The sequence below is a fragment of the Hypanus sabinus genome, chromosome 10 (assembly GCF_030144855.1).
Source record: "Hypanus sabinus isolate sHypSab1 chromosome 10, sHypSab1.hap1, whole genome shotgun sequence".
Lineage (NCBI taxonomy): Eukaryota > Metazoa > Chordata > Chondrichthyes > Myliobatiformes > Dasyatidae > Hypanus > Hypanus sabinus.
In genome coordinates, this window is record NC_082715.1 from 29,817,860 (window position 1) to 30,073,767 (window position 255,908).

Genomic DNA, 255,908 nt, shown 5'->3' on the forward strand with positions numbered 1-255,908 from the left:
TAGGCAGCAGTGAGAATTGAACCAGAGTCTCCTGTTTTGTAAAGCATTGTGCTATCCACTACATTACTGTTGTGACAAGAGTCCTTAATGAGGATGGCTTGGATCCAAATGCTGTAGTATCTGAAGCAAGGGTTGAGACATGATATCAAACTGGATCGAGAACTGAGCACAAAATAAATGCTGGATGATATCATTTGTAGGGCTTATGATTGAGCCCTGAGGCTCCGTTCAGGTGCTCTTTAAATACTTAATTCTTGGTGGCCAAGACATGGTTGCCAATTTAGTAGGAGGGTCTTGAATCTTTAAAGAGACAGCGCCAGCTATCCATATTCCAGAGAGTTAGGGTGTCTGACCCCAGAATCTGGCGTGGTGGGTGCATTTTGTAACACCATGCCACCCTTTACCACCACTTGTGACTTTTGCAAACTAACCTACACATCAGAGTCTGCATCTGCTCAAAGGAAATATCAAAAGCATCTTAATGAAGGAGACCATTTGCAACATCTATGGATGATGGCCACCATCCTTAATAAAGTGGCCAGAGTATTGCATGCTCTGAAACCAATCACAGGGTAAAATCAAACCAGATGTAAGCAGTGATAACAAGTTAACTGAGGAAGAAATTTCAGTTGCAGGCCCAGCAGAAATTGGATAGAAAATGGATGGAGGTAAAAATGTTAAGGTGGAAAACATTGAGGGATGCTGGACATTGATTCTGATAAATCAGTTGGTTTATGACAATACCATTCCTCAGTGTGTACACTGAGTTACAGTGAAGGAAAGGCAGAAGAGCTGACTTCCACAGTGTAAGTCTTCTCAAATTTTAGCCTGCATCGAGGCACTGCTTGGCTACGCAGGGATGGAAGATGCCAGATAGTTCATTGAAAGTGTATCTCCACTTGTGCAACAAATGTTGTTAAAAATTGCAAACCAATTGATTTATCAAATATGGCCGAGTATTTTAATGAACTATAAATATGTTTTGTACTTTGCTTTTGTTGCCTTTTAATCTAATTTGTGTTACTCTTATTTCTTGCATTCTTTCCATTATGCAAAATAGTTGGGAATGAACTGTAACTTAAAGCACCATTCTAGTCATCCTTTCAGAATTCCTAATCCTTAAGTCGCTGGCTAAAAGGAATGTGGATCCACTTTCCTCCATTAGTGAAGAAGGCGTTGGGAGCATTCTTCTCTAATTTTTCTGCCGGCAGAAATTTGTTCTCATCTTGCATCTGCTTCCTGATAGCATGCAAACCGCAATGTTAACCAAGGGACCCAAAACAGACCCAGTGCAGCCAGGTCTCAAGCAAGCCATCACCTCGATGATAATTTAAATCTATCTCATTGTATTGCTGCAACTCACCTGTAAGAAGCTGCTCACCGGGGCAGAGCTAATCCTTGGGACAAATGTGAGAACATCCTCCCTACATCTCTCCAATCTACAGCATAGGTGACACAAACTTCATTCACAGAGCTGTAGTCTCCAAGTCATCCTTGAGGAACAGGCAACGACTGGCCTTTAACTTAAGCCCATGCACAAAACAAAGATCAACCTGCTCTCAAAGTGTCCAAAAACAGCCCCTGGGAAGAAAAATAAATGGAAATATTTTGGACCACCTCAGATATCTCCAGAGCTACGTCTCAGAGAACACAATCTTGGCCTTAAAAAAAGTGCTTGAATATTAAGATTAGATACATAGCTCAGTCTACCAAGCAGCAGTGATTGCTGCAGAGTTTTTGAAGATTTTTTTTCGGGCAGAGGTGGGTAGATTCTTGCGAAGAAAAGAGGTAAAGATCACCATGGATAAAAGGGAATATTTCATTAAGATTACAATCATAATACATAATAAAGTACAACAGTACGGAAATGGGCCTTTCAGCCCTCTTCATCAATGCCGACCATGATGCTAAGCTATGCTAATTCCATTTGCCAACATTTGGCTTGTATCTCTTTATGTCTTATTTATACATGTACTAATTTAAATTCCTCATAAACATTGCATTGTATGAATTTATCAAAGATGGAGCAGGCTCTAGGTCTGATATTAAGCTCCTAATTAATTTGTTCGTACAGTGTAAACATTATGTAGTGCCAAGCTTTGGTCAGATCACCAAATCTAGCTCCACAAATGACCTCCAGAATTGTTGTCAGGTTCAGGTGAATGGCCTCTCAAAGATAATGAAGGATTCATTTGTTACTCAGGGCTCTGATGCAGTTTCCTCATTGTGTTTTTAATCACTTTGCACTTTCAGCGACCTAGTTGACAATAAAGTGCAATGCTAAATTTAATGTCTACTGCTGTTAGATGCTCAACTGCAGCCAAACCAGGACCAATGTGTTTTGGAGCAAACAAGAGGAAATCTGCAGATGCTGGAAATTCAAACAACAACACACACAAAATGCTGGTAGAACACAGCAGGCTAGGCAGCATCTACAGGGAGAAGCACTGTCGACGTTTCGGGCTGAGACACTTCGTCAGGACTAACTGAAAGGAAAGATAGTAAGAGATTTGAAAGTAGTGGGGGGAGGGGGAAATGCGAAATGATAGGAGAAGACCGGAGGGGGTGGGGTGAAGCTAAGAGCTGGAAAGGTGATTGGTGAAAGTGATACAGAGCTGGAGAAGGGAAAGGATCATGGGACGGGAGACCTCAGGAGAAAGAAAGAAGTGAGGGGAAAGGGGGAGCACCAGAGGGAGATGGAGAACAGGCAAACAACTAAATATGTCAGGGATGAGGTAAGAAGGGGAGGAGGGGCATTAACGGAAGTTAGAGAAGTCAATGTTCATGCCATCAGTTTGGAGGCTACCCAGCCGGTATATAAGGTGTTGTTCCTCCAACCTGAGTTTGGATTCCTTTTGACAATAGAGGAGGCCATGGATAGACATATCAGAACGGGAATGGGATGTGGAATTAAAATGTGTAGCCACTGGGAGATCCTGCTTTTTCTGGCGGACCGAGTGTAGGTGTTCCGCGAACCGGTCTCCCGGTCTGCGTCGGGTCTCACCAATATATAAAAGGCCACACCGGGAGCACCGGACACAGTATACCACACCAGCCGACTCACAGGTGAAGTGTTGCCTCACCTGGAAGGACTGTCTGGGGCCCTGAGGGAGGAAGTGGAAGGGCAGGTGTAGCACTTGTTCCATTTACAAGGATAAGTGCCAGGAGGGAGATCAGTGGGAAGGGATGGGGGGGATGAGTGGACAAGGGAGTCATGTGGGGAGCGATCCCTGCGAAAAGCAGAAGGGGGGGGGAGGGAAAATGTGTTTGGTAGTGGGATTCCGTTGGAGGTGGCAGAAGTTACGGAGAATTATATGTTGGACCTGGAGGCTGGTGGAGTGGTAGGTAAGGACAAGGGGAACCCTATCCCGAGTGGGGTGGGGGGTGAATGGGATGAGGGCAGATGTGCGGGAAATGGGAGAGATGCCTTTGAGAGCAGAGTTGATGGTGGGCGAAGGGAAGCCCCTTTGTTTAAAAAAGGAAGACATCTCCTTCGTCCTAGAAAGAAAACCTCATCCTGAGAGCAGATGCGGCAGAGATGGGGGAATTGTGAGAAGGGGATAGCCATTTTGCAAGAGACAGGGTGGGAAGAGGAATAGGCCAGGTAGCTGTGAGAGTCTGTAGGCTTATAGTAGATATCAGTAGATAGGCTGTCTCCAGAGATGAAGACAGAAAGATCAAGAAAGGGGAGGGCGGTGTTGGAAATGGACCAGGTAAATTTGAGGGCAGGGTGAAAGTTGGAGGCAAAGTTAATGAAGTCGACGAGCTCATCATGCGTGCAAGCGGCAGCGCCAATGCAGTCATCGATGTAGCAAAGGAAAAGAGGGGGATGGATACCCGTATAGCCTTGGAACAAAGCCAACAAAAAGGCAGGCATAACTGGGACCCACACGGATGCCCATGGCTACACCCTTGGTTTGGAGGAAGTGGGAGGAGCCAAAGGAGAAATTATTGAGAGCAAGAACTAATTCCGCTAGACGGAGGAGAGTGGTGGTAGAGGGGAATTGGTTAGGTCTGGAATCCAAAAAAAACCGAAGAGCTAATAAGGTTGGTGATCGAATTGGAGACAATGGCCTGGTGCTCCTTAGTGAGATCATGATCAAAGGGTAAATAAGAGGAGGTATCAGAGAGTTGTCGCTGTGCCTCAGCCAGGTAGAGGTCAGTACGCCAGACAACAACAGCTCCCCCCTTATCAGCAGGATCTCCCAGTGGCCACACATTTTAATTCCACATCCCATTCCCATTCTGATATGTCTGTCCATGGCCTCCTATATTGTCAAAATGAATCCAAACTCAGGTTGGAGGAACAACACCTTATATACCGGCTGGGTAGCCTCCAACCTGATGGCATGAACATTGACTTCTCTAAATTCCGTTAATGCACCTCCTCTCCTTCTTACCCCATCCCTGACATATTTAGTTGCTTGCCTGTTCTCCATCTCCCTCTGGTGCTCCCCCTTCTCCCCCCCCCCTTTCTTTCTCCTGAGGCTTCCCGTCCCATGATCATTTCCCTTCTCCAGCTCTGTATCACTTTCGCCAATCACCTTTCCAACTCTTAGCTTCATCCCACCCCCTCCGGTCTTCTCCTCTCATTTCGCATTTCTCCCTCCCCCCACTACTTTCAAATCTCTTACTATCTTTCCTTTTGGTTAGTCCTGACGAAGGGTCTCAGCCCGAAACGTCGACAGTGCTTCTCCCTATAGATGCTGCCTAGCCTGCTGTGTTCTACCAGCATTTTGTGTGTGCCAATGTGTTTTGGTATAACTTGCACAACTGGCTGAAAAATTTTAGTAGTTTTGAAAACCATGACCTACGTTGCTTTTTCATAATAAATCTCTTTTTATGTTGCAGGAATTTCTCTGTGGAAAAAGATCTTGATAAAAGAATGGAACAGATTTGATCCTACCAGAAAGCACATGGTGAAATTCCTTGATATTAATTATTTACTCTTTCTGGTGCCTTGACTCACCAGGTCAACCATTCAGAACAGGTTATTTTAACTTCGACTGCTGGTCTCTTTAAACATCAAGTGATTTGATGGCCATCATTTAAATAGGAAGGACTTTCCAGTTGTAGCCAGAACTGATTTACAGGAATCATTTTTGCCCATTCACCTCCTTCCGGTACTTCTTTAATTTTTTAAAAATTTCCTTCCCTCTTTCCTCTTCTTCTGTTCCTGACTCTAGCTTTTTACTTCTCCTCCTCAGCTGCCTATCAACTCCCCCTACTGCCCCTCCTTCTCTCCTTTCTCCCATGGTTCGGTCTCGTCTCCTATCAGATTCTTTCTTCTCCAGCCCTATACCTTTCTCACCCGCCTGGCTTCACCAATCACCTTCCAGCTTGTCCACCTTCCCCTGCCCACTTTTTTATTTTAGCATCTTCCCTCTTCATTTCCAGTTCTGATAAAAGGCCTCAGCTTAAAACATCAACTGTTTAGGCAGTTCCACGGGTGCTCAGTTCTTCAAACATTTTGTGTAACTTACAGAATCCTGGCGATGAGATAGCATTACATTTAAGATGCTGAAGGTTTGAAAATAATTTTCTATTGTTCAAACTTAATTTCTTGAGGAGAAATATTTATTAATATTTGTTTTGGAATTCGCCATCCTCAGCTCCAATCTGATAATTAAATTTGCTACATTGATTGGCCTTATCTCAAACAATAATGAAGCAGCCTACAGAGAAGAAGTAATCACCCTGACACAATGTGCCAAGAAAACAACCTCTTCCTCAATGTCAAAAAAAAGGAGGAACAGAGTTAGGCTAACCCCTATTAACATCAATGGATCTGGGATTGAGAGGGTGAGCAGCTTTAAATTCCTCAACTTACACATCACCGAGGATATCTCGTGGTCTGTATACACCGGCCGTATGGTGAAAACAGCACAACTGTGCCTCCTTCACCTCAGATGGTTGAAGAAGTTTGGCATGAGTCCCCAAATCTTAAGGACTTTCTACAGGGGTACAATTGAGAGCATCTTGACTGGCTGCATCTCTGCCTGGGATAGGAACTGTACTTCCCTCAACAGCAGGACTCTGCAGAGAGTGGTGTGGACAGTTCAGTGCATCTGTAGATGTGAACTTCCCACTATTCAGGATATTTACAAAGACAGGTGTGTAAAAAGGGCCTGAAGATTCATTGGAGACCCGAGCCACCACAAACTGTTCCAGCTGTTAACATCTGGGAAATGGTACTGCAGTATAAAGGCCAGGACCAACAGGCTCCAGAACAGCTTTTACCACTAGCCCATCAGACTGATTAATTCATGCTGATAAAATTGTTATTTCTATGCTATATTGACTGTCCTGTTATACAATTTAATACAAATTTCCATAAATTGCAGATTGCACATATAGACGGAGATGTAGTGTAAGGATTTTAACTCCTCATGTATGTGAAGGATGTAAGAAATAAAGTCAATTCAATTATAGAAACACAAATCTCAAATTTCATGGGAATATAAAAATTAATCCTCATAAGTAAGAATAATTTTATTTTGTTTCCTAAACCTGAAATAACTTTCATCGGATTCTGTCTGATTTTAATGTATTCATAGTGTCCAAAGGAGTAGAAGCTGGGAAAATAAAGATATGGCTATCTTTACACTACAACTGTAGATACTTCATGTTATCACTCGGAATGTCCATTTACTGCAGCACATTGAGAGAGAAAAAAACATACACAGTTCCTGCTGAGTTTCCCTGGCATTTTGTGTGTGTTTCTTTGGATTTCCAGCATCTGCAGTCTTTCTCATGTCTATGATTTTCTTATGGGTTGAGGTTCTGGTCAGATGTCCAGTGATTGTACGTAATTTTGGCTATTTAATTTAAAATCTTACACACAAGTAAAGGAATGAAGGAATAGAGTAATATTTCTATTCCGAACTCTCAGTCATTACCTGACTTTAATCACCCTTCTCAGTGGCCATCACTTCTTGTTCTTAGGAAGTCCCATAGGGCTGAGGATAACAAATCTCAAGTTTTGTGAGGTGACTGATGAGGGAAATATATGACCTGCAGACTGTCACAAGTGGTGAAGGAGATGCTTGATTAATGGGTGAAGAGGTATTGTGGGGCAGGATTCCTTAATCTGTTTTCACCGGGCTTCTTTGCACTTCTTTGAAGACATTCAAGGTTATCTGTCCTATTGAAGAAGCTCCTTCTCCTTCTCAGGCCAGGGATTGTTGCAAGTTCGGTGAGGATGTTACACATCTTCAGGCAGACTTTAACAGCATTCTTGGATCTAGACCATGATAGATATTGCAGAAGAGTGCCAGTTCCAGTAGTCCAGTGTTGCTTAGGCAAATGACATGACGCACACATCAGATGCAGCTGAGGGCAATTAGAGCAAAGTCTGGTGAAGTCATGTGGGGCTGGCTTGCTTCTCCTGACACTGGATTTGCAGGATTGTTTGAAGACAGTATTAGTGCACCATTTCCTATGATTTGAGATTCCTACAATTCATTGTGTATCAGAAGTACATTGGAAGGCAGAGGACCGTGCTAACTTTGAGTTCTGAGGTTTGTGCAGAACTTCATATCCTGATTTATAAAATATTTTGTTTCTTTGATAGATATATACTGGACTGGTGCATTGAAAGTGCTGCTGAAGTCCATCATTAATGTCTGCCTTCCTGAGAGATGGCTCCCCAGAAATGCAAAGAGTTCATATTTTCAAGATTCAAGATCGCTTAATGTTATTTTAATGCACAAGTGTAAATGAGAATGAAATAATTGTTACTCTGGATCCAATGCAGCATTAATAAATGATAAGGAACATAAATATTAATATAAGATATATATCTTATATTTATATTAATATATAAATATATTGAGAGTAGGAGAGATTCAAACGAGGACTTGAGTTGAGAGTTGGGGGCAAAAGTTTAAAGGTAACACGAGGGGGAACTTCTTTACTCAGAGAGTGGTAGCTGTATGGAACGACTTTCAGTAGAAGTGGTAGAGGCAGGTTCGATATTGTCATTTAAATAAATTGGTTAGGTATATGGACAGGAAAGGAATGGAGAGTTATGGGCTGAGTGCAGGTTGGTGGGACTAGGTGAGAGTAAGTGTTCTGCATGGACTAGAAGGGCCGAGATGGCCTGTTTCTGTGTTGTAATTGTTATATGGTTATAAGACCATAAAATATAGGAGCAGAATTAGGCTATTTGGCCCATCGAGTCTGCTCCAGTGTTTCATCATGGCTGATCCATTTCCATCTCAGGCCCAATCCTGTGCCTTTTCTTCATGACCCTACGTGCCCCGAGTAATCAAGAACCTATCAACCTCCACCTTAAATACACCCAATTACTTAGCCCCCACAGCTGCCTGTGGCAACAAGATCCACAGATTCACCACTCTCTGGCTAAACAAATTCTTCCTCATCTCCATTCTAAATGGAAGTCCCTCTATTCAGAGGCTGTGTCCTCTGGTCTTAGTATCTTCCACCATGGAACATCCTTTCCACATCCACTCTCTCCAGACCCTTCAACATTCAATAGGCTTCAATGAGTTCTCTGCACAATGAAGCGGTTGAAGCTACCTCGGTAAATATCTGTAAAACAAGGTTGGATAGACTTTTGCACAGTAGGGGAATTAAGGGTTATGGGAAAAAGGCAGGTAGGTGGAGATGAGTCCATGGTCAGATCAGCCATGATCTTATTGAATGGCGAAGCATGCTCAACAGACCAGATGGCCTACTTCTGCTCCTATTTCTTATGTTTTGCCTTCTTTCTTCTAAATTCCAGTGAGTACAGACCCAGAGCAATCAAATGCTACTCATATGATACAGAATCATTCTGGTGAACCTCCCCTGAATCTTCTCCTACATCAGCACATCCTTTCTTAGATAAGGGTTCCAAAGCTACTCATAATACTCCAAATAAGTGCACTATAAAGCTTCAACGTTACATCCCTGCTTTTATACTCTAGTCCTCTCAAAATGAATGCTAACATTGCATTTGGCTTCCCTAACACCTAGTCAACCTGCAAATTAACCTTTAGGGAATCCTGCACAAGGAGTCCCAAGTCTCTTTGCACCTCAGATTTTGATTTTTTCCTCCATTTAGTCAATAGTCTATGATTTTATTTCTTCTACTGAAGTGCATGACCATACATTTTCCAACACTGTATTCCAACTGTCACTTCTTTGCCCATTCTCCTAATCTGTCTAAATCCTTCTGTAGCCTCTGTTTTCTCAACACTACCTGCCCCTCCACCTATCTTAATATTGTCCGCAAACTTGGCTACAATTCCATCATCCAAGTCATTGACATATAACATAAAAATAATCAATCCCAACACAGACCCTGTGGAATAGCACTAGTCACTGGAAGCCAACCAGAAAATGGTCCCTTTATACCCATTCTTTGCCACCTGCCAATCAGCCAATACTTTACGCATGTTGAAATCTTTCCTGGAATACCATGGGGTCGTGGCTTGTTCAGCAGCCTCTTGAGTGGTGCCTTTTCAAAGGCCTTTCGAAAAGCCAAGTACTCATAATGAAATGGATCTGTGTGAAGTCACCTCTTCTTCCTGGGCTCCCATTCACTGATTGGACACATTTCAAATATAAATATATAGAGTAGCTGATATTTATTGAGAGATTGTATGTCCATAAAGTGACACCAGGCACAGAAGGTGACTCCGACAGGAAATGATAAAGCAGTGGTAATGGGGGAGAGGGTGGAGGTGTTGATCAGCCTTAACTGGAGGGGAAAGTAACTGAGTCTGATTTACCTTTATCAACTTATACCCTTTAAAAAGTCTGAAATTAAGTCAGTCAACAAATTTACAAGCTGTGCATTCTACTCATACCAGCTTAAAGGGTAAAAGACCTTCTCTTCACATCGATTTCCAATTATTTTAACTTTTTGTCTCAGAGTTTAATTTTAATTCGATACACTTTGAAACAGTTCAACATGGTACCATCTTGAAACTGGAGTCAGGTCAAACTCATGCATTAACTTGTTGAATTTTCGGTGGCTTTATTTTGAGTTATTTTTATAAGTTCATCGTACATATCATGAAGATATATAAACCCCTTAAGTTCTTCGCAAGTATGATTTTTATGAGAACCGAATTATATTACTTCTTAGCATCGTCTGTGCTTTAATGATTTGCAGTTTATTTTAATTACACCTTTCTGAACGATCTTTAAAATCCATGGGCGTTTTTGAATGCGCCACTGTGTTTACAGAAAATTGTTTCGCAAATCTCTATTCTGTATTTGCAAACAAAACCACATGATGGCATAATTGGGGTCTCAATTATAGCTTCGCGTCACTAAATTGCTCCCAGGCGCTGCAGCTCACTGCAATTATGCAAATTACTTGAGAGTAGTATGCAAATAGAAAAGTTTTGCAAGTTGTTTTCGGAGATATATTGCCCATTAAAAACTCGATTAAGAGCCGATTCCGAAATTGTTAACACTATGCGTGGCATCGTTACCCTACTATGGCTTAGATCAACGCTTATCATGGTATCACTGTAAACTTGCAAGTTTTTCTGTGCGATCAATAAAACGCAAACAAAGCAGACTTCACAAGCGACTAAAGGGAAACAACTGGAGACTAACGTCGGCTTGCTTCCTTCTCACACTACTTCCCCCCACTTCTCAACTCTCTCACAAAACAGCTCTTTCGGCCGGAATCCTTCAGCCAGCGGCTGGCGCCTGCTACTGTCAATCTCGCCATTGCCACTCAAGCGGGCGGGCAACAGAGGAAGAAAGAGGAGGAGCGAGAAAATCGCTCCCCACCCATTGCCACCTCCATTCCCTTTCGTCCCAGCTCGGACTGTAGTGGAGCGGGTGGTGGGGGCCGATGCTGGGACCGTTGTTAAATCCTCCGCGCTGATCGCTCCGAACCGTGCAAGCAGCGGTTTGCAGCTGGATACGTTTTGCCAATTCCCCCTCCCACCTCAACGAATGGACAGCGCCGCCTGCGGATAGCGAGACGGGAAGGAGAACGAGTGGAGCGGAGCACCGCCATCAGCCATGGGTGAGGGCACGGCACCCGAGGGTGCGAGGTCACGGGGAGTGTGTGTGTGTGGGGGGGAAGCACCCGGGGGCTCGCGGCGCGACCCTGTGGCCGGGACGGTGCCGGGCGCGGGCACGAGCCGTGCGCGCGCATGGTGATGCTTGACCTGCTTTCCCAGGTAATGGGAGCAGCAGTTCCACCCCGCGGTCTCGCCGCTGAATTATTCACAGCCTGCTGCACCTCGCCCGCTTTCCTCCTAACAGCTAACTCAACGCCACCAAACTCTGTCCTGCTGCTTCAATTCATGATACTTTCCAGCTTTTTTTTAAAAAAAACTCTGCCTGTTCCAGGACTCCCCACCCCCCCACACTTTCAGCAGCGCTGGAGGTGTCGCCAAACTCCTGAAGGAGGCGGCCGCAACGTTTGAACAAATAGTTCAAATGAAAACGGGGCGGTGGAGTCCAGTTGGGGGAAGGGGAAAGGCTGAGCTAACTAGGGAATGAAGTGAACGGGTTTCCGGTGGAATTTACTTACTTTGCCCATTAACCTGTTCGAATCTAACTTTTATATGACCTCCAATTCATGTATGCTGTCGTAATAATGGAGTTTCCCTGTTAATGATTTACTCTGATAAGTAGTTGTAGGCTGCGCCGCTGTTGAGTCATTGTAGAAAAGAATGGCTAAATAATTACTTGTCCTGGTTGAGCCATTTAATTTGTATGACATACATATATGCAGCTCTAAACTTGCAATAAATGAATGGTCCCACCAAATGAAATGTGGTTGAATACTCAATTTTTAAATTTACAACTTTTCAATATCACTAAGTTTGACAGCAGGAAAACCGGCCATTCAGCACATCGTGTCCATGCTAGCTAGCCATGAAATACCTGGCTATGCTGATCCCATTTTCCAGCACACAAGTTAGTTTCAAGTGTTTGTTTGGGCACCTGTAAACATTCTGAGAATATCAAGTTCCAGCAACTTCTCAGGAATATCAGTTAATGATAGATTATGCTAGCTTGTCCTTGATGTTGGGGTCTAATCTGCTCATTAGATGATATAAATTCCTTTATTTTCTCATGTTGAAAGGTGTTTAAAGGGCCTTCAGGGCTTTGGATAGAGATGAAAACTAAGTAGAAGGAAGGAAAGAGAAAAGCTATGCCTGTGTATATCAAAATTGAATTGAATGATCTTTATTGTCATTATACATAGGTACAATGAACTCTGGCTTCCTCTCAGGCAATCAAACAAAGCGGTAGATAAAAACAAGACAGTAATAGAAAAACAGTATTAAATAGATAAGTAGCAGAAAATAAGTTACAGCAGCACCAGAATATCACAGTAATGCACGAAGTGCCGTTAGTGCAAGTATTTGAATCCTTTGTGTGCATGTGTGTGCTCACAGTTTCAGTCATTGTTCTGTGGGAGTGGTGTGATGGAGGCCACAGCTCTGGGGTAGAAGCTGTTCCTCAGTCTATTTGTTCTGGCTTTTAGTGTCCTGAACCTTTTGCTGGACAGCAGCGGGTCAAACAGGGAGTGGCCGGGGTGTGTGGAGTCTCTGGTTATGCTGATTGCTTTCCTCCTGAGTCTGCTGGAATAGACGATGTCCAGTCCTGGGAGCTCCATCCTGACAGTTCGCTGGGCCGCCTTCACCACGCGATGCAGGTCTTGTCGCTCAGCGGCTGTGCAGCCGGCATGCCACACTGTGGTGCTGTTGGTCAGGATGGTTTCAGTTGTGCTTCTCTAGAAGTTAAGCAACAGCTTTTGTGGGCATTTGGCCTGTTTCAGCTTTCTGAGGAAGAAGAGTCTTTGTTGTGCTTTTTTTTTACAAGCAGCGAGGTGTTGGTGGTCTATGTCAGCTGTTTTAATTTCCCTCGGGATCAATAAAGTATGTCTGTCTGTAACAACATAACTCCAAGGATCTTTAGGTTTTCCATACTTTCCACTACCTCTCCATGTATATAGAGGGGGGGGGGGTGTGTACTCTCCTTTGATCTCCTGAAGTCAATGATCATCTCTTGGTCAAGAAAATACTGGTAGATGGGAAGTTTTTGTGTACCTGATGGAGAACAAGTGTAAAGATGGAAGAATAGAAGTTTCTCTGAATAGCAGTAGTTGTGAAGAATTAAAGCCACAAAATGATTGGAATCTGGAAGAAGATTGGCTTGAGGACATGGGTGATAACCACAAGAAAGATGCATTCATAACTAATAAAGACTAAGTTTTAGGTATATAACTTGAAATATTTAGTCACTAGAAAGCTAGAATAGAATAAGTTTAATCAAATGCATTCCACAACCCAAGTGAATGTGAATGTTGTGATGAAATTCTAGTTATGAAATCGCTGTTTTGATTTGATGGGTTTAAATGTTAAATTATGTTTGCTGTTACACTGTTGACCTCTGTTTATTATGGGATCAGTGTCAATTAGCATTCGATCCATTTGAGAGTACTATAGGACAAAAGATGATGTACTTCAAATCTGTCTAGTTTGTCATCTTGTGCATATTATAGGTAAATTGATGTGTGACTTCACTGTACCATAAAATGATGTCCCATTTCAGATTGCATTTTGGAAGGTAGTGTTTATGATGTGAGAACTTTTTCCAAGAAAGGTACTGATTCATTTTTCCCCTCCCTATGTTGCTGGGGCATTGTACTTTTGTTTGACCCTGATAAGTTTTATCAAGTTTAAATGCTCCAAAAAGATAAGTTGCTTTGAGACCAAACAAAAGGTGGGTGGCTCAATTTGATGTGCAAGTTATGCAATCAGTGTGGCAATTCCCTCAGTATTCACAACGTTTGTAGGAAGTACTCCAGCATATTAAGGGATATACGCTTGAAAGGTGTCTTGCATATTCAGTGTTTGACTAATTTAAAAACTAATTCTTTGAAGTATAAAGAAACCTTCCAGTTAAGGCTGGCCTGATTGTGTCCCTTGTTCCATCGTTTTTGAGCAAAGTAGTTCGAGATGGCACCATTTATAGAAACGCAGAAAACCTACAGTGAAGTACAGGCGCTTTGGCCCATAATGCTGTAGCGAACATGTACTTACTTTAGAAATTACCTCAGGTTACCAATAGCCCTCTATTTTACTAAGCTCCATGTACCTAACCAGAAGTCTCTTAAAAGACCCTGTTGTATCCGCCTCCACCACTGTCACCAGCAGCCTATTCCACGCAGTCACCACTCTGCATTTTAAAAAAAAACAACTTACCACTGACATCTCCTCTGTACCTACTTCCAAGCACCTTAAAAATGTGTCCTTTTGTGTTAGCCATTTCAGCCTGGGGAAAAGCCTCTGACTGTCCACATGATCAATGCCTCTCATCATCTTGTACACATCTTGTATCTTATATCTTTTTTAATGGAGGGGCCAATAAGCCAGCACATTGTAGAACAGAATAGCATTTTTAGTATTTAAATCTTACATCCTTCCCACAATGTGAAGGAGTAAAAAATCTTTTTATGTCTCCATTGCAATATACAGGGATGTGAATTGAGAAGTCTAAAGACTTGTAGAAGGAAGCTGTCCCATGGCCTGTTGGTCCTGGCTTTAATGCTGCAGTAGCGTTTGCCAGATAGAAGCAGCTGAAACAGTTTGTGGTTGGGATGACTGGTGTCCCCAGTGATCTACCAGGTCTTCCTTCTGCACCTGCTGCTGTAAATGTCCTCAAATGGAGGAAAATTCACATCCACAGATATACTGTTTTCCGTAGCACTCTCTGCAGTTCCCAGCGATCAAGGTTGTTGGTGTGGTACATGGACCAGGCGGTGATACAGCCTGTCAGTATGCTTTCAGTGGTGCCCCTGTAGAAAAGTCTTGAGGATCTGGCACCCCATGCCAAACTTCTTCATTCGCCTGAGGTGGAAGAGACGCTGTTGTGTGTTTTTTTTTGCCACAAAGCCGGTGTATTCAGTCCAGTTGAGATCATCAGTGATGTGTGTGCCGAGGAACCCGAAACTTACCAACTCAGCTGCGGACCCTTTGATGTTGATTGGGCCGAGTCTATCACTGTTCTTCCTGTAATCCAAAATCAGCTGTTTTGTTTTTTTTTGGACATTGAGGGAGAGGTTGTTATCCTGACACCATTGTGTCAGGGTGTCAACCTCTGCTCTGAAGGCTCTGTATTCTCTGTAGAGAACACAGTTATCTGTGGAAGCATAGAATTCTGAAGTTGTTCAGTACTAAAGATTAAGACCCCAAACGGCATGTCATTGGCTTTGATATAAATAGAGAAAATTTGTTCTTAGGATTACGAAGACTTGCGTTTTCGCTGAATCCTTCTAGTGTGGTTCTTTGATTTGTACTACCAGATATAACACTGCACATAAGCTTCTGATTCACTCTGCTTCAAGCATCACTCCACAAATTTATGTATAATAATAGTTGATGGATTCTTCATCATAGACCAGTGAGTGCTGCAGTGGAGTATGTGCACTTCAGATGAGACATTAATTCAAGGTCTTACAGCCTATTGGATATAAAAGCTCAATAGTTCTCAAGTGTCCAAGATGATTCATTTCTTGATTATATAAAAACTGAATTATTTGGCTATTTACCAATTCACTTGTGAGATTTAGATGACAGCTTTTGTAACTTTCACATCTATGAAATCAAATTTAAATGTTAGTTGAATGAGATTTTAGTTGCTTTTTCATTTGCAATTTAAAACATTTATAAACCTCATTCATTACTAATCTTTCCAATTATTGTGATCTAGTTCTGCTTCATACATAATTAATACTATTATTCTTGCTGATGCATGTTTGTTCATAGATATCTACTTTGCTCACTCATCCCTTTGCATTCAGTGACTAAAGTCTGTGGTGAATTTTGTTGAAATATATCTTGGAACTGATCTACTTTTCAATCAATGGACCAAAACATTTCACTGAGGTTTACATTTTCCTGATAGTTCAAATAGACTCCAGAGTGTTTAAACTTTTTTATTCAACAATAGAAATTAAATTGCTTCTGACCTTCTTTGCTTTGAGTTTTCTTCTTGATTGATTTATTCTGATGTGTAAATCTGTTTATTTCTTCCACTATCATGTAGCATATTGTACTCTAAGTGTTCAAACTTGTCTTTATGTTGTTTTTTCCTGCCTCTGCCTGCTCTGTTGTTCCCTTTTGACTTGCTGCATATTATATATTTTTCTCTTTATTCGGACTTCAAAGCTTTAGTTAGGCAAGTTTTGGTTGTCTCATGTCTTGCTCAATTGAGTGCTGCATTTGCTTTGTCTGCTGTTATATGGGTCCCTGGTGAGACTGCACCTGGAATATTGTGTACAAGTCTGGTTTCTCTTACCCAGCATGGCTATACTTAAAAAGATTTGATTCACCAGACTGATTCTTTGAAAGGGTGCTGTTTGGCATTTGTGTTTTTTAAAGAGGTTAACAGACTGGGCCTATGCTCAAGTTTAGAAGAATGAGGGGTAACCTCAACAAAGCGGACACAGTTGGCAGGGTAGATGCAGGGCTCATGTGTTCACTGGCAGGAGTATGCTCAAAGTCATCAGAAGGCTAGTTAAGGTGGGGAACTGAAATTATTTCATCGGGAAGATAGTGAAGCTATCATCCTCTGTCTGAGGGGGTTGCAGAGATTTAGTCCTGTGGTCGTTGTAAGGTTTGATATCATTGGCACGTATCATAAAATTTGCTCTGTGGCAGCAGTAATGTGCAAAACATAATACTAAAAACTGTAAATTATACGTGTATATGTAAAAAGTTAAATTAAATGGGTAGTGCACAAACACTGAGGTAGTGTTGATGAGTTCATTGTCCATACGGAAATCTGGTGGTAGAGAGGAAGAAGCTGTCCCTGAAAGATTGAGTGTGTGGCTTCAACCTCTCGTATGATGGTAGCAATGAGAAGAGGGCATGTGATGGGGTGGGGGGGGGGGGGAAGTGTCCTTAATGATGGATGCTGCCTTTTTGAGCCATCACCTTTTGAAGCTGTCCTGGATGCTGGGGAGGCGAGTGGCCGTGATGCAGCTGGTTGAGTTTAGAACTTTTAGCAGCTTTTTTAGTGCTCAACAAAAGTATATTCAAGTCAAAAGTAAGGACAGTAAGTGTGGGGAGAGCCAGCCTTGGATAACTATGCAAATAAAAGATAGTATCAAATTAAAGTCTCGTGTACAAAATCGCAAAGAATAGTGGGAGACTGGAAGATTGGGAAAACTTTAAAAAACACCAGAGAACAACTAAATGAAATCAGGAAAGGGAAGATAGAGTATGAAAGTAAATTAGCACAAAATATAAAAACAGATAGCAAAAGTTTCTATAAATATATAAAGTGGAAGAGGGTGGCTAAAGTCAATGTAGGTCCCTTGGAAGATGAAAAGGGGAAATTAATACTGGGTGATAAGGAAATGGCTAAGGCATTGAACAACTATTTTGTGCCGGTCTTCACAGTGGAGGACACGTCTAATATGCCAAAGGAAGATGTTATGGACAAAATGGGAGGTGAGGATTTTGATAAAATCACTGTCACTAAAGAGATAGTGATGAGCAAACTAGAGGGCCTGAAGGTAGATAAGTCCCCTGGTCCTGATGGGATGCATCCCAGGCTGCTGAGGGAATTGGCAGAGGTTATAGTAGGTGCGTTGGTAATCATTTACCAAAATTCTGTGGACTCTGGGCAGGTTCCGGCGGATTGGAAGACAGCAAATGTCCAGTCACTTTTTTAAAAAAAGGATGTAGGCAAAAGACGGGCAATTATAGGCCAGTTAGTTTAACATCTGTAGTTGGGGAAAATGCTTGAAGCTGTCATTAAGGAAGAAGTAGTGAAACATTTAGAAAGGAGTGGTTCCATTAGACAGATGCAGCATGGATTCAGAAAGGGCAGGTCTTGTTTGACAAACTTACTGGAGTTCTTTGAGGACATAATGAGTGCAGTGGATAGAGGGGAACAGGTGGATGTCATATACCTGGATTTCCAGAAGGCGTATGATATGGTGCTGCTCAAGATACTTATAAATAAGATCTGGATGCATGGAGTCGGAGGAAGTGTATTGACATGGATAGTGGATTGGTTAGCCAATGGAAGGCAGAGAGTTGGTATAAATGGGTGTTTCTCTGGTTGGCAGTCGGTGGTGAGTGGGGTGCCGCAGGGGTTGGTGCTGGGCCTGCGGCTCTTTACCATTTAGATTGATGATTTGGAAGAGAGGACTGAGTGTAGCATAGCAAAATTTGCATATGACACTAAACTGAGTGGAAAAGCAAATTGTACAGAGGATGTGGAGAGTCTGCAGAGGGATATAGATAGGTTAAGTGAGTGAGCCAAGGTCTGGCAGATGGAATACAGTGTTGGTAAATGCTAGATCATCCACTTTGGAAGGAATAATAGAAGAGCAGATTATTATTTAAATGGTGAAAGATTGTAGTATACTGTTGTGCAGAGGGACATGGGAGTGCTAGTTCATGAATCGCAAAAAGTTGGCTTTCAGGTACAACAGGTTATTAAGAAGGCAAACGGAAAAACGGAAAAACGGAATGTTGGCCTTCATTGCTAGAGGGATTGGATTCAAGAGCAGCGAGGTCATGCTGCAACTATACGGTAAACTTTGGTGAACCTCTCTGTATTAGGATCTTGCTCGTCTAACTTTACCATCCCTGCTTCAATGAGCATTGCACATGTTCTTGAGGTGTGTCAATGTTTATTGTCAGGGATCCCCGCAGGCTGTGATCTCTCTACGTGGAAATCAAGGATCCAGTTGTAGAGGCCCTGATCTTGGGGCTTGCTGATCAATACTGAAGGTATGATTTTTGAACAATGAGCTGCAGTCAATATATGGCAGCCTGAAGAGGGTGTTGCTATTGTCCAGGTGATCCAAGGCTGAGTGGAGAGCACTTAATCACAGTAAATGTGAGGGTCACAGGGTGATGGTTGTTGAGGCAGCTGTCACTGGCATGATTGTCCCTTTGAAGCAGTGGGAACCCCCGACGGCAGCAGTGAGAGATCAAAGATGTCCTTGATAGTTGGTTTGCACAGGTTTTCAGTGTCCTACCAGGTACACCATCAGGGTCTGATGCCTCCCAAAGGTCCCCCTCTTGAGGGATGTTCTGATGTTGGCCCCTGAGACAGAGATCATGGGGTCACTAGGTGCTGCGGGGATTTGCGCAGGTGTAGTTTTAATTTCACTTTCAAAGTGTGCAGAAAAGGCATTGAGCTCATCTGAAATTGAAGCCATTCATGTTAGATTTTACTTTGTTGGAAGTAATGGCATGCAAACCCTTCCAGAGCTGACGTGGATCCGATTCTGCCTCTAACCTCAATTGGAATTGTTTTTTAGCCCTGAAAATAGCCTTCCGTAGATTGTACTAGACGTCTTGTTTAGTTCTGGATCATCAGTCTTGAACGCCACAGATCAAGCCCTCAGCTGACTATGAACATGCTGGTTCATCCACAGCTTTTGGTTTTGGTGTATCTGGAATGTCTTCAAAGGCACACACTTATCCAGGCAGGTCTTGAAGACCAGTGACAACTGTGGAATCTTCATTCAGACTCGGAAGATGAATTGCTGAATATTGTCCAGTCCACTGAATCAAAGCAGTGCTGTTCTGCCTCCCATGACCGTACCTTCTTGACCTTCCAAGACTGCAGAGGTGCTGGGAGTGGAGGTACAGCCAGATGATCGGACTTACAAGTTATGTGTTGGTGGTAGTTGTTCAGAGACGACTTCAGGCTGGCTGATTGAAATCTCCAGCAATGACAGGAAGGCATCAGCATGCATAGTCCCGTGCCTCCTGATTTTGTTGCTCAGCTCCTCCAGTGCATTCCTGACATTGGCATGAGGTGGAAAGTACACTGCTATCAAGATAATGGTGGAAAACTTGCTCTGCAGATAAAATGGTTGACATTTAACCACTGGATGTTTTGGGTTGGGTGAGCAGAACTGAGACAACCACCACGTTTGTGCATCATGATGAGATAATCATGAAACGCACTTCACCTCCTCTGCCTTTGAGGAGAATGGTGAAGCCATCGAGCAGCAGTGCTGCGTTCAAAATGGTGGGGGATAGCCACGTTCCTATGAGGCAAAGTACGCAGCAAAACCTGATTTCCCTCTGGTACAGCAATCTTGCTCTGAGGTCTTCAGTTTTATTTACCAGAGACTCTACATTCGCCAGCAGGATGGTTGGGAGTGGAAGTTTAAGACCTCTGTTTCACTCATTTCTCCAAACTAGCACAGTGTCCCTGCTTCCATTTTCTTAAAGAGAACTTTCATTCATGACCTGTCTGCTGTCTGAGGTTCGTCGATTTTGAGTATCGATAGATTCTTTTTTAGACGTCTTAAAGGGATGCTGTTTACTGAAGTTTTAATGGTTGTGACTGGATTTTTATGTAGTGGTCCTAAATGGGAGTATTTGATGATTCCCATCAGAGCTGCATGCAAACTGTTGCCACTTAATGGTGCCATCTTCATAGAATAGAGATCCGTAGAACTTTTGGATGTCAAGGGGCAAGGGGTTAGGGCAACTTAGTGGAACTGAGGTAACATATGAACCATAATCTCAAAAGCAAAGCCAGTGTGTTCTACTCATGGTCTATTTCTGTTTCTTTCTCTTTCTATTGTAGCTTTATAGTCTGTTTACTCTGCAATGTCAAATCTATTTGGCTTATTTTCTTGTTGTATGTTACTTGCACTAGTCTTTGGTGATCCATGGAATGAATTAGAGTCCTCTTGGAAATTTTGATCAACCCTCTGCCTCCACAGATACTAATTCCTTTAGCAGGTTTTATTTTTATCTCTTGCGTGTCCATTCTGATATACCAAATGTCTTTCTTGCAGATCTCCTCTATTTTTCCTTGTGTTTACTAGCTGTCTAAATTTCAATCTTCAAAAATTCAAAGTGCATTTATTGTCAAAGTATGTATACAGTATACAACCCTGAGATTTGTCTTCCTGCAGACAGTCATGAATCAAAAATCCATTCAAAGAAAACTTCTAAACCCAATTGTGCAAAGGAGATACGCAATCAGTAAAAAAAACACAAGCGGATAACACAGAGTCTTAAACATCAAACTGTGGAGTTCTGGAAACAGAATGCTCAGTTCCAGTTAGCTCTGGGTTGTTCTTTGTAGGCTGCAAAGCTTGTCTGCATTTGAAGCGCCTCACTCGAAATTGTGCAGAATAGAAATTTAAAAAAAGAGTAAGCAGAAGCACATGTAACATGAACTACCCCATTTAGTTTAGAGGCTCTCCATCATACCAGCTGCTAAATCTCTGCATTGGAGTTACTTGTGCCCTGTTTTCTGCTGCCCTCGTTACTCTCCATGATTTTCTTTGGCTTTAAATTCTTCATAGAGCTGGGAGCACGCTTTTGAAGAGATGAAATTGAAGCTTTGGATCAGGAACTTGAACTTGCTTTTTTCTAAAGTTAAGTCGTATTCTTTTAATTTTTGCTGAATAAAACCTGAGCAGATTTGCACCTTTCAGAGCAATTTATAGCTTAGGGTGGAACTCCCCAGAGCTTTATAGCCAATTGATGTATACTCAGTGATATAATGTGGTTGGCATTTTGTATTTAAGATTCTCTTCTTTCCAACCCCTCCCCCTGAAAAATAAATATCTTTGCAGATGAGAGAATTGTGAAGACACCTGTCCCACCCTGAAAAGTGGCATGGAATGTATTGCATCCACTAAAGATGCACTGGGTCCTTTGTTCAATCTTGCCTGAAAGATTCCTAATACTTGCTAAAGTAGAGAGTTGAATTAGCTTTTTATTTTTTTAGCCCTTCATTTACTGTGTTTTCGACTCCAAGGCCCAGCTGCTGTGATTCATGTGTCTTTTGATTTTTGAACTGACCTTGAGCTTTATAAAGTCTTTATTTTATGCTGTTATTTTATTTATGAATAGTTGACAAAGTAAAATCTTGAAATGATAAACTATTATTTGGAATGTCAAGACATAAGATACTACATTTAATATAGGAAGTAAGCTGTTTTTGCGATTCTTTGCTTATGGCAGAGTATTTGACAACAATTTCATATCCAGAACAGTTGATCTCTGTTCCTTTTGGATTTAAGTGGATTTTCACATGGCTTTAACAGACTTGATCATAGTTAGCTTTAAAGTCTATTCCTGTTGATAAAATGTTAATTGCAATGTTGTATGTTTCACTATTCTAAAAAAGGTGGTTTCTTAACCTTTTTAGATAGATTTGGGACGGGTGGGATAATAACTACTCTCTCACTTCATCATTTCTTGCAGTCAATAATTTGCATATTGATCCCAAGTACAACAATTAAGACTTTCTACATTTAGAGCTAAGGTTCGAAATACTAATTTGTTGATAGTCACAGCAGAGAACACTTCAGAGACTGTGATTTAAACTTGGCTTTTGATACTGGTGTTTACCTGTATATTGTAAGTTTAAGCTGTTTACTTTGCAAGTAGATTGCATTTACAATTTTGAAAGCGGGTGTCAATGAATTATCTTTTTCAGTTGTGGCTGTTCTGTGTAAGCCCCAGCTCCACTGTGTGATTCAGTGCCTTTATTAATGAGGAACAGTCTTACTGTGTTACATACATCCAGGCCTCCTTTGCCCTTATGGTCAAACAAAGGCAGAGCTCTCAGGTTGTAAGAGTAACGCTTCATATTCTGTCTGTGAAGCCTCGAACCTGATGACGTGAACATTGATCCTTTTCTAACTTCTGGTCATTTTTTTCCCCTCCCCTTTCCCTCTTCCATTGACCACTCTGGCTCCACACCTACCTCTGGTAACCCCTCCTCCTTTCCTTCCTCCTATGCACTCATTTGTGTTTGCTGACACATCACTGTTGTGGGTTGAATGAAGGGTGGTGATGAATCAGCATGTAAGAGATTGAAAATCTGTGTAAATGATGCCACAACAACCAGCTCTGACACAATGTCAGCAAGACCCAGGAGCTGATTATTGATTTCAGGAGGAGGAAACCTGAGGTCCATGAGCTGGTCCTCATCAGGGGAGAGGGTCAGCAGCTTTAAATTCCTCGGTGTTATCATTTCAAAGGGTGTGCCCTGCGTCCAGTACGTAAATGCCATTACAAAGAAGATGCGGCAGCATCGCTACTTAGAAGTTTTTGCAGATTCAGCATGTCATCTAAAACTTCGACAAGCTTCTTTGGAGAGTATACATCACGGCCTGGTATGGGAATACCAATGGCATTGAATGGGGGAAAAAAAGTAGTGGAGACAGCCCAGTTCCACAAGGGTAAAGCCCTCCCCATTATTGAGCACATTTACAAGCAGCGCAGTCGCAGGAGAGCATCTATCCTTGAGGATTTTCACCATCCAGGCTACAAGGAACCAGGTGTAGGAACCCCACTGGACTGATTCCACAGCCTTTGGGCTCACTTTTATGGACTCTATAACTTGTGTTCTCAATACTTGTTAACTTATTTTTTTCCTCTTGTATTCACACGGTTTGTTGTCTTTTTGCCTGTTAGTTGTTGGCCTGTCTCTGTTTCACTGAGTCGGTTGGTTTCTTTGTATTTACTGTGAATGCACACAAGAAAATGAATCTCCAGGTAGTATATGGTGATATTCACTTTGAACTCCTCTCCTGTTAGATTCCTCCTTTGGCCCTTTACCTTTGCCACCTATCACCTCCCAGCTTCTCACTTAATTTCTCCCATCTAGTTTCACCTATCATCCAGTTTGTGCTCCTTCCCCTTGCTGTTCCTTTCCAGTCCTGATTAAGGGGCTGAGCCCCAGATGCTGACTGTTCATTCCTTTCCAGAGATGCTGCTTGATCCTGCTGAGTTCCTCCAGCATGTTGTATACAACAAAAAAAAATGCTAGGGTGATTTTCAGCTGCTTTGGTTTTGTTGCTTAGTGGAAATGTACGTTGCTTAGAGTTTTGAAAGTTTTATTTTCAGAAGCATGTTTTTTAAGAATAGACTTCTGTCATGAGAGAAGGCATCCTGCTTACTTCCCAGCATTTGATGTTGTGGTTGATCCACAGAATAAGACCAAGTTATTGTTAAATTTTTTGACTAAGTTATTCTCTGGCAGGGTGAGGTTTGATTTCGCTGGTGTCTTTGAACCAGTATATATGAAAGCACCAAAGGTTAGAGCCAATTGACTTCATAATTGACCAGCAATTTGAATGAAGATTTCAGTAACTTAAGTTGTGTAATGTTGTCTTGAGGAGGGATGAAGTGTTGGTCTTAAAGAGGTTGCCTGATTCAGGAAGTGATGGCTTTGAGTTCTACTTTGGGATTCTGAAGACATAGTTGAGGTTAACCATGACTGCATTTTTTCCCCCTTATTCAGTGGAAAAATAGTGAACACTTAGACAGAAAGAACCTAGATTTATAGTGATAGTTTCATGACTTCTGGGTATTAAGTGCTTCATGGCAATGACATGCTGCATCAGGTACGTGGAGCATCTTTGTGTAAAATCCAGTTACACGTAGAAAGTGGCAGGCAATTTTATCCTGAATTACTTTTTAACCTCTCAGTAAAATTGTGTTTGATTTATGATTAAACACATGTCACATTTCCCTTTACCCTGTGTCCTTGGATCTGGGCCTGTTGTAATTAGTCAGAATTTGTACAATTAATGATCACCAGAACAGGGAGAAAGTGCAATTCAAATTGCAGCAGGTCCACTCAGAAAATCCGTATAAGCTATGTAAATACATTTAAAATCAGACTGGCTGTGGAAATCTCTATGCATACTTCAAAATTAAGGAAGGGTGAACATCCCTGCTTTCTTTGATGGTGGCAAGGAATCCTTTACACTGAGGGTCTGAATGAAGTCTTGGTTCTGTACCTGGAAGAATTTTTCTACAGTGCAACACTGACTCTGGCAAATGAGAAGCTTTTAAAAGTGTGATTGGGAGAGTTCAGGCTCAGCACGTTCCTGTTAGAGTGAAGGTCAAGGCTGGTAGGACTGCTGAGGAGGTATAGCAAAGAAAAAGGACATGTCAGGTAAACTTATGAAGAAAATCAGGAGGGCAAAAAGAGGAGATATCCTTGACAGGTAAGATAAAGGAGCATTGCAAGAGATTCTATATTGGGAGATAAATGGTAACTTGGGGGAGAGAATTGATCGTCTTAAGGTCATCTATGTTGAGCTACTGGAGATGTGAATTCTTAAATGAATCTATCCATAAGGCATAGCAGAATTAGACCATTCATCCTATCGAGTCTGCTCCACCTTCCCATCCCAGATCCCACTCAACCCCCCACATACCTGTCTTTTTACCATATTCTTTGATGCCCTGACCAATCGGGAGGGTTATCAACTTCCACCTTAAGTGTATCCACAGACTTTGTCTCCACTGCAGTCTGCCGCAGAGCATTCCACAGAGTCACCACTCTCTGGCTAAAAAACTTCCTCCTTACCTCTGTTCCAAAAGGCCACCCCTTAATTTTGGGGCTGTGCCTTCTAGTCCTAGATACCCCCATCATAAGAAACATCCTCTCCTCATCCACCTTATCTGGTCCTTTCAAGATCTGGTAGTTTTCAATGAGACACACCCCTTCCCTCCATGAATATGGGACTGGAATTTTGAAGAATGCCAGGTATCTTGTAGGTATTTACTGTAGAGAAGGTCATGGAAGTTGTGGAATTCAGACAAAACAGTAATAGTATGAAAGCAGAGGTGTTCATGGTCTTTAAGTGCAAAAAGGTGTATAAATCATCAAGGCTTGACTGTATATTGTTGGGAAGAAATGGGATTCTGACAAAGATTTTTTTTGTATCATTTTTATACATGGGTGAGGTGCTGGAAGACTGGACTGTAGTTAATGTTGTGCCCCTTACATCAGTGGTGGGAAAGTTATTGGAGAGGGTTTTGAGAGACATTTAGAAAGGCAAGGTGACCTAATGAGAGGTTTATAAGACCGTAAGGAGTAGAGAAAAGATGTGGGAGCTTTGACCCAAAATTTTAACAAATTCTTTCCTTTCATGGATGTTGCTTGACCCATTTTCTTCCAGCAGAAACCATTGCATGGTTAAGATTGGATTGTTGCGGTCTCTGCTTTAGGGCAGAGGAGTCTAAAGTTAAAGGGCATAGGTTTGGATGAGAGGTGAAAACTAAAAAAAAAGAATCTGAGGGGAAAGGTTTCACATGTTTGGAACAATCTGCCAGAGACTTTTGACCAGGTTCATGGGCGGGAAAAGTTTAGAGGGATAGGGGTGAAATGCAGGCAAGCGTTCTCAGTAAGGCATCTTGATTGCCATGTTGAGTTAGGTTGCAGGTCCTTTTTCTGTGGTACATCTGTTAGAAACTCAGGACTTTGAGCTTGAAACCACAACTTTGAGTAAAGAGGGTCTGTTAATATAAATTAACACAAGACACTTGCGTGTTGTTATCTTTAAGTTGGAAATATTTGACATTTTGGGAAATGTAAGAAAAACAGTATGATCAGGTTTTTCTAATGTTATCTATTGTACAACAATGCAAGAGACCCATTGATTTTGAAGAGATATTGAAGTATTTCAAAGTCATGATGATGAGTTATTTGGGAAGGAAAACTAAAGGTGGTGATAGTTTTGTATGTTTGCTGCCACTGATTATTTGCAGTTGGAGTTTATGGATGTTGGAGATGCAGTCACTTGCAGCTTTGCAAGTAATCAGTGAAATTTTGTGGATTTTATGGGCTGAAACCCTTACAGGTGCTGAGATAAAAATGTATGATAATTTTATATTATTCAATTTTTATGCAAAAAGTTTTTCTGCCTTGGAACTTTATTTTTGTTTCAACTTTGTTATGAATAATGGTTAAGGATGAGTAAAAAGAATTAACACTCTCAGGGTGGAGGAGCAACACTTCGTATTCTATCTAGGTAGCCCCCAAGTTGATGGCATGAACATAAATTTCACCTTCCAGTAAAAAAAATCCTTCCCTTTTCTCTATTCTTTTATTCTACTTTCTAGCTTCATACCTCTTCTCTTCATCTGAATACCCTGGTACCCCTCCTCCTTCCCTTTCTCCCATAGTCCACTTTCCTTTCCTATCAGATTCCTTCTCTGGTCCTTTAGCTTTCCCATCTACCTGGCTTCACCCATCATCTTCTAGCTTGTCCTCCTTCCCCTCCCCCCACCATTTTATTCTGGCATCTTTCCCCCTTTCTTTCCAGGCCTGAAGAAGATAGTCGGTCAAAACATCGGCAGTTTATTAATTTCCATAGATGCTGCCTGATCTGCTGGTTTCCTCCAGCATTTTCTATGTGTGTTGTTAGACTGCAGACCTTATTATTTGGAAACAAGTGACAAATGTCCATCATAAGAGAAGATGGGTTGTTTCTTGATTTGTACTGGTACAATGAGCCAAAGATGGACTTTGTGAGTACTCAATGGAGATCTAGGCGGAGTACTATGTGTAACTAGCCACTAGGTTTGCAGAAAAAAAAGGTACTTTCAACAATCTTTACACCAAGGGAGTGCACAAAGGATCTAATATTGGATGGAATTATTGTTTCCTGTAGAATTGGACATTTTTCTAAAGTCAGAATTCTTCACATAAGTTTTGAATAGCCCTTCAATTTTCATGATTTAGAACACTCACGTTTGTAGCAATATCCAGAAGCAATTGAAACAAAATTGTTTTGTTAAAATTAATTATCATGGATCTGAATATAGACTCCAGATTGACTACAGCAGGAGAAAACCCGAGGATGTTGAGCCAGTCCTCATTAGGGGATCAAGTTGGAACGTCAGTAACTCTAAATTCCTTGGTGTTATTTTAGAGTGTCTTGGAGTAACATGTAAGTGTCATTACAAAGAAGGTACAGCAGTGGCTGTACTTAAAAGTTTTGTGTAAATTTGACATGTCATGTAAAACCGTGACAAACTTCTGCAGATATACAGTGGAGGATATCCTGACTGGTTGTATCATGGCCTGGTATGGAAACACCAATGCCCTAGAATGAAAAAGGCGACAAAGTACTGGGTAAAGCCCTCCACACCAGTGAGCACATCTATAAGAAGTGTTGCCACAATAAAGCAGCATTCATCAGAAGGGGTCTCCACTATCCAAGCCATGCTCCCTTGCTGCTGCCTTTGGGAAGGAGGTATAGGAGCTTCAGGTCGCACACCACTATATTCAGGAACAATTTGGTTTTTTTGTGTTTGCACTTTATCTTTTGCACATTGGTTATTTGTCAGTCTTTGAAGTTTTTCATTGATTCTATTGTATTTTTTTACTCTATTGTGAGTGCTCACATGAAAATGAATCTCTGGATAGTATATGATGACATACACATACTTTGATAATAAATTTACTTCGAACTTTGTGATTTAGTGAGCTGTCAATATACCATGTATGAGTCCAATGCCTGCATTGGAAAAAGTGTTTGATCTGAGATCAAACCAAAAACAGTTAAGCCAGAAGAAATGAGTAAAGTTTGTGTGAAGTGCCAATTTAGAGATGGAGTATGTTGTCTAATTTGTTTTTCCAGAGTTTTGTGAATCTAAATGTTGCTGCATCATTGATGAATAAATCAAAAATCCGAACGCTATAAGACATTACCTGCAACTTGAAGGGAAGATTAGTTGTAGAGTTAGAGAGTGGTACAGCGCAGTAACAGACTCTTCGGCACACAAAACCAGTTAAATTGCCTGCTCCCATTGACCTGCACCAGGGCCATAGTCTCCAATAACCCCACCATCCATGTGTCTATCCAAATTTCTCTTCAGAGTTGAAATGAAGCCTGCATGCATCACTTGTGCTGGCAACTCGTTCTATGCTCTCGTGGCTCTCAGAGTGAAGAAGTCCCTTCAACTTCGCACCTTTCATCGTTAACCCCATGACCTCTGGTTGTAGTCCCATCCAAGCTCAGTAGAAAATGCCTGCTTGTGATTACCCTATCTAGTACCCTCATAATTTTGTATACCTCTATCAAATCTCCTCTCAGTCTTCTACGTGCTAAAGAATACAGTCCTAATATGGTCGATTTTATAACTCAGGTCCTCCAGTCCTGGCAACGACCATGTAAACTTTTTGGACTCTTTCAACCTTGTTTCCATCTTTCCTGTAGGTAGGTGAGCGAAACTGCACACAAGACTCCAAATTAGGCCTCACCAACATCTTATACAAATTCAACATAACATCCTTCCTCCTGTACTCAATACATTGACTTACGAAGGCCAATGTATCAAAAGCTCTATCACAGATTCTATCTACCTGTGATGCCATGTTCAAGAATGATGGACCTGTACTCCCATCCCTTTGCTCTACCACATTCCTCAGTGACTTGTGTAATATAATTGTGACCTTCAGTGATTGATACCATACGCATTTGCGGATCAGCAAGATGTGACTGTTGGGTGGACTCTCTGTAGATACAACGTAGTTGGTACACAAGTGCAAGTTCTTCCAAACTTCTCTTTTACCATCTGGTAAACTGGTTTGTTATTTTCACATGTACTGTGGTACAGTGAAAACAGTGTGCACTGCCCCACTTCATTTCCTGAGGTCAATATCCAGCTTTTGTTTTGTTGACATTGAGGAAAGGTTGGCATGACACTCTGTCACAAGGCTCTATCTCTTTCCTACACTCCGATTCATCATTACTTGAGATGCAGCCCACTAGTGTCATCTAAAATTTTGTAGGTGGAATTGGAGCAGAGGGTGGCCAGGCAGTTGGGTGTATAGTGAGTAGAATGAGGGGTCCGAGGTCACGACCTTGTGAGGCACTTGTGTTGAACATTATCATTGAGGTGTTGCTGCCTTGAGTGATGTCAATTGGTCGCATAGTCAAGAATCCTGTTGTAAAGGGAAGTCTTGGAGTTTGGTGCTGAATTTGCTTGGAATTGTAGTATCGAAGGTAGAGCTGTAGTCCATAAAAGATAATCTAAAATAAATATGAGAAATTCTGCAGATGCTGGAAATCCAGAACAACACACACAAAATGCTGAAGGATAATGAGGAAGTATTTATTGTCCAGATGCACCAGAGGTGAGTGGGCTTGGGAGTTGGTATCCATTATCGACCTGTTTCTTGTTTTGAGCTTGGGAGAGTGGAACTGATCTGTGTGCCACGGCCAGTCTCTCAAAGCACATCATGACGGTGGATGCTGGAAGCACAGCGTGGCAGTCAGAGGCATGATACTTTTGTTTTTCTTATGTACTGGGGTGACAAGTGATCATAAATCAGAGAGGGACCTCGTATAGAGGCAGGGAGAGGTTTACAATGTCTGCAAGTACTCTTGCCAGCTGCTCTGCGTAGCACCTTAGTTCATAGCCAGGACCACCATCTGGGCCTGATGCTTTCTGTGGTTCATTCTCCAGAAAGTTGATCTTGCATCTACTGTGACTGTGGGTTCACTTCAGTCTGGAACCTGTTCTTTTTTGTCTGCTGTCTGGCTTTTTTAAAGTTCTTTGTATCTGCTTTATTCCTGCAGAGGTGCTGAGCCTTTGCTTATCGAGTTCTTCTGTTGATTATAGCATCGCTGTCTATAGCTGTATCCAGTAATACAACAATGGCCTTACTGGGGCACTGCAGCTTTAACAGCATTACTGAGAGAATAAAACTGTAACAGTCTTGTATTACAAAGTTGTGTGTCAGTTCACCTCTCCTTCCCACTCCCACACTGGCCTGTCTGGCATATTTGTTACTAAGGGAGGCCAAACTCAAATTGGAAGAACACCACCACATCCTGCTTGGGTAGCATACATCCCAACTGTATGAATGTTGAATTCTTCTCTTGTGCATTTCTCTCCAGCCAGGTGTCTTCTTTGGTTCCTCTTTCCCATCTCCTCAACCACCTGTTTCAGTTGTCTTTCCCAATATACCTGCAGCTCCCCCCTCTCCATTTAATCCTACTTGATGTCTTCTGTCATAAGCTTCCTTTGTACTGCTGCATACTGGCAATTTGTTCTTCCTCAGTCTTGGTTCAAGGTCTTCCCTGAAGCATTGATGTACATTTATCTTTTTCTCAATCGATGCTGCTGACTTCTTCCATCATTCTGTTTTTTTTGTTCTGATTCCAGCATTGGCAATTTTATTTCTCTTGTACCTATCCGATTTACTTTGCTTACTAATAAACTATGACCATAGTGATTGATATGAGTCACTATCCATTTTTTTTCTTGGCCTGTTTTAACTTTCTTTTCAAATGTGTTTGTACTCATTTCTTTGCATGGCCAGCCAGTGTTCGCTGCCCAATGGTTATAACTTCAGTATCAAGTGTAAAACTTGGAATATGCTAATTTGCTCTTTGTATTTCCATCATAATAATGGGTTCTGAAATTTTTTCTTCAGTTCATAGCAGTCCAAGGGAAAAAGTATAAATAAGTTGTTTTTGTCATTGTATGTTTCAGATTCACTTCTGATTAAAGTTGACCTTAAATTATAGGTATTCAAAATGAATTGTAGATTTTGGGAAGTAACTGAATTTTATGTCAACAACATAGGATTGCTGAAGGATTGTATCTTGTATGTAGATTTGTTTTACAAACATTTGTAGTTGATTATTATAATTGTGACAGGTCTTTAGTGTGGTTTGAATCTTCAATTACTGGAGTAAGGACTTCAAATTCGGCAACAGACAATTCAGGTTGATGTGGTTAGCCACAGGCCTTTTGGTTCATGATACTGGATGCAAATTAAGCTCACAATGAGAGAATCTGCTTGTACTAAGGGCCATGAGTGAATTCAGATCCAGGTTCAGGTGTAATGATCAGCTGTAGTAAAGGTGTAATGTAAGGTGTACGTTGAAACATACTGTGATATGTGCCATTTGCATCAACAGCCAACAAGGATGTGCTGGCGGCAGTGCACAAGGGTTGCCACACGTTCCAGCACCAACATACTGTAGCATGCCCTCCATGCTTGGAACAACACAGAACACAATAAAACGGAGAGCGACGAGTTACAAAACAGCACCAAAGCAAGCCCCATTCCTCCCTTCTGCCACCCTGCCATACAGTCTTCCTATCTAGGACAGGCCATCTTCATACTGCAGCCTTCAGTGGGTGTGAATTTGCAGCCATTGGGCCTTTTGACTTCCCCAGTGAACTCCTAGAAATGCGCAGACTTGGAGCTCCTGCCATCGGGCCTTGACTTCTGATTTTCGTTTTTTAATCTTTGATATTGAGCTCAGGACTTGCTGATGATGGATGAGTAAGGAGCATGATTCTAGGCCTTGATCTCTGGCCCTCTTGCCCACACAGAACCAGCATATGACTTGTTGATCTGGGGGGATGGGGCAGGGTGACATTAGCTCTTGTCCTTGCTGGTTTGCCAACACATCTAACCACACATGTCCTTTATCACAGATTTCATGTTGCGCGCTAATGTAGTGTAATGTCTGATACACAATGTGTCTTATCAGAAAACTTTGATTAAAATATCTTATCAAAGTCTTTTTAAGAAAACGTTTGCTTTTGCTCTAGGATAGCAAAATATATTTTCTTAATACCATATATAATTATTTGTATTTTTCTTTGTCCATTAGCTAACGTAATAATCTTGCCTAAAGAAACAGCTCTAATTTTTTATTAATATTTCCAAACAACTTAGATGGTGTTGCTTAGATCACAATCAGTAATTACACCCTGACATTGACACATTTCCTGTAGCTTGGGGCATAAATAGAGCACTGTTGAGCTATTGTGTCTTATGTAATGGATTTTATAAATTGCCATGACATAGCTACTTCTGTATCCTTTCCCTTGCACTAAGGCCCAATAATCCACTGGCCCAATTTGGACTGCACCGTTTTCAGTTTCTTTTGCTGATTTTGTTGGTTAATGTAACCTCGGGGCAGCTATGAAAGGAGAGGTATATGAACTGCAGAATGCTTTTGGAATCGGGGCTAGACATGGATTGGTATCTCTGAAATTGGTAAAGCAGAGAAAATTAATAAGTGGTCTTAGATCCTTTTTATCTTTGCTTCTGTGTATAGTTTGGAATTCCTCATGACTTGCCCATTATCTGTTTATAATTTTGCCTGTAACTCTTGATCAATACTTTGCAATGTCATTGTTCTGAATTTTGCTGAATTACACTATGCACATCTCTTTCCTTCATCTGATTTATTATGGTGATTCTCTGATGTTTGATGTGCAGATATTCCCTCCAACTAAACTTTTGAGAGACAAAATGTGTTTGTAGGTTCTTCCGCAAAGGATGTTCCATCACTGTAGTAATAAGTGTTCATTTTGACTGTCCTTCAGCAACATTTTAACACTGACTAGAGTATTTGCTATATCACTGAGATATAGTTTTAATGTAAAAGTTCCTAGCTTCCCCTCCTATTTTAGCTTTCAATCTGCAATTGTCTGCTTTGGCCTTTAGTAAGATAGCAATGGGGTCGGTCGCAGCCTCTTCTCTGAGTCCAAATAAAGGTGTTATTGTTTGTCTTCTATGTCTTTTTTACGATTGTAAGACACTTCTGGAAATTAAGAATATCAAGTAGTGCAGACCTACCCTATTGATGAATTGCTTGATAGTGACAGAGCTGAACTTGTTGTGGACTGTGTTGCAGTCTGCTATAGCCACCCAAGGGGAAAGGCAGCAAATGGTGCAAATGATTATTTTGGAAGTTTTTCTTGTGATCACAAGATCCCGTTGGGCAATGGTAATGTAGAATAATGCAAATCTGGTTCACTGTTTTGTTGGCAAGACCGGCGTGAGAGCTGGGTCATTGATGCAGCCCCCTAGTTTTCACTCGTGGAAGATGAGCTGGACTGTGTCCATCTGGGGCTGCAGTAGTGTGTGATGAGTAACTGCTGCCTGCTTTTTTTCTGCAGAAATGTGGCTCCAGGAAAATAATCTTCAGGACACTCAGGGACTTGGGCCATAGTTTTTATTTTGTGTGACTTTTTTTTTACTATTATTCATAGTTACATGTTTGTGACTGTTGGTACTGTGTTTTGCATCTTGGCCCCTGAGGAATGGAATTTCATTTGGCTGTATTTATGTGTGTGGTTGAATGAAAATTAAACCTGAACTTAATTTGTGCCATTGTGACTTATAGTCCCAGTTATTTCATTGTTTTCACCAGTTCCCAGCATCCATAGCTCATAATGTTTGCACAGAATCTAGCCTGTAGAATTGAGTCCAGGAGTGGAACGTTCCTTTAAATTGTCCCACCTCTTCAATAGCTATCTGTGTATCTTTGACTCCACCCTACCCCACCCCAACTTCCCCGATGCAAATAATTCTGGGCTCTGCTTTCAGGTGTGTTCCGTGTTAGTGGACCCAATTTTGCTGATTGAGTGCTGATAATTCTGTAAGGAAATATTGGCTAGCTGCAGCTTGCATACAAGTGTGCCATGATGCCATGCCTACAAAGTTCAAAATAGTTTACTATCAAAGTATATGTTGCCATATACAACCTTGTAATTCACTTTCTTACAGGAAAAATAAATGCAGTAGAATTGTATGAAACTATACAAAGACTGACATAGCCATCGCAAAGGAAGACCAATTATGAAAATAAATATAATACTCAACAAGAAATGTGAAGAGTCTTTGAAAGGTCATAGAATTTGTAGTCTTGCAGAATTTGTACATACTCTCTGTAGGTCATAGAATCAGCTCATAATAGTGGTGAATGAAATTATCCTCACTTGTTCAGGAGCCTGATGGTTGTAGTATAATTCTTCAACCCTGTGGATTGCGACAGAAGGATTCCATGCCTCCAGGCTGCCCTAGTGAGAATAGGTAATGGCTTCGATGCTGGGGGGTCTTTGGATGTTATTTTCATGTGACAGCACTCCATATAAATATTCAATGGTGGGGAGGTTCTGCCTGTGATGGTCTGGCTTGATGTATGTACCACTTTTTGTAGATTTTTATGGTCCCTGGGATTGCTATTTCTGTGCCAGTCTCCAATGCAACCAATGCATTGTGCTTCTATAGAAATTTGTTAAAGTTTGTACTGACATGCTGAATCTACACAAACTTCTAAGAAAGTAGAGCCATTGTCTTGCCAAAGTGTTTTGGCCTGAAACATCAACTGTACTGATTTCCATCGGTGCTGCCTGGCCTGCTGAGTTCCTCCAGCATTTTGTGTGTGCTGCTCGGAATTCCAGCATCTGTAGATTTTTTTTTGTTGGATGCATTGTCTTGTCTCCTTTGTAATGATACTTGTGATGGTCCCAGGGCGGATCCTCTTAAGTGTTAGCGCTGAGGAATTTAAAACCACTGACATTCCCCGAATGAGAACCTCCAGCTTCGTCCTCCTGTAATCGATAATCAGCTCTTTGGTTTAGCTAGTATTTGCTTGAAGAGGTCAGATGTCAGTGCATTTCTGTTGCTGGAGTGGCACTAAATCCATCATGTCCCAAGCTAAATATACTTTGTGTCAGACTTTTATTCCAGCCACAACATTGAGGACACAGGCTGTCAGGAAACCATGAGGGAGGTCTGTGGGAATGGGCCTGTTTTTGGTGGACTTTTTCAGTGTGATTGGGTTGGAGGATGTTGGTGCTGTTCTGCTATGAAGGCACATATGACGGGAGGTAAATAGGGTTGGTATGCTGGGTCCACTGTAACCCAGCCTATAGTCCCAGACTGATAATATTCAAAGAATTTTGTTTTGATATCGATTTCGATGTAGTCATATGAAAATTAATGACGACATGATCCTTGTTACCAGTTTAAAAAAAATTGCTGTTCCCTTTTCCCATTCCCTTTGCCTTTGCTGCACCTGTTCCCAGGAAGACATTGCTTTCCTTTCCAGGACATCAGAGGTGCCTTCCTTCTGTGAAGAATGGGGTTTCTCTTCCTCCACTATTGATGCTGCCCTCATCTGCATCTGCTCCACCTCCTGGGCATCTGTGCTCACCCCTATCCTCTGCCTCCTCAGCAGGGATGGTGTTCCTCTTGTCCTCATCACACCATGAGCCTCCGCATCCGACACCTCATTCTCCACAACTTCCCCGATCTTCATCTGGACCCTGATACCGAACTGGCCTTTCTCCCCACCCCACTTTTGGCTAAGGAGGTTAGAATGGAACTGAGGTATGTGGACCCCAGTTCAGTGCGGCAGGAGCAGGCAGAAACAATGGGCCTACCCAGGCAGTCAGGTTTGTGGACTTCGGTAAGAGGTAGAAATGAGCAGTCTGGGATAAGGGAACCATGAGGTGGTAGCAGAGAATGGGAAATCTCCAGAATTCATGAGTTTGGTGATATTGCGGGAGACAGTGACCTGATAGTCCAGAGTGAGGTCCTTTTCAAGGGTTAAGTAAAAGGTGTCTCAGATTTACCCCCGACCTCCGCAAAGTAGAGACCAGTCTGCCACACTACACCACCATTCCCTTTGTCTGCTGGTTTGATGGTAATGGTGGGATTGGTGTGCAGAGAACAGAGTAGAGGGCAGTGCATTCAGAGGGTATAAGATTGGAAGAGGTGAGTGGAGTCTTGAAGTCAAGCTGATTGATGTTTTGTCAGGAATTAAGAGGCAAAAAGATCCAGAGCAAGTAGAGAGCCAGAGCAGGTTGTTCAAGAGGATGGGGGGGGGGGGGGTTGGATACGAGAGAAGGTATCCTTGCTGTGGGGTGGGGAAACATTGTCTAAAAATGTGATTTTTAAGTATCTCAAGGAGAGATTAACTCCAGTCGATCTCTGGAGTTATGGGATAGGTGGTGGTCTCATTAAAAGAAGATTCTGGAAGAATAGACCAGTTGCCTGCAAAGAGGCTTGAAACTGGTTTTCGAGTTTTGAGTTGAAGAACTGGTCATTTAGGATCGAGATAGGGAGATATTACTAACAAATTATCTAAGATGTGGTTCAGAATATTAGTAATTTTCTACTCCAGTCTGCTGTAAATGTCCAATCATTGAGCATATTCCAGGCAGAGTGAGATGTTTGGTTACTGAAATCAGAGGAAAACTGGAGTAAGCAGAAAGTGGGACTTGAGATGAATTGCAAGCCTTGAACATTAAATGACAAAATGATCTTTTGTGGCCATAAATGGCCTACTTTATCTTTGTGAGTCTTTCAGTTCCTGTTCACTGCAGTTCATGGTTGCCCCCTCCCCTCAACATCTCAGCATTGTTTGTTACGAGCAGTAGTTTGATATTCAAAATTGTTTTGTCCTAGTATTTCCACTAACTAGCTTCCAGGGTGGATGTGAAAAGGCAGCTTCCATTAGTGGAAGACTTTTAAGTGAATGTCCTTGGAATAAAAAGATACCTTCTTGAAATACCTATTATGAGGAGGAATTTCTTAAGCCAGATGGTGGTGAATCTTCTGAATTCATTTCCACTGGGGGCTGCGCAGGCCAAGTTTAATTGGACCTGTTTAAGGCGGAGATAGGTTCTTGATCGGTAAAGGGCTTTAGGATTATGGGGAGAAGGCAGGAGATGGGGGCTGAGATGGAAATGGATCTTCCATGATGAAATAGTAGAGCAGACCCGATGGCCCAAATATCTACAGTCTTAAACTTTTTTTTAGACATAATGTTTTAATTTTTTTTTCAAGTGCATGCTATTTAGATGCATTGTATTTGGTTCAAAATCTTGGTTGTCATCTCTGAAAGGTTGGATGAAACCGTGAGGTGTCCTATTGCTTTTGTCTGTCCCATTCCTCGTTTTATTTACGTAGTGTTGGTGCAGAGGCGCTCCCAGTATTTTGAACCCAGCAACTACCTTGTCTAGTTTACTATGGTCATTTAAATGTTTATGACTTGGTGTTGTGGTTGACAGAAATTTAGCTGGCATTAAATATAGGAATTTTGTAATGTTTCTTTTGTTTCCACATGTTACTCCAGTGCAAATAATAATATAATGTTTAAGCAAAGTAAACAGTTGCCTGTTTGTAATGGTGACTCGTTGTCATGATGTCATAGAGGTTGAGAGTGAAAAATGGTAGAAAAAAATTGCTTAAATATTTTAATATATTTCAGGGGACAAAAATAGGATACTGGAAATATAAAGTCAAACTGAGTTCATGGAGGGATTTAACATTTTAGGGGAACTACAAAATAACCAAAGGTCAGCCTTAAAATGCTTGCTTTTTTTCCCAGAGATAATGATTGATCTGCTGAGTGCTTCCAGGATCTTGTTTCAGTTTATTTTTTGGTAACTGTCATACAGTATTTGCTTTCATTTTGGTGTATTTAATTAAAGTTCCTTGCAGAGACCTTGTTATGCTTGCAAATAAATTAAATTGAAATTCCCTGGGCCACAAGAATCTGACCTCAAAATGGCATTGAATATGTAATTATAATTTTGCTCCTTGGGATTTATAAGCACATTTTGTGCTTGATACCTACTGTATTATTTTTATCTGTTAAATTAGTATAGCAGAAACTTTAGTTTGTTACTGTAATGTTTTAAAAGCTAAATGATTTTTGAAATAATATAGGTTTCGGGGTTTGCGTATTTTGTTTTCTTTTTTGTGCTGGGGGGTGCGGGGGAGTTGATGTCTTTTGTTAGGAATGGTAACGTTCCAGAAACAAACCAGCAGCAAGAGATTTCACACTGAGTCTCGGGGTTCAATGTTAAAACCACTATCTTTATTAGTAACTACTCATAATATAGTAACTCAACCAAGATAAACAAAAGTTAACACTGTTATGTGTATATATGTGTGTATATAGCTCGCAACTATCGAGCGTGGGGGAGCAAGGCTTAGATTGTTGAGATGGTAAAGTAGGGAAGTTCAGTCATCCATGGAATAAATAATGGGAGAGAGATATTTGTAGTCCATGTTGTGATGGAGGAAGAAGGTAAGTACGAAGTATTCCACAGGTTCTATGCTGGTAAAACGAGATAGTCGCCGTAGATCTTGTCCGTGGTGTCATTACAAATTCAGATACAAATTATCACCAAAAATGACCTGTCACAGGAATATCGTCTTCCAGTTGTTACCACACAATATTACCCAGGCAAGGGCCAACACAAGTGGTCCCACAGGATATCCCAAAATTCACTCCTATGGATTATATGAAGTGACAGTCCCACATTCGTTGTGCACCGTGTATCAATGTTTAACCCAATCTTTTGGGCTTAAAAGAGTTCCAAACCATTGCAGTGACCAGCTGAAGTTCTGGCAGATGTCTCTCTCTGTCTGCTATGACTGAAGGTCTCTCTGTCTTTCTGTCTGTTTAAAAAATCTGAAGCAAACTGCTTCAGCCTGTGACTGACGTCATAGGCCCGCCTCACTCAGGCGCTCTTAAAGTCACACTCCCGGTACGACTGCAACTTTTCTTTCATCAGCACTTGTGGTCTTTCTGTATTTCGTGGCCATTTGGGGAAAGAAAATAACACTCGTACATGCATACTCTGACAATAAAATGAACCTTTGATCAACACAAACCAATTGCTTGGTCTCACCTCGGAGATCTTATTTATGTTGTGTTATATATGTGGAATAAGTCTACAGCAGAAATGACTGGACAAAGCTGCATGTGATGGGCAAATAGACACAGGAAAACGGCAGGAGCTGGTCACACAGTCCTGTGTGCTTGCTTCAGCATTCATCATGGTTGTGGGTGACTTCATTCTCCAAGGCAATATTCTTGCTTTCTCCCTGTGTCCTTTTGTCTAAAAAATCTTACCTCTTCCAATATGTTTAGTGACTTGGTCTCCTTAGTTGTCTGTGATAGGGATTCTCACAGGTTCATCACTCTCTGGATGTGAAGAAATTGCACCTCAGTTTCATATGTCTTGCTCCATATCTTGAGACCTGCCCTTTCTCCCCTCAAGCCAATGGAAATATCCTCCCTGCATCCAACCTGTCAAGTCCAGTAAGAATTGTGTGCATAAGTGAGATGTGATTCTGGATACTAATGGGAAGAACACAAGTCTATTCGTAATCTCTACATTAAATAACATTTTCTACAACTGTTGCTAAGTCTGGTGAATTTATGTTACATTCCCTTGAATTTCAATGTATTTTTAGATAAGACTGAAAGCTGCACAACTGCTCTGTGGTATCATCAAGTATAGCATTAATGTCCTAAAAACTGTTTTCTCAAGTACTCGTGATAGCTTAGAATGATGTTGGTGTGACTCTTGCCCTTTTAAGTGCTTGCATCACTTGATATTTCAGTGACTGGGTCACAAAGACATGCAGTTTCATTTCTGCGTCAAATTTTCATTTTCCAGTAATCCACCGAACCATTTGACAACAGTGTTTGATCACTCACTCGTATTGATTGATTTCAAACCTGTTTTGTACCATCCTCCACAATTCCCAATCAGTTAGCGACCAGTGCAATATTACATTTTGGTTTCCTCATTCAAATTATTGATCTATACGTACCATAATCGCCTGATTTGTGAGAATTGATCAGTACAACACCCCACTAACTCACAGCTGCGTCTCTGAGAAGCCCCCAGTTATCCTCTTTTCTGATTCCTGACCTGCCAATCGATTTACTTAGTGAGATGCTGCATGGAGTAGGCCCTTCTGCCCCTTCGAGCTATACCACCCCTCACCCACCCCCCAGCAATCCCCTGTTTTAATCCTGGCCTAATCATGGGACAATTTACAATTAACCTATTAACTGGTAAGTCTTTGAACTGTGGGAGGAAACCGGAGTGGCTGGGGAAAACTGACAAGTTCACAGGAGAACCCTACGGGCAGCGGCCAGAATCGAGACCAGCTAGCCTGTACTGTGAAGCGTTGTGCTATCCACTACGATACCACACCTCCCTATTTCGCACCTGCTGGTTCCCAGTTCCACATGGAAACTGATCGTTACGCGGATGCCCGATCGGCATAGGGTGCAGCAGCCCAGAACTCCTGACCTCAGGCAATCCCGCAGCATCCGCCTCCGGGCAGCCGGTTAACAGGCTTTGACAATGTTATTTCCCAGTCTCAAGTGCTTTAGCTTTACACGTCAACCTCAAGTTGGTTTTTATCAAAGACTTTCCGATCACCCATTGAGAATTGCATCTGGTGACTCTTCCTTATCTGTTCTACCAGTTGTATCCTCAAAAAAAAATCAAAGTACTTTGGTCAACATCTCCCTTTCATAAATCTGCAATAATTTAGCATAATCCTGTTGAAACTTGAGTGTCCCCATTATCACATCCTTTATTTATAGATTCTAGGATTTTCTGTGCTGTTTTTTCGTCACAATGACAATATTCTACGGAATATTGAGAAGTGATAATGATTACAGCTACATTCTTTAGTTTCAGTTGAATACTCTGGGATGCTAGTTTTCTGGCTATGGGTGTTTATTTGTTTTCTGTTCCATTTGATTTTACCTGTTCTACTTTTTCAACTATACTAATGTGCTTTAGGGTCATTACACTCCTCATTCTCCAGCATTTCTGGGAAGTTATCTGTGTCCTCGGAAGGCAGAACCAAAGTATTTGTGTGATTGGTCTTCCATTGCTTTGATTTTCTTATTTCACTTCAAGTTTGTCATCTGGCTGTGCATGTATACAACCAAATGAAACGATGTCCCCTGGATCAGGGTGCACCCACACTTAACACACACAGCACGTAAAACAACATACCACCACAAATAAATTAATACGATATAATTTGACGTGCATGTCAAGTGCACAGCATAGGTAAATAGCAAAAAGTAAATGGCTTGCTGTCCTAGTGACGAGACCTACTGGTGGTAGGTTATTCGTTAATTCCTCAGCCTGGGGATGAAAGCTGTTACCCGGTTTGGTGGCCCTAAATCTGATGCTCCTGTTCTTTCTTCTTGACTGTAGTGGGTCAAAGAGATTGTGAAATGAGTAGTAGGGATCCTGAAAAATGCTTCAGACCCTTCATATATAATTTCTGATACAACTGTTTTGTGTGCAGGTAGAAGCTTTTACAATCTGTTTTACGTCTGTTTGGAGTTGACTCTGATATTTACTTTTTGCTCTTTAATCAATCTCTTGATCCATTTTATTGATCAATTCTGACATGCTGCAAACCTTGGGTTTCAGTTTCCTGGCAATGATGCATCTTTGGATCCATATAAAATAGCTGGAGTTTCTTTTGCTTATTTGGGACAATATGTTGCTTAAATAGGACAGTAAACAGTTGCCGAGCAGTTTCTAACTAATGTCAATCGTGTGCACTTTTACAGCAGTTAGACAGTACATCGTGCTTGGAGCGAACAGTATTTAAATAGTGTGTGAAAAAGCAGTGGTTTTGGTCACTGATTGTTGGTGAGAAATAAGCACTAAGGCAATTCAGAACTGCCTTGCTCACTGCAGTTGCAAGCATTCAGGCTCAGAAATGCCAGAAACGGCTGGGAGTAAAAATGAAATGACCACACTACTTCAAGTTAGAAACTACAAAGAATCGACAATCATCTTGAATGTTAACTTTCAACTCTCCACCAGACATTCAACTCTCATCTGTGGCTCCAGGTGGCTGTTTGTGTGCAGCGTCAGCCACACACCTGCTTTGACAGGTGAGCTAAACCAGGTGAGGGTAGCCAGCAGGTATCATACTGAGATAGGGAAATGCTGGTCCTAGCATGCAAAATCAGCTCCGCTGGACTGGGTAGATAAGATCTACAGTGAGATCGAATGACCCGGAAAGTGGTTCTGTAATGCTCTGTGGAGAGCAAAGGGCGTGGCGGGCCGCAGAAGAAGTCATGGTCATGCACTGCAACCAGGGAAGACCCCAGCTGTGACCTGTATTCGTACCACTGGACCCAGACTCTGAGGTTCAGAGAGTGGAACTGCCCCAGATTAAATGGCTTTTCTACTTTATAAACTCTCCTGCACAGGTTTCCTGTCATCGCTGAATATGACAGACAATTTGCTGTAGTATATTGGTAGTGTTTTAATTTGTTCTGCATTTCATTTAAATACAGGATCCCCCCGCTATCCGAAGGTAGAGTGTTCCGATGGAACAGTTTGTAAGCCGAAATGCCGTAAAGTGAAGAAGCAGTTACCATTTATTTATATGGGGAAAAATTTGTGAGCATTCGCAGACCCAAGAAATAACCTGGAAAATCATGTCAAATAACACATAAAACCTAAAATAACAGTAACATATAGTAAAAGCAGGAATGATCTGATAAATACACAGCCTATATAAAGTAGAAATACTTTTCAGCAATCATTGCAGCACTGTCCACCGTCGCGAAAATCTCACGGCTCGCGGCAGAGACGCTGAGCGCAAGCGGACTTGGTAGAAACTCTCTCTCTAGTAACTTTTAAGCTATGAAGCTGCCAAAGCATACCAAATAACACAAAAATATACAGCCTATGTAGAGTAGAAATAATGTATGTACAGTGCAGTTTCACTTACTGGAATCGGGAAGACAGCGAGCACACTGATGGTGGTGTGTTAGGCTGAGTTGTCCGAGGTTGGGCTGCTGGGACACTGGGGTGTCATCTCATCATCGTCTGTTTCCATCGGGGCAGACAGGTCACCTTCTATGTCTGCCTGCCTCGATGTCAAAGGTCGAGGTTCGGCGTCTGCTGTGGGTGATGTGGAAGGCTTAAAGAACGACAATATGCTTGACCGCTTATCCTTGCGCATTTTTCTATCGTACAGTTCTTTATAAGCACTCAAACCATCCTGCAAATATGCCCTAGACCTGCGTACCATTTCAAAATTAAAGTAATTCTTTTCTGCAATCATTGCAGCGTTGTCAGCCGCAGCGAAAATCTCACGCAATTGCCTCAAGGTCAGTTCCTGGGTGACTTCACTTTCGGGCCATTCACTGCTGCGTTCGGTTTCGATTGTTATCCTTTCCTCTTGCTATTGCATCAGCTCTTCATCTATCAGTTCTTGGTCATGGGATGCCAAAACCTCTTCAACATCATCTTCATCAACCCAGCCTCCTTAGCCAAACTCACTTTGTCCTTACTTCATTTACCACGATCGAAACGTGTAATTATGTCTAGTTTTACGCTAAGTGTAACACCCTTAGGAGCTCTTGTAGGTTTCTCTGATACTTTAGAACTCATCTTGCTAACGAATGCACAAAATAAATCAACATAAAGCACAGATGCTCCCGGGACGTGGTGGTGCACGGCGACCTGCGTACCCGGGGGTGGACGCTTGGAGCCCTCGTGGCCCAGGCCTGTCATGGCAGCGTGGCCGCTATCCAGCTGTCCTGTGATCACCCCGACACACAGGCCTACCTGCAGCAGCTCGACAGCATGGCCACCGTGGTCCTGGAGGCCCCTGATGAGGAGACTCTCACCAGCCTCTCCCAAATGCTGACCGAGGCTGCAGTTGTTCATAAACTGTGGATTGAACAGCCGGAGAACACTGCCACTTGTCTGGCCCTGAAACCCTACCCAAAGGAACAGGTCCAGAAGCTGCTAAAGAAACTAAAGCTGCTGAAATGACCATGGAGGAGAGATCATTATACTCTGTCTCATCATAGCTCCCTTGGTGCCTTGTGAAACTGACTGTACTTCTGATAATAAGCATCACTTCAGGAACTTGGGTTTTCCAAGTAGATCAAGGGAGAATCATTTTCTTGCAGGCGTTCATAGTAAATATTCTGAAGAACAATAGAATGAATGAAAGACCGCACACAAAGACAAACAACCAATATAAGAATGTAGAAACGAATAAACCAAATAATGATGAATAAACAAGTTTTAAACATTGAGAAAAAAAAAGGGACGTGTTTAAGCAATGGCAGCTAGGATGCAGTTCTGGGGGAGTTGCTTGGCTGCTCCTTGGGGTGCACGCTGTCTTTTTTTGTAACAGTGAAAACACCTTCTGTTAGCGAAAATGGGTCTTTTGTAACAGTGAGGTGTCGTAAAGTGAACGTTCAAAAAAATGGACACCTGTCTGTAATTTGTTGCTCAGTTCAAAGGTAGTTTGTCTTTTTTTGTATACCTTTTTAACTATTTCCATGACACCTCGGCTAATTGGGGCAGCTGCCAAACGTACTGTCCTGATGTGCCCCAGTTAACTGCAATCCAGTGTGTCTGCAAAGGGAAACGTCAGCAGTGCTGGCTGATCCCTGTGAACAACAAAGAAATTCTTTTGAAGAATGAAGCTGCGTGTGGTATGTTAGTGGAATTCCAATCTTCAAGAAACCACATAGATAATTTAAAGATGCTTCTATTCACTCAATAGAGTAACAAACAAGTGTTAGCAAACTAAGTATTTTCTCATTTGGAATTCTTTAACTGGAGAATGAATATCCTCCCTATCTGATGGATGCTGGATGCTTGAGGGCATACAATTTAAATGCCCTCAAACTATTTTAATCTATATTTCTGTTTTTATACCATTTTTAATCTATTGAATACACATATACTATAATTGATTTATTTGTAATTATTTTATTTTTTCTTCTATATTATGTATTGTATTGAACTGCTGCCGCTAAGTTAACAAACATCACGACATGTACCGGTGATAGTAAACCTGATTCAGATTCTACTGCAACATATTTTAAAAAATATCATTGCAAGATGACAAAATTTTCATTTCCTCGCTCACTTAGAGGTTTTTTTTTACAATTTATTTTAATCAGAAAAGGCTACTGCATGTTCTGTATCTGTTCTGTGCTGCTGCAGATTTGTTTCTTGGCAGCTCATGTAAATGTTTGTATTTTAGCCTTGAATATAAAGGTGGTTTGCATTGTATGAGGTAGCAGTTTCATTGCATAATGAGGTTAAACAGACTGCCTTGCCTGTCTGTACCTCCATTCCCAGCTTCCAATATAAATTTATTTTAAATGAAAGGGCTGGTTAATATTGGTGGCTTTGGTTCTTTTTGAAGTACTGTTCCTGCCATGTGTTGCACAAAAATTCTAGGGTACTTCCTACTACCTAATCCATTGTCCCTTAATTTCATGATCTTGTATTCTTTTTGCGAGTTGTGCATGATTTTATCAAGTTTTATTGATCGGTCTTTGGAACAGCTGGTTTTCAGCAATGAACTTTGATTGTATAAGGATTCCCTGGCATTTTGTTGTGGAATCCACCTCTGTCGTCCTCCATCAGCCATAGCTTGCATAGGATTGCAATCAACATTCATTTCAATGAGGTTTCACAAATTGGACATAAGGCAAAGCCATTTTCAGTGTTTTGTATTTATTAAATTTATCTAAACCAAGAATAGTTTTTGTGACAAGACTTTCAGATACTTGTAAAGCTGTGGCAGCCATTATCAGCAGGTGAGTTTCTGCCCATAGCCTTCAGGGCTGTCAGCTCATCTTGGCCATGGGATCTTGGTGCAAAACAGCTGGAGAAACTTGCTGGTCAAACAACATTGACAATTTGAATTGTCGAAGTTTTGGCACCTGATGAATGGTTGTTATTTAAAGTTGGTGATTTCCCTTCTCTTTGGTCTCTTCCCTCCTCCCCCCCCCCCCACAGATGCTGCTCGACCGGGTTCTGAGTTTTTCCAGCAGTTTCTTTCTGGATCTGCTTAGACTTTGCTGCTGCTTCTGGACATTTGACTCTAGGTTAGAAGATGCGGGACTTTTTACCAGGAGTGTACAGGCACGAGGAGCATGCAGGGAATAAACTGAGCAAGTTGGCCCATTATTAACATAGCCATCATGGTAAATTGACAATATATGTAAATACTATAGGGATATGGAGTGGTGGAAAACTGTACTGGGTGACCTCGTTCATATCAATATTAATATTCATGGTTAAATTGCTCTCAGAAAACCTCCCTGTGATCACTTCGCCAGGCTAAAATATTGGAGGAACCAATGGCTTCTGGGGAGATGGTACTTCCTACTTTCTGAGGAGGCTGAGGAAAGCTGGACTATGCATGTCTTTACTCACGTCATTCTACAGATGTGTAGTAGAGAACATCCTAACAAGCTGTATCACTGCTTGGTACGGAAGCTGCATTGTGATGGGCAGGAAGGTTTTATAATAGTTGGTCTAACCAGGGGTGTCAAACTCATTTTAGGTCTCGGGCCGGATTGAGAAAAATGTGACTTCATGCGGGCCGGATCAATTGTGCACGCACGAATACACGCGCGTGCTCCCACAGCTTTCGTTGCCTTCATTTTTTCAACCTGCTCTCATGTGTCTCAGTCTCTGCTATATCTAAAATTGTTTCACTTTACGAATTTTGTTTTTTATGAAGCAGATTGCCTAGCAAGCATTCTTTTTATGATTGGTATTAACACAGACGTAGATTACAAGAAAGTAGGCAACGAGAAAGAAACGATGCTATTTTGGCTAAGATTGTTTTGGGAACCATACCTTTTCCATTAATAAACCGTTTGAAATCAAGCATTAGCAAACACAAATGTAGACCTAACACGGGTGTCAAACTCAAATATACAATGGGCTAAAATTAAAAAATCAGTACAAGTCGAGGGCCGGATTGGTTCAGCGTTTATTGCAAAACTTATTGAAATGAATTTATTACACATGTTAACCTGGAACTAACAAAGCTTAGGTTATTGCCTACAAAAACAACATTGAACGTTAAATAAATAAAAAATCTGTTGCATTTATTTCTTATGGCTTTATCTGCTGCTTTTCCGGAGTAGTTTCTAATGAAAACATTTTTCCACAGGCCAACACTCTGATTCACACTAGTCTAAGCCAGATACTTGGCATCTCATCTTGGATGCAAGTTCATCAATGTTTGGAGTCAGGCTCTGAGCTGAGGAAATCCTCAGAATTGAGTGAAGGTGTTCATCAGAAAGACGACTCCTGTGTGATGTTTTGTGTGATGTGATGAAGATGTTCTCTTCATCAAAGAGAACAGTTGTTCACACAGATATGTGCTGCCAAACATAGAGAGCATTTGAGCAGCTTGGGTACGCAGCTGGGGCATTGTGTCGGGAATGAAATGTAGAAACTGCAGCGCCCACCGAGTCATACTTTGCCTTGAGAGTGTCACTACATTGGAGTTTAATCAGCTCCATTTGTATGTTGGTTGGTGCGCGTTCCACGTCAGCTGCAAATGGATTACTGAGCAGTTCAAACCTGCTTTTTTAGGCTTCAAAGTCGGCAAATCGCCGTGTGAAGTCGGCACCATCTATGCTAAGTTTTTCAGCAAACCTTGCACGTGGGAACACTGCGGTAGAAACCTGCTCTTTCATAGTTTGGCAACACGGAAAATGGCTCAAGTTTTCTTGCTGCATTTGCGTCTCCCACAGGCACAGCTTGGTTTTAAAAGCCCTCACTGCAGCATACATGTCTGTGATCACATGACCCCGCCCCTGAAGCTGCAGGTTGAACGCATTGAGATGGCTCGTGATGTCACACAGAAACACCATTTCACAAAGCAACTTTTTATCCCGGAGCTCTGTTGTGTCTTTCCCTTTGCTTTCCATGAACTGACAGATCTCCTCACGCAACTCGAAACATCTTTTCAGCACTTTTCCTTGGCTTAACCATTGCACCTCTGTGTGATAGGGCAAATCATTATATTCTGAACCCAACTCCTCCAGAAACGACTTGAACTCCTGGTGATTTAAATCTTTGGCTCTTATGAAGTTAACTGCTCGCGTTATGGTGCTCATTATATGTTCCATTTTCAAGGCTTTGCCTCACAACGATTCCTGGTGTATGATGCAGTGATAAGCTGTCAGCTCACCTGTGCCGTTTTCCTCCCGCATCTTGTCCCGGATCCTGCCCACCAATCCACTCTTTTGACCGCACATCGCGGGCTTCTGTTTCTTGTCCAGGTGCTTGTATTTGTTGTGGTGTTTCATTTCATAGTGTCGTCTTACGTTATATTCTTTAATTACAGCTACACCGTCTCCACACACAAGACAAACAGGTTTGCCCTTTATATCTGCAAACATATACTCTGCCTTGAAAACCCCTGTTTTCAAAGTCCACCTTTCGTTCAGCCATTTTTGGGGTGAGGGATAGCTGAAAGTTGACCACACGTGACTAGCGCCATAAGGATGCTGATGAGAGAGTAAGGCAAGCGTGAGCAATGCACTGGCAGTGCATTATGGGATTTGTAGTATTAGTGATGCATGCAATATACCGGCAGACCAGCTCTAATAGAGAAAAAAATTATTATTAATGATATTCAGGAAATAAACCAGGGAAACCGAATAACCACTAAAAACCCTGAAAACCTGGTACCTGAATAAACTCAGCATTAGCCATATCATATGCCATAGGCGCTTCGATTACTGGGGCCAGCTTTAATAGTAATTAGATATTATCTCGCGGGCCAAAGATAATTCCACAGCGGGCCGGATTTGGCCCACGGGCCTTGAGTTTGACATATGTGATCTAAACCGTCCAATGAATCACCAGTATTCGCCTACCCACCAAGGCCGTGCACAGTCAGTTCTGGTTAATTGGGGCACATCGCAATCAGTACATTTTGGCCCAATTATGTAGCTGCCCCAATTAGCTGAAGTTTCATGGAAGTAGTTAAAAAGGTATTTAGAAAGAAAAAAGCTGAGCGACCATTTAACCAAGTAACAAATGATGTATTTAAATGGAATGCAGAACAAATTAGAACAGTACAAATACCATTACAGAGCTATAAAAGTGTGCATTGATTTCTAATAGTTATCAGTGGAGGAATTCATCCAGTGTTCTGTACTGTTTTCTTTCGACTGTATGTCCTCTCCATGGAATGTGTGGTTTTTCTGGGGGTCCTTTGCTTTCCTCCTACGGCATCGGAACCGGAGTAGCAACTATTTCATTCTCATTTGCACCTGTGCACTGCAGATAACACTAAACAATCTTGAATGTTGGTAGTTACTGCATTCAACCTCAACAGATGTGATAGTGGTTTTGACTCATTTAGAAATCTGATTCTGTTTTTAAAATGAGCTGCAGGAATTATATACCACTTTTCCATTGCACAGCATTGTTACTTACGGAATGCATGTAGATTTCTATATATAATTCTTTTATTTCTGACTTTAGTGAGATGTAGCCTTTAACGTTTAGGTTATCTTCAAAGAATTGGTAATGTTTGCACAATGTTGTTACCTGAAGCTGGACCTTGGTCATGGTGCTTTTAAAAAAATGTCTTATTGCTGTCTGATTCAGTTGCTTTGATCAACCAAATCCCAGTGTTTACATAATTAAATTCAGTTCCTTATCTCTGCAACAGATTTTCCCTCTGGGAACTGAATTTAGATGAGCCAGCTAGTACCTTTAACTCATTTATACTGCAGTCTGCTTTAAATTGGCAGAGGAAAAAACTTACAATGCACATAAGTTATTTTTTTACCCTTCCAGTTTTTATGAATTTATACAGTCATCCTGAGAATTCAGTCTGTGACAATTTTTCTTAGCCACAGTAGGTATGGAGCCATTTTCTTTTTGTTCAATGCTAGGTGCCAAGACTTGATCTTAGTCTTTCTATTAAAAAGTGTCATAACATCATAATTAAAGTTTTTTTAAATTTGGAGTGACCAGAAGAGGCGCATTGAGCCAGGTGAAATTCCATACCAGATGGACCTTGCTGTGCACTACTGCATGGCATTTCGGGCCATCTGACTGAATGACTCAGGGTGAGATGTGATTAAGCAACCCAGGCACAGCCTGCCTCACAGCTGATTCACATTATAAAACTTTTAATTTGATAACTTCAGTAGTATTCCTTGCAATAGCAAGCAAATGCAAGGTACTGCAGATTTAAAAGAAATGGTGAAGCCTTACAATTTTTTGGAGAGGATTTTTTTTTTATTGTTCCAAAATAAAGCTAGAGAATTTCAAGTTTTGTTGCTTTATGGTACAAGTTTGAAGCAGGCTGATAATTTTTTTTTCTTTTGGCTCGAGCAGTTGTACATTTGCTCTAGGAATGCCTTGAGAATTTGAAAGTATCACTTTTATCAGTTCTGACAGTTCATTGGGATGTATAAAATCTGCCTGTCTTGTACGAGGAATTCTACTGTGCCATTAAGGTCACATGCTAAGTACTGTAGCTTGTAGCCACAATAGAAATCTGATTATCAACCAAAGAAATGGTGCAGGGAAAATCCCAATAATTACAAAAAGAAAACCTTTTCTAACTCATTTATGTTTGAAAGTCATTGACACAGTCACAGTCTATCCATTGAAAGGAAATTATTTAGTGAACAACTACACCCTGTGCTAGTGCATTAGTTGGAATATCTCAGCCATAACAATCGAGCAAAATGTCAGCTTTTCCTGGTTAATATTTAACCAAGAATTTCGGTGCAATTTGGAGTATTCTCGAGTTTAAAGGAAATAAAACACTTGTGTGACCTTTGGGTTCTGTCGGCTGTGTAAGTCCAGGGAAGACTGTGTCTGGCCCCACTAAGTGTAAGAGGTTGAGGTACAAAACCTCCTGTTTATGTGGACGCTGCGTGACGTGTTACCCCGTTACAAATCAGACAGTCCACCATATGCAATTAAACAATTTAGCTTTATAATTCTTAATTTGACAAGAGGGTTAGTAGAGAAATAGAAAAGGGCCCATTTTAATGAATCAGTGCATGTTAGAGCTCACAGTTTCCTGTCTGTTAGTCCTCTATTGATTTCCCCCGGGTGTCGTTGACTCACAGCCCCACTCCAAGTCCACTACTTTCTGGCATCTTCTCCCTTCATCTTCTGCTGAATAAGAGACCCAGATCACCTCTGTCTCAGGCACACAACAAGAAAAAAAAACACTCCCTTCATTAGACGGCACACGTTCCAAAACCCCCGTTATCTCCAGCCATAACGAAACACTGCTGCTGCAGGAAAACCGTTACATTAGCCGTGAAACCTTTCCCAGAGTGTTACACTCATTAGTTTAAAAATAATGTTTAAAATTAATTTCTTTGAATTAGATTTGTATTACTGAATTTCTTCTTTGTGAATAGTATGCTGCTTGGGGCTGATGCATGCAACTGCCAGTGGGATTAGCTAGAGATGTTAATCTAGAAATATGTACTGTACAAGTGTGACATTATCTTGGAGGGACAATATAGACTGTGCCATGAGTATGTTTGTTTAAGAATTATAAGTATATTAGCCATCGCATAACTTTGTTTACTGGTGCAGTACTGATAATGTATTCTTTAGTCAATGTTAACTCTTTAAACATTCTGCTTTTGAAGTAAGAGGAAGTACTTTAATTTTGACTGTATATTTATTTTCTCTTTCAGTGGAGGTTACTGTAGAATATGATTATGATGCTGCACAAGAGGATGAGCTGACCCTGAGAGTTGGTGATGTCATTAAGAATGTTAGAAAACTTGAAGAAGAAGGATGGTGCGAAGGAGAGTTAAATGGGAAGAGGGGATTGTTTCCTGATAACTTTGTCAAAGTGAGTAACAATAAAACATTTTGCTAAATCACAGGTTTTGCTTTTCTCCCCGTTGGAGTGTTAAGACGGGTTTCACATTTACACCTTTGCTTCAAACCTCAGCCCTGCTTCTATTAATTTTCTTTTCCATCGCCTTTTTCCACTCTCTTCTCTCTCCTTGCCACTGACCTCACTTCCAACACACTTGGGATTTCATGTGACTGGTCTATACAATGTGCATGTTTGCTCATATCCTTGTGTAAGAGATAGATGACAACTGAGTTGATTGAATTTGCCCAGCTGATTCTAGAGTCTATTGAGGATATTTCACTGAATTGAATATTCTTTAGTGTAGCTCATGTTATCTAATTTCATTAGCAGAGCATAGAATTTTAACTCCATGTGAGAACGCTGTTAGGAGTACTTGGAGGGGCCCTAACAAGATCTTTCTCCACTGAAAGCTCGCTGCAGATACCCTGGATACTTTAGCCTGTTGAATACGTCTTTTGCATCCAAACTAGTTGAGTGTTGGGTGACTATGCTAGAAAGTCCTGACCTATTATTATCCAGACTTAAGATCAGAAAGTGTTTGTTGTGTTTCGATTTATTCTTTTGCCAATTGCTAGCATTCTTTGATGAGAGCTCGGGACTGTGCCAATGCTGAAAATGTTGTCAGTGAATCTTGATAAGCTGTCCTGTTGATAAACAGTCAAATAATATCATAGTATTCCACAATTTAATCACGTCTTCATGGTCTGTCATTGATTATATTGGTCTTTCATTGACTAATCGAGTATGGACTTGTAGAATACGTCAGCAAGAAAATGAATCTCAGGATTGTAGAAGGTGACGTATATGTTCTTTGATAATAGATATATTTTGGACCTTTGAACATTCCCAAAATCTCCTCCACTCCTGTCAGTGATCTTGTGTACAGCCTGGCATCGCTTCATGGATATACAAGCCACACCGCGTAGCAATCCCCCGATTTAACATTAGCAATCGTGCGACAATGTACAATGGCGAGTTAACCTACCAACTGGTACGTCTTTGGACTGTGGGAGGAAACTGGAGCACCCGGAGGAAACCCATGCAGTCACAGGGACAATGTACAAACTCCTTGTAGTCAGCAGCGGGAAATAAACCCAGGTTGCTGCTACTCTGAAGTGTTGTGCTGATCACTAGGCCACGGTGCTGTCCCATGTCGTATTTTTTTAAATAATCAAATTTAGTTATTTCTCTAAGGAAATCTGATAGCCTGCGCAGTCATCAAATCAACATGTAAGTAAATGCACACTGCTCTTTGTGGGCTCAGAGTTGATAGAATGTTGCTTATTGGGTCAGATTTTGCCAGAACAGATTGGTGAATATTCTTTGCTGTTTTTTCTTAATCACTCCTGTAATAAGCGGGTGGGGGAGGTAATGTGAGGGTTGAGTGCACTGGGGTGTTTGTGGAGCTTGACCAATAGTCCAGATCAAATGGGTTTGTTTTGTAGCTTCAGAACATTAAACTAATTCAAAGGAAGACATAGGAGTCCGAAATGTGGGTTTAGCTTCAAGTTTACTTTTAGTGAAGTGTGTCACGTGGTAGAGAGATGACCTATTGCATATTTTGTGGCCATCTTCATTTAATCAAAATGATGCTTGTAGATGAAGGTGATGACACTGTTCTATAGGACACCATCAAGGAGCAGTGCCATAGGAAGGTGGCATCTTTTTATTTCCTTGTATCTTGTCTATATTAAGTGTGTGGGAGGTCAATTATGTCGGTGTTGCCTATAGTTTGTACTCACATGTATTAATTGCCAACGATGTAATCCCACTCCCTTTGTACTATTATAACCACTATGTATTTGTCTAGAAAAATTCAGGAAAAAGATTGAAAAAGAAAGGAAGGTGGCATCTGTCATTAAGGACATCCATCACCCAGAACATGCCCTTTTCACACTGTTACCACCAGGAAGGAGGTGCAGAAGGCTGAAAGCGCACACTCGGCGATTCTGGAAGAGCTTCTTCCCCTCTGTCATCTGATTTCTAAATGGACGTTGAACCCATGTTCCTCACTACTTTTATTTCTGTTATTTTTGCACTTTTATTTTTAACTTTTTAATAGATATTTATGCACTTAATGCAGCTCGGGTTTTTTCCTCTATAGTTACTATCTTGTTCTGCTGCCGTGAAGTTACAAGTTTCATGACGTATGCCAGTGATATTAATTCTGATACTGAATACAAAACAATTTAGTGTTGAAGGGCTCTAGCACCATTAGAAATGAATGTATCCCAGCTGTTAAAGGAAACTGAGTGTTATTTGCTAACTTTTATTGTTTGCATGATTTGTTTGCTTCTTTGCACATTGGGTGGTTGACGTTCTTGTTTTCAGTTGGTTCTATTGTGTTTCTTTGTTTTGTGGCTGCTTGTAATGAGACAGACCTCAAGGTTGTACATGGATATTTTGATAATAAATGTACTTTGAACTTTGAATCAGGAAGAGAATGTGGAGGCTTTAAGATTTTTCTTTCTTTCCTGGAGGTTGCTGGAGTATTGGGAGGACAGAAAATCAGATTGTTTGATAAAGGAGGAACAGATAAACCAAATCAACTGTATGCCAGTTTGTTTAACTTCAATGGTGGGCAAATTATTTCTGAGGATTCAAAGTAATGGTTATCAGTATTCATAAAAATACATTTGAAAAGGGGAATCGACAGAGTATTGCGATTGACTGGGAAGTTAACACAGCAGATCTGTGACAGTGCTGTTTTTAGTGCAGTGTACATAGATTTTAGTGAGGGTTTTTGACAAGCTGCCATCTAGCAGGCTGGCCAAAAAAGTAAAGCCTAATTGGCTCAGTGATGGGAAATGAAAGGCTGTGGTTGTTTTTCTTTTGTGTGACTGGAAGACTCTCATCAGTGGTTGGTCCCTTTCTAAAATATGTACTGCTGATTTTTGACTTGCATGATATATTTACCAGTGAAGCTTGTACGTTGGCTTCATTATCGGCAATGAAAAAGAAAGCAGTGCAATGAAGGAAGAAGTGTGGCAAATAAGAGTTTAATCCAGGGAATTATGTGGCAATATGTTAGGGGAGCTGTGGACAAGGTATGGGAAAATGCAGTTTTTGGGAGGATATTAAGAAATGTGGGGGTGGAGGGGGATCTTGCTGTATATGTTCACAGTTCCTTGAATGTGGCAGGTCAAGGTCATTACTGTGGCTGAAAGACCCTCTGGGATTGCTTTTTAGTCACAACATCAAATTCGAGACAAGACATTTTGGCTTTTTTTTACATAGCGCAGATTGAGTACTATTATTGGAAAGATCTAATAGCACTGGAGCTGTGCTGAGGTTTCTAAGTATGTATGCTTCTGGGAGGGTAAACTGTTTTGAAGGAAATAGATTAAAGTAAGGAGAATCCTTTTCCTTTTGGGTAGGGGTCTAAAACTTAGCAAGGATGTTGTGTGATAGATTGAGGGTCAATGACAGAGATTAAAAATAACGTGGAAAGATGAGAGGGAAGGAAAAATCTTTTCACACAGAAAGTAATAGGATTTTGGAACAATGCCTAATAGAGGCAGAAATCCCATTTTTTTTAATGTGGAAATGCCTTGAGGCAATGCAGCCTAATCTGCCAATATTTGAAAAATACTTTGGTTTGTTATTCTTGGATCCAGTGGGACCTCATTGATGATAGATGTTAGTTTTCTCTACTTACTGGCTCCTTTACATCCAGCAGGTCAATGCTGTACCTGGATCATTCATTCTTCAACACTCAATTGTTAATACTTTAATTTTATTCAGATTGGATTGTTTCATTAGTACACCTTTTGGTGTACAGTCTGATCACTGTTCTCGTTTGGTTTGACATCAAATTTAGTTACGACCAATAGACAATAGGTGCAGAAGTAGACCATTCGGCCCTTCAAGCCTGCACCGCCATTTTGAGATCATGGCTGATCATCTACTATCAATACCTCGTTCCTGCCTTGTCCCCATATCCCTTGATTCCCCTATCCATAAGATACCGATCTTGCTCCTTCGTGAAAGCATCCAAAGAACTGGCCTCCACTGCCTTCCGAGGCAGTGCACTCCAGACCCCCACAACTCTCTGGGAGAAGAAGTTTTTCCTTAACTCTGTCCTAAATTACCTACCCCTTATTCTCAAACCATGCCCTCTGGTACTGGACTCTCCCAGCATCTGGAACATATTTCCTGCTTCTATCTTGTCCAATCCCTTAATAATCTTATATGTTGCAGTCAGATCCCCTCTCAATCTCCTTAATTCCAGCGTGTACAAGCCCAGTCTCTCTAACCTCTCTGCGTAAGACAGTCCGGACATCCCAGGAATTAACCTTGTGAATCTACGCTGCACTTCCTCTACAGCCAGGATGTCCTTCCTTAACCCTGGAGACCAAAACTGTACACAATACTCCAGGTGTGGTCTCACCAGGGCCCTGTACAAATGCAAGAGGATTTCCTTGCTCTTGTACTCAATTCCCTTTGTAATAAAGGCCAACATTTCATTAGCCTTCTTCACTGCCTGCTGCACTTGCTCATTCACCTTCAGTGACTGATGAACAAGGACTCCGAGATCTCTTTGTATTTCTCCCTTACCTAACTTTACACCGTTCAGATAATAATCTGCCTTCCTGTTCTTACTCCCAAAGTGGATAACCTTACATTTATTCACATTAAACGTCATAACGTCGTTAACCAGTTTAGTTAACTTTTGCTCTTCAGGCCTCACAGTTGTTTTGTGGGAATATCTTCATACTGCAGTTCCAGTTTGAGATTTGTATTTAATGGAGCATTAAATCTTGTACAGTGATTATTGAATGAATGAATATTTGAACACTAAAAGGAAACCCAATATCATTACTATTCACGAGGAAACCTGCAGATGCTGGAAATTCAAGCAACACACACAAAATTCTGGTGGAGCACAGCAGGTCAGGCAGCATCTATAGCACCCTTCATCCTGACAAAGGGTCTCGGCCCGATACATCGACAGTACTTCTCCCTACAGATGCTGCCTGGCCTGCTGTGCTCCACCAGCATTTTGTGTGTATCATTACTATTCCTTGGCTTTGAATATTGGCAAGTAAACAGTTTCAAGTTCAATTTCAGTTTATCATCATTGAACCGTAGACATCTATACCACTAAATGAACCAGCATTCCTCTGAACCAAGGTGCACAACACAGTTTAGATAACAAAGCAATGTTATCACTAGCAAATTAACGAATAATAAGGTGCATTTATGACACAAATTAGAAAGTAAACAGCATAGCGCCACTGGCGCTTCATATGCGATGAGACCTGGATGGTGGAAGGGAGTTCAGCAGTCTTAACTATCTGGGGGAAGAAGCTGTTTCCCATCCTAACAGGTTTTGTCTTAATGCTATGCTGTTTCTGACCTGACAGTGGGGGGAATGTGCAAAGAGATTGTTGGATAGATTCTTGGAGCAATCAGTTTGAAAAGATGCAGACATCATGATGTTCTTTATCGACTACAGCTCAGCATTCAATGCCATTGTCCCCTAAAAATGAATTAGTAGGCTCCAAGACCTTGGCTTTAATACCTCCTTGTGCAATTGGATCCTGAATTCCTGTTCCCGCAGATCCCAGTCAGCTTAGATTGGCAACAACATCTCCTCCATAGTCTCCTTCAACACGGGTGCACCACAGACTGTGTGCTTGGCCCTCTGCTCTAGTGGCTTTACATCTATGATAGTAGCTAAGCACAGCTCCAAAGCCATATTCAGGTTTGCTGATGAAACCACTGTTGCGGGCCGTAATGGTGATGTTGTGGTGATGAATCGGCATACATGAGTGAGACTGAATGGTGCCATAATAGCAATCTCTTGCTCAGTGTCAGCAAGACTAAGGAATGAATTGATTGTGGACTTCAGGAGAGGGAAACCAGAGGTCCATGAGCCAGTACTCATCAGAGGATCATAGATGGAGAGGGTTAGCAACTTTAAATTCCTGGATGTTGCTATTTCAGAGCACTTGTTTGGATGTAAGCGCAATTGTGAAGAAAGCACGCAGTGCCTCTACTTTCTGAGGCGTCTGGAAATTTGGCATGACCGCTAAAACTTTGATGAACCTCTCTAGATCTGTAGTGCAGAGTGAATTACTGGCTCCATCAAAGCCTGGTGTGGAAACACCACTGCCTTTGAATTGAAAATCCTACAAGAGATGGTGGATTTGTCTCAGTGCATCATGGGTAAAGTCCTATCCAATCACAGCTCATCTACATGAAACGTTGTCATAGGAAAGCAACAACCATCATCAGAGATTCCCCACCACCCAGGTGATGCTCTCTTCTCACTGCTGTCATTAGGTAGAAGGTACAAGAGCCTCAGGACTCGCACCACCCGGTTCATGAAGTTATCACCCCTCAACGCCAGGCTCTTGAATGAAAGGGGATAACTACACTCACTTGCCCCATTATGAAATATTCTTACAACCGATGTTCTCATCTTAAAGACTGTTTATCTCATTATACTATGTTCTCATTATTTGTTGTTATTTATTTATATGTACATTTCACAGTTTGTTGTCTTCTGCACTCTAGTTGATCTTTCATTGATCCTGTTATTATTCTATAGATTTGCTGAGTATGCCTAAAAGAAAATGAATCTTAGGGTTGTATATGGTGATATACATGTACTTGGATAATAAAATTTACATGTAACTTTTGAATTTTGAAATCAATTCTGTCTGTGTTATTGCAAGGTGGTGTGATTTTGTATTTAGTCTTTTTGTGCCTTGAGTGAGTTGCAGATTTTTGCTTGGTTCTGAGATGTATTTGATTAAGTGGATGCTGGATAGAATATTGTACGATACTGCCCAATGGTGCCTGCTTGGAAAATAATCGAAGAACATCATTCTCCTTAGTTTGAGCCTCTGTGAGGAAACTTTAAAAGGCTGTTGATGTTGACGTAAACCAATTTCAGATTTTTGTTGAGCCACAAGGGTTGTTTGTGTATTGGTAACCTGGAGATTTGGAACAAAATGTTGTTTAACTCCTGTTCCATAAGTGAAAGGTGGGGCTTGAATTAGTGGTTTAAAAAAACCAAAACATTTAATATTTGACAAGATTCAGTATTTGTTTTTGGTTTGTTTATATGAGAGCATTACTTTAAACTTGAATAAAATGTTAAATCCTTGGAATGTTGATGGCTGAACATTAGTGTTCTTAAATTTGGTCCCTGCCAATTTGTAAGCAGTTAACAGTAGAGCCAAAGTTTTAAAACTGAGCTAATATTAGGCCTCAGACCGTTTATTTCCTTCCATAGATGCTGTCTGACCTGAGTTCATCCAGCAATTTGTGTTTTGCTCTGGCTTTCCAGCATGTGTAGAATGTGTTGTCTAATATTTTTATTATTTCCAGCTAGATTTTCTTGCTCCTGTTGTGCATGAGCAGAGATTACCAAGCTTAATCTTTCTTCTTCCCTGACTGTGGCGAAATCCAGTCTTTTTCTTGGGAGCAATCATGATGATATTTGTTTCTTACTCTACCTAACAAACCAGGTTCTCTTCATTTTTTTGGTTTAGTAAATGTGTGCATTTTATTCTAATTCAGAGGCCTACTATATTGCTATTGAGTTTCAGTCTTGTCGAAGGTGACAGTTGCAGAAGGCCAGAGTAAGGTGACATACTCATTTGTGGTGGAGAGGTCTGTCTGCCAGAAAATGCAGTTGTCAATTCTGTGTGAACATTCTGCACAGCCATTACGCAGAATTTTACTGGTGAACCTGTTGCAGTTGTTTGAACGTTTAAAAGGTTGGCTTCAGATTTGGTAGAGACCATGGTACATTAAAAATGCCATCCTTTTCCAGCTGGTTTGGAAGTGCAACAACACCAGTTGCAAAGCAAACCTAACTGATTCAAAGGGCTCATGGGGCGAAAGGATGATTTATAAAGGGTTGCCAGTGACTTAAGAACCATAAACAATATCAAAATTTAATTTTGTCTCAATTTATTTCTGGACCGATTGGAAATGCTTAAAAGAGAATGAGACTTTATTCAAAGTTCAAAATAAAATTATTACCAATATGTATGTATTTGTGTTACTAGATACTACCTTGAGATTCATTTTCTTGTGTTTACAAGAAATAAAATAATACAATAGAAGTTATGAAAAGACAAACTGCATATAATATTGAGAACATGGGTTGTAAAGAGCTCGTGAAAGTGCATCTGTCGGTTGTAGAACCAGTGCAGAGTAGTGTTGGTTGAGGTTATCCATGCCAGTTCAAGAGCTTGATGGCAACTGGGTGATAACTGTTCTTGAGCCTGGTCTGTCTGCTTAATTATTTCTGAGAATGTGCTGGACTTTCCTGACTGTCTTTGAATTTTCTGAATTTCTGATATGTTTTGGGTATTCAGCAACTGAAGAAGACAAGCTGTTTCTCTTTGGGAACTGTAGGAAATGAGGGAGAGAAAATTAGAACACTTTCCTAGTTCGCCTTGTATTAACACCAGGGATCAAATTTTAGGAAGTTGGAGTAACAGGATGTTTGTGGAAAATAGTAATGAATTGAGTAAGAGTTGGCTGGCTTTATGAAAGGGAAATCATATTTGTCAAAGCTTTTGAATTTGTTTAGGTAGTGACTAGCCGAACAGATAATGGCAAATCTGAAATGAGGGTCCTTGTGACACCAGGGCTCCTAAAGGCAATAAAATTTTTATTGATTGGCTGCAAGGAAACACTTTTTTTTAAAAAGAGCTTGTTCTTGTTATAGAGTTAGGAGACTAACCTTTTAGGATGTTACTGGGGTCAGTGCTCTGTTTCATTGATCTTCATAAAAGGACGGAGTGTATTGAACTTTAAATCAATGCAGAGCTAAGTGATAGAGTGGGCAGCTCGAAGTATGCAAGTTGGTCAAATCAGTACACGGCAAATGAACAAGGTCACGACAGCTTGCATATCATGAGAAAAGTGTGAAGTCATGTACTATAGCTGGAAAAAGTATAAATCTGGACTATTTTGAAATGATAGATTAGAAAAGTATAGGTGTTCTGGGTGTATTGAAATGGGAATCATTGTAGGTACATCAAACACTTTAGAAGGCAGAGGGGTCTGTTGGCTTTATTTTGCAATTAGATTTGAGTACAAGAAAACAAGTATCTTATTCCATTTTTTGAAACGTTAGCGAGACCACTGGTGCAATATTGTGCAGAGTCCAGTGTCTGAGTCTTTGGGAGGAGTTACTTGCAATTAAGGGAATACGGTACAGGTTCACCAAATTCATTGCCAAGGGCAGGTTAAGTCTTGATACATGCCTAAATTAGAAGACTGAAATATGATCTTATTGAAGTGTATAAAACTCTTAGGTAGCTTGATGATTTTCCTTGAATAAGTGGCCAGAGCTATGGGCCATTGTCTTCCAGAATTTTCCATCCAGTTCAGCGGTTCCCAACATGCTATATGACATTGACCAATGCTATTAAGCAAGGGGTTCATGGACCTCAGGTTGAAAACTGCTGATTTAGATACCGGTAGCTGTTGTTTGGAATACACCACCCATGAGTGATACGGGGGATCAGTTGCACCAGTGATGAATTTTTTGGTTATAAAGGGAACTGAGGAATGTAGAGCTTGGAATTCAGAAGAATGAGGGGTGACCTCATTGAAACTTTGGAATGATGAAAGGCCATGATAGACTGGTGTCTTGGCAAGTGTTGCTACGTTATGAAATCTGTTGGGATCTTCTTTGACTCTGAAGTCAGCATAGATATCCAGATTGTTTCCTGTTTCTGGGCATAACTTTTGTTGCTCATGAGAACATGTGGGCAGAGGCACGGTATGTAAATCTATGAGGAAGACTAGTCCACACCATGTTAGATTTGCATTTTTTTTTTTGCAGCTAACTCCAGCTTCAATTTGGGACTATTAAGCACAAGTGAACATTGCAATGTACAAATAAGTTAAATGGCAGTGAGAACAGGAAGCACAGAAGCTAGGTTCCAGAAACCAAAGTGAATTGGTCAAAGAAGTGGTCAGAATCATTTGACTGCAGGACAGCATTTCCTTTTGAACGGCTATACTGATGACAACTGCTGGCCAGCAATTGATTTTTAAAAATTGTATATGAAACCTGAAGAATATTCTATGGAGAATGGGAGGATGAAGCCAAGACATAGTTTTATATTCTTTTCATGTTTTGACAGATAAATTGAATGTGATTGTGAGGACCAAAGCAGAAAAACCAAACCAAAATCCAAATATGACAGAGAGGAAGCTGTAGGTGTACAGGAAAGTAAGGCAAGGCGGAACAGGATGGTACACCGGTTCCCAAGTCCCTTCACCATAGGTGCTGACACAGATTGGCTGTGTTTGTCAGATGAGATCTTCCCTGGGACTGCAGTTCATCAAAAGGAACTGAAATGTTTGGACAACACATACAAAATGCTGGTGGAACACACCAGGCCAGGCAGCACCTATAGGAAGAAGTACAGTCGACGTTTCGGGCCGAGACCCTTCATCAGGACATCTTTTTGTGAATTACTTCTATTTATTCATTTGGTTCAGGTCTCGGGGAGAACACCGTGCATTTTGCCAGCACCTGCATATTACTGTATATGACTTGGCTGTTTCAAATCATTAATTGTCAGCTTGCCCTAGTTGGGAGCACTTTGCCCTTGAGTCAGGTGGCTATGGGTTTCAGTTCTATGTAGGATTAAAGTCCAGAAACTAGTTCTGTTTTGATTTGAGAGATTTTTATGATATGAATACATACACCTGGCATGGATCTGCAGCTTGACAATATATGTTACATTCTCATGTTTAAGCTATGATTGCTGGGCTGAAATATTGAAATTAGCTTATAGTTTGAGCATCAAATCAATAATGTACCCAAATAATGTCTGCCTAAGGGTTTCGGCCTGAAATGTCGACTGTACTTTTTTCCATAGATGATGCCCGGCCTGCTGAGTTCCTTCAGCATTTTATGTGTGTTGCTCGGATTTCCAGCACCGCCAGATACTCTGTTGTTTGTGATGTACCCGAATACTTGTGTTTTCCACTTTGTATTAGAATTGGCCAGTTCTAAAATAATGTCAATTAATGTCTGACTTTGTTTTTTCTCTTGCCTTCCTCTGTACAGATCCTGTGCAATAGATTGTGTTTTTCCAAGGTTCTTTGGATATCCAGCAACTTTTCCCATCCTTTGTTACCGCGTACAGATCTGCAATTATCAGGTCTTCACCGTCCTCTCCCAGCTAACCCTGCGACTGTTAGTATAATGTTGTGTCTTGGTCTCCACCCTGTCACAGATATTTCCTATATGTTCACCATCCCTCCCGTTTTCTGCAGCTTAACATGTTATTCTTCTGCAGATTTCCTTATTCTGATGAAATATCATTGACTTGATATGTTTACTGTTTCTCTCAGAGATGTTGGCTGACCTGTTTGTTTACTTATTACAACCGAGGAAAACCAATTGGGCAATTGGACCCAAGTCATCTGCCAAAAGCAATCTCTTCTGTTCCATTTCATTTAACTGTAGTCCTCAGTATATTCTCTGTTTAACGTGCATCAATTCTCCCCTGATTCTTTTCTGATATGGGAGGAACATTGAGCACCTATAAAATCCAGCTGTAATGCTTAGAATGTACAATCTCCATATAATACCTAGCATCGAGATTAAGCCAAAGTCCCTGGATTCATGGTACTTGCAGAGAATGTCTGGTGTGCTTTCTCTTTCTTAACAAGTTGCACAATATTTAAATTTGGAATTTTTTTTTTGGTTAATATGCTTTTGTTATAACGGTTCTTGATTGTGAAATACTTCAGTCATTAAGCCATGAATGTAAAGTTTTGCATAAGGAGATTTATGTTATGACTTTAAATTCCTTAGTAGCCCAAACAAAATAGTCACATTAACTCCAGCATTTAATGACATTATCTATTAATTTTCATAACTTCAGGACAGGCAAAATGGTTTTCTTTGATTAGCATTGCTTTAATTGCATATTGTGGGTGTTTGTAATACAAAATGGCACCACCGAAGTGCGGCGGTTTGCACATCGTAAAATACAGATCAGGGCATCGGAGGTTGGAGTTGAATTCCGGCGTCGTCTGTAAGGAGTCACGGTGCGTCCAATTTGTGGAATGCGTGGGATTCCCCCCCAGATGCTCTTGTTTCCTTCTCCAGTCCAAAGATAGACCAAATAGGTTAATTGGTCATTGTAAACTCTCCTGGGATTAGGTTAGGGTAAATGGGATTGTTGGTGCTGCTGGTATGTTGTGGCTTGCAGGGCTGGGAAGATCTACTTTATGTTATAATCTCTAAATAATTAGTTTTTAAAAACCTTTTGTAGGTTAAACAATGATTCAGATTTTCTCACAATTTCAAATTAGATATCTAGCATTAGATTGATACTAGATAAAATGATAAACACCAGATAAAATGATTAACTATCAATACATTGATTATTGATGGATGATCATTGTGGAACTTGGCAATTACCACATTATCCTGAACACTTGTAATATGATTATATAAGAGAAAAACATTGTCCGCAGTTTAAAAATAGAACCTCTACATTTACGCCAGAGTAGTTCAGGGTAATGTCTGGTTTAGTCTTCAGTGCATAGCGAAAAATGAGAGTTGGCATTTCCATCAAAGCCTTTTAGAGCTGGTAGCCAGATTTGAATTGATTTTTGATTTTAACCAAACAGGAACTTAACATTATTATTGTATTTGGTATTTAAGAGACCTTTATTTGCTTCTGCAATAGTAAGTTTCTGTTTCTGTACTGATATTCTGAAGGTTCCCTTTAGAGAATGTCTGAACTTTGGAACTTGTAGTATAGTGCTCATATTACTTGATAGCACAAAGGAAAAATAAATCTGTCCACTTTAATTTACCCTTTGTAGTTGAATTATAGATCTCCTTCCTTAGTCTTAACTGGTTTGGGTAACTTAGCTAAATGCTTAAAGAGGATCAAGTATTTGGCCTTGGTGGAATCTTTTGGGTCAAATTTTTAATGACTGAATAACAATTTTTAAGAAAAGAAAAAAGATTAATACTAAATATATACTATTTATAGACTATTACCGCTGTACCACTGAGAGCATATTCACCAACTGCATCTCAGTGTGGCGTGGCATGGCAATTGTCCCGTATCGGACCGCAAAGCACTCCAGCGTGTGGTGAAAACTGCCCAGCGGATTATCGGCACCCAATTGCCCACCATTGACCATTGAGAACATCTACCATAAACGCTGCCTGGGCAGGGTGAAAAATATTATCAAGGATGCATCTCACACCAACCATGGACTTTTTACTCTCCTCCCATCCAGAAGGCGCTACAGGAGCCTCCGCTCCCACATCAGAAGGCACAGGAAGAGCTTCTTCCCTGAGGCTGTGACCCGGCTGAACCTCACATCACAGCACGAAGCAGAATTGCACCCATATTGGACTGTCTCAGTACTTTCATATTTGTGTGCTGTAGCAATTTTTATTCGCAGTTATTTTGTAAATAACACTATTCTTTGCATTTCTGGTTAGATGCTAACTTCATTTCATTGGCTTTGTATCTGTACTCGGCACAATGACAATAAAGTTGAATCTAATCTAATCTAATATGCTCCCAGTGGTGTGTGTCTTAAATAGCCTCCGACAACCAAGTTTTTGACCTTCACATGTGGCTTAGTTACTGAGCCCGGTGGAACTGTTACTGTTGACAGGGGAAGGGGTGGTTTACTGGTGCCATAAAAACAGTTACTTCAGGCAGATGCAGCTTGTCATCTGTGGTTGTCAGCTCTTCTAGGAAAAGAGAAACACCCATCTCAAACCTCCACTGCCTTGTGTTTATCCAGGCTCATGAGAAAGACTTTGGGAGTGAACCACAAGGGTGAAGAATCCACAGCTGGAGTCCTGATGGCAGTCTTACGTTGAATTTGACGCTAATTGGCTACTCCTGTGTCACTATCGGTGCCAAACCATATTGCTCTCTGCTATTCCTTTGGTTACATCAGCTGCATGGAGCGGGGGAGCCTGCTACCTGGGCAACAGCTTGTTCTCCATCTCATACTGCCCTGATTTGCATACCAGCTAGGATGCACCATCCATGGTCCACATTGACCATGGAAGGCCTCAACGTTCACCATGTAGAGACGTGGAAGTAGCCATCAGAGGTGTTGTTCCACAGGATGTTGTGTGGCAGCTTTTAGACACGGCTATTAGGGATTTGTAGATGTGATACTCTGAATGCACTGTGCCCGAAGTACGTAATCTATGAACGCTTAGCAGATTGGATTCAAAATTGGCTTGGCCATAAAAGACAGTAGTGATTGGAGGGTTGTTATTCTCACTCACTTGGTCTGTGACCAATATGCTTAGAAGTGATTAAGTGGGCTTAAATTTGTGGTCAACACAGAATGCTGGGGTTCTGGTACTAAAGGATGTTGTCAAAGGTTTCAGCAGGATACTGAACTGTTTAAACTGTGAGCAGAGAAATGTCAGATGAATTTTAATCTGAACAGGTGCAAGGTGTTATACCTTGGGAGGAAAGTAAATGATAAATGGCAGGAACTTGTGGGAGCGTTGATATGCAGAGATCAAAGTCACATTGCGGTTGTATAAAACTTGAGTTAGGCCACATTTGGAGCATTGTGTTCAGTTCTGGTTGCCGTATTCCAGGAAGAATGTGCAGGTTTTGGATAGGGTGCAGGAAGGCGTTCACCAGAATGTATGGAATCGAGGATATTAGCTCAAAGGAGAGATTGGACAAACTTGATTTGTTTTCTTTGAAATGCCAGAGGCTAGGGGTTGACTTGATGGAAGTTGAAAAAGTATGAGAGTCTTAGACGGGGTGGTCCTTTTTTTTAACAAAAAATCTCCTCATGGTGGAAATTTTGAATATTAGTGAACAGAGCTTTAAGGTTAGAGGAGGAAAGTTTATAATAAATGTGTGGGGTAAGGTTTTGTTTTCATATAGTGGTAGCTGCCCGGGTTAAACTACCAGGGAAGAACAGGAAGCAGATACATCAACATTTGGGGGTCATTTCCGTAGACTCATGACACAGAGTGAAGTGAGGGATGTAGACCATGGTTGGGCAGAAGTGCAGTTCATAACTGTCTTTATGATGAGTTCCCAAGAGTTTGTTCATTGTTGGACTGTTCTGTGTTCCACTTCTTCTGTGAAAGCTATAGGTACTGTAATATTGAGCCCTACTGAAAGAGGTTCACTCCCTAGACACCGATAATAACACTGAAACACTGTTCCAGAATGTGGTGTGTGAGCCGAGAAGAAGTTACAGGAGTCTCCGGACTCTCACCACCAGGTTCAGAAACAATTATTACCCCACAACTATCAGGCTCTTGAACCAAAAAGGGATAACTTTTCTCAACATCACTTGCCCCATCACAGAAATGTACCCAAAACTAATGAACTCATTTTCAAGAACTTTTCATCTCGTGTTCTAGATATTTATTTATCTATTTATTTATTTATTTATTATTTCTTTCTTTTTATATTTGCACACTGGTTAAGTGCTCAAGTTGTGTGGTACCTCATTGTTTCTATTGTTGTTATTCTACTATGGATTTATTGAGTATGCCTGTAAGAAAATGAACCTCCAGGATTTTATATGGTGACATTTATGCACATTGATAACTTTGAACTTTTGAAAATGTTTGTTTAATCTTCAGTTGATTGGAAGCTTGGCTAGTTATTTTTCTTTGGTGCAGTGATGTTTTCAATGAAAATGTCACGCTTCTCTTTCATACTCAGTGACACAATACCCTCTGTTAGAAAGAGGATGCTTCAGCAAATGCCCCATTTTTATTGTGTACAAATCACAAAAATCGGTTATTTTTCAAAAGCTGACATTGTAGATATCCACTTACAAGGCATAGTAAGCAAGTAGTAGGCAGCCATTGATCCCAGGGGGATCATGAGTTTGCGCTGCTGGTGGACCATGTCCTCTCCAGGGTGCAAGCCTTGCTGGGAAGATTTGGAGAACCGGCTGTTGCCCATCAAGCATGTTCTCCTTTCCATGTCAGTGATGTAGTCCAAGGGAAGGGCAAGTGCAGATGCAGCTTGGCACCGGTGTGGCAGAGGCTACCAGAGTGAAGTTGTAAACAACATCAAACTGCCTTGGGGACCCTGGCTCCAGATTTCTTCCTCGGGGTTTCCCATGGGTGGGTATGGCCGCAAGGCAGCGGAGGTTTAAAATCAGCGTTTTCTTTCTCCGAGGTGGGCTGTCGCTTAAGGCTAATGGGTCCTACCTGCCTGAAGCAACTGGTTTTGAGGCACCAGTGGTCTGCCTTTGTCCCTACTCTTGTCAATAGAAACAGCTCCACCGGGCCTAGTAGCTAAGCCAAATGTGAAGGTCAATAGTTGGACCTGTTTTTCAGAGGCTAGGTGAATCGCATCCTGTTTGGAGCACTTTAATAAACAAGGAACCACTTAATATTTATCCATTTAAGTGATTAGGAACTTGGTGGGAAGTGTTAACAGGTTCTGTGTCAAACTGTACCTCTGAAAATGCTTGCAAGTTCAGGACTTCTGACTTGCTTAGCAAGTTCTGTGGTAGTTGGTTGGCTGCACTTGAATGGGTGTCAGCATGTGGAGTGGAGATAAAGGGTGAATTTGCTGCAGAGCTGCAGGTGGGGTATCTGCACTGCATGGGCAAGCACTTTCATTTAAATCGAGGGGATAATCTGTGAAAGTTTAGTAGTAGCTTATTTGCATTTTTACTTGGGGTTCAATGTTTTTAATTTGTTTTTTTTCAAGTGATGAGATGCTTATTTTATAACCTGATGCTTTATGATGTTTATCATAACCTGATACATAATCTTATGTTTATGATCAGATGCTGTCTGATCTGCTGAGTTCCTCCAGCCTTTTGTATCTGTGTTGCTTAAGAAAGTGGAATGCAGCTTTTAGAGTTCAGACCATTCTAGGCATTTTCATGGGTGTGTTTTTTGGTTGTCCAGATTGTATATTGTAGGATGCTATTTAGAGCCTTGGCCTTTTCCATCAAAATATTTCCGGCAGGTTAACATGAGGAAAAATGTTTTTCACAAATGTGTCATGCTGCTGGCAGTGTCCTAAACCACTGTTTAAACTCCATTCAATTTTTTTTGCTTTAAGATCTTGAATTCTTTTAAAATGAATTAGAAGAGGGGCGGTCCTGAATGGTGAGGGTCCTTAATGATGGATGCCTCCTCCTGAGTGTGGTGAACTATGTGCCTGTCGGGACACGCCCCTGCTGACTGCTCCTGTGGCTCCTCCCACAGGCCCCTGTACAAAGGAGATCTGCGGCCTGACGCTCGGCCTCAGTCTCCACGACATTGTATGATAGACACTCACTCCTGGTTCCTTCTTCCAGTCAATAAAAGCCGATATCTCGCCTTACGTCTCAGTGTGAGTTATTGATGGTGCATCAATTTTATTGACTGGAAGTTTTAAAACATGGAACCCGTTTTGCGTCCGGACTGGTTGGATTTGGACCCTCAAGACCCTGACGCAGCTCTCGCTTTTGAACACTGGCTTGCATGCTTCCAATCGTACTTGGCGGAGCTTCGTGCGACTGAACCCGCCGTTATGCACAGAATCCTACTCTCGAGGGTCTCCTCCAAAGTTTACTCCATTATCCGGGACCTGCCGACCTACGATGGGGCACTGGACGCCCTCAAAAGACAGTACCTGCGGCCGGTGAACACCGTCTACGCAAGACATCGTTTAGCTACCCGGCAACAGCGGCCTGGCGAATCGTGCGCCGAGTTTCTCCGAGCACTACAGACACTTGTCCGAGCTTGCGACTGCAAGACGCTCATGGCAGAACAGCATGCGGGGCTGCTGGTGCGAGACGCCTTTGTGACGGGACTGAGGTCAGTGTACATGCGCCAGCGACTGCTGGAAGACTCAGACCTTACCTTAAGCTCGGCGATAGAGACGGCCAATGCTCTAGAAGCTGCTTTGCATAATGGCGACGCTGTCCAGTCGCGCGATTCCCTGCCGGTTCCGTGGACACCTCAGACCCCGCCACCGCCGGCTCCCGGGAGCGAATTCGCCAACGCCTCCGCCAGTCGCTATTCCACGAGCTCCCCGAACCCGACCACAGCGGCAGCCCGTCAGAAGCCCGTGTGTTATTTCTGTGGCCAAAAGAAACATCCTCGACAACGCTGTCCAGCGCGAGAAGCAACCTGCTCCAGCTGCGGAAAGCGGGGCCACTTCGCCAAGGTCTGTAAGTCTCAACCTCGAGTGGAGTGCAGCGCTGCGGGTGAAACGTGGGGGCTGCCATCTTGCATGCCCGGATGTGGGCGGCCATCTTTGTCGACGTCAGCACGCCCCGGCCCCGACCCTCGGATGCTGACCGGGTACCCCGGATGTGAGCGGCCATCTTTGTCGACGTCAGCATGCCCCGCCCCCGGCCCTCTGATGCTTACCGGGCACCCCGACGGCGATCCAACTGTGGCCACTGTAACCCTCGACCAAAGCGCCCCACACCAGCTTGCAAGGTCCATGATGGACATCCAGGTGGAGGGGCACTGGACTGGATGCCTGTTTGACACGGGCAGCACTGGGAGTTTTATTCACCCGGACACAGTGCAACGCTGCGGACTCGCAACGCGGCCGGTCAGTCGGAGGTTCCATTTGGCCTCTGGGTCGCAGTCCACAGACATCCGGGCGGGTTGTGTAGCGACATTGGTGGTGCAAGGCACAGAATATCGGGACTTTGAGCTGCTGGTCATGCCTAATCTGTGCGCACCTGTGCTATTGGGGCTGGACTTCCAGAGCCATCTCGAAAGTGTGACTATGGTATATGACGGGCCCCTCCCACCACTCACTGTCCGGAATCCTCAGTTTTGTGGGACTTCTTCACGTACCCCGCTACTGACCACACACACACACGGACACACACATCCCATCCAGAACCAGGCCAACAGCTGCGCTACCGACACTTGCAGCCTCTCCACTCTCAAGGTCCCTCCCCCACCGCTGTTCGCCAACCTGACCCCCGACTGTAAGCCTGTGGCAACCAAAAGCAGGAGGTACAGCGCGGGGGACAGGGCCTTCATTCAGTCAGAGGTGCAGCGGCTGCTCAGGGAGGGGATCATTGAGCCAAGCTCAAGCCCTTGGAGGGCCCAGGTAGTTGTTGTTCGGACTGGGCAGAAAGATAGGATGGTGGTGGACTATAGTCAAACCATCAATAGGTTTACGCAGCTTGACGCATACCCCCTACCCCGCATCGCGGATATGGTCAACCAGATTGCTCAGTATAAGGTGTACTCGACAATAGATCTGAAATCCGCTTATCACCAGCTCCCCATCTGCCCAGAGGACCGCCCCTACACCGCCTTCGAGGCGGGCGGCAGGCTCTATCACTTCCTGCGCGTCCCTTTCGGTGTCACGAATGGTGTCTCTGTCTTCCAGAGGGAAATGGACCGGATGGTGGACCAGTACCAACTGAAGGCCACTTTTCCCTATCTGGATAACATCACCATCTGTGGTCACGACAGGCCAGATCACGACGCCAACCTCCAACGATTTCTCCAAGTGGCCGCAGCTCTGAACCTTACTTATAACAGGGACAAGTGTGTGTTTGGTACCACCCGCCTTGCTATACTTGGGTATGTCGTGGAAAACGGGGTTATTGGCCCTGATCCCGAACGTATGCGCCCCCTGTTAGAGCTCCCTCTTCCCACCACTCTCAAGGCCCTCAGACGGTGCCTGGGTTTTTTTTCCTATTACGCCCAATGGGTCCCCTATTACGCAGACAAGGCTCACCCCCTGGTCAAGTCTACCTCGTTGGCCTTCAACTGCATTAAAGCGGACATTGCCAAAGCTACGATGCATGCAGTGGACGAGACCGCTCCCTTCCAAGTGGAGTGTGATGCCTCCGATTTTGCTCTGGCTGCTACCCTCAATCAGGAAGGCAGACCAGTAGCATTCTTTTCTCGCACCCTCCAAGGCTCCGAAATTCGGCACTCCGCGGTGGAGAAAGAAGCCCAGGCCATAGTGGAGGCTGTTAGGCACTGGAGGCACTATCTTGCTGGCAAAAGGTTCACCGTGCTGACCGACCAGCGCTCGGTTGCGTTCCTGTTCAGCAACCAACAGCGGGGCAAGATCAAAAATGATAAGATTTTGCGGTGGAGGATAGAACTCTCCACCTACACCTATGATATCCTGTACCGGCCTGGCAGACTCAATGAGCCCCCTGATGCCCTATCCCGGGGAACATGTGCTAGCACACAGCTCGACCAGCTGTACACCCTTCATGCACAACTTTGCCATCCGGGGGTCACCCGATTTTACCATTTTGTGAAAGCTCGGAACCTGCCATACTCCCTGGAGGACATCAGGACGATGACCAGGGACTGCCAAATTTGCGCCGAGTGCAAACCGCACTTCTACCGTCCTGACACGGCACAACTTTGTCAAGGCCACCCGCCCTTTTGAACGCCTGAGTGTTGACTTTAAGGGCCCCCTTCCCTCCACTGACTGCAATGTCTATTTTCTCAGTGTTATCGACGAGTTCTCACGGTTCCCCTTTGCCATCCCCTGCCCCGACACCACTGCCACGTCCGTCATAAACGCCCTGCGCCAGCTCTTCACTCTGTTCGGGTATCCCTGCTATATCCACAGTGATAGAGGGTCCTCCTTTATGAGTGAGGAGCTGCGCCAGTACTTGCTAGCTAGGGGCATTGCTACCAGTCGGACCACGAGTTATAATCCCCGGGGTAATGGCCAGGTGGAGCGGGAGAATGCCACAGTGTGGAAGGCCACACTTTTAGCCCTTAAGTCAAAAGGGTTGCCGGTCTCTCGATGGCAGGAGGTCCTCCCTGAGGCACTGCACTCTATCCGCTCTCTGTTATGTACGTCCACCAATGCCACCCCTCACGAACGCCTATTCTCTTTTCCCAGGAAGTCTGTCACTGGGACCACCCTACCAGTTTGGCTGACGTCCCCGGGGCCTGTGCTGCTCCGGAAACATGTGAGGAGCAATAAATATTCCCCGCTGGTGGAGAGGGTTCACCTTCTACATGCGAACCCCCAGTATGCTTACGTGATCTTACCTGATGGGCGGGAGGACACGGTCTCCATCCGCGACCTGGCACCCGCTGGTGCAGCAGACCACTACCCTGACGGCTCTCCGGTAACAATGAACCCTGCACCAGAGGTGACACCGTACTCACCAGGCCCTACACAGACTCCTCACGACACTTGTATACCGGGCGTTTCGTACGCATTTATACCAGGCACCTTGCACATGCATGAGGGATCACCGGCGCCTAGTGGGCAAGAACACGCGCAACCCCCGTCCCCTGTGCAATTGCCGATGTTGCCGGCATCTATGCGGTCACAGCCGGTGCTACGTAGATCGCAGCGACAGATTCGACCACCTGATAGACTTGACTTGTAAGAACCTTCGCCACATGAGGACTTTTTCAAACGAAGGGGGGGGGTGAATGTGGTGAACTATGTGCCTGTCGGGACACGCCCCCTGCTGACTGCTCCTGTGGCTCCTCCCATAGGCCCCTGTATAAAGGAGATCTGCGGCCTGATGCTCGGCCTCAGTCTCCATTAGAAGAGGGGCGGTCCTGAATGGTGAGGGTCCTTAATGATGGATGCCTCCTCCTGAGGCACCACATTTTGAAGCTCGCTGTGTCTTTAGTCTCTCTCAATCCCGCACGTAGGAGCCTCCATAGCAGGTGGTGACCTAATCTTCCAGATTATCCATCAATAAAGAGCGTCATTATCAGAGATGTGCCCCCTTTGCGTTGCCACCCTTGATGAGTAGCACCCACAATCAATATTTTAAGAATAACTTCTTCCATTCTGCCATTAGATTTCTAATGGTCCATGAACACCACCTCATTATTCATCTCTGTTACAGTTCGCATATTTTTGTAACTTGTAGTAATTTTTGTCTTACACTTTGCTGCTCAAAAAAATATTTTCACAACATCTGCTGAGGAGGTCCTAGTGGACTTCAGGCATGCTAGGAGCCACACTCACGTCCCCATCTACATCAGCGGAGCTGTAGTGGAGCGTGTATCAAGCTTCAAATTAATTGGTGTCCATATTACTGAGGATCTCACCTGGCCCCTGAACTCCTCCATCTTGATCAAAAAATAGCGCCTTTATTTCCTGCAGAGCATCAAGAAAGCTTACCTTTGTCCCAGGATACTGACGGACTTTTACCGCTGTACCATTGAGAGCATACTCACCAACTGCATCTCAGTGTGGTATGGCAATTGTCCCGTATCTGACCGCAAAGCACTCCAGCGTGTGGTGAAAACTGCCCAGCGGATTATCGGCACCCAATTGCCCACCATTGACCATTGAGAACATCTACCGTAAGCACTGCCTGGGTAGGGGGAAAAGCATTATCAAGGATGCATCTCACCCAACCATGGACTTTTTACTCTCCTCCCATCTGGTAGGCACTACAGGAGCCTCTGCTCCCGTATCAGCAGGCACAGGAAGAGCTTCTTTCCTGAGGCTGTGACCCTGCTGAACCTCACATCACAGCGTTAAGCAGTATTGCACCCATATTAGGCTGACTCAGTACTTTTATATTTGTGTGCTGTAGCACTTTTTATTCACAGTTATTTTGTAAACAACACTATTCTTTGCATTTCTGGTTAGATGCTAACTGCATTTAATTTGGCTTTGTATCTGTACTCGGCACAATGACAATAAAGTTGAATCTAATCTAATAAATTTGATGCTGGTTCTGAGTTCAGCTGCCATCCGGGACCTTGGCAGAGGTCCTACTAAAGTCCATACAGAGAACAACCACTGCCATATCTTCATCTATCCCCTTCAATATCTCTTCAAAAAAAAATTCAAAGATTTGGCCAACATGACCTCCCATACACATAATCATTCTGACTAATCCTGATTAGGCCTTGACTATCTAAAAGATGGTAGATCTTCAGAATTCTCTCCCAATGACATCCCTGCAAGGTTCACCATCTTGTAGTTGCCTGGTGTGTCCTTGCCACTGGTGAACAATGGAATAACATCAGCCTCACTCCAGTTTTGTGGAACTTTACCAGTGGTTAACAACAAAATAAGCATCTCTGAGGGTCTGCCTGGCGAAATAGCTCAGCCAGAGCTGATAGTCTGACCTTCTGCTGGTTCTTTGAAGTGTTCCAGGAATTGGAATGTTCCTGCTTGCAACCACCAATGATGGGGTTGGTTGAAATTTTGCCATATTCCAGAGGGAATTGAAGTATTTTTGGCTTTTAGCACTCTGCCCTTGTAATTAACTGCTCCTCCCAAGCTCTTTGAATGTTCTCATACTGATGAAGTACACAGCATTGGATCAAAGCAGTGGGTGTATGCTCCTAAATCATACAGTACAGAAACAGCAACTTTGGCCGCTGTGTCAAATTAGCTACCAAGCGCCTACCTTATACCAACTGAAATAACTTTTCCATTTTAGTCCCGGCGACTGCGCCTGAAGTAGGTTGAACCTAAATCTTTGGAGCAAAGAGGTGACAGAGACCTGGGTTCAATTTATTGTTAGATGCATCAGTGCAATGAAAAGCTTACAGCACTTGTCCTTGAGCTGCTCTCACTGCTGCTGGTGATGTACCTGCTGGTCATTTTGGCGGGAGACTTCAGCTTGTATCGTCGACGTGGCTGGACAATCCAGTAGTGCTGACAGCAGGCTGGTCTTCACCTCCAGGCTCCTGACGGAAATGGTTAAAGTTGCCAAGCACCACTGCTGGCAGAACACAGCTCAAACCCAACGTCATGATCGGATGGCTCAGCCCATTGACTTCCACCGTTATGGTCAGATCCACCGACGTCACGCTTGTGTTCCCAATTAATGTTCTGCAAGTTTATCATTATTGACAGACTAGCTGTGCTATTTCATGGGTGCATTGCAGCCATTTTATAAGCATATTGTTTTGTTTTTGATGCCAAGCCTGTGGCCATGTTGGATTGGAAAGATTTAGTTTGGATGTATCTTCGGCAGTTGTGGTTTATTGTTATTGGTTGCTTTGTGGTTTCGTGGACCTGGTATGGTTTCTGAAATGGCCAATTGAAAAGAAAGTTTATGATATCTTTCCCCAGGAGCTGGTTGCAAGAGACATGAAAGGTGACTTTGAAGTTCTGTGGCAAACTGGATACATGAGCTCAGATGCATCTTTATTTCCTCCTGAGGAAACTGGAACTTTACCACTATTTGTTCTTTTTTGCATGTGTGACCATTTCCCTTTGCTTAAGGGGCCATATACTTCATCAGTTAACCCAAACCTGAATCATTTCAGAACCTTTGTCAATATTTAAATGTAAAAATAGATTTTTTAAAGATCTGTGTTATCTCAATTTAAAATGAAAGGCTAAAGGAACCTTGGCATATCTGTTGTTTCTCTGTTAATTTGACAAGCTGCCATTAGAATGAAAGAAAATTTACAACTGACATGGAAGCTATTGCAACCCATTATGTCTGTACTTAATTGTAAAATAACTGTGCATCTTGCTCTGCATTTGATGGCTTTTGCACATAGCCCTAAATATGATATAAATATTTTGATACTTTATCTTGTGGTCTAAATATAATGGAAGTTTGAGAATGGTCAACAAAGTAATTAGTATAATTGTAAAACTAAGTTTATTCCTTGTCTAGAATAGGAGTTTGACTTGTTGATAAACTTTTCAGTTGGTGATTACTTTTCATTCGAATCCTCTTTTTGTCATGTTATATTGAATGTACATGTATGTGGTCATTCTGGTTAGCAGTACAAATTGAACTTATCAATCAGTTATTCTAAATTTACTTTGGATGAGCTTGCTCGAGCAAGTGTATTTTTGGTTTGTTGTTATGTCTGGGTGGCTGTCAGCATCTACCGGTATTTAATTGAAAAATGACGCATTTGGTTTGAGTCTGGATGTTACTCCTTTTTCTTAAAAAAAACACAACTTCTGTGAAACATTTGGATTTGAGATTCATTCTCAAATGCTGCTGTCCCCAGAAATGCCAAAAGAGGAAGTGAAAGTAGACATGCTATTTAAAAATTGGTGTGGGAATGAATTGTAATTTGAGCAGTTATACTTTAGAGCAAGAAATAATAGATTTGTTATTTAGTTCTTTGAAAGAACTAATAATAGTTAATTCAGTATTAAAATACCTATTACAATCACTGCACTTGACATAGAATTAAGAGTCAAGCAGGTTTTGAAGAATTTGCTTTAATCATAGTGTTCCAATGGATAATGCACAAGTTCCACAAGTCTGGACAGGGTTGTACACTTAGTCTTTTGGAGTGTTTTATAATAACCTCATTTTATCCCTAGTAAATTTTATTCTTAAAATCTTTCAAGCCCTTTAAGTTTAATGACATCTTCCATTTCTCTATTGGTTTGCGGTATATACAGTGCCTATAAAAGATATTCACCTCCCTTGAAAGTTTTCATGTTTTAATGTTTTTACAACAATGAGTTACAGTGGATTTAATTTGTACACCTGCAGAAATTTCCAAATCTATTTGGTGACCAAATCTCTTCAATAAATGTAGTTGTTGACATGCTGCCTTCGTAATTGCATCTGTATGTTGGGCTCAACATATTGGATAGATCTTCAGATATATTGACACCCAGGAACTTGAAACTGATCACCCTTTCTATTGCTGATCTGCCAAAGAGGACTGGTGTGTGTTCTCTTCACTTTCACTTCCTGAAGTCCACAATCGGTTCCTTGGTTTTATCAACGTTGAATGCAAGGTTGTTATTGTGACACCACTCAATGTACTGATCTATCTCACTCCTTTACCCTTTTTCGTCACCATCTAAAATTCTGCCAACAATAGTTTTGTCATCGGCAGATTTGTAGATTTTCAAGGGAGGTTCATGAAAATTATTCCAGGATTGAATGGTTTGTCATATGAAAAGTGTTTGATGGCTCTGGGCCTATACTCACAAGAATTCAGAAGAATGAGCGGTGCCATTATTGAACCCTATCAAATGGTGAAGGGCTTTGATATATTTGATGTGGAGAGGATATTTCCTATGGTGGGGGAGTCTAAGACCAGAGGACACAGTTCAGAATAGAAGGGTGTCCTTTTAGTACTGAGATGAGGGAGAATTTCTTTAGCTAGAGAGTGGTGAATTTGTGGAATTATTTGCCACAGGCAGCCATTGATGCTGTCATTAGGTATATCTAAAGTAGAGGTTAATAGATTCTCAATTGGTCAGGGCACAAAGGGATTTAGGGAGAAGGCAGGAGATTGTGAAAAAATGGTGGTAACTCAATGGGCTAAATGACCAATTTCTGCGCATGTATCTTATGGTCTTAAGGTCTTGATGTTCTGCGTCGGGTGAGTGTGATTTGATCTTGATGCATATTCCCCTTCATCACCCTTTAAGATTCAACTGCCCTGTCTTTAAAGTGAATTTTGAAGTCATCACGTGGCAATGCTCTGAGGTCTTCAGATTTATTTTGTGGAGACTACATTCAGCAGCAGGATATTCCTGTAGCTGTACCTGTAGCCAAGTGCTACCCTGCTTCCCTGTTTCCCATTGGACCTGCACCCAGTGACTTGCCATTTACCAGCGCAGTCTTGCTGATTGCTTTGTTTTATGTCTCAGGGTGTAGTCTGATCCTAACAGATTATAGTTTATGGTTTCTCACTTAATGAGTATAAAAAGGATAAAAACAAACTTCTCTGTGGTATGTATAAATATGTCACGGTCGCCATTGCCTTACTTTTTAGTAATTGTCAGTTGAATGCCAAAGAAATCCAAACCAATGAATTTAAGCCACTTATTTTAGGACTCTCTCAGATGTTAAATAAGTGGTTTAATTTCATAATGAGAACAAAACACTGTTTGGATCCTGGCTTCAGAAATTCTTGGTGTATTATTCACTGGTCTGTGATCCTATAAAAATGTAATTTCTTTTGAATGGAATTGCATTGCCCACTTAAAAATACCTTGCGATCTTCTGAATAACAAAATGGATATATGCAGGACAATAAAAAACTTTTTCCTTTAAAAGCAGAGAACGTAATCCTGCACAGAATTTGCCAGTGGCATTTTCTGTGTGTTAGCCTGCAGTCAATGAACGGCACAATGCTAAACTGAACTAATCTGAGCATTCCCAGACTGTGTGTTATTTGCTCATTTTTTGCCACTTGCGCGATATCTTCTTTTTGCATATAGGGTGTTTGATGTTTTCCGTGGTGTTTTGTGGCTGTCTGCCGGAAGACAAATCTCATGATTGTCTATTTTGTCACAAACGAGAAAATCTGCAGAAGCTGGAAATCCAAGCAATACTGGAGGAACTTGGCAGGCCAGGCAACGTGTGTGGAGAGCAATGAACAGTTTACTGATGAAGGACCTGGGCCCGCAACATTGACTGTTTATTCCTCTCCCTCAGTGCTGCGCGACCTGCTGAGTTACTCCAGCATTTTGTTGGGCAGCAACATGAATTTTTTTTTTTTTAAAAATCTGTTTTAGATGCCTTTCAGTTTGATTTCTTCATGAAGAAATGTAACATTGACATCAACAATTGGGAAACCAATGCCAAGGACAGAAAACTCTGGCAAGCCATCATCCGAGAAGGAACAGCAACTTTTGAAGCCAACAGATGTGCAGAATTAGAAGGAAAGAGAAGAAAATGGGAAGAGAGGCTGCAACAACCAAAGCCCGAACTGCCATCTGGAACTACCTGTCCTGAATGCAGAAGAACTTGCAAAGCCAAGATTGGACTCATAAGCCACTTGAGAGCCCATAAATAGATCAACGGAATGAAGTCCATCATCCTCGACCTCGAGGGATTGCCATGACAATGACAAGTTAGATTGTTCAGGTTCTACTTTTGAACAATGATTCTTCTATTTTATAGGAAATAGAAATGTAACTAATGCTTCTGTAGTGCCTGTGACAATTGTATCTGTTGTGGACACGGGTACTGCATTACTGATGCACCATCAATAACTCTCTGAGACGTGAGGCGAGATATCAGCTTTTATTGACTGGAAGAAAGAACAAGCAGTAGTTGACCACCATACTACGTCCTGGAGACTGAGAGGCCGGGCTCAGGCTTCAATCGCCTTTATACCGGGGTCAGTGGGAGGAGCCACAGGAGCAGTCAGCAGGGGGCAGGTATAAGTAGTTCACCACAATTACTAGTAGCTTAAACTACCAATTTAAGTAGTTCCAATGTCACTTTGAGGATGGTTTGTAGTGTTTAATCACTTAACTATATGAAAATGCAAAGTATTCTCTATTTACTGCTGTCTACTGTGTGGTTGTTTGAAAGTGATTGCTTGCCTGGGAATTGATATCTGTGTGTTTACATTCTGATCTTCATGGTGCCTTTGTAATTGGTTTGTCTTTTGGGTGATTGAAGTCAGTTTCCTTAAGTTAAACTTTAGACATGAAATTGGGTTGATTTACTGTATCAGAATATGAAATGGAGAATGTACCAATTTGGTTCCATTACATCTGCGGATGCTAGGGACGTATATTTGTATGATGAGGGGTAGAGAGTTTGATTTCAGTGTGGTTTATTGGAAGTGCCACAGGTGAGTTGTTGAGATTAGCAAAGAATGAAACCGACATTGCCTTGACTTGTACAGGAATGTGATTGCACAGCTGCATGCTGGTGCCGTAAAAAGCCACAGGGTTTGTCTCAGAACCGCCTATTGAACTTTGTAATTTTGATCGTTGCCAGCGTGTGCTTGTGGCAAATGTCTTCACTGTCGGTAAGTTCCAGCCGTTCTTCAACTATTGGCATCGGTTTGGTGATGTTTATTCATTTGGAAGTTGATTCATAATTGTGCTGACTACCTGTTACAGTGAGCTGATACAATGTAGAGTAACCTGAAACTATATTATGTGTTGTATTTCATGGAAGGCTGTAGCCAAAGATTTACATTCTGTGCGCATTAATCATTTGCAGGTCAGTATTATACTGTGTGTGATAAGCAATACAGATGGGTAAAACTCCAAGTTCCTGATTTTGTTCTTTCAGCTGACTAAAGTCTCAGAACGTTCTGTATGTCGGTTCTTGCTCTCACTGAACATTGGTGGTTGTGACCATTTACTTGGTTTACTTCAGCGTCGATTTGCATTAATAATTGTACAGCAGTTTAAGAGTGTCACTAATCTGGTTGTGGGCTCTGAATCTTATTGTCATGAGTAATTGGAGAAAAATAAGTTTCTCCAAATGACCTGCTGGGAGTGTATTTAATTTTATCCAGGCTACTTTTTCTGCGCAGACAATGGCGTAGCAATGAACTTTCATCGTACTGAAAGGCATTTGACATAGCTGAAAAGTTTTGCTCTGACGTAGAGCAAGGTGTGGCACAGTGGCAGAACACCTTTGCAGCAGCTGAGTTCAATTCCCACTGCTGTCTGTAAGTAGCTTGTACGTTCTGCCTGGGATCGAGTGGGATTCCTTCAGCTGCTCCGGTTTCCAAAGATGTATGGGTTAGAAGGTTAACTTGTCATGTGGCTGTAATTGGGCAGCATGGGCTCACTGGGCTGGAAGAGCCTTTTATTGTGCTGTATGTTTTTTAAAAAAAATTACAACCTCTTTTGAGATGCATGGTTCCACACGAGCAACTTGATAGTGCCTTGCCATGGTTATTTCTGTAGTTCAATTTGAAACTTGCCCAGTAACATCAGCAACAAATGTTGCACCATTTTTTTTAACCCTTCCAGCATGATCTTTAATTCCTCTGGTCTGAAAAATGGAATTGGTTACTTTATTCAAAGAATGACTAATATTTCTCAAATCTCCCAAATAAACTTACAGTGACGATTGCATTCGACCTCTGTTCTTTGTCATTCTGTTTTTTTGATACTGATGGGCATTCCTAGTAAAAGCAGATGTCTCCCTGGCAACCTCTTGCCAACTGATCACTATGATCAACTATGGTAACTGATCATAGACTGGAAAGCTCCCTGTGGCCCTTGAACATGCAGGGTTATGCTTGTAATATTAAGTTACAAACATGGTGTGATGTGCTCAGCATTTCCAGCATTCTCATTCGGGATTCGTATCTCAGCAAGAGCACCCACAGGGTTTGCGTGTCCTCTTCTAAAAAGCAGAAAATGCTGGAAACACCTCAAAGGCACCATCTGTGGGAAGAAGAACCTATTGGAGCAGACTGGATGGGCCTAATTCTGCTCCTGTGACTTATGGTCTAAAAGTAGTTAATATTTCAGATCTGATACATAAGATTTCATCAGAATTCAGAAAGAGAAATAACAAACTAGTTCTTGGTAGGAGAAGGTGGAGGAAGGATTGATAGAACAACGAGCGTATCTCTGATTGGGTAAGGCCAGTTGGGTTAATAGGGGCTGTCCAAGTGCACAGTGCTTTTTTTGTCTTTTTAATATTTTGTTAATAGTGAGCCTGTGGGATATGCTCAGCATGCCAGACTATATAATAGAATTATAAAAGACACTGCATATTTACAGAGCAAAATCCACACAAAATGTTGGAGGAACTCATCAGGCCAGGCAGTATCAATTGAAAAGAGAACAGTCGATGTTTCTGGAGTGAAGACCCTTCAGCAGGGTTAAATGGTCAGTTTTAATAAAAGATGAAAGAAGTTATGCAATTTGATGTTGTTTGGAAGGTTTTTGAAAATAGAATTACTGTACCCTGCAACACTCAGGGCTGCCGAAAAGTACAAAATGAAATTCTAGGTGCCTGCTTTCACTCAAAAGACTTAGTATTTTCTGTGACCAAATTCAAATATCTCTTCCTCGGTAAGTCGACCAAGGCAATTTACACGGCCTTTAATGAAACAATTGTACTCTTTCCAAACTTGCTACAATTTTATTTCTTGGTTTTTGGTGAACCAGGTTCCTATTAGAAATTATAGAGCATTACAGCACAGGAACAGGTTCTTTGAAATAATTAAATTAGTAATCCAATGCCCAAGTAAATTAATCCCTTCTGCCGACACCATGTCCATCTCCTTCCTTTTCCCTCGCATTCCTTTGTACCTCGGAGTTTCTCGAATGCTTCTGTCGTACCTGACTGCATCGCCATCCCAGGCAACCAGCACACGATGTGTAATAAAAAAAATACCTTGCACACTTCCTTTGAACTTGTCCCTCTCATCTTAAATGCATGAAATTTATTTGATATTTCAAACAGAAATAAAAACACAAAATGCTAGCAGAACTCAGCAGGCCAGACAGCATCTATGGGGGGAGGTAGTGACGATGTTTCGGGCTGAAACCCTTCATCAGGAGTGAAGTAACCTGGGATGATCGAGGGGGGATAAGAAGTGGGGGGAGGGATGAAGTAGAGAGCTGGGAAGTGATAGGCTGGACGGAAATGGGCTGGGGGAAGGTGGAGAATTATGGGAAATAAAAGAGAAAGAAAGGTAGGGCTGGGGGGGAGATTATAGTGAGGGGGGAAAAAAGAGAGAGAAAGAGAACCAGACTAAAATAATAGATAGGGATGGGGGTAAGGGTGGGGAGCAGGGGTATCAACGGAGGTCTGTGAGTTGAATGTTCATGCCAGCAGGAAGGAGGCTACCTAGGTGGGAGATAAGGTATTGCTCCACCGACCTGCGTGTGGCCTCATCTTGACAGTAGAGGAGGCCATGGACAGACATGTCGGAGTGGGAGTGGTCGGTGGAATTGAAGTGTGTGGCCACAGGGAGATCCCGCCACTGCTGGAGGACTGAGCGCTGGTGTTCAGCGAAACGGTCTCCCAGTCTGCGGCGGGTCTCCCCAATGTATAAATGGCCACATCGGGAGCACCGGATACAGTATATCACCCCAGCTGACTCGCAGGTGAAGTGGTGCCTCACCTGAAAGGACTGTCTGGGGCCTGGGATGGTGGTGAGGGAAGAAGTGTGGGGGCAGGTGTAGCACTTCTTCAGTTTGCAGGGATGAGTGCCCGGAGGGAGGTCCGTGGGGAGGGATGGGGGGGGGGATGAATGCACAAGGGAGTCGCATAGGGAAGGATCCCTGTGGAAAGCCGAGAGGGGGGGGGGGGGGGAGGGGAAGATGTGGCTGGTGGTGGGATCCTGTAGGAGGTGGCGGAAGTTACGGAGGATTATACGTTGGATCTGTAGGCTGGTAGGGTGATAGGTGAGGACCAGGGGGACTCCATCCCTGGTGGGCTGGCGGGGGGGATGGGGTGAGAGCAGAGGTGCGTGAAATACAGGAGATGCGATGGAGGGCAGAGTTGATGGTGGACGAAGGGAAGCCCCTTTCTTTAAAAAAGGAAGACATCTCCTTTGTCCTAGAATGAAAGGCCTCATCCTGAGAGCAGATGCGGCAGAGGTGGAGGAATTGAGAGAAAGGGATAACATTTTTGCAGGAGACAGGGTGGGAGGAGGAATCGTCTAGGTAGCTGTGGGAATTAGTAGGTTTGTAGTAGACGTCAGTGGATAAAAAATGCAGGCTCTCCATCTGTGGATCTCTTGATCTTAGAAACCTTTTTCAGATGTTCCCTCAGCCTCTGCTGTTCCAGAGAGATTGTTGTTTAGATCGGGACCGCTTTGCCGAGCACCTCCGCTCCATCTCCAAAATGTGGAAATTGCTAACAGCCGATGATTTTAGTTCCAATCACCATTCCTGTTCTGACATGTCAATCCACAGCCGCCTCTTCTGCCAGGGTGAGGCCACCCTCAGGGTGGAGGAACATCGCCTTATATTCCGTCTAGGTGGACTCCAGCCTAATGACATGAACATTGATTTCTCCAACTTCTGCTAATTCTTCCCACCCTTCTCCTTTCATCTTTAATTCCCTACTCTGGCCACCTGCCTCTGGTGACCCTCCTTCTCTTTCTCCCATGGTCCACTCTCATCAGATTCTCTCTTCTCAGCCCTTATGCCTTTTCCACCCTTCACCTCTTATCTTCCTACTTCATCCCACCTCCCCCACCCACGCACCTTTCTCCTCACCAGGTCTCATATCACCTGCAAGCTTGTCCTCATTACCCTTCCTCCCCACCTTATTCTGGCATCTTCCCCCCATCCTTTCCTGTCCTGAATCATGGTCTCGGCTTGAAATGTTAACTGTTCATTCATTTCCATAGATACTGCCTGAACTGCTGAGTTCCTCCAGCATTTTCTGTGCATTGTTTAGACTATTGCAGAAATGGTAGAAATATTGTAATTTCTATTCTACTGCCTGTTCCCACATTCTGTCATCTAGTGTGCTTAAATTTGAATGGAATTTCCTTTATTGTTACTCCACTGCTCTAAAGGTGCTATTATCAGTGTGCTAACAAGCCTTTGATTTTTTTCTTTGACAGTAAACAATTACAAATGTGATAGTGCTGTTATTTTTTTTGGACCTGACAAACTAGATTTGTTGCCTAAGGTGCCTTGTAGTGTTTATCTATCTACCTCTCCCCATCTGTGTGTCTCTCTGAATGACATTTACATACGTCTCCTGCTATTGTACCCTTATCCGGTATTGGTTGGTTGTCTTCAAAACCTGATTACCCAGTCTGGCGTGTCATTATGACTTTGATTTCCACAGCATGTTGAGAGTTTATTTCAGTAGTGGTGCCTGAGAAATCCCCAGATAACTCTGAAATCTCTTCTGGTTCATTCAGACCTTTCAGGAAGGAGGTCTATTCATCCTTGCCTAGTTTGGCCTCTGTGATTCCTTAAACACAACAGTAGTTACACTCTTTTGCAATAAAATTGCAAAGATATTGGCATGGTCGCTAAAGCACATGCCCCATGAAGGAATAAATATATCTATAAATATAAAAATAGTCCTCGTGCCCCTTGAAATATAGAAAGGGTCTGGAAAAAAATCAAAATATGAGAGAGTCTGCAACTGCTGGAAATCCAGAGTAACGCGCACAAAATGCTGGAGGAATTCGGCAGGTCAGGCAGCGTCTATGGAAACGAATAAACAGTTGGCATTTCAGGCCTGGACTCCTCATCAGGACCTGTGCGTTGCTTCAGGAGAAAAAACACCAAATTAGAAAGATATCATTTGAAATGACTAGTGAAAACGACTGGCAATAATCAGATCGCTATTGGTTTATTTTTGTCACATATACCAGGCCTCAGTAGAAAACTACACATGCAAAATGTTGGTGGAACACAGCAGGCCAGGCAGCATCTATAAGGAGAAGCACTGTCAATGTTTCGGGCTGAGACCCTTCGAAACTATTGGTTTGAGTGCCTTCCACACAGGTCATGCTGTAAATAATTACAGCAAGGTAGTAAAAAGAAATCAATAGAGGGTATAGTGTTTCAGATGCAGAGATCGAATGTTCGTATTTTAGGGACATGAGAAACCCAGACAAGAGGCTGATAAGTGGATAGGTGCCTATCCTAGAGCAGAGTGATTTGGTTTCTTAGGCTTTTGCGCCTTCTGCTTGATGGGCAAGGAGACGATAGGAAGTGAGGGTGGAATGGGCCCCTGATTATGGTGGATGCTTTTCTGAGGCAGTTGGAAACGCAGATGGAGAGGTATTGGTTTCCCTGTTGGACAGGGTTGCATTCAGAACTCTGAACCATTTCTGCAATATTAGGTAAAGTGATTTGCCATTACCGGGCTGTGATGCATTCATGTAGGATGCTCTCCATGATGCAGCTACAGAAATTGTCAGAGTCATTGGGGAGATGCCGAATTTTCTTTGCCTTCTGAGGAAGTAAAGGCATTGGTGTGGTGTTTGTGTGTGTGTTTTTTTTGTGTGTCTGGCCTTAACGTCCACATAGATGAAACAAATTGTTGGTGATAGTTATTCTGTTTACAGTAACAGGTCTTTCTGAGCCAACAACCCATTTACACCCTTGTGACCAAATAACCTACTAACCTGCTCCTCTCTGGGATGTGCAAGGATACTGGAGCACCAGAAGGAAACCCGCGTGGCCACAAGGATAATGCATGAACTCCTTACAAACAACGGCAGAATTGATCCCAGTCACCGGCAATGTAATAGCATTATGCTGAGCACAACACTGTCGTTGCATCTTGAAACCTGGAACAACAAACCTTCTCCACCTCAGCACTATCGATGCAGATGATTACATACTCCACCCTGTTTCCTAAAGTTGGCAACCACCTCCTTCATTTTGTTGACATTCAGGGAAAGTTTGTCTTGACACCCTGCCACCAAGCTATCTTGTTCCTGTATTCTGTCTCGTTGTTGTTTGAGATCTGGCCTGCGTGGTGATCTCATCTGCTAATTCAGGGAGTTGGAGTGGAATTTGAACACCCAGTCACATCAAAGTAATTGCCATTTGTTTTAAATGATAAAGCTACCAGTTTCTTTTGAACATTGGGACCCAGATTTTTTTCCCCTCGAAGTCTCTTAGAATATCCAGTAATGCAAAACTTTGGCCAATACTTATCTCAACATGTCAGTCTTTTGGTATTTCAGGACTGATTTAATCTCAGTATTTTGATACAATAAGTTTGGATAGTGCACGTATCTTCCTCTAGGATGTCTGTGTTTTTGTTTTGAACATAATTTGGGGGGAAAATGTCTTGATACATGACCTTAGTAGGTCAAATTGAAGCATTTTCTTGCATAATTAATAATAATAATTATAAGAACAAGGATGTAAAGCTGAGGCAACACGAGTGAATCTGCAGATGCTGGTAATAAATAAAAACACAAGATGCTGGCAGAACTCAGCAGGCCAGACGGCATCTATGGGAGGAGGTAGTGACGACATTTTGGGCCGAAACCCTTCTTCAGGAGTGCCTCAGTTCATCAGATATGTTCTTCATTAGTCATAGCGTCACAGGTCTCCAGAAGAAGGCAGGAGAATGGGAATGAGAGGGCTAATAAATCAGCCATGATGGACTGGTGGAGCAGACTCAATGGGCCAAATGGCCTAATTCTACACGTCTTATTGTCACTTCCTACCCTTACTCCACTCTCCCACTACCAACTTGCTCATCTCTGAATATTTGTGCCATTGGTACAAAATATTTGATGTATTTCTGTTTCTCTCCTAATCTTAAAATTTGAAGAAAAGATTGTTGTTGTCAAGACTTTTTATGCATGCATCTTTTTAAAAATCATATTGATTGAATTACTGGAGAATGAAAATACTGAATGTGAATGAGGCATAATCCCAGATCATCCTGGGCAGCACAACATTCCAGCTGTTGGATCTGTTGCCTCACAGCCTGGGCAGTCTGGAACTAGTCCTGATATCTTGTCTGTATGGAGTTTACATGTTCTCTCTTTGGCACATTCACTGAAAAATACTTGGATAACATTAAAGCATTATTTAAACAAATCAGCATTATTGATAAAATATCTATTCAAAAAGTTTAAAAATCTGCTGACTTCAATAAAGAGGAGGGAGGCGGCTGCTCTCTTCACATTTCCACTTAGATTAGTGGCTGTGTTGCTTTTCCGCCAAATTAAGGTACTGTAGGTAGAACATCAGAACTGCCAACCAGTGTTGGCCGATTAAATCCCAAGAAAAATCCATCACCATTTTCTCAGAAATAACAGCTGGAGTAAGAGATTTTGTGCTTCTGTCTTCACTTGGGAGTCCAGAGCTTTTGCCCAGGCGTGTGAGCAAATAACTCAATCTGCTCTGTTGTGCGTGGCAGATTGAGGCCGTTATTGTTAAACTTTTCGTGGGAGACATTATCTTCTCTTCTCCATCCTGACCTGTCCTCGTCCTCTTTCCCCAGATTGCCTCATATTTTTCTCTCTCTTGCGCTCTCTCTCCCCCTTGGATTTATTTGAAACAATGTGCACTGCCAGTATGGCTAATAAAGGAAAAAAGAACTCATCAAAAGAGTGGAATTTGTAGACATTTGTGCAGATTGAATATTTTAGAGGCCATTTGATATTGTTGCAAATTGATTTATTTCTTTTGTCTAATTTTTGCATAATTCAATTTTGTTTTTCTTCTGAACGTCACATCTCTAATATTATGTGTCTGTGCTACTGCAGCGAGCAGGTTTCTTGTTGCACCTGTACTTGTGCAAATGATAATAAACTTTGACTAATGTTGGCAGTTTTCTGAGTCCATTTCAAACACAACTTGTCAGGAAAAGCATCTGGTACTTTAAACTGCATCAGAAATTCACATATACCTCCTGCAGCTTGATCTGTTGCATTCAGTGCTTGCACTGTGGCTTCCTTAGCGTCAGTGAAACCAAATGTAGATTATGCAACCATTTTGCAAGGCACCTGCATTCTGTCACCGACACCCGCCTTGAACTAATTTAGTGCCACTTTAACTTCCCCTGACTTTCCCACACCCATTGTCCTCAGCCTTTTCCACAACCATAGAAAAGTGCCACCTTGTATACTGTTTAGACTGCCTGCAATCCAATGACGTAAATGTTGAATTTTCCAGTTTCAGGGAATTGTTGTCCACTAATTTCCATTTCCAGTCTCATTGATCCCTTCGTGTTCACTCGCCCTTTGTTCACTACGATCCTGCATCTGATTGCATCAGTCCATTGCCCAAATACCCATCTAGTTTCTTCTCCTATGGTTTACCTTTCAGCCCACCACACCTCCCTCGGTTCCATTGATTACCTGCCAGCCTCTGCCTTGCCGCCCCCTCTCAATTCTATATAGTGGGCATCTTATTTCTATCTCTCAGTGTCTCAACTGAAGATGCTAGCCATTTCTTTGGCTCCACAGGTATTGCTTAACCTTCTGAGTTCTTCCAAAATTTTATCTTTTGCTCTTGATTCAAGCATCTGTAGTATTTCTTTCTGCAAGCCCTTGTAATTGGCCTGAAGCATTCCATAGTGTCCACCACTCAAAATGATAAATATATAACCAAAATAAAAGGGGAAAAAGCCCTATGCAGTGACCCAGTAAATCCAGCATGAGATGTATATTTCAGTTCGTCTGCAACTAATGAAGCTAATTCTGGGAAGAGCATTAAATGTATGGTCCGTTCTGCTACTGACATTGCTTTCTTAAAGTCTCTTCCTTACTGAAAGCCAGTCATACTAATTTCAGCTTCTTGTATGTCGGTGAGACCTGACGTAGATTGGGAGACTGCCTCACCAAGTATCCACGCTCCATCCGCCAGAACAAGCGGATTCTCCTATTTTTATTCCATTTCCCATTCCTATTCTGATATATCCATCCATGGCCTCCTCCACTGTCGGGATAAGGCCACACTTGGGTTGGAGGATCAACACCTTATATTCCGTTTGGGTAGCCTCCAACCTGATGGCATGAACATCGATTTCTCAAACTTCCAGTAATGCTGCCGCATCCCTCACCATTTCCCATCCCCTTGTCCATCTCTCATGTTATCTCCTTGCCCGTCCATCACATCCTTCTTCCCCCCCACCCCACTTTTTCTTTCTTCCATGGCCTTTTGTATGTTTCCCCAATCAACTTTCTAGCTCTTTGCTTCATCTCTCCCCCTCCAAGTTTTACCCATCACCTGCCGTTTGTCTCTTCTCCTTCCCCCACCTTTCAAATCTACTCCTCAGCATTTTTTTTCCTGTTCTGTTGGGGTCTCGGCCTGAAACGTTGACTGTACTCTTTTCCATAGATGCTGCCTGGCCAGCATTTTTTAATTGTGTGATACTAATTTGAGTATTAGTGTTACATAAGCCAGCAAGCAGACCCAGAGCTGCCAACCCTTTGGCAAAAAGCACTAGTGTGCCAACTGATGTTTCAAGAATGCAAACCATGGTGAGATCTTCGAATATTATTTTTATTCAAGGCATGAAACATGTCCTTTTTACTCAGTGCATGCTAATGAATGCATTTCCTGGAAAGTTGATTCTTAAAAGAGAACTGCTTTAATAGGATTATTGGGAAAGAGCTGGAGGAGGAAGCTGATTGGTAGCTAGTTACAAAGCGTGAACATATGTGTAACTAGCTGCCTGGCCTCCTGCTTATGGTTTGTATCCCATGAAGATGGGTTTAATTTCAAAAATAAAAAAGTGCAAAAATCTCGAATAGAAACAGAAAACTTTGTAAGTACTTCTCAACCCGAAATATTAACGCTGTTTTTCTTTCACATTTGCAGCCTGGCTTGCTTAGTATTACAATTTTCTGATTTATTTGCAAAATATCTGCATTTCCACAGTCCATAGTCACTGAAGGTGAATGAGCAAGTGCAGCAGGCAGTGAAGAAGGCTAATGGAATGTTGGCTTTTATTACAAAGGGAATTGAGTACAACAGCAAGGAAATCCTTTTGCATTTGTACAGGGCCCTGGTGAGACCACACCTGGAGTATTGTGTACAGTTTTGGTCTCCAGGTTTAAGGAAGGACATCCTGGCTATAGAGGAAGTGCAGCATAGATTCACGAGGTTAATTCCTGGATGTCCGGACTGTCTTACGCAGAGAGGTTAGAGAGACTGGGCTTGTACGTGCTGGAATTAAGGAGATTGAGAGGGAATCTGATTGCATCATATAAAATTATTAAGGGATTGGATAAGATAGAGGCAGGAAATATGTTCCAGATGCTGGGAGAGTCCAGTACCAGATGGCATGGTTTGAGAATAAGGGGTAGGTCATTTAGGACAGAGTTAAGGAAAAACTTTTCCCAGAGAGTTGTGGGGGGTCTGGAATGTACAGCCTCGGAAGGCAGTGGAGGCCAATTCTCTGGATGCTTTCAAGAAGGAGCTAGATAGGTATCTTATGGATAGGGGAATCAAGGGATATGGGGCAAGGCAGGAACCGGGTATTGATAGTAGATGATCAGCCATGATCTCAGAATGGCGGTGCAGGCTCAAAGGGCCGAATGGTCTACTTCTGCACCTATTGTCTATTGTCTACTTCCCTTTAAATTACATAGTATGCATTTGAATATTTTGCTGAGCCATATGGTGCTTTAAAGATTTTATATCATCTAAAAAATTATAGCAATGAAAATTTATTATTTGTGACTTGAAGAATTTCAAATTCTTTTAGGAAAAGTCTTTGCATCACAAAGGTAGAGGTCCAGTTTAGGACAATTTTGTTTAATTTAGCATTTAGCAATATCAATTACTTTGGTTATTCGGAAAATGTCAGTGAAAAAAGGCATAATTTCAACCTCCAGCTGCGAATAAAATAACGTATACATCGAAGGACATTTCAATTGACACAAAACCAGGTGAAGGAGTGGTTCACGTTGTACCTATTATGGGTACAGGTTTCCCCCGCAATCTGAAGGTAGATAGTTCCGATGAAACCGTTTGCAAACTGAAATGTCATAAATTGAAGAAGCAATTACCATTATTTATATGGGAAAATTTTTTGAGCGTTCCCATACTCAAAAAATAACCTACCAAATCAAACCAAATAACACATAAAACCTAAAATAACACCAACATATAGTAAAAGTAGGAATGATATGATAAATATATAGCCTATATAAAGTAGAAATATTGTAGGTACAGTGTAGTTTCACTTATAAAAATTGGGAAGACAGCGAGCCAAAATTGATTTGGAGAAAAAAAATCGGCACGTACACGCATGCGTACACAACTGCCCACACAAGGCTTCACGTTCATTGTAGTCTTTCTCGGGGTAAGCACACGTATAAAGCGGGCGTTTTTTTTCGTAAAAGTGAAAATCCTCTTTGGTTAACGAAAACAGGTACTAATATAGGTCTTTAGTAACAGCATGATGTCTTAAAGCGAACGTTTGAATAGTGGGGGGTGCCTGTATTCCCAAAAGCATCATAATGGCCAATACTGGTTATTATGCAGGCTACTCTCTTCGGAATTCGCGTGCTGCAGATACTGACACGTAGGCACCATTCAGTGTATTAATCTGCAGAACGTCCGAATCTCATTCTTGTGCAAAGCAGTTGAAGTCTAAACTGTAATTTCCAAAGGTTTGAGCAAATCACTTTTTGCATTAAAAGTGAATCTTCATTGCCTCACTTAAATACCTTGTTATATGCCATTCATTAGCATTGAACAAAGCAAATACAGTGGATTCTGCTTAATTGGGACATACTGGAACCGGTACATTTGGCCTATTTAAGTGGCTGCCCCAGTTATCTGGAGTATCATGGAAATGGTTTAAAAAAAAATGTATATACATGACAAACTGAGTATCATATTATGTATTTAAATGAAGTACAGAACAATTAGAACATAATCAATACCGCTGCTGTACTGTAAAACTGCGTTAATACCTATCGATGGAGGAATTCATCAGCATCACGTTCTTTTAACTATATATGTACAAAATCAGCACAGACACCTAGTGCAGGTTATGGACTGCCTTCACAATGAATCCTCCAAATGCTCCTTTTCATTGCAACATTCAAGATGTTGCCTTCAAAGTAGAAACAACAAAGAATTTGATACCTTCAAATTCTTCATGGTTTCTAACTTGTTGGAAGTAGTGAGATCGTTTCATTTTCTCTTCCATCTGTCTCTTGCATCTCCAAGTCCGAATGTTTGACACTGCAGTGAGGAAAACAGTTCTGAATTGTTACTGCTTTTTATCCCTTGCCAGTGACAAAGTTACCTGCTTTTTGAAGACAAAAATGCAAACAGATGCTGTTTAAGAATCTGTTTGATTGCAGCAAAGCATTGTGTCTAAAAGCCTTGCAAGTGCAAATGGTGAATGCTCATTCAGAATTGTTCGGCAACGGGCACCTGACCCATTGAAGTGGCGTAGAGCACCAAATAAAGAGAATCCTGGTTATTTTGTTGATTCGTTTTGTTTTTTTTTAAAAAAAAGTGTTGTCCCAAATAGGTGGCTGTCCCCAGTTAACTGTACTTGGCATTTGTAGTTTGTATGAACGGTGGGTGGCTTAGTGGAGCAAAGATTTCAGACCATGTCCATTGTGCTCTGCTTGGTAGCATAGTGGTTAGCATAACACAATTACAGCGCCAGAGATCTGGGTTCATTTCTGTCACTGTCTGTATAGAGTTTGTATGTTCTTCCTGTGACCACGTAGGATTTCTTTGGGTGTTCTGGTTTCCTCCCACATTCCAAAGACATGCGGGTCGGTAGGTTGGTCACAAGGGTGTAACTGGGTGGTGTGGGTTTGTTGGACTGGAAGGGCTGGTTACCGTGGTGCAGTTCAAAGTAAGTTAAAGACTTCATATTTCAGTTGGTATAGTTTTAAACTTTTTCCCCAGGTATGAGCCCAGTGAATATTTAATGGATTCAAATGGAGATGATATTCTGTTGCAAATGTACAGTAAAAGTATAAAACGCTCCTCCATATCCTTCAAGGTTGTTGAGTCCAAAGAATTTTTGTTCTTGAAACGCTATCAGCCAGCGGAAATTTTGTGAACAGTCTTCAATTTTGAACCATACAGTTTTTGGCCTCTCAGAAAACCACTGAGTTTGTGACTGACAGCATAAGGGGAAAAAAATGCTAATCCTTTTCCAAGTTGTTTGTAATTCAGCTCCCACTTTCGTTTAAATAAAGAAATCCAATTTGATTATAAAGGGATGAATTAAGATCATCTTTATGTTGGTGTCTAACTAATGGCAAATCCAGCACATGTATTACTGTAAAGTGAGAGGCACTTTGTGTAACATCTCATACTGATTCTAGAAGTTGAATGAATCACAGCAGCTAATGATTTTCTTTTTAATGTATTGAGAACTTTTCCAAGCAGTGAGAATCGAGTGAAGACAGCAAGCTTGTGTAATTTTCTTTGTTGACCGGAATGAAATTTTAATGATAGATCTCAACACCTATGAACGTGAACATGCCATACATCTTGCCTCTTTACAAGGGTAAATGTTTTATTTTCTTTCTTCATTTTTGAAATACATCAACAATCTTTTTCTAAATACTTTGGAAAATACTTGTTTTAAAACTAGCATATATTTGACAAATTTTGCTGCTGGGACTTTTTTGTGCAATAAAACAAGATTTTGTTGGTAATCATAAAATTGGCACTATAATATTCGTAGGTTTTATGTCGTTTGATATTTATTATTTTTTAATTTAAGTGATTAACTGAGAAAATCAAAGGCAGAAGTGGGATTGTTGCGTTCAGTGTAGTGATTCTACTCCATGAGGATGATGTGGTCATGCCTATCATTTGGTGTTCATTGTTGAATCTCTAAAGCCACCATTGCTATTAGCTCAATCGTATAAATTTGAGGAATATGGTACGTGAAAATGGATGGAGTTCAACCCGGATAAGTGTGAGGTGGTTCATTTTGGTAGGTCAAATCTGATGGCAGAATATAGTATTAATGGTATGACTCTTGGCAGTGTGGAGTCTTGGGTGGAGTCAGTGAGGAATCTTGGGGTCTGAGTCCATTGGACACTCAAAGTTGCTGTGTAGCTTGACTGTGTGGTTAAGAAGGCACATGGTGTGTTGACCTTTGTATTGGTACCTATGTGCTGGACCCAGGACAGATCTTCTGAAATGATAACACCAAAGAGTTTGAAGTTGCTGACCTTCTCCACCTGTGATCCTCCAATGAAGACTGTATTATGGCACTCCAGTTTTCATGTCCTGAAATCAATAATCAGCTGCTTAGTCTTGCTGACATTGAGTGAGAGGTCGTTGTTATGGCACCACAGCCAGATGTTCCATCTCTCTCCTTGTATGCTGATTCGTCACCGCCTTTGATTCGGTCTACGACAGCGATGTCATCAGCAAACTTAATTATGGCACCACAGCTGTGTTCATCCTCACAGACATAAGTATAAAGTGAGTAGAGCAGGGAGCTAAGCCTTCTGGCACACCCATGCTGTTGGAGGTTGTGGAGAAGATGTTGCCAATTCAAACTGACTAGGGTCTACAAGTGAGGAAATCAAGGATCAATTGCACAATGAGGTATTGAGGCCAAGGTCTTGAAACTGATTGATTGGTTTTGAGGGGTTGATGTATTGAATGCTGAGCTGTAGTGGATAAAGAGCATCCTGATGCATGAATATTTGTCATCCAGTTGTTCCAGGGTTGAATGAAGAGCCAGTGAGATGGCATCTGATGTGGTCCTGTTGCTCTTGATAGGGAAATTGTAGTGAATTCAAGTCGCTTCTCAGGCAGGAGTTGATATGTTTCATCACCAACCTCTCAAAACACTGCATCACAGTGTTGTACAGTAAGTACTACTGGAGGATAGTCAGAGGCTGGTTGCCATCTTCTTCTTAGGCACTTGTATAATAGGAGCCTGCTTGAAGCAGGTGGGTACCTTAGACTGCCAAAAGGAGAGGTTAAAGATACCAGTGAACACTCCAGCCAGTTGCCAGCACAGCTCTTTAGTACTCAGCCAGATATTCCATCTAGGCTGAATGCATGTCATGGGTTAACTCTCCCAAAGGATGTTCTCAGGTTGTCCTTAGAGACCGCAATCACCGGGTCATTGGGGGCTGTGTAATTCCTGGAGGTTCTTCCATGGTTTGATGGTCAAAGCAAGTGCAGAAGGCATTGCGATCAGCTGGAAATAAAGGCATCATTTCACCCATGTTGCTTGGTTTCACTTTTTAATAGAGGCAATAGCCTTCAAAGCCTGCCACAGCTGTTTAGCATCCTTCATTGGGTCAAGTTTGGTTTGGAATTGCCACTCCGCACGTGAGATGGCTTTCCGGAGATTGTACCTGGACTCTTGTATCTTGATTGCCAGACCTGAGTGCCACTGATCTGGCCCTGAGCAGATTTTGGCTCTCATGGTTCATCCAGGACTTCTGGTTGAGGATTCAGAAGACTCTGAATTATTTTGTGGGGACACACTATCTGTGACTGTTTTCATGAAGTCTGTGACAGTCATGCTGTATTCACTCAGATTCTGTGTCCTTCAACACGGCCTAGTCCACTGACTTGAATTAATCCCGAAGCTGCTCTTCTGCCTCCAGTAACCACTTTTATTGTCTTTATCTCTGGAGCCTTGCTCTTCAGCCTCCGCCTGTATGCAGATAGGAAGAGGATAGCCAAGTGATTAGATTATCTAAAATGCAGTCTCAGTGTGGAATAAATTGTTATAGCAGCGGTTGAGTGTTGGGACCCCTAGTGCTGTAGGTAATACGCTGATGATAACTTGGCAAAGATTTCTTCAAACAAGACTGATTGTAGTCCCTGACTCTGATTAATGCCAAGCAAGAAACATCTTCCTTAATGTCGGAATGGACTGTTTCTTGTCTGGTGATAGCAGCATTCAATATCTTGAGTGCCTGATAAATGTCAACTTATAGCAGAGGAAAATTCTTCTGGTAAGTAGCATACTTTCCAAGGGATTTGTCAAAATATTTCACAAGGATGTTGGCAAAACTAGTTTTTTTTAAATTTTTGGCATACTTATACTAGATAACCCCAAGCTCAGGGTCTGGCTTTGATTCAAGAGAGATTTTTATTCTGAGAAGACCAGTCAAATGAGTTCTGATACCCTCTGGATTTATTCCCTGTAGTCTTGATACTGTTTCTCTGTTGTGGTCTCCAGCAACTTCCCTTTCTGATTGTCATTACTTTCCCATTTACAAAACCTTTTTGCAGTTTTGGGAATTTGAGTGAAAGCCCAGGCCATCACGTGGAGAGAAGCAAACTCTGTATAGACAGCACCCAAGGTCTGAAATAGACCTTGGAATTTGGCTGACTGCTACACCACTGCATTGCCAATCAATACTGTTCATCTCCAGAGAACTTCTTTTATGACTGCTATGCTTCCAACCTGTCAAAAGTCGAGGTGTTGAATTAGGTGTTTCTAAAAAGACAAAAAAACACTTTGAAGTTAAATCGTAAGGAATATTAAATAAAGTAGTCAGAAATTCTACAGGCACATGATGAAGAAAAGCTGGGACGAAAGGTCAAACTACTCAGGGATAAAATCTTTGAAATAGTAGAAATACTAATTCATTGTTTATCTGGAAGAAGGGTGGTTTTAGAGAGCAAATTGCAAATTGTATGGTGTATTTTGACTAAAGGTAAAGTATCAGATGTACAATGCTAACTTGTGGTCTGATGTAACAGCTAAAGATTTTAAAAGATTCAAAGAAATGGAATAAAGGGCATAAATATACATGTTAGGGAAAGTCTGGTATTGGATGACCAGTGAATAGCTAATGTTCCATACATTCTTAACAAGACAGGCAGAGTATATCAAATGAACTACGGAAACCTCAGCTTCACGTTACTGCAAATTTTTCTTCCTGCAATAAGATTCAAAATATTGATTTCAAAAGATAAAATGGGATAACCCGATTATACTGGTTTCCTTGGAGATGACCAAGAGCAGACAGAATCCACGGCTGCCAAAATGTCTTGAAATGTTGCCAAAATGGTCTAATTTTAGAATCAAGAACAGAAGTTTCTAATTTTGTAATGGAACCAAATTAGTGTGTGAGAATTGGACTGGGGATGATTTTCAAATAATTCATAATTGAAAGGTGTAACCATATTGAAAGAAATACATAAACTTTAAAGGGTTTTGGGTAGAGACCCTGCATAAGGACATTTTTAGTTTTAACCCGAACCATTGGAAAATCCTTGCCTTCCTCAGCTGCTGTTTGACTGAGTTCTTCCAGCAGATGATTTACTACTCCAAATACGAAACATCTGGAGCAGGTGTTCCCAATCTGGGTTCACCATCCCCTCGGTAATGATAGGGGTCCATGGCATAAAGGTTGGGGAAACTCTGATCTAAAGTTCCCTGTGTCTTCAAGGGATTCATGTAAATGGGTATTTGATGGTCCATTCAAGTTTGGTGGGTTGGAAGGCTGTTCTTGTATCTAAATAGACAGAGTACCAAAGAATCTGGAGATGCTGATCACTGAAAACAACACTGATGAGTCAATCCATGAAATCAAGCCAAGTATGTAAGACCTTAGTTAGACCCCACTTGGAGTACTGTGTTAAGTTCTGGTCATCTCATTACAGGAAGGATGTGGATACTATAGAGAAAGTGCAGGGGAGATTTGTAATGATGTTGCTTGGATTGGAGAGCATGCAGTATGAGAGTAGGTTGAGTGAAGTTAGCTTTTTCTCCTTGGAGCAACTGAAAATGAGAGGTGACCTGATAGAGGTGTATAAGATGATGAGAGGCATTGATTGTGTGGATAGTCAGAGGCCTTTTCCCGGGGCTGAAATGGCTAACACCAGGGGCATAGTTTTAAAGTGCTTGGAAATAGGTACAAGGGGGATGTCAGAGGCAAATTTTTCACGCAGAGAGTGGTGAATGTGTGGAATGCACCGCCAGTGAAGGTGGTAGAGGTGGATTCAATATGGTCTTTTCAGAGCCTCTTAGCGAGTTACTTGGAGCTTAGAAAAATAGGGCTATGCGGAAAGGAAATACAAAGCGGGTTCTAGAGTAGGTTACATGGTTGGCATAACATTGTGGGCTGAAGGGCCTGTAATGTGCTGTAGATTTCCATGATTCTAAGTACTGAGTTTATTTCTAAAGTAGTACCACTTGAGATTTTTTTTTATTCATGGTTAGAACATGCTGAGTCTATTGGTTATCGTCTGAAGATGGCCATAGAAGAATAATGTTGGTTACCATATGACTATAATCGAGATGCACAAAATAGGGTTACATTATAGATTTGTGAGACTATCATCAGAATTATGAGGGCATGCTGCCTTGTAAAGAAAGGAATGAAGGGTTGCCTAATGGAGGTTTTGAAAATGATTAAGGAGACAAAATGTGTAGTTTGTGTGTAGAGCACATTGCACTGCAAAATGTTCGCCAGAAAAAAATCAGAATTTGGAGAAAATTCTTGACTGTGAAAGTTTGCTAGTTTGGGAAATGATTGGGGGGGAGTGAGAAAGGAGAGGCATGATAATATTTTGAGTGGGAAGAATGCTGGGTGTTATTTTTGGTGGACGAGGCAACTGGAGTAGAACATAATTTTGGGCATGTTCTGTTTTGAGTAAATGGCTGTGTGGTCTCATGGATGTCATTCCAAATAGCTAAATTGACATTAAACCAAAGATGATGATATATGTAGAACAAGCATTAGCATGAAGAGGTTGTACAACAAATTATTAGTGACAAAAAGGGCAGTGAGCATGAAAAGTTGAGGAAAGGATTTACAGCCTTTAGGGTTGAATTGCTGAGGACAAGTAATATGCTGAAGACACTGGGGAGATGCAGAAGAATTGGAAGTATGTTAAGTGCTTTGTGGCTGTTGGGCTAAAAGATGTAACTAGTAGAGTGGATAGGGGAGAGCCAGTAGATGTGGTATATTTGGATTTTCAAAAGGCTTTTGACAAGGTCCCACACAGGAGATTAGTATGCAGACTTAAAGCACACAGTATTGGGGGTATGGTATTGATGTGGATAGAGAATTGGTTGGCAGACAGGAAGCAAAGAGTGGGAGTAAACGGGACCTTTTCAGAATGGCAGGCAGTGACTAGGGGGGTACCGCAAGGCTCAGTTCTGGGACCTCAGTTGTTTACAATATATATTAATGATTTAGAGGAGGGAATTAAATGCAACATCTCCAAGTTTACGGATAACACGAAGCTGGGTGACGGTGTTAGATGTGAGGAAGATGCTAAGAGGATGCAGGGTGAGTTGGTTAGGTTAGGTGAGTGGGCGAATTCATGGCAGATGCAATTTAATGTGGATAAATGTGAGGTTATCCACTTTGGTTGCAGGAACAGGAAAACAGATTATTATCTGAACGGTAACCGATTAGGAAAAGGAGAGATGCAACGAGACCTGGGTGTCATTGCACACCAGTCATTGAAGGTGGGCATGCAGGTACAGCAGGCGGTGAAAAAGGCAAATGGTATGTTGGCATTCATAGCAAAAAGTTTCGAGTACAGAAGCAGGGAGGTTCTACTGCTGTTGTACAAGGCCTTGGTGACACCGCACCTAGAGTATTGTGTGCAGTTTGGTCCTCTAATCTGAGGAAAGACATTCTTGCCATAGAGGGAGTACAGAGAAGGTTCACCAGATTGATTCCTGGGATGGCAGGACTTTTTTTAAAGAAAGACTGGATCGACTAGGCTTATACTCGCTGGAATTTAGAAGATTGAGGGGGGATCTTATTGAAACATATAAAACTCTAAAGGGATTGGACAGGCTAGATGCAGGAAGATTGTTTCCGATGTTGGGGAAGTCCAGAATGAGGGGTCACAGTTTAATGATAAAGGGGAAGCCTTTTAGGACCAAGATGAGGAAAAACTTCTTCACACACAGAGTGTTGAATCTGTGAAATTCTCTGCCACAGGAAACAGTTGAGGCCGGTTCATTGGCCATATTTAAGTGGAAGTTAGATAAGGCCCTTGTGGCTGAAGGGATTGGGGGTATGGAGAGAAAGCAGGTACAGTGTTCTGAGTTGGATGATCAGCCATGATCATACTGAATGGCAGTGCAGGCTCGAAGGGCCGAAGGGCCTACTCCTGCACCTATTTTCTATGTTTCTATGTAACAGATAAAGGCGAGTTAATGAACAGACTTGAACAGTGGTATCTTTATGCTGAACAGAGTTAATAAGGGAGTATGTCTTATGCAGAAAGATATTTTTTGTATTTGCTGAACTTGGGAATAGTGGAGGTGCAAATCCAACAGGGAAGAATGGGATTAATGGATTCTTGTGAACATAAAAATGAGTCAGAGGATTTCCACAACGAATATATAAAAACATAAGAAATAGCACGGCACCAGTCACTTTCAGTCTGTTCCACCAGTCAGTAATATCACTGTTGATCTGATTTTGGCCATTGTTCCATTTTCCCGCTTGTTCCTCTAATCGCTGACTCCACTGTTACTCGAAGCTTTGCCTGATTCACTGAACTCTTTGTCAATGGTAGACATTCTGTAGCTAGTCATTACGTATAATACTCAATTTTATTTAATAAACTGAAGTTCTATGCATATCCTTGAAAAGGAAAGTACCCAGTATAACATATTTTTAATTTGCATTTGTTTCTTATTACTAGCGACTGGGAAATGATCTTCTGATTCTTTGCGTCTGCAGGTGAAAATTCTTTCGCTGTGGGTTATTAACTTTTTTGCACATCAACATTCTGAACCCTATATATTTTCCTGAAGAATCTTGTAGAAAGCTAAGGATAATTTAAATAAATTCATTGTAGTTCAATGGTATTGTTAACTTTCTTGTGTTTGAAAGAGTTTGCTTGCATTACGTTGTTACACCACGTTCATCTCTGCCATTTTTATTCCAGGAAGTAAAAAGAGATACGGATGCTAAAGAAGAAAACCAAGTGAGCAAACGAGAAAAACCAGGAAGCGTTGCAAATCTGGTGCAGCGTATGAGTACAATCGGGCTTCCAGTCTGCTTTCCATCTCAACCCAGGTCTCTCAGAAGAAGTATGTGTAGAATTTATCAAACTGGTTGTGCTTTTATACTTAATTTTTTTAATGTGCATTCCAATGTACTGCTGCTGCAAAACAACAAATCTCACGATACTTGCCAGTAATATTAAACCCGATTCTGGATATAAAAATGAAGGACTATGTGAGAAGAGAGGGTTAGATTGACGTTGGCATAGGGTTAAAAGGTCAGCAAACACCGTGGGCAAATGACCTATACTGTGAGTATTTAATATGTATATACTCACACACGAAATTGTAATTTATACTGTGCCGTACAGTGTTCTGTGCGCTAACAGAATACTGTTTCACTATATTCTACATCTTATGTTCTGTGATCGTCTTGATTGGTAGAATCGGAACAGGACAACCTTCTACTGTTCCCATCTCTTTTATATGACTCTTGACTATTTATAATGAAGTATAAAAGTGTTGGGATTTCTCAGCAATTACTCTTGAGAAATTCCCCAGTGATTGGCATCCATTCATTTCAAGGGTAAGTTACAGCTGCAAGGAACAAACTACGTACAATATTTTTATTGACTTAATTTCAATGGTATTAATTGTTTCTAAATGAGTAAAATATTTTAATACTCTCCACCCAACCCTCCCCCACAAGAGTTGAGAAGGAATTGCCTCTCAGATTTTTGGGAATTTCTATATTACAGAGCCATGGAGATGCTTTTGACAAAAACAAGGGGCACTGACTTCCCAAATGCCAATTTATTTCAGCTTTAGGGTCTGCTCGTGGTCTGGTCCAAGCACATGATGGCTTGCAATGCATTCAGTTAACAAAATCCCACCGGTTTGGAATGGAAATCAAGTAGACATCAGCATACAATTCCATGGTACTACTAATACCAAAGGCAAGCAATTTATACTGCTATCTGATAACAGGCTGAAACTAGAATGTTGATAAAACTATTAAAGGTGCAGAACTATTTCCAGGATGTTAACTAAATAGATGCATATTAAACCATCAAAAGTTAGAAAGCTAACCTTTAGATTTACTTTAAAGCAACACACACAAAATGCTGGAGGAACTCAGCATCTCTGGAAGTGAACAGAGTTAATGTTTCAGGCAGAGGCCCTTCTTCAGGACTGGAAAGGAAGGGGGAAGAAGACAGAATAAAAAGGTGGGGGGTGAGGAAAAATAGCTAGGAAATAAGTGAAGCCAGAGGGGACTCGGGGGGAAGTGATAGGCAGGTGAGAAGAGGAAAGAGGCCAGGGGTAGAGAATAGAAGAGGAGAGGAGGGGGAAGGATTGTTTTTAAACCAGAAGATGAAATCGATATTCCTGCCAATAGGTTGGAGGCCTCGTAGATGCAATATAAGGTGTTGCACCTCTATCTCATCTTGGCACAAGATTTACTCACTTCACCATCTGAAATCTACAAGTCCTGGCTAGGGACTGGAGTCTGGAGACAAAACAGCTGCTAATGTCAAAGTGAAAACAGATCTCTACAAAGTGATCTAAATTAATCACAAATATAAAGCACAAAATAATTGATTGCATTAGTATTCACCTTTAATATGATACACTAAGTCATCACTGGTGCAGCCAATTGGTTTCTCAGTCACATAATTAGTTAAATTGACATCACTTGTGTGCAGTTATGGTGTTTCAATTGATTGTAGTAAATATATACCTGTATCTGGATGGACCAACTGCTGGTGCGTCAGAAGACTGGCAAAAAACTACACCATGAAGACAAAAGAACACTCCAAGCAACTGCATTAAAAGGTTATTGTAAAGCACAAGTCAGGAAATGGATACAAGAACATCTTCAAGTCATTGAATATCCCTTGGAGTACAGTTAAGCCAGTCATCGATAAATGGAAAAAATATGGCACAGCTGTAAATCTGCCTAGAGCAAGCCATCCTCAAAAACTGAGTAACCGTGCTAGAAAGGAACGAGTGAGGGAGGCCACCAAGAGGCCCATGACAATTCTGGAGGAGTTACAAGCTTCAGTGGCTGAGATGGGAGAGGCTACGTATACAAAAACTTTTGCCTGGGTGCTTCACCGGTCACGGCTTTACAGGAGAGTGGCAAAGAGAAAGCCACTGTTGGGGGAAAAAAAAACTCAAATGATACCTCAGGTAGAGTTTGCCAGAGGGCACATTGGAGACTCTGAAGTCGGCTGGAAGAAGCTTCTATGGTCTGATGAAACCAAAGTTGAGCTTTTTGGCCAACAAGACTAAACACTATATTTGACATAAGCCAAACACCATTCATCATCAAAAACACACCAACTCTACCGTGAAGCATGGTGGCGGCTGCATCATGCGGTGGGGATGCTTCACTGCAGTGGCCCTGGAATGCTTGTGAAGGTCAAAGGTAGAACGAATGCAGCAAAATACAGGGAAATCCTGGAGGAAAAGCTGATGCAGTCTGCAAAAGAACTGCAACTTGGGAGAAGATTTGTTTTCCAGCAAGACGATGACCCCAAGCACGAAGCCAAAGCTACACATGAATGAATGCATGGAGAATGAATGCATGGTCTCCTTACTTGAGGAAGGATATACTGGCTTTGGAGGTGGTGCAGAGGAGGTTCACCAGGTTGATTCCAGAGACGGGGGTGGTATTTGACTATGAAGAGAGGTTGAGTCGCCTGGGACCGTACTCGATATAATTCAGAAAAATGAGTGGAGATCTTAAAGAAAACATAAAATTATGAAAGGAATAGATAAGATCGAGGGAGGAAAGTTGTAGATTAGGCTAGAACTAGGGGACATGGCCTCAAGGTATCGGGCACTCAATTTAGGACAGATGAGGAGGAACAGCTTTTCTCAGAGTGGCAAATCTGGAATTCTCTTCCCAATGAAACAGTGGAGGTTACCTCAATAAATATATTTAAGACAATGTTGGATAGATTTTTGCATAGTAGGGGAATTAAGGGTTATGGGGAAAAGGCAGGTAGGTGGAGATGAGTCCATGGACAGTCACAATGTTATTGAATGGCGGAGCAGGCTCAACAGGCCAGATGGCCTACTCCTACTCCTTATGTTATATTCTAATGGCTTAAAAACACCAAAGTTAATGTCCTGGAGTGGCTAAGTGCTAACCATGCAGACCCAAGGCTATAAGTGCAGCCAAAAGTGCATCTCCTAAATACTGACTTGAGAGACTGAGCAATTATTCAATCGATTATTTTGTGTTTAATAACTGAAATAAATTTAGACCAGTTCATAGAAATTTGATTTGAATCTGTCATGAAAGAGCCTTTCTGTTGATCAGTGTCCAAAAAAAAATCAAATTAAATCCAAGGTGATTTCAGGGTTGTAAAGCTATCAAAATGAAAACTTACAAGGGCGGGGCTGTGAATTGTTTTTAAATATGGGCACTATACCCATCTGAAATGTTGAAATCAAGCTCACACGCTTGCAATTAATTCCACACTCTTCTGAATGAAATTTCCCTCTTATGTTCCCCTTAAACTTTTCACCTTTCTCCCTTAACGTAAACATCCAGTTGTAGTCCAACCCAACATCAGTAGAAAACACTTGCTGCATTTACCCCAGCTCTACCCCTCATAATTTTGTACACCTCCATAAAATCTCCTCTCAATCTTCTAAAAGAACACACTCCTAACCTATTCAATCTTTTCTTATAACTCAAGTGGTTGAGAGCCAGCAACATCCTGGTAAATTTTCTGTGCACTCTTTCAAGTTTGTTTACATCTTTCCTGCAGATAGGTGACCAATACTACACATAATACTCCAAATTAGGCCTCACCAATGTCTTATCCAACTTCAACCTAACATCCCATCTCCCTTACTCAGTACTTTGATTTATGAAGGCCAATGTGCCAAAAGCTTCCTTTACGACTGTATCTACCTGCTACGCCACTTTCAATGAATTATGGTTCTGTATTCCCAGATTCCTTTGTACTTAATGTACTCCTCAGTACCCTACTGTTCACCATGCTAGACGTACACTGGTTGGTCCTGCTAAAATACAACACATTGCACTTGTCTGGTTTAAATTCCATCTGCCATTTTTCAGCCCATTTTCCCAGCTGTTGCAGATCCCTCTGCAAGCCACAATAGTCTTCCTCACTGTCCATTGCACCCCCAATCTTGGTTTCATCTGCAAATTTGCTGATGCAGTTAACCACATTATCATCCAGACCATGATACAGATTTCAAACAACAATGGACCCAGCACGATTCCTGTGGCGCTCCACTAGTCACAGGCTTCCAGTCAGAGAGGCAACGCTCTGATACCACACTCTGGCTTCTCCCACAAGGCCACCGTCTAATCCAATTTACTACATCATCTTGAATGCGGAATGACAGAACCTTCTTGACCAGCCTCCCATGTGGGGCCTTGTCAAATGTCTTACTAAAGACCACGTAGACAACATCCACTGCCTTGCCTTCATCCACATTCCTGGTCATTTCCTCCAAAAACTCTATTGGTTAGACTTAGCCTATCACACAGGAAGCTATGCTGACTATCCTTAATCGGTCCATGTCCATCCAGACACTCGTATATCCGGTCCCTTAGAGCATCTTCCAATAAACTTGCTACTATAACTTCCTGGTTTATTTTTAGTGCCCTTCTAAAATAGAGGAACATTAGCTATACAACCCTTTGGTATCTCACCTGTGCCTCTCTGCCTGGGCCCTGGTAACTTCTGGACTTGCCTCCTGCAGAGTCCGAGGGAACACCTCGTCAGACCCTGGGGATTTATTCACCCTAGTTTGCCTCAAGATTGCCAACACCACCTCCTCTGTAATCTGTACAGGGCCCATGAGGTTGTCACTGTCTCACCTCTATAGACAGTGTGATGCAAAGAACTTGTTTAAGTTGTTGCAGTCCCAATACTGACCCCTAAGGAAACACCACTAGCCACTGGCAGCCAACCAGAAAGGACCCCTTTATTCCCACTCACTGCCTCCTGCTGGTCAGCCATCTCCTGCCTGATGGTAACATAGAGACATAGAAAACCTACAGCACAATACAGGCCCTGCAGCCCACAAAGCTGTGCCGAACATGTCCTTACCTTAGAACTTACCTTAGGCTTACCCATAGCCCTCTGTGTTTCTAAGCTCCATGTAGCCATCCAGGGGTCTCTTAAAAGACCCTATCATTTCCGCCTCCACCACTGCACCTTAAATCTATTCCCTCCCGTGGTAGAGGGTCAGTTTGTTGGTTAGATGGGAGGGGTCATTTGACTGTGCTAAGAGCCCTGTTCCTAATAAATATCTCTGATCAGTAAAAGAGAGACCCTGATGATCCTCTCACCACTTCCTTGAGTGGTGATGTGGCAGTGTGCTACACGCAGCGCTAAAATAACGACACCGGTAAACTGCAGTCAAAGTTAAGTTTATTCGAACTTCACAACCTTGCTTTTAAAGCCTCCCTCAATCCGCCCTCCCCCGCGCGGATGCTTCGAGAGGCACATACTGACACCCCCTCAGGCTTTCTCCCTTTGTTGCGGACCTAGCCATTGTGCCTGCACGCTGGCTAATTGTGAGCCGGTTCGAGTGTGCTAGTAAGTGGGTCGCCACAGTGAGTTTATTCAAACGTAATGTTCTAAGGAAGCTTGATAAGGTTGACGTTGATGTAATTTCACCAGCAGGAGAGCTATGATAAGGGGACATAACTACTGGTCATTTAAAACTGGAGTGCATTGAAATCTTCTGCTGCAGGTAAATCTCTGAAATTCTCTGCCCTAAATGATTGTGTAGGCCAGATCATTAGGTATATTCAAGGTGGCAGCAAAGGTGTGAAAGATAGATTAATTGAAGGTTGAGGGGAACTATTTTCTTGTGTTATTCTATACATTGGCTAGTGCTTCAGAGTTAAGCCCAACGTGAGAATTAATTGCTGTGATCAAAAAAATCTGAAGGTGGTTTAACCCGGAAGTTCATTATTCCTTTTGGGTCTGGAGTATATGCGGCTTTATGATCTTAACTGGAATAAGTCTGTTTTTGTGCTGATCAGGTGAGGCTGGTGCTGGCTTAGACCTTCCACAGATTGTGAATGGGGTTTGGTCAGGTACCCAGGGAATGGGAACAATTAGATTTAATTCTGTGCCCCAATTAATACACTTTTCCGTAATTTTAGTTCTCTGCGAACAGTGGATATTCCTCCTAAGGCATTTCTTTAGGAACAAGGATGATTTTCTTTTATTTGTTCCAAGGTAGATGTTGAGGCCCAAGTGACTCTAACCTGTTGTTCCGCGGTTGAGATGAGGTGTAAGACTGGATGAGTGGGTTTAGGTAGTGTTCCACTCCTGCTGTTTCCCGTGGCTTCTTTGTGCTCCAGATGAATGGACTTAAGGTCCTTGGTGCCATCCTGAACGTTTCTTCTTCATTTGTCATTGGCCTGGGATTATAACGGTCCCAGAATACTCTGAGGTATAGTTACTTTCGTAAAGTAAGAAATTGGAGTAGCAATTGCTGAGTCTTAAAACTTTTTTGATTTTTCCTGAGTAAGTGACGTAAGTTAGCAGATTTTCCTGTTTCACATTGAGTAGTTCAGTAGAATCTTTGCACATCTAACTAAAAAGGCGGAAGGTCTCTGGCAATTTGCACAGTGCATCTTTGGGTTAATATTAAAATTGTGCAGTGAGTATATAAAATAATTAGATTGAAGAAACTTTTATTTAGGCTGTTAATTTCTTTTAAGAATTTGGAGACTAAGAACATACAGAAGATTTTTTTTAAGAATCTATATTTCTTTGGAGTTGATAGGATTCAGGTAAAGGGGTGGTGGGCAGGGTTCATGTAGAAATTAAGGAGCCTATTTACTAATCTTGATGCTCCTGATGATGGTCATGCAAGTCAGAGCCTGTGGAAAAACTGGACTGGACTACCACATGTTACAACTGCTCTTTCCTTTGTACCATTAGGAATATTATGTATCTATAAATCTCTATTTCACCTCTAATCTTTGTCAATTTAATCTTTTCTGTTGTGCTGTGATTAGGCTTCCAATCAATTGGTCCAGAGAGTGAAGACATAACAAATATTTGTTGTTTGAATTCCAAGTGGCCAATGATGTTGTTTCTGGACAAGTATCCTCCAAACACACAATTCTGAGTGTCATCAAAATAATGTGGAATAAATGACACTTTGGAAAAAATAATGAAACTTTGTCAACTCCTGTGTGGTTCAATCAATAGAAGGAAATCCACAATTGTATTTTTGATATAAAAACCTTCTTTAATACTATAGATTTCCTGCAGCGAGTGCCAGGCAGCAGTTCACATTGGGAAGGGTGTAGTCACCAGCCAGCTGGCTCAGTTGTTTTGAAGAGGTAATTGCTATGCTCACCAGCGTATTTAGGAGAACTTCCAATAGAAGTGTGAACATTATTCTATAAAGATTATACATAAATTGCTTGTTTCGGCAAGAATTCCACAATGCTTGTATAACTGATGGTACCGCGGTAGAGTAGCAGTTGGTGTGACAGTATTACAGCTCAGGATGTCGGAGTTCAGAGTTCAATCCTGGCTTCATCTATAAGGAGTTTTTACGCCCTCCTCATGGAATGCATGGGTTTTCCCTGGGCACTCTGGTCTCTTCCCACAGTCCCGAGATGTACTGGCTGTGTTTAATTGGTCATTGTAAGTTGTTCCGTAATTGAGTTGGGCTTAAATTAGGGTTGTTAGAGGTCGTTGGAACAGCACAACTCAAAGGGCCAGAAGGGCTTATTCCGTGTTGTTTCGCTAAATATAAATAAGTAAGTGTTCTAGTAATCAAGATAAACGAAGAGCATTCTATTAGCTGTGTGTATACTCATTGTACCTGTCTATGAAATTTTAATGGTCTGTGGATCTGCAGCACTCTACAATTTCCCACTTTAAACCATTGAGGAGGTAGTCTGTTCCTTCCTTAAAGGATATATAGACCTTTCAAATATGCACTGTAACAGAGATAAAAGAGAAATTACATTACTTATAGTTTTTGTTGGGATGTTAGAAGTAGGTAGATGATAATTTTTCGGATGTCATTAGGATAAAGAAATTCTATTGGGAATGGGAAAGTCCAAGGCTGGAGGCATATTATTTTAAAAAGATGCTTTCTAGGAATTACTAGAAAACACATCCTTATGTGAAAAATAGACTCTTTTCTCAACACTTCACTAAGCTGAAATTGATAAGTAAATCATTAATCTTAAACCTAAGTATCTAAGCAAGTTATTAGAATGTGGATTTTAGAAGCGGGTTCATGGAGGGGGGTCCCAGATCCTCTCAGTGGCTGAATGCACTCTGTATACGACTATGAAATTCTTCTTCTCCTGATAGCCATGAACTCAGGAAAGAAAACACAGCACAATCATCAACTTGCCCATCCTCTCCTCCCCATACAAGTAAAAACGAAAACAGAACAGGCACTTTTGACACCCAATTCTCCTCCCGCCGCACAGAGCAAAAATGAGAAAGATTGGGTGAAGACAGAATATAACAATCTATAAGACTGAAACAACTCTATAGTCCAAGTCCACATCCAAAACGCAGAAGACATGGGTAACATTCTCCAGGTGCAGCGGCAGGCCTTTCCCTCCCTGGAAGCAGAGCAATCCTACCATTTCTCCGATAGCAGAGCAATTTCCCCAATGTACAAAAGGCAGTGTCCCCATTCTGATAGTAGAGAGATCCCCCAGTGATCAGAAGGGAGTCTCCCCTCTCCATAGTAGAGAGATCTCCCAGCGATCAGAAGGGAGTCTTCCCCTCTCCATAGTAGAGAGATCCCCCAGCAATCAGAAGGGAGTCTCCCCTCTCCGTAGTAGAGAGATCCCCCAGAGATCAGAAGGGAGTCTTCCCTCTCCGTAGTAGAGAGATCCCCCAGCAATCAGAAGGGAGTCTTCCCCTCTCCGTAGTAGAGAGATCCCACAGCAATCAGAAGGGAGTCTCCCCTCTCCGTAGTAGAGAGATCCCCCAGCGATCAGAAGGGTCTCCCCTCTCCATAGTAGAGAGATCCCGCAGCAATCAGAAGGGAGTCTCCCCTGTCCGTAGTAGAGAGATCTCCCAGCGATCAGAAGGGAGTGTTCCCCTCTCCATAGTAGAGAGATCCCCCAGCAATCAGAAGGGAGTCTCCCCTCTCCGTAGTAGAGAGATCCCCCAGAGATCAGAAGGGAGTCTTCCCTCTCCGTAGTAGAGAGATCCCCCAGCAATCAGAAGGGAGTCTTCCCCTCTCCGTAGTAGAGAGATCCCCCAGCGATCAGAAGGGAGTCTCCCCTCTCTGTAGTAGAGAGATCCCCCAGCAATCAGAAGGGAGTCTCCCCTCTCCGTAGTAGAGAGATCCCCCAGAGATCAGAAGGGAGTCTTCCCTCTCCGTAGTAGAGAGATCCCCCAGCAATCAGAAGGGAGTCTTCCCCTCTCCGTAGTAGAGAGATCCCACAGCAATCAGAAGGGAGTCTCCCCTCTCCGTAGTAGAGAGATCCCCCAGCGATCAGAAGGGAGTCTCCCCTCTCCGTAGTAGAGAGATCTCCCAGCGATCAGAAGGGAGTGTTCCCCTCTCCATAGTAGAGAGATCCCGCAGCAATCAGAAGGGAGTCTCCCCTGTCCGTAGTAGAGCGATCTCTCAGCGATCAAGAACGGAGTCTCCCCTCTTTGGCAGCAGAGGAATCCTACTAGCAATCAAAAAGCAGGCAACTGGCAGTCACCTTCCATATTTGCCTCGGTCTCAATTTTCTTCTTCACTTTAATTGGAGAACAATGGAAACTTTAATTGGCAAAATGGAATCGAAGATCAGCTAGAGCCCCGTCACGCAACCTTCTCGTCACAAGGTTTATCCATGCTACCCTTGCCTCCCAGAATCCCCTTGGATTCTGCAGAGCCCTGAAACACCCAAACGATCTCCAAACTGCAAATCATAGGCTCCAATAGTTCCAGAATGACATTCAAGGTGAAAAACAAACATAAAAGACAGAAAAGAAGTGAAATGTCATTACATGATCTGTCCAGAAGATGTTGACCATAGAAGCGTTGTACACAGGCCGGAATTGCTGTGATCTGTTCCATGGTTTAAAGGTCTAATAGCACAGAAATGGACACTGTTATTTTAGGCCAGGTTGATTTCAGTATTTTCTTCCAAAAACTTTATGCGGATCTTTTGTGATCAAACAAATTGGTGAATTAATGCATTTGGGACAGATTCCCAGACCTTTGAATTATTGAATTATGGATAAATTAATATAGTTAATTTAGTTAATAAATTAACCTTTGAGACCTTACTTCTACTCTCCCCACCACCACCACCAAAGCGGGAAGGCAAACCAATAGTTTGGAATCTTCTTTCTGGCTTTTTGTTAGATTGTGAACAAGTTCAGTTCTGTTCTCACCTGACTGCCAGCAGATGTGCACATTCACAAGTGATTTCCTCACAGTGATGGAGAGCTGTAATCCTGATTGACACATTCCCTTAACAGCATAAAGCCTCCCCCGATCTGAATGATCATCAAATCATTATAGACAAGTGAAAATAAAACATTCACTTTGGGCACTTTCTCCCCCAAGCTCTGGACCACCATTGCAGTTGATGTATCTTTTTGGAAGAGAGAAACAATATTTTCACTTTTGAACAAATATCTTTTAACATTAAATGTACAGGAATTGAATTTCATTTGCTGACAATTTCTTCCATTCATTGAATATTTGGTATTTTTACCACAAGATATGACAAGAATCAATTCATCTCATTTGATTATTTTCAAGTCCATTATAGGTATCACTGTGGCTTGTACACAAAAGTAGATAACGTGAAGACTGTTTTGTTCAGTCGTTGTGTTTGCTCAGGTCTCTTTACTGCAGAGTTTTGAAATGGCAGATGGCAGTGTAGATTATTGCAGTGCCAAGTGCGAGTCTTTGATTTGTTTATTTATTGAAATATTGCTGTCCAGTAATCCCCTGATTTAATCCTAGCCTTATTATGGACAATTTACAATGCCAGTTAACCTACTAACAACTGGTATGGCTTTGGACTATGGAAGGAAACCCACATGGTCGTGGGGAGCATGTACAAGCTCCTTACAGGTAGTGATGGGAACTAAACTTGGGTCACCTGTACGGTAAAGTGTTGTACTAACCACTACAATATTGTGCCACCCTCTTAAACTCTTAATCCATTGATTCATGTCTCTCAAAATGTGGAGGAGACCAATTTGTGAACATTGAATGCAATACACCAGATTGGAAGAAATGTCAGTGAGTCATTGCTTCATCTGGCGTAGGAGCCTTGCATCATCTGTTTTCTATCTTCATTGTCTTCTGTCTTGTGAGTTTACGATGTGTATTATGGTAACTAGTCTAATGAGTGGTGGTGTGGTAAAAGCGAAGGGAATAAGTTATTTTTCGTGCTTTGTCCTGGGCATTTTGGGGCCAAGGATGGACGTATATTGGATCTTTTGTTGATTGCTTCGTTACAGCTAATTTACGCTTAATTATGCTTAAGTTTCATTGGTCTACGATTGCATGTTTTTGCACGTTGCTAATAGGGGATCAAATACAGTTCTAACTTTTTGGAACATCATTATTGGAGTAATTAGAGGGCATATCGTACAAGCATAACAATCCGTGAGGGTCGCCAGTGACGGTATACCTGGAATGACTTGTTTGCTAGGTGGCTGCGGGAAGTAAAGGGAAGAGGTGAGCAGGCTATTGTAACCCTTGCATTTGCAAGGGAATTACCAAAATATGGGGAGTGTTTCACTTCGGCCAGAGAGCACATCGGGGAGTCCACAGGAATGGTTACCTAGAAAGTCAAAAGGGGAGAGAGGAATATGTGTCCGGTGGAATTCAGAAAGAGATCCAGAAAAGGAAAGGGGTTTCAATAGTGGGTCACGTTAAGCAGAGAGCAGCAAAAGCGATGAAATTCTTTGAGCTCTTTCAGACTGCAGGAAACCGCAACAGTGATGTACTAGAAATAAAAATTAAGGGGACAGACCGAATTAGGACTGAAGCAATCTATTCTTTCTTTCCCAGGAAAAGACAGGTGTGCCTCAGATCGATGCGAGTTCCCGCAGGTACAGCTTTGATCTGAGGGAAAGGAAGTGGTTGTGTAAGTTCAACTTGTTGAAAGGGTGTCTTGGTTGGGGGGGGGAGGGGATCCAGTTGACCCTCAGTTAGTGAAACCGAGGGCACTCCAACCTTCTTGATTATGGCTTGGAGGTACAAGGGTCTTGCCTGCTAATGGTAAAGAGGAACTGATTAGAACCAAGACATTGGGAACGGTCAAGTGGCTGATTATATCCAGAATGTCACAGCTGCAGGTAGGAAGGGGATGCATCTGAGGAAAGGATGATTAGTAGGTGGAGCAACAATGAAATGAAATGATGGGTCTGCCCAAACCATTCTGCGGTGGCCGCTGGACAGAGGGCCTAAACAGATCGTGTGTGGCATTTTAAGATTGGAAGCTGTCGTGGGAAGATCTGAATGAATGAGATCTGTAACTGTTGCTCAGAGCTAAGTTGTATCCCGAGAGAGAGATTAGACTATATCTGCAAAGTAGATGGTTCTGCTTACAGAAAGCTCAGTTTTGTTCTACCTCCGTGCTGAAGTTGTGCCAAATATAATGATTACAAGTTCTGTTGTCTCACCTCGTATGTAACAATTCATTATTTTTAATTCTAAATATAGTGTGCTGTGTTAGTACCATCTCCTTTCCTGCCATTCAAAAGTTAATGTTTGCCTCTGGGCTAGACTCAATAAATTCCTGCATTGGCTCTCCCTCTTAGGCTTGCTGTAAATGTAGGTCATTCAGAATGCTGCAACATGTGTAACAAATAATGCAAAGTTAATGTTCCTATCCATAGTGTTTTGGAAACAAGGTGTTCTATACGTGTCATGGTGCATCTTTCAAATCATTCTGTAGACTTCTAACTATCCCAAACCTCCATATATCCTTTAATGCATACTGTGCTTTGTTAGCTGTTTTTTCACAATATATAATAATTTTATTATATAATAGCTGCATTTGCGAGTTTGTGTCAGCCTTGTATTGAATGTTTGGATAAGAGTTAGTGAGCCACTTGATAGAGCCAAAAGGCATTTGGGTTGGTCAATGTGCCTCATGGGTATTTCATGGTGAACTAAAATTATCTCGTATTAATTATTCTGTAAATTTATTGATGCACTACATTTGACTGTTGGAAATAAATCATATTTTAATGTAAGCTGCAGGTCTTGGGTCTTACAATAATTCAAAATTAGTTTTGTTTCAAAATTACTAATGGAAGCAAATTTTTTTTCAACTTTTTGCACGTTTGAATTTGCCAAGCTGACAGTACAAGAGACTGACTAACTGACTTGATTGTGTAAGACCTTGCATGCAATAATTTTTAAAATTGCCCTAACATGCCTAAAGAATTAGTAGTCATTAGCTATTTTTAGAGAAGCAGTCTCTGAATAATTTCAATGTCTAGTCATGAACATTTTTGCTTTTTAATCTCAAGTGTGTGTTCAATTTGTCAGAAGCTGGCAAGTCTTTCTGGAACTTGAAGTTCTGACTTCAGAGGGTGCACGCTTCAGTTATTGAGGATATTCAATTCTCTGATATTTATCAATATCAAGGTAATGGGAGTTGAGGGGAGACATGGACAATGGGCATACAATCATATATAACTAGCTTAAAGATGGAGTGAGGCCATGGTCGATGAGAGCTTCTCTTCAGTTTCTTTTGCTTGAGAATTGTGAAGTATTTTGATCAGAACAATTTCTCCATTTATTTTTGTGACAGAATTGCTGAAGACTAAAGGAAACAGTTAAGGTTCTTTGCAAAGGGTACTTTTTTAGTAGCCTTAAAAAATACCAATCTGTTGCAATTCTGACAGATCAAATGCCTCCTATGCAGTATTGTTTTATTTTTGATTGGTTGTACGTTTGTGGAATATTCACATTTTTTGAAGGTTCTTAAAGTGAGAAATATCAGAATCAGGTTTATTATCACCGGCATGTGACGTGAAATTTGTTGACTGCAGCAGCAGTTCAAAGCAATATATAATCTAGCAGAGAGAAAAAAATAATAATAGTAAATAAAATAAAGCAATAAAAAACAAGTAAATCAATTACTTATATTGAATAGATTATTAAAAGAAGTGCAAAAACAGAAATACTGTATACTTTTTTTTTAAAAGTGAGGTAGTGTGCAAAGCTTCAATGTCCATCTAGGAATCGGATGGCAGAGGGGAAGAAGCTGTTCCTGAATTGCTGAGTGTGTGCCTTCAGGCTTCTGTACCTCCTACCTGATGGTAACAGTGAGAAAATTGCATACCCTGGGTGTTACTATCCTATAATTCTTTTAGCTAGTGTATAATGGAATTTTGGGTGGCAGGGTGGAGATGCATCTCCACCAAAGGAAGTGTGAGGCACTCCTTCCCCCCCACTAGCCTGCAGATCGCCCTTGGGCAAGATGTAGCACCTGCTTAGCCCCCCAGTCAGGCTCATGTGAAGCCACGGGGGCAGGTAGTGGATGGTTGTATGAGCAGCTTGTGCATATCACGAGTTCTGGTTAAGTAACCACTCACTGATGCTAGGCAAACCATTTCTGAAGAGTATTGATAATGGCTGGGGTCACCCGCCTTGTAAATGTACTTATGTAGCGGTGTGCTACACGCAGCGCTAAAATTAAGACACGGAGTCGGTAACTGCAGTCGAAGGAAAAACTTTATTCGAAATCCTCAGCCTCACTTTTAAGCCTCTCTCGACCTGCCCCCCGTGGCGCAGAGGCTCCAAAGCTCTGTGCTCACAAACCCCCATAGGCTATCTAATTGTGAGCCGGTTCGGATGTGACAGGAAATGGGTTGCCACACTTACTTATTTATTGAGATAAGTGTAAAGTAGGCCCTTTAAGCCACACCACCCAGCAACCCTAGATTTAACTGTAGCCTAATCACAGGACAGTTTACAATGACCAATTAACCTATCAACTGGTACGTCTTTGGACTGTAGGAGGAAACTGGAGCACCCAGAGGAAACTCACATGTTTACGAAGTCTTACAGGTAGCAGTGGGAAATAAACCCAGATCTCCTGTACTGTAGAGCTTTGTTACCCTAAAGACACTGTCCAGAAGAAGGCAATGGCAAACCACTTCTTTGGAAAAATCTGCCAAGTACAAGCATGGTTATGGAAAGACCGTGATCACCCACATCACACAAAATGGCATATAATGAGCAATAATGGAATTATTGAAAGATCTCAATTAAAAATGTGCCAGCTAGTGGTGTAGCCGCATCCACACAGGACTTTGACTCGTGTTCCAAATTCAGCCGGCTCCGTGCACGCTTTCCATGTGAGCTGGGCTGAATGGCGAGCCAGCAACTCTGCCTTGTAAATAACAACAGACAGATGCAAAAGAAACGGCAAGGTTGCTGCCAGATGTGCCACAAGGCATAGGGAGGAACAACGTCGTCAATTAAAAGCAGTACAAAGTAAATGGCAGGATAATTGGTAGTGTGGTGGAGCAGAGGGATCTGGGGGTACATGTCCGCAGATCCCTGAAAGTTGCCTCACAGGTAGGTAGGGTAGTTAAGAAAGTTCATGGGGTGTTAGCTTTCATAAGTCAAGGGATAGAGTTTAAGAGACACAATATAGTGATGCAGCTCTATAAAACTAGTTGGGCCACACTTGGAGTACTGTGTCCAGTTCTGGTCACCTTACTATAGGAAGGATGTGGAAGCATTGGAAAGGGTACAGAGGAGATTTACCAGGATGCTGCCTGGTTTAGAGAGTATGGATTATGATCAGAGATTAAGGGAGCTAGGGCTTTACTCTTTGGAGAGAAGGAGGATGAGAGGAGACATGATAGAGGTGTACAAGATATTAAGAGGAGTAGACAGAGTGGACAGCCAGCACCTCTTCCCCAGGGCACCACTGCTCAGTACAAGAGGACATGGCTTTAAGGTAAGGGGAGGGAAGTTGAAGGGGGATATTAGAGAAGGTTTCTCAGTCAGAGAGTGGTTGGTGTCTGGAATGCACTGCCTGAGTCAGTGGTGGAGGCAGATACACTAGTGAAGTTTAAGAGACTACTAGACAGGTATATGGGGGAATTTAAGGTGGGGTTTGAGGGTCGGCACAACATTGTGGGCCAAAGGGCCTGTAATGAGCTGTACTATTCTATGTTCTATTATGAAAACACAAAATTCAGGGAATAGTAGGTCATGCACACCTGTGGAATTTCTCTCTCCACGATGCTACCCATCATGCTGTGCATTTCTAGAATTTTCTTGAATTTATTTCTGATTTCCAGCTTGTGCTGCTTCGCTCATTAGCAAGAGTGACAGACTAAACAAAGAAAACATTTGTTTCCAATACGACACATACATTTTCCTGTGAGCTGCGAGAGTTGTGTGGAGTCTAGCTGGAGGCTGGACTGTCAGATTTAGCTTTGTGAGCTTATCAGCGAGCACTGGACACACGCATTGACATTGCCTGCAGGTAAATCTGTTAGCGTTTCAGTGGATGAACATCAGCAAGCTTTGGTGCAGTGCTGTGCCAGTCTTGGTGTGAAATTATTTTTGCCAATGAAAACTTTTGGCCATAAAATTAAAAAAAAATGTAGTCCCAGCAATATCTGACATCGTACTTGAGCTTCAGTGCAATGACATTGGAAGTAGTGCTGTTTTGCTTTAATAAATGATGTCCTTCTGTGTGTTTTTCATGTTACTCTTCAATGTAATTCAGAATAAAGTCATGAGGCAGGCAGTGTTGTTTCCATATATAAAATGTATTTTTGACTGCATGGGATTTCACCATCAATTAACTACTGCAGTATTGTTCTATGATTTTGATTGGCTGTACATATGTGCAATATTCACATTTTTTATGTTCTTAAAGTGAGAAGTATGATCAGTTACTACCCTATAACCCTTTTAGCTAGTTTATAATGGAATTTGTGGTGGCAGGTTGGAGATGCATCTCTACCAAAGGAGGTGTAAGGCTCTTCTGCACTTCACCCTTGAGCAAGGTGAAATCCATTTAATATTAACTAGTTAGTGATTTCATCAGAGCAAGTTGTACATACTTGTGTTCATCCTCATATAATGTATTATGCTGCAGCTACAAAGACTAATTTTTATGGCATTTATACCCTATGTATGTATATCTATGACAACAAACTTGAACTTTTACAGCATTTGGATTCCATCACATAATAAAAGTTAGTATTTGGCATGAAGAATTTTAAAGTTGAGGCATAGTTAATTACAAAATTCAACAGGTATTGATGATTAAAGTGCTGAACGTTTAGATTAAAATATTAGCAGTTTAACTGTTAATTTGGTATTATTGCCTTTGAAATTAGATGAAACAATTTAACAATAGGATTTGAAAACAGACTTTTGCTGTTCAAAAAGTTTTCAACAAAATAAATTTCAGTTTTTCTGGAAGTGGAATTAATTAGGATCTAAAACTGTTACAAGCAATTACAAAATTCACCAGACATTGATATTCCAGTTATAAGCATTATACTGCCGAATCAAATGCAATATTGATGTTGTTCAATTCCAGTTTTCTGAAGAAAGTTGATTAGATTGTGAGAAGGATTTTAGAGTTAAGTTGTCATTACTGTAAGCTAAGCTGAGCAATGTGAAATCTCAAGCAACACACAAAATGTTGGAGGAACTCAGTAGGTCAGGCAGCATCCATGGAAATGAATAAACAGTGGAGGTTTTGAGCTGAATCCCTCTTTCAGGACTGGAAAGGATGGGGAAGACGCCAGAATTAAAAGGCTTGGGGTAGGGCAAGAAGGATGGCTAGTAGGTGAATTCATGTGGGTCAGAGAGATAACGGGCTGGAGATGAAGGAATCTGATCGGAGAGGAGAGTAGACCACAAGAGAAAGGGTAGGAGGAGGGGCACCAGGGAGAGGTGGTAGGCAGATAAAAAGAGTTAAGAGTCTAGAGTAGGGAATAGAAGAAAAGGGAAGGAAGAGAGAATTTTTTTTTACCAGAAGAAATTGTTATTCATGCCATCAGTTGGAGGCTAACCAGATGTTGCTCCTCCACCCTGAGCATGGCCTCTTCTTGGCACAAGAGGAGACCATGGACTGACATGTCAGAATGAGGATGGGAATTGGAATTAAAATTTTGGACCACCAGGAAGTTCCCCTTTGGAGCGGAGGTGCTTGAGGATGTCGTCTACCAATGTACGATGGGTTTCACCAATTGGGCTCCTTCATTTTCTGCCATTAGTTCATTCTCCTCTCATCTCTAGCCCGTTATCTTTCCCACCCACCTGGCTTCACCTATCACCTTCTAGGCATCCTTCTTCCCCTCCCCACCTTTTTTTAAAATTTTGCCATCTTCCCCCTCGAAGAGTCTCGATCGGAAACGTCAACTGTTTATTAGGATGCTGTCTGACCTGCTGAGTTCATCCTGTATGTTGTGTGCTTTGCTCTGGATTTCCAGCTTCTGCAGAATTTGTTTATAATATTAAATCTTTTCAGATGCTATTAAATATAATTTCTGCTGTATCAATTCCTACAGGAAGATCAAAAAAGCGACATTGTGAGGCAACTTTTGATTACATTCCGCAAAATGAGGATGAATTGGAAATAAAAATAGGTGATGTCATAGAAGTAATTGAAGAGGTAAGATATTTTGCCAATTTAAAGCTTGTTCATGGTTTAATGCAACATTTAAAAAATTTCCTAAGATCCTTTTCATCAGAGAGAAAATGAGTTTGAAATGCGTAGTCAATATTTCTATTTGACAACCACCTATATACATATTGTCAAAGATAAAAATAACCACATGCTTTTATTTTTTTCATTGAACTTCATTCTCAAGTCTATTATGTTACAAATATTTTTGGGTCTGGGCAAAGTTGAATGCTGCCAAACTGGTTCAAGAATTTCTGCTAGTATTTATTATTGATAAGTCTTGCTTTAGGGTGAACAGGTTGCTATATTCCAAATATGGATTACAATAGAAGTTGGTTTGGGGCATAGTGCAATTTATTTATAGTTATGCAGTTGATAGGACAGTTACTAGCCAACAATAATAATTCACTGATTAATCCTGCAAAGTCATTTAATGTTCTCATAAGCAGATCTTTCCAATCCTTCATTTCCTTGTGTTCATAGCTGGATGGGCAATGTTATACTTGTGTGAAATGGTAATTTGAGTGAACAGTTTACATCTTTAATTGGCTCAAAGTCATGTGGGTATGGTAGAAAAAGTGCATCATGTGTCTTGCAGCTTTGCTCATTAATTGGTGTATTAGGAGTTTGCATTGGACTTTCAGTAGTTTATTTTCTGCTTTGTCTATTACTTTATGTACTCCTTCCCCATCCAATCTCTGGCTTTCTCTTGTGAAGTTATCGGTCCTCGAGATGTCTCAAAGAAAATTGCTGGTGTTTCTCTCCGGTTCTCGAAATAACTGTTCTTGGGTTTCAAACATTATAACTGTTTCAAACACCTCCTTTGGAGGAAAGCACTGGATTCCTCTCCAGGAGGACATGCATGAGTGGCGGTCAATCTCTTTGCACTAACTCAAAAGAGTGCAAAATCTCAAGAAGTATTTGACTCTCCACTTTGCTGTATTTGGTCAGATTTATGTTCTACCAGTAGGTGTCTGAATGTAAATCTGACATGAGAAAACCAGAGCAAAATAGGGAGTCAAATCTTCATTTTTAAAAAATTTTGAGCTGATAGGAAGAAAGCTCAGATGTGATTACAGCACTCTGTGTGTTGCTCCAAACGTAATGTCATCTTTTGTCCATCGATTCTAAAGCAGAAGATCATAGCAATCCCAGGAACAGAATGGATAAAGTGAATATATAAGCATTGCTTATTAATGTGTATGTTTATATCCCATGCACTTCTAATGAAGCTGGGACAGGAAGCAGATTTTGTTGCAAGTCAAATCTAGCAGCTGCTAGGAATTCTTTTCATTCTTACTTGCTTTTCAACAGTATTTAGCAATGGAAATCAAATCAACATTTTGGTTTTCTTCTGTTGCCAGCTCAGTGCTATTCCTTTTCTTATATGTGCAGCTGGCAAGACATGCCCACTACTGGTGGCATTATAGTAATACACAGAGCCCTTTATGTCTTCAATGTATACTTCTGATCCCATGAATCTGAAAGTGAGGAAACCTTGTGATTCACATTGGCTGCCCTCAGCCAATGAATCCTCAATGATGAACATCATTTTGAGGAGGCATTAAAAAGAACAATGATGGATTCAGATATGTATGGTACCATAATACCATAGCTGCATGTTGCTAAATCATAATTTGCATATCTTGCTGTAAAGTTAATGGTAATTTTAACTTTGACTTTGGTTTGAAGTGTGTTTTGTGGCAGCCATACAGAACAAAACGGTAAAAAAAAAGTACAAAAGAAGACCAGCTGGGTTAGTGTTCATGGACCATTCCAAAATCCAATGGCAGAGTGTAAAAAGCTCTTCCTAAAACGTTGAGTGTTGGTCCTGTACCCCTCAGATGATGGCATTCCAAAGAAGGCATGTCCCTGATGGTGAGTATCCTTAATGATGGGTGACACTTTCTTGAAATGCCATCTTTTGAAGATGTTCTCAGTGGTGGGAGGCTTTTGCCCATGATGGAGCTGGCTGGGTCGACAACCATCTGCAGCCTCTTTCTATCCTGTGCATTGAAGCCTCCGAATGACGCAGTGATACAAACAATCAGAATACTCTCCACTGTACATCTGTAAAAGTTTGCTGGAGTCCTTAGTGACATCTCAATCTCCTAATGAAGTATAGCCACTGATGTGCCGCCTTTGCGATTGCATCAATAGGTTGGGCCCAGAAGACAACAGATCCTCTGAGATGTTGGTGCTTAGGAACTTAAAGCTGCTCACCCTTTCCACTACTGACCCCTGTTGGAAGACTGCTGTGTGTGATCTCCCAATTTCCCCTCCCTGTAGTCCACAATCAATTCCTTGATCTTTCTAACACAAGTGCGAGATTGTTGTTTCGATGCCTCTCAACTAGCTGATCTGTCTCACTCCTGTAAGACACCCTAGCCCAGGGGTCAGCAACCTTTACCACTGAAAGAGCCACTTGGACCCGTTTCCCACAGAAAAGAAAACACTGGGAGCTGCAAAACCCGTTTGACATTTAAAATGAAATAACACTGCATACAACGTTTTGTTTTGCCTTTATGCTATGTATAAACAAACTATAATGTGTTGCATTTATGAAATTGATGAACTCCTGCAGAGAAAACGAAATTACATTTCTGCATGCAACAAAAACATTTTGAACTCCGAAAAAAAGAGTTGAAGGTTACTTTTAAGTAAAATACTCAACGTCTATTTGAGTCCTTCTTGTATTTATGACAAACGCCAAACTTAAATTTGCCGCCAGCAGCAAACCAAAAATAACGTCAGCCAGCTGTCAACCTGAAAAATAAAAGGATTATTTCACTGAACAATGAAAACATATGAATATACGTAAAATAATAGGCAATTAAAATATTTATCATACTTGGTCAGGTTGACTCACACCTGCCAATGCAGTTGTATTCAGTAGGGATGGATCGATGCTTAGGGGAGTGACCGGGAAGGATAATGTGTTTTTTTCCTCTCTGAACTCACAGAAGCGTTTCCCAAATGATGTTTGCATTGCGATGATTGCAGAATGTAAATACTCCAAATTTATCATGTCGTGACCTTGTTTGAACTCTCTCAAATTGGGGAAGTGAGACAATGTGCCTTTCTGTAAATCTCTGGCAAGCACTGTCAACTTGCGCTCGAATGCCAAAACATCCTCCAACATGTGCAGGGCTGTACGTCCTTACCCCTGAAGAGCTGTGTTCAGCGTGTTCAGGTGTGCTGTCATGTCTACCATGAAGTGTAGCTTTTCCAGCCACTCTGGCTGTTCCATCTCAGGAAAGGTGAGCCCTTTGCTGCCCAGGAAAGTTTTCACTTCTTCCAGACACGCGGCAAAGCGTTTCAGCACCTCCCCTCTGGACAGCCAGCGATAAAAACACGTTGTAGCGGTGTGCTACACGCAGTCAGTAAACTGCAGTCAAAGATAGCTTTATTCGAACTAAACAGCCTTGCTTTTAAGCCTCCCTCAACCCGCCCCCCATGGGCGCGGATGCTGCAAAAGACACGTACTCACAAACCCCCGTAGGCTATCTCCCTTAGCCTGAACGCTGGCTAATTGTGAGCCGGTTCGGATGTGTCAGGAAATGGGTCACCACAACGTCTTATTTAGATTGTACAAGATCACCATAATCTTCAAATTTAAAATTACATTTCAAAAACTAACAAACTAACATAAAATACATTTTAATTAAATACTGACCAATTATTTCCCAAAGCAACAGGGAGCCGCAGCACAGACGTAAAAGAGCCACATGTGGCTCCGGAGCCGCGGGTTGCCGACCCCGCCCTATGACAACAACAGTGATGTCATCAGTGCATTTATAGATGACATTTGAGCTGTGCCTAGCTACACATTCATAAGTGTAAGCAGAGCAGAGAGCTAAGCAAACTTCCTTAAGGTGTGCCAGTGTTGATTGTCAGTGATGAGGGGATGTTATTACAGATTTGCACTGACTGTGGTCTCCCGATGAGAAAGTCAAGATCCAGTTGCAGAGAGAAGTATAGAGGCCCAGGTTTTGAAGCTTATTGATTAATACTGAAGGGATTAAGTTGTCAGCTCTTCAAAGGGTTAAAATGCAAATCATAGAACCATAGAACACTACAGCACAGTACAGGCCCTTCAGCCCTCCACGTTGTGCCGACCCATATAATCCTTAAAAAAAAGTACTAAACCCACACTACCCCATAACCCTCTATTTTTTTCTTTCATCCATGTGCCTGTGCAAGGGGCTCTTAAATAACCCTAATGTTCTGGCCTCCACCACCATCCCTGGCATGTCATTCCAGGCACTCACAACCCTCTGTGTTTAAAGAAAAAAACCTTCCCTCCCTTAAGTTTGTACATGCCATATCTAGCTTCAAGATTGTGTAATGTCATTTCCACTACACAATTGTGAAGGAGAATGGGACAAATCATTACTCCAGATCTGATGCAGCACAAAAATTAATAAGATGAAGAATACAATAATAAAACACAACAAATATCAATATGTAAGATAGTTTATATACATTGATTATATGTCCATCATTAAGGACCCCCATCACCCAGGACATGCTCTCTTCTCATTGCTGCCATCAGGGAGGAGGTACAGAAGCCTGAAGGCACAGACTCAGCAGTTCAGGAACAGCCTCTTCCCTCTGCCATCAGATTTCTGAATGAATGTTGAATTCATGAACACTACCTCACTACTTTTTTTTATCTTTTTGCACTATTTATTTAATCTAACTCTATATACTTTAATTTAGATTTAAAATTTTGTATTGCAATGTACTGCTGCCACATTACAAGTCTTACGACTTAGGCTGGTGGTATTTAACCTGATTCTGACAGTGTTGCATGGGGCACAGGACAGTCTTTGCATAAGGTAATGATGTTATAAAGCAGTAGTGGATGGGGGTGAGGTGTTGATCAGCTTTACTGCTTGGAGAAAGTAACTGTTTTTGAATTTGGTGATCCTAGCATGGATGCTCCATAGTCTCCTCCCTGACAAGAGTGGGACGGACAGTCCATTAGCAGGGTGGGTGGGATTGATCCTTCACGGGCCTTTATCTGGCACCTTTATGTATATCTGACCTGGATGGCCGGTGGTGCGTTGAGATGTTTTGACTTCCTGCTTTGAAGCCTTCCTGTCTGCTGTAATGCAGTTACCGTACCATGCAGTGATGCAGCATATTAGGAAGCTCTCCACTGCACATTTGTAAAAGATCATGAGCTTTGATATACACAGTCTAGCTGTCTTCAGCCTCCTCAGAAAGCAGAGCGTTGGTGAGCCTTCTTGATTGTGTAGGATGTGTTCTGGGACCTTGAGAAATGTGCACTCCCAGGAGTTTGAAACAGCTTAGTTTTCACTGGTGTGCCACCAATGTAAAGTGGAGCAAGTTCTCCTGAAGTTGATAACTATCTTCTTCGTCTTAATGGCATTGAGAAAGAAGTTATTTAAGAAGGAGCAGAGTTAGGCCATTTGATCCCTAGGGTCTGCACCAGCATTTCATCATGGCTCATCCAGTTTTCCTCTGCCCCGATCTCCTGCCTTCTCCCTGTTTCCCTTCATCAAGAATCAATCAACCTTTGCCTTAAATATTCATAAAGACTTGGCCTCTACAGTGGCCTGTGGCAAAGAATTCCACAGGTTCACCACTCTCTGGCTAAAGAATTTTTTTCACACCTCTGTTCTAAATGGATGTCCCTCTATTCTGAGTCTGTCCTTTGGTCTTAGACTCTCCCACCATAGGAAACATCCTCTCCACGTCCGCTCTATCAAGGCCTTTCACCATTTGATAGGTTTCAATGAGTCAGCAGGCCCAGAGCCATCAAACACTCTTCATATAACAAACCATTCAATCCTGGAATCATTTTTGTGAACCTTCTTTGAACCCTCTCCAGTGTCATCACATCCTTTCTAAGATAAGGGGCCTAAAACTGCTCACAATAGTCCAAGTGAGGCTTCATCAGTGCTTTGTAAAGTGTCAATGTTACATGCTTTCTTTTTATATTCTAGTCCTTTTGAAATGAATACTAACATTGCATTTGACATCCGCACCACAGACTCAACCTACAAATTTACCTCTAAGGAATCCTGCACAAGGACTCCCAAGTCCCTTTGTGTCTCAGTAATTTGTATTTTCTCCTCACTTAGAAAATAATTACCCTCTTGATTTCTTCAACGTGCATGACCATACACTTTCTGACACTGTATTCCATCTGCCATTTTTTTGCCTATTCTCTTAATCTGTCATTCTGTAGCCTCTACTACTTCAAAACCACCTGCCCCTCCACCTATCTTCATATCGTCTGCAAGTTTTGCAACAAAGCCATCAATGCCATCATCCAAATCATTGACATACTACGTAAAAAGAATCAGTCCCAACACAGACCCCTGTGGAACACACTAGTCACTGGCAACCAGCCAGAAAAGGCTCCCTTTATTCCCATTCTTTTCTTCCTGCCAATCGGCCACTGCTTTATCCATGCTAGAATCTTTCCTGTAATATTATGGGCTCGTAGCTTGTTAAGCAGCCTCATGTATGGCACCTTGTCAAAGGCCATAAGAAAATCCAAGTACATCACAGCATCCGATTCTCCTTTGTCCACCCTGCTTCTTATTTCTTAAAAGAATTCTAACAGATTTGTCAGGCAAAATTTTCCCTTGAAACCATGCTGACTATGGCCTATTTTATTATGTGCCTTCAAGTATCCTGAGATCTCATCCTTCATAATCAGCTGCAACATCGTTCCAGCCACTGGGGTCAGAAAAACTGCTCTATACTTTCTTTCCTTTTGCCTCTCCCTTCTTGGAGTGGAGTGACACCTGCAATTTTCCACTCTTGTGGAACCATTCCAGAACCTATGGCAGAAGAATTTAATGAGTACTTTAGATTTGTTTTCGCTAAGGAAGACACAAGCATTCTCCCAGATGTATGGATGGGCCAAGGACATAGGGTAACAGAGGAAATGAAACAGATTGACATTCAGAAGGAAACAGTGATGAGAAGACTGATGGGACTGAAGGCTGACAAATCCCCAGGTCCAGATGGTCTGCACCCTAGGGTACTAAAGGAGGTGGCCATGGAAATTGCGGATGCATTGGTAATCATTTTCCAATGTTCCTTAGATTCAGGATCAGTTCCTGAGGATTGGAGAATGGCTAATGTTATCCCACTTTTTAAAAAAGGAGGGAGGGAGAAAACAGAGAACTATCGACCTGTCAGCCTGACATCGGTGGTGGGAAAGATGCTAGAGTCCATTATTAAGGATGAAATAGTGGCATATTTAGTTAGCAGTGATAGGATTGGGCTGAGCCAACATGGATTTACCAAGGGTAAATCATGCTTGACTAATCTGTTGGAGTTTTTCGAGGATGTAACCAGGAAGTTAGACGGGGGGGGGGGGGGGGGGAGATCCAGTGGATGTAGTGTACCTCGATTTTCAGAAGGCATTTGATAAGGTCCCACATAGAAGATTGGTGGGTCAAATCAAAGCTCAGGGCATCGGGGGGAAGACATTGACATGGATAGAAAACTGGTTGGCAGATAGAAAGCAAAGGGTAGCGGAGAATGGGTGTTTCTCGGAATGGCAGGTGGTGACTAGTGGGGTGCCACAGGGCTCGGTATTGGGACCACAGCTGTCTATCATTTACTTTAACGATTTGGATGAAGGCATAGAAAATAACATCAGCAAATTTGCTGATGATACTAAGCTGGGTGGCAGTGTGACATGTGATGAGGATGCTAGGAGAATTCAGGGTGACTTGGATAGGCTGGGTGAGTGGGCAGATACTTGGCAGATGGTGTTTAATGTGAATAAGTGTGAGGTTATCCACTATGGGAGTAAGAACAGGAAGGCAGATTATTATCTGAACGGTGTAGAGTTGGGTAAGGGAGAAATACAAAGAGATCTTGGAGTCCTTGTTCATCAGCCACAGAAGGTGAATGAGCAAGTGCAGCAGGCAGTGAAGAAGGCTAATGGAATGTTGGCCTTTATTACAAAGGGAATTGAGTACAAGAGCAAGGAAATCCTCTTGCATTTGTACAGGGCCCTGGTGAGACCACACCTGGAGTATTGTGTACAGTTTTGGTCTCCAGGGTTCAGGAAGGACATCCTGGCTGTAGAGGAAGTGCAGCGTAGATTCACGAGGTTAATTCCTGGGATGTCTGGACTGCCTTATGCAGAGAGGTTAGAGAGACTGGGCTTGTACACGCTGGAATTAAGGAGATTGAGAGGGGATCTGATTGAAACATAAGATTATTAAGGGATTGGACAAGATAGAGGCAGGAAATATGTTCCAGATGCTGGGAGAGTCCAGTACCAGAGGGCATGGTTTGAGAATAAGGGGTAGGTCATTTAGGACAGAGTTAAGGAAAAACTTCTTCTCCCAGAGAGTTGTGGGGGTCTGGAATGCACTGCCTCGGAAGGTAGTGGAGGCCAATTCTCTGGATGCTTTCAAGAAGGAGCTAGTTAGGTATCTTATGGATAGGGGAATCAAGGGATATGGGGACAAGGCAGGAACTGGGTATTGATAGTAATTGATCAGCCATGATCTCAAAATGGCGGTGCAGGCTCGAAGGGCCGAATGGTCTACTTCTGCACCTATTGTCTATCATTCATTACTAATGGCACCACAATCTCATTTGCCATCTCTTTCAGAACTCTAGGGTGTATACTGTGTAGTCCAGGTGACCTGTCCACCTTCAGACTTGTCAGTTTCCCAAGAACCTTCTCTGTAGTTATGGTAACTGAACACACTTAATGCTGCCGACACCTAGACCTTCCACCATACTGCTCACGTCTTCCACAGTGAAGACTGATGCAAAATACTTAGTCAGTTCATCTGCTACTTCATTGTCCCCCAGTTCTACCTCTCCAGCAAACACGAGGAAATCTACAGATGCTGGAAATTCAAACAACACGCGCAAAATGCTGGTGGAACACTCGGCCCGAATTGTCGACAGTGCTTCTCCCTATCGATGCTGCCTAGCCTGCTGTATTCCACCAGCATTTTCTTTCTTTCTTTTTCAATCTTTTTATTATTATTAATATCAACAGGATAAGATTAATACATAGATAGTGGGATTACAAACTTACAAAATTAAACTGAACATGAAAGGATACACAAGCAATAGTTACAATATAGTTAAGTCTTCCCAAATCATGAATGATACAAATATCAAATAAACAAAGCAAAACTAGGTATATCATATTATATGTAAAAAAATTAAAAAAAGAGAAAAAGAAAAAAAAAGTTAACCCTAAGAAAAACTAATCTAACAACCTAATAACTAATAAAGAGAAAAAAAAGGAAGAAAAAAAGAAAAAAATAATGAATAAGGAGCTGTTTATAGTATCTATATTAAAAAAAAACACAAAATCATCAGTGTCGCCAACTCCGATCCTCTCAACATATGTATAATCAAAACCGGAAAAACGAATAGGTTTGGAACAGGGTCAAATTACATCATGTGAAAATATTGAATAAATGGTCTCCATGTCTTTTCAAATTTAATAGAAGGGACAAATACAACACTTCTAATTTTCTCCAAATATAGACATAACATAGTTTGAGAAAGCCAATGAAATACGATAGGGGGATTAATTTCTTTCCAATTCAACAAAATAGATCTTCTAACCATTAATGTAAGAAATGCAATCATTCGACAAGCAGAAGAAGATAAATGGATTGAGTCCATCATTGGTAAACCAAAAATTGCAGTAATAGGATGTTGTAAATCAATGTTCAATACTGTGGAAATAATATCAAAAGTGTCTTTGCAATATTTTTTCAAAAGCGGACCTGACCAAAACATATGAGTTAAAGACCCTATTTCAGAATGACATCTGTCACATATAGGATTTATATAGGAATAAAAATGAGCCAATTTATCTTTGGACATATGAGCCCTATGCACAACTTTAAACTGTATTAATGAATGTTTAGCACATATAGATGATAAATTGACTAATTGAAGAATTTTATCCCAATTCTCAATAGGGATAGTAAGTTTAAGTTCTCTTTCCCAATCATTTTTAATCTTACAGAAGGGCTCTGAACGTATTTTCATAATTATATTGTAGAGTTTTGATATTACGCCTTTCTGAGAAGGATTTAGTTCTAACAAATTCTCCAAAATACCTGAAGACACAAGACTTGAAAAGGTAGGAAGTACAGTGTTTAAGAAATTCCTAATCTGTAAATATCTAAAAAAATGAAATCTAGGCAAATTATATTTATTAGATAATTGTTCAAAAGACATAAAACAATTATGCAAAAATAAATCGGAAAATCGTAGTAATCCTTTAGTCTTCCAAGCTGAATGAGCTTGGTCTATAATAGAAGGATGAAAAAAGAAATTGGACACAATAGGAATAGTTAAAACAAATTGATTCATCCCAAAAAATTTCCGAAATTGAAACCATATACGTGAAGTATGTTTAACTATCGGATTGTCTATTCGTTTCTGCAATTTAGAAAGAGCAAAGGGGAGAGAAGACCCTAAAATAGAATCCAATGAAAATCCTTGTACAGATTTAATTTCCAGGTTTACCCAATGAGGGCTAAAGGATAAATCCCAATCCTTTAACCAACATATCAAATATCGGATATTAACTGCCCAATAATAAAATCTAAAATTAGGCAATGCCAATCCACCTTCCCTCCTTGCCTTCTGTAAATATTTTTTACCTAATCTAGGATTTTTATTCTGCCATATATATGAGGAAATTTTTGAATCAACATTAGCAAAAAAAAGATTTTGGAATAAAAATTGGTACCGCTTGAAATATATATAAAAACTTGGGTAAAATAATCATCTTAATAGCATTAATCCAACCTATCAGAGATAATGGTGACCATTTAGTGAACAAACATTTAATCTGATCAATTAAGGGTAAAAAATTAACCTTAAATAACTGCTTATAATTTTTTATAATTTTAATCCCTAAGTATATAAAAGAGTCATTAACTAATTAAAAAGGTAAATTTCCATAAATTGGAACCTGTCTATTTAAAGGAAACAATTCACTCTTATTAAGATTTAATTTATACCCGGAAAAATTACTAAATTGAGCCAACAATGATATAACTACAGGAATGGATTTCTCAGGATCAGAAATATATAATAATAAATCATCTGCATATAATGATAACTTATGTATATCCATCCCACGAGTAATGCCAAAAATGTTTGGTGATTCTCTAATAGCAATTGCCAAAGGTTCTAAAGCAATATCAAATAATAATGGACTAAGAGGACAGCCTTGCCTGGTACCCCGAAATAAATGAAAAAGAGGGAGATCTTTGATTGTTAATAAAGACCGAGGCTATTGGAGTGTGATATATCAGTTTAATCCAGGATATAAATGTCGGAGTGAAATGAAAAAAGGTGGTTTTTCTTAGGGTTAAAAATTCCACTGTATACGCATCTGGACGTGGTGCTTTCCCAGAATTCATAGAGGAAATAACCCCTTTAATTTTTGTATCCGTAGTAGGAGTTTCTAATATTGAAAGATCATCTGATGATAATTTTGGAAAATTCAATTTCCCAAGAAAATCATGCATGGTATTATGATCATGAGGGAATTCAGAATGATACAGTGAGGTATAAAAATCTTGAAAAGAATTGTTTATCTCATCATGGTTAACAGTCAATTCACCATTCTGTTGACGAATCTTAATAATTTGACGTTTAACCAAAGCATTCTTCAATTGATTAGCTAACAGTTTACCCGATTTATCACTATGTATATAAAAATCAGATCTGGGTTTCATTAATTGATTTTCAATCGAAGATGTAAGTAATAAACTGTGTTCCATTTGAAGTTCAACCCTTTGTTTGTAAAGCTCCTTACTAGGAGCAGTCGAATATTTCTTGTCAATTTCTTTAATTTTATCAACCAATAAAAGAGTTTCCTTTTTAATACGTTTTCTCAAACCAACGGAATAGGAGATAATATGTCCACGTATATATGCTTTAAAAGTGTCCCAAAGTGTTCTGCAAGAAATGTCATCCGTGGAGTTAGTTGAAAAGAAGAAATCGATCTGTTCCTTTATAAATTTAATGAAATCCGGATCTTGCAGTAAAGTAAAATCAAATCGCCATTGCCTAATACTAGAAGCTGTATCCATTAATTTAATAGAAAGTTTCAAGGGAGCATGATCAGAGATGGCTACAATGTCATAACTACAACCAATTACAGATGGAATAAAACCAGAGTCAATGAAAAAATAGTCAATTCTCGAGTAAGAATGATAAACTTGTGAGAAAAATGAAAACTCTTTGTCCTTAGAATGCCGAAATCTCCAAATATTGAAAATTCCATTATCAGTCAAAAAAGAATTAATGTAAGTGGCCGACTTATTAGGTAAAGTCTGAATAGATATAGATCTGTCCAGCAAAGGATTTAAACAACAATTAAAGTCACCACCCATTATTAACATATATTCATTTAGATTAGGTAGGGAAGTAAATAAGGACTTAAAAATATCGGGATAATCCACATTTGGAGCATAAACATTAACCATAGCAATCTTTTTGTTAAAATGTAACCCAGTAATTAACAAAAATCTGCCATTCGTGTTGGACAAATGTAATAGAGGAGTCAATAAAAATTGAAACTCCCTTTACTTTGGCATTCGAATTCGAATGGTACTGTTGACCCCTCTAAAACCTAAAAATAACTTTGATTGTCCTCTTTCTTCACATGAGTTTCTTGTACAAAAATAATATGTGCATTCAGTCTTTGGAAAACTTTGAAAATCTTTTTCTGTTTAATCAGATGGTTTAAACTATTATTATTCCAAGAGACAAAATTAATGGTCTGAGCAATATTTCTAAAATCAACCCTTTGGCATATAAAGAGTTAACCAAATTATGAACTCATGCACCCAAAAGAGGAACAAAAATAAAGGGCGGACCTGGAAATGACGACACCGTGGACATTTTAGTAGTTTAAAATCAGCCCAAATGAAAAAAAACAAAAAAAAACTAATAAAGAGAAATAGAGTTAGAAAAGAATCCCCCACCCCCCCACCCACGAAAAAAAAACCCTTCCTGAGCCTGGAAAAGGCCAGGAAAAAAAAAAAAATGATACTAAATCCACCCCCGTATCACTAGAAGGCAACTCCAAATATATAAAAGAGGGAAAAAAGAGATCCACCCAAACTCCAAAAAAGTAACTAACACTATACTAAAACTTCTTAATATAATTGCTAATAAAAAAAAAACAAAAAGAATATAAACACTAGTAACTGATAAATCGGGTTAAAACCCAAACAAAAAAAGTTAAAATGTGATAGGAAATGCATTATAGGAAGAAGACGAGAAAAAAAGGCGAAATAAAAAAAAGCAAGAAATATTGTTGAGAAGAAACCACCATCTTAGTCACACAAAAAATGAAAAGGATATATATCAAACCGTTTTAAAAAAAAATTCACCTTCAAAGGATTAATAATAATGACCAAAAATAAAGTACAATGGTTAAAGTAAGTAAATTTAAAAGATTAGTACGTTGAAAAAAAACTAATTGGAATATATAATGTAGATTAAACTTACACCAATAGCCAGAAACAAAATCTGGTTTTGGAAACAAAAACTATCTTGTAACGATCAAAATCACTTATTTATTAGAAACAAGAGTCCAAAGCAGTAGGATAATTCTCATCCAGAAAGCTTCAAGCTTCAGATGTGGAGAGAAAAACACACCGTGGTGCATTCGGCGAGGTTCTAAGTTTCGCAGGGTATAAAAGCGCTGGTTTTAGATTTTTCTCATAACATTCGGACATCAGAGGTTTAAAAAGGAGCCTTGCCTTCATTACTTCTGGGCTAAAATCCTCCACTAATTGGAATTGGAAATCTTTAAATTTAACCATCCCTAAACGCCGAGCCACACGAATAAGTTGCTCTTTGACATGCACATAATGAAATCGAACAATTACAACCGGTGGTTTAGATGAAGAACTTGATGATCGGCGCATAATTCTGTGGGCGCGATCAAGTAATGGAGGACCGTCTGGGAATACAGAAGGGTACGCATCCTTTAAAAGTTGAGCAAAATACTTCGAGGGGTCCCTTTGTTCGATACCTTCTGGGAGACCAAGTATGCGTAAGTGCTGTCTTCTGGACCGATTCTCAAAGTCGACACTCTTGGCTTTAAATGTTTCCACCTGTTTAATCGTCGAAGATAATTTCTGCTCCAGTTTTTTGATTATCAAGTCCCGCTTCCGAGCGTCCTCTTGCAAAGTTGTGATTAGAGTTTGTTGCTGTTTAACTACTAAATCAGTCTTATCCATAGAATCCTGGAAAGCCTTTAGATCTTGTTTGAAAGTTTGTCGTTGTTCTTCAAATTTTTAATTTAAGAGCTCCAATAACATATCATAAGTCAATTCAGTATGCTTAGGATCGGTCTTTTTTTTTCTTTCCGTTGCCGTTAGGATCTTTCCCAGGGTTTCGCCCTTTAGATCTTAAAGCCATTTCTGTACTCATTTCTTCAAAATTCACAGTACACTCTTAAAGATAAGTCCAAAAAAGTAGCAAGAATCTTTTGGTGTAGGTAAAAGTAAGTTAAATAAGGGTGATCATTGGTTAAAAAGAGTAAAGGTTATGGAGCGAATCTGAAACAGTGCTCACTCCATGAGCATCTCCTGGTGATCCACCAGCATTTTGTGTGTGTTGCTCTAACTCTCCAGCATCATTTTCCAGTGGTCTGATATCTACTCTCACTCTTTTCTACTCTTTTATCTACTCTTATCTACTCTTTTACACTCTATGTATCTAAGGAAACTTTTGGTATCCTGTAATATTATTAGCTAGCTTAGTTTCATATTCCATCTTTACCTTAATGACTTTTTGAGTTCCCTTCTGTTGATTTTTAAAAGCTTCGCAATTCTCTAAACTTTCCACTAATTTTACTCTATTATTTGCCCTCTCTAACTTTTATGATGGTGTCATCTTTCCTTTAGAATACTTCTTCCTCTTTGGGATGTAAATATCCTGTGCCTTCCAAATTTTTTCAGAAATACCAGCCATTGCTTCTCTGCCATTATCCCTGCCAGTGGTGTTTTCCAATCAATTCTAGCCATCTCCTCTTTCATAACCCTGTATTCCCTTTACTCCACTGTAATACTGATACATCTGACTTAAACTTCACTTCACAGGTTTCAGGAAGAATTTGATCATATTATGATCACTTGCTCCAAAGGGTTCTTTTCTCTGCTCTCTAATCAATTTTGGTTCTTTGCACAACACACAATCCAGAACCAACCTGATTTTCCCAATCTACTCGCATACTGAAGTCCCCCATGACTATTGTAACATTGCTCTTTTTGCATGCATTTTCCATCTGTAGTTGTAATCTGTAGGCCACATCCTTACTGTGTGGGGGTCTGTATGTAACTCCCATCAGGGTCGTTTTACCCTTGCAGTCCCTTAGCTCTATCCACAATGATTCAACACCTTCTGACTCTATGTCATCACTTCCTAATGGTTTGATTGCACTTTTTACCAACAGAGCAACACAACCCCCCTCTGCTCTCCTGTCTGCCCTTTCAGTACAATGTGTATCCTTGGACATTAAGCTTCAGCAACACCTTCAGTCCTGTATTCACCCGTTTCAATTTTGTCCACATTTTACGTTGCAACTCATCCTGTTAACTACAATTTTGCCCTGTCAGCAGCCTCTCCTCACTAGACATTGCCTCTGTTTGTAAACCAGCGACCTCATCTGCAGCACTATAATCTGCCTTTCCTGCAATATTTGCCTGGCACCAGGCCAGGAGCTCTTGCCCCTCCTCTCTGTAAGCCATGGTTGGTGATGAGCTCCACCGCTATCTTGTCATCAGTGAATCGGACTGTGTGGTTATTACACAGGTGCTGCAACCTGTTGCAGAGTGAAGTATTTAGACCAAGGAGTAGGAGTTTATTCTCAAGGTCTCTCAACAGTAGTGTTGAATGCTGAATTGAAATCCATGATCAGCATTCTGACGTGAGTTTGCTTTCTAGGTGTGTCAATGCCAGGTGCATTGAAGAGTGGTTCTGGTCAGTAAGTATTACAGGCAGGTGTCCAGTGTGGCAGGAATGGTACTTTTGATTTGTGCCATTACCAGCCGTTCAAAGCACTTCATGATGATCGGTGCCAGTACCACTGGGCAGTAGTTGTTTAGTTCTGAAGGTGTAGAGTCCTTTGCTACAGGGATGGTGGGTAACTTGTGGGAACAGCAGCCTGGATGAGTGAAGTGTTGAAGATGTCCATGAAGACATCAGTGAGCTGGTGTGCACACTTGAGGGCTCTTCCTGAGAGCAGTGTAGAGAATATGCATGTTTTATGGGTTGAGGGGCATTTATCAATTCTTTCACATCACATGGGTAATTCCTCAGTAAACCAAACTTTTGGTCATTTGTTTCCTCTGAACTCTTTCCACTCACCCAGCAAAGATTATCTCCTCCTCTGTGTCCAAAGCAATTCACTTAGCCGAACAACACACACAAAATGCTGGAGGAACTATGGGGGGAAAACAAGTACAGTCAACGTTTTGGGCAGAAGCCCTTCGGCAGGGCTCACTTAGCAGAGTTCTTTCCCGCATGTTACTCATTTGAGTGGTTTAACATATTGGGTTCACTTGCTGGGTAAAACTTAGCGGCTCACACGTTGGTCAGGCTCTAGCCAGACGAGTCTTCCTGCTTTATGGTGACTGCAGGCAGTGGTATAGTGCTTCTTTCCCCTCTGTCAGGGGCTGGTCTTTGATTCCATTCTCAATGCCACCTTGAGCCAAACACTTGAGAATGCTGTTTCCCGGAGCCCGTGCTGAGATCGGTAATGCTGTTACCAATGCTGTTGACCTGAACAGAGCTTACAGAGAACCTGGGTCAGGTAATGCTCAGAGCTCTCTCCTGGGCTGTCCCAGTTTTGCTCAATAGGAGAGATTGGTACTGGCTTGGATGCAGAGATTGCAGGTGGATGACCTAGTTGGGCATTAATTTACTTTTGGACTCCACTGCTGAGTTTCATTGTTTACTTCCCTTTACCATCTTTTTCCCAAGATACCAAGAGCAAATGGGCTTAGTTGCAGGGGCCCCTCGGTTTACGTGTGATGGCATATGATGCAGCAGAAAATTTCCCATTGGAGAGTCCGTGTAGTAAAGGACAGAGGCTTACTCATTGTGGCTGTCTTTGCGCATTGTTTCTTGCCACAGGTGTGGGCTGAAGATGATCTGTGGATTGGCACATGAAAGTGAGAAGCAAGTGATTTTGTCCAGAAAGACTAGATGCATCATGGTGTAATGCACGGGCATCATTCATGCCCTTTGTCCAGCTTGTTCAGACGAGCAGTTGTTGCCATGGCTTACGAAGTGACCAAATTCTGCTGTTAAATTTAAATCTGTAAATTTTAATTTCTGTGTTGGGTTGTTAGCAGTGTAAGACAGTCTCAGTGCTGGTATAATCATTTTAGGGGTAGTTGGGAATAAAATTGTATTAGCTTCTTACCATTGGCAGGATGTTCTGAGCTGAAATATTGCATCATGCTCACAAGTAGATCAAATCAGGTTTCATATTGTGTGAATTTTTTTGACTCGAGGGGAGAGAAATGAGGTGGTGTGAACCAAAGAAGCCCTGATTACATTCATTTTTGATTTGGTAAGCATAAGCTTCCTATTTGTGGAAATAGCAATATTTTTGGAGCCAAGACAAAACTTTCCTTTGAATTGCCAGGGGCAGCTATTATTCTGAGCTGATCTTTATTGGTGCATCTCTGCTATGGAAACTGGTGATGTGGCATTTTCCTATTGGTCACGAGTTGCCAGCAAGAACTTGAGCAAGTCTGCTGCAAGGATTGGCTAAGAAATGTTGTTGCTTAAGAACAGTTGGGTCATATTACCACTGATATCCATAATGTATTTTAACTCAGAGAGAGGGAAGTTGCTTGAGATGTTATATTTCTCTACAAAGATGCCTTGACTGCTCAGCTAAAGGTAACCAATAAGCTGTTCTTTTTCCATGTTCAGCAATTATTCATAATAATTGCACAAAAACCCTTAGTTTAATAAATGTTAACTGGCAGTCTGGGTATTCAGCATGTAGTGTTTTCAAACAGCTCACATTTGATTCCTCTCTCACGCAGTTTCTTCTGTTTTTTTATATATATATATATATATATATATGTTCCCTGGAGGAAACCTGCACAGCAAGTTATGTTAACAATTCAGCTTGTGGATTCTCAAACTTTTATCTGATTTACATCTTGTAGGTGGAAGAAGGCTGGTGGAAGGGAATCCTAAATGAGAAAACTGGGTTGTTTCCATCAAATTTTGTTAAGGAATTGATAGATCAGAATGAAGATGGAGAAACAGATGAAGTGCTGATTGAACCAGGTAAAGGTTTTTGCAAAGAAGCAAATACTGGAAATCTGAAATAAAAAGCAACTGAATTGCTGTGGCATCCGTGGAGAGAGAGAAACTCCACTGGAGGGGATTGCACAAGAAATGGCAACTCACTTCCTCTCTCCTTGGATGCTGCCAAGCCTGAATGTTTTCAGCATTTTCTGTCTTAATTTTGGATGACGGTTTGCATACAAACTATCAGAACTCTTTTTTTTAAAACTTTTTTAATTGCATTTTTAAATGGTTACAAAGTATGAAAAAACAATGTATATAACCCTTACCCCCTCCCCTTAACCCCTCCCCCCTAACTGCCCTATAGAAAAAAAGAAAGAAAGAAAGAATGCCTGGTTGTTGGAAGATCTCCACATGCTCCATGGAATTCATAACAACTTTAATATGTATATTTATTTCTTTCCCCTAATAACCAATTGTTTCATCTTCAGAGCATCTATATATTTAATCCTGTCTTTTGTAAATAAGGGCTCCAAATTTTCAGAAATGTTTCATATTTATCTCTTAAATTATAAGTAATTTTTTCTAATGGAATACAACCATAGATTTCTTTCTTCCAAGAATCTATACTTAAATGTGTATCCGATTTCCAAGTAACTGCAATAGCTTTTTTGGCTACTGCCAGTGCAATTTTTATAAATTCTTTCTGATACTTATTTAGTTTGAGTTTCGGTTTTATCCCTTCAATATCACCTAGTAACAGAACTCTTTAAAGGATAGTCGTTTCTGCAATCATTGTACATATTAAATTGTAAGAGAAAAGATCTCAATTAGGCATTGGGGAACAATAGGTTTCTGCTTATTGAGACCTTACTTCTGGCGCTTTAAGCAGTGCTGCCCAGTACCCCCCCCCCCCCCCCCATTTAATCCGAACCTAATCACGGGGCACTTTACAATGACTAATTAACCTACTAACAGATATGTCGTTAGACTGGGGGGGTGGGCAAACCGGAGCACCCGGAGGAAAACCATGCGGTCACGGGGAGAACATACAAACTCCTTACAGGCAGCGGTTTTTAATTTCACTGGAAGGGCAGATTATGGTTTATCTTCCTGCTATTCAATGTACCCCACCCATCACCTACCTACCTACTCAGTTAGCCAGATGATTAACAATGCATCCTTATTGATGAAGTAGCTGAGTCCTGTCCTGTGCTGAGTCCTTGCCAATTTCTTTCCATATGGCAGTCATTCTCTCTCTCATGACAAAATGCTAACTGGCTGTATGTGAGTGGAGAACTTTTGACCAGGCAGTGCTACCCGATGATCGATAGCTAGCACCTTGGAGTTTATTAAAGAACCCTTGGTGTTGTATTCCATTTACCAGCCGGGAGAACGCTGAGGAAAGTTATGCTGTTCTTTTTGGCATCATTTCAAAGGCAGGAAGTCAAGAATTTGGCTTGTTTTTCCTGTACTTGGGATTGCAAAATGAGAAATTTCAATGGTTTAGTAAGGATGTAACCTCTGTCACAACAGTCCTGCAAGTTTAAGAACTTTGTGTAGCTCCCAAGTTTGCTTACAGATACTAAGAATGTGTAATGATTATAAATCAAGAATGCTCTTGTATTTAATCAAGCTGTGTGTGTTTTTTTTTGAAAGTATAATGGGTAATTTGTTCAGTCCTCAAGTCAGCTTGCAGACTGTAAAGGTATCTAGTCTTATAATCTGGAACGTGATGCTGTGGGCTTTCCTGCTGCTGCAGTCCAGGAGAGGAGATGTCTGAGGCGATGGATGTAGCACACCGTCCGTGCTTGGTTGGAGGCTGACGTTTCCTGTTAGTACTGCCCTCCAGTGTTGGACGGGTGGAACTACAAGCTGATTTGCATGCCAGGGAACACACTGTCAGTTTGCGGGATGTTACTCTGGGACCTGGGCTATGATTTTTTTCGAGTGACTGGAGGCGCACTGTTTCATTCGGCTGTGTTTGTGTATGACTCAATGATAATTAAACCTGAACTTGAGTTAATACCCTTGTGAATTGATTCGCTGAAGATTTGTTTTCTGTGCATTCTGTATTTGAAAATTAATTTGTTATTATTAATGATGACCACATGAGACGTATTTAGTTTTCTGGTTGCAACAGATGTGCACATCAAGGATTTGATTGGATTAGGACCATTATCGCCAACATCACCTTTAGATTCTACAGGAAATGAGAACTCAGCAGGAACAGGAACAACATTCCAACCAAAGAAAATTCGTGGCTTGGGGTTTGGAGATATATTTAAGGAAGGATCTGTAAAACTAAAATCACGATTATCTAATTCTGAATCGGAAGATAAAAAATCAGAAAAGGTAGGCAGATATTTTATTGCTTTTCCCTTGAATGGTCAGTATGCAAAGTGAAGAAAAATGTTGTTCAAAATGAGTCATATTTGCCACATCCATCATTGAAATTTATGGAATTTGGCGATAGATTACTTTTGTGTTCCATGAATGCATTTGTCAGGATTGATTATCATCTTGGCTTGGTATTGGCCTACAGACCTTTTGCATTGAAGGGTTTTTTAAAATCTAAGTTGTGGGTTTGAATCCTACTCCAGGATTTGAACGAAAGTACAGTGTAGTAACAAGGGAGATCTCTGCTGTTGAAGTTTTAACCTTTTGATGAACCCAAGTATTTTTGTGAACGATCATGATCCGTCGCTGGTATTTGAAAGGGATTTTGAATCTCTGCAGGTGTGTTTAACCAGAGTTTGGTCTGTTTTGACAGTATCTGCTTCACTGCTCCTCCTAGCCTGTTGAACTTCCTGGAACTTTTTGTTCTCTGTGTTTCAGCCTTTACAGTGTAACTGAATTTTCTTTGCCCCATTGTATGTGGTTGGGTCTGTAACTCTCCTGACCCAGAGCCTTGTTGCAACTTTTTTTTCTTAAACCTAGCTCTTCCATTTAAATATTCTTCTTAAAACTCATCTCCTTGACCAGAGTTTTACTTGTTTTTCATTTCTCCTTTTGTGGTTTCTTTGACAATTTCCTGTGAATTACTGTAGGACAGGTTAAACATTAAAGATTTCGGTGTTGACTTGTAACAGTGTTGATTATACGACTTTGCTGCTTTCAAATTGGCTGACTCACCCAGTTAGGAAATAGACATGACTACACATGAAAGGTTATGTATTAATTCTTAAGCATTTTTTTAGATCTGCAGTTGAAAATAAATTCCTTTCTTGAACAAAGTGTATTCTGTCCCTTCACTGAGTTTACAGAACATAGAAATCTACAGCATGTTACAGGCCCTTCGGCCCACAATGTTGTGCTGACCATGTAACCTACTCTAGAAACTGCCCAGAATTTCCCTACCGCATAGCCCTCTATTTTTCTAAACTCCATGTACTTATCTAAGAGTCTCTTAAAATACCCTATTTTATCTGCCTCTACCACTGTCACTGGCAGTGCATTCCACTCACCCAACACACACTGTGTGGAAAAACTTGCCTCTGACATCCCCTTTGTACCTACTTCCAAGCACCTTAAAATATGCCCCCTTGTGGCGACTCATTTCCTAGCGTATCCGAACCGACTCTCAATTAGATAGCCTACGGGGGTTTGCGAGCACAGAGCTTTGGAGCCTCTTCGCCATGGGGGGCCGGTTGACAGAGGCTTAAAAGTGAGGCTGAAGTTTTCGAATAAAGTTTTTCCTTCGACTGCAGTTACCGACTCCGTGTCGTAATTTTAGCGCTGCGTGTAGTACACCGCTACACCCTCATGTTAGCCATTTCAGCCCTGGGAGAAAGCATCTGGCTATTCACACAATCAATGCCTCTCATCACATCTATCATAAGGTCACCTCTCATCCTCCTTCACTTCAAGGACAAAAGACCAAGTTCACTCAATCTATTCTCGTAAGGCACACTCTCCAGTCCAGACAACATCCTTGTAAATCTGCTCTGCACTCTCTCTATAGCATTCACATCCTTCCTGTAGGGAGGTGACCGGAACGGAACACAGTACTCCATGTGGGGTCTAAGTAAGGTCTTGTATAGCTTTAACATTACCTCCCTGACGTTTAATAGGCTAGGAGCAGTAGTCAATCTGTAGAATTCTCTGCCCAATGAAGCAGTGGAGACTACCTCAGTAAATATTTTTAAGACAAGGTTGGATAGATTTTTGCATAGTAGGGGAATTAGGGGTTATGGCAAAAAGGCAGGTAGGTGGAGATGAGTCCAAGGCCAGATCAGCCATGATCTTATTAAATGGAAGAGCAGGTTCGATGGGCCAAATGGCCTACTCCTGCTTTTTTTTTATGTCCTTGTGTCAAGCAAACACTATCAATATAGGTGACACTGGTTAAGCGCACCTTCAGAAATTCAAAATTCCCCTCAAGTACCAGCAAGTGATCGTGTTTATAATGATTACACCAAGCAAGCCAAATAAATGGCAAAGCAGTTATGCCAGGACGTCTGCTGTCTAGATTTCCATGTGCCTAAGCCAGTTGTGATTGAGCCTTCCTCTTAATCTTTGCTTATAAGAATGAAAATGAACTCTGATAGAATGACATATCCTCTTTCAACCATCTGCTTGAAGTACCTGTCACCATGGCTGGCAATCCTCTGTTAAGAATGATACTGAGATCTGGATGATGGAGAGTCTGCATTACAAGTTTCATTGATTACTGTCAAGAAGCGCTTTTGGAAGCATTAATTTAAGCATGCACTTTCAGCAAATGGCCCATACGCTGTGACCGTGTGACAGATGCTGAACAACTCCAGCATTTTGATTATTTTGTTTTTGAGATAGGCCCTCAACAGGTCCTTCGAGTCATGTTGCCCAGCAACCCTCCGATTTAATCCTAGCCTAATCATGGAACAATTAACCCACCAACTGGTATGACTTTGGACCGTGGGAGGAAACCCATGCAGTCACAGGGAAAATGTGCAATCTCCGTGCAGGCAGTGGGCGGGAATTGAACCCAGGTCACTGGCACTATAAGAGTGTTGTTCTAACCACTACAGTACCATGTTGGGTAGAGATTCTCTGGGGCTCTGTAAGTGAGATGTTCTGTCAGACTTGTGTCTTGTTGATAAGTACTGAAGTCAAAAATTGTTTATTAAATGTATTAAGTTTTAATTCTTGAAGTACCAGGAAAGATGACTGAGTAAATAAATCACAAAAATTGAAAAAAAATCCAGGAGTAAGTAAGCATTCAGCCAGTTTAATTGAAGAGTGGCCTTGTGTGTCGAATGATAATTAGGCCACCCTCAAGAGTCTTCTATAATGCAACTTCAGCTGCTTTGATCTACACCTATTCATTAATTGCATGCAATTTTATGTAATTTACAGCCATCCATTCCAGCAAGTAATACAGAGATTGTGAAAAATGAAGCAGAAAATAAACATAAAGGTAATGACATTAACGATTTTAAATGACTTTTGATCCGTGTTTCAGATTTAGCAGCGACGGGCGGGTAGATAGCAAACTCAAATGACCAACAGATTCACCTGACGTATCGTATGGTAATTAAAAATTGGTGCTCAAAGGCAGGGAATATTAATCCTAAAACATCTAGTCATGCAGATTTTATTGTATGATCTTTTATCAGCTGTTTTTTTGAGTGGTTTTGTTCCGATGTATATAATAATTTATTTCTGCTGTACTTAAAAATGTAATGCTGCTACCCTCTAGAGGAACTTGTTGTTTCAGCAGTACGTGAATCCAGTTGTCTGTGAAAGCTCTGGCATAAGCTAAGTAGATTAAAAAAAAATGTTTCAGTCTACAACAGTCCAGTTGAAGTGCAACTAAGTAGATTAAAATTGTTAAATATCTCCTTTCATAATGTTGATTTCTGGGGAGTAGAAAATTCCAATCTTGAAGGCAAATTGAGATCTCAAGGTACTCTCTGGTGATACATATGTACTTTGATAATAAGTTAACCTTGAGAAATGAGATGTGTCCAAACTCTTGTATTTTAGTTGCTCCAAATTACCTGCACCTTTGTCCTATTCAGATGAAAAGTTACAATGTGCAGGCCTGAGGGGAAAGAAGTCTATAAATCTGACCCTGTTGAAAGTAACAAACTGTGTTGATGTATCGCAGCAAATGTGACATTGTTGAAAGTGAAACCTGGAATTGGTACACGTTACTACTGGACCCGTAGCTTGTAGTATTGAGAAATGTATATTTTAATTTTAATGTTAGCTTGTGATGGTCAGTTCTTTAAGGCGATCACTGTTGAAATATTTTCCTGACTTTATAACCTATGTGAGAGTAGCTGAATTTTGGAGTTCAGTGTTGTTTTCCAGTTCCTCTTTATAATAAAATTGTCCTCTTTAATTTGAACTTTTATAAATTGTTTTTTTTTTATCTTGCTTGCAACTTCATTGGTGGAATTTAGATTTCCATTAATCAAGCAAAAGTTGAATGTGGGTGAAGAATTAGATGGCAAATTGATAGAAGCAAGAGTGTTTTTTCATTTGATTGTGATAGTATCAGATGAAAATGACTTGAAATTTGCTGTCAAGGTTTTTTTGATGGCCTTAATCTTACCAGTTTGTAGATGAGAATAAATTTAAAATGCTTGTGGGTTTTTTTTTTGCTTAGTCAAATTATTTTGGCATACTTTTGAGCAGGTGAATTTTAAAGCTGAGAAATGGATTAACTGAATTTATTGGTTCAGCTAAAATTTTAAAATTACAAGTTAAGGGCAAGAAGTGGTGCAATCAATCGAGTCAAGTGTGATGTTCTGCTAAGGGAGTTGTCTTGGTGAGTGCTCAGCTGGCTGTAGAGTCTGGTCTGGGATCCACATATTCTAGTGCAGTGAGGGCAAGAGTAAATGGTGGCTGTGATAGTTTTTATTGGGTGTTCAGTTTCTCCTTTTTCAGCTACTGCTTGTTCTCTGCAGCATGGCACAAGTTGCCCTCATGTAGCGTAACTCCTCCTCGAAGAGGTTTCCTCCAGGTGTATCTGCTGAGTGCAGAGTCTTTCCAGTTTTTAGCTGTATGCTGAATTTTGTCAGGTTGATTTTGATGTTCTCTTTGAAGTGTTTCCTTTGCCCACCAGGGGCTCACTGGCCTTCCTTCAACTGGGAGTAAAGGATTTGTCCGGTCATGTCATCGGAAATATGCAGGCTAGGCATCCAATCTATTATTGGAGTTGTTGTTGCTTTATCATGGTGGAGATGCAGTTCATGTTGGAGAATGCTGGCTTTTGTGCGTCTGAGCTTCCAGTGATTCTCAAAGTCTTTCCTAAGCATCTTTGGCATTGTTCCAGGGCTTTCAGAGGCTCTGGGGGTACATCTCCACCCTCAGAAGGTTGATAGGTTCTTAATTAGTAAAGGTGTCACAGGTTAAGGGGAGAAGGCAGGAAAATGGGGTAGAGAGAGAAAAGAAATCCGCCGTGATTGAATGACAGTAGATTCAGTGAGTTAAATGGACGAATTCTGTTCCATTTCTTGTGGTCTTAAAATTTTCAGACTGTTTAGGTTAAGTCATCTTGTTAGAAATCATGTTAACAGAGAAATGTGTAACAAAAGTATTTAATTTGCTGCCTTGGAATTGAATTGATCTGTGGATGTTGGTCCAGTGAATCACTCAAAAACTAATAATAACAAACAAATAAATACTTTGGACAACACTGCCAACATAGTGTAGAGTGTGCCGGTGTTGATGACCTGTGGAATCTAGTGACTGCCGCAGGATGATCTTACAAGCTTAATTTGCCCTAAAAATGTGCAAAATCTTTCTTGACAGTAACTATCTTCTGAATCATGGCAGAAAGCAATGTGAAATAATTTATTCAGTAACTTTGCCTTTCAATTAGTTTGAATTAATAATTCTCCACTTGTATGCCTTTTAAATCGTGGGCCAATAGCAAGAATATGCCATTTATTCCCTCATGCCTGCTTCCCTATTTAATGAGTTCATCCTGTTGGTTTAGGGCAGGGGTCAGCAACCTTTACCACTGAAAGAGCCACTTGGACCCGTTACCCACAGAAAAGAAAACACTGGGAGCCGCAAAACCCGTTTGACATTTAAAATGAAATAACACTGCATACAACGTTTTGTTTTGCCTTTATGCTATGTATAAACAAACTATAATGTGTTGCATTTATGAAATTGATGAACTCCTGCAGAGAAAACAAAATTACATTTCTGCATGCAACAAAAACATTTTGAACTCCAAAAAAAAGACGTTGGATTGAAGGTTACTTTTAAGTAAAATACTCAACGTCTATTTGAGTCCTTCTTGTATTTATGAAAAACGCCAAACTTAAATTTGCCGCCAGCAGCAAACCAAAAATAACGTCAGCCAGCTGTCAACCTGAAAAATAAAAGGACTATTTCACTGAACAATGAAAACATATGAATATACGTAAAATAATAGGCAATTAAAATATTTATCATACTTGGTCAGGTTGACTCACACCTGACAATGCAGTCGTATTCAGTAGGGATGGATCGATGCTTAGGGGAGTGACCGGGAAGGATAATGTGTTTTTTCCCCCTCTGAACTCACAGAAGCGTTTCCCAAACGATGTTTGCATTGCGATGATTGCAGAATGTAAATACTCCGAATTTATCATGTCGTGACCTTGTTTGAACTCTCTCAAATTGGGGAAGTGAGACAATGTGCCTTTCTGTAAATCTCTGGCAAGCACTGTCAACTTGCGCTCGAATGCCAAAACATCCTCCAACATGTGCAGGGCTGTACGTCCTTACCCCTGAAGAGCTGTGTTCAGCGTGTTCAGGTGCGCTGTCATGTCTACCATGAAGTGTAGCTTTTCCAGCCACTCTGGCTGTTCCAGCTCAGGAAAGGTGAGCCCTTTGCTGCCCAGGAAAGTTTTCACTTCTTCTAGACACGCGACAAAGCGTTTCAGCACCTCCCCTCTGGACAGCCAGCGATAAAAACACGTTGTAGCGGTGTGCTACACGCAGTCAGTAAACTGCAGTCAAAGGTAGCTTTATTCGAACTAAACAGCCTTGCTTTTAAGCCTCCCTCAACCCGCCCCCCCATGGGCACGGATGCTGCAAAAGACACGTACTCACAAACCCCCGTAGGCTATCTCCTTTAGCCTGAACGCTGGCTAAATGTGAGCCGGTTCGGATGTGTCAGGAAATGGGTCGCCACAACGTCTTATTTAGATTGTACAAGATCACCATAGTCTTCAAATTTAGAATTACATTTCAAAAACTAGCAAACTAACATAAAATACATTTTAATTAAATACTGACCAATTATTTCCCAAAGCAACAGGGAGCCGCAGCACAGACGTAAAAGAGCCACATGTGGCTCCGGAGCCACGGGTTGCCGACCCCCCGGTTTAGGGCAATCCTTGATACAAGTAATCCTCAAAAATCTAGTGATCATCTGTTGACTGTACTCAATGACCGAGTGCCCACTAGCATCATGAGCAGACAATTCCAAACATTCACTACCATCTGAGTGAAAAGAATCCTCGTCTCTTTCTTGAGTGTTTGATCCCTGATGTTGACTCGTGATTCCTACATTCTATACAAACAAAATTGGAAGAAAATTGTATCCCTGCATTTTCCTGGTCAGTCCCATTTAAGAATCTGTATGTGTCGATAGGATCATTTCCCTGGTGTTTATGAAGGGGTCAATTCAATCTATATCATTTTTTTTCTTGTCACAGTCTTTACCACCACTGCCTTCAAACAAAAATAAGTCCAGTGAACTTGACACTCCTTGTTACAAACATATACTGAACTTCAATAGTTTTTGTTCGAATTTTTTAAATGCTTAACAATTTAACTACTTTGGTTTTAATTCATTTAAGCTCACATTGACACCCCTGTACATTTATTTTTGTAGTGGAGTATTGCAAAGGAGTTTTTGCATATGAAGCAACCAATCCTGATGAACTTAGTATTAAGGAAGGTGATCATATTCTTCTAATCAGTAAGGTAAGCGTTTTCTTGGATAGAAACAGACAAGCAGGCAGTTACTAATAACTTCATAGAAATATCTCTCATTGTGAGGGTTTATAGTCCATATTTTAGCAGTCCTGTTATCGCAATATACAACATTTAAATTTGGGTAACTGATATCATCGGTGTTCCATTTGCATACATAGGGACTGGATAATCGGGAATGATGAAACGAAACTGCTTCATATTTTGAATAAGGTGGAAATACTTCATTTGATGATTTGTTCTGCTATATTGTTTGACGAGTAATAGTGTATATTCAAAGTACTAATCCTAGAGACCTCAGTGATAGCCTTCTGTAACAATATCAGGCAAATGTAGAGGGTTAAGTTCTAGAAAGAGAAAACTGATGTAAGGATTACCAGGAGGAACAAGTCTACACCTTGGACAAAGTGGGCATCATGGTGACTTCCGGCTCTCTGTTAATCTTGATGGTTTTGGTATCAAGCCTGTGTTAATTGTCCTGTTGTTTGGACAGATGCAGCAACAAATGGTTCTGGTTTGTGAGTTCTACTTCCAATTAAAGCTGGCTTGCACTGCTTATAGTTGGCCTGCATTTAAAGGAGAGGGGTGATGTGACTGCATCAGCTGCTAATATTGGTGCAGATTGTGAACCTGATCGAGGGAGAGAGCTGACTCCAAGGTTTTTAAACGTGATACTGAAAACCTTGTAGGATTAAGTAGAAAAGAGCTGCAAGAGGCAAGGATGCCCACCGTACAGATGTTCTGAAAGCAATAAAAGCAAATACCCATGAAGGCCAAGGTTTTATCATTGAGAATCTGATTGCAATACTGCAGATAATTTATTGTCCACAGAATTCACAGAGTCCCTGTTACTCAGTAATCTGAAGTTGAATAATGTCTGCCTGAGAAATTCCCTGGGTATCGGAAGAGTGAGCACCCAAAATGGGAGGATGTCACCTTTCACTTAAACCTGGAGATGCATATCCCAGGCAAAACCACCATTTTTTGGTGTCCCTAGTTGCTCCTGCACTTTCCAAGATGATGCTGGCTTTCTCAGAGGGCATTGAGGCAACCAGATTGCTGAGGGCTGGATTTGCATATAGACCAGACCAGGTAAAGTCGGCAGATTTCCTTTCGTAGAGGATGTTAGTGAAAGGGATGATGGTTAGACCGATCATCGCGATCTAGGAGGATGTATTGGTTTTAGAAGAACTTGTACCAGTGTAATAATGGGATTCCAGGCCTCGGTTCGCCGTGCTGTAGTCCTTGGTTAAGATTCAAGATTACTTAATGGCATTTCCAGATGACAGGTGTAAAGGAGAACAAAATAATTGCTACTCTGGATCTGATGTAGCGTTTTTTTTTAAAAAAAAGTAAAGAACACAATAAATATAAGTACATAGATGGCTTATGTACATAGACTATATGTCCATATAGTGACACTAGGCACATACGTGTCTGTACATAGGTGACTGACAGGAATGATAAAGTAGTGATGGTTGGGGTGCAGAGGGGTGGGTTAGTGGATGGAGGCGTTGATCAGCCTTACTGCTGGGGGCAAGTAACTGTTTTTGAGTCCAGTGATCTCGGTGTGGATGCTACCTAGCCTTTTCCCTATTGGACGAGGGATAAACAGTCCATGAGCAGGGTAGGTGAGGTCCTTCAGCATGTTACTGGCCCTTTTCTCTGACACCTTTCCAAGTGGTAGTGCATGCCAACTTTGAAAAGAGAATCCAGACAGCAGGGAAGTATAAATGATGTTAGGTTAACTTAGAATGTGGCTTATGGAATTATTTATGTAATGTTGGATAATTTAATTTACAAACTGGTGGTGTGACTGACTAAAATGAGCCACACAGAAGCTGTAACTGGAATATGTAAAATCGTTACTTAGCATAGCAGATCTTCTGGAGAGAATATCTATGTCTGCTGTTCTGACAGAATGTTTTATACTTAAACATAAAATAATAAACAATTACAGTTTTAATGGCTATAATTACATAAATAACTTAACTTTTATAGAATTGTATATTTACAATGGGAGCAGATCTCAACAAGCAGAGGGACTTTGAGTATTCAAAAACTGGTGACTGACCTGGAAACTTCTGAGCACAAACTCCAAAATATAGCTTCTTTGGTACAATGTTGAGCAATAGCTCCCTGAATATTAAGTTAGTACTATTTAATAATATATTAATATAATATAATAATTATTAATATTAATAACTAGCCAGAATATTAAGTGACAAACCAGCCCTGTCCTAAACTGTGCATTAAATGGCAGTGTTAGGCCTTTAACAATCCAGTAATATAGGAGAAGATCACTTATGCCTTCCCTAATCTCATTCTCGAGGTTTCAATGACTACCAATTAACATGAACATCCATTTGCTCAATGGTATAAAAACAGCTTGTCGTGATGAAGGGTCTCAGCCCGAAATATCGACAGATGCCGCCTGGCCTGCTGAGTTCCTCCAGCATTTTTGTGTCTATTGCTTGGATTTCCAGCATCTGCAGATTTTCTCTTGTTTCTGTCTCAAAATCTATGATTGATTTCAGTAGGCCTAAATGTTTCAGCTGAAGTTAAATTGTGAATTGATTTTATTTCCTAAAGACTGTTTGTCATTTTAATTCTTGCCTGCAATAATCTCCTAACTCCAGAATAATCCCCTGACACTGGGTTGGACAGTTTGTACTGCCTGGTCTTCCATCGTTGTGTTAAAATGGACACTGATCAATAATGATGATGGAACACTTAGTGACTGGAAATTGAGGCTAAGAATTAGTGTGAGCCATTCACTCTTCAGTGAATGTTGCCTCTTACTGAGAACCCTTTTTGACACAACCCCTTCCCTATCCTCCCAACTTAAGCCTGAAGTAGAATTTTTGCCATTTTTACCCATAAAACTACCCATATTATGTTGGATTATGCTTGATCTTGCTCCTCTATCCCATGCTGTTCCTGCAGCTGCAGGTTTCACAGCCTTTTGAATCCATTCAACCTCTGGGCCTTCCTGCTGCTTCTGTCCCATAAACACCAGTCCCCAAACAGCAGCCAAGTCTCGGGTGGTGAATGCAGAGACCCAGCCCCTATCAAAACCCTTTGGGATTACTTTTAAATGTCTTTGGTAATGTTGAAAAGGATTTAAAGCTATTAAAAATTTACAGGATATCCATGATTTAGGTTAAAAAGTATTTCTCTGAACCCAGCTTTACAGTCAACGTCAACAATGTCATTAGAGTGACTGGAACCCATGGCAGACACGCTGGGGAGACTCCCATGGGCAAGAGGTCAGGCAAGCTGACACATGAAGAAACTCACTATTAGTTCTCCCAGGAACCATTGGCAAAAGCTGTGTGCTTCAGGCCTTTGAATGTAGGCTTGAAGATGCTCTTCAATTGATTTCATGTTCCACTTCTGCTAGTGGAAAGATTTGTCACCCAATCTGTATCATTCGCTTCCCAATAGTCTTTTAAATTGTATTTAAAGTTTAAAAAATCTTATACTCTTCATTTCTTTGTTGTAGGATACAGGAGACAGGGGATGGTGGAAAGGAGAATTAAATGGCAAGCAAGGAGTTTTCCCGGACAACTTTGTTGTCATGGTTTCAGAAGCTGGAAGAGAGGTATGTTTGTGCTAAGCAATAGAGGAGTTCAGGGAAAAGCCTCTATCTTTCTCACTTAGGTAATTACCTTTAATTTGTAAGGTTATGTAATTAGCTTCTTGTGTTCTCGGGGTTCTGCTGGGTCCTAAAGACCTCCAGACTGAGACAGGATAATCCAACCGCGGATAAGGAGGACCGACTATATATTCACTTCATTCCCTTTTCACGTTTCCAAAAGGAAAATTCCTTTCGCAAATCCATAGCTCACTTCCATCTTTATTACAATTTCCAGGGAAAGCTAAACTCTTAGCTGTTCAGTTTTCACCATAGTCACTCATGGTTTTTGAATGTAAACCACTCATGGTTTACACCAGGGGCATAAACACTCATTTGGTTAAGTGTAATACATTCATTGGCAAAACCAAATGCAGGCCAAGTGACTGCTTTGTAGAATACATTTCCTCAGTAGTCTGGGTTACTTTGAATTTCAGCTGCCTGTCTGTTTGATTCTTTGTCCCTCTGTCTTAGGCATGCTACAGGAATCAGCATTGAATACAACAATTTCAGATACTTAGCTTTTCTAATATGCGAAAGAACTGTCCACTTGTAATGCAAGATGAACAGTGAAGAGTATTAAAATTTTTTTGAAGTTCTACAGATGCTGTATCAACCAGCTGGGATTTTCAACATCCATTTAGACTTCACAAATAATTAGTTTATAATATAAATATTTTCCTGTGTTAGCAATCTTTTTTCTCTCCTATCTATGCTCATCATCCCCCCCCCCACCATTAATACTGCCTCCAACCAGATTACCACCCACTGAAACGTCTTTAACTACCTTTTCTCAGTCAATGCCAAACTGTGCCTTCCATTTTTCAATTATTGTGTTATTTCAGTATTTCAATGTTATTGCTAGTGCAACTAAAACTGCAGTGCTTCTTTGAACACAGGTTATAGCTGCACCAAAAGCTCCTTCAAAATTACCCCCAAAGCCAGACCTTGATGATGTAAGTTGTTTCTTTCAATAACCAAGTTCTTTTATGTTTTGTAGCAAGCTTTGGTGTAACTTTAGTACTAATGAGCTGTGCATGCACATTACGTGCATATTTTTAGATAAATCTAAATACTGCAGAACATCAATGCTTTCAAAAGCAGAATTGCACAAATTTTAAAATGTATCATTTTTTGCAAGGTTTAATATTCAGGTCTCATTAGAAAATGGATGATATTTTATGAACATATAGAAAAGAAAATGAATTAACCAAGGAAATTTAAGTCAAATTGTTAATTTTAAACTGTTCATTAATTCCTTTAAATGTATGAGGGCCCTGGTATGTTCAGTGCTCCATTTAATAGGATGGTATGTTTTTTGGAATATTGGTATAAATACTTTACACTTCTACATATTTTTCTGTGAAACAAACACTGCAGCTCCTGAGGGACCGAGTTAGGGAACTGGAGCTGCAGCTCGATGACCTTCGCCTGGTCAGGGAGAGTGAGGAGGTGATAGAGAGGAGTTACAGGCAGGTGGTCACTCCGGGACCACGGGAGGCAGATAGGTGGGTTACAGTCAGGAAGGGGAAGAGGCAGGTACTAGAGAGTACCCCAGTGGCTGTACCCCTTGACAATAAGTACTCATGTTTGAGTACTGTTGGGGGGGACAGCCTACCTGGTGGGAGTGACAGTGGCCGAGCTTCCGGCACAGAGGACGGCCCTATAGCTCAGAAGGGTAGGGTTAGAAGAAAGAGGTCCATAGTAATAGGGGACTCGATAGTCAGGGGCTCAGACAGGCGTTTCTGTGGAGGTGACCGGGAGTCCCGGATGGTAATTTGCCTCCCTGGTGCCAGGGTTCGGGACGTTTCTGATCGCGTCCAAGATATCCTGAAGTGGGAGGGTGAAGAGCCAGAGGTCGTGGTACATGTAGGTACCAATGACATAGGAAGGAAAGGGGAAGAGGTCCTGAAACGAGAGTATAGGGAGTTAGGAAGGCAGTTAAGAAGAAGGACCGCAAAGGTAGTAATCTCGGGATTACTGCCTGTGCCACGCGACAGTGAGAGTAGGAATAGAATTAGGTGGAGGATGAATGCGTGGCTGTGGGATTGGAGCGGGGGCAGGGATTCAAGTTTCTGGATCATTGGGACCTCTTCTGGGGCAGGAGTGACCTGTTCAAGAAGGACGGGTTACACTTGAATCGTGGGCGGACCAATATCCTAGTGGGGAGGTTTGCTAGGGCTACAGGGCGGACTTTAAACTAGTAAGATGGGGGGGCGGGAGATTATTTGTGGAGACTATGGGAGAGGAGGTTAGTTCACCAGTGGAGCAAGTAAATAGACAGTGTGTGAGGGAGGAAAGGCAGGTGATGGAGAAGGGATGCGCTCAGCCCGAAGATGTAGGGGAGAAGAAAGAAAAGGATAATAAATTTGAATGCATTGTTAGGGATGGAAAGAGAGGAGGAGATGGAGAGAATCTTAAATGTATCTATTTTAATGCTAGGAGCATTGTAAGAAAGGTGGATGAGCTTAAAGCGTGGATTGATACCTGGAATTATGATGTTGTAGCTATTAGTGAAACATGGTTGCAGGAAGGGTGTGATTGGCAACTAAATATTCCGGGATTTAGTTGCTTCAGGTGTGATAGAGTAGGAGGGGGTAGAGGAGGAGGTGTTGCATTGCTTGTCCGAGAAAATCTTATGGCGGTGCTTTGGAAGGATAGATTAGAGAGCTCCTCTAGGGAGGCCATTTGGGTGGAATTGAAGAATGGGAAAGGTGCAGTAACACTGATAGGAGTGTATTATAGGCCACCTAATGGGGCGCGTGAGTTGGAAGAGCAAATGTGTAAAGAGATAGCAGATATTTGTAGTAAACACAAGGTGGTGATTGTGGGAGATTTTAATTTTCCACATGTAGACTGGGAAGCTCATTCTGTAAAAGGGCTGGATGGTTTAGAGTTTGTGAAATGTGTGCAGGATAGTTTTTTGCAACAATACATAGAAGTACCGACTAGAGATGGGGCAGTGTTGGATCTCCTGTTAGGGAATGCGATAGGTCAGCTGACAGATGTATGTGTTGGGGAGCACTTCGGGTCCAGTGATCACAATAGCATTAGCTTCAATATAATTATGGGGAAGGACAGGACTGGACCTAGAGTTGAGATTTTTGATTGGAGAAAGGCTAACTTTGAGGGGATGAGAAGGGATTTAGAGAGAGTGGATTGGGTCAAGTTGTTTTATGGGAAGGATGTAATAGAGAAATGGAGGTCATTTAAGGGTGAAATTGAGGGTACAGAATCTTTATGTTCCTGTTAGGGTGAAAGGAAAGGTTAAAGGTTTGAGAGCACCATGGTTTTCAAGGGATATTAGAAATTTGGTTCAGAAAAAGAGGGATGTCTACAATAGATATAGGCAGCATGGAGTAAAGGAATTGCTCGAGGAATATAAATAATGTAAAAGGAATCTTAAGAAAGAGATTAGAAAAGCTAAAAGAAGATACGAGGTTGGTTTGGCAAATAAGGTGAAAGTAAATCCGAAAGTTTTCTACAGTTATATTAAAAGCAAGAGGATAGTGAGGGATAAAATTGGCCCCTTAGAGAATCAGAGTGGTCAGCTATGTGTGGAGCCGAGGGAGATGGGAGAGATTTTGAATGATTTCTTCTCTTCGGTATTCACTAAGGAGAAGGATGTTGAATTGTGTAAGGTGTGGGAAACAAGTAAGGAAGTTATGGAACCTATGACAATTAAAGAGGTGGAGGTACTGGCGCTTTTAAGAAATTTAAAAGTGGATAAATCTCCGGGTCCTGACAGGATATTCCCCAGGACCTTGAGGGAAGTTTGTGTAGAAATAGCAGGAGCTCTGACGGAGATCTTTAATATGTCATTAGAAACGGGGATTGTGCCGGAGGATTGGCATATTGCTCATGTGGTTCCATTGTTTAAAAAGGGTTCTAGAAGGAAGCCTAGCAATTATAGACCTGTCAGTTTGACATCAGTGGTGGGTAAATTAATGGAAAGTATTCTTAGAGATAGTATTTATAATTATCTGGATAGACGGGATCTGATTAGAAGTAGCCAGCATGGATTTGTGCGTGGAAGGTCATGTTTGACAAACCTTATTGAATTTTTTGAAGAAGTTACGAGGAATGTTGACGAGGGTAAGGCAGTGGATGTAGTCTATATGGACTTCAGCAAAGCCTTTGACAAAGTTCCACATGGAAGGTTAGTTAAGAAGGTTCAGTTGTTAGGTATCAATGCTGGAGTAATAAAATGGATTCAACAGTGGCTAGATGGGAGATGCCAGAGAGTAGTGGTGGATAATTGTTTATCGGGATGGAGGCCGGTGACTAGCGGGGTGCCTCAGGGATCTGTTTTGGGCCCAATGTTGTTTGTAATATACATAAATGATCTGGATGATGGGGTGGTAAATTGGATTAGTAAGTATGCCGATGATACTAAGGTAGGAGGTGTTGTGGATAATGAGGTGGATTTTCAAAGCTTGCAGGGAGATTTATGCCGGTTAGAAGAATGGGCTGAACGTTGGCAGATGGAGTTTAATGCTGAGAAGTGTGAGGTTCTACATTTTGGCAGGAATAATCCAAATAGAACATACAGAGTAAATGGTAGGGCATTGAGCAATGTAGAGGAACAGAGAGATCTAGGAATAACTGTGCATAGTTCCCTGAAAGTGGTCTCATGTAGATAGGGTGGTGAAGAGGGCTTTTGGAACGCTGGCCTTTATAAATCAAAGCATTGAGTACAGAAGTTGGGATGTAATGCTAAAGTTGTACAAGGCATTGGTAAGGCCAAATTTGGAATATTGTGTGCAGTTCTGGTCACCGAATTATAGGAAAGATATCAGTAAATTAGAGAGAGTGCAGAGACGATTTACTAGGATGTTACCTGGGTTTCAGCACTTAAGTTACAGAGAAAGGTTGAACAAGTTAGGTCTCTATTCATTGGAGCGTAGAAGGTTGAGGGGGGATTTGATCGAGGTATTTAAAATTTTGAGAGGGATAGATAGAGTTGACGTGAACAGGCTGTTTCCATTGAGAGTAGGGGAGATTCAAACTAGAGGACATGATTTGAGAGTTAGGGGGCAGAAGTTTAAGGGAAACACGAGGGGGTATTTCTTTACTCAAAGAGTGATAGCTGTGTGGAATGAGCTTCCTGTAGAAGTAGTAGAGGCCAGTTCAGTTGTGTCATTTAAGGTAAAATTGGATAGGTATATGGACAGGAAAGGAGTGGAGGGTTATGGGCTGAGTGCGGGTAGGTGGGACTAGGTGAGATTAAGGGTTCGGCACGGACTAGGAGGGCCAAGATGGCCTGTTTCCGTGCTGTGATTGTTATATGGTGTTATATGGTTATATGGTAAACATGTATTTCCACATTTCTTTTTAATTTCTCTTTTGTATTCCACAAGATTCAATTATCTATTTCATCCATTAAGTTAGATTAATTAGTACCTTAATTTGCAAAGTCTTCAAATGTGGAAGCTTATGCCTATGTGAGTCCATTGATTTGGAAAATACAAAAGCTCAACCTTATTTTTCTACTTGCATGTAAAGTGCAAATGAACAGACTATTTTGTTGCTCTGGTAAGCAACACGGAAATTGAATGGTAAACTACAAGTGTGCTTATTCTTGCAAGAGGACAGCAACTAGAGTGACTGACTAGGAACTGGGGTTGATGCCAATATATTTAAATATTTATAAAATATTTGTTTTAGGAAGGGGAATGAAGAATGGTTCTCAGGTCACATTTCCTTGAAGCTAGTCAGCATCCTTAGATCATAAGACATAGCAGAATTAGGCCATTCAGCCCATCAAGTCTGCTCTGCCATTCCATCATGACTGAACCTGGATCCCACTCAACCCCATACACCTGTCTTCTCACCATATACTTCGTTGCCCTGACCGATTAGCAAGCTATCAATTTCTGCCTATGGCACACTGCTAATGAAGACATGCTAAGTACCATTAAATTCATCAGCCATGTCTTTGTCCCCCATCACTACCTCACTAGCATTATTTTCCAGTGGTCCAATATCAACTCTCACCTCCCCTTTACTCTTTATATAACTGAAAAAAGCTTTTGTTATTCTGCTTTATATTACTGGCTAATCTGCCCTCATAGTTCGTTTTTTTTCCCTTATAGCTTTTTTAGTTGCTGTTTTTTTTGTTGGGTTTTAAAAGCTTCCCAATCATCCCACTTCCTGCTCACTTTTGCTACCTTATATGCCCTTTCCTTGGCTTTTACACAGTCCTTAACTTCCCTTGTCAGCCACAGTTGTCTGCCCCTGTCATTTGAGAACAACTTCTGTGGGACATACCTATCCTACGCGTTATTAACAATTCACAGAAACTTCAACCATCTCTGTTCTGCCATCATCCTCACCAGTAACCTCCTCCCATCCACCTGGGCAAGCTCCTCTCTCATGCCTCTGTAACTCCCCCTATTCCACTGTGATACTGATACATGTGACTTGTGCTTCTCCCTCTCAAATTGCAGTATGAATTCAATCATATCATGATCACTGCCTCCGAAGCTCACTCAGCTCCCTAATAAGATGTGGGTTATTACACAACACCCAGTCTAAGATAGCTTTCCCCTGAGCAGGCTGAAGCACAAGCTGCTCTTAAAAAACCATCTAGTCGGCATTCAACAAATTCCCTCTCTTATGATCTGACAACAACCTGATTTTCCCAATCCCCTTGCATATTGAAGTCTCCCATTACAACTGTGTCATTATCCTTATTACATGTCGTTTCCAGCTCCCTTTGCAATTTCGACCCTACATCTTAGCTCCTATTTCGAGGCCTATATATAATTCCCATAGTGTTTTTTTTGCACTTCCACATTCTTAACTCCACCCACAAAGATTGACCATTCTCTGACCCCAGGTCACCTCTTTCTAAAGATGTAATTCGATGTTTTACCAACAGAGCCACACCACTGCCTAGGCCTTCCTGCCTGTCATTTCAATAGAAAGTATATCCATTGAGGTTAAGCTCCCAACTATGGCCTTCTTTCAGCCATGACTCAGTGATGCCCACAATGTCATACTGACCAATCTCTAATTGCACCATGAGTTCATCCACCTTATTACAAATGCTATTAAATACAGCACTTACAGTCCTGCATTCTTCGCCCTTTTGAATTTTGCCTTTTGTGATACAATTTAACTCTTTGCTCTGTCTGCTGTTGTACCCAATCATTGGCTTGTCCTTCCTTGCATTCATGTTACCCGCAACATCTACTCGTAAACCTGCTGGCTCATCCTCAGCTCTGTCATACTGGTTCCCACCCCCCGCTACATCAGTTTAATCCACTTCCAATAGCGCTAGTAAACCTGCCCATAAGAATATTGGTCCCCTCGGATTCAAGTCCAACCCGTCCCTTTTGTACAGGTCCCACCTGCCCCAGAAGAGGTCCCAATTATCCAGAAATCTGAATCCCTGCCCCCTGCTCCAGTTCTTCAGCCACACATTTATCCTCCGCCTCATCCTATTCCTATCCTCACTGTCGCGTAGCACAGGCAGTAAGCTCATGGTTACTCCCCTTGAAATCCTGCTTCTCAGCTTCCTTACTGACTCCCTGTATTTTTTTTTCAGGACCTCCACCCTCTTTCTTCCTATGTCATTGGTACCAATATGTATCATGACTTCCAGTTGCACACCATTTTCAGGATATTGTGGACACGTCCAGAAACATCTCGGACCCTGGCACCCAGGAGGCAAACTACCATCTGTGTTTCTTTTTCACGTCCACCGAATTGCCTATATGTCTCCCTCACTATAGAGTCCCCTGTTACTGCTGCCATCCTCTTCAGTTCCCTACCCTTCTGAGCCACAGGGCCTGACTCAGTGCCAGAGGTATGGCCACTGTTGATTCCCTCCCAGTAGGTTGTTTCCTCCCCCGCAACACTACACAGTACTCAAAATGGAGTACTTGTTTTTGAGACAGACGACCACAGGGGTGCTCTCCACTAGCAGATGTTCTCCCTTCCCTCTTTTGACAGCCAGGCAATATGAACAAAGAGCAAATTTATTGATCAGATGAACTGGCAACTGAGAGATAAATAGATTGGCACTTTGAAGAATGAGAGCATAGAACATTGAAACTTACAACACATTCCGGCCCTTCAGCCCACAATGTTGTGCTGATCATGTAACCTACTCTGAGAAGCTGCCTAGAATCTCCCTACTACATAGCCCTCTGTTTTTTTCTAAGCTCCAAGTACCTATCTAAGAGTCTCTTAAAAGACCCTATTGTATCCACCTCTAGCACTCACCGGCAGTGCATTCCACACACCCACAACTTTCCATGTGTGGGAAAACTTACCTCTGACACACCCCTTGTCCAAATTAACTTGTACACTCTATTCCTGAAATGAAGTTATGGTTTACACTTTTAGACTTCTGTGGTTCTTTGCTTTCGTTAACTGTAAAGCATGTTGAAATGCATGTCCCAGTTGTCACATGCTGCAGGAACCACGGAAGATAAAAACAGTGATGAAGTGACACGCTAAGGTGATAAGTTTAAAGCCAGTTTTACGTAACTTGTTCATGAAATGTCCCTTCGTGGGTGATGTTGCAGTCCAGCATCCAATGGAAAGAACTTAACTTGAGGATAAGATCATTTTTAGTGCATTGATGTAAGATTCAAATCATTGATGAGGACTGGCATCTTCCTTTATGATATTACAATCAAAAATGAGAATGGATTGATAACGAAGCCTCTAATTTAGCAAACCCCACCTTTTCTAGAAATGAAGCAGTGTGGAATACAGAAAGAGCTAATTATAATTGATGCTCTAATAGTTTATTACATTTCATATAGCCCACTTCTTCCAAGTAACTTGTGTATTCCATGTTAGGGTTCACTTGCTACGTATCTTTTCATGCTTCAGCAAAATCAAACTCCACATCAAGTTTTGCCGCCTGCCTTGTGTTGGGTAGATTTATTTTGTTAGGTGTGTTCTTATTTTTGTGACAGATAAACGAATAAAAAGAAATCATGAGATGTATTATTTTAAAATAAAATTAGGAATTCAGAAGAACTAAGTGTAAAAAGTTCCTGTTAGGCATTTATACTAAAAAAAAGTTCAATCCTTTATCGCTGTTTAAATTGTGATTTTATGTTTCTTTACAGAAACCAAAAAAGCCACTGCCCCCTACAAAAGTACAAGGTATGTCCTTATGGCCAGCTGCTGAAGTGTATTTTGCGAGTTTGCGCCATAGGTAACAGATGGGCACTTTGCTTACTGTAAAATTTACAGGAGCCATTCTGGAGAGAAAAGCTACTGATAGTAGCATTTACTTTAAACATTGTTCAAAATGCTACTTGGCCTGTGAATGCTCTTGTCACTGTTGCACTGGAGAGAATCATGGCAGCAACAGTTCACAAAAGCTGAACAGGCAAAACCAGCTTGATTGTTTTTGATGGTGTAGCCGAAACTTTAAAAAAAAGTGCTGGGACTCTGCACAATTCCTTCATCCTGTGGAAAGCTCTTAACCTTTTGATTCTGAGCTTCAGTGTGCTGCAATTAAGCCTGTATCCATTCACGTTGCATGTAGCAGAAAAGTTATTTTAATATGTTTTTAATGAAATAGAGTCATAGAAGAGTACAGAAACAGGGCCTGCATTAAATTCCATCTGCCATTTTTCCACAAATTTGATGATCCAGTTAACCACATATTCATCCAGATCATTGATATAGATGACAAACAATGGATCTAGCAACAGTTCCTGTGGCGCTCCACTAGTCACAGGCTTCCAGTCAGAGAGGCAACGCTCTGATACCACACTCTGGCTTCTCCCACAAGGCCACCGTCTAATCCAATTTACTACATCATCTTGAATGCTGAATGACAGAACCTTCTTGACCAGCCTCCCATGTGGGGCCTTGTCAAATGTCTTACTAAAGACCATGTAGACAACATTCACTGCCTTGCCTTCATCCACATTCCTGTTCATTTCCTCCAAAAACTCTATTGGTTAGACTTAGCCTATCACACAGGAAGCTATGCTGACTATCCTTAATCGGTCCATGTCCATCCAGACACTCGTATATCCAGTCCCTTAGAGCATCTTCCAATAAACTTACCACTATAACTTCCTGGTTTATTTTTAGTGCCCTTCTAAAATAGTGGAACATTAGCTATACAACCCTTTGGTATCTCACCTGTGCCTCTCTGCCTGGGCCCTGGTAACTTCTGGACTTGCCTCCTGCAGTCCGAGGGAACACCTCGTCAGACCCTGGGGATTTATTCACCCTAGTTTGCCTCAAGATCGCCAACACCACCTCCTCTGTAATCTGTACAGGGTCCATGAAGTTGTCACTGTCTCACCTCTATAGACAGTGTGATGCAAAGAATTTGTTTAAGTTCTCCATCTCTTTTTGCTCCACACATGGATTACCCTTCTGATGTTCCAGAGGACCAATTTTTTCCCTTGTCTGTTAAGGCAACCTCATGCCTTTTTTAAACCCCCATGTCTTTCTTAACCCTCTTGCATTTCTTGTACTCCATAAGCACCTTATTTGTTCCTACCTGCTTATAACAGCTATGCCCCCTTTTTGCTTCACCAGTTGTGTTAGTTATTAATGAAAACAGCACATCTCACTACAGGTTTCAATGTTAGTGTGATAAATAAACAAACCTGAACACCGGCAGAAAACGATTAACGTTTAAAAGCACAACCAGTTTGATCATTTCTATACGTACTTCTTCTGAGAGACCTGGGTTGAGATGGAAAGCAGACTGGAAGCCCGATTGTACTCATACGCTGCACCAGATTTGCAACGCTTCCTGGTTTTTCTCGTTTGCTCACTTGATTTTCTTCTTTAGCATCCGTATCTCTTTTTACTTCCTGGAATAAAAACGGCAGAGATGAACGTGGTGTAACAACGTAATGCAAGCAAACTCTTTCAAACACAAGAACTGCAATGAATTTATTTAAATTATCCTTAGCTTTCTACAATGAATTAGAAGATCAGTTCCCAGTCTCTAGTAATAAGAAACAAATTCAAATTAAAAATGTGTTATACTGGGTACTTTCCTTTTCAAGAATATGCACTGAACTTAAGTTTATTAAATAAAATTGAGTATTATACATAATGACTAGCTACAGTCAGAGAGACAATCATCTACTGCCACTCTCTGGCGTCTCCCACAAAGCTAACGTCTAATCCAGTTTACTCCATCATCCTGAATGCTGAGTGACTAAACCTTCTTCACCAACCTCCCACGGGGGACCTTGTTAAAGTCCATGTAACAACATCCACTGTTTTGCCTCCATCAGCCATGCTGGGTAGCTCACCTGTTGCTAAGGGTGATTTGAATATCTCTGCTCGGGCCCTTGCAATTTCTACTTGTCTCCCACAGGGTCTGAGGGAACTCCTTGTCAGGCCCTGGGGATTAATCCAACCAAATTTGCCTCAAGACAGCAAACACCTCCTCTGTAATCTGTATAGGGCGCATGAAGATGAAGTTGATGCTGTTTTGCCTCATTTCTATAGACTCCGTGTCTGTTTCCAGAGTAAACACAGATGCAAAAAATCCATTTAAGAAGTACCCCCCCCCCCCCCCCCCCCGTTTCTTTTGGTTGCATTAGGACCAATTTTGTCCCTTGCACTCCTTAATATATCTGTAGAATCCCTTAGGATTCTCCTTCACCCTGTCTGTTGGAGCAGCCTCATGCCTTTTATCCCTTCTGGTTTCTTTCTTGTGTTCTCTTGCTTTTCTTGTATTCCATAAGCAGTTTCTACCTTTTGTTTCTACCTGCCTATACCTGTAAAGCACCTTTTTTTCTCTTAATCAGGGCCTCAAGATCTCTTGAAAACCACATTGCCTACAACTTTTATCTTTACCTTTTTATTCTGACAGGCGCGTGCAGGCTACGTGCCCTCAAAATTAAGACTGATTAAGAAAACTTTCCTGAACATGTTTGACAAACTCTTTCCAATCTAGCCATTTTTTAGTATGGGACCACCAGTCAGTATGTGGAAAGTTTAAAAAATCACCTACTGCAGCAGTCTTATTTTTCTTGAAACGGTCTGTGATCTCTCTACCAATTGGTTCCTGTAAATCCCGCGCACTGTTGAGTGGTCTGTAATATATCCTAATAAGTTGTCATACCTTTCTTATTCCTCAGTTCCACCCAGAACACCTCACTGGATGAGTTCTGTGCTGACCATTGCTCTGTCATTTTTCCTGTCTACAAATGCCACCCCTCCTCCTTTAAACACTCTAGCTCTGTCATGTCTTAAGCAACGGAAACCCCCCCAGAATATCGAGTTGCCAGACTTGCCCCTCCTGCAACCAAGTCTCACTAATAGCTACAGTATCATAATTCCAGGTGTTGAACCGTGCCCTGAGCTCATCTGCATTTCCCATGATATTTCTTGCATTGAAATATTCACAGCTCAGGGCATTAGTTGCACCTTGCTCAACCTTTGGATTCCTAACTTTGAGGTCTTAACAACATGTTTCTACACCCTGTTCTGGCACTCTGTTTTCAACCTCTACCCCCACCCCACACCCCAAGCAACTCTTATTTAAACCCCACCCCACTATGCAGCATTAACAAACCTTCCCACTCCACTCCTCTCCAGTTCAAGTGCAAATGTCTCTTCTGGAAGGGAGCCTAGTGAACCAAAAATCTGACGCCTCCTGCACCAACTCCTTGGCCATTTCAGACTTCGCTAGCACATGGCACGAGTATCAGTCCTGAGATCACAGTTCTGGAATGGAAGAATGGAGAGTAAATGGAGCATACTCATAAATATTTTCAGCACTTTTTCCGGTATAACCACATCTTTCCTATAACAAAGTTACCAGAACTGTACACAGTACTCTAAATTCAGCCTCAGCAATGACTTGTAGAACTGCAGTATAATGTCCCAGCTCCCATACTCAGTGCCCTTACTGAAGGTCAGTATGCTAAACACCTTTGCCTCCACCCTGTATAACTGATGCCACTCTCAACCAGCTCTGCACTACACAAACTATACCGACATAAATTAGGGATTGGGCGCGGCCACCCTCAGGGTGGAGGAGCAACACCTCATATTCTGTCTAGGTAGCCTCTGACCTGATGGCATAAACATCGATTTATCCCCTGCCAGTAAGTTTTCCCCATCCCCTTCCTCTTGTATTCTTCACTCTGGCCCTCACCTCTTCTCCTCATCTGCCTATCCCCTGGTACCCCTCCTTCCCTTTCTACCATAGTCCACTCTCTTTTCCTACAAGAGTCCTTCTTCTCCAGCCCTTTACCTTTACCTGGCTTCACCTATCACCTTCCAGCTAGTTCTGCTCCCCGCCCCCTCCCACGTTTTCATTCTGGCAACTTGCCCCCTCCTTCCAGTCCTAAGGAAGGGTCTCACCATGAAACATGAACTGTTTATTCATTTTCCTAGATGCTGCCCGACCTGCTGAGTTCCTCCAGCATTTTGAGTGTGAAATTCACTCTTACTCCTAGGTGTCAATACACTTCTGTGCCCTACCATTCAGTCCTAGTTGTCAATGCACTCTTTCATGCCCTACTGTGGATTGACATTCCAAATGCATTGCCTCACACTTGTCTGTATTGAAATTCATTTGCCAGTCCTCATCCATTTCCCTCACAAATCAATATTTGGAAATAACTCTGAAACTGTGTGGCTCAGGTGGGTGATAGTTGGGTTGAGTTGTTCTCCAACCTTGCAATTCATTTGCAAATGGAATGCCAAGATCAGAGAATAATTCAAACCAAAATCAATATTCCCCTGTAGTCTATGAAAACCAGCCTCCATTCCAGGATACAACCATCAACAATCACCGTCTGATTTTTGCCGCCAAGCTAGGTGTGCATGCATTCTACAACCTCGAGATTCAGGCAGCCACAAAACAAGAAATCCAGAAGAACCCCTTTTTTTAAAAAAAAGACAAACACAAAATGGGCAGAGAGAGAAAAATAACCTACAAATAATAAAAGTAACAAATAGAGTTTAGAATGAAAGTCATGAAGCCCAGAGCAGGTCATGGCCTCAGCCCAAGTGCAGCGAAGAGCGGAGTGAATGTTGTGGAGGAGTGAGCTGAGTCAGCCCAATCCTAGCCTCTGATCCCAACACTCTGCCTTTTCAATCCATCTGGCCCAGGGTTGAAATCATCCCAACATCAGGCCGTTTGTCGCTTTAGGACCCGGGCCCTGTCACATCGATACTCTTTGGGCCTGGATCTCACCACCACTTTTAAGCTTGTACCCAACTTTTCTAACCCAGTCTGGTGCTTGGATTGATCAAACCTTACTCTCAGTAAGATGGACAGGTCCTGAATCTTCTGCTCCTACTTTGCTTTGCTTGCCCCAACTTTGCCTCAAATGTGCCTTGACCTCACCTTGACTTCTGGAACTGACCTCGTGCCCGCACGCTTCACCCCTTCGGCCCCAGCCGTCTCTGCTCACTACGTCATAGTTTGCGGTGATCTTTCTTTTAAACAAAGAAAGATTATCAATAAAGTATTTAGTTGTATTTCTTTTTAACCACCGGTAAGTTCTTGCTAAGCTTCAGCAGCGCCATCTTAAACCGGAAATTTTAATAATCCACCTAACTCCTTGGGTTCCATGAGACCTAATCTTTCAGATCAGGACATTGTTAAAGACCTTGCTAATCAGGCTCTGTCTATCCAAAGCTGGTAGGTGCACGCACCCAAGTAATCCCATTGTTACGTTCACTGATGACATGGCAGTGGGGGGGGGGGGGGGGGGAGGGCTCATCACCAACAATGATGAGACGGCCTGCAGAGAGGTGGCGGAAGAGCTGGAGGCCCGGTGCCAGGCACATAACCTCTTCTTCGATGTCAGCAAGACAAAGTAGATGGTTGTAGAATTGAGGAGAACTTGCATCACTCACTCTCCCCTTTACATGTTGGCATAGTGGTGGAAATTGCAAGCAACTTCAAACTTTGGGAGTCCACATCTCACACAACCAGTCATGGTCCCAAAACACATCTTATATCGTCAGGAAAGCTCATCAAAGCCCCTACTTTCTGAGGGTGCTGATGAAAGCTGGACAATGTACTCGCGTCACTCTACAGATGTGCAGTAGAGAGCATCCTAACAAGGCCTCACTGCTTAGTATGGAAACTGTGCTGTGGTGATCAGGAAGATGCCACACTGGGCACCAGCCTACATGCCATCAAGGGCATATGAACAGAAAGGGGCCAGTAAAATCGTAGATCCCACCCACCCTGCTCATGGACTGTTTGTCCCACTCCCAACAGGGAGGAGGCTACTTTACATTTGTGCCAGGACTAAAGCTGATCAACGCCTCCACCCACTAACACCCCCCCCCCCCATACCCCCAACCACCACTACTTTTGCCATTTCCTGTCAGTCACCTTATGTATGGGCACTTCTGTGCCTAGTATTACTCTACGGCCATACAATCAATTTACATATGTATAAAAGCTATCTTATGTATGTATATCTATTGTATTTTTAAAATTTAATATTATTGTGTTCTTTATCTTTTGTGTTTTTTTGGGCTGCATTGGATCTGGAGTAACAATAATTTTGTTCAGCTTTACACTTGTGAACAGAAAATGGCATTAAACAATCTTGAATCCTGTTCCTTGGAATTCATTCTAGTAACTTTCCTATTAATATCAGATTATACAGTAGTTCCCTGTCTTTTACTTACTGCCCTCCTCAAACAGAATATTAGCCACTTTCCAGTTGTCTAGAACATCACCAGTAGCATCTCTGCAATTCTTTAGCCTACCACAAAGTCTGAGGGGGCCCTTGATCAGGCCCGAGGTGTGGGGGGGGGGGGCAGTTATCCACCTTATTGCACTTGAAGGCTGCTAATACCCTGACCTTGCTAACACTGTACAAATGTTCTCCAAAACATCTCCACTTTCTTCCCTTTCTCTTAAGCAAGCATGATTTTCCTCTCAGTAAACAGAGGAGAAACGTGTTTAAAATCTCACCAATTTCCCACAACTTGAGACATGGGTGGTCTTGCTGATCTCTTGGGACCACTCCCCTGCCATCCTTTTACTCTTAACGTAGCAATGAACCTCTTGGGATTTTCCTTAACTTAACCTGTTAAGTTAATCTGATACCCTTTCTTTACCCTCCTTGTTTCATCAAAGCAATACAATCTCTTTATAGCCAGCAAGGGACTCATTCATCCCTGACCTCCTAAACCCAATGTATGTTTCCTCTATTTTTTACCAGAGCCTCTGTATCGCTCTTTAGCTAAGCTTCCCTAAACTTGACATTTTTACCCTTTACCTTCACCTGCTCTTGGACCCTTGATATCACACTCTTAAAAGCCTCTCACTTTCTGTTGGTTTATTTCCCTTCAAACAGGCTCACCTCATCAACCTCTGCCGAATCCTGCTTTGTTCCCTCCAAATTGGTCTTGTTCTAGTTTAGGACACTAACTTGTGGGCCTGCCCTATCATTTTCCATTGCTCATTTTCCAGATGGAGTTCTGATGATAGATCTATTAATAAGCTTTTGTTTAACAAGTGGTTCAGCAATGATGCTTGCCGTTTTTATTTTATTGGCATACAGCACCTTCAAGCTACACTGCCCAGCCAGCATTCCTATTTAATCCCAGCCTAATTATGGGACAGTTTACAGTGACCTGTCTTTGGACTGTGGGAGGAAACTGGAGCACATAGAAACCCACATCATCACAGAGAGAACGTACAAACTCACTACAGGCAGCATTGGGAATTGAACCCAGATCGCTGGTACTGTAAAGCATTGTGCTTACCACTACACTTCTGTGCCGGTTTCTGTTCCGATCTATCCTTTTAGGAAGATGTTTTGGAGTGCTGATGCTCTTTTCTGGTATTGATGCTGTTCGGCTCCATATCAATTCCAGTTAGAGACAAAACCAAGTGATGGTTAATATCAAATTTTTAAAAATTATTTCAAGATGATCTGTGGTCAAAGGGTTGCTCTATATAATTGCATCATTTCCAATCCAAAAATAAATGCTTGTAAGATTTTTATATTCATGGAAATTATCATGGATTGTTCAGCAGTTAACTCGCATAATTCAAGTTGTATTTTGAAGAAAAATTTTTAAAAAGTAAATAGTTCTGGTGACTTGGACCAATAATTTTAATCATCTTGAACCAATAACTTTAATTCCTGTTTCAAAGTATAACTTCACCGTGTGTCACGGGTTCCTTCATCAATGTAGCACTTTCTGTGTGCAAAGGTCAAGTAGCAACATTTGAAATCTTAGTTTAAATAAAAGATGGAAACTGATCTCAAACACACAAAATTAGTATGGCTGGGTAACACTAATATTAAATCAAAGGTAATGCAGCAGAGATCATCAACAGTAAAGATGGTTTCCTTTGTGCCTTTAAGTGAAAATTGATTTGGTGCATATGCAGAATTTGATTGAATAATTTTCCGTATGTACTGCAATACTTCCGATTCGCTGTTTAAACTTCACTGTGGAATGGAATGTACATTCAATGTTGTAGGCACACTCTTGACTTTTTAAAATTCCTTCCCCTGTTTTCTTATTGGTCAGTCTGTAGCACACAGGAAGCTTGTACTTATTGCACGGAGATAACATAGCTTAAAGTATCATTTGGTTTAACATCACTGTCATTTAATTATTGAAAATCAGTTTAATTGAAGTAGGCTAAATGGAAGAACACATGTTATGAAATGTTGCCTCTTCCAGTTTCAAAACCAGAACCACCTCCGGCTGAAAAAAAGATTGAACTGAAAAAAGTTCACCCAGACAAAATTGATGTGGTTTCTACAAGGACTGATGAAAAGGGTAAGCTCTGATGTTGGCTAAATACTCGTGTACGTTAAACTGTGTTTCTGGTAACTGGAAAATGGCCTGTAGTGGCTGCAGTAAGAAGTAATTTGATCTTTTTACCTATACTACGTAAATTCATTTTTTTTCTGTAAGCATTTTCAGTACTTCATCTAAAAATGATACCTTCAGTGTACCCTCTCTTTTCTCTCGTACTTGCTCTGTCAGTGCACATCTCTGCAATTAAATTTGACCCGCAACCTTCCCGTACCCAGCCATGATGCCAACTAGTGAACTGTAGCGGATGGTCTTGAAGTTGGTTTTCAACTGCAGCATGAGTGGCAGTTTACTTTCCATAATATAAATAGTGGGAAAGGGTCCTGCTTGTAATTCTGTTTTCCACTATCTAGTAGTTGTATAGGCTGCAGGTAAATCCACTACGACGGCTCTGAAGGAGTTGGTGCGTATAGGGGTAAGGGACGTAGGAAGAGAATGATTTATGGGAAGAAATATTTATGTACAAGTATACATTATGCTTGTTTGAGAATAGTTTTAAAAGTTGATTAATGATTTCTCATTACTATTATGAACTATTGATTTAAAAAAATTGAAGTAAAGCTTGTTTCATCAATGACAACAAAACAATGGATCAAGAAAATACACAGTCAAACAGTTATAGCATGGTTAATCACTTATTCTTTTGGATATTAAGATACAGGAAGCACTCGTCAGGTCAGAAACACAGAAAGTGAAACATGATTAACTTTACTGATCCATGGTCTGTAAAGACCATGCTGATCGTTTGCGGCATTTTCTGTCTTCATTTCACATTATAATGTTTTTTTTCTGAATTTTGGCTTTCGTTTTCCTTTCAGTCTGCATACTTCCTCCCAGTGTTTTCCCCACATTATGTTCTGCCTAAGTTAGTTCAACCTTAGGACATCTCCTCTCTTCAAAGCTCAAGACCATTTCTATTGGTATTGAAGCCTGAAAAGACTGGATTCGGTGTGCTTATTCACGAAAACATCTGGTCGTTGACGCTGTTCTCAAGCAAATCTTCTACCTGTCCAGAAATGTATGAATACTGCTGCAGTAGATTTTGTTGATTCAGAGCTGGTATGTGGCTGAAAAATGTTCACCACTGGAACACTGAGGAGGCTTCTCGTGTGCTGTAGACATCTGGTTGGAATGAGGTTTTCTGCATGAACTGCTTGCACATTTTGTAATGGCCCAATCTATCTCAAATGATCTCTATCAGATGGAAGACACTCTGCTTATGATAACTTGCAAGACAACAAGAAAGTAATGCTCTGCCACAATAATGCACACTGCCTTGAATCTGGTCAGGAAGTGGTTTTGGCAGTACAGCATAACTTTTCTCTAGGGGTTTTGATCAAGAATTGGGTTACAGTTTTCACATTACTGTTGTCATATCTTTTGGAAAAAAATGCTTTCAATAGCAATTGTTTATGACTTAAGTGTTTTCAAACATCTATATTTAGTCTTGATGGGATTCTCAAATAAAATGGAAATGGTAGTGTTGCAGAGTGTGGTTTAGATAGTTTGTGACGCAGAATATTAATTAATTGAAAGAGGGAGCAGACTGTTCAATCCTTTGAGCCTGTTCCATCGTTCAAAGAGCCTTGCCTGTGCTGCATATTGAGCGCGATGACCATTTTCTTTTGTACTGGGCTATTCAGTCCTTCATGCTGCTTCTAACATTCAGTGATATCAAAGCTGACCTTTACCTCAGTGGCATTTTCATGCACCATCTGCATATCCAGTGATTCACTTAATGTCTAAAAAAGTAGAGCAATGGACAGACTATTGAGCCCACTTAATTGTATTGATCATGATGCTAATTTATACTAAATTTCTCCTGCATATCATGCGTAGCCTTCCATTTCTTTTTTTTAATTCAAGTGTAAGACCTACCTGGGGGTAGCAACAGTGGCCATGCCACTGGCTCTGAGTCAGGCCCTGTGGCTCAGGAGGGCAGGAAACTGAAGAGGATGGCAGCAGTAACAGGGGACTCTATAGTCAGGGGGACAGATAGGTGAATCTGTGGATGCAAAAAGGAAACACGGACGGTAGTTTGCCTCCCAGGTGCCAGGGTCCGTGATGTTTCAGATCATGTCCACGGGGGAGGGTGAGCAGCCAGAAGTCGTGGTATATATTGGTTCCACTGACATAGGGAGAGAAGGGGAAGAGGTTTTGAAAAAAAGTACAGGGAGTTAGGAAGGAAGCTGAGAAGCAGAACTTCAAGGGTAGTAATCTCAGGATTGCTGCCGGTGCCACGCAACAGTAAGTTTAGGAATAGAATGAGGTGGCGGATAAATGTGTGGCTGAGGGATTGGAGCAGAGGGCAGGGATTCAGATTTCTGGATTGTTGGAACCTCTTCTGGGGCAGGTGGGACCTGTACAAAAGGGACGGGTTGCATTTGAATCCGAGGGGTCCAATAACCTTGCGGCCAGGTTTGCTACAGCTGTTGGGAGTAGTTTAAACTGATAAGGCAGGGAAATGGGAACCAGTATGATAGGACTGAGGATGAGCCGGCAGGTTCACAAGTAGATAATGTAATATGAATGTAAAGAAGAACAAGCCAATGATTGGGTACAACTGCAGACAGAGCAAAGAGTTGAGGTGTACCACAAATTCATAAGGGTGAAGAAAGCAGGACTGAAGGTGCTCTATTTAAATACATGGAGCATTCAGAATAAGGTGGACGAACTCATGGCACAAGTAGAAATTGGTCGGTATGACTGTGGGCATCACTGTGTCGTGGCTGAAAGAAGGCCATAGTTGGGAGCTTAACCTCAAAAGAAATACTTTGTATCGAAAAGACAGGCAGGAAGGCATAGGCAGTGGTGTGGCTCTCAGACATGGAATTACATCTTTAGAAAGAGGTGACTTAAGGATCTTTGTGAGCGGAGTTTAGAACCTCCAGGGATAAAAAAAAACACATTATGGGAATCATATATACACCTCCAAATAATAGCCAAGATGCAGGGTTGAGATTGCAAAGGGAGCTGGAAAGAGCATGTAATAAGGATAATGACACAATTGTAATGGGGACCAATATGCAAGGGGATTGAAAAATCAGGTTAGTGGTGGATCACCAGAGAGGGAATTTGCTGAATGCCTACAAGATGGCTTTTTAGAGCAGCTTGTGCTTGAGCCTACTCAGGGAAAGGGTGTCTTAGACTGGGTGTTGTGTAATAACCCAGATCTTATTAGGGAACTTAAGGTAAAGGAATCCTTAGGAGACAGTGGATCATAATGCAAATGAATTTATACTGTAGTTTCAGAGGGAGAAGGTCAAGTCACATGTATCAGAATGGAATAAAGGGAATTACAGAAGCATGAGAGAGGGGCTTGCCGAGTGGGATTGGAGTGGGATACTGGTGGGGATGATGGCAGAGTAAAGGTGGCTGAAGTTTCTGGGAATTGTTCACCAGGCGCAGGATGGGTATGCTCCACGGAAGTTGTTCTCAAATGGCCGGTCCAGGCAACTGTGGCTGACAAGGGAAATTAAGGACTGCATAAAAGCCAAGCGAAGGGCATATAAGGTAGCAAAAGTGAGTGGGAAGTTGGATGATTGGGAAGCTTTAAAATCCAGCAGAAGGCAACTAAAAAAGCTATAAGAGGGAAACAATGAAATATAAGGGCAAACTAGCCAATAATTTAAAGCAGTGTACTAAAAGGTTTTTTTAGTTATATAAAGAATAAAAGGAGGTGAGTGTTGATATTGGACCACTGGAAAATGATGCTGGTAGATAGTGATGGGGCACAAAGAAATGGTAGATGAACTTAATAAGTACTTTGCTTCAGTCTTTACTAGCTGTATGCCGGAGGTCTGTGAGTACCATTGCTATTACAGAGGAAAAAGTGCTAGGCAGACTGAAACTTCTTAAGGTGGATGTCACTACATCCCAGAGTCCTGAAAGAGGTTGCTGAAGCGATATCCGATGCATTGGTCATGATCTTTCAAGAATCACTTGATCCTGGCAAGGTCCTGGAGGACTGGAAGATTGCGCATGTCACTCCACTCTTTAAGAAGTGGGGAAGAGAAAAGAAAGGAAATTATAGGCCAGTTAGCATAAGCTCAGTGGTTAGGAAAATGTTGGAGTCCATTGTTAAGGACAAGGGTTCAGGGTACTTGGAGACTAATGATAAAATAAGACAAAGTCAGCATAGTTTCTGTGAAGGGAAATCTTGCCTGACAAATCTGTCCTTTGAGGAAGTAACAAGTAAGGCGGACAAAGGAGAGCAGTAGATGTCATTTATCCTTGTCTCAGAAGGGATGTGTTGTCATTGGAGAGAGTCCAGAGGAGGTTCATGAAGATGATTCGGGGAATTAAGGGGTTAATGTATGAGGACTGTTTAGTGGCTCTGGGCCTGTACTCACTGGAATTCAGAAGAATGGGGAGGTGGGGGGAAGATGTCAGTGAAATGTTGAAAGGACTAGATCAGATGGATGTGGAGAGGATGTTTCCTATGGTAGGGGTATTCGGAACTAGAGGGCACAGCCTCAAAAAAATTGAGAGGCAACTTTTTAAGAACAGGAGTAAGGAGGAATTTTTTTTAGCCAAAGAGCAGTGAATCTGTAGAATGCCCTGCCACAGACTGCAGTGGAGGCCAAGTCCGTGGGTATATTTAAGGCAGAAGTTGATAGTTTCCTGATTGCTCAATGCTTTGAAGGATGTGGCAAGAAGGCAGATGTATGGGATTGAGTGGGATCTGGAATGATCCATGATGGAATGTGGAGCAGACTCCACCTGTAAGGCTGTGCCAACTTGATAGCTCACTTTTAAATCTAGGCAGCGCTCTGGTAAGCCTCTTCTGTACCCTCTCCACCATCACCACATCCTTCCTATAATGTGATGATCAAACTACACGCAATACTCCAAGAGTGGTCTGACCATATTGCATGACTTCCTTGCTCTTATTCTCAACACGCTTACAACACAAACATGCTGTAGACGTTCTTTACCAACTGATCCATTGTGTAGCCATATCCCAACGAGTTACATCCCTTCAAATGTGCATGAATTCAGGAAACTGCAGAGTAGTGGGGGAGGTATAAAGGCCACAAGTTCAAGTGCAGCAACATCCTTTCAACCATTCAGTCTTGAACCCACTGGGATAAAGCTAATCACCAGTACAGTTTAGTAGCACAGTGACCACTCTGATCACTTTGCCAGAAGATGGACTTTTTATTGTTTTAATTGTTTGTTTCTTTTGTAAAAATTCTATTTAGCTTATTTAATATGTGCTTTTCCTGTGATTACTGTTTATATGATATTATGTCCCTATGATCCTGCTGCAAATTAAGTTTTTTCACTGCATTTTTGCAAACACATACAGTAATTTGCGTGTGTCAATAAACCCAATGTTAACTTTGGTTCTTCACCCCAGCCCATGAAAGATGAATCTTGCCTTTATCCCATTGTTGCAGTTAGTTGAAAACAAACCATAACTGCTAAGAGGCTGATTGTGGGAATTGACACTGTATAAAGTGCTCCCAATATAGTTTAAGTTCCAAATTTAAGAAAATGTGTTTGATCCTCTATTACAAAAGCAATAAAAAAACTAACAAAACTAAATTGGTGATTTTGCAAAATCAGAATAACTAAATTTCATTAACAACAGAGTTCCAATTATCAGTCAACAAAAAAAAATCTCACTCCCTGGTTGCCTCTAACTCTGAACAAGACTAAACTAACTAAAAGAAACCATGCATATGTAACCATGCTCATACTGCATCTGGTGCTCCCGGTGTGGCCTTTTATATATTGATGAGACCCGACACAGACTGGGAGACTTTCGTTGAACACCTACACTCTGTCCGCCAGAGAAAGCAGGATCTCCCAGTGGCCACACATTTTAATTCCACGTCCCATTCCCATTCTGATATGTCTATCCATGGCCTCCCCTACTGTCAAGATGAATCCACACTCAGATTGGAGGAACACCACCTTATATACCGTCTGGGTAGGCTCCAACCTGATGGCATGAACATTTTTCTTCTCTAACTTCCGTTAATGCCCCTCCTCCCCTTCTTACCCTATCCCTGACATATTTAGTTGTTTGCCTGTTCTCCATCTCCCACTGGTGCTTCTCCCCCCCCCCCCCCCACCTTTCTTTCTCCCGAGGCCTCCCGTCCCATGATCCTTTCCCTTCTCCAGCTCTGTATCACTTATGCCAATCACCTTTCCAGCTCTTAGCTTCACCCCACCCCCTCCAGTCTTCTCCTATCATTTCGCATTTCCCCCTCCCCCCACTACTTTCAAATCTCTTACTATCTTTCCTTTCAGTTAGTCCTGACGAAGGGTCTCGGCCCGAAACGTCGACAGTGCTTCTCCCTATAGATGCTACCTGGCCTGCTGTGTTCCACCAGCATTTTGTGTGTGTTATTGTTTGAATTTCCAGCATCTGCAGATTTCCTCGTGTTTGCTCTTAACATTTTAAGTTATTGATCTTTCATCTGAAAAGGACTTTAAGGAATGTAAGAAGATAGAACTGTACTGTATGTAAAAACTGGAGATTTTTTCCAAAGATGTTGCTGGATCATCTAAGTACCTTTATTTTTTAATTATTAATGTTTTGTATATTTGAATTTTCAAATCTCACCTAATTCCTGAGGGGAAAAATACTGTTGTTTAGCTGTGTCAGACACTTTCAATACCATTGACTTCATATGTACTGCATGTGGTTTCGTGTGTGTTTCTGTTGATCTTAATAGAACAGAAAGTAAATGGGAGGAGGAAACTGTCTCTCACTTATTGGCATTGGCAGTCATAACTAATTTATTTCTTATCCGCCATGAGCAAAACCACACACCAAGTTTTTGTACTATTTTTATTCCAGACACTGAATTCCTGTATGGGAACATTTTGCCCAAACACTGAAAACAGGAACAGTCAGGGTGGGTAATAGGTTCTTCCCTCAGGCTATTAGGCTTCTGAATAACCTGCCACATTGCATTTCCTGTCACTGGTTAACCTGTTCCATACTTTACAACATGCACCTTGATTTGTTATTTATGTGTGATTCATCTGTAGAATTTATTCTTGCCCTCATAAGTTATTGTGTTTTATGTGTAATACTGTGCTTTACATTCTGATTTTGAAAAGCGCTGTCTTGTTTTTATATACATTATATACATGTATATAATTAAATGACATTAAACTTGACTTAATCCGATCAGTCACATTTGCAACACTGCTGTACTCATCAGTAATTACTGTGCCTCCCAATGGAGTTTTTTTTTCAACAAAATCATGAAATGATATGTAAAAACTGTCCTTCCTCACAAGCTTTATATTGCTTTAAAACACACACTTCTATTTTCTAGTGCATAAATTGGTAAATTACTGATGGTCGATTTCTCAGTGTATCATTACTGAGTTTCTTTCAGCGAAAAATGAGGGAACTGTGAATAAAATGAAATGTTCTTCCACTTGGTCAGGTCAAAAAATTATTGTGGTAATTTTCATCTGAGTGAAGCACTCTGCAGTCAATACCACTTTTTGCTTTACAAGCGGTGACCCAGTTAATTGTTTATCTTAACTCATTGGGTTTGTACTTCACGCATCATTAAGCGGTTACTTTAGCAAGTTGAAATGATGAGCTCGCACCTCTCTTCCTTGAGAGCCATCAGTTATCTTAAAGTTACTTTTACTCTTTCAATGAGTAGCATTGTGTGACATCAGAGAACTGAGAAAAGGGGCTCTCAAATCCCAGTGTCAACAAAACATCATTTTCCCATAACCCCTCATTCCTGCTGTCAACAAGCACATACCCAGTTCCATCTTGAATCTCTCAAAGCAGTAAATTTCACCTTGTATTTCGTCTTTGCCTTTGGACTGTTTATATCCTCCCTCCTTTTTCATGCAGTGTTAGGCTCCTTTTTATTAATTCTGTGAATGTTGTTTGAAACGTATTTGCCTTTTAGATTTCAAATTTTTAAAAAAAATGCTGCAAGCACTCACCAGTTTAATCAGCTCAACAGAAGGAGAAATAGTGAATGTATTAAACCCAGGATCCTTGCTCAAAATTTTTCTTTCACACATGCAAGTAACCAACTGAGTGTTTCCAGCATTTTTGTTTTGATTTTGTTTTGGGTTTCTAGCATCTGTAGTTTTTAAAAAAAAATATTTCCCCCTTTGGATCTTCATTAGTTCTCCAGTTGTCTCCTGAATCAAAATTAAAGGTTTGGAGCTTATCCAGGCAATTTTCCCATTCATCCAACCAGGTTATCTTAACAGCAAAACTGACGCAAAGTTCTTTGTCAATGTCTAAGTGACTCTTTACTCAGCAAAGGGTCCAAATACCTGAAGGAGTTGGGAATCTGATTCTGAGGAGCAGGAATGATGGCCAAGGTGAAACACAAGTCCAGAAGATAGCAGCAGTACCCTATGTCGCCTCTTTCTAATGATTTGATTTCATTTTTTTTTACCAACAGAGCAATGCCACCACCTCTGCATTCCTGCCTGTCCTTTCGGTTCAATGTGTATGCTTGGCCATTAAGCTCCAGCTATAATCATCTTTCAGCCGTGACTTATTAATGCCAACAACATCATACATGCCAATCTGTAACTGTGTTACAAGTTCATCTACCTTAGTCCATACATTGCATGCATTCAGATATAGCACCTTCAATCCTGTATTCACTCTTTTCAATTTTGTCCACGTTTGATATTACAGCTCTTCCTGTTGACTGCAATTTTGGCCTATCATCAGCCTCTCCTCACTCGGAATCTCACTGCACAATGCCTTTGTTTGTATCCAAGTGGCCTCATCTTCAGCAGTATCACTCCAGTTCCCATCCCCCTGTCAAACCCACCCAAACTATTCTAGACAACCTGCCAGCAAGAATATTGGACCCCCTCCAGTTCAGGTATAACCCATCCCTTTTGTACAGGTCATACCTTCCCCAGTGGAGATCCCCATGATCTAGAAATCTGAAGCCCTGCCCTGACACCAGTTCCTTAGCCATGCATTCACCAGCCAGATCATCCTATTACTCTCACTAGCATGTGGCACGGGCAGCAATCCAGAGATTACTGCCCTGGAGTTTCTGTTATTCAGTTTTCTACCCAGCTCCCTAAAATCTGTCTTCAGGATCTCCTTACCTTGTCACCCAAGTCGTTGATGCCAATCTGATGCTCACCCTTGCCCATGAGAATGCCACGGACCCAATCTGAGACACCCCCGATCCTGGCAGCAGGGAGGCGACATTCCATCTGGATGTCTCCGTTGTGCCCACAGAACCTTGTCTCTGTTCCTCTGACTACGGAATCTCCTATCAACACTTTAGTCCTCTTCACCTTTCTGCTCTTCTGAGCCACAGCTCCAGGCTCAGTGCCAGAGACCTGTTCACTGTGGCTCACCCATGGTAGCTCATCTCTCTCAATAATAATACTAGTATTGAGGGGAATGGCAACAGGGGTACTCTGCATACCTGTACGCTTCCCCTCCTCCTCCTGACGGTCACCCAGTTACCTGTCTCCTGTTATCTAGGGGTAACTACCTCCCCATAGCTCCTGTCTTTCACCACCTTGTTCTCCCATATGAGTCGAAGGTCATCGAGCTACAGTGTCAGTTCCTTAATACATTCTCTCAGGAGCTGCAACTCGGGTGCACCTGGTGCAGATCTGCTTAACCTGACTTCCCACATCACACAGAGTACAAAACACTGCACCTGGAGCCATTCTTGCTATACTATGCATGAACAGGTGAGGAATGAAGAAATAAGGACAGAGAGTGTGCATAATTTACAAGGCAGTGTACCTCGCCTAAACCTAATGAGCCAATGCCTCCCTAAACACTGGCACACTCCATGTAACTGGCCACTCCATTTGAGTTATTCCTACTGGCTCTTTCTAATGATACCCCCTTGCTGATTGGTCACTCCTCAACTCAGAAGAGCTTCTGTGAAGCTCTGACTTCAAAATATCGATCACTGTCCTGATTTAAAAAATTAGCTCTTTTCCTCACCCAGCATGGATTGCCCAACTCAGAGAAAACTGGCTTGAAGCTCTACTTTTTGAATCTTGAATGCGGACCTGATTGAAAGTAGCTACTTTTACACACCTTGCTGATTGGTTGCTCCTCAAAAAGTAGCTCTTTTCACTTACCCCTGCTGTGGATTGTTCCATTTGATCCAGAGATCCAAAATATTCTGCCTGTCACGATTGATGTACAGGGGTCCAAGAGAAAATGTATGCAATGTAGCCCGTAACTCCAATGTAACTCCAGAGTCCCTTTTAACTGTTTCCATCGGTCCTTTATTTTCAGTTCCTTCCACCTTTTTTAAAGCAAAAAAGCCACATTTCATTAACCAAGATTGGCACATTGACCTCTTGTCCACCAAACCCAACCATCCTTCAGTTCTCCCACAACAATCCTGGATCTGCATCTCTCCCTTCTCCTATGTTGTGTACCTGGAATATTGTGTACAGTTTTGGTCTCCAGGTTTAAGGAAGGACATTCTGGCAATTGAGGAAGTGCAGCGTAGGTTCACTAGGTTGATTCCTGGGATGGCAGGGCTGTCTTACGCAGAGAGATTGGAGAGATTGGGCTTGTACACACTGGAATTGAGGAGATTGAGAGGGGATCTGATTGAAACGTTTAAGATAATTAAAGGATTTGATAGGATTGAGGCAGGAAATATGTTCCAGATGTTGGGAGAGTCCAGTACCAGAGGGCATGGATTGAGAATAAGAGGTCAGTTATTTAAAACAGAGTTGAGGAAGAGCTTCTTCTCCCAGAGAGTTGTGGAGGTGTGGAATGCACTGCCTCGGAAGATGGTGGAGGCCAATTCTCTGGATGCTTTCAAGAAGGAGCTAGATAGATATCTGATGGAAAGGGAAATTAAGGGGTATGGGGACAAGGCAGGGACTGGGTATTGATAGTGGATGATCAGCCATGATCTCAGAATGGCGGTGCGGACTCGAGGGGCCGAATGGTCTACTTCTGCACATATTGTCTGTTGTCTATTGTAACTGAGAAAACTGTGCCCTACTTTTCAACCATTACCAGTTGACTTTGTCAGTGGTTCCTGTCCTTCGTTATTGTCAATTTTTCATTTGAAGAGACAGTCATCAGTTCCTTTTAAACTAAGTTACTTTCCATCTACTGTTCCTACTAAAGATTCAAACTTTTTGTGGAGTCTCAATTCTGTGCCCATCTCTCTTTGAGCTTTTTGAACTTGTCCCAAATAGCTTCTGTCATTTTCCTCTGCAAAGGCACCCTGATCAGTGTCATCACATTTGTACAGTAGGTAATTCGTGAACTATCTTCTTTAATGGTTTGCTGATCACATTTTTTTGGTGTATTTCCTCCATTAAAGTTCAAAGTATGTACACCTAATGCAGCCTTGAGATCTGTCGCCTTACAGGCAGCCACAAGACAAAGAAACCCCATAAGAACCCATTTAAAAAAAGAGCATTAAACACCCAGTGTGCATTGAGGAAAGAAATCGTGCAAGGAATAAAAGTAGGCAGATAGCATTCAGAACTAAAATTTCACAAAAGAAAAGAAACCAGGCATCACTGCGGTGGGAGTAGGTCATAGCCTCAGTTCATCTCAGAGCCGAGGAAATGTCGTGGAGCACAGGTGTGAAGCCAGCCATCGCTGCAGTGGGAGTAGGCCACAGCCTCACTTAAGCACACAGCTGAGTAAATGTCCTGGAGCAGCAAGCAAAACTGGCCCGTCCCTTGCCCTCAGTCCCGACAAACTGACCTTTCAGACTAGTCTGGTGCTTAATTCGTTCCTCACTCCCTGACAGTTCTGGGGCCCGTGCTTAAATCGATCAGACGTCGGGACTTGCCACTTGCTCCCGCCTTTGCCTCCTCTCCTCACCTCTGTTCATCTCTGCACACCTCTTCATTTTTAGCAGTGATTGTTATTAATAATGTATCTAGTAGTTTCATTTGTTTTATCCAACTTGGTAGGATTGTCCTTCATTTGAAGCTACCTTGTAAAGAAATACAATCTTTCAACTTCCGCGATTTACTTGAATTCATAATTTCTTTGAAGACAGCTGACCTCAGATCAGCTTCAACCCACACAGATTCTGAAATACGACGTTAGTTATGCTGCTTCCCTGAGGAGAATAATTCCTTATTTATTTGTTCTTCGTTGCTGACTGAATTTATTCAAGTAGTCGTTGTTGCAAGAAGTTGATGTTTAGTAAAAGAACGTAGCAGATTGGTTGCTGAAACCTGAAGCCAGTGAGAGCCAAAGGCCAGATGAGCTATTCCTCAGAGATGGCTGTTGCGATGATGGACCCTCTGGTTGTTATCTGCCGGAGTACTGTAAATTCTGGAATTGTTTCTGTGGATTGAAGGTAGCAAATGTGACCCTGCTGCTTTAAGAAAATAATGTGAGAGAAAAGATCAATGGTAGGGAAATTGCTGGAATCTAAATATACTAACAGAACAGATAGAAAAGAATAATTAGATTGAGCATGAATTTTTGAAAGGGAAATTATGTCTTATTAATCTATTAAGATGCTTTAAGAGATTGGCTAGTTAAGTAGATGAACCTCTGGATGCGGTAGATTTTCAGGTTTTCAATGTGTGTTTTACAGATTGATCACCACGTTGAAACTCATGGAATGAGATTAATATTAGGGAGTTGGGATATAAAGTGAAAAGGAGTACCCCGAAGTAACCACTGTGAACGTGGTAAATTGGCAGGGCTTAGGTTTGCAGTGATCAGTTGTGATACTGCAAAATACTGCATTCATTTCAGTTCAGCTTTTTTTTTGTTTTACATTTTCAACCTAATATGGTTGATGTGTTGAATCTCGCTGTCTTCCAGGTTACTGCTTTAAGTCTGAATGAAGATTACTGTGATTCTGTCCGACACCCCTCTTCTCTCCCCCCCCCCCCCCACTCCTGCCCCAAGAAAACTGCACTTATGTGAATGATTTAAAGAAAATCTTAATTCCTGTGGGATTAATATCTTGTAAACTGCAGGCAATTTCCTTGTAGTTTACAAGATTTTAATCTCAACACAAATGCAGAGAGGGTGAAGGGCATTCCTGGAAAAGATGTATTGGGATTTTTCTATAATGTGAAGACTGTATTACATGCATGTGTGAAGAAAAGCAAGCTGGAAAAATAATGTTGATTTATTTATTTTTACATAAGTTCTGTAAGTGAATTTTCAGTCCATATTGTGGAGTGCTATAGAACAGTTGGATCTGGGAATACAGATCTTCTTTCTTTTTCAATCTTTTTATTGAATTTCATATATATAAAAAAACATAACATAATGATGAATAGGTTATAAATGCATTAGACTTGAAATTCAATTAATAATAGGATAACAATATCCTATTAAAATATCAACAGGAAAACATAGTACATTATCAATCAAGCCTATAATAATTATATGAAAAAGATAAAAATAATCATCAAAAGAAAAAAAATTATGAAAATACAAGCAAAAAATATATATTGAGAAAAAAAAATACTAAACTAAACTAACATGGGCAATAATAACAGTTTATTTGTATATGATAGTGCCAAAAACTCCGGAACTCCATACCAGAACAAGAATAAGCAAAGAGAAGGTCTGGGAGAGGTCAAATTAATTCATATGAAAATGTCGAATGAACGGTCCCCAAGTTTCTTCAAATTTAACTGATGAGTGGGAATACAGATCTATAATTTCTTGCAAGTGGCATCACAGATAGATAGGGTTGTAAAGAAGGCTTTTGGCACATTAGCTGTCTTAAATCAAAGTACTCAGTACAGGAGTTGGGATGTTAGGTTGAAGTTGTATAAGACATTAGTGAGGCCTAATTTGGTCACCTACCTACAGGAAAGATGTAAGTAAGATTGCAAGAGTGCAGAGAAAATGTACAAGGATATTCCCAAGAATGGAGATGTGAGTTATAGGGTAAGGTTGAATAGGTTGGGACTTCGTTCCCTAGAGTTCAGGAAGGGTTTAGATAGGGTAAATGTAAGCAGTGCTTTTCCACTGAGGGTGGGTGAGCCTCGAACCTGAGGTCACGGGTTAAGGGTGAAAATTGAAATGATTAAGGGGAACATGGGGGGGGGGGAACTTCTTCACTCAGAGGGTAGTGATTGTGTGGAACGAGGTGCCAGTGGAAATGGTGGATGCGGGGTTCAATTTCAACATTTAAGGGAAATTTGGATAGGTACATAGATAGGAGTGGTATTGTTCAGGTGCAGGTCAATGGGACTGGGCAGATTAATAGTTTGGCATAGACTAGATGGGCTGAATGGCCCTTTTCTGTGCTGTTCTATAACTCTCACAGATTGAGTAGTGACTTGTGAATTGTGTAAAAGTGAATTTCTTTAATCTGCATGGCCATAAAGTGACAATTATCTCCTGTTGTTTCTCAAGCAAATTGATTCTCACTACGTTCCCTTTTTGAGATGTCACGAACACTTAAAAAATATCCTTTCTTCTTTCCACCGGGTAACCTCGTGCTATTGCGGTCATCGGTAGAAATTTTGCTGCAGTGTGTGCTGACTGTCTCTATTCTTGGATCCCATTGTGGTGGACCATGGAAGTCTGTGGCAGATCTTATTGATCTTTCATTTTCTTTTCCACTGTGTCTGTGTTCTGTAGGTCACAAGTTTTCTGTTGGGCCTTGGTCTGTAGGTTGGATTTCAGTTTGCTCAGTTTGTCATTGATTGGCCCTTTCTCACCAATCTAGTCTTGCTGTTTGATCTTTATCCAGTCTCTACACTGGTGCTGATTATGGGGAACTTCAGGGCAGATGACACACCACGTGGCTCCTGTTGGTTGAGAGTCATCAGGTTGTTTAGTACTGATGTCTAAAAGGAGATGCACTTTAAGATGGTGCTGGTGAAGCACTGTTGACTGTTAGCTGGTAGCAAACAAAACTGTAAATTACTGTAATAATCACACTTTTTCTCGGATATATAGTGCAATCGATGGCCTGTGATTTCCCTTTCGGAGCTGAGCTTTTGAGCCGCCTGTACAACCTGACATTAACGGGAGACAAGGTTGTATATAGTACAGATACTTCGTGCATTTTGAAATTTGAGCTCTTAGCGGGGATCTTTGGAAGTTCAAAATTGACTTTTTGTTTTCTTGTGGCTGTTTCTGTTGCCTCTGCTGTTTTGGAGCCAAATTTTCAGCAGATTAGGCAGGCCAGCAGTCATAGGTACCAGTCGTGACATGGGTGGTGCAGGTATCTTGGTCAGTTCTCAGTATGACACTGAAGTAATCTAATAGGTGCCAGTGAAATAAGAATATTAACCCACCAAGGAAATGAGCAGAGTCTAGCTGAGACGACCGGTGATCAGTGGTGGATCTGATCATCTCAACAGAACAAATCTGCACCATCTTGTTAATGCTGGTATGGAAACTGAGGGGTGCCCACATCAGTTTTCTCTGCCATGCAAACAACAAGATATACTGGCCATCTCTCATGTTGAAGATGTACTACTGTTCATTGCTGATAAATTGTGGTGTTTCATTTCACTAAGCCGTTTAAATTGTAAGCTTGAAACTGTATTTTGGGATCACGTAAAAGAGCCTTCCTGTTATCTCATTTTAAAAGCATTCCATGACTACGCTGGGCAACAAAGATTTTGCCCGCTGAATACTTTTTTGGTGCATTTTATGGATTTTGGGCTGCTGATCATGAAAATCGTCATGAAACTTCTCTATCACATGCCTTTTTTTTGTAATTGCGTAGATTTGTTATTTCAATTCATAATTCAAGTCAATTAAAATGTGCCCACAATATAATCTGAAAAGTTTTCTGTTTTGTCCAGGCGTGTTTAAGCAGGGCAGATGCTACATGGCAAGACAGATATTAGAAAGGCTACAAAAGCCCATGCACACACCAATATATACATTGTGTTTACATGTATATTGTTTGCAATCACATTGATGCGCATGCTCTATCGTATGTACTCATTATGATAAAATAATTGTATTTTCAGGAGTACTTGTGATAGCAAAGTGTCTTATCAATGTTGCAACAGCTGCAATCCTTTCTATTATATTTGTGGCAAGTATACATTTGAAACTTAAAGACGGAGATCATAGACTCCTCTTATCAAGAAAGTCTATGAACTCTACTTTGGGTGCAAAATTGGCAACCAAGGCAAAGCCTGGGCTTCTCGCATTTGTTGTGCAGCATGCACTGTTGATCTTTGAGCTTGGCTCAGAGATAATCGAAAGTCAATGCCATTTGCTGTCCCAATGATATGGCGAGAGCAGAAGGATCACGTGACAGACGGCTACTTTTGTCTGACCATAGTGTCTGCTAAAAAACCAGAGATCCCTTCAATGCGCAAATCACTCTTCAGGCACGAGACCTGTGCCACATGACGACAATCTTCCAGTACTGAAGCCAGCAGGAACACGGAGTCTGAAGGAGGCAGAGGAAGACGCCATGATGCATGAGCCAGGAATGGAAAGCGGCACTGGTACTGATGCAGATTTTGAACCCTTTGTGTCGAGTGTGACTCAATTTTAAGTTAAGTGACCTGGTCAGAGACTTGGGTTTGTCAAAGGCAAAGGCAGAATCGCAGGGTTCAAGGCTGCAAGGACTGTCACCAAGCACAAAAGTTCCCGTGAAGGATTTTGGCATTTGAGAATAACTGATGCTAGTTATTCTGATGACAAGATTAAGGAAGCCATTGTTGTTGGTCCACAAAGCAAACAGGTCGGCAATGACAGGTGACTTGAAGAACTTCTAGTGAGACTGGAGAAAGTCATATGGAAAGCATTCAAGGGTGTTGTTGAAAGTTTTCTTGGTAATTGCAGAGCAACAAACTATGTGCAGCTGGTTGACAACATGTTTCAAGCAAACAAAACCATGAAGTTCAACATGTTACTGAAGATTCATTTTCTGCATTCCAATTTAGACTTCGTCTCTGCAAATCTTGGCGCTGCCAGTGACGAGGACAGTGAAAGGCTTCATCAGGACATTGCAGTCATTGAGAAACGGTATCAGTGCAACTGGAATCTATCAGTGCTGCCTCGTTATTGTTGGACACTTAAGCAAGAAGCCTCAGATGCTGAGTATAACTGAAAATCATCAACAAATTTTTTAGCCTAGTTGAACAACTGTAAAGCTTCAGCACTGTTATGCAATTAACCGCATTATATTTGTGTTCAGCTTCAAGCGGACTACCATAACCAAAATAAAAAAATTCTGAGGAAGCAACATCTTTGGGGGAAAGAATTTGCTGTCCAGTGCTATCAGAGTTATTTACAAGATCTGTAGCACAGTTAGAATACTGTGGGAAATCGAAAAGAAAATTGCAATTGTTAGAAATCTAAAGTGACAACTGGGTGGTGGGGGGGGGGGGGGTGGTATGGGAGAGCTCTAAGTACCCAGCAGTTCAGGATGTGTGTGTAGGAAGAGAAACCAAGTTAACATTTCAGGTCTGATCAGGGGTCTTCAACCTGAAATGTTAACTGCTGCGTTCTTCCACTGCTTTCTGCTCGTATTTTAAAATTCCATGACTGCTGGAAAAGTAAATCAAGGCTACAGATGTGATCAACGCTTGCCTCCGATCAAGCTGTGTCTGCACAGACCAGAGGGGCGTTGATGCCTGTGTCCTTAGCAGCACGTCAATTGCTCCGCAACACGTGCACAACCGAGTCAGCATCTTTCATCTGAGTTGCATCTTAGAATTTAGCTTGTACTGTTTGTAGAGCAATATTCTTGCTTTATGTTAAATCCTCTCGTGTACCAATAAAACAAGTCAAATCTGTTTTTGGGGCAGAGCTGTGTGCAGGTTGGTCATTGTGTTTTCCTCCTCAAACAATGGTTACCAGTTCTACATGATCAACTATGAAGGGCTCTGGCATCTCCTGAGATTACTAGTTATTTATGTTGTAGTCAGGGAAACTCACTTATTTCTTTATTGAACATTTAATGCAATTTGAAGCTTTTAAATGCTTAAGAACACACGAAATGCTGATGGGACTCAGCAGGTCAGGCAGCATCTATGATGGGGGAATAAAGAGTCGATGTTTCAGGCCTACACTCTTCCTCAGAACTGGAAAGGAAGGGGGAAGAAGATAGGAAAGGAGAAGGAGTTACAAGCTGGAAAGTGATACAAGGTGAGGGGGAAGTGAGGAGCATGGAGATTGTATATTGCATTACATTAAGTTTCTGCATTAAATTTTTATCACTAGTTAAAATTAACTGGCTGGGTGCTACGTGCATCAAATTCTGTGCATAGGTTGTTAGAAATAGTGTTCAAATATGAGGTTTTGTTATGAAAAAGCAAAAATAATACCTGCTGGTGCCTGAAATCTGAAATTAAATCTAAAGGTTCTTGAAGTACCAGATTAGGCAGAAACAGAGTTCATGTTTCAGGTACATAAACTTTCATCAGAACAGAAGTTAGAAACAATTTCAAGCTTTAGAAAGGGGAGAGGACTGGAGAGGACAAAAAGTATGTCTGTGATTGGGTGAAGACAGCACCTGAGGGTAGTGAAAGTTTTTTAATTGTAGTGGATCTATCTGCCATCACTTACTAGTCACAGTTTTAAAAAAACACCCTTTCACTAACATTCTTTTTCTCTTCTCCATTCCTGCTTTTGCCCAATTTAGTTGTAGCTTTTCTCAGTTCTGATGAAAGGCCATCAATCTGAAATGTTAACCGATCTTGTCTCCCCAGGTACTGCCTGACCCACAGAGATTTCCCAGCATTCAGCTTTTCATTTCCCAGTGTCTTCACTGTTCATTGAATCAGCCAGCAAGTTGAAGTGAATAATCTAATTGTAGTTTGTGCTTTTGTGTCTGTGTAGATGATCAGAAGTCCACGAAACCATCTGCCCCAATGGTCCCGCCCAAAAAACCCAACCTCCCTATGAAGCATCATCCCTTCAAGTCAGCCGCCCCTCCCAAGCGACCAGAGAAACCCACCGTGCCTGCTCCTCTATCCAAGTAAGATATCTTTAAGGTTCTTGTACTGTATGATTTGTCATTGTTATAAATGTACACGAGGTGAAAAAATATTACACAAATTATTAATAATGTTGGACTGAAGTAATTTTGATTTTTGCTTCAAGTGTTTACAAAATTTCCCAAGTTCGGTGAGGAGCTTTTAAGCATCATATATTCTCATGGGAAGGGATTGAAAGAAACTGGAGCCTTTCTCATAACATTGGTTTGACTTTTAAAAAAAAATTGACCAATAATATCTATGCCAAAACTCCTCCAAGGTTGGCATCAAAGCCTGTTAGGATATTTGCATGCAGGACCTTGGTACAATGCCACCTGAAGCCCTGTTGCCACTGAGACTTCACTGACTGATCTCAGGGTCCTGAAAGCAGTGGGTTTGACCATCTGTGGTGAGTGGCAGGTAGTGATTTCAGGTTGTGGGCGAGGTTCAGCCCTCTGTCCGGAATGTTCAATCTATAACAGTGGTGGAAGTGAAGTTCATAATGGGAAATATTTGTAAAGGGGAACAGTACATGCCTGTAGGGACAAAATACCAATGTCTTCAAGTGCACAGCACAAGCTCAGAAGACAGAATTTCTACTCTTATGTACTCCAGTCCTTTTAAAGGAGAGCTTTCCTGACGGGCATCACCTTCAAGTTATTTATGAGATATTTTCTATCATATTACAGCTTGCTCTAAACAATGGAAGCAGTCCAAAAATCTAATCTTTGTTTTCTTTTTAATTTCCTTTGCTTCAGTATAAGAAAAGAATAATTTAACTGTCAATCATTTAAGGCTTAAGCATTATTTTTGATAGATTCCTACAAATCTTGCTGCCACTTTTTGTGTTCTTCATACCCCAATGGGTTTTGAAAAAAAATCAACACAGGCTCCTTATATCTGTACATAGGATACCAAGAATCCTCGTCTTTTCTCTAATATTGCTTATTTCAGAGTGTTATCTGTCATAGGTATCTATGCACCAAGGCTGCTTTGTTTAAAACTGGTCTTTTTATGGACATTTCTTTCCCTATTATTTACAAAACTGGCTGCTTCACATTATTCTGTGGTTGTCAGTTGTCTGTGCAATCAGTGTGTCTTGTCATCCTGCTGTCTTTCACAATCCACATCGCATTTGGCTTTGCATCTTAGTACAAGTTCCTGGTCTTCCTGTGATTAGGCAATTGAAACTGCAGTGAAGAGAGCTGTTAAGGTGTTGTTATGTATCATTTGCACTCAAAAATCAATTGTGCCTGAGTTCCCTCGCTCTCCACTACTTCTGTGGTATGCGTGTGTGACAGCGTAATGCGTCAATTTGCCCTGCAATTTACAATACTGCCTGTTCTGAAATTGAATGGTAAAAGCAGTCTTTTTAAAACCACCATTGGTGAACTAAAACACATTGCTTGCCACTAGTCATTTGTACATGAAGGTCAGTCTATTTGAGTGGGCTGCTTTGTACATCGGTGCAGTGAGCAGCACTTTCGTTACAGAATAAATTCCATGTTATGTGCTCAAATGTTCAGGTCTCATTTACTGATTTTAATTTTAACATTTATATACAGGATTAGAGCTTTAATTTATGTCTCAATGCCTATTAGAAAGTACCTATAAGATCATAAGATGTAGGAGCAGAAGTAGGCCATTCGGCCTGTCAAGTCTGCTCCGCCATTCAATCATGGGCTGATCCAATTCTTCCAGTCATCCCCACTCCCCTGCCTTCACCCCATACCCTTTGATGCCCTGGCTAATCAAGAACCTATCTATCTCTGTCTTAAATGCACCCAATGACTTGGCCTCCACAGCTGAAGTTGCACCTGAACTTGTACCCTTTTTCTCTCACTTCAGTATTGACACAACTGAACTTGCAGATAGCAAGTATATTGAAAATGTTTAATTATAACATGTCAAAATCATTGATTTTTTTTAAAGAAAATATTTGAGAATGGATCCTTTGCTGAACCAACTGCCCATGTGACTGGATGTGGAAATTTTCTGAGATGGCAGACCTAAATGATGATGATGGCAGGAGATAGGGACTGAGGGGAAAAATGGATTAGTCATGATGAAATGGTGGAACAGACTCGATGGACCAAATGGCCTAATTCTGCTCCTATATCTTCTGTTCTTATAAATAGTAATATTTGGTTATGTCAAGTGAACCAATTCCAGTCAAACTGGTTAGGGTATTGCAATTAGTTTCTCCCAATGAAAGCTAGCAGCTTTTTTTCTGCTCCAGAGAAATAGCTTAATAACAGTAGTAATAACTTCAACAAAGGTCATGAAGAATGATGTGTTACGTGACCTGGATTATTTTTCATAATAGCGCAGAGCACTGTGCTGCAGGAGGAATTGAAAACTTAGATTGAACAATTACATAAAGATCTTTGGCATGAATTATTCTGCCCCTTTGTTGTTATCTTGGTCTTTCTGAGCAACATTACTCTCCAGTCAATTGGTGCAACATTGGAATCTGCCCTGCAGTAGTCCACGTCTCCAGTCTACTCGTAGAGAAAATTATCCAAGTAATAAGTCCCTGGTTTCGGTAGTGAATGCTTCTGGACATCTTGTGAAGATTCACTTCATTTAATATCAACAGGAGTATACTTTCAAAGATCAATCAGGTGTCATATTGATGTTAAGCAGGTTAGCCCAGTTTTGTGTAGCACTAGAATCTGCATGATGAGGACAGTAAGCAAGGATTGCATACATTCCATGACTGGAGTTGGATGTTCCTCCGTCCCAATCTTGGATCAGTGGCAAGTCTAGGAATGCTATCGCATGATTGTTTGACAGTGCTATCGGATCAATCAGTTTCGTTAGCAGAAATACTTGTCCTGGAAGAATGTAATAACTCTGGATTTTTTTTTTTATTGACTCCTTGTATGTGAAATTATAGGCTCTGTAATCATGGATAATTATATCCTTAAACATACGATCAATCACTTAACAAGTTCTGTTCTCTTCAATAGGGTAAATGGAGAGGTGCCTTGCAATCGACCAAAGCCAGACCTCGATTCAGCAGTGTTTAGACCAAAATCTGAAATTAGTATTCGACCAAAGTCAACAGAAATAGTATTTGACAAAGCTTCTGATATAGGTAAGGCTGAGTAGATTTAATTTGTTTAGTTATTTATTTTTTAAAAACTGTGAATGATTTGAATGAAGATTCTTTTGTAATGAAATTTTCTTCTATAATGAAAACTTATGCATAAATACTCATGTCTAGTTCCAGTAGTTTTGTGTATCTATAAAGGTGACGCCAAGCTGCAATCACCGTTGAGTCATGGCTCAGATTTAGTTGCTCTTTAAGGGTTTTTTTTTAACTTCATAAGGATGGTTTTGGAGTTAGAGAGGAGTTAGCGTTCAGGTTAGGGGATTAGGGACAGGGATGTGGGGGGAATTAGAGGTCAAGCCGGAGTCTTAAGTCTCCACTCCACATTCAGAGACCGGCGACACGGGCACGGGACATCCACAGTTGAATGTCGGGCCTGCAGAGTTTAAGTTCCGTGAGGCTGAGGGGTTCGAGTTCTGATGACTGCAAATCAGTGAAACTGGAGTTTGAAGTGTAGCGTTCAAGGTCCCATCATCGTTGTTCGATGATTGGTGTGTGCTGACGATCAAGGCCCGAGGTTTGATTCGGAAGGCTAGAAGTTGAGGCCTGTTGGCCAGAGCTGCATCTGTGAATCTGAGTGCACTGGGAAAGTTGGAGCCCAGTGTCTGCCAGCCTGAGTCCCCTCTGGGATGGAGAGTGAAGAAGACTGCCTGACCTCGATTTGAAGGACTGTGTGTGAGTGGGAGGAAGGATTGCTTTCATTGCTTCTTGTGTTCTGCGTTGTTCTGCCCAGTATTATGGGCGTGCTATGTTGGCACTGGATTGTGTGGCAACATTTGTGCGCTGCCCTCAGCACACCTTCTGGTGAGTTGGTTCTTAATGCACACGCAGCATTTCACTATATGGTTTGATGTACACGTGATAAATAAACTTGAATCTTCAGTATGGAACCCAACCATTTGTGTCCAATATCAAAAGATCGCTGATTCGTTAACCTTAGAAATTTCAAAATTAGTTAAAACTTTCAAATTTCCTGAATGTTCAAGTTATCTCTGCTTCAAAATTTTAATTTAGCTTCAAGACACTACAGTGAGTTTTTTTAATTTGGTATGTTGTGCAATATTATTTATTCTATTAAATTCTTGTAATGTTATTTTAAGCCTATTAGCTCATCCTTTTGGCAGAATATGAATTGCAGTATTTTTCTTTTTGAGCAGCATTCTTCAGACAGCATTTCAGATTCCATGTCATAAGAGTTTTTCCAAAGCTTCTTTGTTGATTTTTTTTTTGGAGAGTTACTGAATTATCATTCTGAAAATTAATGAATCTTTTATGTGCCTGGTTTCTTCCATTAATTTCTCTGCTGTTCCCAAAATAGTTGTTATTTTGTTGTGGTCCCACCTAAGCCATTTATTATCTCCTTTAAATCCTAATGAAATATTAGACCATAAGACATTGGGACAGAATTAGGCCATTCGACCCAATGTGTATGCTCAGTCACTTGATCGTAGTTGATCCATTTTCCTTCTCAATCCCTCCCACTGTTGTGCTGCCTTTGTAATTGCATTAACGTATTGGCCTAGGATAGATCTTCAGAGATGTCGACTCCCAGGAGCTTGAAACTGCTCACCCCTTCCACTTCTGATCCCTTGATGAAGGCCGGTGTGTGTTCCCTAGACTTCCCGTTCCTGTTCCACAATCAATTCCTTGGTCTTAATGACGCTGAGTGCAAGGTTGTTGTTGCAACGTCACCTAACTGGCTGACCTGTCTTGCTCTTGTATGCCTTCTCATCACAATCTGAAATTCTGCCTACAGTAGTCATGTCATTGACAAATTTAAATATGGCGTTTGTGCTGAGCCTAGCCACAGAGTGATGTGTGTAGAGAGAATAGGGCAGTGGGCTAAGTAGGGAACCTTTAGGTGTGCCGGTGTTGATTGTCAGTAAGGAAGAGATGTCATTTCTGTAGTTCCCCAATGAGAAAGTCGAGGATCTGTTGCAGAGGGAGGTACAGAGGTCCAGGTTTTGGAGGTAGTTGATTGGTATTGTGGGTATGATGGTGCTGAACACTGAGCTGTAATCAATAAACAGCAGCCTGTTTGTCCAGGTGGCCCAAGGCAGAGTGGAGGGCCAGTGAGATTGCATCTTCTGTAGAACTGTTGTGGTGACAGTTAAATTGCAGCGGCTTCAAGTCCTCACTTAGGCAGGAGTTCATTCTGGCTATGGCCAACCTCTTAAAGCATTTCATCACAGTAGATGTGAGGGCAACTGGGTGATGGTCATTGTGGCAGCTCACCCTGCTCTTTTTGGGCAGGGTGAGATGCCTGATCATACACGATGGCCGTGGAATATGGTGACTCTCTTGTGCAACTCCGAAGGGAATCATCAGTTATTCCCATTTAGGACTACTACAGCTGACATGGGCACTTCAGTAAGAATAATCATTTTAAGACGTTTATAAAATCTATTGATCCCTGCAAACTGCCATTTGTGTGGTCTGATTGTGGAGAGCTGATCTTATCTGACCTATCACACTTCTGTTTCGTGACAAATAAACTTGACATGCTATTATTGCTATAAAAGGTGTTGGCTCTTAGTTAAGCAAGACCTTGAGTTTGAAATTGTTGGTCTTATTATTAAGACCATGGCCCTGCAGATGTTAGTGATCCTCCCATTCCATTTCCTTGATTGGCTGTGAAATTAATCAACTGCTGAAAACCTCTTCTCAGGATCCAAAGCTCTTGCTTAAATCTCCACTTCAATTTTCTATCTCTTTTGATGTGCCTTAAAACCTAGCTCTTTGACCATTCTACCCTATTGACTGGACTAGCCCTGATTGTTTTATTGGTCAAACGAAACCCTATTATGCTTTAAATGCGCCATAAAAATAGAATTGGTGGTTGTGTTAATGACGGTATTATTATTGGTTGCTTATTGTCACCTGTAGAGGAACAGTGGAAAGCTGTTTCACATGCCATCCTTTTGAGATCATTAGTACGTTGAGTAGTACAAGGGGAAAGCAGTGACAATGTTAAAAAGTGCAGTGTAACTGCACGCTTAGGTGCAAGGCCATAAAAATGTAGATTATGAGGCTAGGGTTCTATCACAGCATACTAGGGGATCGTTACAACAAAATGGAAGCTGACCTTGAGCCTAGAAGTACATGCGTTCAAGCTTTTGTATTTTCTACCCAATGGGAGCAGGGGGAAGAGGATAGCTGGAGTGAGTGGGGTCTTTGATATGTGGGTGGCTTTTCTGAGGCAGCGAGAATCCCAACCTGGGGTTCACCGACCCCTTGCTTAACGGTTTTGGTCCATGGCATAAAAAAAGGCTGGGAGCCCCTGATGCAGACAATTCATGGAGGTGAGGAAATCTGGCAGGTTTCTGTGATATGCCGAGTTGCATCCCCAATTCTCTTCTATCGCCATAATAAGCTGTGATGTATCCCAATAGGATGATTTCTGTGGTGCATCTGTAATTACTGGTGAGGGTCAAAGTGGACATGCCAAATTTCTTTAGTCTCCTCAGAAAGTAGAGGCACAGTTGCATTTTCTTGGTCATGGCATTTACATGGTTAGGGCGGGACAGGCTATTGAAGATGTTCAGTCCTAGGTGGTTAACGCTGTGAACTCTTTTGACCACGGTACCATTTGATAGTAGTTCTAGTTCAATTATTTCACTGTCAAAATTTATTTTGTAATATTCTGTACTAAATAGAACCGAAGCTTTATAGCTCAGTTGCTAAATATTTGATTGCTATTTCAATGCTAATTTAAAAAATATTGGCATAACAGGTCCTATTCATTAGAATTTGCTGTATTTTATAAATAATATAACAGAGGTTGTTTCTATTTCAGATCTCATCAGTTTTGACACTGTAGAATCCTCTAGTGAGAAACTCTCTCACCCAACAGCTAGCAGGCCAAGATTGCCAGGGAGAAGGCCTCCCAGCGTTTTTATGGTTAGTCAACCTGAGTTCTTTTTGATCAGCGAAATGTTATTTAACTGTTTTATTTGTTTATACCTGTACAGAATTATTCGTACAATTCCCAGTGACTTCATGGGATATTGGGCCATAAAAGTAGGACGGCCACGAGTTCACTTTGGGGCCTGTGCCAAGTTACTGATGCGACTTTGTGTGTACAGGAAAGGAAGAGTTGACAGTTCTTGATTGTTACTGACTAGCTGTCACTTTGAAATGTTAGACGAAGGGACAATGAAATTTCGTTATGTAGCCTCAATAAAATACTTGATACATGATGATCACTCTGTAATAAATGCCAGTTTGCTAGAAGCAATGAAGAGCTGTGAACTTGTACAAGTCACAAAGAGCAAGCGGCATCAAGAAAACATGGCAAAGTCTGGGCCACAAAGTTGTACATCTGTGGTTCTAGCAGCCTTAAGATAAAAAGCGTAAAGAGTAGCCTGAGGGAAAGGGAGAAACTGAGGGCTAAGGTTTGCATGGAAGAAGTTTGGTTATAGCATGATAGAAAAAATTGAGGCTGAGGTAACAAATAAGGCAGCACTTAGCAAAGATCTGAAAACAGTTACTAGCAAGGTAATGGGAACAAGAATGAGCTGATGACAAAAACTATGAAAGTAAGTTGTTCCACTTCCAGTAAGATGGCTGCAGGCTCGGTTGCTGTAGCCTCTCCGGAAATGTTCTTGTCATTTTAAGCATCCATTTTTACAAGCTCAAGACACTGCTGGATTTTGGTAGCTCCAAGTGGGGCAGGTCTACCCCATCAGTGAGTCGATTGTTTGCGGAGGAGCTGGGCTTGGTGCGGACTGTGCTGCTGCACGCTATGAAAAGGCCTCGGAGTCAGTGCATGAAGGCCGTGTGCATTATAACAACGAGTGATTGTCTTGGACATTTTTCTTGTCAGCTCTTGCTGACAACATTCATGCTCCATCAATCTACAGGATATGTCACTTGGGGATTTGGGCTATATTATATCTTGTTTTGTATGACTTATGTTTGCCTTGATGCCGGAGGAACACTGATTCATTTGTCTGTATTCGTAGGTATTCATATATGCTTCAATGAAATAAGCTTAAACTTTTCAAGAGCTGTGTGGGAATTCATAGACTTTAAGAAGAGACCTTTTTTTGCATCATTTTGACAGTTTTTTTTCTCTATTTGAACCAATAAGAAATAGGAAGGTGGTTGTAATTTTATAAAACTTAATTTTAAAAAATCACGGGTAATAAGCCATTAAACCAAAATATACATGGCAACAGTAGGCACACAGTACTTATGACTTGATTCCCAAAATGGTGCTCTGAAACTTCAGTATTTTTCAGTATCATTATTCTAACCTCCAGCAACCTCCCAAATAGACAAAAGAAAAGGCTTTCAATATTCAAAACAGAGTGGAGCAAGGGGCATGCCTTTCAACCTGCTCTTCACATATATGCTGAACCACACAATCAAAGACATTGAATGTGGCGCCTACTTGAAGTACAGAGTTGATGGGTCATTCTTCGACCCGTGTGGTTGCCAGAACAAAAATAGTCAAGAAACTCAAAGTTGAAGCCTTCTACACCAATGACTGTGCTATGATGGCTCACACTGAGTCTGATTTTCAGCTAATTGTCAACAAATTTGCCAAAGCCGCACATCTCTTTGGTCTTGCCCTCAGCCTAAGCAAGATAGAAGTCCTATCTTGAACAGCTACGACCAGCCCCGCTATCACTATCGAGGGAACAAGACTGAGAACAGTGGGAGAATTCAATTATCTCAGCTGTGTCAGTTGTAGTGATGGCTTACCAGATAGAGACATCAGCATCAGATGCACCAAAGGAAATAGTTACTATTGCATTTCCAATTGGATCATTGTTTTTCACAAACATTAACTTTTAGATTTAGAATTGAGTTATATTTGTGAGAACCAATTAGTAATTTTGCTAACATTGCTAAGTTTTCTTTAGTTTATTTTTCACTTGAGTGTAACTAAAAAGTAAACAGGGTCTCTTTGAAAGTCAATGGAGAAGCAAAGCAGTATGTCATATAATAAATAGTTTTCAAGCAGATTCCTTTTAACATCTTTAAAAAAAATTTTTGACAGGTTTCGGGTGAAAGTCATTTAGATAAAAAATCTAAATCAATCAAAGAAGAAGATGAAGAAGAAACTTTCAGACCAAAGCCGTCAGAAATAATTAAAAAGGTATATATTCAGTTTTTGCACATATGTAGCATGGCATGACTGCAAATCACTGTGGTTGAGCTCAGCATATTTGAAAGATATGAATTTCTGATGCAGTATGATTTATATATATATATATATGTTTCCGCATAGTGACCTAGCAATTGTAAACTTGGACAACTTGTAACATACCTAGAACATTATGACACACAGAGCTGCATACTCGTTATTTATCGTTTTAAGCAATATTGAAGGCCATGCATTTGATTGGAGTACATTGTACAGCGTTATTCAATTTGTTATAGTTATCAAACATTTGTGTACATATCTAAGATTTTTGACATACGGTTGGGATGAGTTGTCCTCCAATATTGGCAAATCACTTACAAGCATCTTGTCGCCATGCCAGAAGACATTGTCAGTTCACTGTTGATTGTGAATGCTTGGACTTTATAAACTTTTCAGTCAGCCGATCAGATGTCATTTTGGAAAGTCAATTGTGATGTGGGGAGGAAGTCTAATTGGCTGTGTGGTGAATTTCATACACTGTGGTCTGGAATTTTGCACGCATCAGCTCATAAATAGGATCGAGGTCTGCAATTAATTTTCTGAAATGAATACAGCTCAGCTCATTGGAAAGTATATAAAGCCCAAGCATTTGGAGAACACGCCACAATTAACAGCAAGGTCTCCTCGCATGGTGACAAAACATTTACAAGTAAATTGCCAAACTCTGAGAACAACTCAGCCCAACCATCAACCACCCAAGCTACACATCTTCCAAATTATTTCCATTTTGACATATAATTATTATAGCAAGCTACTGAAGTACATTTTCAAAGTTGTTCAAAATGGAGAAGCTTATGCTGTCAGTGATTAGTAAACAATCCTAATGCCAATTCAGAATGTCTCTGAAATCTTCGTATTTATCCATCTCATTACATATTCTTCCACCATATTTCAGCCATCGTTCAAACAAAATACTGGAATAATGAATGCTACTGAGGTGAAGGAGATGACTGAAGTAGATGATAGGAGCAAGACTACCATAGACGACGTTAAGGCACAAATAGCTGACCTGATGACTTTGGTTGAGAAACTGAAGATCCAGCACAAGTAATATCTTTTGCATTCTTTAAAATTATTAACAGCATATATAATTTACTTTTTGGTGTATATTTATTACTTTTGTTATTTATTTATTCATTCATCCATCTTTTCACTTTCATGAATCCTTCCTTCTAGATCATTAGGGCGAGTAGGTAACCAAAAGTCTCAGCCTTACCTACTATTGTAGGTAGTCTTAAAGTTGTAGTTCAGTCTTGAAGCCCGCAATGTTGACCGTTTGTCTATTTCCATAGGTGCTGTCTGACCTGCTGAGTTCCTCAAGCACTTCATGTTGCAGATTTTCAACTATCGTTACTGTTGCATTAGATGATCTTTTATATGATGGTTGTTCACAGCTCAACCTGAATGAATACTTAAATAACACCATAGTTCTGCGCAACCAAGCCATTAAGTTTTTGAATTGACCTTATTACATCCTCCACATACGTGAAGAGTAAAAATCTTTGCGTTACGTCTCCGTCTAAATGTGCAATGTGCAGTCATAGTAATTTATAATAAAGAGAACATTCAGTGTAACATAGAATACACTCAAATCTGTGAGTTCATCAGTCTGATGGCCTGGCGGAATAAGCTGTCCTGGAACCTGTTGGTCCTGGCTTTTGTGCTGCGGTATTGCTTCCCAGATGGTAGCAGCTGGAATAGATTGTGGTTGCGGTGGCTTGGGTCCTCAATGATCCTTAAGGCCCTTTCCTCACACTTGTCTTTGTAAATGTCCTGAATCATGGGAAGTTCACATCTACAGATGCACTGGTCTGTCTGCACCACTTTCTGTAGAGCACTGCGATTGAGGGAAGTACCATTCCCATACCAGCCAGTGATGCAGCCAGTCAGGATGCTCTCAATTGTGCCCCTCTAGAAAGTTCTTAGGATTTGGGGGCCTATACCAATCTTCCTCAACAGTCTGAGGTGAAAGAGGTGCTGTTGTGCCTTTTTCACCACACAGCTGGTGTGTACAGACCACGTGAGGACATCACTGATGTGGATGCTGAGGAACCTAAAGCTGTTCACCCTCTCAAACCCAGATCCGTTGATGTCAATAGGGGTTAGCCCATCTCCATCCTTCCTGTAATCCACAACCAGCTCCTTTGTTTTAGCGACTTTGAAGGAGAGGTTGTTTTCTTGACACCACTGTGTCAAAGAGTTGACTTCTTCCCTGTAGGCCACCTTGTTATTGTTTGAGATTAGGCCAATCAATGTAGTGTCATCAGCAAATTTAATTAGCAAATTAGAGCTGTGGGTGGCGACACGGTCATGGGTATACAGGGAGTAACGGAGGGGACTTGGTACACAGCCCTGAGGGGCTCCTGTATTGTGAGTCAGAGGGGTGGAGGTGAGGGAGCCCACTCTTGCCACCTGCTGACAAACTGGTAAGAAGTCCAGGATCCAGCTGCACAAGGCAGGGTCAAGGCCCAGGTCTCTGAGCGTCCTGTTGAGCCTGGATGGCTAAGTAAATGTGAACATGAGCATGAATCAAGAACTGTAGCATTTGGAATATAAATTTAGGTAGATTTCACTATTTTTCAAAAGCACTTGAATATTTCAGTTCTTAAAGATAACTTTCAAAATATTAGTATCAATATATTACTTTAAAATTGGCAAATAATTATGGAGTCATTGCAAATAATTACATGAATAGCTTTATAATTTTCTCATTTATTTATTGTAAGCTATATACATCTTACTTATCATTTGTGTTTATAAGAGTCCACAAGGCATCAAAAATAAATCCCTTTTACCTTGTTACTTTAATTTGTTCTTTGAGTTTGCTGAGTTTATTTTAAAAGAAGCTGCATCCCTGGAGGAATTGGTGGAAAATGGATTGGAGATTTCTGCACTCCATATTATTTAATTCCAACGAAGCAGGAACGATTTGATGCTTTTGTTAATAAGAATGAAATTATTGCTGAGCTATCTAAATTGTTCTAATACTACACTGTAATGGTGTACAAATGCAAATTGGAGAGCACAAAGTTCCAATACATAACTAAATGCAACTTAATAACTTGATTAATTGCGGTTTTGTTTTAATTTAACATTTTTGGCATTGCTAGCTTCAGGTCTCATCCGTTTACCTCTTCAGATGCTGGCATTTCTATGAGTTAATGTTGGAGGGCTTTTAACTTGATTCAGACTTGCCTCCAAATCTTAAGTGTTGGAACATTAGACCTAATGAGGTTAAAATGTGACAGGCAAGTCTGCTTAATTATATCTGATGGAGGAAAAGAACCACCAATGTTTTCTGAAGTAATAAGACATTCATCTGTTGTCCACAGAAAAGAAATAACTGAGCTAAGGCTTGAATTTGAGGAAGAAAAGAAACATCGTATTTCCTTACAGGTAAAAGTGAAAACCATGCAGATTAATATGGCCCAAGGAAACTTCTGTCATTATTATTTAATTTAGTTATCCCATTTATTTTGCTGAACAAGATTTGCATTTTTACTGTTGAATTGTTTTATAATTCAAAAGGTGAATATTCATACCATTTGTGCCTTTTGTAGATTGCTTATAGAACTAATGCTTGGTCTCATTCACATTTCAAATTTTCGTTAAGGATTTCTCCAGTTCTGATTTTAAAAATTATAGATTTGCTGTACTAGTTGTATCAGTTCTTACTGAAGAAATATCTGCTAGTCATTTCAGATTCTTTTTTCTAATGTTTATGTTTCTGCATTTAGCTGTTGATTTTTTGAGGAATGGATTTTTTTATTAAGCATTTAGTTAAATTCTTCATAATTTTGAATATCTGTCAGATTTTCACACCTTATATTTGAAGGACATGACCTTGACCTAATTATCGAGTTCTACTCATCATTCAAGTGCATAATTCATGGTTTTGCATTTCCTAAAGTACATAGAACAGCTTAGTATGTTGTGTGAACCTTATGACCTACTCTAATATCAATCTAATCTTTTTCTCCGAAATAGCTCTTGAATCTTCTATCATCCATATTCCTTTCTCAGAGTTTTATAACGGCCTGTACCTCCCCCACTCCCCGACAAGCTGTTCCATGAACTCACTACTCTTTATAAAGACCTTGCCTTCAATATTCCCCCCTGTACTTTCCTCCAATCATCTTTAAAATCTCTACCAGTATTAGCCATTACTGCGCTTGGAAAAAGACTCTGGCTGTCCAACGATCTATGCCTCTTATGAAATTGTACACATCTACCAAGTCACCTCATTCTCCTTTTCTCCAAAGAGAAAAGCCCCAGCTCGCTTAACCGATCCACATAAGAAGTGCCTCTAGTCCAGGCTGCATCCTGATAAATCTCCTCTGCACCCTCTCTAAAGCTTCTACATCCTTCTTATAACGAGGTGACAGAACTGAGCTCAATGTTCCAAGTTGGTAAACCAGGGTTTCATAGAGCTGCAAAATTATCTTGTGGCTCTTGAACCCAGTCCTCCCCATGCATAGAACAGAATGCTTAATGCTAACTACAGCATATCCGATAACTTTGATTGTGGAATATTCTACCAACTTCTTTCATTTTCTGCATGAGTGAAGAATATCCATTTAGATATTTTCTGGAAATTAATTTTAATTATCTTCAAGATCTTTGCATCAGTAACATTAATAATATTTAATTATTTACAGCTGGAGGTAGACAAACTGAAGAAAGCAGTTCAGCCTCCATGAACTACATTTAATTCTCTACTTGATACAACTTGCCAAGCTTCAGATGCTGCTGCAAGTCCCCCAGAAGACCAGTACTTAGAAATGGCTTTTCCCTTTTATTATAATTATGGTCCTTTTTTGAAAATGTTAAAGGCTACAATCTTTATAGAGATGGGTATAATTGTATGATGTAAATTTCTTGCCAATGTGAATTAATGAGGCCTTATCTTGTATTGTGCTGGACTCTCAGATCACACATTCATGAAGAATGTTTGCCTACTGTACTACTGAATCTGTATAAAGGGGTAAGATGTTAAATTTTTAATTAAGATGTAGTTTAATTTTTTAATGAATCTGCTGTTGTAGTTATGCAAAACATATATAAGATTTACACAAATATTTTCTGCTCAAGGGGAAGGAGCTTAAATAGATATTAGATGATTTGCCCTCTACACAGGAAAGGGAGTTTAATTTTGCTGTATACAATGTATTTTAGCATTCCTACCAGGTTAAACACTATTGTGCCTGATTGAAGCCTGCAGATGAAAGTATTAAATAAATATATAAAGTTTCTGTTCAAGGGGCAAAAGATTGAGGACAACAGACCAATTACCTATGCAGAGTAGACTATGTATTTTCATATAGAAGATTATATTACAAATGTATTGGTTATTTGCATATTACTTGCCATAAAGGGAGCTTTTGACATTAATGGATCTGAGGAAATTAGCAAACATCCCGTGTATCTTTAATACACTCTTTTGATGAATTATGGTTCTCAACTTTTCCAGTTTTACCTGTGTTCCTAGCTTTCATTTCAGTCAACATCTCAGATCCGATCATAAACTAATCTTCTGAAGGGGAAGAAAAAGTATGTCTTATTGCATTTATGCATATGTTTTTGTTTCCTTAGCCAGCTACTCCTGGTGTGGTTTAAAACCAAGTGCTCTTGGGGACTGCTTTTCAACAGTTCTTGCTGCCATTAAGCTCAAAACAAATAATCAGGAATGACAATCATTTAAAAAAAAATTGATGTGTTTTTCTCCTCTGTTACACAGCAATACCAAGATGGTGCAAGCCATTGTGTAAATTCCACTGTTATATTTGGATGTCGTAGTTTTCTGTTCCTTGTAAACACATTCAAATTATATTTTTCCTTTTGGCTTTATTTTCAGGAGTTATCTTTCATTAAAGAATGAATTTAATACTTATAATCCATGACTCAAATCTTAGTAATTGTGGCTTCTACAAGAATGCGTTTACAGATGCTGTATAATAATGCATGCTTATTCTGAATTTCTTTTACATGTCTATATTAAAATGAAAATATTGATTTGTCTAATTTTTTTCCTTGTATTTTTAACGAACTATAATGGAATAATCCTGAATTCTGTAAAAGCTATGTCGAGATTACATCAAGATAAATATTAACTATATTTATTGAGCTACTTTAATACTGACAAAAACAAAAAAGGCTTTGACATCATTTATAGAGCAGTTATACTCAAACGTAAATCCTATTTGATTTGTAACAAATAATCTTCTCAGTTGTGTAATATTTTGCCAGTTACCTTTTCCCAATCTTCCTTTTGTTGTGACTATTAGTCTATCAGCATCAATTGCTGTTCCACCCTGATGTGATGGACTGTGCACATCACTTTCCCAAAGTAACGAATAAATAATAGCGTCAACACATTATGTTTCAGACTCCCAAATCTTCCAACAATGACTCGGCCCTTGTTTTGCTTCTGAATAAAAGTCCCTTGTTTGCTTTAAATTCAACAGTCAATGCTGATATGAGAAAGACCGCTTCTGCTTGGGAGTCCTTTCTCTGGCAGGTTTACCAGCCAGGAGTTCTACCAGACCTGTGATTATGTTCCAAGCACAATCTGGTAACTCTGCAATCGTTGGAATCTTGGAGATAAAGAATTCCAGCATTTGTTTGCAATAAGGGCCAATATACCATTTACCTTTCCAGTAATCAGGTTCATTAATAGTTTCTAAAAGGTTTTGTACCATCTGTTCAGGTTAACTGCAGCAGCAATAACGTTCAAACAAGTCTAGACCGTGGAAAAATAGTATGCATTCCTGCCACCCATATGAAAAGACAATGCCTCAGAAAGGGGGCCTCTATTATCCAGAACAAGTCCTCTCATTCCTACCATTAGAGAGGAGGTACAGGACCCTGAAGACACACATTCAACATTTTAGGAGCAGCTTCTTCCTCTTCACCATCAGATTTCAATGAACCCATGAACAGTACCTCACTATTTATGCTCTCTGGGTGTGCACTAATTAGTTACTATCAAATAAAAAAAAATTTATGCATTGCACTGTACTAGTCCCACAGAACAAATATTTTCATGACACAGGTCAGTAATAATCAACATGAAACGGAAAATCTACTGTAACCTTACTGAGGCGCTGGAGCTGCAGCATACTGGGTATGAATGTGTTGCAGTGCATTGGTTATCAGACTAATCTTCCAGCAATCTAAGCTGCTAATAAAAAGATCTGCGCTCGTATCTGACCATGGCAGCAATATAGTTAATAATCAGAAATGTTTGAGAAACAGCAACTTGGTAATGATGACTACAAATTGTCAGAATGTCATTGAAACATTGTCAAAGGAAATGGAGGGTTATGGGGTAGTGTGGGTTTAGTACTTTTTTTTTAAGGATTATATGGGTTGGCACAATATGGAGGGCTGAAGGGCTTGTACTGTGCCATAGTGTTCTGTGGAAGAAATGTTCCACTCTTGACCAATTTCTATCAGACTTTAGAGGAACCATATGGTTTACCTTTGAATGTATTAACAGCTTGTAGCATTGTCACTAAATTGAAACTGGTGTGACCATTTAACAGCCCAGGCACTGAATTTGAACACATCAATTCAACATCCCGACACTTACAACACATCTGACCTGAATATTCAGTTGGAAGAAAAATTTGGTGAACTCTTTGCAATTACCTGGCTTTCTGCATTAATTACTCAAAATGTGATCTGATCTTCATCTAAGTTACAATAATAGACAAACAGAATCTGCCAATATGAATAACACACAAACAATTGTACTTCCTCATCAATCACTGAGTACACCATTTAAACAATCAGTCTAGGTTCAAAACAAGTATGTGAACCTCTGGGGTAATGCCTTCTACAAAAGCTATTTGGAGTTAGCTGTTCCAATCAATGAGATGTTATTGGACGTGTGAGTTGTAGAGGTGCCCTGCCCTATTAAAAAGACACACAAAGTCAGGTTATTGATAGAGTCTGCTCTTCTCGAGAAAGATCTGTTTATGTGCACCATCACTTGATCTAAACAACTTCCAGAGGATTTTAGAAGAGGAATTGTAGTTGGAAGCTGCAAAAGACTACAAAAAGATTTCTGAAGACCTGAGTGTTCATCAGTCCACAGTAAGAGAAATTGTCTACAAATGGAGGAAGCTCTGTACTGTTGCTACTCTCCCTAGGAGTGGGCATCCTGCAAAGGTACTCCAAGGGCACAGTGTGCAATGCCGAAGGAGGGTGAAAAAGGACACAAGGGTAACAGCAAAGACCTGCAGAAATCTCTAGAACTTCCTAATGTCTCTGTTCACATGTCCACTATAAGAAAAACACCAAACACATGGTGTTCAGCGAAGGACACCACGGACAAAACCACTGCTCTCCCAAAAAAAACATTGCTACACGTCTCAAGTTTGCAAAAGACAACCTGGATGTTCTGGGACAATGTTCTGTGGACAGATGAGACAAAAGTTGAACTCTTTAGCAGAAATGCACACCGCTATTTTTGGAGGAAAAAGGCACTACACACCAAAACCTCAGCCCAACTGTGAAGCATGGTGGAAGGGGCATCGTGGTTTGGGGCTGCTTTGCTGCCCCAGGGCCTGGACAGCTTGCAGACATTGAGGGAATGATGAATTCAAAATTGTATCAAGGAAATTTAAGGAGAATGTTAGGGTAGTGGTCCATTTCCTGGTGCTTAATACAAGTTGGATGATTCAATGATTCAAAAGATGAGTAAATCAACAGAACAGTTTAAAAAGAAGAAAAACTGTGTTTTGAAATGGCAAGTTGAAGTCTAGACCTTAATCCAATTGAGATACTTTGGCATGACCTGAAGAGGGTTGTTCATGCAAGGTATCCCAGAAATATTGATGAACTTGAAGCAGTTTTGTATGGAGGAATGGTCTAAAATTCCTCCTGGCCATTGTGCAAGTCTGATCAGCAGCTACAGGAAACGTTTGGTGGAGGTTATTGCTACTAAAGGAGTTTTTACCAGTTATTAAGTACAAGGATTCACAAACTTCTTCCAGCCTCGACTGTGAATGATTAAACAAATTCAATATTTATAGTGACAGTTGCATAAAAAGGGCCCAAGTCACCTCAACCACTTTCCAGCTGCCACCATCTAGGAAACAGTACCACAGCATAAAAGCCAGGACCAATAGGCTCCAGGGCAGCTTCTTCCACCAGGCCATCAGACTGATTAATTCATGCTGATACAATTGTATGTCTATGATATTTTGACTGTCCTGTTGTACATACTATTTATTACAAATTACTATAAATGACACATTGCACATTTAGACAGATGTTAACAAAGATTTTTACTCTTCATGTATGTGAAGGATGTAAGTAATAAAGACAATTCAATGCACTTAAATGTGTTCAATAAATACATGAAAAGTATAATTGTGTGTTATTTGTATAGGCAAATTGTGTTTGTCTATTATTTTGACCTAGATTAAGATCAGACCACACTTTATGAGAAATTAATGCAGAAAACCAGGTAATTGCAAGGGTTCACAAACATTTTCTTGCAGCTGTACTTATAAGCATTTAGTAGTTGATCCCATATTGAGGGACCAGCCCCAAAGACAAATCCAGCAGCACCTGACAGAGCCATCCTTGGAAAAATACATTGCAGACAATGTACTACCCTATATTTTAAAAAGTAGATACAAAACGCTAAAGTGGAGCTTGATGTGGTGGAGTGGATAACATTGAGTCCATTATATAAGGAGAGCACCTGGAGATGTCAACATGGATTTGTCAAAGGGAAATCATGCTTAACAAATCTATTGGAATTTTTGGCAATACAACTGGCAGAATAGACTCAGAGAAACCATTGGCTATGTGTGGTATGTGACTTTCCAAATGTGTTCAATTAAATCCTGCCTAGTGATTAGTATGCATGTGGGAACAGGGTCAGCTGCTGAGGTGGTTACAGATACAGTTGGCTAACATGAAACATAGAAGGAATAAAATATTTTCCTGACTTGACATTCAGGAAGCAGCAAGATGCCATTGGATTCAATACTGTGGCCTCACTTATTCACAACATACTCATTTGATTTGGATGGAGGGACTTAAAATGAGTTTACCTGCACTTACAGATGAGGTGAGGCTCGATCGGAGGGTCAGCCTTGGGGAGGATGTATAAAAGGCTTTAGGTTGATTTGAACAAGTTAAGGAACTGAGCAGGTAGGTGAGAAGGGCAGTGTGATGTAGATAAATGTGAGATTGTACAGTTTGGTGGTAACCAAGGAAAGCAGACTATTACCTGAATGTGATTGATTGGAAAAAGAGAAGATACAATGTGACCTGGATATTCTTGTTCACTGGCTGTTGAAAATGAGTGTGCAGATGCAGCAGACAATTAAGGTGGCAATAGACATGGATGTCTTCATACCGACAAGAATGAAGTGTAGGAGCATCTGTAAAGTGTCTTGGTGAGGCTGCACCTTCAGTATTGTATGGGGTTTAGCCTCCTTTTCTGAGGTAGAATCTTGTTGTTATGGGGGGAGTTTAGCAAAAGTTAGTAAGCATACTCACTGGAGTTTAGAATGTTAAGAAGAAATCTCATAGAAAGCTGCAGAATTATAGCAGGATTAAACAATGCCAGAGAAGTTCAGGGTCATGGGACACAGACTAAGGATAAGTGTGGGCTGAGGAAAATTTCTTCCATGGGTCAATTTCCTAAGCTATCTTCCACTGGGGTTTTCCTAAAGTTAATTCTGGTTAGATCTAAACTGGCGAAAATACATTGCAATTGGAAGTCAATGAAATCCCTTTACACCTTGGAACTTTAAAACAAACTTACAGCAGCTATTAGTCCATACCTGAACACAAAACTTGTTATGTCTATAGAAAAGAACTGTGGTCAATGCCTGAAAGATTGTTTAAGGTCATTTACAGTACACAAGTGTAAAGAAGAATGAAATAATTGCTTTCCTGGATCTGATGCATCACCTATTTTCTAAATTGGTTTGTGTCGTTCACTGTATTGCAGCCATTGATTGCACAGAGCGATGGTTTTCCTTGAAAGTGCCAATCCACTGGTTCCATATCCGGGCAAGGAGGTTGTAATTGGTTTAAGGATTGCCTCTCAATTATTTGTTGCATTGAGCCTTGGTTAACAGTGAACACACCAGACACAGCTATCCAACCTGGAAGGCTTTACAATTTTCTGAATGGATCAAACCTCGAATTCTGGTAAGGAAAGAAGTGGTGGAATGTGATTTTTAGGTCAATTCTCGTTGGTGCACGGACCTTGAGGTTACGTCAACTCTTTGCTCCCCTGACAACTAAAGATTAATTGTAGATCTTTCTGTTTGCCTTTGGAGTTCTCACCCATGATCCTGAACGCAGTTTACGTACCACCAGTGGCCGATTATAAGCAAGCACTTGCAAAATTGAACAACGCTGTCTGTAAAAAAAAGGAACAGCTCATCCTGATACATTTCAAACTGTAGTCGAGGACTTTAACTAGGCCCATTTGAAGAAAATGCTGCCAAATTATCACCAGACTGTAACCTGCAACAGAGGTCCCAGCAAAGTAGTCCCTGCTGCTACTTTATGATGAGGAATGCCTATCTTTCCTTCCCGAGGCTGTATTCTGGCAGGTCAGATCATTTGGTTGTACACCTACAACCAGAAATCAAGACAACCTAGAAGAGTTGAGGAACGGTTACAGGATTGCCTCGAGTCTGTGGACTGGGCCGTGTTCAAGAACTCATCTGACGACTTGAATGACTACACCAGGGTTGTTACAGGCTTTATTAAAACAGCTATGGATGAATATCTCCCCACAAAGTCGTTCAGGGTTTTTCCCAGTAAGAAGCCCTGGATGAACAATGAAATCCAGAACCTGCTGAGAGCCAGATCAGAAACTTCCAAGTCTGGAGATCAAGAACACTACTAGAGGTGCAGGTATGATCTCCAGAAAGCCATCTCTCTGGTGAAGTGGAGATTCCTGATGACTGGAATCGACGAGGGATGTTTGACAGCTGTGGTGGGGTTTGAATGCCATAACCTCCTGCAAAGTTAAATTGTGCAATAGGGTCAACAGCAGAGCTTCACTTCCAGATGAGCTCAATGCTTTCTATGCTCACTTTGACCACCAGAACAGGGAGGACCCATCGTGCACCCCTATGTCTCTCGATGATCCTTTGGTCTGTTATGCGTCCGGCAACAATGAATAGAGAATTGAGTCAGGTTTTATAAACAAACATAAACATTTATTAAACTCTGCTCAACAAAAACGAAAAGTAAACAAACGACTAACTTAACCAGAAGTCAACTGCTATATGATAACTTAGCAAACAGCCTATCTCTGGAATAGTTCTTAAAGTGGTAAATTCGAACACAGTCTTAAAGTGGTAAATTCAAAAGTCCAAGTGATTTATATAGTCAGTAAGGAGAGACTTTACTGAAACAATATCTCTGAAGAAAATGACGAATCTGCTGATCACAGTTGAGAGATGCCTTGTCCAAAGGATTCATGACGAAGGAAATAAAGACTGCTTAAAGGGACTGACCTTTTTCTTGGTGAATGAACACTGCACAAACCTTTCTGCTCTTACAGGCAGTGATTATCTTAGATGCAGGTCACTATTTTCTGAACAAAGATTCAATAAGGTCGATCCTGTATTAAACCACCGAACGACACCAACTTTACTCAGTTCTTCGGGTTCATGTAAGGTCTTCACTCTCCAATACTTAGACTTCAAAATTAAATCAAAGATACACCAAACAAAACTGGCAGTGATTGGCGAAACTGCCGGCACAACAGTAGAAAGTAAAACTGCACTTTAAAAAGAAACTGCGTCTTGAGACAAATACGCAGCATAACAGAGTAACTGATGAATTAAACAACAAATCAACTGCGTAACAACAGTGGGTTTCCAATTATATACCTATTGAGAACATGTGATCATGTGACCTCACACTGGTGGGAAATTACATCACCCCACCATCACAAGGCCATTACATCATGCTCACAGGATACTCAATTATATCATGGTCGTAAGACAGTCACAAGATCCCACGGGGTATGTAACAGGTCTCAGTATCCGAAGATAACATGAGGGCTTCCTTCTGGAGAGTGAATCCAAGGAAAACATCTGGTCCAAACAGAGTACCTGGCTGAGTACTGAAGACCTGTGCTGACCAAATCACTAGTGTATCCACAGATAAATTTAAACCCTCGATCTGGCAGTGTGTTGATTTGAAGCAGACCTGCTTCAATCATACCAGTGCCCAAGAAAAGTGTGGTAAACTGTCTAAGGTGGCCCAGTGGCTCTTACATCCATAGTGATAAAGTGCTTTGAGAGGCTAGTGTGGAAGTATATCAGCTCCTGCCTGAGTGGTGACTTGGATCTGCTCCAATTTGCCTATGCAACATGTCTACATCAGATGCTATCTCACTGGCTTTTTACACAACCCTGGAACATCTAGACAGCAAGGATGCATATGTCAGGATGCTCTTTTATCAACTGCAGCTGGCATTTAACACGATCATCCCTTCAGAACTAAACAGTAAACCAAGTCGTGGGCCTCAATACACCATTGTGCAATTGGATCATGTGTTTCTTCACTTGTAGACCCTAGTCAGTTTGGATTGGGAAAAGCATCTTCTCTGCAATCTCCACCAGCACTGGAGCACTGCAGGGATGTGTACTTAGCCCCCTGCTCTTCTTGCTTTACACCTTTGACTGTGTGACAAAGTACAGCTCCAACACTATATACAAGTTCGAAAATACATGGTCATGCACTTTGACAGTAGAAATAAATGTGTGGACTATTTTCTAAATGGGCAGAAAATCCAAAAATCTGAGACGCAAAGGGACTTGGGAGTCATTGTGCAGAACACTTGTGTGAAAATATGACCTACATTCTTTTTTATTTATATTCAACTAGTCAATGATTTGGAGAATATGAAAAAGAAGCTGTTCAATTAAAATGTGACTGATATAAGTAGACTTAGCTCGCTTCACAGCCCAAATTTTTTCTGATCATTTGACTTTGTACATGGCTTTAAAGCGTTCTCCACACAGGCAGGAAACAGCACAGTATGCCTTGGAGCTTAATTGCATACCAAAAATTAATGTGACCTGAAAAGTGATTATAAAATACCCTGAATGGTATCCACTGAAATTCATTAGAGTGCTTTTGCACACTGATGTAAATTATCCAATGTTCCTAATTTTTTTAAAAGCAGGATCGAAATTTTACTTATATTTTTAAAACAGCATTTTTTATAGATAGAATTTCATTCCAAAATAAATGTGGCTTTTCAAATTTGCTCTCAGTGCAATCCTGGCAACCCAGTATGTAGCAAGTTACAAGGGTTGACAGGATTGAATATGCATTTGTTAATAGCAATAAAATATCCCAGTAACTTGAACTTGGATACTACATCCATACAGTAACTCTTTATTCATTTGCAAGCTGGGTTGTAATGAGATGACCTATTTCTTCTACTGTTTTCATTTCAAAGAGATCTTGTATTGGGTTATTTCCAAACAAAACAACTTTTGTTATACAAACTGGTGGCAATCCTAGCCGTGAACTGCGGCTAACCTGAGCATGAACTGGCTGAGTATAAATGGTGGAGCTGTTTGGAAACAATAAGGCTAGGGAGCTACCAAACTTGCATCCATCAGCATTAATGTCTAGTGAGAGCTGGGGCTTAATAGACCATAAGATATAGGAGGTTGTTTGACCCATCGTATCTACTCTGCCATTCCACAATGGCTGATTTATTATCCCTCTCAATTCTCCTGCCTTCTCCCACTAACCTTAGACACTCTTACTAATCAAGAACCTATCAACTTCTGCTCTAAATATACCTGACCTCCACAGCCATCTGTGGCAAATGAATTTCCAGCCTCTGGCCAAAGAAATTCCTCCTCATCCCTGTACCAAAGGATGTCATTCTATTACGAGGCTGTGCCCTCTGGTCCTAGATTCCCCCACTAAAGGAAATATCCTCTCCATGTCCACTCTATCTAGGATAAGTTTCAATGGCATTCCCCCTTCTCCCCAACCCCCAGCTGAGACTGAGGCCACTGTTGTTTAGAGCTGACCATGGATATTGTGTCCCAGCTGTCTAGATACACAAGCCTGGGCAGTACAATATGTAGAGCAAACTATTGCCCATGTAGCAAGCTCCCCCTCTCCACACATGTGATGAACCCAAAGGAACGGCAGACACTGATACAGTTTGGTAGCAGCAGTGTCGCATGAGTCACCAGTCAGCATTGAGCTCAATGTAAAACTGCCCTAGGGACTTCAACTCCAGATTTTTCCCTTGGGGTTTTTCCCCAAAGCCTTCCCCATGAGTGGGTATAGCTGCAAGACAGCAGAGATTTGAGATTAGAGATTTTCTTCTAGATGAACTACCAACCATGGCTGATGGGCCCCATCTGCCCCACCATTCTCCAATGAGTACAAACCCAGAGCAATTAAATGTTCCTAGAATCATTCTGGTGAACTTCCTCTGGACCTTGTCCAATGTCAGCATATCCTTTCGTAGACGAGGGACGTAAAACTGTTCAAGATACTCCCAGGTGCAGTCTGACTAAATGTCTGATAAATAATTCAGCATTACATCTTTGATTTTGTACCAAAATCCTCCCAAAATGAATGCTAAAATTGCATTTCCCTTCCTTACTGCTGATTCAACCTGTAAGTTCATCTTCAAGGAATCCTTCGTGAGAATTCCCAACTTCCTTTGCACCTCTAGATTTCTGAATTTTCTGCCCGTTTAGCCTTTATTCCCTCTACCAAAGTGCAAAACCGTACACTTTCCTACACTAGTTCATCTGCCACCTCTTTGCCTATCAGTCTAAGTCAATTATAGTCATCTGACCTCTTCTAAATAATTCCCAACCATTTATAACATAAATATCAAAGTGTGTATTACATCAAAGGCTAGAATTCTCAAACATAGAACAAGAAAATTCCCAGCAATTTCGATTTAATCAACAAAAATTTGATTAACTATTAAATTAATTTATGGGAAATCTGTTTTAGAAACAGACAATGAAGCCCCTTAGCATATCAGTTCACCAAGGATTCAGAGTCACAGAACACTAGAGCATGAAAACAGACCCTTTAGCCTATCTAGTCCATGTTAAATAGGCCTCCATGTACCTGTCCGAATTTTTCTTAAATATCGAAATCAAACCCGCATCAACCAGTTGCACTGACGGCTCATTTCACACTCTCACCATCCTCTGAGTGAAGGCGTTTCCCTTATGTTCCCCTAAATATTTCACCTTTCACCCTTAACCTATGACCTCTAGTTCTAGTCTCACCCAACCTTAATGCAAAAAGCCCATGTGTATTTACTCTATCTATATCTCTCATAAGTAGAAGAGATGAAAGGGTTGATTATTTCCAAATTGAGAGAAAACACCAGACACTGAGGTGCAAAGGGACTTGGGAGTGCTTGTGCAGGATTCCCTAAAGGTTAATTTGCAGGTCAGGAATGTAGTGAGGAAGGCAAATGTGATGTTAGCATTCATTTCAAGAGGACTAGAATCTAAAAACAAGGATGCAACGTGGAGAACATACACTGGTGAGGCCACACTTGGACTATTGTGAGCAGTTTTGGGCCCCTTATCTTAGAAAGGATCTGTTGAAACTGGAGAGGGTTCAAAGGAGGTTCATGAAAAAGATTCCAGGTTTGAATGGCTTGTCATATGAACAGTGTTTGATGACTCTGGGTCTGTATACGTAGGAATTCAAAAGAATTAGGGGTAACCTCGTTGAATCTCATCGAAGGGTAAAAGGCCTTGACAGTGTATATTGAGAGAATATTTCTTATGGAGGGCGAGTCCAAGACCAGAGGATGTCCTTTTAGAACAGATATAAGGTGGAATTTCTTTAGCCAGAGAGTGATGAATCTATGGAATTCTTTGCCACAGGCAGCTGTGGAGACCAAGTCTATATTTAAATTTGAAATACCCTGGTCTCCTCGGCTATGTAAGTCTAGGGAAGACAATCTCTGGCCCCACTAAAATTGTGAGATTGAGGCGCAAAACCACCCAAACCCCCATTTGTGCGGATGCAGTGAAATTTGTTATCCTGTTACAAATGAATGCTACAAAATAACAGATGGTACACCACGTACAATTAAAACACATATCTTAATTTCTTAATTTGACTAAAGGATTAGTAAAGAAAAGAACAACAAAAAGAAAAGGGCCCATTTTAATGAAACAGTCTAACGTGCACAAGTTAAAGCTCACGGTTTCCCCAAGTCACCGATCCTCAATCAATCTCACCCCAGGCTTCGTCGAATCGCGGTCCTGCTCCGGGTCGAATCCTGTAACTTCTTCTCCCTTTATCTGTCTCGAACCAAAAAAAAACCCCAGCCCAACCTTAGTGTCCCTCACCAGAAAAACCTCTCCTTCAATTCACGTTTCTCCTCATCTCTTATCTTCAACAATGCCCAAACATGAGCTGAAAACAAGCTGCTCACATAGAACAGCACAAAATGAAATACATACAGCATAACAGTAAAAAATATAAACCAGGGCATTACATGTTTGAAGCAGAGGTCGATACATTCTTGATTGGTCAGGGCATGAAAGGATACCGGGAGAAAGCATGAAATTGGGGCTGAGAGGAAAATTGGATCAGGCATGATGAAATGGCGGAGCAGACTCGATGGGACAAATTCTGCTCCTATATCTTATGGCCTGATAATTTTGTACACCTCTATAAAATCTCCCCTCATTCTTCTACACTCTAGGGAATAAAGTCCTAACCCAGACCATAAGACAACATAAAGGAGAAGAATTAGGCCATTTGGCCCATCAAGTCTGCTCCGCCATTTCTTCATGGCTGATCCAATTTTCCTCTCAGCCCCAAATCTCCTGCCTTCTCCCCATTGCTCTTCATGCCCTGACTAATCAAGAATCTATTAACCCCTGCCTTTAATATGCTGTACATAATGATTTGACTGTGGCAAAGAATTCTTTGCCTGTGGCAAAGAATTCGGCAAAGAATTCCACAGATTCACCACTCTCCAGCTAACCTATTCAACCTTTCTCAGTAACTCAGGTCCTCAATTCCTGTCAACATCCTTGTAATTTTTATCTGCACTCTTTCATTCTTATTAGTATCTTTCCTGAGGGTAGGTGAACAAACCTGCACATAATACTCCAAATTAGGATGACCAATGTCGTGTACAACTTCAACATAACATCCCAACTCCTGTACTTAACATTTTAACTTATGAAGGTCAATGTGCCAAAAGCTTTCTTTGCAACCCAATCTACTTTTGACACCACTTTCAATGATTTACGGACCTGTATTCCCAGATCCCTTTGCTCTACCACACTCCTCGGTGCCCTACCTTTAGCTGTCTAAGATCTACCCCGGTTGGTCTTGCTGAAGTGTGATGCCTTGCACTTGCCTGCATTAAATTCCATCTGCCATTTTTCAGCCCGTTTTTCCAGTTGGTCCAGATCCCATTGCACACTTTGATAGTCTTCCTTGCTGTTCAATACACCACAAAACTTGATGTCATCTGCAAATTTGCAGATCCACTTTAGCATATTAGCATCCAGACAGTTAATATAGATGACAGACAAGAAAGAACCCAGCACCGATCCCTGCGGCACACCACTAGTCACAGGCCTCCAGTCACAGAGGCAACCGTCTACTACCACTCTCTGCCTCCTCTCACAACGTCAGTTTTCCAGTTTACAACTTGATAATGAATGCCACATAACCAAGCCTTTTAGATCAACCTCCCATACAAGACCTTACCAAAGGCCTTGCTCAAGTCCATGTAGTCAACATCCTTCACCAACTTTCCTGTAATTTCCTTGAAAAATTCTAAAATTGCAGGGGCCCTGGCAGAAATATTTTACATATCGATATCCACTGGTCAGGTGTCAGAGGATTGGAGGATAGCTCATGTAGTTCCATTGTTTAAAAAAGGCTCAAAAAGTAAGCCGGGAAACTATAGGCCGGTAAGTTTGACAACGGTAGTAGGTAAATTATTGGAAGGAATACTAAGAGATAGGATCTACAAGTATTTGGATAGACAGGGACTTATTAGAAAAATGTCAGCATAGCTTTGTGCATGGTAGGTCATGTTTAACCAATCTATTAGAGTTTTTCAAGGTAATTACCAGGAAAGTAGATGAAGGGAAGGCAGTGGATGTTGTATACATGGAGTTCAGTAAGGCCTTTGACGAAGTCCCGCATGGGAGGTTAGTTAGGAAGATTCAGTTGCTAGTGTTACGTACCCCGTAACTGGGTCACTTACCCGCAAAGATAGAGAGATCCGTTGAAGTCTGATGGTACTATTTATTGATAAAAATACACAAAAATAATATCAATGCAAACATATGGCTAATATATGTCGTCAATACTAAATCTAAAAGCATGGGTATAATAATAATCAATAAGAATTAGCTCTATCGTTGTCTAGGGGATAATGTATTGTCTGATGGAAATATAAAAGTCACTTTAGTTCATGCAGGCTGCAGCTTTTGGTTGGAGTCAAGAGAGACAGATTTTGGAACTTACCAGAGTTTTTCCTTTTTATGATGTCGATTCTTCGAAATGTCGTTGGTGTCCTTTTCCTTTTAGCTAAGCCGTCTTCCGTGGTCAATCCCGCCAATCCCAGGCAACGGGAAAGGACGCACGCGGGCCCCACTGGCTGTCGCTATTAAACGCTGTCACAGGATTTCTAGCGTTTCTCCTGGTGCGTCTAAAGAGGTTGTTCCCTAGACCTTCTTTTATCCTTACTCGCGGGGTCTCAGATGTCAATCAGGTTGGAATGATGCCATCCCCCAACCAGCCCACTTTGGTCATTCCCTGACGGCTTCAAATAAATAGTACAGTAGTCAATACACAATTCCGTCTCCAAGAGACAATGGCTGTTTTCTGTGGCTTTGTATCACTGAGGGGCCAGGGCATTCCAAACCCTTTGTGGATTCTGTGTGTCTCTCTCTTATTTCCTGGGTCCCAGACCCGCATTAATAGCGATCTTGCGATTCTCAAAAAGGAGGGGGCTACTTTGTACCCTTCGGCCCCTCAGAGTTGGGGCACAGTCGTAACACCCCCTTTCTTCAACGCGTTTTTTACCATTGGTAAAAAACGAAGTAATACAGAGTCTTACAGGATTTTAGAATCTAACACAATACAAAAGTTTTTTTTCACTACAGAGTAATACAGTTATACATTCAATTCGGCATCTAAACAGTTAACGATTACATTGTCACTTCCTTTAATACCTTAACATCTTGTACCTTACTAAAGTCTTGTAGCATCAGACTTCAATTTAATAACCACCTATTTTTATTTCTTTCCTTCAGCAAACAAAAACTAAAGAGTTGTGATCTTAGCTTACATGTATACTACAAAAGTTCATGCAAAATACTAATCTTTATGTTACTTTCAAACCTAACAGTCAAGCTTCCATGGGGGTTGTCTTTATTATTCACATGCTTTGTCAAAATCCCTTAAAACCGGCTTCTGCTATTTTAAAATGGTGTCCCATTAACCCTCGCCTCTTTTCCGGTTAATTCCCACGTGGTGAGCTTGTGCACCCTAGCAAAATAGGCTTTCGCCTGCTCCTTTCATAGGAGTTATTTTATCAACAATGTGTTCAAACTTAGACCATCTTCTGAATTTCCACACAATTCTTTAATTTTACACAAGTTGCTAGTTTTCTCTTCAGGACCCTTCAGGCTATTAGTTCTCAATGCTAGCGATCCCTCTTTTTTCAAACAGTATTTCGAATTCTGCGGTTTCACACCACACTCTGGAATAACAATAGTGTGTGCGGCCTCTTTACCTTCCAACTCAGTCTGTAATTGATTCACAGGCACCGCGGTACCAAGCTGTTGTCTCGGTAGACTGGTTGCTGCGTCTGACATCAGTTTAAATTTTCTTCATTTGATTTGGAAACTACACTTTTCCCTTTTCCTTCAATAATAATATTCACCTCACCACCCGTTATCTCCTCACTAACTTTTAACACACCTTCAAGCACAAACACCTGGGAACTCTCACTTCCCACTATTACCAAGGTTAACCCTTTCTTCACTGAACCAAGTCCATCTGACCCACAAGGACTGCATTCCTTTTCAACTGAATCAAATACCTCAGACTTTTTCTGAGCTCCATTACTAGGTTCAGTACCACATGCATCCACATCATGGACACACTCAAATGGGACATTTGCCTCTTCCAGGCTTTCAACACCCGTACCCTGTTCAAATTCTAAATTTCCCTGATCCTCCCAGCTACTCTCTGGGCAACTCCCTTCGGGAGTAAACTCAACCCCGCGGGCTGATACAACCTCATCTGCCAACCCAGTAGACTTTTTCAAGGTAATGGCATCCTTTTCATCTAGGACTGCCCTCATTTCATTATCGGGAACACCTTTAGAATTTTCAACTTCTTCAAACAGTTCTGCCAAGCCAGACAGATCATCCATGTCCAACTCTGGACCTTTTAACAGCTTTCTCTGTTTCTTATCTTTATTTCGTGCCTCTAGAACTTTTCTCCTCACTAAGGGAAGGTCTGCCTCCTCTCCCTTACTCTCTTTCACTTTACTACTCTTCGTTTTACCACCCTCTAAACCCTCGTGGTACAGGGTCAGTAAAAATGTCTCGGCCAAATCGATACTGGCCGGATTTAAACTGCTCTCGTTCTCAGCTGCCTTTCTCGACATGCTGCGAGTGATTGTGCATGCGGGATAGATCTTGGAATCTAGGGGCGGGATCTCCACCGGCTGTCTCGTCAGCGTCATTGCTGACCAAACCTTACCACCGGCTAAATCATTACCCAGAAGGACGTCTGCGTCAGTTCTCGGGAATCCTGATCGCACCCCCATTTCAACTGGTCCAGATACCAGCTCACAATTCATAATGATCCTATGCAAGGGCACCGTTTCTGTCCCTTTTCCTATTCCTTTCACAGCTACCATTCCCGTCTTGCGACCAAAATCCAGTACCTTACTGCTAATCAATGACAGTTCAGCTCCCGTGTCTCTCCAGATCCGCACGGGAACTGGTGGGTCTCCCTCTCTCAAAGACACGGTTCCGTTTGACATACAAGTCTCAGACCCTTCTCGTATGTCTACCTGGGGCTCTCTTGTCGATTTACTGATTACCACGGCACATCCTATAGGGACTGCGGCTTTCCATTTTCCTGTCTCCTTCTTCGGAGCAAAGCACCTAGATGCAATTTGTCCCCCCTTTCCACAATTAAAACAGGTCAAGCCCGGAAATCTCTGGCCGTCTTGCCTCTCCTCCTCAATCTTACCACTAGCTCCTGGCAGGACCTCTGCCTCAGCCGGTGGGCCTTCTCTATCGTTCCCACGGTCTCTCTGGTAACTTTTATTCGAGGAAAACTTTGTCTTTTGGGGTAGGGCATATTCATCTGCAAACCTAGCAAATTCGGAGATGGACTTATTCGGCTTCTCATTCAAATACATCCGGATATCCTCCGAAACACCACTTTTAAATTCCTCAATCAGAATTAACTCCCTGAGATGCCAAAAATCCTCTTCCATTATTTCTGCTGTACACCAACGATCCAAGAGCACACCCTTCTCATAGGCAAACTCGGTATATGTCTGATTCCACCCCTTCTTTAAATTTCTGAACTTTTGTCTATACGATTCAGGTACAAATTCGTAGGTCTGGAGAATGGCTGCTTTTACTTTGTCATAATTCTCCGCCTCTTCCTCCTCCATGGACAACGCCGCATATGCCCATTGTGCCTTCCCTTTTAACACACTTTGTAACAACGCCACCCATTGCTCTTTGGGCCACTTCTGATTCACTGCCACCTTTTCAAAAATCAAGAAATAACTATCAACATCCGTCTCCTCGAACGGAGGTACTACCCTCAACTCTCGACTAACATTAAACCACTCCTCTCGGTCTGACCCTTGAGCTCCTTGCTCTTGCCTTAATTTCTCCATATCCAAGTCATGTTGCCGCTGTTTCTCTGCCTCCCTTTCCTTCTTGGCTCTTTTCCTCTCTTTTTCAGCTGCTTTCAGCTGTTATAACTGAATTTCATGCTCTCTTTGTTTCTCAGCTCTTTCCTGCTCCCTTTTCACCTCCAACTCCTTTAGCTGGAGCTCATGCTCCCTTTGCTTGTTGGCCCTTTCTTTCTCCTTCTCAGCTACTTCCAGCTGCATTAATTTAATTTCATGTTCCAACCTTAATTTCTCCAACTCTAACTGAGCCGTCCCACTAGCTGGTACCTTCTCAGGGATATTTTCCTCAGCTGCAAACACATTCTTCCCAATATAATACTGAATTATGGCCCTTCGCACTTCCCGCTTTGTCATTGACAACCTCACCTCTGCGAGGTTTAGTCCCTTTGCCATATTTATCGTCCAATTTGGTGGCCGCCTCTAGCGCCTCCAGAGTCGGGTTTCCTATATATTCATCCACGTCCATCTTTGCTGGTTTCCTGTCTGGCTACCGTGTACCAGATCTAAGTTTGGACTTACAAGCCTGATTCACTGGCCTCCCAATTTGGTATCAAATGCCGAGACGAGAACCCCAAGTTGTTACGTACCCCGTAACTGGGTCACTTACCAGCAAAGATAGAGAGGTCCGTTGAAGTCTGATGGTACTATTTTTAACAGTATTTATTGATAAAAATACACAAAAATAGTATCAATGCAAACATACAGCTAATATACGTCGTCAATATTAAATCTAAAACCGCGGGTATAATAATAATCAATAAGAAATAGCTCTATCAGTGTCTAGGGGATAATGTATTGTCCAATGGAAATATAAAGGTCACTTTAGTTCATTCAGGCTGCAGCCTTTGGTTGGAGTCAAGAGAGATAGATTTTGGAACTTGCCAGAGTTTTTCCTTTTTATGATGTCGATCCTTCGAAATGTCATTGGTGTCCTTTTCCTTTTAGCTAAGCCGTCTTCCGTGGTCAATCCCGCCAATCCCAGGCAACGGGAAAGGATGCAAGCGGGCCCCACTGGCTGTCGCTATTAAACGCTGTCACAGGATTTCTAGAGTTTCTCCTGGTGCGTCTAAAGGGGTTGTTCCCCAGACCTTCTTTTATCCTTACTCGCAGGGTCTCAGATGTCAATCAGGTTGGAATGATGCCATCCCCCAACCAGCCCACTTTGTTCATTCCCTGAGGGCTTCAAATAAATAGTACAGTAGTCAATACACAATTCCGTCTCCAAGAGACAATGGCTGTTTTCTGTGGCTTTGTATCACTGAGGGGCCAGGGCATTCCAAACCCCTTGTGGATTCTGTGTGTCTCTCTCTCATTTCCTGGATCCCAGATCCGCATTAATAGCGATCTTGTGATTCTCAAAAAGGAGGGGGCTACTTTGTACCCTTCGGCCCCTCAGAGTTGGGGCACAGTCGTAACACTAGGTATACATGGAGAGGTAGTAAATTGGATTAGACATTGGCTCAATGGAAGAAGCCAGAGAGTGGTAGTGGAGGATTGCTACTCTGAGTGGAGGCCTGTGACTAGTGGTGTGCCACAGGGATCAGTGCTGGGTCCATTGTTATTTGTCATCTATATCAATGATCTGGATGATTGGATCAGCAAATTTGCTGATGATACAAAGATTGGAGGTGTAGTGGACAGTGAGGAAGGTTTTCAAAGCTTGCAGAGGGATTTGGACCAGTTGGAGGAATGGGCTGAAAAATGGCAGATGGAGTTTAATGTGGACCAGTGTGAAGTATTGCACTTTGGAAGGTCAAACCAAGGTAGAACATACAAGGTAAATGGTAGGACACTGAGGAGTGCAGTAGAACAGAGGGATCTGGGAGTACAGATGCATAATTCCCTAAAAGTGGCATCACAGGTGGATGGGGTCGTAAAGAGAGCTTTTGGTACATTGGCCTTTATAAATCAAGGTATTGAGTATAAGAGTTGGAATGTAATGGTGAGGTTGTATAAGGCATTGGTGAGGCTGAATTTGGAGTATTGTGTGCAGTTTTGGTCACCTAATTACAGGAAGGATATTAATAAGGTTGAAAGAGTGCAGAGAAGGTTTACAAGGATGTTACCGGGACTTAAGAAACTGAGTTACAGAGAAAGGTTGAATAGGTTAGGACTTTATTCCCTGGAGCGTAGGAGAATGAGTGGTGATTTGATAGAGGTATATAAAATTATGATGTGTATAAATAGAGTGAAAGCAAGCAGGCTTTTTCCACTCAGGCCAGGGGAGAAAAAAACCAGAGGTCATTGGTTAAGGGTGAAGGGGGAAAAGTTTAAAGGGGACATTCTTCTTCACGCAGAAAGTGGTGGGAGTGTGGAATGAGCTGCCAGATGAAGTGGTGAATGCGGGCTCACTTTTGACATTTAAGAAAAACTTGGACAGGTATGTGGATGAGAGGAGTTTGGAGGGATATGGCCTGGGTGCAGGTCAGTGGGACTAGACAGAAAATGGTTCAGCACAGCCAAGAAGTGCCAAAAGGCCTGTTTCTGTGCTGTAATGTTCTATGGTTCTATTGGTCAGGCATGATCTATCATGCACATCCCATTTTGACTATCATTAATCAGTCTATCTAATCTATCTAAGTACTTCAAATAACTTCCAATAACTTACCTATTACTTATATCAGGATCATTGTCCTATAATTTCCTGGCTTATTCTTAGATCCTTTCTTAAACAAAGCAACATTATATATCTTCCAATCTTTTTGCACCTCACTCATGTCTAAGGATATTTTAAATATCTCTGCTACGGCACCTATAGGGTCTGAGGCCCTGGGGATGATGCACCATCAATAACTCTCGGAGACGTGAGGCGAGAGATAGGCTTTTATTGGCTGGAAGAAAGCACTGTCAGCAGCAAGAGACCATCACACAACATCCTGGAGACTGAGGGAGGAGCAGTGCCTCCAATAGCCTTTATACAGTGTCTGAGGGAACACCTAACCAGGCCCTGGGGATTTCTTCAGCCTTTGTTTTTCAACACAGCAAACACCTCTTCTGTAATCTGTATGAAGTCCATGACATTGTTGTGTCATTTCTATAGATTCTGCGTCCGTCTTCTGAGTAAATGCTCATGCATGAAGTTCATTTAAGGTTTCCTCTTTGTCAGGTGTATAAAATCTATCTGGGAGTGAGATGCTAGCTCAATAGGGAGATGAAATTATTAAATGTAATAGATATAAAACTGTACAGTAATGTATTTGTGGGATTTAGAAGCTCGGATGAAATTGCTCAAATTAATGAAGAAACCAAACCTAATAAATAAATTAAATGAAGATGCAGGAGGTCAGGGAACATAAGTACTGGGTGACTTAGGACAAAGACAAAAAGTTACAAATCAAAACCTGCAGCAAATTTTCTTACAATCTTTAGTGAATTATGAGTATTATTGTAATTTTGTGACCTGAGGCAAAATGTGGGACATTGTAAAGTTAACATGGTTCCTGTATTAGATCTGTCGTATTCTTTGTGGGTAGGATATGCCTGAGCAAATAAAACCAAATGATCTAATCATGGTTCAAAAGAAAAGTATTAATGGAGGAGTGGGTGGGATTTATGAATGTGAGGGAGTCAGTGTAATAGCTGCCCTGTGCCTACACTTGGGGAAAAAAAACATTTCAAATTGCAGATTAATCTGTCCCTAATTGTTTTAATCTTTCTTCTCCACAGATAACAACCAATACAACATTTTTAAAATTAGTATTATTATGCACATAGTCACACTGCCCAGAAAACGGCTTTTGACCCATCGAGTCTACACCAACTCTCAAGCACCCTTTGCACCAATAATACATTAGTCCAAATCTATTCTCCCCACTTTTCCACCAGGTCCCCCCCCACAAATTCTATCACTCACCTACATACTAGGGGCAACTTCCAGTGCCCAGTTCACCCACCAACTCACACATCTTCGGAAGGTGGGAGGAAACTGGAACACTCAAAGTGAACCCTTGCACTCGCACAGAGGATGGAGGTGAGGATTGAAGTCTCCTGTCTACCAGCAGCACGACTCCAATTTCCATCTAAAGATTCATGTGAAGACAAAACTTCTGCTTGAGAGGCTCTGTTTGCATGACAAAATTAAATCACACTGGCATCTTCATTCTTTGTGAGAATGTAGACAGGAAAGGTCCTCGTGCTCCGGCTGTGTAAAATACCACTGCAGGGTGGGCTAAAGCAAATCCCAGCTAAAGTGCATTTGTGCACTGGTACATCAAGGGAAAGCAAAATCATAACTACTTAAGTGACTGAAGACAAGAAGTAAATGACAAGGTGGAACAGACAGGAAATCATCAGTGAGACAGCCAGGGAATTGGTGGAGAAAAATGTTCCCCTAATAGTTTAATATGTTTATAAATACTACACAAATATCAGTTCAGAATTTCCTTTCACCTTAAATGTTATCCATCTGTACACACCTCTAACTCTATTTGATTAAAAACACCACTCACCTTGATTACTCAGACGTCTGTTGCCACACGTGCATGAAATCAGTAGGATGCAGGGTTACTTTGCAAGTTGCAAGCTCATTCTCAAGTCCTTAAAGTTTTTCCTGAACCCTCCTTTAGAATACATAAGTCATATCTGTGACAATTTGTTTGGTACAGACCATACCCCCACCAACAGCCCTTCCTCTTCGATCCCTGCTACCACTATCGGACCTTCTTTATATTTTGTTTCAACAACAACACACACAAAATGCTGGTAGAACACAGCAGGTTAGGCAGCATCTATAGGGAGAAGCACTGTCGACGTTTTGGGCCGAGACCCTTCATCAGGACTAACCGAAAGGAAAGATAGTAAGAGATTTGTTTTATATTTATATTTTGTTTGTTCATTAAGTGCTGTGTCATATGACATATGAGACCATGGTCTTTCCATGACCATGATTGTTCTTGGCAAATTTTTCTACAGAAATGGTTTGTCTCTACCTTCTTCTGGACAATGTTTTTACAAGCTGGCTGACCAATACTCCTCAGAGTTTGTCTGCCTGGCATCAGTGGGTGCATAACCAGGACTTGTGATGTGTACCAGCTGCTCATCTGACCATCCACCACCTGGTCTCATGGCTTCACATGACCCTGATCAGTGGAGCTACACTTTGCCCAAGGGTGACCTGCAGCCTAGTGGAGGGAAAGAGCACCTTACTGCTCCTTTGGGAGAGACACATCCCCAACTCACTTTATGTTTACCTTATCTGTTTGTTGAAGGTCTGAGAAATGATTGCTTCCCATTTACATGTCTGTCATCCAGTTCGGATATGACCCAAGTGCGGAGTGAGAGACACTGAAGCAGGTCACAGACTTTAATGCGAACAGTGTTAAAGGGAAAAGAAAACAATAAACGCTAGGCCGAACAGGGCCGCTAACTAAAACTCTCAAATGGAAAATGAAGCCTACACTGCGGCTGAAAAGAACAACTAAGATAGAACAAATATCTCTAGTCTTCAGAGTCAGTTGACTCGTTAGTCCAATTTCTCAGGCAAGGCGGAATGCAGGCAGCAAAGCGTATCTGCGTCCAAGTCTCAACAAGTACTACGACAGAATGAATGGAGTTAAATACTATCACAATGAAATAATTAGCTGACACATGCCCAATTACCGTACCTATTGCACTGCTGAATCCATGATTGTGACAGGGACCCCCTCTCTAGGCAAAGTCTCTAAGGCGCCAGAGACCTGCGTCTGCTGAAAGACCCAAGTGAGGGACTTGTCAAAAATGTCCTTCAGTGATGCTGAAAGATAAGTGCCATGGTGTGCACTGCCAATATTGGAGCCAAAGACTTCCATGTAGAGCAGAAACAAGAGCTTATACAGAGGTAGCTTGACCAAGTGACACAGTGAGACAGATCATTCTCAAATTGAGGAGCCTCTGATTGGAGCTAATCGGCATCTGCCTCAACAGTAAAAACTAACACAGAATCCCTGACCCCATCAAAATAATCTTAAACAGAAAGCACCAGGAAACCGCATTGCAGAGAAGCAAGTTGCTCAAGAAAACACAAGGAACTCTTAAACCATTAATAACTGTTGTTAAGCACCAATTAAACAACTCGGGTGCTCTAAAAACCTCAGAGCCCAATGCTCTGATGCCCTGCACAGGCCTGAAGAAGTCACTACAGGACCCCCCTCCCTGATGGCCCAGGAAGACCTGAAAATGCGAGATCCAGGAATGACTCGACAGACCCAGGGTACTTGAGAGGGAGGCATGGGGAGCTGGAGAGGCAGGGAGACTTGGGGATCCAGAGAGCTGGGAACCCCAACAGAGCGAGAGACCGGTGAACCCTGAGAGACTTGGGAACCCCAACAGACTGACATCAAGGAACCCATGGCGGGGCCAAGAGGGAGGCGTGGAAGTCTTCGAGATGGGGAGGATATTGAAAAACCCCAAACATATTGAATAAGCCTTGGAAACAATTAAAAATAAAACCCTGGGAACCTAGCAAAAGTCCTTGGGAAACCTTGAAACCTAGAGAAGGAACCTTTTCAAATCTTGCTCAGTGTTTTATCTTTCACAATTTTTCCACAGGCAATTAGGATTTTCCCAGCCTGTACCATGATTTTCACCAAGAGATTGAAAATAATCTTGATAGTGTTACTGTGTATTTGCACACTCTAGCCAGGGATCTGCTTTTGGAGTAGGGCTCTTACAAAATTTACACTATTGACTTGAATGATGATTTGTTGAATCAATTGATAAGCTTGCTTGAAGCGCTCATTTGTTATGCAGACCTGAGTCATGGGACTACAAAGCTGGGAACCTGGGTATTTGTGACTTGAAAAGCTTGGAATAGATACCGAAGAGACTCAATGTAGACTAGAGAAGCTCAGTAGGTAGATTCCAGTGCACTCTCCTCAAGCCACCAATGTCAAAACGTCACTGTTCAAACTTTGCTGGGTCCATTACTTAGCAAGATCCTTCTGTCACAATGGAAACAGAAACAAGAGTTTATACATAGGAATTCCAACAGAATATTGTCGCTTCAACGAATCACTCTGACCAATGAATTTCATGGCCAAGGTCAGCTGCTCTCCTCCTCTCTCTGCTGGGTCCATCTTTGTGTGGCTGAGACTTGCAACCGGTTCGGATATGGCCCGAGTGCAGAGTGAGGGACACTGAAGCGGGTCGATAGTTCACAGACTTTAATGTGAACAAAGTTAAAGGGAAAAGAGAACAATGAACACTAGGCCGAACAGGGCCATTAACTGAAACTCTCAAATGGAAAATGAAGCCTACACTGTGGCTGAGAAGAACAACTAAGATAGAACGAATATCGCTTGTCTTCAGAGTCCGTCAACTCGACAGTCCAATTTCTCAGGCAAGGCGGAATGCAGGCAGTGAAGCGTATCTGTGTCCAAGTCTCGACAAGTACTACAACAGAATGAATGGAGTTAAATACTGTTACAATGAAATAGTAATTAGCTGACACGTGCAATTGCCGTATCTACCGCATTGATGAATCTGTAGTTGTGACAGTGTCTGTAAATTGGATCATTTGGCTTTTAAAAGAACCTTATCATAAACATGAGAAATTCTCCAGATCCAGAGCACCACACAAAAAATGCTGAAGGATCTCAGCAGGTCAGGCAACATCCATGGAAATGAATAAACAGTGAACGTTTTGGGCTTCAGTACTGGAAAAGAAGGAAGAAAGTAAAAATTTGGGGGTGGGGCAGGGGGATAGGTAAAGCCAGATAGGTGGGAAAGGTAAAAGGCTGGAGAGGAGAGTGGCCCATGGGAGAAAGGGAAGGAGGACGGGACCCAGGGGGAGATGATAGGCTGGTGAGAAGAATTAAGAGGCCAGTGTGGGGAATAGAAGAAGAGGGGAGGGGGAGGAATCTTTGTACTGGAAAGGGAAATCGACATTCATGTTGCCAGGATTGGAGGCTACCCAGACAGAATATAAGGTGTTGCTCCTCCACCCTGAGGGTGGCCTCATCGAGGCACAAGAGGTGGCCATCGACTGACTTGTTAGAACAGGAATGTGAATTGGAATTAAAATGTTTGGCCACCGGAAAGTTCCACTTTGGGTGGATGGGGTGGAAGTATTTGACAAAGCAGCCCTTCAACTTACATCACCAATGTAGTGGGGCCTGCATCGGGGGCACTGGACTCGACAGGTGACAGCAGCATATTTACTGGAGAGAAGAGTCCACCAGGAAGAACTGTTTAGGGTCCTGAATATAGGTGAGGGAGGAGGTGGTTTGGCACTTTGGTCACTTGCCGGGAGGGGGATTAGTGGGGAGGGACGTATGGACAAGAGAATCACAGAGGGAGCAATCCTTGTGGAAAGTGGTGGGAGGGACGGAGATAAAGATACGTTTGGCGATCCCTTTGGTGATGACGGAAGTTGCGGAGAATGATGTGTTAGATGTGGAGGCTCATGGGGTGGTAAGTAAAGACAAGAGGAATGATATCACTGTTGAGGCACGGGAACAAGGGGTGAGTGGGGATGTCTGCAAAATGAGAGATGAGGGCAGCATCAATGGTGGGGGAAGGGAAACTCCATTCACTGTTAAGGCCATGGGATCTTACCACTTTTGATGTTTTTACTATTATCCAAAAAGGTGTTTTCAGAATCAGAATCAAAATCAGGTTTAATACCATTGGCATATGTCATGAAATTTGTTAATGCTACTGGGCAGTGCAATGAAATACATGATAAATAAATATAGAAAAAACAAACTGAATTACAATAAGTGAGTGTGTATATCAATCTATCTGACTATTTAATAAAGTTGAAATAGTAGTGCAAATGAACAGAAACAAAAAGTAGTGAGGTAGAGTTCATGGGTTCAATGTCCATTTAAAAATCGGATGGCAGAGGGGAAGAAGCCATTCCTGAACCATCGGGAATGTGCCTTCAGGCTTCTGTGTCTCCTTCCTGGTGGTAACAATGAGAAGAGGGCATGTTCTAGGTGGCGGGTGTCCTTAATGATGCACGTCACCTTCTTAAGGCACCGCTCCTTGAAGATGGCTTGGATACGATGGAGGCTAGTACTCATGATGGAGCTGTCTAATTTTACAAGTTTCTGCAACTTACTTTGATTTTGTGCCACACCTCTCCCCATACCAGATGGTGATGTAACTAGTCAGAATGTCCTCTATAGTACATTTATTAAAGTTTTCGAGTGTTTTAGTTGAGAAACCAAATCTCCTCACACTCCTAATGAAACTCCTCCTGTCCTGTCTTCTTTATAGCTGCTTCAATATGTTGCCACCAGGTTAGATATTGACACGCAGGAACTCGAAATTGCTCACCGTCTCCACTTCTGATCCCTCTATGGGGATTGGTTTGTGTTCCCTCGTTTTTACCCTTCCTGAAATTCAGAATCAGCTCTTTGGTTTTGCTGACATTAATGTTTGCAAGTTTGTTACTGCGACACCACTCAACTACCGGTAACTGGTATATCTTGCTCCTGAATCCCCTTTTGTCACCATCTGATGTAAAGTTCTGGGTTTATTAACATTTTAAAAGGCTAATGAATGCACTTCACCTCTGCAACAACCCGGCATTAACATTTCCTGAGGCTTTAAGAATGACACAGATTCGGTGGAACTATGATGGTTACATCTCTATGAAATTAGAGATGGTGTGGACAGCCAGACCCCAGGGGTTCAGAGAAGGCAGACAGATCTGAACATGTATGATTGTTTAGTCCAATTACCCTATTTAATGTGTCAGTATGAAGTTCATCATGTATGAAGCCAATATTTCCTCCAGCTCAGAACCTACTTTAAAAGTTAATTTAAGCCAAGATTTCAAATGTAATTAGGTTTTTTTTTCTCAGCACTGAGAGAATACTGGCTGATTGTGAGTGTTATAACAGTATGGAAATGTTTTTGTCTTTAATCCATTTATGGAGTCATACAGCCCAGAAAAAGGCCCTTCAGCCCCACTCATCCATACTGACTGTGTTGTTCAACAAGTTAGTCCTATCTGTCCACAGATGACCCATTTCCCTTTAAACCTCTCCCATCCGTGTACTTAACTAGATGGTCTTAAAAGTTTGCTACGTACCCAATTCAGCCAATGTTTCTAGCAGCTCACTCCAAAAACACACCAATCTTTGCATTAAGATGCCATCCCTAATATTTCTTTTACATCCCTTGGCTCTGATCTCAGGCTTATGGCCTTTATTTTTAGAATTTAGACCTGTCTATGCCCCTTATAATCTTATATATTCATCAGGTTACTTTTCAATCTCCTACACTCTGGGAATAAAGTCCTAGTCCACACAACCTCTCCTGCAATTTAGCCTCCCAGAATCTAGGCAACATCATGTTAAATCTTTTCTGCACTCTTTCTAGCTTAATAATATCTTTCCTTTACCAGAGTGACCAAAACTGTACACAATAGTTTAAGTGTGGCCTCACCAATGTCTTTTATAACCTTTCACATTTTTGTTTAGTTGGACTTAATGCATATTTTCCCCTTAGGATTTGGATTAAGCAGCAAAATTCAGACATGACATTAAACCTAACATTTTGGAAAAAGTGTTCGTGTTAAGCAGGGTTTCATTTGAAGTTATCAGATTGTCTCAAGGACGTGAGGGAATAGGACCAATCAAGTGTGACAGTGGAAAAGTGTGTATGGAACCAGAGGAGATAGCGGATGTACTTAATGAGTACTTTGCTTCAGTATTCACGATGGAAAAGGATTTTGGTGATTGTAGTGATGACTTGCAGCAGACTGAAAAGTTTGAGCATGCAGATATTAAGAAAAGGGATGTGCTGGAGCTTTTGCAAAGCATCAAGTTGGATGTCACCGGGACCTGACGGGATGCACCCCAGGCTACTTTGGGAGGTGAGGGAGGAGATTGCTGAGCCTCTGGAGATGATCCTTGCACCATCAACAGGGACGGGGGAGGTTCCCGGAGTTTGGAGGGTTGCGGGTGATTTATGAACAATTGGAGAAGCATAATATGATTAGGAATGGTCAGCATGGCTTTGTGAAAGTTAGGTCATGCCTTATGAGCCTGATTCAATTTTTTGAGGATGTGACTAACACATTGATGAAGGAAGAACTGTAGATGTAATGTACATGGATTTCAGCAAGGCATTTGACAAGGTACCCCATGTAAGGCTTATTGAGAAAGTAAGGGATCCAAGGGACATTGCTTTGTGGATCCAGAAGAGGCTTGCCCACAGAAGGCAAAGAGTGGTTGTAGATGGGTCATATTCTGCACGGAGGTTGGTCACCAGTGGTGTGCCTCAGGGATCTGTTCTGGGACTCTTACTGTTCGTGATTTTTATAAATGATCTGGATGAGGAAGTGGAAGGATGGGTTAGTAAATTTGCTGATGACACAAAGGTTGGGGGTGTTGTGGATAGTGTGGAGAGCTGTCAGATGTAACAGCGGGACATTGATAGGATGCAAAACTGGGCTGAGAAGTAGCAGATGGAGTTCAACCCAGATAAGTGTGAAGTGGTTCATTTTGATAGGTCAAATATGATGGCAGAATATAGTATTAATGGTAAGACTCTTGGCAGTGTGGAGGATCAGAGGGATCTTGGGGTCCGAGTCCATAGGACGCTCAAAGCAGCTGCGCAGGTTGACTCTGTGGTTAAGAAGGCATATGGTGCATTGGCCTTCATCAATCGAGAAATTGAATTTAGCAGAGAATTAATGTTGCAGCTATATAGGACCACTACAGAAAGGATATGGAAACCATAGAAAGGGTGCAGAGAAGATTTACAAAGATGTTGCCTGGATTAGGGAGTATGTCTTATGAAAATAGGTTGAGTGAACTCGGCCTTTTTTCCTTGGAGTAACAGAGGATGAGAGGTGACCTGATAGAGGTGTATAAGATGATGAGAGGCATTGATCGTGTGGATAGTCAGAGTCTTTTCCCCAGGGCTGAAATGGCTAGCACAAGAAGGCACAGTTTTAAGCTGCTTGGATGTGGGTACAGAGGAATAAGGGGTAAGTTTTTTACACAAAGAGTGGTGAGTGCGTGGAATGGGCTGCTGACGATGGTGGTGGAGAATGATAAGATAGGGTCTTTTAAGAGACTCCTAGACAGGTATACGGAGCTCAGAAAAATAGAAGGTTATGGGTAACCCTAGGTAGTTCTAAGGTAGGGACATGTTTGGCACAGCTTTGTGGGCCGAAGGGCCTGTATTGTGCTGTAGATTTTCTATGTTTCTATGTTTCTAAATCATTTCCTAAAATGCCTATTTAAAATTATCAGTTATAATAAGAGTTCAGATTTAGATGCTCACTTAATTCTCATTATAATCAGGAACTGAAAATGGCTATTGTGAAATTCAAGTCTTTAACTTTTGACAAGAGCTCAGTCAGCAGAAGTTGTTATTTAAAATGCATTAGCTTGTAAACAAAGGATGGAAGAGAGAGGCTTGTTTTGCTGTTGGTTGTATTCTGCTTTGTGTGCTGTGTTTATTTATAGAGATACAGTGTAATCCCACGATTTAACCCTAGCCTAATAGTGGGACAATTTACAATGACCAATAAACCTACCAGACTGTATGTCTTTGGACTGTGGGAGGAACCCGAGCACCCAGAGGAAACCCATGTGGTCACGGGGAGAATGTACAAACTCCAGTCCTGCTCGAAACATCGACAGTACTTTTGCTCTTAGATGCTGCCTGGCCTGCTGAGCTCCTCCAGCATTTTGTGTGCGTTGCTCGGATTTCCAGCATCCGCAGATTTTCTCTTGTTTGTACAAACTCCTTACAGGCAGCAGCAGAAATTGAACCTGGGTCACTGCTACTGTAAAGCGTCGTGCTAACCACTACACTACCATGCCTGAAGCATTGTGGGCATGCCACTTTGGCCCTGGAACGTGCGCCCAAACCACATCCTTAGGCGAGTTGGTTGCTAATGCAAATGACACACTTCACTGTGAGAGAGAGTGTGTGTGTGTGTGTGTGTGTGTGTATCTGAAGCACATTTAAACTGGATGAGATTACAACTAGAGGTCATGGGTTAAGGGTGAAAGGTGAAAAGTTTAAGGGGAACATGAGGGGAAACGTCTTCACTCAGACAGTGACGAAGGAATGGAACGAGCTGTCAGCACAAGTGGTAAGTGTGGGTTTGATTTCGAAATTTCAGAGAAATTTAGAGGGTATGGAGTGCTATGTTCCAGCTGCAAGTTGATGGGACGAAGCAAGTTAATGGTTTTGCTTGGACTAGATGGGCCAAAGTGCCTGCTTCTGTGTTGTGGTGCTCTATGACCCTCAGTTTGAATATGAATCTGAAACAAAGGACCAAGAAAGGGAAACAAAGCAGTTGAAACAGAGAAACTACAAAGTCCAGGCTTATGTTTCCTTCTTCCATATTAAATATCATTGAGAATCTTTTCCATAATCATATTTTGTTAACTTGGACAGCTTTCAGGATTAATTTATGTACCGTTTCCCAACACAGATTTAACAAACACCTAAATGCATTTTATTCACCCACTCTCTGTTTTTCTCTCCCTCTCTTCTTGCCCACGTAACTCAAGAAGCATGTCATACTCATGCAGTATTTTAAAAGAGAATACGTGGGCTTTAAATCAGATCAGAAACAAAATATGACCTACCTTCGAGACTGTCCTGTCGTAAACGGGACCGCATCAAACATAATAGCACAAACTTCATGAAAAGACTGTAGTAAATTAAGATCATGAAGACAGATATGTTCAGCCACAGCCAAAACTCCAAAAGCAACCTCTCCTCTATTACAGATTCAAATTATTAAATCTGTTTGCCCTACAGTCCCAAGCAATGAGTAGTCCTAGCCTAATTAAAATAGTCTTCACTTCATTTCAGATCTTTCCGATTTCTGCTTATGTATGGCGCATGTGTTAGAATTGTACATTATGCCTTTGGAATTCAGGAGGAGGTTAAGCTTCCACTTTCTGCATGACCCTATAACTGAGTCCCAGGGAACGGTCTCGGCCTGAAACATTGACTGTTATTCATTTCCATAGATGCTGCCTGACCTGCTGAGTTCCTCCAGCACTTTGTGTGTGTTGTCCAATAAGTGATCCCCTGCGAGTCTGTTTGGCGAAGGCTTCATTCATGGTCCCTTCGCAACTCGCTCAACACTCATGCTGCGGCCACGCCTGGATCTCCCAACTGAAACGTTCAAAGTAAGTTCATCATCGAAGTATGTGGAGGTTGTCTGCCATGTCCGACGATCACAGAAAACCTGTGTGGTCGAGTTTTTAAAGTGGAAAAGCCATGGCACTGGGGAAGTTCCTCTCTCTCAAAAAGGCGTCACAAACTGGCGTCCCCGTGGATTGCGGTGGATGACCATGATGTCTTCTGTGCCTTATCATGTCCTACACTCTCCACGGAGAGTTGCAGTACCGCCTTCCTGGCCATTGGATCTCATCCACCCAGTCAATGGGAGCTCACTTTCAATGCTAAGACAGGCACGTCCCTACCTCACCAGGGTATGAGGTGGCCGATTACCCTCTCCTGGTTTAACCTGCCTGCTGACGCAGTGTGGCTGCTATCGCATGCAAACAGCTACTTGGAGCCACAGGTGACAGCTGAGTGTCTGCTGGAGATCAAAGGTGAGTGAGCTGATATACTGGACATCAATGTACGTAGAGTATATTAAATTTACCGTACACTACCTTGAGATGCATTTTTTGCAGGTATTTAGAGGAAAAAATTAAATACAACAGAATTTTACAAAAGAAACCATACATAGATAAAGACACTCAAACAACCAATGAGCAAAAGAAGACAAAGTGTGCAGATAAAAATAAAACTGAGAATGTGAGTTGTAAAGAGTCCTTGAAAGTAAGTCTGGAGGCCGTAGCGTCAGCTCAGAGCAGCAGTGATTGAAGTTATCACATCATTTCAGGAGCCTGATGGTTGTAGGATAATAACTGTTCCTGATCCTGGTGGTCTGGGACCTAAAGCTTCGATACCTTCTTCCCGATAGTAGGATGAAAAGAAGTCATGGCCTAGCTGGTACGGATCTTTGATGATGGGTGCTGCTTTCTTGTGACAGCGCTCCATATAAGCACACTCAGTGGTGTGCTATTAGTTGAGACTGTCTCCTGCCAATTGATTCCAAATCAATCCTTCTCTTTGAGTTTCATTAAAAAAGAACATTCTACCTTCCCCTGAATGGTCTTTGACCTTAAAATGGTTGGCTTCCTTATTGAGTCCATTGTTTCCTTAATATTGTCTGTTACACAGATGAGGCAGATTTGTCTTAAAGTAATGTAGTCAGAACTGTCTGACCATAAAGCAGACAATACTTTTTCTCAGATCCATCATAGCAATAGATCTGAAATGTTAAATGTTTCCTCCACTGTATGATGGTCTCTGAAGCTACTGCTGCTCCTTCAGTTGTGAGCCAATATTTTTATACGTAAATGACAGAGAACAGCTTTAACTTTGTGACCTGTCTAATGTTGGTATATTTTGAGTTAAATGTATTCCGGCTGTTGGAGTGCTCAAGAGGGCCAGCCCACTCGCTTTTCAGAAGACTAGAAAACCAAACTACAAGAGGAGAAACAGTCTTTTAGAGCTGGCAAGCTGCAATTGCGATTCAGCAGATGAAATGCAGGATGATAACAGAAATTAGAGATTCACATCTATGTACCTAAATGTGGTACTTGAGAAAAGAGGTCTAAGAATGCAAACATATAAACTGCTAGAGGAGGAACACAAATTACTTAGGTTATAAGGAGTGCAAGATCGTAGGAAACATTTGGAGGAAGTGTAGCATTTATTTCAAATATTGTTCAGGGTGTTTTCGCATGAACTGATCTTTGCAGATTTAAAATTAGGATAAATAGTTTGGCTTTTCGAAGTTTTATTGGAGGCAATTTTGGCTTATCCAGCACAGGACTACAGCCCAAGACACGAGAGCAACAATCCTATAATGAACCAAAAACACAAATATGAAAACCACAAGCTGTATAATACTCAGACTTTTCTTCAGGCAATAGTAATTCAGATTTTACTGTAAAATTTTTATTTTGTATTTCATTTGCTGCATTCTCTGTAAATTCATACACGAGCATTTTAATGTACATCTTGGCAGGTAAGAGAGAAAAGTCTAGAGAAAAGACTGAATAGACACATCAGGATTTAACAGTATTGGATGTACGGGTACAATTTCAAATCATTCCTGATTCATTGTTTTGTTTGTCATTCATTGTGTGTAGTTTTTCACTAATCTTATTTATTTTTGTTCTACTGTGAGTGCCTGCAAGAAAGAGAATCTCAGGGTAATATATGGTGACATATGTGCATTTTGATAATAAGTTTCCTAGAACTTTTGGAAGAAACAAATCAAGCAATTGAACTAAGGCTTTCAGACATGGGTCACTTATGTCTCATTTCATCGATCTGTGACACATCTGAACTGGTAAATAAACGAGGAAGATCTATTTGTGGATGAGGGTCCTTCAATAGGCATTAGAAATCACTCAGATACATAGGGGATCTAGTGTTGGAATATCATAAAAGCTAGACTCTATGGATCCATCATTGAGGTCAATGCCTGCAGAGTTGGAACATTGGTCACTAAGCCTGAAGACTGCTGCTCAGTTGTAAGATTGCAGCAAATCATACAAATTTCAACTTTTCCTTTCTGAACATCATCTGCCTCTGGCTCTGCTTTGGTTCCGATGCTTTCTGTGTCTCTGTTCTTGTGGAAAGAGAAAACTATCTTATTGCTCAGATGTTTACTCAACCAATGATTACAATATCTTCATTGTTCGAATATTATACATGGCAAAGTGAAAGTCAGAGAAAATAGTTCAGGAAAAGAACTGCTGATAGAAGCAGAAAGGGTGGAATAAGAGAAACAAAAGCAGGAAAGATTGAAATGTAGAACAAAATGTAAGAACAAGAAGGTTCAAAGGTTCATTTATTATCAAAGTATACAACTCTGAAATTCTTCTTCTCCAGATAGCCATGAAACCAGGAAAGAAAAGAATGGCAGCATTGTCATCAACCCCCTCCCCCAAATCCCTCCTCCCAACACAAAAAATGAACAAAGACAAAACAGGAACATTGACCCACAAATACCACTCTCCTGCAAACAAAAAAAAACAAGAAAGAATGGATGAAAAACACAGGATAAAAATAAGACTGGAAAAAGTCTATAGTCCAGTCCATATCCAAAATGCAGAAAACCTGGGTAACATTCTCTGGGCACAGGCGCAGATGAAGTCTTACCAGCGATAAAATGTAGTGTTCCCACTCAGTGGCAGAGTGATCTCACCAGTGATAAAAAGGCAGTCTCCCCTCTCTGTCGCAGAGTGATCTCACCAGTGATCAAAAAGCAGGCAGCTGTTGCTCACTTCCTGCATTTGCCTTGATGTTTCAATCTCCCTCAGCTTTAATTGCCAAACAATGGAAGCTTTAATTGGTGAAATAGAATCGAACATTGCCTTGCAACTGTCCCGCAGCTTTGCCACGAGGTTCCTGCACACTGTCTCTGCCTCCCAGAATCCTCTTGGAGACAGCAGTGTACTAAAACACCCAAACGATCTCCAAACTGAAAATCCACAGGCTCAAACAGTTCCTGAATCAGATTCAAGACACAAAGCAAATGTAAAAGACATAAAAGAAGTGAAATATATGTTTTCATGATCTATCCAGAAGATGTCCACCGAAGGATTGTTGTACACAGGCACCATCTTGACTGGGGGAGAAAGACATTTTACAAATTTGTCCATACTGAACTGATAACTCACTCCCTGTGACATCTTATGTAAGCTCCTCATATTTTGTTTTTTTGGGGACTATTTTTGGGTGAGTGTGTTTTTTTGCTTTATTAATGCCCCGTTTCAGGAAGAGTTGGTATCCTACAACCATCAGGTTCCTAGATCAGCAAAGGATAACTTCATCCACCACAACTCTGAACTGATTCAATGACTTACAGACTCATTCTCATTTACAATTCATGTTCTTAGTATTCTTATTTACACAGTTCGTCTTCATCTGCACGTTGATTGTTTGTCAGTCTCTGTTTATGCTGATTAACTTTTGAGCTTGATGCACCAGCAATAACTCTCGGGGACTGGAAGTGAATGATAGGCTTTTATTAGCAGCAAAAAGGAGCTCGTCATCTCAGAGACTGAGGGGGGAGGGAGCAGTGCCCCAATTGCCTTTATACAGGGGTCTGTGGGAGGAGCCACAGGAGCAGTCAGCAGAGGGGCATGTCCAGACAGGTATACATAGTTTACCACAGAGCTTCAAGTTCACAAGCAGAGTTATCATTCTGCCCATCAGGTCTGTGCCAACTATCCCAATGATCGTCTTCCCACATTTATTTTCCTGTGCCCTGCATTACAGGTGATCATCCAAGCACTGGATCAAAGTTCAAAGTAAGTTTATTATCAAAGTACACCATATACTACCCTGCGATTCATTTTTTTGTGGTCATTCACAGTAGATACAAAGAACTACAATGGAATGAATGAAAAACTACACACAGAGAGGGACAAACAACCTATGTGCAAATAGAAAAATAACAGTGAGAACATTAGTTGCAACATGCTTGGAAGTGAGTCTGTAGGTTGTGGAATCAGTTCAGTGTCCAAGCAAGTGAGGTTCAGGAGACTGATGGTTGAGGGGTAACAACTGTTCCCTAGCCTGGTGGTGTGAGTTCTGAGGCTCTTGTACCTTCCTCCAGCAGTGAGAGGAGGGCATAGCCTGGATGGAGGAAATCGTAGATGGTGAAGGATCATTGAAGCAAGAGGCCATTCAGCAATTCAAAGCTAATCTACTGGAGCTAAATTCATTTCTTCCTAATGTCCTGCTCATTTCCACAGCCCTGCAGTTTATTTTCTGCTTCAAGTATATTTTCAGGTTCCTGTATGAAGAGAGCATTGAATTTGTTTCTGTTAATCTGTTAACCAGTAGGTTTCCAAACCGAGGCAATTTGTTGCTTTTTAGAAGCCTTTCTGCATGTCTTGTCTGTTCTTTTTTCTATTACTTAGCCATCCAGTTATTGATCCTTCAGCCTTTGCAAACAGCAGCCTCAAATTTTGGTCACGCAGTGTGTGTTTTAACATGCAGTTAGGTTACAACTGACTTATAACCTAAAATTAATATATCAATACCGTGACCTTGTAAAGGTAATAGTCCGTAATGCACAATGGAAGTTTCAGTCACAGTCACAAACTCTTGCCCAGACAGCTTCATCAATCTTCACAAGTTTGCTTCTGGTTAGGTGAAGAGTGGGAGCGTGGGTGGTGCCATTGCAATGATCGTCTGAACAACCGGCCAGCAGAAGAGGGGTCATGGACTCTGTCTCCCTCACAGCAGAGCCAAAGGAAGACAGAAGAGATCTGGGTTGGTGTGTAGGAGGGGAGGTGTTTGAGAGAAGAAACCTTACATCATGCCTAAACCAATCCCAGTAGTAATGTATCCAAAAATTAAAGTCTTCTACGGCAATCCGAACAAAGATTCATTACCTTTATGGGCAGGGCTGCAGCTGTGAACTGGACTGATGGATATCAGGCCCAGTAGCAATCTACATAATCCACCACAGCATCTTGATGCTGCTTCACAGTCCCGTTTCCTTCTCAAGCAAAGGGATGCGGGCAGCGGACTCGCACAGCTTCCTACAGACAGACTTGGCTTCCCAAAAATTCAGGAGTGATGGATTCCAGCCCCCACATATAAACCTGCACTTCTTCATCAGTTGGGAAGGCGGTCACTGGCTGAACATCCAGATTGTTTGTAACCATCAGTAAAAGGACTTCAGGTCAATGCCCTGCCTCTGGGAAATTCAAATGATATACTCATTCTGGATTGGTCTGCTCCGGTTGAATAATCATAGCCACACTGATGGGATCTCCTGGTGGCTAACCATTTCAATTCAACTTCGGACAGGTTTTCCCTGCCTCCACTACTGCTGTGATGAGGCCAAATTCATGCTGGAGGAACAATACTTCATATTCTCTTTGAGTAGCCTCCAACTTGACAGCATGAATATCAATTTTTCCAACTTTCAGCAATTTCTTCCATTTTCCTCCTTATTTGTTTTCCTATTCCTCATTCTGGTTACCCTCTCACCCTTCTTCTCCTCGCCTGCCCATTGCCTCCCTCTGGTTCCCTACTCCTTTCCTTTCTTCTATTGTCCACTGTCTCTCCTATCAAATTCCTTCCTTTTCAGCCTTTTACCTCTTCCACATTTCCACTCCCAGCTTCTGACTTCATCCTCCACTCCCCCCTATATACCCGCCTTTCCTCTCAACTAGTTTCATCTATCACCTGCTAGCTTGTTCTCTTTCCCCTGTCCCCACCTTCTTATTCTAGCTTCTGCCCTCTTCCTTTCCTGTCCTGGTGAAGGGCCTCAGCCCAAAACATCGACTGCTTATTTATGCCATAGATGCTGATTAACATAGAGAAGCTTCTCTCAATGATTCAGGAACAGCCTCTTCCACTTTGCCATCCGAGTTCTAAAGATACAATGAACTCATGTATTTGTGTTTTTTGCACTACTTATTTAAACTTAATTATTTAATAGATATATATATATATATTTACAGTAATTCAGTTTTTTCTCTATATTTATTTATCATGTCTTTCATTGTACTGCTGACATAAAGATAACAAATTTCACAACATATCCTGGTGATATTAAACCTAATTCTGAATACTGAGTTCCTCCAGCATTTTGTGTGTGTTGCATTTAGTCCATAGACCATAAGACTATAAGGCATAGGAGCAGAATTAGGCCATTCAGCCCATTGAGTCTGCTCCACATTCTGTAATGACTGATCCCAGATCCCACTCAACCCCATACACCTGCCTTCTTGCCATATCCATTGATGCCCTGACCAATCTGGAAACTATCAACTTCAGCTTTAAATATACCCATGGACTTGGTCTCCATGACAATCTGTGACAGAGTATTCCACAGATTCACCGCTGTCCGGCTAAAAAAAATTCTTCCTTACCTCTGTTCTAAAAGGTCACCATTCAATTTTGAGGCTGTTCCATCTATTTCTGGATACCCCCACCTAAAGAAACATCCTCTTCATATCCATCCTATCTAGTCCTTTCAACATTTGGTAGTTTTCAATGAGAACCTCACACATTCTTCTAACTTTCAGTGAATACAGCCCAAAGCTGCCAAACACTCCTCATATGTTAACTATATTCATTTCTGGAATCATCCTTGTGAGCCTCCTCTGGACTCTCTCCAATGACAACACATCCTTTCTGAGATATGAGGTCCAAACCTGTTGACAATACTCCAAGTGTGGCCTGATTAGTTGCTCATGAAGCCTCAGTATTATCTCCTTCCTTTTATATTCTATTCCCCTTGAAATAAATGCCAACATTGCATTTGCCCTCTTTATCAGAGAGTGAACCTGTAAATTAAGCTTCTGGGAGTCTTGCATGAGGCCTCCTAAGACCCTCAGCACCTCTGAGTCCTCTGACCCTGCACTCCATTCATGAAAAGCATGGCCATGTTTTCCTGCTCTATCCCAATATCCTTTTTGACCTATTAATATTCAGAAATCTATCAACTTCTGCTTTGAATGCACACAATAAGTGAGTCTTCCCAGTCCACTGGGGTAGCAAATTCCACAGATCTATCTTGTTCTGAGATGATAGGATGGACCAAAACTCAACTGGACTAACCACATAAATAGTGTAATAACAAGAATAGTTTCAAAGCTGGTTTCCACCTGACACTTCATGTCCTTTTCACCAGCTACAATGCAAAAGCTGGGAGCCTGATGGAATTCTCTCAACTTGAATGAGTGTCTGGATGATTGCAAATCCAACAGTTCTCCAAAAGCTGAATGATATCCAGCATTGTGGTATCACTTCCACCATTCCAGATACTCATTCCCTCTATCACCAGTGTACAACGGACTGCAGCTACTTGCCTGGGTTTTCCAATGGTACTGTCCTTACCCATGAGAAGAAACAGGGCTTCCTGTACATGGGAAGACCACTACCTCTGTAATTGGTTCCTCGACTTCCTAACTGGAAGACCACAGTCTGTGTGGATTGGTGATAACATATTCTCTTCGCTGACGATCAACACTGGTGCACCTCAGGGGTGTGTGCTTAGCCCACTGCTCTGCTCTCTATATACATATGACTGTGTGGCTAGGCATAGCTCAAATACCATCCACAAATTTACTGACGATACTATCATTGTTGGTAAAATCTCAATTGGTGATGAGAGGGTGTATGGGGATGAGATATGCCAGCTAGTGGAATGGTGCCGCAGCAACAACCTGGCACTCAACATCAGTAAGATGAAAGAACTGATTGTGAACTTTTTGCACATTTTTAATAATCCATTCAATATACGTAATTCATTTATTTGTTTATTTATTATTATGTTTTATTTTACTTATTTTTTTTCCTCTCTGCTAGATTATGTATTGCGTTGAACGGCTGCGGGTAAATTAACAAATTTCATGTCACATGCCAATGATAGTAAACCTGATTCTGATTCTGATACGTTCCCCTCCAAGGTGCACAGCTAGCCTGACTTGAAAACATATTGTCACTCCTTTTTGCCAGGTCTAAATCCTGGAACTCCCTCCCTGGCAGCACTCTGGGATTGCCTTTACCAGCAGGTCTGCAGTGACATAAAAAGGCATCTTGTCACCACCGTCTCATGCACAAATAGGATTGACCAGTAAGTGTTGGCCTTGCTGGACGCATCTGGAGGCTGAAAACTGCATACATTTTAAAACAGCACTCCACTAGCAATTACATATTTCTCTAAAGATCCAAAGTAAAAAGGAAAGTGCTGGAAAAACTCCTCGGGTCAGGCAGCTCTATTGTAAGGAAAACTCGTTTCCTAGACCCATTGCCTAAAGGTACAGCTTTCTTGCACTAAACGGGCACCATTATTTGTTTTATCTGTGGCGCCTGCAAGAAGGTCGGTACTCTTACCGTATTTAAAAAGGATCTACACAGGCAGTCAAATCACCAAGGCACAGAGATGTCTGTGGATGAATTTCTGAACAGCAGTATGAGGTTTGAGGGTTGTTTAATGTTAGCATGGCCACAATGGGCTGAATGGTCTGATGCTGTGCTCGAACATTCTGTGACTCAATATAAACGTTATCAAGTAGGATAGAAAACAATTAATGGTTTGTCAGAAGTTGTTATACTTTTACAAAATTTCCATGCCTCTCTACTGCACAGGACCTTTATTTTTTCCCAATTCATGCTTTGTAACACAAATCAGCAGCTCAAAAGCCTCCTTCTTAAAATCCTTCAGTATCTCAGAAAGCCAAACATCAATTTCTCAGTATCAAAGATATACTTTCACCTAATGCAATCACTCATTAGAAAACACCTCATATGAAAGCTGACCCAATATCCCATCTATTAAGATATAATGCTTACTGTGATCTATCATGGAAGTGCAAATTTTCCAGTCTGATGTTCCCCAATGTGTTCCATTAGTCTTTTAAAGTCTTAGTTATTTCTTTGGCCTCTGAAATGTAACACTCCACATCTCTTTCATTACTGCAGCTGGCTGTGTGAAATATTTCTCTTCCAACCCATTTCTTTTCATCTACATTTAACAAGTAAAATTGCCTTTCCCTTTGACACTTCAATGTTTGCATGCTCTTATAACAGATTGTTCTCACTTCCAGAGTGCATACAGGAAAATGGCTTTTACTTAATGCTTGATTTACTTCTCATCTTCAACCTTCCTCTGAAGCATAGCCTTTATATTTTGTCTCTGTTTTGTCAATATTTCTATCAGTATTCCACAGCACTTCCTTATTTCTGTAAGAGTTACCGAACCCACATTTTGCCCTTGCTACATACTTTTATTGAATTCATCAGTTTTTATTGTATTACCTTTCCTCTTTGCTTTCTAAAGTCATGTCTTTGAGGGAAGTGCAGGGTGTTGGCAGGAGGAACCGGAGACGGGAAAGGACTGGTTAGGACACCCTTTGATGCTGTTTGGGAGAAAAGCTGGAATTTAGCATTTTAAGGCCTTTCCTGACACCAGCACCTTTGCCAAAGTTCTGTTTTCCAAATCCCACTGTCCTATGGTCTGTCTCTGCTGAGGACAACACCATCTCCTTCAATAGAACTTGCCCTTCTTCCACCTCCTGCACTTGGCTGCTCACCTGCTGGCATTGGTCTTAGTTCACCCATTGGAGCTGGCTCTTCCACCTATTGAAAAGCACCAGGTCACCTTCTGGAGCTGCCTGTTAATCAGCCCGTTGTTCCTTCAGCTGGGCCCAAAGTTTCATGCTCCAGCTGGCAAACCTCTTCTTTCTTTTCAGGATCCTTCTGCAATCATTCTCTGAAACATCTGAGAGAAAAATGTTGGCAGAGAGTTTGGGTTAAGATTCAATAAATACCCTGGAATGTTCAATGGTGAATGAGACCTTGTGGTGATGTCCTCTCTCCCCATCTTGTTCAGAAGACCCATTCCCTGCCCACTCATTGCTCATTTCAGAAATCTGAGGAATTTCTCTCTTTAATGTATCAGTTTGATCTTTAGATGGTGCAAATGTATTTATGCTTTTACACAGATGGGCACTGTGGAGAATAAGATTGTTAAATAACTTCAAATCAAGACAAGTCAAGTTTATTGTCACTTACAAGTGGTTTAAACTAATATGGCAGTGGAATGGAAACCAAGGATGACAGAGCTGAAGGTGAGTAAGCAGGTTTACAAGTAGATGATAGGTGTAACATTAATATAAGGAAAGACAAGCTGTATTCAAATGCGCATAGCATTTGGAATAAAGTGGACAAACTCGTGGCACAATTACAGGTCGGTTGGTATGACGCTGTGGGCATTACTGAGTTGTGCCTGAAAAAAGGCCATAGTTGGGACCTTAACATCAAATGATGTAGTTAAAATATCAAAAGCACAGGCAGGAAGGCATAGGTGGGGTGTGGCTCTGTTGGTAAGAGATGGAATTACATCTTTAGAAACAGGTGACATAGGGTCAGAATATGTCGAGCCTTTGTGAATGGAGTTAAGAACCTCTAAGGGTAAAAAAAACTTTAATGGGAATCATGTATAGGCCTCCAATTAGTAGCCAAGATGTGGAGTTGAGATTGCAAAGGGAGCTGGAAACAGCATGTAATAAGAGTAATGATACAATTGTAAAGGGGGATTTCAATATGCAAGGGAATTGAGAAAATCAGGTTGGTGTTGGATCGCAAGAGAGGGAATTTGTTGAATGCCTACTCAAAGGCTTTTTAGAGCAGGTTGTGCCTGAGCCTACTTGGGAAAAGACTATCTTAGATTGGGTGTTGTGTAATGACCCAGATATCTCATTAGGGAGCTTAATGCAAAGGAGCCCTTAGAAGGCAGTGATCACAATATGAATGAATTTATACTGCAATTTGAGAGGGAGAAGCATAACTCACATGTATCAGTATTGCTGTGAAATAATGAGAATTACAGAGGCATGAGAGAGGAGATTTCCCAGGAGGATTGGAGGAGGATGCTGGTGGGGATGACGGCAGAGCAGAGACGGTTGAAGTTTCAGGGAATAGTTCACAACGGGCAGGATAGATATGTCCCACAGAAGAAGAATTTCTCAAAAGGCAGGGGTAGGCAACTGTGGCTGACAAGGGAAGTTGTGGACTGCAGAAAAACAAAGGAAAGGGCATATAAGGTAGCAGAAGTGAGTGAGAAGCTGGAGGATTGGGAAGCTTCAAAATCCAACAAAAGGCAAATAAAAAAGCTATAAGAAGGGAAAAGATGAAATATGAGAGCAGACTTGCCAATAGTATAAAGCAGGAAACTCCAAGTTTTTTCAGTTATATAAAGAGTAAAAGGGAGCTGAGTGTTCATAGTGGACCAATGGAAAATGATGCTGGTGAGGTAGAAATGGGGTACAAAGAAATGACAGATGACCTTAATAAGTACTTGCATCTGTCTATACTGTGTGAAGGCACTGGCTGTATGCCAGAGGTCCATGAGCGTCAAGGAGCAGGAGTGAGCGTCATTGTTGTTACAAAGGAAAAGTGTGAGGTAAACCCAAAGGTCTTAAGTTGGATAGGTTATGAAGAGATAATGGATGCATTGGTCATGATCTTTCAGGAATCACAGGAAGATTGCATGCGTCACTCCACCCTTTCAGAAGGGGAGGAAGGCAAAAGAAAGGAAATTATATGGCAGTTAACCTAACCTCAATAGTTGGGGAAGTGTTTAAGTCCATTATTAAGGATGAGGTTTCAGGGTACTTGGAGACTAATGATAAAATAAGTCAAAGGTTTCTGTCAAGGGAAATCTTACCTGACAAATTAGTTAGAGTTCCAAGAGGAAGTAACAAGCAGGATGGAAAAGGAAGAGGCGGTAGATGTCATTCACTTGGATTTTCATAAGGCATTTGGTAAGTTGCCAGACATGAGGCTACATAACAAAATAAAATCCCATGGTGTTACAGGAAGATACTCGCATAGATAGAGGAATGGCTGACAGGTAGGAGGCAGCAAGTGGGAATATAGGGGGCCTTTTCTGGTGGGCTGCCAGTGACTAGTGGTGTTCCTCAAGGGTCAGATGGAGAAGCAACTCGTCAGGATGCTCTCAGTTGTGTTCCTGTAAAACACAGTTAAGATGTCCGGGTGGGGAGGATGTTGGGGTGGAGACTTGCTTGCTTCAATCTTCTTAGGAAGTGAAGGTGCTGTTATGCCTTCTTGTTCAGGAAGGTGATATTAAGGGACCAGGTCATCCATGCTGTGAACTCCCAATAACTTGGTACACTTAACTCTCTCTACAGAGGAGCAGTATATTCGCAGAGGTTCATCTGCACCTTCCTGAGGTTCACAATGATTTCCTTTGTCTTCTTCACATTCAGGCTTAGGTTGTTCTTCCATCACCAACCCAGCAGCCACTCCACTGTAATTAAGATACCAAAAAATGTGGTAATTGAATTGTTGATTGTTTTATCTTGAGAGCATGTTATCCTATGAGGTAATGAAAACTTGTAGATAGAAATTGACTTACGTTGATGAATTTCATTGAAGCAATATATATACTATGCTAATCATTGAATGACAACTGGATTTGCTGTGTCTGCAGATAACATCTAAAGCTCCTTAAGGAATGAACTAGAACGAACAGCCAAAACATAACAGGCATCCTGTTCTGTTCATTCAAATTTTATGAGAGCTGTCAGAATGAAAAACATTGGTTAGGCTGGATAGTTGTGGTTTAACAGCTCTTTTCCCATCAACAATTTGTCAGTTTGAAATTTACGTTGCTAGAAAATGAATTAATTTGTCTTGGATTTGAAGTGAAATGGAAGAAAACTCCATGGGAATGTCGATAGCCAACAATTTACCCAGCACTTTCTAAAACACCTTTTTTAAATACAAGTTACTTTGCTGTGCATCATTTCTTAGTTGTGGATATTTGGTGAATATGAGGGACTAAACCTAGTTGGAGTCGTTAAACAAACATGTAAGCAAAGATTTATAATGGGCAGCATATGGACATGCAGGTTTGGACAAAGCACCAGAGAAGAGCAGAACTTTGTTCTATGACCATAATGTCCTGAAGGCTCAAGTTGAGAGCATGTGTAGTTCACACTGTACTCCAGTATATTTCTAGATTGATTGAGCATAGATCCATTGGGAAAAGATTTTACTTTAGCTGAGCTTACCATCAATTTGTGTATGCACCAAGTTTAAATAAAACATTCCTAATTAAGATAAAGTGACTAATGTGGTAAATACAAGTCAATCTTTGTTGTTCACTGTCTGATTCATACACATAGTACCAAGGTGATCTGTTAGCAGCATTTGTCTCTCTGATCCTCCAGCAGCAGTCAGCTCTAGTGCTCTAGTAGTGTTTTCCTGACTTTGAAAACAAAGATATATTCATATTTTCTCAAGGGCAAAGCTCATCTTTGAACTCTGGGGGAAAGTATTTGAGGTCCTGGCTTCATTTCATAGAACAGTGAAGTCAATGATATCTGATTTTCATCAGATGTATGGAACCACTTTTCTCCAAATATGATGGATAAACATTCTCTGTGTAATCTGCTGCCAGCATTCTGGCCGCTAGACCTCTTGATATTACAGAACCATCCCCTATTCATTGGGGTAACACAGCACTAACTCCATATGGTGAAGTGTCCTAATGTTAAGATCAAGTCTCTGTCTGTTGAATAGGGATCAAGTGCATTTATAGACTATAGCCCTTTTTTTTAACTTCACCCCACTTCATATCCATTTGTGGCAGTTGATACAATGGAGCTAAGAGCATTGTGAAATTTGGCAGGAACTTACTACAATAATTTAAGAATCCAGGTATGCCTTTGGTTCAGCTACATTTGATGGGATGCGATCATTTGTGTTTGCTTTAGCTTCTCTCAAATGGGTGTAGGAATTTAGCATCACATGGTGTACCAGGTAAAACAAGAAAGTGCATGTACTTTAAAAAGTGTTTTTCTCTTGTGCTTTTTTACCAATTTGCTTATTACTTCTTTTAGATTCCACAGTTGTACATCTCTATATTCATATTGAATGTCATGGCAGGCCTGAGGGGCTACATCAAGGTTCACAACCTTTCTTGATCCATAGGCTCCTACCATTAACCAAGGGGTCTGTGGACCCCAGGTTTTGAATCTCGGGGCTACATGGACTACTCTGTTCTTATTTTCTTGTGTTTCTCACAGCCCCTGCAAGCAGAATGTCATCCAACTCCAGCAGGTGTTTGGTTACATGTTAACTAATCCTTATGTGTTTCAGTACAGCGCAGAAATGTTGGCTATTAAAATATTCTTAGACTTTAACAGAAAAGTCTATTGACATGTATGACTTAGATCATATAACCATATAACAATTACAGCATGGAAACAGGCCATCTCGGAGCTTCTAGTCCATGCCGAACACCTACTCTCACCTAGTCCCACTGGCCCACACTCAGCCCATAACCCTCTATTTCTTTCCTGTCCATATACCTACCCAATTTTACTTTAAATGACATTACCGAACCTGCCTCTACCACTTCTACTGGAAGCTCATTCCACACAGCTACCACCCTCTGAGTAAATAAATTCCCCCTGTGTTACCCTTAAACTTTTGCCCCCTAAATCTCAACTCATGTCCTCTTGTTTGAATCTCTCCTTCTCGCAATGGTAAAAGCCTATGCACATCAACTCTATCTATCTCCCTCATAATTTTAAATAACTCTATCAAGTCCCCCCTCAATCTTCTACGGTCCAAAGAATAAAGACCTATCTTGTTCAACCTTTTCTGTAACTTAGGTGCTGAAACCCAGGTAACATTCTAGTAAATCGTCTCTATACTCTCACTATTTTGTTGACATCTTTCCTATAATTTGGTGTCCAGAACTGTACACAATACTCAAAATTCAGCCTTACCAATGCCTTGTACAATTTTAACATTACATTACGTCCAATACTCAATGCTCTGATTTATAAAGGCCGGCATACCAAAAGCTTTCTTCACTGCCCTATCCACATGAGATTCCACCTTCAGGGAACTATGCACCATTGTTCCTAGATCACTCTGTTTTACTGCATTCCTCAGTGCCATTTACCATGTATGTCCTATTTGGATTATTCCTACCAAAATGTAGCACCTCACACTTATCAGCATTAAACTCCATCTGCCATCTTTCAGCCCACTCTTCTAACTGGCCAAAATCTCTCTGCAAGCTTTGAAAACCTATTGCATTATCCACAACGCCACCTACCTTACTATCATCTGCATACTTACTAATCCAATTTACCACCCCATCATCCAGATCATCAATGTATATGACAAACAACATTGGACCCAGTACAGATCCCTGAGGCACACCACTAGTCACCGGCCTCCAACCTGACAAACAGTTTTCCACCACTACTCTCTGGCATCTTCCATCCAGCCACTGTTGAATCTATTTTACTACTTCAATATTAATACCTAATGATTGAATCTTCCTAACTAACCTTCCGTGTGGAACCTTGTCAAAGGCCTTACTGAAGTCCATATAGACAACATCCACTGCTTTACCCTTGTCAACTTTCCTCATAACCTCTTCAAAAAATTCAGTAAGATTTCAATAAATTCAATCAATACTGGTGAATTTTGCCTTCAGAGAACTTGCAATTTTTTTTGGTACCGCAAAGAATTATTATCCCAGGAAGAAGACCTCCTTACCGATCATTTTGTAATCTCCACAATTCCTGATAGATCCATCATGCTTTAACACTGGATGCTACCCATTTGGAGTACTGAACAGATCTGATGATTTTCTATCTGCGAAGCCTGGCAACTTTTCCCTCTGATTTAGTTTTAATTGCACTGGGTCTTGACCATGTCTCAAAGAGCCATGTTGAGCACCAGAATCAGCGTGGATTTTAGGGAGTCCTCAACATATCCGACTCATCTTTCAAAGCCTCTTCTCACTAACATGTCCTACAATGCTTCAGTCAGCCGTCTTAATGTGACAAATATTCCTCCAACCTAGGGACTTATTCCAGCCAGTTTGTTCTGGAGCCTGCAATAATTGCTAATGATAATGTTTTAACATGTTTTTTGGATTTCACTGACAGGCCGGATCTCATAGGTCAGAAATGAATTTGTACTAACTTTGGAATTATCAAACTGAAACAGATGAATTAGTCTCATGGTATTTTAGTCTCATGGTAATTAGTCCCATGGTATAGTCCCAGAGGCTCTGTATCTTTGGATTCAGTTTCCTTGAAATGGCTGCTTTTCAGCTTCTCCACAGGTCCGTGATAGACTCCCTGTCCTAAAACAGATTTGTCTTTTGATGCAATTTGGAGTTGTTGTCTTATTTTATTTGCCAAACTGCCGTCCCTGCAATTTTCTTTTGCATTTCGTTTTTTGCTTTTTGGTGGCCAAATATTTTCAAATGTCAGAAAATGTATAAGAAGCTTGACCCAAAAGCAGAGCAATGGAGACAATTCAATGGCGAAGGTTAACTTTAATAATAGACCGCAAGGTAACAAGCCATAAGGCCACAAAACAAGAGAGAATGGAAACAAAACAGACAGGCAACAAGGCTTGGAGAATGAGAACTAGAAGCAACTGGCTGAGGCTGGCTGGATTGATTAGTGAAGAATGACTGTAGATGAGAATTGGGGTTAAATAGGCTGCAAGTGATGAGCCTAAAATGAGCGGCAGGTGAACCTCATTAGTTGGGTGGAGACTGGGAGATGTCTGCATGTGTAGGCTGGGAGGTGTCAGTGGGAGCAGGTCAGACAGGATCTCCACTTCCACTGCCAGCCCCAGGTGGCCCAGGATATTCTGCAAGGACTGGTGGAATTCATTAGAACCATAAAACATTATAGCACAGAAACAGGCCCTTCAGCCCTTCTTGGCTGTGCCGAACCATTTTTCTGCCTAGTCCCACTGACCTGCACCTGGACCATATCCTTTCATATCCCTTTCATCCATGTACCTGTCCAAGTTTTTCATAAATATTAAAAGTGAGCCCGCATTTACCACTTCATCAGGCAGCTCATTCCACACTCCCACCACTGTCTGTGTAAAGAAGCCTCCCATTAATGGTTCCTCTAAAATTTCCCCCCTTCACCCTTAACCCATGTCCTCTGGCTTTTTTCTCCCCTAGCCTCAGTGGAAAAAGCCTGCTTGCATTTACTCTCTGTATACCCATCAGAATTTTATACACCTCTATCAAATCACCCCTCATTCTCCGATGCTCCAGGGAATAAAGACCTAACCTATTCAATCTTTCTCTGTAACACAGGTTCTCAAGTCCCGGCAACATCCTTGTAAACCTTCTCTGCACTCTTTCAACCTTATTAATATCCTTCCTGTAATTAGGTGACTAAAGCTGCACACAATACTCCAAATACGGCCTAACTAATGTCTTATACAACCTCACCATAACATTCTAACTCTTATACTCAATACTTTGATTTATAAAGGCCAATGTACCAAAAGCTCTCTTTATGACCCCATCTACCTGTAATGACACTTTTAGGGAATTATGTATCTGTATTCCCATTGATGACTAATGGATCCACGATGAAACTAGGTGGCACCCAAGTCTTCTTCCCCAGGCTGTACCCTTCCCAGATGGCCAGGTACTTCACACCTGTCTATTATTGTCATGAATCCACCAACCGCTGAATCGTGTTCACTGGATCACCTTCCACCATCCTAAGTTCCTGAGGTTCAGGCTCAGGTGTGTTGAAAGGTCCACAGGCAACAGGCTTGAGGCAGGCTACATAGAAGTTAGATGTGATGCTGAAGGATGGTGGCAGCTGGAGATGGTAAATGTTTGGATTGATGCGATGGGTGAAGGAACCAAAGAATAGAGGCAATAGCTTGCGGGAGTTGGTAGAATGGGAAAGATCTTGGTTGGACAGCCAGACATGTTCCCCAGGCTGGAGTAGTCTGGTTGGGCACCAATAGCATTTGGTCCAGTGGAAGTAGGCGTGGTTGGCATCTAGGATGGCCTTCCATGCGCTCCAAGCATTTGTGACAGCCAAGGCCCTGGCAGATGGGATCACTCCTCTGTGGGGAACAATGGGATTGGTTGCCATGAAACACTTCAAAGATGACATACCCATGGCAGAGAAGGTATGTGGATTGTAAAATGGCTCAGCCCAGAGCAGAATTTTCTTCCATGTGGAAGGGTTAGAGGCTGCAATAGACAATAGACAATAGGTGCAGAAGTAGACCATTCGGCCCCTCGAGTCTGCACCGCCATTCTGAGATCATGGCTGATCATTCACTATCAATACCCAGTCCCTGCCTTGTCCCCATATCCCTTGATTCCCCTATCCATCAGATATCTATCTAGCTCCTTCTTGAAAGCATCCAGAGAATTGGCCTCCACCATCTTCCGAGGCAGTGCATTCCACACCTCCACAACTCTCTGGGAGAAGAAGCTCTTCCTCAACTCTGTTTTAAATAACTGACCTCTTATTCTCAATCCATGCCCTCTGGTACTGGACTCTCCCAACATCTGGAACATATTTCCTGCCTCAATCCTATCAAATCCTTTAATTATCTTAAACGTTTCAGTCAGATCCCCTCTCAATCTCCTCAATTCCAGCGTGTACAAGCCCAATCTCTCCAATCTCTCTGCGTAAGACAGCCCTGCCATCCCAGGAATCAACCTAGTGAATCTACGCTGCACTTCCTCAATTGCCAGAATGGCCTTCCTTAAATCTGGAGACCAAAACTGTACACAATATTGCAGGTGTGGTCTCACCAGGGCCCTGTACAAATGCAAAAGGACATCCTTGCTCTTGTACTCAATTCCCCTTGTAATAAAGGCCAACATTCCATTTGCCCTCTTCACTGCCTGTTGCACTTGCTCATTCACCTTCATTGACTGATGAACTAGGACTCCTAGGTCTCTTTGCATTTCTCCCTTACCTAACTCTACACCATTCAAACAATACTCTGCCCTCTTGTTCCTGCTTCCAAAGTGGATAACTTCACATTTATTCACATTGAATGACATCTGCCAAGTATCTGCCCACTCACCCAGCCTATCCAAGTCTCCCTGTATTCTCCTAATGTCCTCTTCGCATATCACACTGCCACCCAGTTTAGTATTGTCAGCAAACTTGCTGATATAGTTTTCAATGCCCTCATCTAAATCGTTGACATAAATCGTAAAGAGCTGTGGTCCCAATACAGAGCCCTGTGGTACCCCACTAGTCACCTCCAGCCAGTCCGAGAAACACCCATTCACTGCTACCCTTTGCTTTCTATCTGCCAACCAGTTTTCTATCCATGTTGAAACCCTGCTCCCAATGCCATGAGCTCTGATTTTACTCACCAATCTCCTATGTGGCACCTTATCGAATGCCTTCTGAAAATCTAGGTACACAACATCCACTGGCTTACCCTCGTCTAACATCCTTGTTACACCCTCAAAAAACTCCAAAAGATTAGTCAAGCATGATTTGCCCTTGGTAAATCCATGCTGGCTTGGCCTAATCCTATTTCTGCCATCAAGATGTGCCACTATTTTGTCCTTAATAATGGACTCAAGCATCTTCCCTATGACTGACGTTAGGCTAACAGGGCGATAGTTCTCCGTTTTCTCCTTCCCTCCCTTCTTGAAAAGTGGGATAACATTAGCTCCAATCTTCAGGAACTGATCCTGAATCTAAGGAACATTGAAAAATGATAACCAATGCATCCGCAATTTCCTGAGCCACCTCTTTTAGAACCCACGGATGCAAACCATCTGGACCCGGGGATTTATTAGCCTTCAGTCCTACCAGTCTACTCATCACAGTTTCTTTCCTAATGTCAATCTGTCTCAATTCCTCTGATATCTTATGACCCTGGCCCATCCATACATCTGGGAGATTGCTTGAGTCCTCCCTGGTGAAGACAGATCTAAAGTACGCATTAAATTCTATTGCCATTTCCCTGTTTCCCATAACAATTTCTCCCAATTCATTCTTCAAGGGGCCAACATTGTTCTTAACTATCTTCTTTCTCTTCACATAGCTTATATTCCTGGCTACACTGAGCTCATACCTGATTTTTTCTCTCCGTATTGCTTTTTTAGTTAAGATCTGTTGTTCCTTAAAACTTTCCCAATCATCTGTATTCCCACTCATCTTAGCCCTGTCATACTTCTTTTTCTTTAATGCTATACAATCTCCGACT

General features: G+C 41.3%; 2 protein-coding genes across 4 annotated transcripts; both read left to right on the forward strand.

The window, feature by feature from the left end:
* The first annotated feature begins 10,543 nt into the window (after positions 1-10,543).
* Positions 10,544-204,430, forward strand: cd2ap (CD2-associated protein). 3 transcript variants are annotated; one of them, XM_059981582.1, is made up of 19 exons: positions 10,552-10,996; positions 51,848-52,008; positions 101,925-102,069; positions 120,510-120,613; positions 138,835-138,958; positions 141,063-141,274; positions 144,260-144,320; positions 148,749-148,840; positions 152,355-152,453; positions 153,386-153,442; positions 161,579-161,615; positions 170,127-170,225; positions 189,004-189,142; positions 192,113-192,240; positions 196,052-196,155; positions 198,263-198,361; positions 199,305-199,456; positions 201,742-201,805; positions 203,068-204,430. In XM_059981582.1, exons 1-19 carry the CDS (start codon positions 10,993-10,995, stop codon positions 203,107-203,109), a joined length of 1,923 nt encoding a protein of 640 aa, XP_059837565.1. In that variant the 5' UTR covers positions 10,552-10,992; the 3' UTR covers positions 203,110-204,430. The 3 variants fall into 3 exon arrangements, with proteins under 3 accessions (XP_059837566.1, XP_059837565.1, XP_059837567.1); XM_059981583.1 differs by lacking the exon at positions 170,127-170,225 and having other exon boundaries at positions 10,544-10,996; XM_059981584.1 differs by lacking the exons at positions 10,552-10,996; positions 51,848-52,008 and adding an exon at positions 80,624-80,677.
* On the forward strand, positions 42,720-44,421 carry LOC132400398 (putative peptidyl-tRNA hydrolase PTRHD1). Its single transcript, XM_059981340.1, has 2 exons — positions 42,720-42,724; positions 43,811-44,421. The coding sequence occupies exons 1-2, from the start codon at positions 42,720-42,722 to the stop codon at positions 44,154-44,156; spliced, it is 351 nt and encodes a 116-aa protein (XP_059837323.1). The 3' UTR covers positions 44,157-44,421.
* Positions 204,431-255,908: the final 51,478 nt, after the last annotated feature.

Coding starts and splice junctions, on each gene's coding strand:
- cd2ap (XM_059981582.1), top strand. Junction 148,841..152,354: donor ATATTCTTCTAATCAGTAAG/GTAAGCGTTTTC, acceptor TCTTTGTTGTAG/GATACAGGAGACAGGGGATG. Junction 161,616..170,126: donor GCCCCCTACAAAAGTACAAG/GTATGTCCTTAT, acceptor TGCCTCTTCCAG/TTTCAAAACCAGAACCACCT.